This window comes from Misgurnus anguillicaudatus, chromosome 2, assembly GCF_027580225.2.
Source record: "Misgurnus anguillicaudatus chromosome 2, ASM2758022v2, whole genome shotgun sequence".
NCBI lineage: Eukaryota > Metazoa > Chordata > Actinopteri > Cypriniformes > Cobitidae > Misgurnus > Misgurnus anguillicaudatus.
The window spans coordinates 17,242,687-17,531,044 of record NC_073338.2 but is presented as its reverse complement, the minus strand read 5'-3'; the positions used below and the strand labels follow the sequence as shown (position 1 = coordinate 17,531,044).

General features: G+C 38.0%; 10 protein-coding genes, 1 long non-coding RNA gene and 1 gene segment (V, D, J or C); 9 read left to right on the top strand and 3 right to left on the bottom strand.

Moving 5' to 3' along the window:
- The first annotated feature begins 7,367 nt into the window (after positions 1-7,367).
- Positions 7,368-8,993, top strand: LOC141369017 (uncharacterized). Its single transcript, XR_012372496.1, has 3 exons — positions 7,368-7,744; positions 7,814-7,857; positions 8,009-8,993. It is a non-coding gene; the product is annotated as an uncharacterized lncRNA (long non-coding RNA).
- A 24,340-nt stretch (positions 8,994-33,333) lies between these two features.
- LOC129441416 (T cell receptor alpha variable 14/delta variable 4-like) lies at positions 33,334-35,625 on the bottom strand. The segment is given in 3 exon segments: positions 33,334-33,650; positions 33,893-33,904; positions 35,583-35,625. Coding segments are annotated over 3 exon segments (372 nt in total).
- A 22,500-nt stretch (positions 35,626-58,125) lies between these two features.
- On the top strand, positions 58,126-96,809 carry ing5b (inhibitor of growth family, member 5b). Of its 2 annotated transcripts, none has more exons than XM_073873949.1 (8): positions 58,126-58,159; positions 94,711-94,782; positions 94,920-95,086; positions 95,583-95,694; positions 95,805-95,898; positions 96,043-96,178; positions 96,307-96,368; positions 96,488-96,809. In XM_073873949.1, exons 2-8 carry the CDS (start codon positions 94,755-94,757, stop codon positions 96,525-96,527), a joined length of 639 nt encoding a protein of 212 aa, XP_073730050.1. In that variant the 5' UTR covers positions 58,126-58,159; positions 94,711-94,754; the 3' UTR covers positions 96,528-96,809. The 2 variants fall into 2 exon arrangements, with proteins under 2 accessions (XP_073730050.1, XP_055057702.2); XM_055201727.2 differs by lacking the exon at positions 58,126-58,159 and adding an exon at positions 94,167-94,379.
- A 212-nt stretch (positions 96,810-97,021) lies between these two features.
- On the top strand, positions 97,022-116,184 carry pak2a (p21 protein (Cdc42/Rac)-activated kinase 2a). 3 transcript variants are annotated; one of them, XM_073873852.1, is made up of 14 exons: positions 97,022-97,417; positions 104,562-104,799; positions 108,229-108,327; positions 108,582-108,729; positions 108,813-108,931; positions 110,694-110,826; positions 110,976-111,039; positions 111,193-111,241; positions 111,318-111,436; positions 111,528-111,639; positions 111,723-111,822; positions 111,908-112,104; positions 115,209-115,346; positions 115,440-116,184. In XM_073873852.1, the coding sequence occupies exons 2-14, from the start codon at positions 104,608-104,610 to the stop codon at positions 115,524-115,526; spliced, it is 1,557 nt and encodes a 518-aa protein (XP_073729953.1). In that variant the 5' UTR covers positions 97,022-97,417; positions 104,562-104,607; the 3' UTR covers positions 115,527-116,184. The 3 variants fall into 3 exon arrangements, with proteins under 3 accessions (XP_073729953.1, XP_073729958.1, XP_073729962.1); XM_073873857.1 differs by lacking the exon at positions 97,022-97,417 and adding an exon at positions 100,215-100,405; XM_073873861.1 differs by lacking the exon at positions 97,022-97,417 and having other exon boundaries at positions 104,665-104,799; positions 108,228-108,327.
- A 419-nt stretch (positions 116,185-116,603) lies between these two features.
- klhl6 (kelch-like family member 6) lies at positions 116,604-125,636 on the top strand. The gene is made up of 7 exons (XM_055201725.2): positions 116,604-117,042; positions 117,134-117,299; positions 118,844-119,293; positions 120,215-120,452; positions 122,265-122,467; positions 124,720-124,933; positions 125,020-125,636. The coding sequence occupies exons 1-7, from the start codon at positions 116,771-116,773 to the stop codon at positions 125,319-125,321; spliced, it is 1,845 nt and encodes a 614-aa protein (XP_055057700.2). The 5' UTR covers positions 116,604-116,770; the 3' UTR covers positions 125,322-125,636.
- Positions 125,637-128,225: 2,589 nt separating this feature from the next.
- ccnl1b (cyclin L1b) lies at positions 128,226-136,129 on the bottom strand. 6 transcript variants are annotated; one of them, XM_055201718.2, is made up of 11 exons: positions 135,788-136,117; positions 135,420-135,494; positions 135,233-135,342; positions 135,017-135,134; positions 132,342-132,406; positions 131,309-131,408; positions 131,103-131,207; positions 129,459-129,600; positions 129,273-129,372; positions 129,099-129,191; positions 128,226-128,971 (listed from the first exon to the last, which is right to left on the bottom strand). In XM_055201718.2, the coding sequence occupies exons 1-11, from the start codon at positions 136,025-136,027 to the stop codon at positions 128,626-128,628; spliced, it is 1,494 nt and encodes a 497-aa protein (XP_055057693.2). In that variant the 5' UTR covers positions 136,028-136,117; the 3' UTR covers positions 128,226-128,625. The 6 variants fall into 6 exon arrangements, with proteins under 6 accessions (XP_055057693.2, XP_055057695.2, XP_055057697.2 ...); XM_055201720.2 differs by having other exon boundaries at positions 129,099-129,188; XM_055201722.2 differs by lacking the exons at positions 128,226-128,971; positions 129,099-129,191; positions 129,273-129,372; positions 129,459-129,600; positions 131,103-131,207 and adding an exon at positions 131,802-131,908 and having other exon boundaries at positions 135,788-136,129.
- Positions 136,130-144,849: 8,720 nt separating this feature from the next.
- On the top strand, positions 144,850-148,137 carry ptx3b (pentraxin 3, long b). Its single transcript, XM_055201716.2, has 3 exons — positions 144,850-145,164; positions 146,714-147,265; positions 147,354-148,137. Exons 1-3 carry the CDS (start codon positions 145,032-145,034, stop codon positions 147,968-147,970), a joined length of 1,302 nt encoding a protein of 433 aa, XP_055057691.2. The 5' UTR covers positions 144,850-145,031; the 3' UTR covers positions 147,971-148,137.
- A 1,970-nt stretch (positions 148,138-150,107) lies between these two features.
- On the top strand, positions 150,108-162,763 carry golim4b (golgi integral membrane protein 4b). 2 transcript variants are annotated; one of them, XM_055201715.2, is made up of 14 exons: positions 150,108-150,782; positions 151,645-151,719; positions 151,868-151,917; positions 152,185-152,238; positions 152,395-152,545; positions 152,703-152,779; positions 152,871-152,954; positions 157,830-158,000; positions 158,762-158,804; positions 158,880-159,098; positions 159,349-159,422; positions 161,214-161,276; positions 161,373-161,459; positions 161,625-162,763. In XM_055201715.2, the coding sequence occupies exons 1-14, from the start codon at positions 150,596-150,598 to the stop codon at positions 161,661-161,663; spliced, it is 1,374 nt and encodes a 457-aa protein (XP_055057690.1). In that variant the 5' UTR covers positions 150,108-150,595; the 3' UTR covers positions 161,664-162,763. The 2 variants fall into 2 exon arrangements, with proteins under 2 accessions (XP_055057690.1, XP_055057689.1); XM_055201714.2 differs by having other exon boundaries at positions 150,111-150,782; positions 152,703-152,785; positions 161,625-162,762.
- Positions 162,764-162,948: 185 nt separating this feature from the next.
- pdcd10b (programmed cell death 10b) lies at positions 162,949-170,919 on the top strand. Its single transcript, XM_055201717.2, has 8 exons — positions 162,949-163,107; positions 164,190-164,350; positions 164,488-164,541; positions 164,946-165,063; positions 167,287-167,413; positions 167,945-168,023; positions 168,147-168,229; positions 170,446-170,919. The coding sequence occupies exons 2-8, from the start codon at positions 164,261-164,263 to the stop codon at positions 170,525-170,527; spliced, it is 633 nt and encodes a 210-aa protein (XP_055057692.1). The 5' UTR covers positions 162,949-163,107; positions 164,190-164,260; the 3' UTR covers positions 170,528-170,919.
- A 56,180-nt stretch (positions 170,920-227,099) lies between these two features.
- Positions 227,100-237,492, bottom strand: slitrk3b (SLIT and NTRK-like family, member 3b). Of its 3 annotated transcripts, XM_055201712.2 has the most exons (3): positions 237,157-237,492; positions 234,920-234,984; positions 227,100-230,490 (listed from the first exon to the last, which is right to left on the bottom strand). In XM_055201712.2, the coding sequence occupies exon 3, from the start codon at positions 230,464-230,466 to the stop codon at positions 227,818-227,820; it is 2,649 nt and encodes an 882-aa protein (XP_055057687.1). In that variant the 5' UTR covers positions 230,467-230,490; positions 234,920-234,984; positions 237,157-237,492; the 3' UTR covers positions 227,100-227,817. The 3 variants fall into 3 exon arrangements, with proteins under 3 accessions (XP_055057687.1, XP_055057686.1, XP_055057688.1); XM_055201711.2 differs by lacking the exons at positions 234,920-234,984; positions 237,157-237,492 and adding an exon at positions 231,549-231,992; XM_055201713.2 differs by lacking the exons at positions 234,920-234,984; positions 237,157-237,492 and adding an exon at positions 231,549-231,992 and having other exon boundaries at positions 227,100-230,485.
- A 327-nt stretch (positions 237,493-237,819) lies between these two features.
- On the top strand, positions 237,820-261,262 carry nrd1a (nardilysin a (N-arginine dibasic convertase)). The gene is made up of 31 exons (XM_073873798.1): positions 237,820-237,954; positions 238,551-238,790; positions 241,413-241,683; positions 242,477-242,558; positions 242,653-242,806; positions 243,986-244,059; positions 246,766-246,861; positions 247,016-247,138; positions 247,226-247,283; positions 247,372-247,445; positions 247,552-247,621; positions 247,800-247,877; positions 247,960-248,080; positions 248,359-248,417; positions 248,499-248,553; positions 249,210-249,314; positions 252,153-252,276; positions 252,492-252,578; positions 253,019-253,138; positions 253,247-253,298; positions 253,464-253,614; positions 253,703-253,830; positions 253,955-254,117; positions 256,427-256,458; positions 256,544-256,682; positions 256,842-256,889; positions 257,292-257,344; positions 257,435-257,518; positions 257,785-257,992; positions 258,100-258,189; positions 260,437-261,262. The coding sequence occupies exons 2-31, from the start codon at positions 238,612-238,614 to the stop codon at positions 260,656-260,658; spliced, it is 3,300 nt and encodes a 1,099-aa protein (XP_073729899.1). The 5' UTR covers positions 237,820-237,954; positions 238,551-238,611; the 3' UTR covers positions 260,659-261,262.
- Positions 261,263-265,330: 4,068 nt separating this feature from the next.
- Positions 265,331-287,801, top strand: fam163aa (family with sequence similarity 163 member Aa). Of its 2 annotated transcripts, XM_055201705.2 has the most exons (5): positions 265,331-265,687; positions 274,200-274,306; positions 284,786-284,887; positions 285,086-285,200; positions 286,337-287,801. In XM_055201705.2, the coding sequence occupies exons 4-5, from the start codon at positions 285,108-285,110 to the stop codon at positions 286,694-286,696; spliced, it is 453 nt and encodes a 150-aa protein (XP_055057680.2). In that variant the 5' UTR covers positions 265,331-265,687; positions 274,200-274,306; positions 284,786-284,887; positions 285,086-285,107; the 3' UTR covers positions 286,697-287,801. The 2 variants fall into 2 exon arrangements, with proteins under 2 accessions (XP_055057680.2, XP_055057681.2); XM_055201706.2 differs by lacking the exon at positions 274,200-274,306.
- Positions 287,802-288,358: the final 557 nt, after the last annotated feature.

The window sequence follows — 288,358 nt, the reverse complement described above, 5'->3', positions numbered from 1 at the left end:
ATTAAATCTCAGGTGGTGTTGCTAACCCAAATTTGACTCTTAGGTGGAACTGGTTACAGACATGAAACTCTTGGTGCTCCTAATCTCTTCATCACAAAGGCTTTTGCACTGTTAGCCTTTAGGTTCATATCACTGAGTTTCTGCTGAAATATATGATGTAATGTATATGTCACCGGGTGACTATGATGGGGCGGAAACAAAAGTGGCGGAGAAAGGTTCCGCCTGAAGATGGTTTCCGCCCGGGCCCGATTTTTAACTACACTATTTTACTTCCTGGTCTCCCTGACAACACAGATTACGAGGGAACGAGCAACAGGTGTGGGGCATCAACGTGACGACCCATGATTGGAGGAGGAGGAGAGACAAGACACATTAAAAAGGTCCAAAGAAGCACAGAGGAGGAGAGTTGTTTCGGGCACGAGCTCCTGTTATGGCCTAGGGCAGACCTGGGCTGCGTTCAGCCCCGACAAAACGTTGCACAACGTTTATTAAACAGAAACGGTAATGCATTGAACACCCTGTTGTGATGACGCAAGAGTTGCAACTACGGTAGCTGAGAGGCCATTCTTTGTGTTCTTTTTAAAATGTTTCTGAAGCCTGATGAAATCGTTTTAAATGTGTTTAATACTGTAAAATATCGTTGATGTTACAGTCACTGACCTTGCCGTCCAGAATGAAAGATAACATTTCAACTTGAACCCATTGAGCGAGCTGTCTCTTTACTACCGCGTGGTTTTATACATCTTGCTGCTGATTGGGCTGACATTTCTGACACACCCACCAAACAAGAGAAAACGCATCTAAAACCTGTTGCATTCCGTTACACACCGTTTCAAGGAAACATGTCGTTCAACCCGGAAACCGTAGCAAAACGTTGCGCACCGGTGTGAGATTGAACGTGCCCCTGTTCACACGCTCCGTCCTTAGAGGAGTCGGAGGGCGCCGTTGATCCACGGAAGCGCTTATAGCGCGAGGAAAGAGTGCGGCAGCCCAGAAAAGCGAGAAGGACGGAGCGGTGGAAATTAAAGGAGCACTACACCGGAACGTGTTGTTGGTGGCACTTTGTGCATACGTTGCTTGTGCTCGTTGTTACGGTGGAGATCGGCTGGGTTGACTCACATTTATCCCTCGGGAAGAAGAGAGGTTGAAGACGTTGGAGCAAGGAAGTTATCGAGTGATTTGGATGTGGAGAAGCAAACACGACGCTGTTGGATGTATATTGGGAAATCGGTTGGACAACCAAGCGTTACCGGCCCTGCGGAGATGGAATGCGTAGGCGAGCCGAAGAGGTAACTGGGAGATATAGAGGGGCGTTGTGGAACATATTTACAGGTGAAATCTTTTCTCTTTCTCTGGCGTGTACAACGCCCAACCCGCCTCTCAAGCAGCCAAGACCTAGGCGGCCAAGCCTTAACTTCACATGGAGTGCGTGTGCAGAGTGCTGTGGTGAGTGTGACTTTTACCGTGTGTTTCACTAAGCTTGCTGTGTGTGTGCTGTATTGACCGTAACTGAAGCCGCCCGGGCCCCGTGCAGATTGTGCGAAGAAATAGCACGTTGAGGCCCGAGCCAGAGGAGAGAACCCAACCATTACCTGTGTTCGCAGTAACGCCTCGAAGAGGATTAAACAGTGTCAGTAGTGAGAAACCCTTTACCTCTGTCTCCACGGATGCTTTGGAGTATATTAAAGGTCCAGTAGTGTGAGTAACCTACCTGTGCAGTATATCACTTACCTGTGTTTACAGCAACGCCTCGAAGAGGACCAAGCAGTGTCAGTAGTGAGAAACCCTTTACCTCTGTCTCCACGGATGCCTTGGAGTATATTTAAGGTCCAGTAGTGTGAGTAACCTACCTGTGCAGTATATCACTTACCTGTGTTTGCAGCAACGCCTCGAAGAGGATCAAACAGTGTCAGTAGTGAGAAAACCTTTACCTCTGTCTCCACGGATGCTTTGGAGTATATTAAAGGTCCAGTAGTGTGAGTAACCTACGTGTGCAGTATATCACTTACCTGTGTTTACAGCAACGCCTCGAAGAGGATCAAACAGTGTCAGTAGTGAGAACCCTTTACCTCTGTCTCCACGGATGCTTTGGAGTATATTAAAGGTCCAGTAGTGTGAGTAACCTACCTGTGCAGTATATCACTTACCTGTGTTTACAGCAACGCCTCGAAGAGGACCAAGCAGTGTCAGTAGTGAGAAACCCTTTACCTCTGTCTCCACGGATGCTTTGGAGTATATTAAAGGTCCAGTAGTGTGAGTAACCTACCTGTGCAGTATATCACTTACCTGTGTTTGCAGCAACGCCTCGAAGAGGACCAAGCAGTGTCAGTAGTAAGAACCTCCTACCCCTGCCCCAACGTATGGCCTGTAGGCGAGAAGAGGAAGATTGTTTTAAACTGCCCTTCCCCTTTCCCCTTATGTTTTAATTATTTAATAAAAACTCAGTTTTGTGGTAATCCACATGTCTGTCTGGTCATTGGGGTGGTCTTGGGAACCTCCTCGAGGTGGGAACTAGAGAGGGGCGTGACCCTTTAGTTATCTTGGGTCCGCCCCGGCCGTGACAGATTTGGCGTAGTCGGCAGTCCACCTCGGGTTGAGCGACCAAGGTCCCCCAATGGCCTACCACGTTTTTTTAAAGAAAAGACCCCCACTAAAGTGTAACAGTCCCCAAACAATTCGTTCTCGGGACGAGAACGGTTTGGCAGGGGGGGATGTCACCGGGTGACTATGATGGGGCGGAACCAAAAGTGGCGGAGAAAGGTTCCGCCTGAAGATGGTTTCCGCCCGGGCCCGATTTTTAACTACACTATTTTACTTCCTGGTCTCCCTGACAACACAGATTACGAGGGAACGAGCAACAGGTGTGGGGCATCAACGTGACGACCCGTGATTGGAGGAGGAGGAGAGACAAGACACATTAAAATGGTCCAAAGAAGCACAGAGGAGGAGAGTTGTTTCGGGCACGAGCTCCTGTTATGGACTAGGGCAGACCTGTTCACACGCTCCGTCCTTAGAGGAGTCGGAGGGCGCCGTTGATCCACGGAAGCGCTTATAGCGCGAGGAAAGAGTGCGGCAGCCCAGAAAAGCGAGAAGGACGGAGAGGTGGAAATTAAAGGACATACATATTATGTGGTTCTAAGATTGTAATTTTATATTAATGTTTAGTATTATTTTAAAGGTCATGGTGTGATGAGTAAAAAGGTCTCATTTCTATAAGTCTAAGATATGATGGATTAAGGTTTTAGAATTTTGGATAGAAGATGCATTTCTTGTAGAGGTGGGGTTTTGCCTTGATATTTCTGGCTAGTTTGACCAGGTATTCTTTAGTATCACTTGATACAGGTCAAACTGGATTTTGACCAGGTATTCTTTAGTATCACTTGATACAGGTCAAACTGGATTTTTGTAGTTTTACGATGTATCAAGCTGTGTATAAAAGATGGCCTGGCAAAATATTCTGGGAGGCATTCTGTACCCAGAAGCTCCAACACTCTGTGTGTATTCAAACATCATGGAAGACCATTTTGGGTGAATTATATTCATGATAGAAGTACTCTGTAGCCAGAGTGTCTATGGCCAGGTATGACTTTGTAACTTTTGCAACTGTTGATCATTTTAATTGGAATTGAATCATATTCTGTATTATATGATATTCTTTAAGCTGGAACCTGCCTGGTATAATAAATTGTTATAATTGATTCATCTAAATTATTCAGAAATTGTATTGATTTATTTTAATTATTTCAGAAATTATTATGACTAGTAGATTAGAAGGAGTCTGGTATTACCGCAAGATTATTCTGTCAGGATATGATCACACTGGTGTTTTGATGTTGAATGGAGCATGGGGCACATATTTATTAAAACTCTCAGATTTATGTCTATCACCTGCCTTAGCAAGTTGCATGAGCGCTAAACTAAAGTAACTATTTTTATGATCGGAGCAAGCATGGAGCGGCCAGACATAAAAATATTAGTTTTCCCGGCAACCTCTGACTAAGACCAGACTGACAATTTTGTGTCCGTGAGATATATGCAACGGCCGGCGTATACTCTGTGTGATACCGGGTCCCTAATGAACGAATAACTAAGACTATGGGAATTTATAAATAATCAAATATCTAAATTATGATCAACAGATAATTGGAATAATACACTAAATTCTTACTTTATTAAATTGGAGTCAGATTGTAATTTAAATACAGAGGTCAAAAGAATTTTAATTAATCCTGATATAGAATTATTCCTGTAGAAGTGCCAAGACACGAAAGAACACGAGACCCCTTCTCCCACGCCATTGGATTCCGTCGTTGGGCCAGTGGGTGGTTCTATACTTACGTTAATTGCACTTGAATAAAACATCACAAACCATCAGAAACCTTCTCAGGGAAGCTCATCTCTATGCTCATCATCCATCGTCATAGTGGTGGTGAGGTAATTGTATGGGCAGGCGTATGTTATGGACAATGAACACAGGTGCATTTTATCGATGGCATTTTGAATGCACAAAGATAGCGTGATGAAATCCTGAGGCCCATTGTTGTGCCATTTATCCATTACCATCACCTCATGTTGCAGCATGATACAGCCTCATGTTGCAAGGATCTGTACACATATTCTGGAAGCTGAAAACATCCCAGTTCATACATGGCCAGCATACTCACCGGACATGTAACACATTGAGCATGTTTAGGATGTTCTGGATCAGCATATATGACAGTGTGGTCCAGTTCCTGCTAATATCCAGCAACTTTGCACAGCCATTGAAGAGGAGTGGACCAACATATTACAGGCCACAATCAACAAGCCAATCAACTCCATGCAAAGGAGCTTAAGGCACTATTCATGCTGTTTGGTTAACATCTTAATATAGTGCACCTGTGAGGTTGATAGAATATCTCGCCAAAGAAGAAGTGCTCACTTACACAGATTTAGACAGATTTGTTAATAAATTCAACAATTCAAAATAAACTTTTAGTTGTCAGTCAGAGTAACCAAGCCTTTCCAAATCATCCAGAAAAAAGCAGCATCTCTGGATTTCAATTAACTACACTGTAAAAAATATCTGTAGAAATTACAGTATTAATGGGTATTACTGGCAACTGGCTGCCAGTAACTTACTGTAGATTTTACATTTATGTTATTTACTGACAACAGTTTGTTCAAAGTTAAATGGACATGAAACATTTTCAGTCTTTATATTTTACAGTAAGTTACTGGCAACCAGCTGCATAATTACAGCAAAGTTTTTACAGTGTAATAACAGCCCAAGTCACACCCCACCTGATCTCAATTCACCTGCAACCTGTATGTTAAAGATTTTTTAGGTGTGTTTAAGGGTTTGAGAGAGCAAAACCCTTTTCACAAGTCTTCCAAATGACACAACCTTAAGTTGACTTTTCATTTTTTTATATATTGTAGTTCAAATGAGATGTTAGTTTAAACTGCAGTCGTGTTGTAGATAAATTTGATTGTTTGATCACAGTTTTATTGTATGAGTGTTGAATGTGTTTTAGGCACAGTGGGCTGCAGAGCACAGTAATACACAGCAGAGTCAGACACATGAAGATCCTGAATTATCAGACGAACTGATTTTGTGTCCAATCTGGCATCAAATCTGTCTTTAAAATCAGAACTGTTGCTTGATGTATATTTGCTCCTCATCAGTATATATTCAGGGAGGTTGTTTAAGCGTTGAATGTACCAGTAAAGATATGGATCATTTGAAATTGATTCATATTCACAGTTCAGAGTAATCTGCTCTCATTTAATGGCAGTTCTGTCCTCTTTTGGTTGATTGACAGCGTCTTTGCCAAATGATCCTGTAATGATAAAGAGCAGAGTCACACAATCAATGAAATGAATAAGAAAATAATAAAAACTTAGAACAAGAAAAGGATTTATGAAGGATTTTATTTGCCTACCATATGAATTCAAGTTTAAAATTAATAAAATAAATAACTGATAAGTCATATTTGAGGTAATTGTTCAGCTGTAGAAGTCACTTTTTTTCACTTGTGATGTTGACTGATATATCATGATGATGAGTTTCTCACTGTCAGGTTCAGGTGTTATATGTGTAGATGTTGCCATCCTCAGGCTAACAGTGGTATTACCATTGACATTTGTTCATATGCAGTATATCACAATATCACTAAAAAACAACAAACACCCATCAATAATCTAGTTTGTGAACCTGTGCAAAAAAAATTAACGAGAAGAAAGTAGCGTTTATGTTAAATTAACTTCATTTAAGGTTCAGCTTAAAGTTACTGTTAACTTTTATTGTTAAGAAAAGTGCACATTTTGGGTAAGTGGCTATACAAAAGCTGCTAAGATTACATTTGGTTTATCTAATTCACGATTTAAGACCTATTATGCACAGTTTTACTGCGTTTGTCTCAGGAGATTAATGGTAACAGTTCATGTTTCACTCCATTGAGATCAAAGCATCCTAAGTTACTGTGCAGACAGTTAAGGTAACTAAAGTAACTAATGTTTAGTAGAGTTAGTGAGTATCTATGAGTTTTCTATTATTAGTTTTGAGAGTGGTAATGTGTAAGCAATAATTGCTGATTAAGTGTAATTCAGTTTTAAATTCACAGATTCAAGAAGGCTTTTAGCAATGACCAAAGTAACTGTAAGCAGCACAAAGTATTTATGAATTTTTTAATTCAGCAGTATTTATTATAAATTAAACTGCTAAAGGTTATTGTATGGGTGTTGAATGTGTTTTAGTGACTGTGGGCCGCAGAGCACAGTAATACACAGCAGAGTCAGACACATGAAGATCCTGAATTGTCAATGGAAATGATTTTGAAGATGTGCTGAAATGTCCATGAAATCTCTCTTTGAACTCTTTATCAGTATCAAATCTGTTCAACATGTACTTTGGGAATTCGTTCACCCTTTGCTGATACCAGAAGAAATCTGGTGATGTATCTGTGGTTTTAAATGTACATGTGATATTTACAGTTTCTCCTTCAAAAGCTGTTTGAAATCTTTTACTCTGGTCAACACTGTCCTGAGAGTTACTACCTGAAATAAAATGTAAAACAGCATTGAGGATCTTTGTTTTTATGAGAATTGTATTTTATTTACCACATATGTAATTTAAAAAGATACTAAAACATAAATGATGAATGTTCTTACCAGATTCATGAGCTGTAAGTAAAAGAGCAACAATCATCCACTTTGCCATTACTGCAGTGAGATAAAGAGAGTTTGTGATCTGATCTGATTTCTCTGTGTAATCTGTTTCTCTTGATATTCTCAGCAACATCACAGCTTCACCTGTAAATTTAAGCAATGTTTCCCCCTAGTGGTGCAGATTTTGTATGTGCTGAAATGTTTTGAGATAAGTTATCAGGGGCGGAGCGGGGGGGTGGCTTTTGGGGCTCGAGCCCCGAATGTTTTGTCAAAAGCCCCGAATCTTTTCAGATCTGTAAAATGAATTCATCCAGGACGCTAGGTGGCGGCACTCAGCTTTAACTCTCCGGTCCCCCACTTAACTGAAAATGAATAAGAGATGCGTGTTGAAGGCAAAATAACATTCTGAATCTCCCCACAGTAAACGCATTTTCAAAGTGTCTTTATTATTACAGTGCCTTCGTTATTACTGTAAGTGTATATTTATAGTTATTTGATGTAAATACTGTTAAATAGCGTCAACTGATATATTATCTGCATGGCTAACGTCTAACTTACTGTGGTGCTCTGGTCTAGTCTGCCTCATTGGTCATTGGTAACGTTGTATTTAAAGTACATTTAATAACAGTGAATTAAAACTTGTTGCATATATACTTTTTTAAAGATGGATATACGATTTATATTTTTAAAGACGTCAGAAGTAAGAAGGTGAGAAAGTATATAGTTAGTTAGGTATGTTTTGTACATATGCATTTGAAATTCGCAATGATTTTACCTCAGAAATACATTGATAGACAGTTATAAAATGTGAATCCCCAATCTCTTACATTAAAATATCCTTATGTGTGATAACTGTCAGTGCAAATAGGAAGAGAGGAGGGTGGAGAGAGATCACAGACAGACAGATAGACAGAAAGAGAGAAAGAGAGAGAAACGCTTCCATAAGCAGGTGAGAAATTGTTCTGTCAATGAAGTCAAAAATTGTTATTCTTATGTAGCTTTATAGTTACTGGATTAGCCTTCAGCAAACATGTTTGCCTATTTTTGGATGAGAGAAGTTAAAGTATCATTGTCAAAATTTGTTATGTTGCAGTTTCAAAATGACAATACCAGTGTTGGGTAAGTTACTCAAAAAAGTAATTAATTACTAGTTACTAATTACATCTTCAATCATGTAATTAAATTACTTTACAAATTACTCCAAAAGTATTTAATTATTACTAATTACTTTCTAAATCCTATTTAGTACATGATACAAGGATAGGCTTGAAATGGCTCGAAGAAACAATATATAAAAGTACATCAATTATTCTGGTCCCACTTTAGGGTTCATTTCTCTCTATTAATTAACTATTAACTACTTTTGCCTCAATATACTCCTGCTTATTAATACTAAAGTAGTTGTTTATTTTAAGTATTTGTAGAAATGGGGAGGGTTAAGGGTGTAGAATAAGGTTTTGCAGAATCAGGCATTAATATGTGCTATTTAAGTAGGCCTACTAAAAAACAGTCAACATCTCAGTAATATTAATGCTAATAATCAACCAGTTAATAGTGAGAATTGTAAACTAAAACCATGTTAAATCCACTATTTATTATAGTATACATAATTGTTCTACAGTCCATAGACAGTATTTTGTTACATCAGAAGTAACTGTAATTCGATTACAAGGAAAATAAGAGTAATCCCTTACATTACTTTTTCAAGTAATTAAATTACAGTAACAAATTACTTAGTAACTAGTTACACCCAACACTGGACAATACAGAGAACACTTAGATTAAAAAATAGTTTATAAAGCTGTCGTAATTGGAGAAAAAATATCAACAGGGGACCAAGCTTTGAAACCCCTAGATTTTGGCTAAGCCCCCAATGTCTACAATGTCTGGCTCCGCCCCTGGAAAAACCTATGAAATCATTCGCAATATTTAGTGTTGCAAACCACAAAACACTATCGTTGATTTGAACGTAAATGAGTTTATAGGGTAATGTGACATTTACTGAAAATGAACTGATAATAAAATATATTTTATTATCATTTCAGGCTCTTAAAAAAGATTGAAGGGATTGCGCCACCCAGTGGTGAGTTTTAAAAGGGAAATTTGATTTATGCTGAAGCAAAAAGTTGTATTTGTAACATTTAAATGACTATTACATTTAAAATTATTGACAAAAATTTTAATTTGCTTTACTATAACATTTGCATGGCCGTAGCATTCACACGTCAGTACCATCAGTGTTTATTTGGGAATGAATACTAGGGAGATTACCCACACAGCAAAATCCCCAGTTTTAAATTAACTCTACCAGTGTTAAATCAACACTATTTGGTGCTTATATAATCCACACCAAGATTGGTTTTAAAAAAGGCTGGTGTTAAAAATATAACACTGAATCAGTGTTGAAGTTAATGAGATAATGAAGTGATGATTGAGACATTAATGGTGAACACCTGCTGGTCATTCCGTGCCAAATCAACTACATTTCGGAAATGTTCCTGTTTCTAAATGTTTATTTTGATGATTCTTCATCTGAAGAAAGTAATCACATGGTGATTTTGCTGTGTAAAATGATGAAGAAAGCCAAAATATAAAATGCAATAGATGAATACAGCCAAATCCCCAGTGTTGAATGAGCACTGTTGTGTGTATGCCTCCAAAAGCTGCAATCTTTCACGAATGATGATGAGATATTTTCTAAACCTGGATGATAAGTTTAACTTCTAAACTGCTACAAGTGCTGAACTATTCCAGCATCCACACACGTGATTTAGTAGATAAATCTTCTTTCTGACGTGATGTCTCACAAGTCAAATAGACATTTATCACAAAATGTATCACATTAAAGGGGTCATTTGATGTCCCAAAGTGTGTATGTGAAGTTTTAGCTCACAGATATGTAGCACCCTCACACCTGATGAGGGGAGATATTATGTTAGAAAAAACACACACAAGGCACGGAGCTGCTGCTTCACAAGGAGTCTGTGTATTTCTGAGCAAATCAATAAACTATTCAAATAATGCAACATGTGTCTCATGAATTATTTCACACAATACAAATAAACATGAATGAAATATAACAGTTCACATTTTGTTATATATGGCACATTGATTAATGTAATCAATTCAAATAAACATGAATAAATTCACTAAAGGTAAACTGAAAATGACAGTATTTATTTAGCATCATCAAGTGGTATATATTAGAAGAAAATAGAAACTTACATCAAACACTTTCTCTATTGTCCACAACAAGAGAATCATATTTCTTTTACACTATATTTGAACACCTCTTTTCATCATATTGTTTTATCACACTTTTCATACAAGACAATTAACACTATAGATGAACATAAATGTATAGTTCTCTGATTTAAATGTGTATTTACTATTATAATACATTTGCAACTTCAATCTCCCTTTAAACCTTTATCATCTGTACTTATGTAATGTAAAACTTCATGTATATAAACATATAACATATTATTTTTTTAACACGTTATCTCAAAGACCACGTGAACACATTAAAATGGCACACGTGTTCAGTCTGAGTAATATACAAGTTGAACGGAGCAAACTTTTAAAGTGCTAAACACAATAACTTTAACAATTTGAGCAATAACACTTTTCTCTGTGATGTTTTAACATCTTAGACACGCATTTCTATGACATTTATAGTCCATACCTGATGAGGGGAGATATTATGTTAGAAAACACACACACAAGGCACGGAGCTGCTGCTTCACAAGGAGTCTGTGTATTTCTGAGCAGCGCGCCCGTCTCCCCCTACAGGTGAAAGTCCCCAGGCAAAAATAATCAAATGATCGATCATCAATAGGCAAGGAATACCAATCGCTACCATCAAAATCATGACAACATTAATGCATTAAGGACATTATATACATTTTTAATGAAACAGCATTTTCTGATCATACTAATTATTATTAGTTTATTTTATCCTTTTCCTTTACATATTTTTTTTTTTTTTAAACCACCACACTCTCCCCGTCAAAAATAAATGTCGTCCCGACATTACTCTCCTAAACTACTTCAACTCACAATAAGACATTTTATTTCTGCTGATAATGTTGTTTTATCTCAAAGTCCTACTGAATGTATGCAATGTGTCACTATCAGTGTTGGGGAAAGTTACTTTTAAAAGTAATGCATTACAATATTAAGTTACTCCCAAAAAAAGTAACTAATTGCATTACTTAGTTACTTTTCGTGGAAAGTAATGCTTACGTTACTTTTAGTTACTTTTGCGTTACTTTTTCTTGGCTAAAGCTTGATCTCTTTCAGGCCTTGCAGGTGTTTTTATGACTGAAAAGTTCTGCATTCAGAAATTGCATATTTCATCACAAAAATGTTTAGCTCTGGCCTGCCATGTCAGTTTCTGACTCAAACTGTTTCCACACAGGCACAGAGAGTGCATACGTTTAGTTTAATTCAGTACATATTTTTTAATCAAATTAATTAAACAAAAAAAGTAACTGGAGTTACTTTTTTGAAAAAGTAACTCAAATTTTAATGTGTACATTTAAAAAGTAATGCGTTACTTTACTCGTTACTCCAGAAAAGTAATATTATTACGTAACTCAAGTTACTTGTAATGCGTTACCCCCAACACTGGTCACTATGTGTACTGCATGTTGACAGTGAGTAAAGGCATGTATAGGAAACTGCATCCTCTTTTTCAAACCCCATTCTTTTTCTCTATTTTCTCAGTTTCTTCAGTATGCATACAAGTATACTGGTTGACAGTGTTGAACTGGATAAGTCCATGGAGGTAAGTTATGCATCTCATATGACATAGATTGAAATGCTGTTGTATTTGTAGGCTCTACATTATAACATGCCGGAGTACCCAAGTGATCATAGGTAAATGTCTTTGGTGGTCTCCTTTCTCTTCTAGGCCACCGAGCATTCTGTCTTTCTCCATGGCTACTTATACTCTGCAAGTCATCCATGTCTCTCATACTATCCAGTTCATCATGTTCATTCTCGGCAATGCCTGTTTGCTGCTGATGTACTCTCTCATTTTCTGTTTGTATTCTTGCATTTTCTTTTGTCTCTTTACTAACTCTGTCTCTTTCTTTTTCAGGTTCATCAGGGTGGACAGCAGGTAAGTTTGTATTCTCTAACTCAATGTTTTCTTCCACAGGTTGATTGTTTCCTTCCACAGGTCGATGGAGCTGGACCTCAGGTAAGTGTGCATCTCTTAACTCACGGTTTCTTTCCACAGGTTGACGAGGCTGGACCTCAGGTAAGTGTGCATACCTTAACTCACGGTTTTCTTCCACAAGTTTATGGGGCTGGATCTCAGGTAAGTCATAATAGTAGACACATCCCTCATCTTCTGAGCCAGAATTCTCCTTGACTGCATCAGCTGGTTTATCCATCTTTCTTTTGGTCTTCGACTGTGTGTTTAACTCTATTTCCAGCGGTAAGTAATCACATGGCAACAAGAGATTGCGATGAAGGACTCTTGACCTCCCTTTTCCACGTTCTGGTTTAACTTGGTAAACAGGACCTTCTCCGATTCTTTGGACAACAGTGTGTATAGCATCTTCCCAATGATTGCGCAATTTTCCTGTGCCTCCTCTGGGTGTGAGATTTCGTATTAGAACACGGTCGCCTGAGTGTAGCACTGAACTCCTCACTTTTCCTTCAAAGTTCCTTTTATTTCTTTCTGCTGATTTTTTTGCATTTTCCTTGACAATTTCATATGCCTCCTGCATTCCTTTCCTCCATCTCCTTACATACTCCTTATGGTCGTCAGTCCCTCCTTCTGGTGTTAAGCCAAAGAGAAAATCAACAGGCAGTCTTGGCGATCTTCCAAAGAGGAGATAAAATGGGGAAAATCCAGTGACCTCACATCGTGTACTGTTGTAGGCAAAGGTCAGTTTATTGAGTGATTCCTTCCAGTTGGCCTTTTGTGTCTCTGTCAATGTCTTTAACATTTGGAGCAATGTCCGATTGAAACGTTCCACCTGCCCGTTTCCTTGGGGGTGGTACGGGGTGGTTCGTGACCCTGCGATCCCGCAGTTCTTTTTCAACTGGGAGAACAGCTGATTTTCAAATTCTGCTCCCTGATCGTGATGGATCCTTTGGGGAAATCCGAATTTCAGTGCGTAGTCATTGAAAATTCGATCAGCGGCAGTTTTAGCAGATTTAGATGTTGTTGCATAGACCTGGGCAAATCTTGTAAAGTGATCAACTATTACGAGTATATACTCGTATCCTCCTTTACTTTTATCAAGATGCAAAAAGTCAATAGAAACAAGTTCAAATGGGTGAGTGGTTACGATATTCACAAGAGGTGCTCTGGTCTCTTTACTTGGTTTCTTTTGCCTTAAACAGTTACATCTTTTTGTCACAAAATGTTCAATTTCACAGTGCATTTTTGGCCAGAAGAATCGGTCTCCAATCAAGGACGCTGTTCTTTCCACTCCTTGATGTCCCATTTTATTATGTAGTTCTTCCAGGACACGTGGTTTATATTTCTCTGGTAGCACAAGCTGTGTTCGAGTAGCTGGTGTTCGAGTAGCTGTCTTTCTGCAAAGGACTCCATCCTCCTCTATGTAAAGCTTGTCCCAGTGACGCAGCAGACTTTTACTTGTTGCACTGAATGTCTTTAACAATTGCTTGGTTGGTTTTTGGCCAGCTACCTTACATTGTACTACTGGTCCAATGTGAATATCATCACTCTGTGCTTGTCGGATTTGGTCAGCAGAATAAGTTTCAATCTGGTCTACTGTACTCTCAGAATCAGAAAACAAAGATGTGGCAGTCCATGCCGTGGTCAGATCTTGAGCTTCAATGGCCTGGATGGTTGCTTTGACACAATCAGATGATAGTTCTTCTGTACATTGTTCTAACATTCTTTCAGCATCCAGTGGCATTCTGGACAAGCTATCTGCGTCAATGTTTTCTTTGCCTGGGCGATATTTAATGGTGAAATGAAAGTCTGCAAGTTCTGCTACCCATCTACACCCTGTTGCATTGAGCTTTGCACTTGTCATTACATAAGTCAACGAATTGTTGTCGCTGTATACGGTGAAGGTGGGTGCATAATACAGGTAATCTCGGAACTTTTCTGTGATTGACCACTTTAAGGCTAAAAATTCCAATTTCCCTGAGTGCAAATGGTAATTTCGTTCAGAGGCTGTCAGTGTGCGAGATCCGTAGGCAATCACTCTAAGTTTTCCACTCTCCCTTTGGTACAGGACAGCACCAAGCCCTTGGTTTGAGGCGTCTGTGTGAAGTATAAACGGCTGTGAAAAATCAGGGAATCCCAGCACTGGAGGTTTCGCCAGGCAGTCTATTAGTCTCTCTAATATCTGCTGGTGTTGTTCTGTCCATACAATGGGCTTTTGAGAAGGTACTCCTTTTTTTCTGTTTGTCTTAACATTGGTGGTAATTCCATTACTTCCTCTCTCCTCTGTCTCAGTTGCTCCTTTTAGCAGGTCATACAATGGCCCAGCAATCTTGGAAAAATCTTGGATATACTGCCGATAATAACTCAACAGGCCAAGTACTGCTCGCAACTGCCCCACCGTGCTCGGTCTTTTTTCCTTCAGCGCTCTTACCGCCACAGTGTCAGCAGGGTCTATTTTACTCCCTTCTGCGGACACGATCCTCCCCAAGTACCGGACTTCTCTTTTAAATAATTCACACTTTCCAGGATTGAGCTTGATCCCATATCGTCTCAAATGCTGCAGAACCTTTCTCACATCATTCACATGGTCTTCGAAGGATTTACTGAACACCAGTGTGTCGTCGAGGTAGGGGACACAGCAGTCATCTCGGAGATCTTCCAGGCACTCTTCCATGCAGCGTTGGAAGGCTGCGGGGGCATTCATCAATCCAAATGGGACGCGGATCCACTCATGGAGCCCCCATGGTGTCACAAACGCTGTCAAAGGTTGACTCTCTTTGGCCATAAAGCCCTGATGATATGCCTTCCCTTGGTCGAGTAATGAGAACCAGGTGTTTCCTCCTAGACTGTCCAATATATCTTGAACACGTGGGATGGGCTGTCGATCCGGATTTGTCTTTCTATTCAATTCCCTATAGTCTATGCACAACCGTAGGCTGCCACCTTTTTTTCTGACACATACGACAGGTGAGGCATATGGTGAATTTGATTTCTGCACCCATCCTTGCGCAATGAGATCATGCAGGTAGTTTTTCATCTCTTTGTAGAGGGGTTTAGGCACTGACCGGTAAGTGCGAGCAACAGGATTGGTGTCTTTCAGTGAAATGGCAAGTTGTAGTTTCTCGATGCAACCTATGTCGTTGTCAGATTGGGAAAATGAAGCTGCTTCCTCTTTTAACATTTGCTGAACTATTTGTCTTTCATACTCACTGAGATGGCTCAAATTAACTGGCGGGACCCATTCGACATCTGAAGTATCGCTGGTTTCATTTTTGGTTTTACTGACCATCACCGAAGTTAAACCAGGTTCCTCAAAAGCTGCACTTGGATAAACAGCCTGTATGGGTTGCACTGTACCTATAACCATCTTGCCTGCTAACAGTAAATCATGATCGGTAGGGTTCTGAACGCTGACAACTATGTGTGTTGTATGTCCCCGTAAGGTTACTATTGTCTCACAGAACTCTAATCCCTCTTTCCACTGTGGATTAATGTCAGGCTCAAAAATGAGCACTGTGTCTTCCCTTGGTCTGTATGTCTGTACTCTACATTCCACTTGTACCGATGTATGTTTAGGCACATGAACATTTTTTTTTGTTGTTGTGACAGTATATTCACATGGTGTTTCAGCATGGACTTGTTTGATGAAGGCTTGAACTGTTCTGGCACTAGGACAGGCTGTTTTCTGAAATTCACTTGTGATTGGCTGCGTTATTCTCCCTGTGTTCACCAATTGCTCGATCACGTTATATCCGACGATGGGATGACGAAGCTGACTACCCCTCATCACTAACACAGGTATTACAAGTTCATTTGTTTCAATTTCATTTAAGGCCAAACCAAAACTTACTTCCATCCATCCAATATATGATGTTTTATATAAACAAGGTTTGGGAGGAGCTGATCAGACAATGAACTCAGCTGGCCTTCAATCATTAATCAATGAACATGGCTGGCTCTTAATTACTAATCAATGAACTTGGCTGGCTCTCAATGAACACGGCTGGCTCTCGATGATTAAGCAATGAACACGGCTGGTTATCAATCACTAATCAACACAACAACTTAGTACCAGCTCTATAAATAATCATAGAGTCCTTACCCTCAATTCTCTGGGACATTATTGCAAACCCACCTCCACCCCTTCGCCTCACTACGTACATTTAGCTCAGCACCGGGGATAACCCGGGTCAGGGCACGCCCCAGGCCCGGGGCTCCTTCCCCGGTCAAGGGACGAACGTTCCGAACTCGGGGGGTATTTCCCGAGCTCGGAACCTTCGCCCCGGGACAGCACGCCACTCACGCATATTAGCAGTCCCTCTTTATTGTCAGTGAGGCGAACTCGTAAAAAGGTATTTCTTGTCCATTTGCCGCCACTAGCTGAAGTCCTTCAGGTGCATCAATTACCTCTGCCACATTTCTCAATCTGATGTTTGGCAAATGCTCACTTTTCCACTGTTCATCCACTATACAAACTTGAGATCCTGTATCCCACAACACATCAACGAGCAGCCCTTGAAGGTAACATTGCACTAAACACTGTTTTCCTACAAAGGCGGCATATGTAGACTTGTCGGCTTCGCATGTCTTGCTGTGTATTGTAGAATGTGTGTGTACTCTTGCTGTCTGGTTACATTGTTTTACATGAACTCTCCAGTGTTTAGCTTGACATGCTTTTGAACAATACAGTGTTTGTTTACAGGCAGCACATTGTTGCAGTCGAAAGTCCGAACCTGTGATACCACACTGTGCACATCTTTGTGGGGACATCGTTGAATATCTGGTCACTCCTCGTCCCGCAGTCGTGACCCTGTCCCGTTTAACGACTGCTCTCTGTACATCACTGAGCCTCGTGCTCTACAACCAGCCACAAAATGGTCATTACTGCCACACCTATAACAGTGACTACAGTATACATCTAATCCGCTTTGCTGACATGCCAGACATTTTCTCACCCGAGTTGAGGGAGGATAATAGCGTTGTGCAGGGAGCCACTGTGGCTGCTGATATGCCCCCATTCTCCTGTCATATTGCTGCGCATAACGTTGAGGTGGGTACTGAGGCTGGGGTGGTGGCATGTTGGATGGTTCCCTTCCATTGGCAGAAAACTGTGTGGACATGATCTGAGGTTGTAGAATAGATTCTTTAATTTGAGACACCTCTGCACTGAGATCCTTCAACAATGCCATGTCAGACCGCATTTCCTTTAACTCACTCAAAATATCAGGTTCAACTTTCTCTGTGTTTTTGTGACACTGTGTTTTTCCTTTCTTTTCAACAGCAACTTCATTAACCTGCACTGGAGTCACTTTGGTGTGTTGATATATCAGCTTCTTCTTGTTTTGCCGCTCGGTTTCATTTGCACAAGCAACATTGACTTTATCAAAAAGAATTTCATCACTCACATCAATGGTCGTCAAGTAAGGTTGCAGATCACTTCTGATACTGTCATTTTGTAAGCCAGTAAGGACAGTGTGGAGAAACATGCTCTGAACTAGGTTTGGGTCATATTTCAAACTGGATTCAGCTTCCTGGGATGCGAACAGGATCTTTTGCCTCAAATCAAGACACCGAACAAGGAAACTTTGTGGGGTCTCCTTACTATTCTGCACTTCGGAGGTAAGGTGTTTGTACAATTCAGTTGCGCCTCTTTCCTGATAATGTGCTCTCAGTATACGTCTCAGCACAGGAAGGGTTAAATTTGGTTTTCCTTCCAGGTAACTACGCAGCTGCATGCCTGGTGCGATTGCTCTTATTACTGCATCCACTATTTCAAGCTCTGATACTCCCCTGCTCAATCCATGCTCGATTTGATGCGCCAAACTTGAAAAGGTGAGTTTATCTTTTTGACCAGGTTCACCTATTTGTCCTGCTATTTTGAATTCTCTGTTCCAGGGTGGCATGACTGGTCTGTGTGTAATGAACTGCAGATCAGAGCTTGTGTCTGGCTGTACATTTGGACTTGGCAATGGGGAATAACTCTGTATAGTACTTATGTTCTGTTGTGTACCTGCGTGTTGTGGTGTGTGATTAGCTGCTTTCTGTTTTTGCATTATTAACTTCTGTAATGCTGATTGTAATGTGTCAATTTCTTTTTGCAGTTTTTCCTGTTCTGTGTTTTCTGCTACTGGATTTACATTCACACTATTAGTGGTTGGTGCTGTCTGTCTTTCTGAATCACTGTTTTCATTAAGTCAAAGTCAAAGTTTATTTATAAAGCACTTTTTAAAAACAGCAAGTGTTCCCCAAAGTGCTGTACACAAGCAGAATAAAATATCAAAGATACAAACAGCTAACACCATAACAAAAAAACATCAAGAGACAGTAAAACAATAAAAAATGCAGCTCTCACATAGCATCAAATGCCAAACCATATAAATAAGTTTTTAGGTCCGATTTAAAAGCAGGAAGAGATCGAGCCTGTCTAATATAGAGAGGTAAGCTGTTCCAAAGCCTCGGTGCCATTACTGCAAATGCTCGGTCACCCCTGCTCTTCAACCTAACACGTGGGACAACTAGAAGCAAATGATCAGCAGACCTAAGTGCTCTTGTCGGGGCATACAGATTGATCATATCAGAGAGATATCTTGGTGCTAGGCCATTTAAGGATTTAAAAACAAGTACTAAAATCTTAAATTGTGTCCTGTAGTGAACAGGTAACCAGTGGAGAGGCGCTAAAATGGGAGTGATGTGTTCCCGCTTTCGTGTGCCTGTCAACAGGCGAGCTGCCGCATTCTGGACCATTTGCAGTCTAGAGAGAGAAGCCTGACTAATACCTGTTTAGAGGCCATTACAGTAATCAAGGCGACTGGAGATAAAAAGATGCACAACTCTTTGGAAATCTTTAAAAGACAGGAAAGGTTTCACCTTGGTGAGTTGTCTCAGTTGGAAAAAACTAGATTTAATTACAGAACTAATCTGTTTTTCAAGTTTAAAATCACAATCCATGATAACACCCAAGTTCTTTACATGAGGCCTCACAAATGAATTCAGTTCACCAAGTTCAAAATCTGTTGGCTTACAATTACCCCCTGGCCCAAACAATATAACTTCTGTTTTATTTTAATTGAAAATAAGGAAATTTCCTGCCATCCATGCCTTGGCTTCCTCTAAACACTGTACAAGAGGAACCAATGAGCAGGTGTCTGTTAATTTCAAAGGCAGATAAATTTGTAAGTCATCTGCGTAGCAATGAAAAGAAACGCCAAATTTCCTAAAAATCTGTCCCAAAGGGACCCAGCCAGCAGTGCTTGGTGGGGCAAATGTAGGCCCCATGTGGGCTTGCAATATGAGCCCCAAGCTGGTCTTGCACCCGGGTTTCATGCTGGCCCCATCTGACTTAGCCCACATGAACCTTCTGCAGAAACAAAAGCCAATGTGGACTAAACCAAAGTCAAGTATGGGTGTGGTTGGGTTGAAGAAGTGATGAAGTTAATTAGATAATGAAGAGATGAACGAAGTGATGATTGACCATTAATGATAAACACCTGCTGCCAACAAACAGAACCACCAAAGAAAGATGAACAAGAAGAGAACAAAGAGAAAAGACCTGGGGCCCGTACCATGAAAATGGTTAAACAAACTCAGGGTTACAGGATTAGTTTCAGGTTGACAAAACCAAGCCAATGTGCAGGCCTTGTTGGTAAAAGCTATTTTCATGGTACCCAAAACCCAGGATTTGCACAAACTAATCCTAAACAAAGCTGGCTAACCAACTAAACCAGCTTCATGGTATAGGCCCCAGCAGAACCACAACAACTACAAAAAATAAAATAAATAAACATTTCTTGGTGGAGCCAATGTAGACTGCAAAATCCCCAGTGTTAAATTAACATTAACACTGCTCAGTGTTTATATAGATCCACACTACAGAGTGTTAAAAAAGTAACACTTGAAGCATTTTACATCTTAGATCTTACTTGTAGAGTTATTTATTAACTTAGGTTTAGATGTTCCATTTAAAGTCACCACCACTGTGATCACTGGTTGTTCCAGCCGGACTCCTGACTCTTTGTATGTTTTTTCAGCCTGCTATAGCTTTGTGTGTTATATTTGTTATGGTAAAGAAGAGACCATGTTGCAATTCTGTTGTGGTGGTTGATACGTAATGTTGAACATCTAGAAAATTTATGTATTCATTTGGTGTTTGCTCATTTACCAGATGTATTGGTCTCTCTTAGTATTGTGATGTTACAGTATGATATCTGGCACTCTCAAAGCGGTTTGTCATTCTGAAGATTTTGAAACAATGTGTACTTAGATTAACCATGATGTAACTTAAACACACGAACATCAAGTCTCAGAGTATGAATCTCAACAATGGTGACAAAGAAAAATGCCAAAATGTTCATGATTTTTTTTCATGCCGCAGTGCATTCTGGGAGTTCTGGATAAGATTTGTTGATTCCCAGAATGCATTGCAGCATGAAGCTTTTCATTTTATGGTCACCATTATTGAGATCCATACTCAGATTCTTTATATTTGGGTGTCTAAATTGAACAACAGTTAATTTTGAACTATACAGTATTTCAACTTTCTTTAAAATGATAAACTGATAAGAGTGTGCCAGATATATCATACTTCAGTATCACATTACTGACAGAAAAATATTTTCGGTAAGCAAACTAAAATAGCATATCAGTGTTTTTACATGACAATCAACACTATATCCTAACCACCACCACCGCCGCCATAGAATCAAACTGGACACTTTTGTCTCTTTCGTTGCCATAACAAACAGGTTTTAAACACACCAAGTTACAGCAACCAGAAAACAAGAAGTCAAGAACAGAGTAAAGAGTCCAACTAAAACTACCACTGATCACAACGATGGTGACTTTTAATGAAACAGCCAACATCTAGACCTAAGTTAATAAATAACTCTACAAGTAAGATGAAAATGCCTCAGGCTATGTTTACACGTGGGCGGCTATTTTCATAAACGGACATTTCAACCTCTCCGGTTTCAAAAATAATATCGTGCACACATGTCAGTTTTCAGAAAACTCTGGCCGGAGTTTTTAGAAACAATCGGTTTCAGAGGCGAGGTCTCCGTTTGCGTGTAAACGAGGGGCACAAACGAAGGTAAATCTCTCAGTTTTTAAAAATAACCATGTACGTGTAAACAGAGCCTCAGTGTTACTTTTTAACACCCTGCAATGTGGATCCAAACACCGAGCAGCATTAATTTAACACTGGGAATTTTGCAGTCCACACCGGCTCCACCAAGAAATGTCCATTTACCCTTTGTAGTTGCTGTGGCTCTGCTGGATTTTTTTCTCTTTATTCTCTTCTTGTTCATCTTTCTTTAGTGATTCTGTTTATTAACAACAGGTGTTTATCATTAATGGTCAATCATCACTTCGTTCATCTCTTCATTATCTAATTAACTTCATCACTTCTTCAACCCAACCACACCCATACTTGACTTTGGTTTAGTCCACATTGGCTTTAGTTTCTACAGAAGGTTCATGTGGGCTAAGTCAGATGGGGCCAGCATGAAACCCGGGTGCAAGACCAGCTTGGGGCTCATATTGCAAGCCCATATGGGGCCTACATTTGCCCCACCAAGCACTGCTGGCTGGGGAGCATATACAGAGAAAACAGAATTGGGCCCAAAATGGAGCCCTGAGGGACCCCACACGTAAGAGAAGCAGTAGAGGAGACAAAGTCACCAACATGAACTGAGAATGATCTTTCAGCCAAATAAGATCTAAACCATGCCAGTGCAGTACCCTTAATGCCTATGCATTGTTCTAGCCGTGCAATCAAGATCTTGTGGTCTACCGTATCAAATGCTGCCGAGAGGTCCAATAGGAGTAAAATCGCGCAGTCCCCTGAATCAGTGGCAAGTAGCAAATCATTAAAAACCTTCAGGAGGGCAGTTTCTGTACTATGTCGTGATTTAAAACCAGACTGAAGCACCTCATGAATACCATTTAAGTCAAGATACGAATTCAATTGCCTAAATACAACCTTTTCCAATAATTTAGAGATAAATGGTAATTTCGAGATTGGTCTAAAATTAGCCAGTACTGATGTATCCAAATTTGATTTCTTAATTATTGGTTCTACAGCTGCATGTTTAAAAGACTTTGGTACAACTCCTGAAATAAGGCTACTGTTAATAATTGCTACAATTTTTGGACCAATTGATTCAAATGACTCTTTTAAAAGACAAGGAGGAACAATATCCATCCCACATGAAGATGGTTTCATTTTCAACATGATCTCATTCAAAGAGTCCAAAGACACCATTTCAAACTGATCGAAAACAGCAGGGCACTCAGTGGGGATAGATACACACATTAATGGCAGAGAAATGTTTGCTTTAACAGCCTCAATCTTACTAATAAAAAAATCAAAAAATTTCTCACACATTTCATCCGAGGGCTCCAAGCAAGTAGCTTGGTAAATGTTCAAAACAGAGTTAATAGTACTGAACAACACAGCTGGCTTGTGTGAGTTATTACAGATGACATCTGAGAGATACTTAGATTTTTCAGATCTAACAGTTTTCTGATATTTAGCTAAACATTCCTTTAAAATATCACATGAAACCTGCAATTTGTCCTTCCTCCAGCGGCGTTCCGCCCTTCTGCATTCCAGTCGCACAGCTCGGGTAGTAGCATTTAGCCACGGTTGAGCTCTAGGTTTATCTCGTATTGTCTTAAAAGGGGCCACAATGTCCAAAATCCTTTGACAGGTCAAGGAAAACAGTGACGTTAACCCCCCTAGAAATTTTACGTTCCCATAACGTTCTCAGAACGACCCCGCTGGTGTGAAGGACGTTGCCCAGTAAAGTTCCCAGAACGTTATGAGACGGACGTGTTGTGGAGTTCCCTAAAGGGTTGGAGGACGTTATTTGGCAGACCTCCACGGAACATTCAGGATGTTCTGGAAATGTTAAGGGAACCATATTTTATGTACACTTTACGTTCCCATAATGTTCTTAGAACGACCCCGCTGGTGTTAAGGACGTTGCCCAGTAAAGTTCCCAGAACGTTATGAGACGGACGTGTTGTGGAGTTCCCTAAAGGGTTGGAGGACGTTATTTGGCAGACCTCCACGGAACATTCAGGACGTTCTGGAAATGTTAAGGGAACCATATTTTATGTACACTTTACGTTCCCATAATGTTCTTAGAACGACCCCGCTGGTGTTAAGGACGTTGCCCAGTAAAGTTCCCAGAACGTTATGAGACGGACGTGTTGTGGAGTTCCCTAAAGGGTTGGAGGACGTTATTTGGCAGACCTCCACGGAACATTCAGGACGTTCTGGAAATGTTAAGGGAACCATATTTTATGTACACTTTACGTTCCCATAATGTTCTTAGAACGACCCCGCTGGTGTTAAGGACGTTGCCCAGTAAAGTTCCCAGAACGTTATGAGACGGACGTGTTGTGGAGTTCCCTAAAGGGTTGGAGGACGTTATTTGGCACACCTCCACGGAACATTCAGGACGTTCTGGAAATGTTAAGGGAACCATATTTTATGTACACTTTACGTTCCCATAATGTTCTTAGAACGACCCCGCTGGTGTTAAGGACGTTGCCCAGTAAAGTTCCCAGAACGTTATGAGACGGACGTGTTGTGGAGTTCCCTAAAGGGTTGGAGGACGTTATTTGGCAGACCTCCACGGAACATTCAGGACGTTCTGGAAATGTTAAGGGAACCATATTTTATGTACACTTTACGTTCCCATAATGTTCTTAGAACGACCCCGCTGGTGTTAAGGACGTTGCCCAGTAAAGTTCCCAGAACGTTCCAAGACTGACGTGATGTGGAGTTCTTTAAAAGGTTGAAGGACGTTATTTGGCAGACCTTCACGGAACATTCAGGACGTTCTGGAAATGTTAAGGGAACCATATTTTATGTAGAAATTTTATGTTCCTAGAACGACCCCGCTGGTGTTAAGGACATTGCCTAGTAAAGTTCCCAGAACATTTGAGACTCACCCACAACTTATCCAGAAACCCCAGAACATAGCCATAACTCAAACAATATATAATTATACTGTGAAATTGATACGGTTGGTGTGGTGGAGGATAAAGGAGGAGATGGAGATCATGATGAATCCAAAATGATAATCTTTAATTAATATAAAACAAGGAACATGGAAACTGGTAAACAGCAAAACACACAACACATCACTATAAACAAGAACTGACCTAGACAAAGGGAAAAGCAGGGTATTTAGACAATGGAGTGATGAGGGGGATGACTGTCAGGTGAGGATAATAACAAACACAGTTCAGGTGAGAGAGTGAAAAGGATTATGGGAAATGAAGTCCAAATGGATGATGAACGGTCCCACTGTGTTTGTTATTATCCTCACCTGACAGTGGAGAAACAAGCAGGAACAAATTAGGACTGTGACAAAAATGCATCATTGAGAAACACAGAAAATAATTGAAGTGAGATTACAAGAAAAACAAATAGAAGGTCAAAATCTGGCAAATTAACAGAAGGATAATAAAAAACAAAAACAAATAAATAGCCAAAAAATACAAGAATAACATAAAAGCTAACAAAAACCCACATTAATTAAATTGTTTTAAACAATAAAGATGCAATTAAAACAAAACATTTACATTTGGAGTGCATAAAATGTAACAGATTTCAATATACAACAACTGGTTAAATAAAATAAAAAATAGCCCACAAAATATTAAATTTATGTTTACAGATGTGCAAATGTGTATTAGATATATAAATGTAAAAAAATAACACCATGCGATAAGGTCACAAGCTTGATAAACATCAACCTTTAGGAACTTCAATCTCCAGGTCTGGAGCCTGCAGAATAAGAGCATACAAATACAAATCCAGTTAAAAATATATTTACATAAAATGCATAAGTAAGGGCAAAAACACATATTACAAAACATCACAAATCCAAGAACTAAGATTTTTAACATTCAAATCGAGATGTGAAAAAAATATGTTGGAAGATTTCAGACTTCCAGAAAGATTTTCAAATTACCAACTTAAAGAAAAAAGCAATTACAAACTACAAAAATGTTAAGCTCCAAAACTTCTTGGTCAAGTATTTTTTATTGCCTGCTTCATTATTTGCCATTATTCTTTACTACTTCAAACAATCCAAGCCCCAGTACCTGAAACATTTTTAAAACATGCTGTCACTTTTAAGCCAAAACACTTGTGCTTTTGTATCTAATACTAATATTAGGCAAATTAACCCATACAAGAAATTACCTCATACAAAATTTAACAAATTCAATACATTCAATATTGTAATTTAAATCAAATTACACAAAGATAAATAATGAACATGACTCTTATGTTTTTAAATAATGTGTATTAAAGTTACACCTTCTTTACCCAGATTGCAGGAAGATACACTTCTTCAGGTTTGACAATGTGTGGTACATGACTTCTGCAAACAAAGCACAATAATGATTACATTTTTTTTGTAAGACAAACGCTAATTTATGATTCTTAGGTATTTAATTCCTTTACAAAAGTATTTCCAAAAAGTGTCGATTTTTTGTTTTGTACACAAATCATTTGATCTTTGGTTGGCTTCTCTGTGGGCTGAGCATTAATTTATTTTGTAAAGATCGAACATCTTAAAGATTTTTTTAACATCCTCTTTATGAAAATTGTTTAGCTCACTGTAAGCCTGCATGTTTATCATTATACTTTAAATGGCAAATAAGAATATATAGCCTAACATAGAAATAAAAAACATCACAGAAAAGAATAGCAAATAAACAGAAAAAACATTTATGTAACTCGCTGTAGAACAACGAGTGAAATCTATTTAAAAAGAAAAGTATCTTAACTTACCTTACAGTATTATATAAAGACAAAACAAAGATCACGCGTCGTCAAGTGTGGCAGTTTGAATTTCATGTGACTTCCGGGTCCTCTTGTAAGCTGTTGCATTATGGGAAAGGTAGTTCTTTTCATAAAGCGGATTGAACGCTGTTGCTGTTAACTGACTACTGATTCCAAGATGCATTGCAATCTACATCATTATATTCAGAGAGTACAACATAATACATATTAGTATAGTATTATTTACTAGTATTTTTTGTGCTTGTTAACACAATGTAATGTAAAGTCTTATTTAATTACTATTTGTCTTTGTCTGATGTACGATAGTGCAGACTGAATCACTCATTTATTTTTCTTCATTCTGAAATCATTTATTTATTACTTTGTTTGTATGGTCCACTGCACATTGACACATCCTTTGTATTAACTGCCTATAAAAATAAAATGCTCTAACTGTAATTTCATATTTTGTCCTCCTAGTGATATCAGGAACATTATTAAATGACCAACAGAGGACCATGTGAGAACATTCTATTAATGTTCCAAATGTCCTCTTTGTAACGTTGCCATGTGACCACAGGATAACCAATATGGGACGTCCCCCTAAAGTCATATCAGGAACAATATTATATGACCAACAGAGGACCATGTAGGATGGTTCTGTAAATGTTCCAAAAGTCCTTTCTGTAACGTTCTTATGTGACCACAGGATAACCAATATGGAACGTCATCCTACAGTCATATCAGGAACGTTACGATACGACCAAAATAGTACCATGTCGGAATGTTCTGTTAATGTTCCAAATGTCCTTTCTGTAACGTTCTAATGTGACCACAGGATAACCAATATGGAACGTCATCCTACAGTCATATCAGGAACGTTATGATATGACCAAAATAGTACCATGTGGGAATGTTCTGTTAATGTTCCAAATGTCCTCTCTGTAACGTTCTTATATGACCACTGGATAACCAATATGGAACGTCATCCTACAGTCATATCAGGAACGTTATGATATGACCAAAATAGTACCATGTGGGAATGTTCTGTTAATGTTCCAAATGTCCTTTCTGTAACGTTCTTATGTGACCACAGGATAACCAATATGGAACGTCTTTCTACAGTCATATCAGGGACGTTATGATATGACCAAAATAGTACCATGTGGGAATGTTCTGTAAATGTTCCAAATGTTCTCTCTGTAACGTTCTTTTGTGACCACAGGATAACCAATATGGAACGTCTTCCTACAGTCATATCGGGAACGTTTTTATCTGACCAAAATAGTACCATGTGGGAATGTTCTGTAAATGTCTCAGGCGTCCCCCTAAAGTCACATGAGGAACCTTGAACTGCAAGACTTTTATAACCAACAAAGGACGTTTTAGGAATGTACCTAATGTTCTCTAAAGGTTCAGGTCTTTTCATCCTCTTTAGAGAACTTTTAGGGAACGTTGCGAAAGGTCCCGAGAACGTCACCTTCTACGTGGGAATTCATTGGTGTTAAGCAAACCTCAAATAAAACAGGCAAATGGTCAGAGATAATAGAATCACAGACTTCAATATTATCAATCGGCAAGCCATATGATAAGACCAGGTCTAATGTATGTCCACCTATATGAGTAGCCGTAGCCACGGACTGAGTTAGATTGAAAGACTGTACAAGATTTAAAAAAGCTGTAGCCAGAGGCTTGGCTAGACAACACACATGAATGTTAAAATCGCCAACAATTAAGATCCGATCGTATTTAGGCATAATATCAGCCAGAAAATCAGAGAACTGATTAATAAAATCTTTGTTATATTTCGGAGGACGATAAACAACAGCACATAGCACTGGACAGCCGAGACTCATTTCAAAAATATTGAGTTCGAAGCTGGTGTAGGAGTAAGATGGCAGCTGCTGGCAAATTAAGTGATCTTTAAAAATAGTTGCTACTCCACCTCCTCGACCCGTGAGCCGTGGAGAGTTAAAAAAAGTACAGTTCAACCCTCTGGACTTCACAGATTTTATCTTTTATACACAAAAGCTCTGCCATACCCTCATCTTCAAGCTCCTTTAATGCCTCTCTCTCAATGTGTCTCACAATTAAAGAAATTAAAAATGACCGGCTTTTGCTACTGAAATCTTCACATTTAATTCCTAGGAATTCACACAGTCCGATTAAATGTTCTCGTGAGAGAGCATATACTGCTCCTATCACCTCAAGCTTCAGATCCTCTACTTGATCCATGAGTTACTCAGTCTGGGTGTGTGCAAAGTGAAAGAAGAAATGCCTTTAGCAGGCTGGAATCCTGCAGCGCTCCTGGTATTGAAAATAAACCTCAGATTGCTAGCACTTTCCTTCCTGGCTCGACACGGACACCTTCACTTCACTTGTCACCTGGGCTGAGTAGAAGACTGAATGGCACTGGAGAAGGACTGTCGTCACTGAAAGCCAACTCGCACTGCATTCAAATCCTCGCTGGGGCCTCCAAAATGTAGCACCCTCACACCTGATGAGGGGAGATATTATGTTAGAAAAAACACACACAAGGCACGGAGCTGCTGCTTCACAAGGAGTCTGTGTATTTCTGAGCAAATCAATAAACTATTCAAATAATGCAACATGTGTCTCATGAATTATTTCACACAATACAAATAAACATGAATGAAATATAACAGTTCACATTTTGTTATATATGGCACATTGATTAATGTAATCAATTCAAATAAACATGAATAAATTCACTAAAGGTAAACTGAAAATGACAGTATTTCTTTAGCATCATCAAGTGGTATATATTAGAAGAAAATAGAAACTTACATCAAACACTTTCTCTATTGTCCACAACAAGAGAATCATATTTCTTTTACACTATATTTGAACACCTCTTTTCATCATATTGTTTTATCACACTTTTCATACAAGACAATTAACACTATAGATGAACATAAATGTATAGTTCTCTGATTTAAATGTGTATTTACTATTATAATACATTTGCAACTTCAATCTCCCTTTAAACCTTTATCATCTGTACTTATGTAATGTAAAACTTCATGTATATAAACATATAACATATTATTTTTTTAACACGTTATCTCAAAGACCACGTGAACACATTAAAATGGCACACGTGTTCAGTCTGAGTAATATACAAGTTGAACGGAGCAAACTTTTAAAGTGCTAAACACAATAACTTTAACAATTTGAGCAATAACACTTTTCTCTGTGATGTTTTAACATCTTAGACACGCATTTTTATGACATTTATAGTCCATACCTGATGAGGGGAGATATTATGTTAGAAAAAACACACACAAGGCACGGAGCTGCTGCTTCACAAGGAGTCTGTGTATTTCTGAGCAGCGCGCCCGTCTCCCCCTACAGGTGAAAGTCCCCAGGCAAAAATAATCAAATGATCGATCATCAATAGGCAAGGAATACCAATCGCTACCATCAAAATCATGAAAATGCATTAAGGACATTATATACATTTTTTAATGAAACAGCATTTTCTGATCATACTAATTATTATTAGTTTTATTTTATCCTTTTCCTTTACATATTTTATTTTTTTTTTAAACCACCACAGATACTCCACAGATAATTTATTACAGCATGTTACAATCACAAATTTGTAGGCCTGAGCAAAAGTGTGCCGTTTTTGTTTGTGTCCTTTAAAATGCAAATGAGCCGATGAAATGCAAACACTGATCACAATGATGGTTGTTTGTTGTAATTGAAACTCAATTGTGCTGTCAAGTCCTTCTTTTCTATCTCTTTCTCTCTGCACTAAATTGCAGTGCTGTGGTTGGATAGTGCAGATAAAGGGGGCGGTATTATTGTAATTCGCCTCGCAACCTACCTCACAAAACAGGCAAAATCTGAACCATCTAATTTTTCACATGCTTGAAGAAAATGGCTTACTCAAATTAAGTTACAGGATTGACCTTCATCACATTGTCTAGGTTGATAGAAGCACTGGGGACCCAAGTATAGCACTTAAACATGAAAAAAGGAAAAAATTTGAATAACCAATACATGAAACTGGCACGAAAAAGAAAGTCGTGCCACAGACACAGGAAAACACGTCACTTAAATGCTCAAAACGTTTCGAGCTAAATTCAAAAACAGTCTCATTCCTATCTTACCATATCTGCGCTACTCATCTGACCAACGGTGAGCTCGAACTGCTTCACTGCAGAAGCTGCCTTGGAGGCTCCGCCGAGGGCTTAAACCAGTAACAAGCATTTTGATTGGTCGTTTTTGTGAACCAATCACATTCTTTCTGCCCTCAAAACATGTTTGAGTAAGGAAAACTCCTATCTACGTGAGGCACGGAAACAGAAAACATCCAGACAGCAATCTGCCCATAACAATAAGCTTATGTCCATATAATACACATTCACAAAATATCTGCATACTGTCACCACATCAATAATGTTTTGCTGGTATAGTGAATGTAAATGATCACAACAGAAAGATTGAGTGCTTCCTCTATTATTGTATGAGTGTTGAATGTGTTTGAGTCACAGTGGGCTTCAGAGCACAATAATACACAGCAGAGTCAGACACATGAAGATCCTGAATTATCAGAGGAACTGAATCTGACTTCACTTCAGAGTGAAATCTCTTCTGAAACTCAGTGCCATTATCTCCTCCATATTTACTTCTCCTCATGATGTATTTAGGAAAGTCATTTAGTCTCTGGATGTACCAGAAGAGCTCTGGCTGGACTGAAGCTGTTTTGTATTTACAATGTAAAGTTACTGATCCTCCTTCAGACTCAGTGATTTGTTTTTCTGGCTGATCAACTTTCTCTTCTCCATGACAATCTGAAGGAAGATAGAAATACATTTATTACATGACTTACAGTATAATAATGATAAAAACACCCTGAAGTACTGGAAATAAAAAATAGAGATTAAAAAGTTGCTCTAGTTACCATGACAAATTGATGCTAAAATCACCAACTTTAACAACCAAAGTGGCTTCATTTTGATGCAGTGACTAAAACAGGAGGAAGAGATAAATCAGTCAGTGAGTTGTCAATGACAAATGGGATGGAAAATAGCGGGGAGGGAAGTTTTGTTTCAGCAGTGTTTGTACAGCGCCCTCTTCGGGATTTTATTGTAAAGTCTCTGTGAGGTTCCAAAATTCTCTTCAGTCTGGAACAAATAACTTGTCAAAAATGTTTCGTTTTTTTAAAGATGAGGGGAGATGGCGACTGGCGATTATGGATCATTGTGTTTTTTAACCTTTATTTTTACAGGCAAGTCATTAAGAGCAGTTTCTTATTTACAATGGCGACCTGACAAGTGAAATAACCACTTAGGGAAAGGGAAGTGGGTCTAAAATGTGTGTGGAGAGGTTCGGCAGCCAGGCAAGAATTCAGGATCTGTATCTAACTTTGTATACATTCATTTTACACAGTAATGTTAGCTTAGTGTAGTAGTTGACTCAAGGTTTTCATGGGTTTCACATGTAGGGTATAATATTAGAAGCTGCGGATCTCGGGTAATGTAAAATGAATGTGTTTTTGCCAAACAGACCCGAGAAGACCCAAACTATAGAGCCCTTGTAACATCATGTGGCTGGCGGTAGGTTAATTTAGCTGAGCTTGACTTGTCAATCAATTTTGAAATCACATTTTAGCGGTTATTGGTGTCATCATCAGATGATAAATGAAAATAACAGCGGACCAAATTGGTTACGAGGCCACTGGGGCTTCTTTCTGTCTGACTGGTGCATGCGGGGCTGCAGACTGCACATACGTTGGTGCTGCTTACATTAGGGTTCCAAAAAAATTGCCACTGTGTCGAACTTGAGTCCAAGGGTTTGTCTCAGGTTAGGTCTTTTTGTTTTAATAAAAGGAAGTGATTTGGGTCATTTTGGGTACATTTCTTTGGACACAAGTAGACATCTAGTTGATACACATGTATGATTGATTTACTTGTTATTTATTTTGATTGTTATCAGAAAATAATCTATTCTAGAGGGACTCTGTTGTGATTGATTCTTTGCGAAAGTCTTCCGGAAGTTTCGGCCACAAAAGCTGTTTGTTTATGTTGTTGCCGCTAAAACCATCTATAATTGATCTTAAAAGGTACCTTGACTATGCAGACTTGTATGCTTTAATATTTTATATTTGCCTTCAACTACTAAAATTCATTGATAAAAACATTTTTTTTTCATAACTTCAACATAACAACATGTAATACTTATTTTAATCTATGAACTGCACTGTTCACGTGTATCCTCATTATAGTGAGAATTTTTTATTGCCCACTCACACATTCTTACCTAAGATCACCTTTATTTTGAGTTTGTTTCATTATTATGTTTTCTTTATTATTCTTCATTAATGAGCTGAACAGAAGACCTGAAGCTGTATTTTTAATGAAATGCGGACTAAATACCTTCACCTGCTGTCTGTCTGTGTTTATAACTCTTTGCTTTTAATTTTTTTTAAATCTACTAATTAAATACTTTTTCCTTGCTGTATCGTTCATAGAACAGGTTTTATTACAACCATGTGACAACATTTATAGTGATGAAAAACGAAATGGCAGCCTCAGATTAAAAAAGTTTTTGTTTCAAGTTTATTAAAACTATGCCATTTGTACTGTTTTTATTGACACATTCATATTGAAAATCCCAGTGCTAATCTATGAAACCATACATGTGTTTATTACCGGGGTACCTTTTACAAAGTAAAACATGAAACATGTTTACGTTAGTTAATGCACAATGAACTTGTGTGAATGAATAAGTATAATATTAGTATTAACACAAATAATAAATGCTGTGAAAACATACTGCTCATTTCATGTTAAAATACTTCATTAAATTTCCTTCATTACCATCTGTTTAACTGTTGCCTATATTTTATTTTTAAGAATGTCAACAGGTTTTGTTTGGAAAGTGGTTAGGGGAGATAAAATACCACATCAATACTGGTAAGAAAACATCACTGTTACACATAACACCAAAATTCACCAATGACTAAGATGTTTACAATTTTATTATAAAATATATTAATATAGTTGTTGCACATTGTCTTTTACTCTTTTATTATTATATGTTTCAGTAAAATGTCTTATCATAATCACACAGGTGTTTTCACTCAATTTATTACTTTCTGTGTATGACAGATTGTGGTTTTGATGTGGTTTACGTTCAAAGAGAAAAACATATTTTAGTTTTTGTACAGCTTCACATAAACTTTGTATCACTGGGCTAAAACTGCTAGTGCACAGTAATAAAGAGCTGAATCTGACAGAGTTACACCAGTAATAATGAGTTCAGTGGATGTTCGTGATGTAGTCAACTTAACCCGAGGATCAGTGGAAGTACCAGTATCACTCCATGACCGAGCCTCTTTCCATATTAAATACTGAGGTTCACTGTTAGGATGTTGTCTGTACCAGTAAAGTCTAACAAAATTGCTGCTGGTATCATATGAGCAGCTCAGAGTCACAATCTCTCCCTCTCCAGCATTAATATCTGCACCATTATTTGGCCCAATCTGATCCACAGCCATCACACCTGCAGAAAAAAAAATCATTAAATGTCATATAACTATTATTTACTCGTTTTTTCAGCACTTGAATGACAGACTTGCATTGAAATGAGTGTATGTTCATGTTTTCTGTGTAAGATATGTGAAAAGTTGTTTGTTCGTATGATCTGAGGTTTAGATCTCTTTTTTTTAAGAATTTGTTATTTCTATTTCTATGTATCTTAAACAATAACTAATATTTAAAAGATGAATTGCATGCATTTCTTACCAAAATCAAATGCTGTGAAACACAGAGAAATTATCACATAATTCATCATTGTTCAGTTAGAAGAGGTAAAAGTTAAACTGATGTGACTCATCTGGTCTCTGTTTATTTCTGCTGTACTTATGGATGTTTTTTGATCATTGAATGCTCTTAAATAAGATTGAAGGGATGGCGCCACCCAGTGGTGAGTTCAAAAAGTACAATTTGACAAATTCTGATCCTGAATTATGTACATATTCCTGTTAAAAATAACACAACACAAAAAGGATTATTTTTACAATGTAAAATACTATTGGATTAAAACATTTAGGCAAAGTAAAAAACTTAACAAAACAAGTGTGACAACCACAAAAGTGTTGTATTTGTGTTTTTAAGAATATTCACAACTATTGTCTTTTATTTGAAAACAGTTTATTGTATTTCTTTTAAAGAAAGAAAATATAAGTATCCAAAGGGTTCTATTTTTATGTGACTTTTCCTGTTTTAAAGTTAATTGAGTAGTGTTTGCTCCAGGCCAGCAGGGGGCAGTGTCGGGTGACAGGTTTACTGTAGCTGCGTGAGTTGTGAGTTTCTCATTACTGCAGAGAGCTCAAACCTGAACGCTGTCTCCTCATTTCTCTCCTGTTTTACAGGTGGGTAAATGTACAAAAACACATCAGGTGTAGAATTTGGTCATGCTGAAATGTAAATGGGATAAGGGTGGACTGTTTTGGTGAAATAATTTTCATCAGAGTCTGTTAATGATTTTGTTTATAATGAGTTTGAAACGAGTCAGTTCAAAACACACACTTTCTCATGTACATAAACCACAAGATGTTTTTTGAGCTTGTAAGGTTAACAGATATGATTAACTCACTGTTTGTTAGTTTTTCACCATTGGTTGAAAATGTTTTTGTTTAATAAGTCTATACAAAAATGTTTACAGTTAAAAAAATGAAGTTTAAAGTCACCATTTTAATAAATTTATTAGTTTTGAGCATGATTTTGCAGTACTATATTAACATGATACTGATAAAACACTGTGAGTGACAGATTCCAAGTATCTTTAAAAATAGCTGGTGAATATTACCATTGTCTTTGCATTTCATTTTGATAAATAGGGTAAAATACAGGCACAAAGAGTGAGTGAACATGCATTTGGTGCAAAGAGATTTCTTTTATTATGGATTTTGTAATGACATAGAAACTGAAAATTCATTGTTATGTTAAAGAGACACTGAACATGTAATATGTGAAACATAAAATAACTCTTAACAATAGAGGTGTTTGCTGAAGGAAATTCAGAAAAATAAATTACTGCAGAGAGCTCAAACCTGAACGCTGTCTCCTCATTTCTCTCCTGTTTTACAGGAATTAATCTGTTCTTTACAGTGCCGTTGCTACGGTACCTGTTACAGATTTTTGGTGGCCCGTACGGGGACGGCAGCATATGCGTAGGCTACAAGCACGACCAGAATTAGCATTGTAATGTTCCAGGAGCTGACGCCTCTTCCCGCCTTGAAGTTAAAGGAAGATTGGGTGTTACATGTGTGAGGCCAGTGTTTCACCTCATCTCTGGATCGTGAAGATACAACCTACCTCAACCATCCAGCATCTCAGATGCACAGGCCCTGTCTTCACCAGACCAATTGCCTGTGAGGTTATCACTGTGCTGCACACGTGGAAGACCAAGAGCTACTGGTGAAAGTGCTACCTGGGAGAGCAACCAACTGTGAGGAGGAGGGAAAAGTAGTCATGGCAGACGTTGAGAGAAAAGGCTTGGTGTGGAGCATCAAGAAGAATCTACTCATGCTGACGGCCAATGAACTTTTCCAACTAGCCCAGAGTGTTGGTCCTGTGCCAGGGAAGGATTCATCTAAGCTTCAGATTGGTGAAGAAGAGGGCTGCTTTGAGTACATTCTAGCTTTTATGAACAGTGACACTTTGTTGGAATCTGAGGATTCAGGTATGGCAGTGTTGTTAGAGCTTAATGATACTGTGAATAATGTCATTGAGGTTCGTTATGCTCAACCAAAAGGGGATATGACAGTAGGTCAGCCAGAGACAGCTACTGATAACCTGACAACTGCTAACGTGACAGCCATTAGTTCTAATACTAACACTACCCACACAGCTGCGGTTAGCATAGCTACTGCTTCACCAATCACTAATCCCCCTTTCACACACACTGATGTCAAAACTACACAGAACACTGACACAGAGTTACAGAGAATGCTTTCTAGCTACGCTGAGCTTAGCAACAAAGTCCTACAATACATAAACAACCCCACATCATCACCTACACTCACACCTACACCAGTACAATCTACACTACAATATAACAACACTCACAAACCTGAACAACATCCACAAGGAAGACATGATCGAGTCGTCCCCCTTCGAGACCTTTCACTGCTTTGTCGTGAGTTCAAGATTCAAGGTGGACAGATTGGTGATCAGAGCTCAGATTTAAGCTACAATAGCATATGCAGACAAATCGATGAAGGTGTTAAAGAACGATTCAGTGAGACTGAGATACTGAGAGGCGTTCTCAGAGTCATTAAATCTGGAAACTTAAAAGACATGCTAAAGCACAAGGATGATTTGACAATTGACGAGCTGAAAGGCTTTCTGCAGTCCCATTTAGGGGGGCGAAGCAACACAGAACATTTCCAAGAGCTTATGTGCACAACACAAAATGACGGTGAAACTCCACAACAGTTCTTATACCGTGTAATAGGTCTCAAACAAAAGATCCTGTTTGCTTCAAAATACGCTGACACAGAAGTCAAATACAATGCAAACACAGTTCAAGACATTTTCCTACATGCCATATATCAGGGCCTCAGCCATAAGCATAATGACATTCGTCGAGAACTTAAACCATTTCTCTCAGATAGCAGTGTGACTGATGAGACAATCCTAAAACAAATGATGAAAATAACAAATACTGAGAATGAGAGACAGAGACGTCTGGGGTCAGCTGTGAAGCAGAAACAAGTAAACGTGCATAGCACAGAGCTTGAAGTTGCAGCAGTACAAAGCAGCAGCACAAAGAAAGATGGACAAGATAAACAGCCAAAGACTGATGCACTCCAACAGTTAACTGAGAAAGTAGAGGAGTTAATGAATAAAGTGGAACTGCTGCAACGACCACAGTGGATTCAAAACCCAGAATCTTGCCATCATTGCCAAGTCAAAGTGGATCAAAAGAAAGCCAGATCAAATAGCTGTGCTAGTTGCCTCGAACAGAATCGGCCAGGGTGCACTCATTGTTTTTACTGTGGGGAAGACGGCCACAGAGCAGTAGGCTGTTTGAAGAAGCCCAAGCGTTCTGAAAACTGGAGCCGGTCCCTGCCCCGGGACAAGTAGTGACCTGGCTTCACGTTCAGTCCCACAGTGCTGAGTGTAACGTATGGGGCTCTTAGAATCATACAAAGACAAGTCTAGCTAATCAGAGCTCAAATGAAAACAATGAACAAGTCAATCTCCAATCCCCCCTTTCCCTACCGACCCAAACAAGTAGGCGCCTAGCCAAGTTTATAGGGGCCAAAGCCCTTGCGCGATGTGACCTTAATGGCTTGACAGTCAACGCCTTACTAGACACTGGAGCTCAGGTGAGCATGATTGACAAAAGCTGGAAAGAGAAGTATCTCCCAGACGCACCCATTAGGCCGCTCAGTGAAATATTTAATGAGAGAGAAGAGCTGGAAGTGCACGCTGTAAATGGAGAAATCCTCCCTTTTGATGGCTGGGTCCTCATTGCAGTCCGCTTCAGTGGGAATGGTGCTTTAAGCCAGTCTATCATGGTGCCTTTCCTCATTTGTAGCATCCCGCTTGCACAGCCACTAATTGGATTTAATGTGTTAGAGGAAGTGATTCAAAATCGGCCAGCAGAACTCGTTCCAGCCCTCACCACGCTCCTTTCTGATGCAATATCTGTCCCTGCTGATAAAGTTGAGCTGCTGGTGAACTTCATACAGGCTGACAAACCCTCCTTGTATCAGAGACTGTTAAGAACTGGCAATTATGACACTGTGGTTACAGCTGGACAAGTGGCCTGGGTTAAGTGCCAGATCCCATCCGCGGCAGTGCAGTCAGACCCTCTCCTCTTGTTTGAACCTGATGGAAACAGTGCACACCTCTCAGAGCTTGAGATTGAGGAAGGCCTACTAGAAATACAGACTGCAAAGAGACCTTATGTCATTATACCAGTGAGAAATAACACTAAACATTCTGTAACTATTCCAAGAAAGACAACCCTTGGCAGCGTCTAGACTGTGGCTAGGGTGATTGAGGCCGATCCACTAGAGAGTTCTAGGCCCAGAGGAGTAGTAGTTACGGCAACCACAACACCAGCTGCTCAAACTGCTTCAGCCTTGTGGCAGCCCCCTGTGGACCTCAGCCACCTTAGTGATAAGGAACATTAGAAAGTCAAGAAAATGCTGTGGGAAGAATCAGCTGTTTTTGCACGAGACAGTCATGATATTGGATGTATTCCTAGTCTACAGATGTCAATCGCCCTCAAAGACGAAATTCCAGTGCAGAGAGCCTACTCCTCGGTCCCCAAACCACTGTTCAAAGAGGTGAAAGAGTATGTACAAGATCTGCTCATGAAAGGCTGGATTGTGAAATCAAAGTCCTCTTATGCTGCACCAGTGGTCTGCGTCCGAAAAAAGGATGGTACACTCCGCCTCTGCATAGATTATCGTCTCTTGAATCAGAAGACCATCCCTGATCGACATCCGTTACCTAGGATACAAGACCTGACTGATACCCTCGGAGGCTATTCCTGGTTCAGTATCCTCGATCAAGGAAAGGCCTACCATCAGGGTTTTATCGCCAAAGACTCCCAGCATCTCACTGCCTTCATTACCCCCTGGGGGCTGTATGAATGGGTTCGTATCCCATTTGGCCTTTCTAACGCCCCCGCGGCCTTTCAGCAGAGTATGGAGGAGATGTTGGGTTCCTTGAGAGATGATTGCTGTCTTCCGTATCTTGACGACGTACTTTGCTATGCAAAAACCCTTGTTGATGAGCACGTGGAAGGTGTCCGCAAAGTACTCCAAGCTCTTCAGAGACATGGGGTGAAACTAAGACCTGAAAAATGTGAGCTATTTCGAAAGGAAGTGAGATATGTGGGTCGTCTTGTGTCAGCTCAGGGAGTGAGGATAGATCCCAAAGACCTGGATGCCGTGCGGTCGTTGACCAGTAGGACACCACAGACAGTGGGAGATGTGAGAAAGCTCACCGGATTCCTGGGCTACTACCGCTCCTACATTCAGGACTTTTCAAGGATAGCAAAGCCCATTTATGAGCTACTACAAGTCAAGCCAGGACACGCAGCTGTAGCACATGGTAAAAGCAAAAGTCCACAATTACCATCCAGAACACCTGTAGAGTGGGCCACCGAACACCAGAAAGCCCTTGACCAACTTGTGTCTCTCCTTGTTAGCCCCCCTGTGTTAGCATACCCTAACTTCAACTCACCTTTCGTATTACACACCGATGCTTCAGACCAGGGGCTGGGCGCAATTCTTTATCAACACCAGGATGGCAAGTTGAGAGTTATTGGGTACGGGTCTAGGACTTTGACTGCAGCTGAGCGAAACTACCATCTGCATAGTGGGAAACTAGAGTTCCTTGCCCTGAAGTGGGCTGTGTGTGAAAAGTTTAGAGATTACTTATTTTATGCACCCCACTTCACAATTTATACAGGCAACAATCCACTGACCTTCGTTATGACCACAGCAAAGCTAAATGCGGTAGGCCATCGGTGGGTTGGGGAACTCTCCGGCTTCAGATTTGACATAAAATACAGACCGGGGAAGTCCAACATAGACGCTGACACGCTGTCACGTCTCCCTTTGGACATTGATGCTTATGCGGAGTCCTGTACCAAAGAGTGTACCGAAGACGTGGTTCATGCAGTATGGGATGGAAGTAAAGTAGCCAAACAGAAAGATGTAGCCTGGGTGGCAGCTCTCAACATCTCCTCCCAAGCTGACCCATCTCTCCTTCGATCACTTAAATGCAATTAGCCAGAGTGAACTTGTGGAAGCACAACATGCAGATGAAGCCATCAGTGAAATTATCAAGTTAAAAGAGGCTGGTACACCTTTAACTGACGAGATACGGAAAGCTGCTAGTGGAGCCACCAAAAGACTATTCCATGAATGGGGAAAGCTAGTTTTGGAGAATGGTCTCCTATACAGACGTGCTAATGAAAGAAAGCAGTTGGTGCTCCCTGCCAAGTACAAACACCTTGTTTTGAAAAAACTCCATAACGAAATGGCCCATGTTGGTACAGAAAGGGTACTTAACCTTGCCAGAACCAGGTTCTATTGGCCTTTTATGGCCAGAGAGATCGAGGACCACGTCACTAAGAAGTGTCCATGCATAAAATAAAAGAAGCCAGTTACTCATGTTCGCGCCCCAATGGGTAATATCACATCAAGCTCACCACTAGAGTTGGTGTGTATTGACTATTTACATCTAAAGACCAGTCGTGGTGGCTATGAATATATTCTTGTGGTCGTTGATCATTTTACAAGATTCGCTCAAGCTTACCCAACAAAAAATAAGAGTGGCAAGACTGCAGCTGAGCGCATCTTTAATGATTTCATTCTACGCTTCGGATATCCATCAAAGTTACACCACGACCAAGGCCGTGAATTTGAGAATGAGCTCTTTCGTACACTTCAACAGCTGTCAGGTATCCGTCATTCAAGAACATCACCATACCATCCCCAGGGAAACCCTGCGGAAAGTTTTAATCGGACGATACTCCAGATGCTAAGAACATTGTCGGATAAAGAAAAGGAACGATGGAAAGATCAAATCCCACAAGTTGTAAATGCGTACAATTGTACTCGGCACGAGTCGACAGGCTTCTCACCCTTCTTTCTTCTTTATGGCCGCCATCCCCGCCTTCCCATTGATTTACTATTCGGCTTGGTTGAAGAGACAGACTCTGACTCGCCAAAAGGATATGCAAAGAAGTGGGCAAAGCAGATGTCTGAAGCTTATCGAATAGCCAATGAGAACAGCAGACAGGCCAGTGCAAAAGGCAAAGTGCTTTACGACAAGAAAGCAAGAGGAGTGGTACTACAGCCTGGCGATAGGGTCTTAGTCAGGAATAGGGTTTAATCCCGAGAAACGGGATTCCCGGGAAATCTTATCAAGACTATTTCCCGATTCCCGGGAAAAGTTATGACGGGAAACGGGAAATTTATATATATATTTTTTTATATAAACGTGCGCTAGATTAGATTTGCAGCTGGCTTTTTCAATGACCACTAAGCCAGCCTCAGAGGAAATGAAAGACGGTGACTTCATGAGCATTCTAAACAAAGAGTTTTCCCTCTTCGAAGCCACCAAAAGGAGACCAACCCACCTGCAACAGCTGTTTGATGCTCTTAGCACTATTCAGGCTACATCTGTGGAGGTGGAGAGAGCGTTCTCTATTTGCGGCCAATTTGTTACAAAAATACGAAACCGCCTGAGTCCATCGACGCTCTCTGCTTTTTAAAAGCACATTTCCAAAAAAATTAAATAAATGAAGGGCAAGGTGAGAAACAAAAATGGTTTGAAATGCAATGCTGATAATGTGAGTGACACTTTCGCTTGTAATTGCCCTATTGCGGCAGTTTTACTGTTTATGCGTTTGTTTTAGTTTTTAAATTATTATTTTAATTCTGTTTTACCGTAGGCATGGCTCTGTCTTTAATCTTTCCGTGCACATTTACACATTTCTGAGCTTTTATTCAGTTAAAATTGTTTTATGTTTAAAAGAAAAATATACCTGCCCTAATAAAGAAATTGTTGCTTAACTTGTAAGTGACAGTTTTGCGCGAAATTGCCCTATTGCGACAGTGTTACTGTTTGTGTTTATGCTTTTGTTTTAGTTTTTTAAATTATTATTTAAATTCAGTTTTAGTCTACATAGGCCTGGCCCTGTCTTTAATATTGCCGTGCACAGTTGCACATTTCTGTGTGTCGTTTGCTTTTATTTAGTTTAAATTTATGTTTAAAAGAAAAATATATTAAGAGTTTCGTTGCAAAACGAGATAACCACCGTTTTTTTAATTGTTCAGAAATCACGTTTTTTGGTTGTGCATTCCAATTAATTTCAATTCAACTGCAGTTGGTTTGCTTTGATTTAAACCTTCATAACTTAACAAATACGGCTAAGTAGCACCATAAAACAAAATAATAACATGATAACATAATATTAAACATGTTTTGACAAAAATGTTAAAAATGGATTTATCTCGTTTTGCAACGAAACTCTTCATATCTGCCCTAATAAAGAAATTGTTGCTTAACTTGTGAGTGACAGTTTTGCGCGAAATTGCCCTATTGCGACAGTGTTACTGTTTGTGTTTATGCTTTTGTTTTAGTTTTTAAATTATCATTTCAATTCAGGTTTAGTCTACATGGCCCTGTCTTTAATTATTGCCGTGCACAGTTGCATTTTTCTGTGGGTCGTTTGCTTTTATTCAGTTAAAATTGTTTTATGTTTAAAAGAAAAATTTACCTGCCGTAATAAAGAAATTGTTGCTTAACTTGTAAGTGACAGTTTTGCGCGAAATTGCCCTATTGCGGCAGTGTTACTGTTTGTGTTTATGCTTTTGTTGTAGTTTTTTAAATTATTATTTAAATTCAGTTTTAGTCTACATTGGCATGGCTCTTTCTTTATTTATTGCCGTGCACAGTTGCATTTTTCTGTGGGTCGTTTGCTTTATTTAGGGTAGTCAAAACTTGTAGCCTATATTTATTTAAAAGAGAAATATACCTGCCCTAATAAAGAAATTGTTGCTTAACTTCGAGTGATTATTCCTCAGTTATTCTAAATTATAGTTTTATAATTTTAAAGATTTTCAGAAGTCACAGACAATCCACCTGGCATTTCGCTACGGCAGGCTGTCACGCACGCAGCTCACTTGATCCGCAGCAGAATTGATCATTGCAAAAAACATTGTTGATATGGACATAAACTGTGTTTCTTGCCCTAATAATGATACAAATAATATAAAACATGTTGGGAACGCATATTTGAATGATATTATTGATAAATTACTTGTGCAAAAAAACAGCTATTTCCCGGGAGTCCCGGGAAATGGGTCGTCTTTTCCCGGGATTTGATTTGATCTAATTTTCGGGAAAATATTAAACCCTAGTCAGGAACCTCAGTGAGCGAGGTGGCCCAGGAAAACTACGGTCATACTGGGAAAAGTCCATCTACGTTGTTAAGGAACAGTTCGCGGATAACCCAGTGTATGTAGTTCACCCTGAGTCTGGGGACAAGAGGAAGACAAGAACACTACACCGCAATTTGCTTTTATTAGTAAATGACCTTCCAGTTGAAGCTCCTCCATGCCATGACGCTCCTGAAAAGAACACAAAGAAAAGTGAATGCCAGACTCGACGTACCAACGTGCCAGAACAGGCAGATCTGCAGGAAGAATCAGATTCAGACTCAAATTCTGATGATGACTCAGATGGCCATCGTTATTGGCTGAGGTTACCAACAGAAAGGATACAGGAGATACCCGCTGCAGCCCCACAACGACGAATTCCCAGCACTCGGGGTAGTCCAACTTCAGTACCTGTACAGGAAAAAGAGAGAGTTAGGATACAATACTTACCTGAAACAGACCTGATGCCTGAAAACGACGCAGAGATGGAGGAACCAGCAGAGGATGAAGACCAGTCTGTTGTTGCGGGACCTGAGGAACAAGATGGATATGATGAGGCTCCAGAGCCCATCCAGGAGGAACAGGCTCCAGCCAATCCGGTGCCAGACAACCGGGCCGAGGTCAGGAGGTCAAGTCGAGACAGACGACCTAGACAGATTTTTACATATGAGAACCTGGGTCAGCCCTCACTGACAACACAAGCCACAGTTAATATGGCAAACACACACTTACAATCACCTGCTTACACTACAACTCAAACCACTCAACCCATGCACTCTCTTATCCCCTATCCAACACCAACCTATCCACTAAACTCATATTCTACCATTTACCCACTATTTACATACATGCCTTACCCCTTAACATCACCACCATACCTATTACCAGTTCCTGTTGCCTGTTAAAAGAGAAAAGAGAGTTTTAGTTAAAAGATGAGCAGAAAATGGTGGGACCCATTTCTTTTTGCCGGGGAGTGTGTGACAACCACAAAAGTGTTGTATTTGTGTTTTTAAGAATATTCACAACTATTGTCTTTTATTTGAAAACAGTTTATTGTATTTCTTTTAAAGAAAGAAAATATAAGTATCCAAAGGGTTCTATTTTTATGTGACTTTTCCTGTTTTAAAGTTAATTGAGTAGTGTTTGCTCCAGGCCAGCAGGGGGCAGTGTCGGGTGACAGGTTTACTGTAGCTGCGTGAGTTGTGAGTTTCTCATTACTGCAGAGAGCTCAAACCTGAACGCTGTCTCCTCATTTCTCTCCTGTTTTACAGGTGGGTAAATGTACAAAAACACATCAGGTGTAGAATTTGGTCATGCTGAAATGTAAATGGGATAAGGGTGGACTGTTTTGGTGAAATAATTTTCATCAGAGTCTGTTAATGATTTTGTTTATAATGAGTTTGAAACGAGTCAGTTCAAAACACACACTTTCTCATGTACATAAACCACAAGATGTTTTTTGAGCTTGTAAGGTTAACAGATATGATTAACTCACTGTTTGTTAGTTTTTCACCATTGGTTGAAAATGTTTTTGTTTAATAAGTCTATACAAAAATGTTTACAGTTAAAAAAATGAAGTGTAAAGTCACCATTTTAATCAATGTATTAGTTTTGAGCATGATTTTGCAGTACTATATTAACATGATACTGATAAAACACTGTGAGTGAAAGATTCCAAGTATCTTTAAAAATAGCTGGTGAATATTACCATTGTCTTTGCAGTTCATTTTGATAAATAGGGTAAAATACAGGAACAAAGAGTAAGTGAACATGTATTTGGTGCAAAGAGATTTCTTTTATTATGGATTTTGTAATGATATAGAAACTGAAAATTCATTGTTATGTTAAAGAGACACTGAACATGTAATATGTGAAACATAAAATAACTCTTAACAATAGAGGTGTTTGCTGAAGGAAATTCAGAAAAATAAATTACTGCAGAGAGCTCAAACCTGAACGCTGTCTCCTCATTTCTCTCCTGTTTTACAGGAATTAATCTGTTCTTTACAGTGCCGTTGCTACGGTACCTGTTACACAAGCTACTAAAAGTCTTAACAAAAAACAACAGCAAAAATTAAATAGTTTGACAGATCATCTACATAATTTATTCATGAACCAATGCATGCTGGGAGTCATAAGCTGCTTTCACACCACTTAGTTTTCGGCATATAGAAACGAGTATTCCTTCCTTCCTTTATTTCTTAACTCCATTCCAGGACCTATGTCTATATTCATGGCGAGAACCTGGTAATCCATGCACAAGTTTTATTCAGACAAGTTTATTCATACACAAGTTGGGGGAGGGACAATTTGGTATTTCCAATTTGCCTTACTTGCGTGTTTTTGGCCTGTGGCACAGGGAAGAAACGAGTATTAGGACGATTACCTAAAAAAAAAAGGTTTCATTGGCACTGTCAGTACCCTGCAACTAAGCCTACGAAGGCCCTGTATGGGCATAGCCTAAAGGCCCAGCGCAGGTTTACTCACTGGCGAAATGTTGGCCCCTTAGCGCTGACCGCTGGCCCTGCATGGGCAGCCCTCACTTAGCCCCCAGAAAGTCCTCACATAGAAAAATCCCCAGAGTTAAATAAACACTGCTGGATGTATATATTGTCCCATCTTACAGAGTGTTAAAAAGTAACACTGAAGCTGAATTAAAAGCTCTGTTATCCTCTTTCTCACCATCTCTGCCTGAAACATAAAATTGCATTTTACATCTTATTTGTAGAGTAATTTTCTTACTTTAGGTTTAGATTTAGTTTCATTTAAAGTCACAATTATTGTGACCAGTGTTTGTTTTAATTGAACTTGACTCTAGACTCCCACCTTGTTCAGTTTTTTTACTGCTATAACTTTGTGTGTTAACGACATGTTTCTTACGGTAGGGAAAAGGCTATAGAGCAATTTTTTGATGGTGGTTGATACTGTACATAAAGTCTAAACATCATATAGAAAACTTATGTATTCATTTAATGTTTGCACACTTATCAGAAGGATATTTCTCTGACAATAATGTGATACTACAGTATGAGATCCAGCACTCTTATAGACGGTTTCATCGAACGCACGTGATACATGTCTGGATCCGAACTTTACTTCCGGTTTCGTTTTTTTAATGATCTGACTAGTTGCTAAACTGATCTCTTGAACAAATGCCTCGTCGAAAATAACAAATGTTTTGGTTTCCTAGGTAATCTATGTGTTGTTGTCTTTTGCTTGTTATATAAATAAACTACATTTAAAGTACTTTTTGGTTATTTATTATTAGCGGAGTTTAGCGGAAGTTACGTGCGGACCGCGACAGCCGCTTGTTTATGTTGTTACTGCTGAAACCGTCTATAACGGTTTGTCTTTCTGAAGAACTTTAAAACACTGACACTTAAAATTAACCACTTTATAATGTAGACACACAAATATCAAGAATCCAAGTATGAATCACAACAATGGTGACAATAAAATGAAAAGCGTTATGCTGCTGGGTATCAACAAATTACAAATCTCATCCAGGACTCCTAGAATGCACTGCAGCATAAATAAATAATGAAAATTACTTTTTTTATTAAATATACACTCACCTGCCACTTTATTAGATACACGTGTCCAACTGCGCGTTAATGCAAATTTCTAATCAGCCAATCACATGGCAGCAACCTAATGCAGTTAGGCATGTAGACATGGTCAAGACAATCTGTTCCAGTTCAAACCGAGCATCAGAATGGGGAAGAAAGGTGATTTAAGTGACTTTGAACGTGGCATGGTTGATGGTGCCAGACAGGCTGGTCTGAGTATTTCAGACACTGCTGATCTACTATTGGGATCTACAGAAAATGGTCCGAAAAAGAGAAAATATCCAGTGAGGGGCAGTTCTGTGGGCGCAAATGCCTTGTTGATGCCAAAGGTCAGAGAAGAATGGCCAGCCTGGTTCACGCTGATAGAAAGGCAACAGTAACTCAAAATAACCACTCATCACAACCGAGATATACAAAAGAGCATCTCTGAATGCACAACACGTAGAACCTTGAGGCAGATGGGCTAAAGCAGCAGAAGACCACACCGGGTGTCACTCCTGACAGCTAACAACAGGAAACTAAGGCTACAATTCACACAGGCTCACCAAAATTGGACAATAGAAGATTGGGAAAACATTGCCTGGTCTGATGAGTACTGATTTCTGCAGAATTTGGCGTCAACAACATGAAAGCATGGATCCATCCTGCCTTGTATCAACGGTTCTGGCTGGTGGTGGTGGTGTAATGGTATGGGGGATATTTTCTTGACACTTTGGGCCCATTAGTACCAATTGAGAATTGTGTATTGTTTCTGACCATGTTCATCGCTTTATGACCACAGTGTACCCATCCTCTGATGGCTACTTCCAGCAGGATAATGCGCCATGTCATAAAGGGCAAATCATCTCAGACTGGTTTCTTGAACATGACAATGAGTTCACTGTACTCTCAAATGGCCTCCACAGTCACCATATCTCAACCCTACCTAAATGGTCAATGAAAAGTTGTGAAATCATGTCATCTGATTTTCATGTATATCCATTTGGTGTCAAAGCTGTCAATCACGCCACGTATCTCCCGCCTGGGAAGTGTCTCGCCGGTCTCGTAAAGTTTCCTCGAAGCTCAGCACTGGATATAGCCTAATAAACATAGCTTGTGAGACAATATCTTTCCTTCATCGAGGTAAAGGTATAATACCCTTTTTGTATTTAATTTGAGTCTAAACATATTTGAGGTGCTCCCATAACCACATACAGTGGAATAAATGCTATATCTTTATATAATTTTGCAGAAAACCCTTTGAAGTTACATAATAAGCTGCTGTTTGTGACAAATAGTGTTATTTATGTTGTTTTTCATATGATAAAACACCAAATTTTCGTTTTTCATGTTGTAAATACTGTCTTTGATAGTGTATAACTCTGGTTCTGGATGCTCTAGCAGACTGCAGACAGTTCTGGTTGTTACCAGCAGCAGACAGTAAACACCCCAAAAAAGAATGATCTCTTTAGCATGTCGCATTCAAAAGTTATTCTTATTTTACTGAAGGGTGTGAAAATACATTTTTCATGTAAATATACATTTTTTGTTTTGCACATATAATAAATAGAAAGGGATTAATTATGCACACAACCAAATAAAATGCTGTGAATGGACTCATTTTTTAGAGTAGGACCTAAGAGAAAAGCTGGTGTATCATTTGTGGCTATCTGTGCTATCTGAGGCAGTTCACACTCAAGTTTCCCATATGTTTACAAAAGACGATTTTTTTTACCTCATTATTCATTCAACGATTATTGAATGTGATGACAATAGAACAAAAATAATGTTGTAGCCTTATTCCTGAGAGTGAGAGCTTTCATTTGATATAAGACTTGCCCATGTTTGTCATACTTGAAAAATATTAAATATGTGAATATTAAATCATATTAAAAATTGTGGGGGGGTGATAGTGTAAATAAGTGTAAATTAAGTGTAAATAACTTTCTTACAGTAAAACATATTTCAAAGTGGTGCATATCTGCAGAAAGTAGAGAGTCTAAGCTTTCAAACATTAAAATGTTCTGAAAAATCAAGCGATGCTTAAGACTGGTTTTGTGGTCCAGGGTCATATATGTTGCGTTGTATGCTTATGGTGTGTTTTCTTACATATGTAATGAAATTCATTGCAATCATTGACTAAACGCTGTTGACTAGCCTACGCTATGCCCATTTTTGATGCGCCGTTATTCAATATTTTCCCCGTCCTGCAGTAATCTGAACTTTTGTCCCCACCACTTTTCAACACAAACTGACGCCCCTGCTGTCTAGCATTCCCATGTCAGTGTATTGATTCATTGTCCCTTCATAGCTTGCAAGAGACATTTAATACACTTATAATTAATATTAAATAAAGTAAGTGTATTTAACTAAGACGTAGGCTATTTAATAAACTGAGCGTATTCATCTGTCAATATGAAACGCGACTTGGGCATTCTAATTAATGATCAGAAGAACGCGTATCGACCATCTACTGTAAAATATGCATGTATGTCCATTTAAACTCAATTTTGGTCAAATGTGGATTATATCATTATACTGGCAAGAATATGGTTACATGTAAAGATGCCGTACCAAGTATGACAACGCTACATTTAACTACTTTTGATATACTGTGTTTTTTTCACTTCCTGAAAAGTAACTTTTTTGGACATACATGAGTTTCATCGGGCAGCGTTGATATATATGATGAGGTTTGATATTATGTACAAACAACCACCAAAGAGTTACAATGTTGTCTTTACTTTGTCATAACAAACATGTCTTAAAGGTGCCCTGGCATGAAAATTTGACTTTTTCCATGTTTAAGTGATATAATTAGGTTGCAAGTGCTTCTATCAACCCATTAACTTCGTTTTGGTAAAACATTCTCTACAAGCACATACAAAAATAGGTCGTTGAAATTTGGCCCTCTTTATGATGTCATAAGGAGCTCTTATTAGAATAATACCGCCCCCTTTATCTGCACTATCCAACCACAGCACTGCTATTTAGTGCAGAGAATAAGAGGGAGAAAAGGAGGACTTGACAGCACAATTGAGTTTCAATTACAACAAACCACCATCATTGAGATCAGTGTTTGCACTTCATCAGCTCATTTGCATTTTAAAGAACACACCCAAAACGGCACATTTTTGCACACATCAACAAAGTGTCAATTTTAACATGTTATAATAAATTATCTATATGATATTTTGAGCTAAAACTTCACATATGTGCTCTGGGGACACCAAAGATTTATTTGACATCTTAAAAAAGTCTTGTGCCATGGCCCCTTTAAACACACAAAGTTATATCAATCAAAAAGACTGAACAAGAGCAGAGTCAAGAGTCAAGTTCAACTAAAACAAACACTGATCACAATAATGACCTTGAGTAAGAAAGTGACTCTACAAGATGTAAAATGCAATTTTATGTTTCAGACAGAGATGGTGAGAAAGAGGATAACAAAGCTTTTAATTCTGCTTCAGTGTTACTTTTTAACACTCTGTAAGATGGGACAATATATACATCCAGAAGTGTTTATTTAACTCTGGGGATTTTGCTGTATGAGGACTTTCTGGGGGCTAAGTGAGAGCTGCCCATGCAGGGTCAGCTCTAAGGGGCCAACGTTTTGCCAGTGAGCAAACCTGCATGGGGCCCTTAGGCTGGCCCTAAGTGGGCCCATAAAGGACCCTCGTAGGCTTGCTTGCAGGATAATGACTCTGAAGTGATGAATTTTTGTGCTGTTGGCTGATTGTAAATCAGTGCAAACATCAAGAATCAGAGTATGAATCTCAACAAGGGTGACAAAGAAAATGGTAGTCTCAGCCTCAGACGTCACGCCCACAAACTGTTGGCTGAACGTCTGATGTTTTTCGTACACTTTTCTGGAAACCCTGTGAGAATGTTAAAGTCGGCTTTGATTGGTTGAAAAAAAACGGATTTCCAGGAGACGCGAGTGTCGCGATTAGTTTCGGTCCCTGGAAAACAAAGCTCTGACGTTCCATTGAGTGAAGAGAGTGTTCACGTGGATAATAATGAGCAGTTATCATGATCAGTTAAACATTGGATTCTTAAAAATATGCAAAGTTTGCGGCATCGACTCTCTAAAAGACGTCCAAGAGTTTTGCTTGAGGCAGTTAGTGGAGTCAAAAAGTTCAGTTCTCCTGAATTGCTTGTATGTGTTAAAAAGTGGAGAGATATGCTTCAAACAGACGTTTAACGGGAGCGTCTCATTGGTGTGGCTGTTGATGAAGTGCACAACGTTGTCCTATGGTGAGTAATGTTGTTTATTTAGATGCTAATCGGTTGCGGCTGGTCATTTCAATAACTGACTTGTTGCCAGCCGGCTCGTTATTGTGAGGAGTCCGAAACGTGACGCTAGATGAAACAAACTGTGATTGGTTGCGTGACATGTCGGTCAAACAGCTCGTGGGCGGGCTTTGTCCAGAAAAGGCTACGAAAAACACCAGACCTTCAGTATTGAAGGTCTGGCTACGCGAGACTAAGAAAATGGTAACAATGTTCATTATTTATTCCTGCCACAGTGCATTCTGGGAGTTTTGGATAAGATTTGTAATTTGTTGATACCCATCATGCATTGCAGCATGAAGCTTTTCATTTTATTTTCACCATCATTGTGATTTATACTCTGATTCTTGATGTTTGTGTGTGTACGCTACTCTTTCGTCAAATTTTGAGTATCAGCATTTCAAAATGACAAACTGTTATGAGGGTGCTGTATTTTATAATATAGTTTCACACAATTAATTGAGAAGAATACTTCTGATAAGTGTGTAAACACTATACCTGCACATAAGTTTTCTAGATGCTGATGATGTTTAGACTTTATGTACTAAACACAACTATGGAATTGTACTGTTGTATTTTCTTTGTTATAACAAACATGTTTTAAACTAACATAGTTATGGCAGTTGGAAAAATTAACAAATAAGAGTCAAGTCCTAGTAAAACAACCACTGATCACAATAATGGTGACTTTAAAGGGGACATATTATGAAAATCTGACTTTTTCCATGTTTAAGTGCTATAATTGTGCCCCCAGTGCTTCTATCAACCTAGAAAATGTTAAAAAGATCAACCCAATAACTTAGTTTTGGTAAACCATTTTCTGCAAGCATGTGAAAAAATAGGTCATTGTAATTTGGCCCTTATTGTGATGTCAGAATAAGGTAATACCGCCCCCTTTATCTGCACTATCCAACCACAGCACAAGCATTTAGTATGGAGAGAAAGAGAGAGAGAAAATATTTCACAGCAGAATTGAGTTTCAATTGCAACAAACCACCATCATCAGTGGTTGCACTTCATCCGCTCATTTGCATTTTAAATTACACACCCAAAACGGCACACCCTTGCTCAGACCTATTTTAGACTTAGTTTACATCTTTAAAAAAATCTCATAATATGTCCCCTTTAAATGAAACAGCCAACATCTAAACCTAAGGTAAAGGGGTCATATGATGAAAATGTTAGCATTGCCACTTTGTAGGTGTGAGCAAAAATAGGTCATTGAAATTTGGCTTTCATTATGATGTCATAAGGATATCTTATTAGAATAATACCGCCTCCTTAATCTGAACTCTCCAACCACTGCACTGCCGTTTAGTGCAGAGAGAAAGAGAGAGAAAAGAAGGACTTGACAGCACAATTGAGTTTGAATTACAACAAACCACCATCATTGTAATCAGTGTTTGCACTTCATCCGCTCATTTGCATTTTAAAAAACACACCCAAAACGACACATTTTTGCTCAAACCTACAAAGTGGCAATGCTAACATTTTCATCATATGACCCCTTTAAGAAAAAAATTCTACAAGTTAGATGTAAAATGCAATTTTAGGTTTCAAACACAGATGGTGATAGAGAGGATAAAGTTACAGATTGCTGCTTTTAACTCTGCTTCAGAGTTACTTTTTAACTCTCTGTAAGATTGGGACAATATGTACACCCAGCAGAGTTGATTTAACTCTGGGGATTTTGCTGTGTGGTATTATACAAAATTCAGGCCACTCACACACACTTCATTTTAAAAATGAAAAATGTTTAGTCTGTGCAGTAAAAGTAATTCCACAATCAAGATTAATGAGACTCCCTGGAACATTCAAGATTTGAAGTTACGGGAAGTGGATGCCAGGATATAATGTGATCATATGATATTGTCTATCTGTTAATGGTGATAAAACAGTCAAATTAATTGGCCTGATTCACTTATAAATTTAACAATTAAAAGTTAACCTTTAGTTGTCATTCAGAGTAACCAAGCCTTTCCAAATCATCAAGAAAGAAGCAGCATCTCTGGATTTCAATTAACTAATGATAGCCCAAGTCACACCCCACCTGATCTCAATTCACATGCAACCGGTATCATAAGGATTTTTTTAGCTGGGTTTGAGAGAGCAAAACCCTTTTCACAAGTCTTAAACTTTCCAAATGACACAACCTAAGATGACTTTTCATTTTTTAATATATTGTGGTTCAAATGAGATGTTAGTTAAAACTGCAGTATTGTTGTTATGAAGATGAATTTGATTGTTTGATCACAGTGTTATTGTATGAGTGTTGAATGTGTTTTAGGCACAGTGGGCTGCAGAGCACAGTAATACACAGCAGAGTCAGACACATGAAGATCCTGAATTATCAGACGAACTGATTTTGTGTCCAATCTGGCATCAAATCTGTCTTTAAAATCAGAGCTGTTGCTTGATGTATATTTGCTTCTCATCAGTATATATTCAGGGAGGTTGTTTGAGCGCTGGATGTACCAGTAAAGATATGGATCAGATTGAGCTGTTTCATATTTACAGTTCAGAGTAATCTGCTCTCCTTCAATGGCAGTTCTGTCCTTTTTTGGTTGATTGACAGCGTCGTTGCCAAATGATCCTGTAATAATAAAAAGCACAGTAACACAATCAATGACATTCATAAAAAAATTATAAAAACGTACAACAAGAAAAGGATTTATGAAGGATTTTAATTGCCTACCATATGAATTCGAGTTCAAAATTAATAAAATAAATAACCGAAAAGTCATATTTGAGCTCCAATGTCATGTAAGTGTTTAGCTGTAGAAGTCACTTTGTTTGCTGCTTGTGATGTTGACTGAAATATCATGATGATGACTTTCTCACTGTCAGGTTCAGGTGTTATATGTGTAGATGTTGCCATCCTCAGGCTAACAGTGGTATTGCCATTGACATTTGTTCATATGCAGTATATCACAATATCACTAAAAAACAACAAATTCCCATCAATAATCTAGTTTGTGAACCTGTGCAAAAAATTAAGAACAAGAAAGTGTTTCACTCAAATCCAAGCATCCTAAGTTACTGTGCAGGTAGTTAAGGTAACTAATGTTTAATTAAATGTAAATGAAATGTAATTAGGTTTTAAATTCACAGATGCAAGAAGGCTTTTAGCAATGACCAAAGTAACTGTAAGCAGCATAAAGTATTTATGAATTTTTAAATTCAGCAGCATTTATTATAAATTAAACTGCTCAAGGTTATTGTATGAGTGTTGGATGTGTTTTAGTGACTGTGGGCCGCAGAGCACAGTAATGTCATGGTCCTGTCAGACATCCGTGCTAGATGTAGGTCTGAGTGCATCTGACAGGACCGTGGCAGTATCATGTTCTGTGTGGGGACATGTGGGATCACATTCTGTGTGTGGCTGCCACATGTTCCCGGTGTCTTGTTGCTGTCGTGATCTTGCCAGACCTTAGTGTAGATCAGGTCTATGTTCTGTGGGCAAGGTCAGGGCAGCAGGGTGTGTGTACGTGGGAACACGTGTGTTCACATCATATCTGTGTGACACATGTTCCCAGTGTTTTGTGGCTGTCATGGTCTTGCCTGACCTTGGTTATTATCCAGAGGGCAGGACCAGGGCAGCATTGTTTTATGTGGGAATACGTGTGTATTCACATCATGTATGTGTAACACGTGTTCCCAGTGTCTTGTCACTTTTACCCTACTCCCTTATGTAATCATGTCTTAAGTGATTAATTATGTTCACCTGTTCCCCATTGATGTGCTGTCTATTTAATGCCCTTGTGTTCTCTGTGTGGTGTGCGTGCGTTGTTGGTTATCCTGTGTTTATGTACTCCATTGTCTGTTCCTGTGATTCTCAGTTTTTGATTTGTGTTCCAACACAGTGTTATTATTTCATATTCTGTTTTACCCCCACGTGGGTTTGTTTTGTTCAGTTTATTCTAATACAGTTATATTTTTCATACATTCCCCTGCGTTTGGGTTCTTCCTTTTATACCACAATCCGGTTTATACGTACCGTGACAGAACGCACGCACCCAACTGAACCCAGCAGGGATGTTTGCTGGCAGCCGCCTGGCGATTCGGGGAAGGAGATCCCGCCCCGCATACGAGTCGGGTTACGAGTTTTTTGACCCACTCGTATGCGGGCCCGAGGGTAATGCCAGGCGGCGACCGACTGGATCGGCTGGATCCCGCCAGACTCAATCCAACCCGAGAGCCATCTGGACCGGGGCTGTCAGACTGGGGAGGTCGCCTCCCGTCTCTTCGGCACCGGAGACCACGCCTTCACCAGAGGTCCGTCCAGTCTCCAGACGGAGAAGGAATAGGACGAAGGGGGCTTCGGAACCGGCACAACCGGAGACACGTCACACGCCGGTGCAGCCGGAGACTCGTCACACGCCGGTGCAGCCGGAGACTCGTCACACGCCGGTGCAGCCGGGGACTCGTCACACGCCGGTGCAGCCGGGGACTCGTCACACGCCGGTGCAGCCGGGGACTCGTCACACGCCGGTGCAGCCGGGGACACGTCACCCGCCGGTGCAGCCGGAGACACGTCACCCGCCGGTGCAGCCGGAGACACGTCACCCGCCGGTGCAGCCGGAGACACGTCATCCGCCGGTGCAGCCGGAGACACGTCACCCGCCGGTGCAGCCGGAGACACGTCACCCGCCGGTGCAGCCGGAGACACGTCACCCGCCGGAGCATCCGGAGACAAGTCACCCGCCGGAGCAGCCGCACACCCGACACCCGCCGCTGCCGCCGGAGACCCGTCACCCGCCGGTGCAGCCGGAGACACGTCACCCGCCGGTGCAGCCGGAGACACGTCACCCGCCGGTGCAGCCGGAGACACGTCACCCGCCGGTGCAGCCGGAGACACGTCACCCGCCGGTGCAGCCGGAGACACGTCACCCGCCGGCGCAGCCGGAGACACGTCACCCGCCGGCGCAGCCGGAGACACGTCACCCGCCGGCGCAGCCGGAGACACGTCACCCGCCGACGCAGCCGGGGACAAGTCACCAGTCGGCTTCTCAGCCGCAGGACTTTATGACTCAGGTTCCCCATGGACATTTTGTTTCCCCTGTTTTTTCCCCACCTCCCCTTCATCATTTATTATTTTTGTTACACCATCCCAACCCGTTTGTCACATATGTGTGTTTACCTTTGTTGTTTGTAGTAATGTTGTCGTGGTTGTCTTCTGTTGTGCAGTCTTTCGTTCCTCGTGTTTAATGTTTTTGTTTGTTTTTGTTTGTGACGTCTTGTATCCGTCTTTTAAGTGGGGGGTACTGTCATGGTCCTGTCAGACATCCGTGCTAGATGTAGGTCTGAGTGCATCTGACAGGACCGTGGCAGTATCATGTTCTGTGTGGGGACATGTGGGATCACATTCTGTGTGTGGCTGCCACATGTTCCCGGTGTCTTGTTGCTGTCGTGATCTTGCCAGACCTTAGTGTAGATCAGGTCTATGTTCTGTGGGCAAGGTCAGGGCAGCAGGGTGTGTGTACGTGGGAACACGTGTGTTCACATCATATCTGTGTGACACGTGTTCCCAGTGTTTTGTGGCTGTCATGGTCTTGCCTGACCTTGGTTATTATCCAGAAGGCAGGACCAGGGCAGCATTGTTTTATGTGGGAATACGTGTGTATTCACATCATATCTGTGTAACACGTATTCCCAGTGTCTTGTCACTTTTACCCTACTCCCTTATGTAATCATGTCTTAAGTGATTAATTATGTTCACCTGTTCCCCATTGATGTGCTGTCTATTTAATGCCCTTGTGTTCTCTGTGTGGTGTGCGTGCGTTGTTGGTTATCCTGTGTTTATGTACTCCATTGTCTGTTCCTGTGATTCTCAGTTTTTGATTTGTGTTCCAACACAGTGTTATTATTTCATATTCTGTTTTACCCCCACGTGGGTTTGTTTTGTTCAGTTTATTCAAATACAGTTATATTTTTCATACATTCATCTGCGTTTGGGTTCTTCCTTTTATTACCACAATCCGGTTTATACGTACCGTGACAAGTAATACACAGCAGAGTCAGACACATGAAGATCCTGAATTGTCAATGGAAATGATTTTGAAGATGTGCTGAAATGTCCATGAAATCTGTCTTTGAACTCTTTATCAGTATCAAATCTGTTCAACATGTACTTTGGGAATTCGTTCACCCTTTGCTGGTACCAGAAGAGATATGGTGATGTATCTATGGTTTTAAATGTACATGTGATATTTACAGCTTCTCCTTCAAAAGCTGTTTGAAATCTTTTACTCTGGTCAACACTCTCCTGAGACTTACAACCTGAAATAAAATGTAAAACAGCATTGAGGATCTTTGTTTTTAAGAGAATTGCATTTTATTTACCACAGATGTAATTTAAAAAGATACTAAAACAAAAATGATAAATGTTCTTACCAGATTCATGAGCTGTAAGTAAAAGAGCAATAATCATCCACTTTGCCATTACTGCAGTGAGATAAAGAGAGTTTGTGATCTGATGTGAGTCTCTGTGTAATTTGTTTCTCTTGATATTCTAAGCAACATCACAGCTTCACCTTTAAATTTAAAGGGGTCATATGATGAAAATGTTAGCATTGCCACTTTGTAGGTTTGAGCAAAAATGTGTCGTTTTGGGTGTGTTTTTTAAAATGCAAATGAGCGGATGAAGTGCAAACACTGATCACAATGATGGTGGTTTGTTTTAATTGAAACTCTATTGTGCTGTCAAGTCCAAAAATGTGTCGTTTTGGGTGTGTTTTTTAAAATGCAAATGAGCGGATAAAGTGCAAACACTGATCACAATGATGGTGGTTTGTTGTAATTCAAACTCAATTGTGCTGTCAAGTCCTTCTTTTCTCTCTCTTTCTTTCTGCACTAAACGGCAGTGCAGTGGTTGGAGAGTTCAGATTAAGGAGGCGGTATTATTCTAATAAGATATCCTTATGACATCATAATGAAAGCCAAATTTCAATGACCTATTTTTGCTCACACCTACAAAGTGGCAATGCTAACATTTTCATCATATGACCCCTTTAAGCGATGTTTCCCCCTAGTGGTTCAGATGTTGTATGTGCTGAAATGTTTTGAGATAACCTATGAAATAATTTGCAATATTTAGTGTTGCAAACCACAAAACACTATAGTTGATTGGAACGTAAATGAGTTTATTGGTTGATGTGACATTTACTGAAAATGTTCAAACTGATTATAAAATATATTTTATTATCATTTCAGGCTCTTAAAAAAGACTGAAGGGATTGCGCCACCCAGTGGTGAGTTTAAAAAGGGAAATTTGATTTATGCTGCAGTGCAAAAAAGGTAGTATTTTTAAAATTTAAATGACTATTAGATTAAAAATGATTGACAAAAAATGTAATTTGCTTTACTATAACATCTGCATGGCCGTCACCAGCATTGAGGCCACCAAGGTCCAGACATCTGTACATTTTTCATATTAAAAAATAAAATGTGAAGTTATCTGAATGACTAATAAATCATTTAAAACGACTCATATTGGCATCCGGGTATATAATTAAGTTTGAACAGTTTACTGTATGGTTTAGCATAAAACTGAGATGTACTCAAGCAGCTGGCGGCTTCTAGTAAATAGTGACTCATAATAGCAGAGTTAAGTGCACTTAGATGTTCATAATGACACATTTTTGGTATATTAACTACAAAAATAGTCCACAAAATAGTACATTTACTGTATTTTATTGCACTTTTTTCTCCTGGGACAGCATTTGCTAACTCTTAACAACCCTTGGCCTCACTCGTTTTCAAACCCTGGCTACGGCCATGAACATCTGTATTCTTTAATACTTCATTCAATTATATATTTTATGGAAACAAAAAGTCAAGAAATGGCATAAAAACTCTGAGTTGATGATTGTTTGTGCTGATGGTTGACTGTTCATGCAGTGATGGATGAAACAGAAAACATCCAGACAGCAATCTGCCCATAACAATAAGCTTATGGCCATATAATACACATTCACAAAATATCTGCATACTCTCACCACATCAATAATGTTTTGCTGAAGGTAAATGATCACAACAGAAAGATTGAGTGCTTCCTCTGTTATTGTATGAGTGTTGAATGTGTTTTAGTCACAGTGGGCCGCAGAGCACAATAATACACAGCAGAGTCAGACACATGAAGATCCTGAATTATCAGAGGAACTGAATCTGACTTCACTTCAGAGTGAAATCTCTTCTGAAACTCAGTGCCATTATCTCCTCCATATTTACTTCTCCTCAGGATGTATTTAGGAAAGTCATTTAGTCTCTGGATGTACCAGAAGAGCTCCGGTGTTACTGAAGCTGATTTGTATTTACAATGTAAAGTTACTGATCCTCCTTCAGACTCAGTGATTTGTGTTTCTGGCTGATCAACTTTCTCTTCTCCATGACAATCTGAAGGAACATAGAAATACATTTATTACATGACTTACAGTATAATAATGATAAAAACACCCTAAAATACTGGAAATAAAAAATAGAGATTAAAAAGTTGCTTTAGTTACCATGACAAATTGATGCTAAAATCACCAACTTCAACAACCAAAGTGTCTTCATTTCGATGCAGTGACTTAAACAGGAGGAAGAGATAAATCAGTCAGTGAGTTGTCAATGACAAATGGGATGGAAAATAGCAAGGAGGGAAGTTGTGTGTCAGCAGTGTTTGTACAGCGCCCTCTTCGGGATTTTATTGTAAAGTCTCTGTGAGGTTCCAAAATTCCCTTTAGTCTCTGTTGCTTATAGTTTTATTGGACAAGTCAACGGTTGTCATGGTAACACACCTGGCGTTCCTGTCTATGTTTATCAGTTTGGCTAGTAGCTAAAGTGACCTCTGGAACAAATAACTTGTCAAAAATGTGTCAGTTTTCTAAAGATGAGGGGAGATGGCGAGTATGGATCATTGTGTTCTTTAACCTTTATTTTTACAGGCATTAAGAACAGTTTCTTTTTTACAATGGTTACTTGACAAGTGGAATAACCACTTAGGGAAAGGAAAGTAGGTCTAAAATGTGTGAGGAGAGGTTTGGCAGCCAGGCAAGATTGCAGGATCTGTATCTAACTTTGTATACATTCATTTTACACAGTAATGTTAGCTTGGTGTAGTAGTTGACTCAAGGTTTTATGGGTTTCACATGTAGGGTATAATATTAGACGCTGTGGGTCTCGGGTAATGTAAAATGAATGTGTTGTTTTGGCCGAACAGACCAGAGAAATCCCAAACTATCTTGCATGTGTACATTGTGTCCTTTTCCAACCCACCCTCTGTTTGCCAGGAGCGCTTGTGACATCATGTGGCTGGGGGTAAATTTTTGCTGAGCTTGATCTTTCAGTCAATTTTGAATGCTCATTATAGCGGTTACCTTGGTGTTGTCGTCAGATAAAAAATGAAAATAAGTAGAGCAGTGGAAAAAATTGGTTACGAGGCCACTGGGACTTCTTTCTGTCTGCCTGGTGCATGCGGGGCTGCAGACTGCACATATGTTGGTGCTGCTTACATTCGGGTTAAAAAAAATTGCCACTGGGTCAGACTTGAGTCTAATTTTGTGTTTTATCGGGTCAGGTCTTTCTGATTTGGATCATTTTGGGTAAATTTCTTTAGACACAAGAAGACCTCTAGTTGACACACTTATATGATTTGATTTACTTGTTTATAATAAGTTATTTATTTTGCTTTTTATCAGAAATAATCTATTCTAGAGGGATTCAGGGGCCTCATTTAAAAAAATGCTGCGTAAAAACCATCCTACATTTGATCTTACGATCATTTAACAAGAATGCGTACGTGTGATTTATAAACCAAATGTACGCGCAGAAAACGCACGTACCCCTTTCAAATCTATAAATCGCAAATGTACTTGAACTTGTGCATGCAGCCGAGCTGTTTCAGATTTCTGCCTTTAAACGATGCGTAATTAATGTCAGACATATAAAAGAGCGCTTGTCAATGTTTAAACCCAATTTCAAACAGCAAAATGGCTTAAATTTCAAGAAACCTGCAGCAATCAGACAAGCAAAAGTTTGTACGTCTGCTCAGACCCTGACGTGACGCTAACACTTTTCCACGTCAAAGACAGTTTTTATAAATATAGACTTTGCAGTGGATTTTTGCCTACACACACTTTCCCACATAGCAATGTTGTTCCGGCCCAGCTTCGGACCACACAACCAGTTTTCCTCGGCCCACATACAACGAAGAATGACGGCCCTACAATGGCCCAGTTCTGGATTACAGACAATAGCACATAACTGGCACAGACCTGGGCCAGAACAGGCCCTACAAACAAGCCTACGATGGCCCTTGCATAGGCAGCCCTCACTTAGCCCCCAGGAAGTCCTTATGCAGCAAAATCCCCAGAGTTAAATAAACACTGCTGGATGTATATATTGTCCCAATCTTACAGAGTGTTAAAAAGTAACACTGAAGCAGAATTAAAAGCTTTGTTATCCTCTCTCTCTCTCACCATCTCTGTCTGAAACCTAAAATTGCATTTTACATCTTACTTGTAGAGTCATTTTCATACTTTAGGTTTAGATTTGGTCCATTTAAAGTCACCCTTATTGTGATTAGTGTTTGTTTTAGTTTAACTTGACTCTTGACTCTTCCCTTATTTAGTTTTTTGACTGCTTTAAAGGGGTCATATGATGAAAATGTTAGCATTGCCACTTTGTAGTTTTGAGCAAAAATGTGTCGTTTTGGGTGTGTTTTTTAAAATGCAAATGAGCGGATGAAGTGCAAACACTGATCACAATGATGGTGGTTTGTTGCAAATTCAAACTCAATTGTGCTGTCAAGTCCTTCTTTTCTCTCTCTTTCTCTCTGCACTAAACGGCAGTGCAGTAGTTGGAGAGTTCAGATTAAGGAGGCGGTATTATTCTAATAAGATATCCTTATGACATCATAATGAAAGCAAAATTTCAATTACCTGTTTTTGCTCACACCTACAAAGTGGCAATGCCAACATCTCCATCATATGACCCCTCTAATACATGTTGTTTACAGCAGGGAAAAGACAATAGAGCAATTAATTGATGCTGGTTAGCACTGTTAATAAAGTCTAAACATCATCAACTAGAAAACGTATGTATTAATTTAAAGGGGACATATTATCAAAATCTGACTTTTTCCATGTTTAAGTGCTATAATTGTGTCCCCAGTGCTTCTATCAACCTAGAAAATATTAAAAAGATCAACCCAATAACTTGTGATGTCAGAATAAGGTAATACCGCCCCCTTTATCTGCACTATCCAACCAAAGCACAACCATTTAGTATGGAGAGAAAGAGAGAGATAAAATATTTCACAGCACAATTAAGTTTCAATTGCAACAAACCACCATCATTGTGATCAGTGGTTGCACTTCATCCGCTCATTTGCATTTTAAATGACACACCCAAAACGGCACACTTTTGCTCAGACCTATTTTAGACTTAGTTTTCATCTTTAAAAAAATCTCATAATATGTCCCCTTTAATGTTTGAACACTTATCAGAAGCATCTTTCTCTAACAATAAAGTGATACTACAGTATCTCTCTCATATCAGTTTGTTATTCTGAAGAATTTTGAAACACTGACACTTAAAATTGACCGGTTTGTCATGTAGACAGACAAACATCAAGAATCAGAGTATGAATCACAATGATGGTGACAATAAAATTATAAACTTCATGCTGCAATGCATGCTGGGTATCAACACATTACAAATCTCATCCAGGACTCTCATCATGCACCGCAGCATGGATAAATAATTAACTTTTTACTATTTTCTTTGTCACCATGGTTGAGATTCATACTCTGATTCTTGATGTTTGTGTGTCTACATAACAAACTGGTTAATTTTAAGTGTCAGTTAGTGATGGAAATTTTCGTTCATTTAGGTGACTCGTTCATTTTCAGTTCGTTCACCAAAATGATTCGTTCAGACTCGTTCACTGATTCGTTCAGTGACCATTTCTTAATTTTACATAAATACGGCAATAGGTGGCGAAGATGTGTGTCATATGTGTTATAAGACAATGAAAGACTTGCAAAAACTCATTAGTTTTTAATAAAGCTCAAATTGTAAAATAATAACCATAATTTTATCAAGCTACAGAATATATTAAGACACATGTACATTTATAGTACATCTAATCTGGATTTGTTGTAAATAAAGACTCCCGTGCATGCCTCCTCTGGTTCAGTCAGTCATCAGATCCTCGTTCACGAATCATATAATTTCGGTCATGTCGTTCAAGACTTCATTCAGACGCAGATGACTGATTTAAATTCAGTGAAAGGGTGGATTAAACTATATAGATATATAAAACTATTACACAGAAAACTTGTACCAGTCATTCAGTTTGTTTAAGAACGCGATCCCTCTCTCTCTCTCTTTCTCTCTCGTTCATTCAGACTCAAAACAGCGGCTCGGTCAGTGAAGGGTGTATTCATTAAGTACGTTGAGCCAATCATATGCTCGGCCACAGCTTATACTCGATTGCCATTGGCTCGTAGTTTTGTCACTCTTTGAAGGCGGAAAGAAAGCCGCGCTTCATTTGTCCGTGCTCCTCAAGAAGGGAGGGAAATTTCACTGAACGAGAAATATGAGTCAATGGATGGCGTGAACGAGAGCGATTCGTTCACCTAAAAGATTCGTTCACGAACGTAACATCACTAGTGTCAGTGTTTCAAAATTCTTCAGAATAACAAACTGCTATGAGAGAGCTGGATTTCATACTGTAGTATCACTTTATTGTCAGAGAAAGATGCTTCTGATAAGTGATCAAACATTAAACTAATACATACATTTTCTAGATGATGATGTTTAGGCAAGGCAAGGCAAGGCAAGTTTATTTGTATAGCACATTTCATACACAAAGATCATTCAAAGTGCTTTACATAGAAATGAGAAAACAAAAATCAAAGAAACATGCATTTAAAATATCAATTAAAAGAAAATAAATGTGATTTTAATAAAAACTGTTTAAATGTGTGAAAAAGAGTAAAACAGGAATAAAAGTATAAAACAGTTACAAATAAGAATAAAATCAAGAGAAATAGAAAATAATTAAAACAGTGCATATAAAATATAGTGCAATCAGTTCGGACGCGGCATAGTGCTCATTCAGTAAATGCATAGCTAAACAGATGTTAGACTTTATTACCAGTGCTAACCACCAGTGTTGGGGGTAACGCATTACAAGTAACTTGAGTTACGTAATAATATTACTTTTCTGAAGTAACGAGTAAAGTAACGCATTACTTTTTAAATGTACACATTAATATTTGAGTTACTTTTCAAAAAAGTAACTCAAGTTACTTTTTTAGTTTAATTAATTTGATTAAAAAATATGTACTGAATTAAACTAAACGTATGCACTCTCTGTGCCTGTGTGGAAACAGTTCGAGTCAGAAACTGAGATGGCAGGCCAGAGCTAAACATTTTTGTGATGAAATATGCAATTTCTGAATGCGTCATAAAAACACCTGCAAGGCCTGAAAGAGATCAAGTTTAGCCAAGAAAAAGTAACGCAAAAGTAACTAAAAGTAACGTAAGCATTACTTTCCATGAAAAGTAACTAAGTAATGCAATTAGTTACTTTTTTGGGGAGTAACTTAATATTGTAATGCATTACTTTTAAAAGTAACTTTCCCCAACACTGCTAACCACCATCAAAGAATTGCTCTATTGTCTTTTCCCTGCTGTAAACAACATGCCTTAACAACACAACATTAAAGGAGTCAAAAAACTAAATCAGGGAAGAGACAAGAGTCAAGTCCAACTAAAACAAACACTGATCACAATAGGGGTGACTTTAAATGGAACTAAATCTAAATCTAAAGTATGAAAATGACTCTACAAGTAAGATGCAAAATGCAATTTTAGGTTTCAGACAGAGATGGTGAGAGAGAGGATAACAAAGCTTTTAATTCTGCTTCAGTGTTACTTTTTAACACTCTGTAAGATTGGGACAATATATACATCCAGCAGGGTTTATTTAACTCTGGGTATTTTGCTGCATAAGGACTTCCTGGGGGCTAAGTGAGGGCTGCCCATGCAAGGGCCATTGTAGGCTTGTTTGTAGGGCCTGTTCTGGCCCAGGTCTGGGCCAGTTATGTGCTATTGTCTGTAATCCAGAACTGGGGCATTGTAGGGCCTCATTCTTCGTTGTATGTGGGCAGAGGAAAACTGGTTGTGTGGGCCGAAGCTGGGCCGGAACAACATTGCTATGTGGGTTACGATCAAATCTGTGCGTACGCATGCTTTATATATGAGGCCCCTGTTGTGATTGATTACTTGTGGAAGTCTACCGGAAGTTAAGTTTGGCCCACAAAAGCTGTTTGTTTATGTTGTTGCCACTAAAACCATCTATAATTGATCTTAAAAGGTACCTCCACCATGCAGACTTGTATGCTTTAATATTTTACATTTGCCTTCAACTACTAAAATTCATTGATAAAAACACATGAAATATATTCATAACTTCAAAAAACCCCAACATGTAATACTTATTTTAATCCATTATGTTTTGATTTTTGAAATTGATGACATGAAATGTTTCTTGTGAAATATTACTACAGTTTACTATAGTAAATACTATGGTATCGTCTATAGTTTTCCATGAGAGAATTTTTTATTATCCACTCACACATTCTTACCTCTGAGATCGCCTTAATTCTGATTTTGTTTCGTTATGTTTTCTGTGTTATTCTTCATTTGATGAGCTGAACAGAAGACCTGATGCTGTAATAGTCTCTGTGTTTATAACTCTCATCTTCTGTTTCACATTCTTTTATATTCTACTGATAAAAGACTTCAGTTTATCATGTTTACCTTGCTGTATCGTTCGGAGAACAGGTTTTATTGAAACCATTTTACTATAGTCATGAAAAACAAAATGGCAGCCTCAGAATAAAAAAGGTTTTTTTTTCAAGTTTATTAAAACTATGCCATTTGTGCCGTTTTTATTGTCACATTCATATCGCCAATCCCAGTTTTAATCTATTAAACCATACATGGGTTTATTACCGGGGTACCTTTTAAAAAGTGAAACATGAAACATGTTTACGCTAAAGGGGTCATGGCGTGAAAATCTGACTTTTTCCATGTTTAAGTGCTATAATTGGGTCCCCAGTGCTTCTATCAACCAAGACAATATGAAAAAGATCAACCGAGTAACTTAATTTGAGTAAGCCATTTTCTGCAAGCGTGTGAAAAATTAGGTTGTTTAGATTTCGCCTGTTTTGTGAGGTAGGTAGCAAGGTGAATTACAATAATACCGCCCCCTATATCTGCACTATCCAACCACAGCACTGCCATTTAGTGCAGAGAGAAAGAGGGAGAAAGGAAAGACTTGACAGCACAATTGAGTTTCAATTACAACAAACCACCATCATTGTGATCAGTGTTTGCATGTCATCCGCTCATTTGCATTTTAAACGACACACCCAAAAACGGCACACATTTGCTCAGGCCTACAAAGTGACAATTTTAACATGCTGTAATAAATTATCTGTGTGGTATTTTGAGTTATACATTCAGACAATATTTATTTTACACCTTTAAAGGCGCCATGGCATGAAAATGTTAGCATTGCTACTTTGTAGGTGTGAGCAAAAATAGGTCATTGAAATTTGGCTTTCATTATGATGTCATAAGGATATTTTATTAGAATAATACCGCCCCCTTAATCTGCACCATCCAACCACTGCACTGCCATTTAGTGCAGAGAGAAAGAGAGAGAAAACAAGTACTTGGCAGCACAATTGAGTTTGAATTACAACAATCCACCATCATTGTGATCAGTGTTTGCACTTCATCCGCTCATTTGCATTTTAAAAAAACACACCCAAAACGACACATTTTTGCTCAAACCTACGAAGTGGCAATGCTAACATTTTCATGCCATGGCCCCTTTAAATAACATTGAAGGGATGGCGCCACCCAGTGGTGAGTTCAAAAAGTACAATTTGACAAATTCTGATGCTGGATTATGTACATATACCTGTTAAAAATAACACAACACAAAAAGTATTATTTTTACAATGTAAAATACTATTGGATTAAAACATTTAGGCAAAGTTAACAAAACAAGCTACTAAAAAGTCTTAACTAAAAACAACAGCAAAAATTAAATAGTTTGACAGATCCTTTATTCATGAACCAATGCATGCTGGGAGTCATAAGCTGCTTTCACACCACTTAGTTTTTGGCATATAGAAATGAGTATTGGGACGATTGCCTTAAAACAAAAAGGTTTCATGGCACTGTAAAGACTCTGAAGTGATGAATTGTTTGTGCTGTTGGCTGATTGTAGATCAGGGCAAACAGCAGCAGAGCTCGTGCAGTGATGGGTGATACAGAAAAGACCCAGGTAGCAATCTGCCCCAAACAATAAGCTTTTGTCCATATAATATACATTCAGAAATGTCTGCATACTCTCACCACATCAATAATGTTTTGCTGGTAGTGAATGTAAATGATCACAACAGAAAGACTGAGTGCTTCCTCTGTTATTGTATGAGTGTTGAATGTGTTTTAGTGACTGTGGGCCTCAGAGCACAATAATACACAGCAGAGTCAGACACATGAAGATCCTGAATTATCAGAGGAACTGAATCTGACTTTAATTCAGAGTGAAATCTCTTCTGAAACTCAGTGCCATTATCTCCTCCATATTTACTTCTCCTCAGGATGTATTTAGGAAAGTCATTTAGTTTCTGGATGTACCAGAAGAGATCTGGCTGCCCAGAAGCTGTTTTAAATTTACAATGTAAAGTTACTGATCCTCCTTCAGACTCAGTGATTTGTGTTTCTGGCTGATCAACTTTCTCTTCTCCATGACAATCTAAAGAAAGATGGAACTACATTTATAGCATGACTTACAGTATAATGATGATATGAAACTGCCTGAAATTTGGAAATCAAAAAGAAAAAGTTGCTCTAGTTACCATGACAAATTGATGCCAAAATCACCACCTTCAACAACCAAAGTGTCTTCATTTTGATGCAGTGACTGAAACAGGAGGAAGAGATAAATCATTGAGTGAGTTGTCAATGACAAATGGGATGGAAATTAGCAGAGAAGTAAGTTTTGTGTCAGCAGTGTTTGTACAGCGCCCTCTTCAGGATTTTATTAAAGGGGTCATATGATGAAAATGTTAGCATTGCCACTTTGTAGGTTTGAGCAAAAATGTGTCGTTTTGGGTGTGTTTTTTAAAATGCAAATGAGCGGATGAAGTGCAAACACTGATCACAATGATGGTGGTTTATTGTAATTGAAACTCTATTGTGCTGTCCTTCTTTTCTCTCTCTTTCAGAGTTCAGATTAAGGAGGCGGTATTATTCTAATAAGATATCCTTATGACATCATAATGAAAGCCAAATTTCAATGACCTGTTTTTGCTCACACCTACAGGGTGGCAATGCTAACATTTTCATTATATGACACCTTTAAGTCTGTGTGAGGTTCCAAATTTCCATTCAATCTCTGTTGTTTATTGGCTCCCAGCCAACATTGCTTGGTGGGGCCAATGTAGGCCCCATATGGGCTTGCAATATGGGCCCCAAGTTGGTTTGTCCGCGGGTTCCATGCTGGCCCCATCTAACTTAGCCCATATGAACCTTCTGTAAAAAACTAAAGCTAATGTGGACTAAACCAAAGCTAAGTATGGGTGTGGTTGAGTTGAAGAAGTGATGAAGTTAATTAGATAATGAAGAGATGAATAAAGTGATGATTGATCATTAATGATAACACCTGCTGTTAATAAACAGAATCACTAAAGAAAGATGAACAAGAAGAGAATAAAGAGAAAAGACCAGCAGAACCACAACAACTACAAAACATTCTATAAAATTTATTGGTGGAGTCAATGTAGACAGCAAAATCCTTAAATTATAAAAATACTTAAATTAATGCTGCTCAGTGTTTATTTAGGTCAACAGAAATGAAATAGTGTGGAGTTAATCTGTGACTTTATCTTCTCTATCACCATGTCTATTAGATTTTTCTGTTTTTGATCTCTTTGATTAGGGGTCATATGATGAAAATGTTAGCATTGCCACTTCGTAGGCTCGAGCAAAAATGTGTCGTTTTGGGTGTGTTTTTTAAAATGCAAATGAGCGGATGAAGTGCAAACACTGATCACAATGATGGTGGTTTATTGTAATTGAAACTCTATTGTGCTGTCAAGTCCAAAAATGTGTCGTTTTGGGTGTGTTTTTTAAAATGCAAATGAGCGGATAAAGTGCAAACACTGATCACAATGATGGTGGTTTGTTGTAATTCAACTCAATTGTGCTGTCAAGTTCTTCTTTTCTCTCTCTTTCAGAGTTCAGATTAAGGAGGCGGTATTATTCTAATAAGATATCCTTATGACATCATAATGAAAGCCAAATTTCAATGACCTGTTTTTGCTCACACCTACAAAGTGGCAATGCTAACATTTTCATCGTGTGACCCCTTTAAAGTCACCATCATGGTGATCAGTGTTTGTTTTAGTTCAGTGGTTCTCAACGTCATTCCCGCAGGCCCACCGCGCCGCACACTCTGCATGTCTCCCCAGTTCAACACACCTGACTCAAATCATCAGCTCATTAGTAGAGATTTCTATGAACTGAACTGATTGTGTTAGATGAGAGAGACATAGAAATTTTGCAGAGCAGTGGGCCTCCAGGAATGGAGTTGAGAAACACTGCCATATCCCATATGTCTCTTTCTACATACATTTGCCCGGTTGCACATCCAGCACCTCTGCTTCTAATTCGCTGCTATGTAGGTCAGGGGCCTCATTTATAAAGCGTTTTTACGCACAGATTTGATCTTAGACCGTGCGTACGCTCAAATCCACTCAAACGCTCAGATTTATAAAACTCTTCTTTGATGTGGAAAAGTACTTACCTCCACGTCAGGTTCCGACTTGACGGACGCACGTTTCCTTGTGGCAATATTGCAGTATTGCAGGTAGGCATATTCGAAAGTTTTTGTTTTGTACCTTTTGTGGTCAACATACAGAAACATTTTTTCATTTGTTTTGGAGTTGTCCGTATTCAAAAAAAAAAATTGGTTAGATTTGTGCTCTTTTGTTAGAATTCATATTTTGCTCAGACTTTGTTTCGAAAATATTTAATTTGTTTTTGTCTCTTATGGTATCTTATTACATCAGGAATATTATTTGATTAATGTGTTACTTTTGTTTTAAACGTTTATTATACATAAATGTAAATATGGTGATTATAAACCATTATTCCGTATTTTTCTATTAGACAATAGGCTACCTAAAATCTATTAATAATCTGATAAACAAGAAAGCTGCTAAATGTAATAATGTATATCAGCATTTCCATGTTTTTATTTAATTCTTTTTCTCTTTCATCCCCTGGCTAATGTAAAAAGTGTTGAATATGTTTAAAAAAAAAGAAAATAAATATTCAAAACTTTTACAGCGTCAACATTGTCTGTATAAGAGTTTAGACCGGGCACAAAAAACCATAACCGAAGTCCCTGCACGTTGTGTCCGAGCCCGGCCCGACCGACACATTACCGACAATGTTTTAATAGTGCGCCGTGACGTTCTCAACTACAATTCAGAGTTGTTTGAATTACAGAAATTTGTTCAGAATTATCTTAATGAACTAATGCAACAAGGAGGAAGCATGTAAACTGCGCTGTTTGTTTATTCAGAATAGAAACATGCAACAATGATGCACACAGAAAATGAACAAGAATGAAGTGTGGAGAAGGCCTACTAGGCTACTCCAAAATAATTTAGCAAGGTTTTAGAATATATTTTAAACAAAATATGTTGGCCTATTTTGATATTTTAAAATGTAGGCCTATTCTAATGCAAAAAGATGGCGCCCACCCAGCTAAATGAAAAAAGTTCTAAGAACGTTCCCTGAAAGTTCCCAATGTTCCCAAAAACGTTCTGCCAACGTAAAAAGTGTCCAGTTTTCTTTAAGTTCTAGGAACGTTTCTGTTGTCTGAACGTTAGAGGAATGTTACATTTTACCATTTTTAAACCTTATGACAGTGTCATGTTTTGATGTTCACGCAATGTTTGGAACAACGGCTGTTTATTGTGTTGACTTGTTTGGTTGTTGTGTGGATGTTGGAGAAACATTGCATTTTATTATTATTATTTATTTTATAAAACATTATTCCTGAATGTTCAGTAAATATATTGCTTTAGAAAACACAATTCACTTATTAGGTTTAGATGTTGATGTTTGTTTCATTTATTGTCACCATTATTGTGATTAGTGTTTGTTTTAGTTGGACTCTTGACCCTTGACTTTTGCTTGCTAGTTTTTATCCTAGTTGTGTTAACTTTTTGTTAATACACCACATTTGTCATGAAAAGTTAATAGTGTAATTCTGTGGTGCTTGGGACATAATGGTAAAGATCATCACCTGATTAATTTAATAGTCAAAAGTTTATTTTCTGTCAAAAATGTAAATGAGATCCAGCACTTTCACAGCAGTTTGTCATTAAGGAGTTTAAGAAACTTTGGACAAAAAATATCTGGTGTATAATTGGGATGTACAAACATCAAGAATCAGAGTATGAATCTCAAAAATGGTGACAATTAAATTAAAAACTTCATGCTGCAATACATGCTGGGTATCAACAAATTACAAATCTCATTCAGGATTCCCAACATGCACTGCAGCATGGATAAATAACGATTTTTTTTAAACAATTCAGAAATAATGCTTTATAAAATAATAAAATGCAATGTTTCTCTATCATTTACATAACAATCAAACAAGTCAATATAATAAACAGTTGTTGTTTTAAACATTGTGTGAACATTAAAACATGACATTGTCATAATGTTTAAAAATGGTAAAATGTAACATTCCGTCTGAAAAACCCAAACTAAAGGTTTGATCCGGATCAAAACCAATATTGGATTACATGATCTAATCCGATTATGTATTATGTGCTGCTTCACACTGACTGCACTTTTAACTCAAGTCACTTTTACTTCTGTTTTATTCTTTTTAACATTTTAAAGTGTTTTTATTGAAATCACATTTATTTTGTTTAATTGTTATTAAACTAAAGGTTGAGGAGTAGGTATTATTAAATACCGACTCAGGTTGTAGCCTGTAAGGGGTGAAAGGCCCGTGGATGAAAGGTCCATAAATACTGTTAATGGCGGTGTAAGTTAACAGAATTAATTAAAAAGGTTGGAGGCCTTTAACACATTAGGTGTTATAAAATACCAACTTGGTTGTAGCCAAAAGGAGTGAAAGGCTCTTGGATGAAAGGTCCATAAATACTGTTAATGGCGGTGTAAGTTAACAGAATTAATTAAAAAAGGTTGAGGATTCCTTTAATACATTAGGTATTATAAAATACCGACTCGGTTGTAGCCGAAGGGGGTGTAAAAGCACCCCGTGGATGAAAGGTCCACGAATACTGGAAAGAAGAAGTGACATCTTAATGTGATTTGTATTGTTGATATATTGTTGTTATTTTTTGTGACATTTCTGACTCCAATCCTCAGGTCACTTTTACTTCTGTTTTATTCTTTTTACCTTTTTAAAGTGTTTTTATTAAAATCACATTTATTTTCTTTAATTGTTATTCTAAATGTTCATGTGTCTTTGTTTTTATTGTGATTTTATTGTGTATCTATTATTTTTACATTTTCTTTTTCTCTTTTATATATTGTTTTCTCATTTCTATGTAAAGCACTTTGAATGACCTCTGTGTATGAAATGTGCTATACAAATAAACTTGCCTTGCCTTGCCTTGCCTAATCCGTTTTTTCTTTTGAAAAACCCATTTTCAAGATTTGATCCAATCCGTTATCCAAAATCCTAGTGGATTACTTTTGAAAAACCGGGCCCTGGGGGCACGTAGGAGTTTTCCTTACTCAATCATGTTCTGAGGGCAGAAAGAATGTGATTGGTTCACAAAACGACCAATCAAAATGCTCGTTACTGGTTTAATCCCTCAGCGGAGCCTCCAAGGCAGTGAAGCAGTTCGAGCTCACCGTTGGTCAGATGAGTAGTGCAGATATGGTAAGATAGGAATGAGACTGTTATTGAATTCAGCTCGAAACGTTTCCAGCATTTAAGTGATGCGTTTTCACGTGTCCGTGGCACGACATTCTTTTTCGTGCCAGTTTCACGTATTGGTTACTCAATTGTTTTTCCTATTTTCTTACCATTGTCGCTTGGGATTGGGGTTAGAACAACTTTCTTTTACATAAAATGACATTCTCACCCTAACCCAACTCCAACTCCAAGCAAGAACAACTTAATTTTCTGACAAATAAATGTATAAACAATGTCATTTTAACCCAAACCCAACTTTATCCTTGCGTGAGAATAGTTTAAAAATGTGACGAAAACCACAAATCTAACCCCAATCCCAATCGACAATGGTTTGAAAAAAGGAAAAAAAATTGAGTAACCAATTCGTGAAACTGGCACGAAAAAGAAAGTCGTGCCACGGACACGTGAAAACGCGTCACTTAAATGCTCGAAACGCTTCGAGCTGAATTCAAAAACATTCTCATTCCTATCTTACCATATCTGCGCTACTCATCTGACCAACGGTGAGCTCGAACTGCTTCACTGCAGAAGCTGCCTTGGAGGCTCCGCTGAGGGCTTAAACCAGTAACGAGCATTTTGATTGTTCGTTTTTGTGAACCAATCACATTCTTTCTGCCCTCAGAACATGTTTGAGTAAGGAAAACTCCTATCTACGCCCTAGGGCCTCATTTATAAAAGTGTGATGTAGGAACTATATCCTACATTTAATCTAAGACCATTTCTGAAATGATCGTACGTGTAATTCAGAGAAAAGGAGCGTACGCACAAAAAAACGTGCGTACGCCTCTTTTCCAGATGTGCAGTTTATAAATCACAAATGATCTTGAAATTGTGCGCAGCTGAATGTTCTTAGAACTCCGCCTTCTAAACGCCCCTAATTTAATTCATTAGTATATAAATATTAAATTATCAAAGGCCAAATTCTCTGACTGCTACAATGGCAGTGATCAAAAAACATCTTTGTTGTTGATTGCTTAAAGAGTAACTAAACCCTAATCCAACTTTTTTTAGTTACTGATCTGTAAGCATGATGGGTTATTAGTGCTGTTCATTGATTTTAGTAAGTTTTTGACATTTGGATATAAAGTGCTTCAATACTACAATATATGGTGTAAAAACGTCTGAGTGCTGCCCTCTTCAGGTTGAACGGTGGCTACTGCAGTTGAATTTCCCTATTGGATGTTGGGTCCAAAAAATGACTCGTGACGTAAGCAGGTTCAAGCTCACCACGCCCTTGTTACGATCTCACCACATACTTAGTTCGTCCCCTCTATCTCTGTTGGGATCTGCCCACTTTTCTTGCATTTTTCAAATATTGCCAGTGGGTGGAGTCAGGCTCTGAACAGGGGTTTAGTTACGCTTTAAAGGTGCTGTGTGTAAATTTTAGCGGCATCTAGTGGTGAGGTTGCGAATTGCAACCAACAGCCTAGTCACCCTTTGCTTTTGAAACACATAGAGAAGCTACGGTAGCTGCCACTGGACAAACACGCATCAGCGGAGACAACTTAGTAAAAAAATTGTCCGTTAAGGGCTTGTGTAGAAAAATGGCGGCACAAAATGGCGACTTACATGTAAGGGGACCCTGTTTGTATGTAGATAAAAAGGTCTCGTTCTAAGGTAATAAACATATAACGGTTCATTATGAAAGGTCTTTGTACACCCCTGATAATATAGATTTGTATATTATTTTGCATATCTGTCAAGAGATCCTTCTAAAAATTACACACTGCACCTTTAAGTTTTTAATATTTCTAAATTCTAAGATGAAAAATGTATTGACATCACTCGAGTTAAGGTGATTATTAGTGGACCTTTCAATTCACGCACAGTAAATTCCCCGGTGTTCATTTTAACACCGTTCGGTGTACAAAATGGAACCACCAGCAGGGTGTTAAAGTAACACTGAAGCAGTGTTGAAGTTAATGAGATAATGAAGTGATGATTAAGACATTAATGGTGAACACCTGCTGGTCATTCCGTGTAAAATCAACTACATTTTTTGGAAATTTTGATTTAATGACTCTTTTTCTGGAGAAAGTAATACTAAAAGGATAAAAAGCCTAAATATTAAATGCAATAGATGAATACAGCAAAATCCCCAGTTAAATAAACACTGTATATATGACTCCATCTTTCAGAGCGTTAAAAAGTAACACTGAAGCAGATTTAAAAGCTGCAATTTTTCACTTTTGCCCCTCTATCATCATCTCTGTTTGAAAACTTAAATAACTTGCAGAGTTATTTTCTAAACCTGGATGATAAGTTTAACTTCTAAACAACTGGGGCCTATACCATGAAGCTGGTTTAGTTGGTTAGCCAGCTTTGTTTAGGATTAGTTTGTGCAAATCCTGGGTTTTGGGTACCATGAAAATAACTTTTACCAACAAGGCCTGCACATTGGCTTGGTTTTGTCAACTTGAATCTAATCCTGTAACCCTGAGTTTGTTTAACCATTTTCATGGTACGGGCCCCTGCTGTCAGAACAAGATACAAGTGTTCAACTATTCCAGCATCCACACACGTGATTTAGTATACAAATCTTCTTTCTGACGAGAGTGTAATCCCAAGTTAAAAAGACATTTACCACAAAATGTATCACATTAAATCTCAAGTTTGTGTTTGTTTTAGATTCATTTGAAGTCACCATTATGGTGATTAATGTTGCCTTTAGGCATTTGTCCCTTGACCTTCACTGAAGTAACTCTCCTCTTGTTGCAATTGCAACAGTGTTTCATTGAGATTGCTTGTTAGTTGCTTGATACAAAGGGAATTCTTACAGAGCAACTGAGATTGTTCGTTTATAGGATAAACTGCCAATTATTAAAACTTGAGATTATAATCAAATGATAAAGAAATGAAGTGTGCAAAACACATGATCTTTACATATGACACTGTTCTGACTAAGAATACTGTAGTGTTTTTGTTTTATGCTTAAGAGAGACATCAACACTTCGGATACAAATCTCAACAATGGTGACAGTAAATGGTAAGAGAGTCGTACAATTTTGTCATGTTGCAATGCATGATGGGAGTTATGAATGAGTTTTATACAATCTGGTACCCAGCATGCATTGCGGCATGAAGCTTTGTTTTTGTTCGTCACCATGAGTGTGTCTTATACGCTGATTGTTGACGTCTCAGTGTGTCTATTTAATAACATATGTTCAATTTGTCTTCTAAATTTTACTCAAGGATATATGGATTTTTGCATTACTGTTGGATTTCACAGTACCACAATGATGACAAAACGTAAAATTATACAGCTTTACTCAAGCATTATTTTTTCTATTGACTTATGAGACTTATGCTTTTGTAACAATTAACATAGAAACCGTTTGAGATCTTAATTGTCTCATCTCCTTCTGCTCTAATAGATGTTTTTTATAAACACACTGTCACAATGAACAGACAAAAACTAACACTAAACCTCAAGACCCAAGTGCCCAACTAAAGGAAACACTAATCGGCACAATGGTGACTCACCTTATTAACCAGATTTACAGCAGTTGTATAGAAGTTAAACTTATCATCCATGTAACTCTGCAAGCAAGTTGTAATTTTCATTTTCAAACAGAGATGCTGATAGAGAGGCAAAAGTGAAAGATTACAGCTTTTTACTCTGCTTCAGTGTTACTTTTTTACTCTCTGTAAGATGGAGTTATATATACAACCAGCATCGTTCATTTAACTCTGGGGATTTCGTCTATTGCATTTAATATTTTGGCTTTCTTCATTGATTTGTATAAGGCAGTGGCTGGAAGTCAGTTGTAGTTCTTGTATTTTTTTGTCCTTCAGTGATTCATTCTGCTCATTATCATCAGGTGTCTTCAACAATCAAATAATCATCACTCAAATTACCACTTAATTATCTTATTTACTTTAACACCGCTTCAGAGTTACTTTTAACACCATGCCGGCGGCTCCCACATGAACACCGACCGTTGTCAAATCAACACCAGGGAATTTACTGCGCGTGTTTTATTTTACTTTACAATAAGGTTCATTAGTTAACATTAATGTATTAACTAACATGAACAACGATTAGCAATACATTTGTTACAGCATTTATTCATATTTGTTAATGTTAGTTAATAGAAATAAAGGTTTTGTCCATGTTAAAATGATTGAATTCGCATTCACAGTGCATTAACTAACCTTAACAAGATTTTAATAAAGTATTAGTAATTGTTGAAATTAACATTAACAAAGATTAATAAATGCTGTATAAGTGCAGTTCATTATTAGTTAAAGGGGACATATTGGGGCAGTTTCCCAGACCAGGATTAGCTTAATCCAGGACTAGGCCTTAGTTTAATTAGGAAATATAACTAGTTTTAAGAAACATGCCTTACTAAAAACATTACCTGTGTGCATTTTGAGGTAAAACAAAGGGCACTGATGTATTTTAAGATATGTAAGTGCAAGTTGTTTTCAGTTTGGAGAGCTCTTAAAAGTGTTTAAGTCTAGGACTAGTCTAATCCCTGTCCGGGAAACCACCCCATTATGAGATTTTTTTTAAGATGTAAACTAAGTCTTAAAGGGGTCATATGATGAAAATGTTAGCATTGCCACTTTGTAGGTTTGAGCAAAAATGTGTCGTTTTGAGTGTGTTTTTTAAAATGCAAATGAGCGGATGAAGTGCAAACACTGATCACAATGATGGTGGTTTATTGTAATTGAAACTCTATTGTGCTGTCAAGTACAAAAATGTGTCGTTTTGGGTGTGTTTTTTAAAATGCAAATGAGCGGATAAAGTGCAAACACTGATCACAATGATGGTGTTTTTTTGTAATTCAAACTCAATTGTGCTGTCAAGTCCTTCTTTTCTCTCTCTTTCAGAGTTCAGATTAAGGAGGCGGTATTATTCTAATAAGATATCCTTATGACATCATAATGAAAGCCAAATTTCAATGACCTGTTTTTGCTCACACCTACAGAGTGGCAATGCTAACATTTTCATCATATGACCCCTTTAAACTAGGTCTGAGCAAAAGTGTGCCGTTTTGGGTGTGTCATTTAAAACTCAATTGAAACTTTGTTGCAATTGAAACTCAATTGTGCTGTGAAATATTTTATCTCTCTCCCTTCTCTCCATACTAAATGTTTGTGCTGTGGTTGGATAGTGCAGATAAAGGGGGCGGTATTACCTTATTCTGACATCACAATAAGGGCCAAATTACAATGACCTATTTTTTCACATGCTTGCAGAGAATGGTTTACCAAAACTAAGTTATTGGGTTGATCTTTTTAACATTTTCTAGCTTGATAGAAGCACTGGGGACACAATTATAGCACTTAAACATGGAAAAAGTCAGATTTTCATAATATGTCCCCTTTAATGTTAACTAATGTAGGTAACTAATGAAAACTAGTTAAAGTAAAATGTTACCCATTTAAATATATTTTTACACTTACACATAATATTTGTGTCTTAAACGTTTTGTTTCAGTTTGCCATGCCTCCTGCACGGCGATGTAAAAATAAGAGATTTTTCGACTTTAAAATTCAAAGATCGTATCATATACTGTCTGAATATATTCCATATGGATTTACAGATGTTTAACATTAAAATCGATGCATGGGAATAATTTATATGAATTTTTTAAATACCAATCACTCTTAAATGTCACATATCCCTTATTGTAGGCTATCGAGGCTTTAAAATGTAGTTCCTTTAACGTCCTTTTAATCATTGAATTTGTTTTTTACTTTCATTTAATAAGCAGGTTTTGTAACATTTACATATGCGTTAAACACCGCGAAACAATTTTGCTATGTTTGTTTTATATTTTATGAACAGATGACGAACTAGAAAAGCGTTTCCTGAACCTATGGACACATTTTTGCATCGGAATTGACATACATTTTAAAATATCAAAATAGGCCAACATATTTTGTTTAAAATATATTCTAAAGCCTTGTTAAATTATTTTGGAGTAGTATGCCTTTCCTTCTTGTTCATTTTCTGTGTGCATTATTGTTGCATGTTTTTTATTATGTTCCTATTCTGAATAAACCAACAGGTTTACATGCTTCGTCCTTGTTGCATTAGTTTGTTAAGATAATTCTGAACAGATTTCTGTAGTTCAAACAACCATTTTAATAAACTTTCGGAGTAGCTAACACACTAGAACCACTGGGGAATAACACCACTTCTGTTGCCTAAATGCGCGCGCAGGCTATTTGATCACGTGAGCTGTAAAAGGGTCTACAGAGTTTACGGCCCTGTTTACACGTACATGGTTATTTTTAAAAACTGAGAGATTTACCTTTGTGTGTGCCCCTCGTTTACACGCAAACGGAGAACTCGCCTCCGAAACCGATTGTTTCTAAAAACTCCGGCCAGAGTGGAGATCTTGAAAATCTTTGGTTGCACAGTTGCATGTAAACTGAGACAAACGGATGTTTAAGCGGCAACGTCACAGAGTATGCGCCAGAGCTGGCCCCTACGTCAAAAGTGCGACCTATGTTTACATGTGACTGCTACTCTGAACACTTCCAAGATAACATTTATGTTCGTGCAAACTCGTTTTGTGTGTTTGTATTTGCAAATACAGCTGATTCATTATGTCGAGGAGCAGAGACGAGTGCTCGGAGGTCAGCAATTTTATGCGTGTTCGACTTCATGCGGCGCTGCAAGAACCGACAGACGGACGATGTCAAAGTACTGTGAGAGCGATTCGAAATTAGACCTCTACGTGTGATTCCTCAACTCGCTCTGGCGGTACTTTGACGTCATCGAAAACCTACTGCAACAACTCCTCCATCCAACATGAAGAACCAGTTCACGTCACCACCAGCGCTGGGGGTGATTGGCTTACGTGGGCTTGAGCTTCTCTTGACGGCATATATGCACGGGTACGTGTAAATAAACACTTTTCTGAAAACTGACATGTGTGCACAATATTATTTTTGAAACCGGAGAGGTTGAAATGTCCGTTTATGAAAATAGCCGCCCACATGTAAACATAGCCTCAATTATAACAAACCACCATCATTGCAATCGGTGTTTGCAATCCGCTCATTTGCATTTTAAATGACACACCCAAAATAGCTAATTTTTGCACACACCTACAAAGTGTCAATTTAATTTTTTATTTGTTATTATAAATTATCTATATGGTATTTTGAGCCAAAACCTCACATGTGTACTCTGGGGACACCAAAGATTTATTTGACATAATAATTGTGACATGGCCCCTTTAAAAATACCTAGAGTTTCAGTGCTGTCTATGATTTTGTATGAGTTTCCTGTCACTGTGGGCATCATTGCGCAGTAGTAAAGTGCAGAGTCTCTTTTTTCAACAAAAAAGATCTCCAGGCTAAGAAGATTTTTGCTCTTATCAATTTTAGGTACAAGTCGGGGAGGAAGAGGGATACTTGTGGATCCATGTGGATAAATCCAAAACAGGAACTCAGGTTTAGATTTTGCAAACTGGCGATACCACTGTAGGTTAGTTACAGTTCCTTCATATTCACATGAGAGAGAGACTTTTTCTCCCTCAGATGCAAGTGTTGTGTTTTGCAATGGTTTTATTGACTGTCCAAATGTTTTAGCTGCAAATCAAGCATAAAACATTACATTTAAAGGATTTATATCAAATAACATTTGAATAAATTGTACTACCATATAACTATTACTACATTGCTTGTGAAAATGTGTAAAAGGCAAATACAATTAAACTTCACTTACTTTTTATTAACAATGACAGAAGCAGAGCACAGAAAATCTGTTTGCACTTTGCAGTGAGAGGTGAATAAATTGAAATGATTTGTTTACTTCAGGCTCCTCCTGCAAAAGAGAGATCTTCTTTTAGCCTCTCCTTCCTCAACCACAAAGGAATGAAAAAACATCTAAATATCATTTTGTCAGTATCAGATTTACTAAACATCTTTGTCAAATTTCTAATACAATACATTTGAATGAAATGACAAGCCTGATGTGCTGAGAGCGCTCTTTGTATTTTTTGTCAGAGTAGGGTAAGCAGCAAAAAATAAATAAATAAAATACGAATAAGAATAATAACAATAACAATCAGTATACTTGAATTGCAACCAATTAAATATGTCCAGACATCTTTAGTACTAACAAAAAAAAACTTTCAAAAAAAAAAACGTGCAAGATGCATAATCTACCATGTTAGATATATAATTTATTGTGTTCATGTAAAACATTCATGTTACAAAGTACCTCCCAGATAGCAATTTTGTTCCGGTCCAGCTCCAGCCCACACAACCAGTTTTCCTCGGCCCAGATACAATGAAGAATGACGGCCCTACACCGGCCCAGCTCCGGATTACAGACAATAGCCCACAACTGGGCCAGAACAGGCCCTACAAACAAGCTTACGATGGCCCTTGCATGGGCAGCCCTCTCTTAGCCCCCAGGAAGCCCTCATGCAGCACAACCCTCAGAGTTAAATGAACACTGCTGAATGTAAATATTGTCCCAATCTTACAGAGTGTTAAAAAGTAACACTGAAGCAGAATTAAAAGCTTTGTTATCCCCTCTCTCGTCATCTCTGTCTGAAACCTAAAATTCCATTTTACAACTTACTTGTAGAGTCATTTTCTTACTTTAGGTTTAGATTTTGATTCATTTAAAGTCACTCTTATTGTGATCAATGTTTGTTTTAGTTGAATTTGACTCTTGACTCTTACCTTATTTAGTTCTTTGACTGCTTTAACTTTGTGTTTTTAAGACATGTTGTTTACAGCAGAGAAAATACAATAGAGCAATTCTTTGATGGTGGTTAGCACTGTTAATAAAGTCTAAACATCATCAACTAGAAAACATATGACTTAATTTAATGTTTGAACACTTATCAGAAGCATCTTTCTCTGACAACAATGTGATGCTGCAGTATGAGATCCAGCTCTCTCATAGAAGGTTGTTATTCTGAAGAATTTTGAAACACTGACACTTAAAATTAACCAGTGTGTAATGTAGACACACAAAGATCAAGAATCAGAGTATGAATCACAATGATGGTGACAATAAAATGAAAAACTTCATGCTGCAATGCATGCTGGGTATCAACAAATTACAAATCTCATCCAGGACTCCAATCATGCACTGCAGCATGGATAAATAATGAACTTTCTACTATTTTCTTTGTCACCATTGTTGAGATTCATACCCTGATTCTTGATGTTTCTACTTCCCAAATATAAAGCGGTTAATTTTTGTTTCTAAAATTCATTAATGACAAACTGCTGTGAAAGTGCTGGATCTCACATACATGATTGACAGATAAGAAACTTGTGATTAGTAAATTAATTAGATGATGATCTTCACCATTATGTACCAACCACCACAGAATTGCACTATTACAGTACCAAAACAAATGTGTTTTACAGTATAAACACAAAAGTAACACAACCAAGGAAAAGCTAGCACTCAAAAAGTCAATGGTCAAGAGTCCAACCAAAACAAAAACTAATCACAATAATGGTGACTTCAAATGAAACAAAATCCAAAACAAGTTAAGAAAATGACTCTACGAGAAAAGATGTAAAATGCAATTTATAAGGGCTTCTTGGGGATGCAGGGCCAGTGCTAAGGGGCCAACGTTTTGCCTGTGAGCAAACCTGCATGGTGCCCTAAGGCTATGCCCAGAAAAAGGGCCATCGTAGGCTTGTTTGTAGGGCCTGTTCTGGCCCAAGTCTGGGCCAGTTATGGGCTATTGTCTGTAATCCAGAACTGGGCCACTGTAGGGCTGTCATTCTTCGTTGTATGTGGGCCAAGGAAAACTGTTTGTGGGGGCCGGAGCTGGGCCGGAACAAAATTGCTATCTGGGCTGAACATATGAAATGTATAGTGCAAAAAGAAATGTATACTACTATCACTTAAACCTTGAAAATTGTTTTTTAGTTTATTGAAATAAAGTACACTATTAATACCACAAAAATATACAGAGACATTTTATTATCATATTTCTTAAAAGTGTGCTTTGAACTATTTTTAGTATTCAATCTTAGTATACTGTAAAACAAATCAGTAGAAATTATAGAATTAATGGCAGCTGGTTGCCAGTAACTTACTGTAGATTTAAATTTATGTTATGTACTTTGAACAACATTTGAACAACATTACTTTGAGCAACATTTTGTTCAAAGTTAAATGAACATGAATAACAGCCTAATGCTAAGCATTCTGGGAAACAAAATCTGAAGGAAAAAACTGAAAAAGTTGATGAGGATTTCTTGTTCCCAGAATGCTTTGCATGAGGCTGTTATTTTTATAGTTTTATTATTTTAAAATTTTATTCAAAATTAGTACATGAAAACAGGGCACTTACAATACATTATGGAAGTGTACTTTAAAGTGTATTTTAGTGCACTTTTTCAGGTTAGTATCACACAAATGTTACCACATATTTTCTTTGGTGCTGAATAGAGTGTGGTTTTGATTATGGTTTTCACTATACAGGTTCAAAGTGAAAATAACTTTAAAAGGGGCCATGGCATGACAATCCAACTTTTTCCATGTTTAAGTGATATAATTGGGTCCCCAGTGCTTCTATCAACCTAGAAAATGTGAAAAAGAACAACCCAGTAAAACATTTAACTGTACCTTTAAGGTAAAAAATAGGTGCTTAAGGTATAATATTGTACCCCAAAAGGTACAACATTTCAGTGTGTTGTATAAAAGGTACAAAACTGATCCTTTGAGGGTACCACCCTAGTGACAGAAAAGTTGTTTCTGACAGTGTGCCTTTTCTTTTATTGTATGAGTGTTGAATGTGTTTTAGTCACAGTGGGCTTCAGAGCACAATAATACACAGCAGAGTCAGACACATGAAGATCCTGAATTATCAGAGGAACTGAATCTGACTTCACTTCAGAGTAAAATCTCTTCTGAAACTCAGTGCCATTATCTCCTCCATATTTACTTCTCCTCAGGATGTATTTAGGAAAGTCGTTTATTCTCTGGATGTACCAGAAGAGATCGTCTTGTACTGAAGATATTTTATATGTACACTGCATTGTTACAGAGCCTTCTTCAAATTCAGTTAGATGTTTGTTTTGCTGATCATCTTTGTACTCTGATCGGCACTCTGTAAAGAATTATGAGTGTTATCAAATTCTCTATTAAAAATCTAAATGAACAAGTCATATGAATATGCAGCTATATATTGAATATACATACCAATAAATAAAATGACAAAAATAAAGATATTCCTCAACATTTGTAATATGACTCTGTTAATGTTGAATGTGTTTTGAAGACCACATAAATGAATGAATTAATGAATGAATAAGAAAGTTTTATTATAATAACTATGATCAGAGGAGGAGTTTGTGGATACCTGAAGAAGCTCGTGTTTAATATAATATTGAGTAGATATTGCCCTCTTCTGGTAAATTGCAAGTATTGCAAGTTAAACAATTTCAGTATCATATAAATAAATATGTAAATAAAGATTTAGCCGGTATTTCTGTTTTGCCCATATGTTAATCAACCAAATGTCTTAAAAGCAAAGAGTTTTAGCTTAAAGTCCCCCTAAAATCAAAATGACAATTCTTTTTTTATGAAATATTGCAGTGTTTATAATATGAACAATTAATTTGTGTGGGTCATTATTTTTATCACAGTAGTGATCATATCTCTTTTTTGTAGCAAACATATCAGATCAGCTGATTGATGAGAGACCTTGTCATATGTATTATTAATGACAAACGTGCTCATTCTGAAAATCTAAATAAAGATTTATGCTTTAAGTTCTGTATGTGCAGGCAACTCACTTCTTGTACTGTACTCTTGTACAGTAATTAACTAGTTTTGCAAATATGTTATGTTATACATATTGTTTTGTTCATACAGTAACTATGCTTGTATTTTAAAACAGTTAAGATAACGTTTTAAACAGTAGTTAACGTTTGATTCAATAATATTAAAATTACACTCAATTTCGAACCAATTAATTACAATTAACAATTAATTTACATAAACATCCTAAAAACTAATCTTGTGTGACTGATACACTGTAAACTGAGTGAATTTAGATCATGATTTTGAATGACACCCTCTGCTGGTTGGACATTTAAGGTGCGTAAGATTTTGTGTTTCTTCACATGATGCATGAAGAAAATGTGTTCCCTTTCGAGGGAACTCAATGCCGTTTGATGGAAATGACATTTGGGGGAATGCTATGCAGAGTGAATATTGTGTCAAACTAGGTCTATATAGACGCTGGTGTATGACGCGCTGTGACATTGTGCCCCGAGGCAATAAATAGGAAGTGGAAACAAGGTCAAACCGCTTCAGCTATTTCAACGAGAGTGCTCTATATGAATGTGTCTTGATCTTCTGTCTGACCACGCTATATGGCTTCGGCCCTTTCTCATCCCACTGGTTCCATCTATTCAGGGTACGGCAGCCCGGATTCTGGCTTCTCCAACCCCAACCAGGAGTCCTATGCCCCAGCTAGAAGAAAAAAGTTCTAAGAACGTTCCCTGAAAGTTCCCAAGGTTCCCAAAAACGTTCTGCCAACGTAAAAAGTGTCCAGTTTTCTTTAAGTTCTAGGAACGTTTCTGTTGTCTGAATGTTAGAGGAATGTTACATTTTACCATTTTTAAACGTTATGACAATGTCATGTTTTAATGTTCACACAATGTTTAAAACAACAACTGTTTATTATATTGACTTGTTTAATTGTTATGTAAATGGTATAGAAACATTGCATTTTATTATTTTATAAAACATTATTTCTGAATGTTCAGTAAATATATTGCTGTAGAAAACACAATTCACTTAGGTTTAGATGTTGATGTTTTGTTTTATTTATAGTAACCATTATTGTGATTAGTGTTTGTTTTAGTTGGACTATTGACCCTTAAAGGGGACATATTATGAGATTTTTTTTTTTTGATGTAAACTAAGTCTTAATCTAGGTCTAAGCAAAAGTGTGCCGTTTTGGGTGTGTCATTTAAAATGCAAATGAGCGGATGAAGTGCAAACACTGATCACAATGATGGTGGTTTGTTGCAATTGAAACTCAATTGTGCTGTGAATTATTTTCTTTCTCTCTCTTTCTCTTTGCACTAAATGGTTGTGCTGTTGTTGGATAGTGCAGATAAAGGGGGTGGTATTACCTTATTCTGACATCACAATAGGAGCCAAATTACAATGAGCTATTTTTTCACATGCTTGCAGAAAATCGTTTACCAAAACTAAGTTACTGGGTTGATCTTTTTCACATTTTCTAGGTTGATAGAAGCACTGGGGGCACAATTATAGCAGTTAAACATGGAAAAAGTCAGATTTTCATAATATGTCCCCTTTAATTTTTTGCTTGCTAGTTTTTATCCTGGTTGTGTTAACTTTTTGTAAATACACCACATTTGTTATGAAAAGTTAATAGTGTAATTCTGTGGTGCTTGGTACATAATGGTAAAGACCATCACCTGATAAATTTACTAGTCAAAAGTTTATTTTCTGTCAAAATGTAAATGAGATCCAGCACTTTCATAGCAGTTTGTCATTAAGGAGTTTAAGAAACTTTGGACAAAAAATATCTGCTGTATAATTGGGACGCACAAACATCAAGAATCAGAGTATGAATCTCAACCATGGTATTATTATTTAAAAGAAAAGGACGAAGATGGTTATATTACACAGATGGTATGCAATCCACGTGATGTTATTAATTTGTGCTTCAAAGGATAGTGTGCTATCCATGATGACACCCAAACTTTTAACCTGAGAGGAAAGACAGATTGCGGTACTGTCAATGGTGAGAGAGAAACAGTTAGACACAACAGATCTAGTGCCAACCAGCAGAGCCTCAGTTTTGTTGCCATTTACCTTCAAGAAGTTCGCTGAAAGCCAATCTTTAATTTCAGCTAGACAGCTTAACAAGGATGGTGGAGGAAAAGAACTGGTAGGTTTAGCAGACAGGTAAAGTTGGGTGTCATCCACATAGCAGTGAAAATTAACACCATATTTCGTTAAAATATCACCAAGAGAAAGCATATATATAATGAAAAGAAGTCGGCCCAAAACACAGCCCTGGGGTACACCAGTGGTGACTATCGATATTCTTAAACTAAAACCTTTTAATTGAATACACTGACCCCGTCCTAGATAAATAGGACCTAAACCAAGACAGAGCACTGCCAGTAATACCAATGGAAGCTAACCTGTCAAGAAGTATCGTATGTCTGACAGTATCATAGGCAGTGCTCAAGTCAAGAAGGACAAGTTAAAAGCCCAGAGTCAGCTGCCAACAGTAGATCATTGGTTATTCTGACAAGAGCAGTCTCAGTGCTGTGGTGGGAACAAAAACCAGATTGGAATTGTTTATATAAGTTATTATTTGAGAGATGTACATAAATTTGAATTGCAATACATTTTTCCACTACCTTAGAGATAAATGGTAAATTTGAGATTGGACGGAAATTGTCAAAATTTAATATATCACCTCCTGGTTTCTTAAGTACCCAGATAGCAATTTTGTTCCGGCCCAGCTCCGGCCCACACAACCAGTTTTCCTTGGCCCACATACAACAAAGAATGACGGCCCTACAATGGCCCAGTTCTGGATTACAGACAATAGCCCATAACTGGGCCAGAACAGGCCCTACAAACAAGCCTACGATGGCCCTTGCATGGGCAGCCCTCACTTAGCCCCCAGGAAGCCCTCATGCAGCACAACACCCAGAATTAAATGAATACTGCTGAATGTAAATATTATCCCAATCTTACAAGGAACACTGAAGCAGAATTAAAAGGGGAGGCTGCAGACCTGGAGCCGGTAGATCTACGCCCCTGGCAATTTTACGCCCCTGACAGTTTTACGCCCCTGTTATTCCTCATGCGTCCAGTAGGGGGAGGCTGTATATTAGTATATGAGCCTAGTCATAAATCCGTATGATAGCAGCAGACCTTGAAGCGATACGAATTGACCCCTGGCATTTTACAAAAGTTACATTTGTGTTTGTCTTCATAAAATGCTATGTAGGACATGTTTGTAGCTGTATGACGACCTATTGTGAATTGTACAGCAGATATTTAATTTAGGATCCATGATTACACAGTACTTTTTTATGCTAATGGCCTAAATATGGTTAATATCTAAATGTAACTTAATATAAATTCACAACATCATATATCATTCAGTCTCTTGTATATAAAACAGTTTATAAATAAATATAAATAGTTATTTGTGACGTCATCATGCGCCGCTTCCGGGTCCAATCGATTTCAAATGCCACAGGAAAACACACTAATATACACTCGTATCATAATGCAAAACTATTAAACCCATGATCCTTATTTTTATCTCCAATAATAAAAACCAAGATGACCAGACCTGGACTATATGGATTTTTTACTGTCTGTGGTTCCGTAGAGTGCAGACTGCAGTGTACACTGTAAGTTTATACAATTTTCGTTTAAATGCTATATGGGGAGGCTGCAGACCTGGAGCCGGTAGATCTACGCCCCTGACAGTTTTACGCCCCTGGCAGTTTTGCGCCCCTGTTGCTCCTTGTGCGTCCAGTAGTGGGAGAGGGAAATACAACTAGGATACTAGCCTTTTTAAACAACCGTTTATGAGCACTATTTATTAATATTACACATTTAAACGAAAATTGTATATTTAAACTTTAAGCACATACATTCACGCCTGAACAACTCTTACAATTACATTTTGTGACCAAATAACAGTAATATTATGAGCATTTTGTTGAAACATAACTGTCATAAGTCCACATATTTACCTGATTTGTCTTAATTAGTTCAGTCAACACTAGCCATTCTGAATGTTGACTGGATTTGAAAATAACCATTCATTTAATGTTTTAAACACAGATTTATCTAGACTTAAAATAATATGTCTTCTCAACTAGTTCAAACAAAAAAATTGGTTTAACTTATATATTTTTGCCCGTCCAACATTTCATTAATTGGATTTTTTACAGTGCAACCACCACAGAATTGCACTATTACAGTACCAAAACAAATGTGTTTTACAGTATGAACATAAATGTAACACAACCAAGGAAAAGCTAGCACTCAAAAAAGTCCAACTAAAACAAACACTAATCACAATAATGGTGACTTCAAATGAAACAAAATCTATAACTAAGTTTTGTGAAATACTGGTTGTGTGGGCCGGAGCTGGGCCGGAGCTGGGCCGGAACAAATTGCTATTTGGGTATGGGTGTAATAATAGCAGATTTAAGAGAAAGTACAGACAAGAACGCATATTGAGAAACGGCCAGTGTCTGACATGGTTTTTATTGCTTGAATAAATGATGAGTGTTTTGATGTCGGTTTTCAAACTCTTAGGGCTCTATCTTACACCCGGCGCAATGCAGCGCAATGCGCGACGCAAGTGTCTTTCGCTAGTTTCCACCCTAATTTTCACGTTTAGCGCCGCGTTGTTTAAATAGCAAATGCATTTGCGCCCCCTTTGCGCCCATGGGCGCTCTGGTCTGAAAAACGAGGTGTGTTTAGGCGCATTGTTGGCGCGTTGCTATTTTGAGGCAACTAAAATAGACTACGCCATTGACCAACAAAAACCTGGTCGAAAGTCTAAAGTCAATGGCGCAATATGTTTTATGTTATTTAAAGAGCGCATTAGTAATATGCGCCTATAAACGGGAGGACAACGCGGGTTTGCTTATCACAAAGTAAATGCGCAGCAGCACAAAAATGCTTTTAAATATGAAAGATTAAAGGATTGAATTTAAGAGATTATTATTGAGTCTCTTGGACATATTTATAAATGAGGACCAATTATGAGACGTTAGAAGGCGCAAAGAGCTGCTTTACCTGCAACCTGATAAGTAAATAAATGCTTTGCTTTAAACAAATGCGTCTGTTTTTAAATGTTTTTTTAATGCTATACCTCACGGATTTATTGTATATGATGTACCTGTGGATATGGCGAGATGAGAAACATTTGTAAGTAATGCTTAAAAAAACTCTTTGTTAAAAAAACCGCTGTCCAAAGTGCTGAAACGTGAGGAGAGCCGTTTGTAAATTCTTTATCTCCTGTTTGTTACAAATAAAGTATTTTTAGAGTACAAACCTTATCTTACATACTTGTAAATTATTTTTTGATGATATTGGATAGCCATACATTTAAAGCAATTACAAGCCTGCTTTTTACTACCATGACTAAAAGAAAACGGGTTTTAAAGGTTTTAATAAAAAAATAACAATTTCAATATAAGGGAAAAACAACACAATTATTTAACATTAATCTTAAACTGGGGATCTTCTACCTCCGTTTAGTTTTTCAGTTTACAAAGTCCGTCATCTAAATAGGGATTAGACATAGCGCCAGCGCAACTTGCTTTTAAAGGGAATGAGAGCTGTGACTCTCATTGGTTTACTGCACGTTACGCCCAAAATACTCCCATTACAATAGGACCTACCCTTTTCGACCATGCGCTCGGCGCAAAAACGATTTTTCCCGTCGTTAAATTAGCAAAAGTGGATTCGGACACGCCCATTTAGACGTTGGGCTGTGCGCTTTAGACAATGCGCTTAGATCGTTAAAATAGGGCCCTTAATGTCTTAATGTCAGAATGTTGCACTAGCAGCATGTTGCAGTTACTGATTAGCTGTGGCCCGATCTCCGGAGGTCGCATTTGTAGGCAGCATATGTCATAAAGACTGTCTTATTTCAGAATATTAACAATTAAAAAGACGACAATCTTGGTTAATTGTACATTGTTGTATGCGGCCTTTGAAGGCTGCAGCCTTCGGATTGAGTAACGGACCAAATCAATACATCTATGCCTATGACCACACTGCCACATGGTGGTAGATTGCTAGATGTCAACACTCTTTAGCCTCACACAGGTGTCATCAGATATCATCACACTGAGGTTTATTTTTTTATCATATGACATCTTCAAAGTGAAAAGTGGCTTTTCGTTTTTGTATGAGTGTTTTATATTTTGTATCACTGGGCTTCAACTCCTAGAGCACAGTAATATAAAGCTGAATCTGACAGAGTTACACTGTCAATAATGAGTTCAGTGGATGTACCTGACTGAAATCGAGGATCAGAGGTGTCCTTAGCACTGTTTGATCGAGCACCTTCACGTAATATATATTGAAGTTCTCCGTTGAGAAATTGTCTGTACCAGTACAGCTGGACATTGTCACTGTTTGAATCATATGAGCAGCTCAGCCTTACAGCCTCTTCCTCAGTTTTTGTGAATGTGGTGTCTGCATTTGGTTCAATTTTGTCTATGGCCATCACACCTGCAAACATCATTCATCACATTATTACCTTGTTTTGTCTTAGCTTAAGCATTTTATACTAATAAAACTTGTCAGCAGAATTGTTTTAAAAGAAAATCAATAAAACCGTTGTTGTCCAGTGTTATTTAAAATTGTTAACCAATTAATTCGAGTAAGTGCAAAATGACACACCTGATGTTATAATGAAAAACAGTAGCATGAATTGGATCATGTTAAGTAAGTTCGAGTCAGATCAGATCTGTGTTAATAGTCTCAGTAATCTGGGCTGTTACTCTGTGTTACTGCAAGTTTTGTCCAGTTCTGAAGTCACTTAGTCACTTCCTGTTTTCTGTGAACATTCAAGTCTTTATTATCTGTTGAATGTTATTATATCAAAATACGACATGAAAAAGCATACAATGTTTGTGATCAAAATGGCAAAAATAGTGTAGTTACAGGAAATTTCTCATTTGATTTAACAATCATTTTAAATCTGTTGTCTTTTGCAACAGTTTGTTTTGAATATTTGAGAACACTGCCACCATGTGTTACTGTTTGTACCTACACTATGTGTTAAAGGGGTCATATTATGACATATTTTTAAGATGTAAAATAAATCTTTGCTGTCCCCAGAGTGTCTATGTGAAGTTTTAGCTCAAAATACTCCACAGCTAATTTATTATAGCATGTAAAAATTGATAATTTGTAGGCCTGAGCAAAAGTGAGCTGTTTTTGGGTGTGTCGTTTAAAATGCAAATGAGCGGATGAAGTGCAACCACTTATCACAATGATGGTGGTTTGTTGTAATTGAAACTCAATTGTGCTGTCAAGTACTTTTTCCTTTCTCTCTTTCTCTCTGCACTATGGCAGTGCTGTGGTTGGATATTGCAGATAAAGGGGGCGGTATTATTGTAATTCGCCTTACTACCTACCTCACAAAACAGGCAAATTCTGAACGACCTAATTTTCCACACGCTTGCAGAAAATGGCTTACCCAAACAAAGTTACTGGGTTAGTCTTGATTACATGTTCTAGGTTGATAGAAGCACTGGTGACCCAATTATTGCACATAAAACTGGAAAAAGTCTGATTTTCACGCTATGACCCCTTTAAACATGGTGGGTTTAAATACAATTTTATAGATTTTATAGATTTATTGGGTAGTGGTTTTATTATTAATTTACCATTGCACTCAGCTACAGTTTATAATGCTCTGTTTTTGTCTCTTTATTTTTTCACTTTAAAGTTTTTGTAGCCTACAGTGTTGTTTTTTGTTTCCTCTCACTGTGGGTTCAGTGCACAGTAATACAGAGCAGAGTCTGTGACTTGATCTATACAGGCTTGTTCACGTTTTATCATTTTGAGTGATAAACTACTCTGGTCTAGTCTTGGGTCTGCCTCAGACACTTGAGATTCTTGCAACTGCTGCTCACTCTTCTGCCCCCTTCTGGTACTGGTAGTTATCTCAAGTAATTTTTCAGTATTAAAGGCGTTGTGTATGATTTTTGAAAAACACTTTGGAAAAGGGAGTGAGGCCGAGTACCAAAACACACTTGCAGCCAATCAGCAGTAAGGGGCGTTTCTACTAACCGACATCGTAGCCTGGGTTGCGTATGTGTGGGGCGGGTCTATCAAAAGAAGGTACCGATTTTATTGGGATAGGGGCGTGTTTGTTTTTTATGTGATTTCAAATATCAACATTGGCTTTTAGAGATCATGCACCCCGCCTTTGATATAGTCTGTAGACGTTTGACAACCAAATGGATATTTATTCCAACCAAACATTTTTAAAATTGAACTTTATATTAATATGTTTTTATTTAACAATGTTTCTTTAAGAGGGTCAAGAATCAACATCCTAAAATCTGTAAGGCACTGAATTATATTATATAGTTTGCATGTGATTTTCAATGTTGTGAAAATATTAATCGAACAGGAAGTAATTTTAATAACAGATCATATTAATCAGGTAATCAGACTTGAGTCAGACACATGAAAATCCTATCAGAAGATTTGACAATAATGATGTGTTGAGATTTGCATTAAATCTCTCCTGGAATACGTCGATATTGCAGCCAGTCCTAGAAAGTCTTCAGCATGTATTTTGGTAGTCCATTTGTCTTCTGTTGGTACCAGAGCAGATTTGGACACTGCACACTGCTTTATAAGTACAATTACAACAAAAATGCTGTCATCATAAGTCTTTTGGGTTGAATCACATTGTTCTTTGCTATGCAATTGTCTTTGAGAGACTACTAGGTTAACCTACTATATATACACCATATAGGCCTGCTTTATGTTTAAATATTTCAAAACATGCATACCTATGTTTATTTACTGTTTATTTAGATTGCAAAAGTGTAATTTAAGTAAATCATTTTTAAATGAAACTGAATGACAAGAAGCTTCATCAGATATTTTAAGATGAGCTTTAAGTTAAAATGGAGAATTAATTATGTGTTGGTCTGTCATAGGAAAATAATAATATAGGTAACAAAATGACAGAAGAATGTTTATATTTTAGTTGCCGGTTTCTGGAGAATCTCCATAAACTTTATAAAGTAGGCACTCATTACACCACCTCCATAATATTGATGCAGTGAAAAGTATATACAATGTCAAAATAAATGTATCAACTTAGCCGTTGGCTGATGAATTTATTCACGTAAATGATCACGCACCAACGCATCTTGCTTTTCAACACCAAATCAATAGGCTACTTCTCTATATCTATGACGACACTGCCACATGGTGGTAGATTGCTAGATATCATCACGTTTCTTGTCCTTTACTTTTGATTAATATGATCCATAACAATAAGCAGTTCAGTAATGTATATAATACTATTTACATTTACTTAATACAATACACTTATAAAAGATAAATGCGTAATAATAACCGCCACAAAATCTAAATGCAGCTCCGCTGCACTAGATGGCAGTGTTGAGCAAACTGTTACTGTTTATCAGAGACGATGAAGATACTACATCAGCATGGATATACAAATCATGTTGATCGTTTAATGTCTTGTCTTTAAAGTGGTATTGTTGCTTATTTTTATGTATAAAGATCTAACATACTTGCGCTGTGGATTCAGGAAGGAAAGTAAAGGACAGGGCGCGGGCTAAACAAATTCCATCCTCGTGTAGAAGACAACACTAACTTTTACAGATAATGGCTAAAGGGATGTACTTGGAGCATTATTTAGATAGTAAGTTTTTGAAACTATTATTTGTATAAACAAAGTGCGGAATGTAGTTTGATTATTGTCATGTTATATGAACATAATTTCTCTTGTATTTGGCAAGCGTGTTGATGAGCTGTTGTAGTATCACGCGACACCGAAAGTTTTACTGCAGTAAAGTAACTTTTAAGTCTGTAATGTAGCGTGTGCTAAAGTTATGATATAATGTTTCAAGTCCATCAGTGTCTTCACATGTCTTGTTACGTAGCGTCCAGCATTTGTGTTTGTTAATGGTCCATCTAAACTAAAGTAAGGACATTTAATGCAAATGAATTAACCAATTTTTCATTGATTGCAGGTATAGAGGGGCTGCCCTGCGAGTTGCAGAGAAACTTTTCATTAATGGGTGATTTGGATAATAGGACTGAAGGTATGAATGTTTGAACCACTATCAATACATACACTGAGACTACCGCCATTCACATTCTGCTGCATTTTTAGTATTGTATACTACTTAAAATGGCCTTTCACTTACCAATCATTAAATAGTTAACATTTTGCTTTCAGAGAAAAAGGAAGAGATCAATGAATTGGCTGCTGAGTATGTTGCAAGCGTTAGGAATCTGGCATCAGAGGAGCGCGTCCAGCATTTAAAGAAGATTGAAAATGCCTACAACAAATGCAAAGAGTACAGCGATGACAAAGTTCAGCTTGCAATGCAGATATATGAAATGGTGAGCTGCAGACTTGTTTTATTACATATGCCTGTAAAAGATACCTCTACTACAGGGGTGGGGAACCCTGGTTCTAGAGGGCCACTGTCCTGCAGAGTTTAGTTCTAACCCTAGTAAACATACCTGAAAGATCTAATTCAAGTCTTCAGGATTACTTGGAAATTTAATGAAATTCAGGTGTGTTTGATTAGGGTTGGAACTAAACTCTGCAGGACAGTGGCCCTCCAGGACCCAAGGTTCCCCACTCCTGTTCTAGTAAAACAGTGGTTCTCGCCCCCTCCCAGAACATTTTAGATGTCTCCATATATAAAACACCTGATTCAGTTAATCAGCTTGTTAATGTGTTAATTAAGGAAACGTTTCAGACATTCTGGTAGGAGCCTGATGAGGGGATTCAGGTGTTTCATGTATGGAGACATCTAAAACATTCTGGGAGGGGGGCCTGAGGACTGGAGTTGAGAACCACTGTAGTAAAACATGCTGCTTACACTTTCAGGTGGATAAACACATTCGTCGATTAGATGCTGATCTGGCACGCTTTGAAAATGATCTGCAGGATAAACTGGACTCGGGTATTCAGGATAGCTCAGATGAAAAGCTATCTCGAAGTAAGTGTTATTGTTCAGTACACATACATGTGTGTGTAAAACCAAATAAATATCTTTTGATGCATTTTGTGTTTGTCAGATTAAAGTTTGTTTTAAATGTGTTGTTTCAGAAGATAAAAAAATAAAGGAAAAGAAGGGCTCGCATGGTAGAGACAAGAAAGAATCAGATCAAGATTCTCCCAAGCACAAAAGACAGAAAAATGGGTAACTGTTAAATGTACACCATGAAATGTATTCAGGTCCAGTCTGCACTGCTTGATATGTAACATGGAATCATGAGCAAAATTCCTTGTATTCCTAGAGACTTTTAGGGAACTTTTTTTTCTGTGTGTTTGTTTTTCTTTTAAGTCCTACTCCAAACATTAGTGAAGCTCTGATGCATCCATCAGATGTCTTGGATATGCCTGTGGACCCTAATGAACCCACATACTGCTTGTGTAGTCAAGTGTCATATGGAGAAATGATTGGATGTGACAATGCAGACGTGAGTAGAAGATTTGTTTGTGTAAAATCAATTCACTATACTGTCAGACCAGCAAAAATAATGAATTAGCATTATTATAAATTGTAACCTTACATAATTTTAACGTCAAGGTTAATTCTCTTTAACAGTGTCCAATAGAATGGTTTCACTTTACTTGTGTTGGCCTAACAACTAAACCAAAGGGAAAGTGGTAAGACGAGTCCCCCTGTTGTGTCCTTTCATTTCACATTCTACATACATATCTGCTGTTGTATATAATATTGAACTTTAATATCGTCAGTTTAATTTCAAACATGTATTCTTTTACAGGTACTGCCCACGATGCATCCAAGACATGAGGAAAAAGTAAAGTGTTGATCTACAGTGCATTTTTAACAATTCAGCCTCTTTGTGAAATTCAGTGTATCACTTATTTGGTGTATCTTGTATTAGGGACGAACAATTTTCTGTGCATCAGTGCCTTATCTAAGTTTATGGTATACCTGCATGAATGTCACAACAACGAATATTAAATGTATTGTCCAGCTGATATCTGCAAAGAGCTTATATTTTTTTCTTTTTTTAATGAAATTGACAGTTTGAATGACAAATGAAAATAAAGTTTATTTATGATCAAGCATCACTAAAACAATCATTCTTTTTTTGTAGTCAAAACCATTCTCACAATCAACTAACTAAAATTTAATAACTAATTTAAACACGCCCATCTACCTGTTTGAATGGAAAAATGTGTAATGTGTTTTTGGCAAAGTCGGAGTCTGGTCAATGACGGGAAATGTAGTTCTCCGAGCCATCTCTCTCAGCGCCTTAAAAGGAAATTCGCACTACATTTCCCGTCATGCAACGCAGCCGTCAAAAATCATGGACGGGACCCATAAGCAAACAGTAGTTCTTTGAGCTTACTGAAAACTTCATAGGCAGTTATTATTACATTTTAAACTGTAATATTTGTGCAGTTTTATGACGAATAACAGACAAGGTTTACAGTAGTCAATCTTAAACAGCTACGCTAAGTGAAGTGCAAAGATTGGGCTGGGTCGCTAGTTCCGCTTCCCCTCCGCCATAGCAGACAGATCCCGGGTCCAAGAAGTTAACGTTAACTCTGACAAAACTTTAAAGCACTTTGATACGATTTCACAAATCAAAATCTCCAGGGAGATCATTCTCGATAAATCAGTTTGCGAGCGTGAAGAAGGCGTGGCTAAACTCTGAAGAGGTTTACTGGAGATAACTTAACTGGTAAGTTTTTCAGACATCTGATCGGCCCATTACTGTAGTTTCACCATGTCTAACTGTGAATGCTGGGTTGTCATTGTACAAAATTAGGCTTGTTTTGGTAACGGAGTGCCTTTGATTTTTGATGTATGTTGGAGTTGTACAGTCGGCTCCCTCAAACATGATAAATAACGGCAACTGATGCGTCCAATAAGACGCAACCTATTCATATATTTAGCAGGTTTACAAAACAAAACTGAATGTGATAAACAAATTTAACATGGCAAAATGTAAGTCTTAGTTGTCCCTGGGCAAGTTTTGCTTTGAATTTTTAACTTGTACATGGTTCTCACATTTACAAGTGCATGAAAATAAGTGACTTGGATCTCTGTAGTTTATAATGGTTTAGATGCCATCTTGTAAGTGGCTATGTGCTTCTCTTTATGAAGTCTGGAGATATTATCAAAATATGTTGAAAATGACTGTTAAATTCCTCTGGCTTTTTTTCACTTTTGACGTTATTTCTTTAGCTCTACCAGGAGCACGCATACACTAAAAATGTATAGCCTGAATGCACTTCATGTTGCTTTGGAATAACACGTCTGCCAGTTACGTAAATTTAAAATAATTAACCACCTCAAAGACCTTTATTGTTTTATAGGAATGTCATATACTTCATAGTCACTTGAAAGTTTGTACCTGTGTCTGTGTCATTAATAATATATCATCTTAAACACTACATACATTCTCCAATAGTACAGAATGGCTTTAGTAGTTCAGGAAGCTTTGTTCAGTATTTCCTTTTATAGAAGCTGCTAATACAAAAGGCCCCTGGTCTCTCTTCCTGTAAACAGTTCCTCCACGCAACTACACATCTGTAAGCGAGAGGCGGACTCAGATATCTTTGTTTTGGTTTAGTTGGTCGAATTAAGTGCAAGTGTGTGACCTATACTTGTCGGGGATCTCCTCAGATCAGGAAATGCTTGTGTTATCCTTCCACCAATCAGATGGCGAGGGGATGTGAGTTATAGGAAGTGGAGGCTCTGTGCTGATTCTTGTTCACTGTCTCTCTAGTGGTTGCTTGAAGATTGTAATCAGTACAGCCAGAAAGTCTTAGTCACATATCAGAAATGTTCGATAGGTTAAAACAGTTTCGATTTTGAATGGGAACTTCGGCAAATCCATCAATGGATCCTTACTTGTTGCTTTCACATGTTGCTTTTCCTATATGCTCAGAGCATTGCTTTAGCAGTGCAAAAGATCATAAGTTCGAACACAGGAAAAACACAGGCTGATAAAGTGTATACATGTTATGCAATAGGAGTCGCATTGGATAAATGTGTAATAAATGTACAAGAACAACACTGCATGCATAGCCTTACGTTGCTGATTAGGTTTTTTAAGGAGAATGACAGATGTTCAGGGGAACAGACGGGAATCTCCACAAGCCCTCTTCCCATAAGCTTTCATCTTACTGCCCTTTTAATCACACAAACTGAAAGGACAGCTTTGTCTTTGGCCGAGCTCCTATGAAATTTTTTTCAATATTGAGGAAAACATGATGTGCCCTGCTATCATCTAATGTGCTTTTTAATCATAATATAGTTTTAATTGAAAATGTCTTAACATTAGTGAAGTGGACGATGCTCTTTATGTTCAAGTCTGTGCACGTGCGCTATGCGTGTTTGTGTTTCGCTCGTCTATCCGGTCGTGCTATGTGTGGTTTGACAGAAATGGTTATGGAATTGGTAGCCCGAGGCTTTAGAAGTCGTGACAGGCTAGGCTAACAGTTTATGATGGAGGAACCTGAAACACTAGCTGCGAGCTTAAACTAATAAAGTACTGCAAGGTATGAAATCCCACCCATCTCCAAATCACGGTAATTATGGGGATGCAAGTTAAAACTTGATAATTCCGAAAAGAAAAAAAAAACATTTCTTAAAGGAATAGTTTACCCAAGAATGAAAATCAGTGCACATCTTACTCTCCCATAAGCCATTCCTGTTGTATTTGACTTTTTTAAAGTCAGAGTTATATTAAGTAATATTCAGTTTTTTCGTCTTTATAATGGCATTGGATAGTGCCCCATTGCTAAAGCTCCAAAAAGTGCATCCATCTAAAAACGAATCCATACAGTTATGAAATGTCTTACAATCTCAAGCAATGAGTTTTTGTAAGGAAACATTTATGCTTCAAACTTTATAAATTACTGTTGTATGTGTGTTCACAAGAGATTTGAGGTCAGGTGCAAGGCTGCACCTTTGAACCAACATTGCAAAAATCGATCGCTTCACCTTAGAAGATATTTAATAACTGTATGGATTAGTTTTTGATCGATGAATGTGCCTTTTGAAGCTTTAAAAATGGGGCACCATCCAATACCATTTTAATATTTAATATAACTCTGACTGTATTTGGCTGAAAAAAGAAAGTCTATACACCGAGGATGGCTTGATGGTGAGTAAAGTATGGGCGTATTATTTTCATTTTGGGATAAACTTTTTCCTTTAAACGAAAAAGATGGATAGTTTTCACCAAAATTTTTATCCCGTAGCATTGGATTATTATTTTCAATACTGATGTTTTAAAAACAGGTCATTTACCGCTCTCCCATAATCATCACAAGTCTTATACCACCCATTCCCAGTAGTGCGATGCTATTGTAGATTGTGATCATATCCACACACGGTTCCTCCGAGCGAGAGGCATTGGTGTGTAAAGGTATGTCAAGCCTCGTGTCTGCACTGTAGGGTCTTACATCACGCCTGAGGCTGGTCCATCACCATACCAATGTGCAGCACAAAGACATGACTGCACTCGCAGCGTTTCATGCTGCTCTGGAATGAAGCGTGCCTGCATCAACATGCCTCCGTCTCAACTCACTTCTGTGGAAACACGGGGAGAAAGAGACCGTGTGTGGACACACCGTAGATAAGACCCTCAGTGTCTCGGGAGTGTGGAAGACCTGGACCAGCAACGTCTTCGGGATCTTTCCCTTTAGGGTTCTTCAGGGTGAGATAGCGATGTGAAGTTTATGTATAACTGTTTGAAGTTCAGATTGATGCAAGATTTATGTATATTTTTGCATTCGGTAGACTTTTTCCATCCAGAGCAACCTTACAGCACATTTATGCTTTTTTTTCAGTATATGTGTGCCCTAGTGATACAGATGTGTCAGGACAAAGTGAGAACTTGTGTGTTTTGTTTCAGGTTTATTTGTTAGGTTTCTTGCCTCATATAATGAAAATTTTGCTTACTTTTAAAAGTGTTTTCTGTCTGTGCTATAAGCTTCATTCTGCTCATGTTCTCTATAGAGAAACAGGAACTGTCTCATGTCTGGCAGTCCCAGATCATGCAAGACTTATGTAATAGTTGTAGATATCAATTGTTTCTCCACTCTAACATTGTCTTCATTTGTACATTTTTGTCTAATTCTTAGTTTTCATGTTTAATAATAAGACTAATAATAATAAGGATGCGGAAAAAGCTAAATAAGGGTATTTAAAACCACTTGGCTGTAAACGACTCAATCTTTTGTCTTTTTTCTGTTTCAAATTAAGTAGACGAGTAAAGTAGGACTATGCTGTCAAACAGGAAGGCGTTGTGGTCACGTTGAGGTTGTTGCATGTGTCTGATTTGCCGAATTGACCTCACAGAGGTGAGACAGGATTTTACCTTATTTGGACATGTTGATGATGATGGGGCGGAGAGGATACAGGCAGCCACATGATGGCACTGATTTCTAACCCAGACCTTGCAGACTGCTGACAAATATCTATCTCCTACCAGCAAAAATTCAAAATCTGTGGATGAATATTTAGTTTTTTCATGGCGACTTTAAAGATAAAATATTTTATATTATTAATATTTTGAGCTTTTTCAGCGATGGATACATTGGGATCCATGGTAACATATAAATCAGTGTGGTAAGTTCAAAGATGGCAGCATGTAGATAACATTGAATCTCATTGGTTCTTGCATGTTTAGTTTCGTTTACAACTAGTCATGTGACATACAAGAACCAGTGAATTTCAATGTTATAGATGTGCTAAAGTGTTTCCAAAATCAGTTCCTAAAAGGGATGTCACGATTCTCCAAATCCTCAATTCGGTTACATTTTCAATTCTAAGGTCATGGTTCGATTTGATTCTCGGTTTTGACTTTTTTTTAAAGAACAGGTTGCTATGCCATTTTTAGACTAGATTTTTATGAAATATAATATCTGACCTTGAACGCGGAGATGCCCTGCCATGTTAGTCGTGCAGTGTGCCGCCAGTGGAAAAATATGGTACACGCACATACCTGATACCTGAACGAAACTTCCTGTCAAGCACCTTAAAAACGCGCTTTTATTACCGTCAGACGAGATTGTGTGACTATACCTCAATAAGTCATGTTTAAATGCTGTTTTCATAACTCTTAAGCAACTGAAATAAGTTGTTGTGAAACTTAAACGGATCGCGTGCTGTTTTTTGTTTCCCATGTAAAGAGCAGCTTGCGTGGTTTCTCCTGCATCTGCCATGCTATCTTTTAACTGGCTGTAGCTAGCTAAGTTAGAGGAGGTTGACTCGCAGCACTCAACAAGTGTGTTTTTTTTTCACTTGGCAAGCCGACCGGACATGATGTGGGGGCGTGGCAGCATCGACGATTCCATTTTTTAATTCAAAGTGCGAGGTTGTGACCTAATTTTGATTGATTTTGATATAAAATCGAAAACGTGACACAGTTAGTTAGTAATTATTATAGGTTTACTATTTAACTCAATATTTGTGTCTACTGTTTTTTATATTTACTCATTATCGCATTATTAGCTTTGCAACATGCTATTACTTAAGGGCTCATTATAGTTGTGCGTAGGTCCTACAGCGCAGCCGTGACGGCATAGGTTAAGCGTTGGTTTTTATTTTTACTTTCGCGTCAACGTGCAAACACACATGCAGGCCCCTGGTAGGCAGTATCCACACGTGTTACCACAGTAGCATCACGACCGTCAATGAAAAAAAGGCAAGTTTAACACACAAACGAAGAAGAAACAGCAACTTGTTGTGTATGTTTTGAGAAGACCAGCAGTGATGGAAGTAAATAAACAGCGACTAATGTTGCAGTTTAAGTTAAATCACTCCTCAACCTTGTCCTCTTTGTTCTCACCATCGCAAACAGAAATATATGAGATAGTTTTTTTTTTACCTGAGAGAGAGGTTCTACTGGACCAATCACAATGCTTGGGGTCGCGTAGAACTGACACGCTGTTAAAAATAACCTACAGCGTAGCTACGGCGTAGACCTTAAGCACGACTATAAATTGGACTATGGCTGCACAATTTGGGTAATTTTTCCCATTGCGGTTATTCATGCTAATATTGCGATGTGCGAGTGTAATAAATGGTGTCATGAGTCAACTTGATGGGTTTTAAGAAAAAAAATCCAGACACAGTTTAGTGATAATGCTAAAATGTGTATTTGTAAAACTAGAAATGTTTTCAAATTGCCACGTGATGTAGCAACTGCTCAGTGTCAGTAATCCTAAATCCAAAATACTTCCATACAACAGACGTAGAGTTTTTTTAGCTACCAGATCACTGTCAACCTCCTCTGCATCCATCTTCGCTCTGGTATTTCCACGCTGCGCACACACAAGTGACGACGCAGACCACACACGTGCATGCCACACATGCACTGCCTTTTTTGTTCGTTTTTCTTTCTTTTTTTAAACAGCAAGGAAAATCATCAAACTGTTATAAGAAAGTTTGTGTAAACAAGTCCACACATTTATTTATTTAATATAATTGCAACATTTTGCTGTCATATAATCGCACAGGCTGACATCGCGATTGCGATGCGATTAATTGTGCAGCACTAAATTGGACTTAACTAGGGATGCTCCAATCGATCAGCCATAGATCAGTATCGGTTGATCATCGCATCATCGATCGTTACTCGCTAAATTTGCCAATCTCATGAACCGATCTTTCGGTTTACTTTTGTCATCATAGGGCTTCTAAATTGTGGGGGCAATTTGAGACGGAAGGTTGGTGGTTCAGTCCCCGTCTCCACATAACCAAGTGTTGAGGTGTCATTGAGCAAGACACCTAACCCCAGCTGCTCCTGACAAGCTGGATGGCGCCTTGCATGGCTGACACCGCCGTCGGTGTATGAATGTGTGAGTGAATGGGTGAATGTGAGGCAAATTGTGAAGCGCTTTGGATGGCCATAGGTCTGTTAAAAGCGCTATGTAAATGCAGTCTATTTACCATTCAAGAGAGATATGTTTATTTTCTATGAGAGCGTGCTCCAGTCCAAACATGCAACGTGACACGTCTTCGCATCCCCATATATTGATATCGGTCAATCATGACAACAAGAAATTGATACTGTTAATCGGCTGCAAAAATCCTGATCGGAGCATCCCTATTACTAACATCAAACTTTATTCGACTAGTCAGTCAAGAGCTATTTGTGTGGTGCAATGTAGTTGTACATAGAGTATTGCAAATCAATCACTTCTCTGTTAGGATGCTGTCATAGAAGGTAGCAACCTACGTAGTCTGTGGTGTAGACAACAAGGTGGCTCACAAAGATCAAGAGCTAAACTTACATCTCACACCCCTTCTTTAGTCAGATGTCCAGTTGTGCATACTTACAGTCCTAAGTACTTGCAGATGAACTATTACTCTGAGGACAGCAATGCTAACTTCACACTGAGCTCTCTCTGTTATTGACTGGCAGTGACTACTCAGAAATAACAGTGGCTTTCACACAGGCCGGGGCAGACGTTGTCAGTGTATTTCAGGAAACAGAGGCAGCTATCAGAAACGAGACACATGCTGTCTGTTCATGCTAACTTGTTGATGGTCTGGTTTTGCCCGGCAGTAGCAGTTGCTTGTTAGTGGTTAGTTTGCGTTAAGCTATTTCAGCAGACTCTTTGTGTGGCTATTGTGGTGGTTGGAAAGCTTTTATAAAGTCAATAAAATTTAGTCCACAGAGAGATTTTCACCGTTGTGTTTATGCATTTTAAAGCATTTGCATTCTGCCAGCGAGAGTTACAGAGTTTGCTCCAATAAAGTCTCTTTTCAAGTGCATACCTAACACTGCTCTGCTATCTTTATTTTTGTGCATGTTGGTGCAATCGATTAATCCATGACTTTTGTTTCTCTGGCACCCTCTGCAGGTTGATCTCTGAAACCCTGTAACCCTTCTGTGTGTGTTTCTGTGTCATGTCTGACAACGGAGAGCTGGAGGACAAACCCCCTGCCCCACCGGTCAGAATGAGCAGCACCTTTAGCACTGGCAACAAAGACAATATGTCAGCAATCCCCGGCACTAAACCTCTGCCTTCCCTCCCAGAGGAGAAGAGAGACAAACATCGTTATAAGATCACTTCTATATTCTCACAAGAGAAAGGAAGAGTGAGGCAACTGCCAGAAGTACCCCTCTTTTCAGGTTTGATATAAGTTTCTTTAGTGGGTTAAAGTGAAAAAGTGCAACCATATACCCTGGTTTTATTGCTTTTGTCGCTGATATTATGCAGTGACACAGTCATAAGTTAAAGGTATAGTTTACCCAAGAATATTTTTTTTTAATCATAAATCACTAACCGCTGTGTCGTTCCAAAGATGGAAATCTTTTGATTGTCTTTGAAATACATTTTTAGATATTTTTGATGAAAACTGGGAGGCTTTTGACTGGCCCACCCAATTCAAGCAAAGATGAGAATGAAAGACATCACCAGAAAAAGTCCATGTGCCATCAGTGGTTCAATGGGAAAATTATGAAGCGATGAGAACACTTTTGTGTGCAAAGAAAACAAAACTAATTACTTTATTCAACAATTTGTTTTCCTCATTCGCGTGTAAGACTACAAGTTCACGGCGTAACCTCCTGATGTATTTGCCAAGCAACTATAGCTGTGTCCCAATTCGTAGGCTGCGACCTCAGAAGTCTGCATTCTGGAGGGCCGTTCACCTTATAACGATAACTATAAAAAAATATAGTTTTAAAAATCTTTTTCTATACCACAACTATAACAATAGAGATACAATGAATGGGATCCCTTTCTGAGTGATGAATGATAAACCATTGACAGCCAATCAAATCTATTTGAACTTCACGTGCATTTGAAAGACAGATTGTCATGTGTGGGGAAGACAGAACCCAAGTGCAGACAGCTCTCAACCAAAAGACTTTTATTATATAACAAAAACACCCTTGAGAGGGTAAAACAAAGACAATAATCCAAATAAATAACATAACGTGACACTTAACAGGGCAGGACGAGACGAGACAGGAACACACTTCATCGTAAAAATAAACATTCCAGCTCAAGACAAAAGGGCATTAAATGAGGGAGAACTAAACTAGGGAACAAGGACATATAGGTGAAGGGCGTTAACTAATAATGAATAATTAACAAGGAAACAAGGGGGCAGGGTCAAGGCTTAAGACAGGAGAGCACGAGGTACACAAAACAAAGGCCATGTAACCCTATCACACAAAACAAGTAAAAAGGCATAAAAAGCTGACAGAATCATGACACAGATGACACTGTGAAGAAGCTCATAAAATTACCTCAGGTATCCATTGCTGTGAAATTGACTATCTAATGCTTTTATTCTACTACATTTACTACGCCAAAAGGTAATATAGATTACACAAACTACTAGATTTACTGTTTAGAGTTACACAAACGCAGCGTGTTGAGGACATCTGCTGGTTATACCCGCTGTGTAAATGCAACAAGAACAGCATATTTACACATTTAATGACATGTGAACAATTACAAATGTTTTTATTAAAGGAAATATGCAATATAAGTTAAAGGACAAGTTTGGTATTTTACACTTAAAGCCCTGTTTTCAGATTGTTTATGATGAAATAGAACGGTTTTGACTGAACTTTGGACATATGATGCTTGCTCGAGAATTTTCGGGTGTTTGTTGTATCACCTCCCACCTCTATAGGTGCACTGGAACAATCCTTTATAAAATGAATTAAACTTTCATTTACAAAGACGTGAAACTCACAGAGTGGTCAGGAGTGTTCACTGATATGCTCACACAAAAATCGCTGCAAAACATGCTTTCCAACAGGTGTTTTAGCATTCGTTGTAAACTTGTGAACCTATTTTTCCAAACGCCTCACACCCGTACATTCTTACGCTGAGAGCTTGAATAATAGACACTCCAGCCCAGTTGGTGGCAATAATCCACCTTTGCTCATTGCAAGAATACAACGTTCCCGGCGTGGAGTAATACCTTACCTCACAGCACATCTAATACAAGTCAATGGAGTTGGCAAAAACTCAGATAAAAAAAAAAGGAAAAGCATCTTTTGTAGCAATTTTTGTGTGAGCATATCAGTGAACACCCCTGACCACTCGCTGAGTTTCACGTCTCTGTAAACAAAAGTTTAATACATTTTAGGAAGGATTGTTCCAGTGCACCTATACACCCATTGTAGAGGTGGGAGGTGGTGATGGAACAAACACAGGGCCAGCATCATATGTCTGAATATAAGGACTGGATATATTAAAATAAACCATTAAACCTTGTGTTAAATAAAAGTTTCTTGTCACTTTTTTAGTATTTTGTATTAATATTATTCTGTGTATGTTGCGTATATTTTGGGTATATCATATTTTTTGGTCTGTAAGCTGCGTTTTTTTTTATAACTTGGCTGGTGCTGTGACTTGTAGTCAGGTGCGCTTTGTAAGTCAGTATGAATTTTGACATTTATGAGGCAAGAGACAAAATAACCGTCTACAGCCGCAAGAGTCCGCTATATGCTGCTTCTGTATTTATGTAATTCAATGGATTCTGTAATGTGGAATGACGAGTATGCGAACTTCACGCTAGTTGGCTGGTTCGGTTAATTTAGTCTATTTAACCTTCCAGGTAAGTTCTGTATGGCATGGTTTAACGTTTAAATAACTGATAATATTACTTTAACGTACAGACATCTATTCAGCCTGCTGTTCTGGCTACTATTGTTTAGTTGAATAACTTGCCTTTCCAGATTAAATGTCTGTTCTTTGGCTTGGATTTTGTGAAATAATTTTCTAAATAAACGCAACGTAGCCCACTGCGACTTATATATGTTATTTCGTCATTTTTGAATGATGCAGCTTATATTCCGGTGCGGCTTATGGTCCGGAAAGCACGGTAGGTTGATTAATTTGATATACTGTTGATTAGTTTAATCTACATCAACGTGTCATACTTTATAAAATAAAATTAATACTTTTCTGGTTTGGAGGCTGCGAAATTCAAAGACAGAGTCCTATGAAGGATCCAGCCTTTAAATTGGGATACAACTTATGTCAGGAGAGCATGGCGTGAACTCGTAGTCTGCTCGTGAACACACGAACGAGGAAAACAAATTGTCTATTAAAGTCGTTAGCTTTGTTTTCTTAGTGTTGGTCGAATAGCAGTCTACCTTCCAGTTCATCAAAAAATATCTAAAAAAGTATTCCAAAGATGATCAAGTGACTTACGGGTGTGGAATGACACAGTGGTAAGTGATTTATGATAAAAATTTCATTCTGAAGTGAACTACACCTTTAATTTTCTATATAACAATGTCTTTATATATGCAGTATCTATTGTACTGACTCTGTACCCATGAACTATCTGACTGTTTGCAAACTGCAATATTGAATATAGGCCTACTTTTATACTTAGAATTTAACATTCTTGTGTCGGTATGTTTGAAATGATGAGTATTTTAATTTTAATTGCAGTATTTTTTTTTCATTGATCATAAAGTCATCCACAATTATCTATCACATTGTCACTGATCAGAATCGTCTAACTGGTATCATTCAATCTATTTAAGGAAGAAAAAAGGACAAGGATAAGGAGCGTCCGGAGATTTCGAACCCATCAGACTTCGAGCACACCATACATGTGGGCTTTGACTCTGTCACAGGAGAGTTCACTGTAAGACACATTTCTGTTTTTCCTTTGGCGTCTTTACATACTATCCTTAATCTACACTGTAATATATCAAACATGGCATGCCAGTGTATAATTCATTAATATTAAAGCAAACAGTGGCAGATTAGCATGCAGATTACATTTTTCTTTCATAATGTTCATGTCCTCTCTGTCATGGCTCTTTATGTGATTTGCTGGTGATGTTTGTTGTTTTTTCTTGTTTCATCTCATTTCTGTTTGTATTTTTCCTCTATCAGGGCATGCCAGAGCAGTGGGCTCGGCTCCTGCAGACCTCCAACATCACAAAATCTGAGCAGAAGAAAAACCCTCAAGCTGTGCTGGATGTGCTCAAGTTCTACGACTCCACGGGCAACAGCAGGCAGAAATACCTCAGCTTTACAGATATATCAATGCATACATACCGACTCTCTGTCTACATTTATGTTTTTCCCCATCTAATGTCCGTATGTATGTTCAAATCTCAGATAAAGATGCACCACCAAAAAAAGGCTCAGAGCAATCACCAATCAAGAGCCCTGATGATGATGACGATGATGAAGCCCCTCCTCCTGTCGTAGCACCACGCCCACATCACACCATATCTGTAAGTGCACATGAACTCTCTAGAGCCCCGTAACATGTAACAAATCATGTAGAGTTTTAATTTTCTTTAGTATTTGAATCTTCCAGCTAAGTCTCATTAGAGAAGTTGCGCCACTAGGCAGCCGTGTTGGCAACACCATTTCAGTCGTGCAAAACTAAAGTCCTATCTACTTGAATAGTGAAATATAGATATTTCTAAAATCACAATTAAACAACATATTTCTGACCATTCTGAAAATTGACATCAACTGTAGCATAACTTTTGTTAACTTAAAGTCATCATGAAACAGAACTAGCGATTGCCTTATTTTCCCTGTGGTGACGTATATCCGAGTGAAACCGGCTTCTGAAATAAAATAAGGCAGGGCTGGATTTGAATTTGTCCATCGAGATTGGATCTGATTGGAAAACACACCGATCTTCTCTCGGACCAAGCCCACCTGCCACACCATATGACCGGAAGTAAAGAGAGATCGTTTGGGGGAGGAGATTTGCGTTTTTGATAAAAGATTACGAGGGCACATACATTTTTTTAAATGAAGCTCACAGATAAGTAATTGGTAAAAAAAAGACAATATTACAAAACCATTTACAGTTTTTCATTTTATTTTTATGGCGACTTTAAGCTCAAATTGCACTATTAAACACCTTTTTTGAGGTCATTTCTGCTACTGCTCACACAATCGTCAGTCTTTGAATGATGATCGGTTCTTTTAACTGAAAGGTGGGACTTCTCTCGCCAGAGTGGCCATATAGACCCCTTCAAGGTTTGTAAACATTGAATGAATATCGGGTGCGCGCGCAGCACGGGGTCGAACTGTTCATACCATTTAGGCTTTATAATTTAATCTAACAGTGCTGAAAAATGATGACTTACCTCAAATGAAGTGAGCACTACAAACACAAGCCTCTTTGATCTTTGCATTGTCCCAGTCTGCACGTTAATTGCTTGCAGACGCAGATGTTGTATTTTTTTGTTTTTGAGATTCTGCATGAATCGCGAAAACTTAACTGAAGACCTGGTGCGATTTTCACAGCCCACGACGTAAGTAGGCATTTTTGACGATACCGAATAATACGCAACTCAATCTGCTGTAATGGCTTTTCTGACCCCGACATGCGCAGTGGGAACAGCCTGTGACGTGAACCGTGAAGGGGTCAATTGAGCGTTACATAATAGAAGTGCTCAATCTTGTTATATTTAATATCTTCTGTTCTAAGTTGAAATATCTAAACATTTTTATAACAAAATAAATTTACTTGAGAAGCTTAACAGTGTGTTATAATAATAAAACTATTTTTGATTTTCAGTCAATCTACCTTTCTTTTCAGTTTTAACATTATTGTAACAAATTGTACTAAGGTTTATACTTAGTCTTCAAATACAACAAAGTACAATTTTAACCATAGATTTTTTTTTTTTTTGTATATTAAACGCAGGATAGGACAATATTTGCCTGAGATATAACTATCTAAATATCTGGAATTTGAAGGTGCAAAAAAATCAAAATATTGTCCAAATGAAGTCCTTAGCCACACATATTACTAATGATAAATAATTTTATTTTAGATATATTTACGGTAGGAACATGATCTTTACTTAATATCCTAATGATTTTTGGCATAAAATAAAAATCTATAATTTTTACCCATACAATGTAATGTTGGCTTATTTCTACGAATATACCTGTGGTCCTTATGGCATGTTTTGTGGTCAAGGGTCACATATGTTACAGGTGATAATTTCTACATTGTTTATATCTGTATACACTCGTTCGGTCATTGATCCCATTCCAGCACCTGCAGCTGTTGCAGAAACAGATTCCTCCAGAGCTGCAGACAAACAGAAGAAGGGCAAGGGGGGCAAGATGACTGATGAAGAGATCATGGAAAAACTTAGTACGTCTCTTTGAATCTCATTGTTTAGCCTTGATTGGTTCCTTTTTTTGTACAGGAATATAAAACACATCTTTGTACATCAACACAACCATTTTCATTACACAAGTATTTGTATGACATCTAACTCTGTTGTTTTTAACTGATCTCAGGAACAATTGTCAGTATTGGAGACCCCAAGAAAAAATACACAAGATACGAAAAAATCGGACAAGGGTAATTATATATAATAGAGATACTGTATATCTATTATTACAAATTAGCATTTATGCTGTTGTGTAACACTGATTAGCCATTAGCTATAATTAATAACATTTGTATTAGCTACAGCATTTGTATTCATTTATAATGAATGTTATCTCTCCACAGTGCATCTGGTACGGTGTACACAGCCATTGATGTTGCAACTGGCCAAGAGGTAAATGTTCATTGAATCTCAGCAAAAGAGCTTGATTTTATTGGTTTATGTTGACTGACAGTAATGTGTCTCTTAGGTTGCCATCAAACAGATTAACCTCCAGAAGCAGCCCAAGAAAGAGTTGATCATCAATGAGATCCTTGTGATGAAAGAGATGAAGAACCCAAACATCGTCAACTTCGTAGACAGCTTCCTAAATTGTAAAATCTAAACTTCAGATAATGTTATATATACAATTCACATTAGATCCTACATTTAATTTTTATTTGCATTATTTTAGCTTCCTGGTAGGAGACGAGCTCTTTGTGGTAATGGAGTATCTCGCTGGAGGCTCTCTCACAGATGTGGTAACAGAAACATGCATGGACGAGGCGCAGATTGCTGCTGTCTGTAGAGAGGTATATATTGGCATAGCTGTGAGATCAGATCCTGTATGATTTTCTCATCACTGTCTGAGCATTGTGGTCTGACTCCTTCACAGTGTTTACAAGCGCTAGAGTTTCTGCATGCGAATCAGGTCATCCACCGAGACATCAAAAGTGACAATGTTCTGTTAGGAATGGATGGATCAGTCAAGCTAAGTAAGTCCAGCTGCAGAGTTTCCATTTTGTTTATATGTTAGTACTGTTTGTACTGACAGTTTGTTTGGTTCGCTCTTCTTTTTAGCCGATTTTGGGTTCTGTGCTCAGATCACCCCTGAGCAAAGCAAGAGGAGCACCATGGTAGGAACACCCTACTGGATGGCCCCTGAAGTTGTCACACGTAAAGCCTACGGGCCTAAGGTGGACATATGGTCCCTGGGCATCATGGCCATTGAAATGGTAGAAGGTGAACCACCTTACCTCAATGAGAATCCACTGAGGGTGAGTCGCTGTTGTACTTTTTAACGGTTTTCTGTGTATGCATGCTTTATGGCGCTTCTCCATGCACAGTACCCCAGGGGTCAGGTCGGGTCGGGTCGTGTCAGCTCACTTCAGAGTGGGAGGGATTATAGACGTGTTGTTATATTTGCGCTGTCTGCTGCTGTGACATCATACATCAGTCTATGGTTGGAATGCTATACATCACCATACATTCATTTATTTCTCAGTCCCCCAACAAAATCTAAATTGACCACCACAAATAGATGTATGCACATCGCGTTTATCACTACCTCTGTCTCTCATGACAGTTTTTGTACAAACACCCGTGGCATAAATCGACCTCATAAGTTGCAAAAATGGCGCGCATGTGACCTGCGCATGACGAATGTGCCGCCACAAACCGCAAGCCTGGAAAACACAGGTATGGTGTCTCAGCCTCTGGATGTTTTTCACCGCTAAAAGGGAGTTTGGGAACTTACATCAATGCACAGATGACAACAGGTTTGCTCGAGACAGCGCACACATGAAGGTAAAGCTAATCTTGCATTTAGCATGACGCTTGTCACAATTTTCTCAGACCAATCAGTGATCTACAGTATTTTTTCAGTACAGTACAGTATATACAGTATTTGCTTGGAACCCCAACTGAGATGGTACTAAATATTATCAGGTACTATGTACTTTACTCAGTTAAAAAGCACCAAAAAGTAAGCTTACCCGACCCAAACCGTGGGGTACTATGCAATGTAAAAGTGCCATTTTATGGTTCACCTAACTAAATGACTGAATAACTAATCAGTAATTCTAATGTGTTTTAAATTATTGTCATTAAAATAAAGTGTTAGTTTACTCAAAAATAATAATTTAATTGAATTTAATAATAAAACACATTTTCAACCATAAACTGTAAAAATGTTTTAAGTGATTTGGCTGTTCGTTTACACGACAATGGAATGTTGGGGTCCTGAAAATGAAATCTTTTTTAAAATCTATGCAAAGTGGGAGTTTTTGATAACAATGCCTTGTCATCTTAAGGCCATTTTTAAGCGTACACAAGGGTTTGCATACAGTCCACATGAAGCTAATTTCGTCATCAGAAAAATGTGCATGTGCACATACATACATATATATATATATATATATTTATATATACATACATATATATATAGAGACACACACATTAATGTTTTTATTTAAGAAACATTTACATATATTTTGATATATTTTAGATTTTAAATATAAATAAAAAATATACCTAAATAATTTTTTTCATAATATATACACACAGTATACACACACACACATATATATATAAAAATTTGTGTTTGCATTATATATATATTAGGGCTGTCAAAATTAACGCGTTAATAACGCGTTAACGAAAATTCATTTTAACGCCACTAATTTTATTAACGGAGATTAACGCAATTTCTGTTTGACCCTTGGTCCAGCCCATAGTTGAACGAACAGAGACGCAGACAAATGTGACTCTCTCTAAATGAGTAAAAGGTTTTCATAGAAATAAGAACATTAAGCAAATCATCTATCAAATCCAATGCTCTAAATGCTCGTTGGACATCTGATAAGATCTTTATTTATACATCTGAGAGGTGTGTAACGTTACCGTCCTCCTAATGCTTAATCTAATACAAAGATGCGTCTCAATTCATTTTGGTTTCGCTTTTATGCATGACTTATAAAATAGACTGCAGGACTTGCTGGATGTTAAAAGAGTCATTAAGAGAGATAAAGTTCGGTACCTGATTAATGTTAAAGAGTTATTAAGAGCGACAAGACTCAAAAGCGATCTCCTCACGGTGACTGACTGACATCTGAAGCGCGTGCACACAGACGCGCGAGTGCACGACCCGGATATATAGACATCTACACAAAATTACAGTTTTACAAATATCTGTTTTGATAAGAATTCACGCAGGTAGGCTCTGTTATGTTTTAAGTAAATGTTTGGTTAACTGTTGGGTAAAAATATCTGATGTGTAACATTATATTAGATCACTTAGATTTTAAGCAGTCTGTCTCAATGTCAATCAAACAAAAGGAAAAAACATTGATGATGTTTTTGCTTTGTGTGTGCTAAATCTATTAGTTTTACCAGTGATTTTAAGGTATTGATGTGGTCATATAATGTATGGATGTGGAATTTTTTGTGGTAATTTGACTCTTTCAACTTCTATCACGTGTAGTTCTGTCATATTTTGTTATATTTCAACAAATCATGCATTGTTCTATGTTTTAATAGAGAATGTCAAAATATGAACAATTATTTTTTTTTAAATTTGCTAATTCCGACTCAACTTGCCAGCACATGTCACAAATGATAATATAAAAAGAATATTAAAAACCTGAAAAGTGTTAAATTAGGGTAAATTTAGAATGGATAAAAATGTGCGATTAATTTGCGATTAATCGCAGTTAACTCATGAAATCATGCGATTAATCTAGATTAATTTTTTTAATCTATTGACAGCCCTAATATATATATATATATATATATATATATATATATATATATATATATATATATATATATATATATAATGCAAACACAAATTTTTATTTTGTATGTTATTAATCGCGATTAATCTTTTGACAGCTTTAATTATTTGTGAATATAATTCCGTATATGTTATTAAAAGACATTTTTATATGTAATTTTTCTGTAATTTTAATCCTGAGGTGGGTTACCGTGTGTCATTAGTTTCAGGCAGTTGTAATCTCAGAAAAACATACCTTGGAATGCCGCGACTGACTTGCCAATCAGAATCGAGCATATTAAAGTGTCGTGTAATAAGTCTCAATAATGTGCACTGAGACAGACGAGGTCAAAACTTTATCAAATATCGGATTGTATTTTGTTTCCAACAAAACACTTTGTATGCCATCAGGACACTTTTAATATGTGCCACGAGTCGCTTAGAGTTATTTTATAATATTTTTGCAGACTTTTGAAGCTTGAACAGGCGTCCACTCCTATTATGTAAATTAAAAATAAGAAAGTTTGTCTTTTATGATAAACCTTTCTAAAACAACAGTGTAATAGTAACATGTGTTAAGCTTCTTGTTAACGTTCTCTCCATCTTCAGGCTCTTTATCTCATTGCCACTAATGGCACCCCAGAGCTGCAGAACCCAGAGAAGCTGTCGCCCATATTTAGAGACTTTCTGAACCGCTGTCTCGAGATGGATGTGGAGAAGAGAGGTGGAGGAAAGGAACTTTTGCAAGTAAGAAACTAAACTGAAACCCACAACAAATACCCAAATGACTCAGATTTAAAAGATAGAGATGTTCATTTCTTTCTAATGTTCTCTCCGTAGCATCCATTCCTCAAGCTGGCAAAACCCCTGTCGAGCCTCACTCCCCTTATACTAGCATCCAAGGAGGCGATGAAGAGTAGTCGCTAACCTCGAATTCCCTCTAATCGACCAGATCCTGTGAGGACCTTCATCACTCCAGCAGAGTCTTCCTTTTACCCCTGTGGAGGACTTTTGCCATTCAGCCTTGAGGACTTTAGTTATCTCCACCTGAGTGATTGCACAATCATGATGTCAAGGCTTGTCATGCCAAACTGTCTCAATGTGCCTGGAGGGGCTGAAATACCAGAGGAGCCACAAACTGCAGACCCCTCTTGTTTTCTACTGATGTATTTCTTTTATTTGTTTTACGTCAACGGTTCTGTCCTCTTTGCGTAGTCAGTACGTGCCTGAACATTTCATGATTTTTTTACACGATTCTGTTGAATTTTACTAGTTACAACATGAGTATTGGCCTAATAGAGTATTTTCCCTTTTATTTTTAATTTCCAGAGATGTTTTGTAATACTTGAACTCGTGTTATCTGCCCCTCTCTCTCTCTGTCTCTTAATGACCTGTCACTTGTGCCTACTACCTGTTTGCTTTCAGATGTTTAAAAAAAGGAAAATTTTTGCTGTATGAAATTAAATGAACCATTTAAGTTTTTGTTCCCTCTTTAGGAACTAAACGAATAACCTAAATTGTTTTGTATATTATGTACTTTGATTAGCATTCAGAAATGGAAAACAAAACAAGAATCAGGACTAAATGTTGTCTATTTATGTGTATGTATACAGTATTTTATATTTTAACTAACAATCTGACAGAATGCCAGAATTTAATGTATTTTCAATTGTTGACTTGCTATATTCTCTGCATGTTAAATCTAACTTCAGTAAAAACTACATTTCAATACGAAATGTTTTCAAATGTTCAGACATTCCAGTTAAGTAAATACACTTTTTTTGTCTCTTTTCTACTTATTCTTATCAAATTGTTGAAACCTACCTATAACATACTTTGTAAATTATTAAAATACACATGGATCAAATCATGTTAGCACCTGTTAATTTTTTTAACTATGAACTGTTTATTTAAAAAGGTTGAATTAACTAAATAAGAGGAACTGTCAGAATCCAAGTGAGTCGCAGGGTCACAGATCTGAGTTCTTCATATTCTTCAGCACTTCCTCTTTTACACCAGAATGTGAATTCAGAGCCGTTTCGAAAAACAGGAAGCTTACACGTTACGAAAGAACAATATAGCTTTTGTCTTTAGTGCCGTTTGTCTCATGCTGTTAAACTCTGGCCAAACAAACAATAAGTTTTGCGTCTGCCCTTATAGAAGTGGAGGTCATGGGTGACATTTTAGAGAATAACTCCGACAGCTCTTCATCTCTTAATAGTGATGCTTCAGCCGGAGGGCTCAGCATGCTAGAGAGCTCAGTGCAAGAGAACCAGGAAGATAGCCGAGTTGTATTTGAAGACTCTGGGTTTGCAGGACATTTGCAGATTGGACTTCATGATCTTCGCCTGGAGGACAGACTGACAGATGTCACTCTCCACGTCCAGGGTCAGCATTTCTCCTGCCATCGGGTGGTTCTTGCGGCAGCCAGTCATTATTTCAGGTTAGGATGATTTCTCGTGTGTCTAGAACATATGGAACATAAATCTTATAGTGAGATGCTTTATGTATATTTAATATGTTGATATTTGCAGAGCAATGTTTTGCAATGACTTGAGAGAGAAACATGAAGATACTGTAAATATTAAAGGTCTTGACGCCGAGACCATGAGTCTCCTCCTAGAATACACTTACACCAGTAAAGTCACCATCACTAAAGACAATGTTCAGAAGATGCTTGAAGCTGCCAGCCTTTTTCAGGTTTGTACTGTAACATCTAGGAAATTAATTTTATCTTTATTATAAAATCACTGTCTTATAAGTGGACTGTTTTACATGCACTCTAAAAAAATGACAAAATGCGGAATTGTTTTTGCACATGTTGGGTTATAAATAAACTTATGCTGGGTTGTTTCAATGCAAATGCTCTGTGAAAGTTTCTGTTTTTCCAAGTACATTTGTGGTGGTGAGTACACTTTTGCTTTATTTTTGTTGTTGGAGAAGACGCCAACCCCCCATAAACATACAGAGTATAGCAGGGAAGTGAAAATGAGGATATTTTTCCATTTGATGTCAGTTTTAGTCATCACATCTGGCTTTAGGTAGTTGGGTGGGGCAAATGTTTGCTACTAAAAAACACTTGCTTATTTTTAGTGTCAAAAAGAAACCCCAGCTTTTGGGATAATTAACCCAGAAAATAGTTCTATATGACCCAACAATAAGTTTAAACAACCCAGCATAGGTTAAATTACAATCCAATAGGTTGGGTTTGTCCTTTTTTGACCCAAACATTTTTTGGTACAGTACAGTCTGATCAAAAGTGATGTCCTACTTCAGCAAATTGTTTTAATATTTAATTTAATATTTATTTTTTTTTTTCATTAAAGATGCATTTTTCATTCACTCTATTTATGTTATTTTCAACCTATCATTGGGTCAGAAAGCGCCAAACGCAGATGTTGGGTTAAATTAACCCAGAAAATTTTCATATTTGATCCAATAATGGGTTAAAACAACACAGCATTTGTTAAATTACAACCCAACAAATTGTGTTTGTCACTTTTGGCCCAATACTGCGCTGAAACCCAGCTTTTTTGGAACTGCTGTAAAAAATATTTGTTGGTTCAACTTAATTAAGTTACCTGGTTGCCTTAACATTTTGAGTTATTTTAATTTAAAAATATTAGTTAAATTAAAAAAAAATGTGTTGACTAATATTTTTAAGATGAATTAACTCAAAATTTCATGGCAACCAGGTAGCCAAATGTTTATAGTTGAAACAACTTTTTTACAGTGTTTGAAGTGTAGTTCAGCATTGGGGTGAATTTAAGGAGGTTTGGCAAAAATAACACAAAGTGAATGCTCAGCGTTTCATAATGCACCGTTATGGTTTTATTGATGTTTTTATCTACATACACTGAGGGTCTCCTTACATGGAAGTCGCCATTTTGTGCTGCCATGTTTCTACAGAAGCCCTTAACGGACAAACTTTTTTTACTAAGTTGTCTCTGAGTTCATTTTAGTACCTCAGAGGTGCATATACAAAATGTATACATATCTTTACCTAAATAGTACATAAAAGGACCTTTATAAAGGGTATTGCCCCAGTTACAGCTAGGGACCATTTTCTGACAGTGAAGTTTATTTCAAGTCTTTCTGGCTCACTGTAATTGCTTTCTAAGTACGATGTGCAAACTATTGTGAGTTTCCACAATGCAATTTTCGTATTATGTTTTGACTGACAAATCTGATAAGTAAATCAGAAAAGCCTAACAATCAGAAACGCTGATCCATGTTTACTGCAGTTTCCACGTATGGTTGATGCCTGTGCCAGTTACCTAGCGGAGGCCTTACACCCTGAAAACTGCGTGGGCATCTTGAATCTAGCTGACGTTCACTCATTGGCTCCTCTGAAAGCCCAAGTCCACAGCTACATCATCCAGAACTTCTCCCAAGTGGTGGACCATGATGAGATCCTGGATCTCCATGTAGATGTGTTGGTCAGTCTGCTCCAGCGTGATGATCTGGGGGTAACAGAAGAGGAGCAGGTGTTTGAGATGGTTATACGCTGGGTGAGGGCGCAGGAACAGGAACGACTGCCTCTCCTGCCCCGGATTCTCACACACGTGCGCCTGCCCTTGTTGGACCCGTGGTACTTCGTAGAGAAAGTAGAAGGAGATCCTTTGATCCGCAGATGTGCTGAAGCGTTTCCGCTGCTGCAGGAGGCCAGAGTGTATCATCTTTCGGGAAATGAGGTCAGTAGATTTCTATTTTGCGAGGCCTATGTACTGGTCAAATCACATGATGTACAAATACGGGAAGTGAAATCCAAGACTGTGAATTATTACATTTTAAGCCTCAAGCTCTTTAAAAAGAAGAAGCTCCTGCCCAGTGATAGAGCATTGCATTAGCAGTGCATAAGGTCTTAGGTTTGAAAAGTGTGTTTCAGAAGTTTTCTATGAACAAAAGGTTAAAGGAAAGTAAGGCAATTTCCAAGAATAGAAACTCAAATTCAGAGCTTTTGGTAACACTTTACTTGAAGGGGTGTTCAAAATAATTACACGTGTTATGAACATGAAGGAGATTTTATGCATGTTTATGACAACTGTCATGAAGTGTCATTTGTCCAGTTATGTCATTTTTAATGCAAAGATGACATTGTTTGAGATGTCTTTGTTATGACAACTTGACATTAACCAGTACATCAAAACTTGTAATGACAACTTGACATTACAAAGACAACATGAATGACTGATTTTGTACCACTGTAGATGAGGTCAAGAAAAATATTCAAGATTATTTGACAGTATTAACACTTAATGACATTTAAATGGCAGTTTAATGTAATGTTAACCCATAAAGCTAGGTAGTTTCTTAAGTTTGATAATTATTCTGCTACGTTTATGACAGATTTATGCCAAGTTATGTTGTATTGGTTTATGTCAAGGTGTCAAAACAAAGACATTTCAAACAATTTCATCTTTGGATTAAAAACAGTTGTCATAAACGTGCATAAAAATCTCCTTCATGTTCATGACACGTGTCATGTCATGATTATGAAGGTGCCATGTCAGTCTTATGAACACCCCTTCAAGTAAAGTGTTACCAACCTTTTAAATAACTACACATTACCTCTTTTGTATCCATTGAGACACACCATATATCTTTATTTAAAGGTAATCTCGGAGCGCACCAAACCCAGGGTGCGAGAGTTCCAGTCGGAGGTGTTCATGATCATTGGTGGCTGCACAAAGGATGAAAAGTTTGTATCTGAGGTGACCTGCCTGGATCCACTGCGCAGGAGCCGCTTAGAGGTGGCAAAACTCCCAAACACAGAGATGGAAACAGAGAATGAAAATAAGAAGTGGGTGGAGTTTGCCTGCATCACATTCAGAAATGAAGTGTTCATATCTGGTGAGCAACAATTAATATATTACACTGCCACACATTGGATCTGGTATTTTTTGTCACTTGGTTTGTGTGAATATGAATACTCTAAGAAAGTATGTGTTAATTTTAACACATTGTTTTGTTTTGTGTTATCCTATTTAACACATAATGTGTCATTTCGTGTTGCTTTTGTGTTCAAATAAATAAAAGGGACAACACAAAATGTTTTAAAACAACACAAAGTGTGTTGTTCCAAAAATAACACCGAGATGTGTTAAGTTAATGACAACACATAAAATCTGTTGAACATGAACTTTAACTAGACAAGATGTGTTATTCAAACGCATTCGTTTAAAGAGTGTGCCCATTTTAGCATCCACTACTATGTGATCAAATAAAAGACATGTATACTGTTTTAATAACAGCATGAATAAAACTGCTCAAAACAGCTTTACAGTTAGCAACGCTAATGTAATACAAAACCTATTTCAAATCCTGTGAAAGTGGTTAAAATGTCTAATTGTATTGGTAATTAAAGGGGGAAGGGGGGTGTAATGGTATTTCATTCTGACTGGATTGGATTCCTCATGCCTATTATAATATTGGCAAAGGTTCAAAGAACCATTTGGACGTATGACGCTGTGTATTTCTATCTTTGCGGCTACTGAATCTATTGCGTAAGCAGTGCAGGAAGTACAGGGGAAGTCCTTATGGGCACTTAATCTGGAACACCGCGTGCACACCCCAACCAACGTCACCAAAAAGTGTGTTGTTGTCTGTGATGGAAATTTGAGATTGTTCAGTTTCCCAAAGAACACAGCATTATGGGAATAATAAATGTAGTTTTTTTTTATCCGGGGTAGCAGCAGAGTTATGTTTGTTTAAAGGGGTCATAGCTATAATTGGGTCCCCAGTGCTTCTATCAACCTAGAAAATGTAATAAAGATCAACCCAGTAACTTAGTTTGGGTAAGCCATTTTTTGCAAGCGTGTGAAAAATTAGGTCGTTCAGATTTTGCCTGTTTTGTGAGGTAGGTAGCGAGGTGAATTACAATAATACCGCCCCCTTAGTCTGCACTATCCAACCACAGCACTGCCATTTAGTGCAGAGAGAAAGAGAAAAAGAAAAAAGTACTTGAAAGCACTATTGAGTTTCAATTACAACAAACCACCATCATTGTGATCAGTGTTTGCATTACATCTGCTCATTTGCATTTGAAACAACAAAAATGGCACACTTTTGCTCAGGCCTACAAATTAGCAATTTTAACATACTATAATAAATTAGCTGTGGAGTATTTTGAGCTAAAACTTCACATACGCACTCTGGGGACACCAAATATTTATTTTACATCTTAAAAAATCTCTTTTGACCTTTTTAAAGCTGGATGTTGTTGAGATGGGGCAGTCCCAGTGATAAAACAACAAGGTCATGAGTCACAGATGTAAGTAACTACATCAAAGGTCTGTGTTTTGTTGGTAATCGGTGTGTAAGTGCATATAATGTAAACAACACAAGCAAAGTGGATCGTAAGTTATCCAGAGATATCAAGATAATGTTTTGTGTGTGTTGCCTGCTCGTGACATGTTCTCGTGACTTTTTCGGAAAGTAGCGGTAGAGCTGATCTGCCTTTCATAAATCTGACAAAACTAAAGACTCTTCAGATATATGAAGGATGTAATACTAGTCTATAGGTACTCAAGATTAACATAAAAGGTAGCAGAAACAGTGTGTGTTATGGGAGCTTTAAAGTCTATCTCTTTTTTGTGTAGACATGATTGTAAAAGTTGTAATACTGTATGGAAAATCTGAAGTTTCTTATTAAACTGTTAACAGGTGGCAAAGAAACACTGCATGATGTGTGGAAGTATAATGCATCACTAAACAAGTGGATCCAGATCGAGTATCTGAACACAGGACGTTGGAGACACAAGATGGCTGTTCTTGGAGGAAAAGTTTATGTGTTGGGTGGCTTTGATGGCAGCCAGAGACTAAACAGCGTTGAGGCCTACGATCCATTTCACAACTCCTGGACAGAGGTGGGTTGTGATGAAAATGTTAAAGGACAGGTTCGGTATTTTGCACTTGGGGCCCTGTTTTCGGATTGTTTGTGGTGAGGTGGAGCGGTTTTGGCTGAGATTTGGACGTGTGATGCTGGCCCGAGTATTTTCGGGTGTTTCTTGTATCACCTCCCATCTCTACAATGGCTCTATAGGTGCACAGGAACAATCCTTCCTAAAATGCATTAAACTTTCGTTTACAAAGACGTAAAACTCAGCGAGTGGTCAGGGGTGTTCACTGATATGCTCACACAAAAATCGCTGCAAAAGATGCTTTCCAACAGGTTTTATCGTACTTTTTGTCCAACTCCATTGACTTGTATTAGATGTGCTGTGAGGTACGGTATTACTCCGCGCCGGGAACTTTGTTTCTATTCTTGCAATTGGCAAAGGTGGATTATCGCCACCAACTGGGCTGGAGTGTCTATTATTCAAGCTCTAAGCGGAAGAATGTACGGGTGTGAGGCGTTTGGAAAAATAGCTCCACAAGTTAACAACGAATGATAAAACAGCTGTTGGAGGGCATCTTTTGCAGCGATTTTTGTGTGGGAATATCGGTGAGCGCCCCTGGCCACTCGCTGAGTTTCGCGTCTTTGTGGACGAGGGTTTGGTGCATTTTGGGAGGGATTGTTTCTGTGCGCCTGTACACCCATTGTGGAGGTGGGAGGTGAGACAGCAAGCACCCGAAAAGTCTCGGGGCAGCCGCATTTGTCGAAATTTCAGTCAAAACGTTCTATTTCATCATAAACAATCTGAAAACAGGGCTTTAAGTGTAAAATACCGAACTTGTCCTTTAACCATGGTGAACAAACCCAATATATTAATAATAATTACTTCTTTTTATACATGGAATTCACAGCTGTCAGTGCACCACAAGTACACTAGAAATGCTGGGTGCTTTTCAACCCTTGATTGGGTAAAAAAGGAATGAACCCAACTAGTTGGGTGTAATTAAATCCAAGATGTTTATGTCTTTCTTTCTTTAGTTAAAAAGAAATTATGTTTTTGAGGAAAACATTACAGGATTTTTCTCTTCAATCGACCCCAACGGTTTGAAGGTCCAAACTGCAAAAGGCTCTAAACTAAATGATCCCAACCAAGGCCCATTAAAGGCGGAGTCCACGATGTTTGAAAGCCAATGTTGATATTTGAAATCGGCTAAACAAACACGCCCCTACCCCAATAGAATCTGGACCTTCTGTTGATAGACCCGCCCCACACATACGCAACCCGGCAAGGATGTCGGTTAGTAGACATGCTCCTTACTGCTGATTGGCTATAAGTGTGTTTTGGTAGTCGGCCCGTCTCGTTTTCCAAAGCGTTTTTCAAACATCGTGGACTCCGCCTTTAAGGGTCTTATCTATTGAAAAATCATAATTTTCGCCAAAAAATTTACTTTTTAACCACAACTTCTTGTCTTGCACTAGCTCTGGGATGCGCATCTGCAATTTTACATATTTTGTAATCACGTCGAAAGGTCACACATGACATATGCGAAACACGCACAGATTTTAAACAATAAACTTACACAAAGACATTAATTTGTGTCATTCCACATACAACACACAACTTCTCCTTTTGAGGTGATTACATAATACATAAAGTCCTGGATGCGCATCCCAGGGCTTGTGCAACATGAGAAGTTGTGGTTAAAAGTATTTTTTATTTTTTGGCTCAAATGACAATCGTTTCGCTAGATAAGACCCTTATGCCTCGTTCGACATCATTTAGAGCCCTTTGAAGTTGCACTGAAACCGCAATTTGGACCTTCAAATCGCTGGGGCCAACCGAAGTCCACTATATGGAGAAAATCCTGGAATGTTTTCCTCAAAAACTTTATCTCTTCAACTAAAGAAAGCAAAACACAAACATCTTGAATGACATGGGGCTAAGTAAATTATCAGGACATTTTCTTATGAAAGTGAACTACGCCTTTATTAATGAATTATGCCAAGGTTATTCATACGCTTCAAACATGTGTTGGGTCACATATAGACAAACCCAAATTAACCTAAAAAAATCTCCATATTTGACCTAAACAATGTTTTGGCCCAGCACAGGTTCTTTCAGGGTTTGTCCATATTTTGCTCAACCATGGTTTGAAACAATTCAACATTTTCTAGACTTTATCTCTCATCTTTCAATACCCATCATGATATCTTTTGTGTTTATGATGGTTATACAGGAATCTTGGTTAATCTCATCTTGTTTTTTTTTTTATCTACGTATAGGCAGCACCACTTGTGCTCGGCGTGAGCTCTTTTTCTGCCGCCAGCTACAACAAAATGATCTTTGTGATTGGTGGAGGTCCCAATGGCAAACTGGCCACAAACAGCATGCAGTGCTTTGATTCAATATCAGACAAATGGATCTTAAAGTGCCCAATGCCCATAGAGGCCAAATGCACAAATGCTGTGACCTTCAAGGATGATATTTACGTTATTGGTTTGTATTCTCGTTTTTTATGTTTAACTTTAATATGTTATAAACCAGTTTCCAGAGACTCAAGACTGTTTGACTTTGTATTAAAGGTGGAGCGATGAAGGCTTTGTATTCCTACAGTCCCCTTAAAGACACCTGGACACTGATAACTCATCTGGGCTGTGAAAGGGCCAGCTGTGGCATCGCTGCCTGCAACAACAAGATCTTCATTACTGGCGGTCGTGATGACAAGAACGAGGTCATTGCTACCGTTCTCTGCTGGGACCCGGAGGTGAAGAAGTTGACCGAGGAGTGTGTGCTTCCACGTGGAGTGTCTCATCATGGCAGCGTGACCCTCAGGAAATCTTATACACACATACGCAGGATAACACCTGGACCTGGCACTGCATGACACATGCATCAGCTCTATATGAGTGCCATATGATCAAGAAAAAGTCAGAGATAACTTGGTGGCCTTTACTACAATAGAAATACTAAGTATTTTGCATTATTTTAACTTATAAATAGTATTTATACATAGTTTACAAAGTTTGCCGTTGATATGTATGTTAAAGTGTATAAATGTATAAAATGTATGTACTGTTTCTGTTTTTCCTGGCTGATAAACAGGCAGAGGTAGCCATCCTGATATTTTAGCAACATATTTGATGTTTTTGATAATGAAAATGACAAAGTATTATTTTTATGTTATAATACATTCAATGAAATAAAAGAAGCAGCTTCTGTAATGTGTTTGTTTAAAGTTAAACAGCTAAATTGTTTAAAAGCTAATTATATATAATGAAACCTTTTTACTTAAAGTTCATTAGCCCGTATTGCAGTGTTTTGCAGTCGTTCATGAATGATTACATTTAATTTAGAATATAAATTTAATATAGATTACACAGTTCTGTTAGATCTTAAACCTTTGGTTAATCTGGTTAGTATTTCATGACAGACAGATGGATCAAAATGAGGTATAAGTACAGTGACGGCTCGTGACTTCTTTTCCAAGGAGGCACGAATGTGAAACTAGTCAAAACGTGTGAATTGTCATGTCAAAATATGTTTTCCTTGCATCATATCAAAATGCGTGCCTGTTACAGATGCTTCGTAAGGGTTTATGATAAAAGGGACACTTGCGTTTGCTAGATACTCGCGTGATCCCATCTGTAATCAGAGTTTAGTTTTAAGTGAGTGTCTCTTTTATCATGAACTCTTTCAGTGTTTGTGCAGCAGGCACGTATTTAGATGACAGGCGATGCACATAGGTTCCCATGGGGCACTGAACGCACCGGCTGCACTGAATAAGTATAAGAAAAAACAAGGACAATGACTCTAAAAAAGCAAGAGACAGTCGTATGAAAAGATTGATCCATGTAAAACCAGTGTTTCTCGACAAGGGGGTCTTAATAGATTTTGAAGGGGGCCTTGAGATGACAAAAAGCATTAGAATATTAAAGGGGACATATCATGGAAATCTCACTTTTTCCATATGTAAGTGCTATAATTGTGTCCCCAGTGCTTCTATCAACCCATAAATCAACCAGGTAACTTTTTGGTAAACCATTCTTTGCAAGCATGTGAAAAAATAGGTCATTGAAATTTGTCTCCTCTTGTGATGTCAGAATAGGATAATACCACCCTAATCTGCACTATCCAACCACGACACGGCCATTTAGTGCAGATAGAGAGAGAGAGAGAGAGAGAGAGACAGAAAATAATTGACAGCACAATTTAGTTTCAATTGCAACAAACCACCATCATTGCGATCAGTGTTTGAGATTCATCAGCTCATTTGCATTTTAAACGACACACCCAAAACGGCACATTTTTGCATTTTTAACATGTTATATTAAATTAATTATATGATATTTTGAGCCAAAACTTTCCATATGTACTCTGGGGACACCAAAGATTTATTTTACATCTTTACAAGTCTTTAATATATTTCTTATTGTTTTGGATATTTTTGTTATAGATATACATCTGTTTAGACATGCCAAGCCCTAGGGTGGGGGGTCTTCAGATATTGTTTTGGGCAATAGTGTAAACCCTTCCTGTGGTTTTCAATAAAGAAACCCTACCACTGTTTTGTCTCAAGATTCACACCAGGGGCCTCATTTATAAAATGCTGCGTAGAAACCATGCTACATTTGATCTTACGATCATTTCGCAAAAATGCGTACGTGTGATTCATAAAACGAACTTATGCACAGAAAATGCGCGTACCCCTTTCTTTCAGATGTGAAATTTATAAATTGCAAATGATCTTGAACTTGTGCACAGCTAAGCAGTTTCAGATCTCCACCTTTAAACAATGCCTAATTAATGTCAGACATATAAAATAGCGCTTGTCAATGTTCAAACCCAATTTCGAGCAGCAAGAATGGCTTATTTTCCAAAAACCTGCAGCAATTGGACAAGCAAAAGTTTGTACGTCTGCTCAGACCCTGACGTGGCGCTAACACTTTTCCATGTCAAAGACAGTTTTTATAAATATGAACTTCGCCGTGGATTTTTGCGTACACACACTTTACGATCAAATCTGAGGGTACGCACGCTTTAAAAACGGGGCCCCTGTATTGTTTTTTTTTGTTTGTAAAAAACTACTTTAAGGTGGGGTGCATGATTTTTAAAAAACACTTTGGAAAAGGGAGTCAGGCCGAGAACCAAAACCTACTTGTAGCCAATCAGCAGTAAGAGGCGTGTCTACTAACTGACATCATTGCCTGGGTTGCATACATGTGGGCATCAATCAAAAGAAGGTCCAGATTCTATTGGGGTAGGGGCATTTGTTTAGGTGATTTCAAATGTCAACATTGGCTTTCAGAGATCATGCATCCCACCTTTAAATGTCCTAATATAACCAAGGCCTAGTCCTGAATTAACCTAAACCCTGTCCAGAAAACTGCCCAAAATAACTGTATCTTGCATTTCGACAGATTTTTCAAACCACATTCAACTGTAATTATGTCCTCTGGATTTCGTCAAAGATACAAGTTGGCAGGTAAAGATGTTTTCATTTTATTAAAATTTTAAAAATTGTATGGTCAATAGGTTGTCAGTCACTCAACACCAGCCATTTACTCATCACCTAACTGCATATTAACTAGAAGACGTTTATTTTCTAGGAAACATTTGCTTCTATTTAGACTTATTTGTATGCGTTTTTTATGACAAGTTAAGTCTAAAGATGCATAAATAGTATCAAGATACCATTACTTCATGTCAGGCCCCACCAAAGCTTATGTTTACCTCAGCGTTGGAATTCTGAACAAACTCGTACAATAAAATCAAACAAGCTCTCCAAATCTGCAATAGCCATTGAGTTTATTTTGTTTAGAAATGTATATACAAAAGTTTTTCATTTCTGACATCATAAAAATAAGCTTTGTATGTACAGTGCACAAACAACACAGAGGTGTATACTGTAAAAAAAAACACACACGCACAGGCCTCGTACACTCCTTACCCTGTGCAAATGTGATCCCTGATGTAGGCAGTCTGTTATTCTTTCACTCTGTCACTTTCAAGTAAAATGCAATAGTCAGATACATTAAAAGGCACCGCTACCTTGCCTAAAACTCTACATGAGCCTGTCGTAAGCAAGAATCGTTCAGTATGAACAGAACATCCACTTCTTAACAACGTAACCAGAAGTTTGTAAAATCGTGATTTGAAGCGAGCGTTTAGTCCAGTGTCCGTACAACGCTTCATCTCCTGTGTCTGCTATGGCTGTGTCCAGAATGTGATCTGCTCTGTTGTTTGCTTCGACTGTGATCACGGTCTCGGTCACGCTCGCGATCACGATGGTCCCAGTGGTGACTGCTGCTGCGATCGTGCTTGCGTTTCACGTAGTCGCGGTCACGGCCTCGTTCTCGGGAATTGCTGCGGGATCGGCTTCGTGACCTCCTCCTCTTGTTACTATGCCGACTAGACTCGCTCTGTCTGTGCTCAGCCCCGGCATTCGCAAGAGGTGATGCCCGGCGCCCTTTGTGTTGCCGTGGGGACGGACTGTGGCTGCTGTGAGAGCTGTACGTACCTGAGTGGCTCCTTCGACTGGAAAAAGAAAGTTGTGTTAGTGAAGTCAGAGATTTAATTATTGGTTCATACTATACATGCAACATATGCCAAAATGTGTTTTGTTTAGCTTAGTTATGTCAACATCTACATCTTATGAACTTACTGTCTGTGAGGAGACCGTGACGGAGAGCGTGACCTGGACCGACTATAGTGCTTGCCGTTCTGAAACACTTTGCTATCCCCCTTTTTCAAGCTGCTATAAAAAAAATAATAAAGTTAACTATATAGTTTTACCACTTATGTTTAGCTGCAAGTCATCTTATGTTCAAACACTTACCCATTCACAGGGCTTTTGGGAAACAACTGTCTGTTCTCAGGCTCCTTCGCTAGTTTAGAGTTTGGTGATTTGTCCTCTGTCTTCCCATCTCTCGGAGAAGCTGGTAAAGAAAAACATTTTATTTGCCTGTGAACTGACAAGTACCTGCGAAAAGCTCAGTTAATAGAAACAAACTGACAAACTTACAAGGTTTTGATGCTGGGGAAAATCCACCGATGCCCAAAAGAGCTGGCGTGCTGTTGGGATTTTGTCCCTTGGCTTTGAGTCTAGCCTCCTCCAGGCCCAGCCTTCTCTTCTCCACCTCTTTCTCAAGCTGTTCATAGTTTGGCTACGATACAAATATATGAACATTAACATACAAACTACAATGTGAAGACACGCTTAGTTTATAAATTCAGTATGCACTAGATGTGGCACGGTAAATTAAAAAACATCCGAACTGTTCGGTTCGCTTGTCTCGGTTCGAAGCATGTGTGTGTCGCACCGTTCGACGCATGCGCAACGTAGCCTTGTATGTTACCTGAAGCCTTGTATACTTTCGTCTTGCTCCACAGAGCGAGCCTCCGTTTGGGGAGGTAAGTGTTTATACTCAACGCACAGACTGGGTGCCGGCGTGACGAGACATCATGCTCACTAGATTCTCCTGGAACTCGTACTACTTGGGTTGCGGACCAGCACGCCAAACTGCAAAATTTGACATGCACACCGCCAAGTGAAATGGGGTAACGCGCACTACCGCCCACTCAGTGTTCACGTAATTTTTGCCACGTACACCCTCAAGCTCGTGTGGACGTGTCGAGTACAAGGCTTAAAGTTACATACATAACATAAGCTCCTGTAGTTCATTCTCTTTTTTGCCAAGTAAATTAAAAATGTAAATTTAAAATCTCTATTGCTGTATCAAAATCTCACCTAATTTTCCTCAGAGATGGTGTCCTAATAATGTTAAAAGTTAAGCCGCTGAGCAAAAAAATGTGCCAATGGAATACGATTTTCTTGCAAAATTTTTCTTGTATTAAGTAAATTCAAGTAAAAATGTCTTATTCCATTGGCAGATATGTTTTGCTTGTTTTGTTTTGCTTGTTTTAAGCACAAATTCACTTAAAGGGATAGTTCGGCCAAAAATGATATTAAACCCATGATTTACTCACAACGAAGTCGTCCGAGATGCACACGTCCATCATTTTTCAGACAAACACATTGAAAATAGAAAATGTCTTATATGTTTCAGCTGCTAAACAGTAAAGTTACAGGGTCAATGTCATTTAAGTCCAAAGAATATTTCTACAACAAAACGGCACAAATTACCCTCAGAAGGCCTTTATCATCGTGGAGCCGTTTGGATTTATTTTGTAAAGGATAGATGCACAATTTGTGGACTTGAAGGACGAGGATCCCATAACTTCACATTTGATTAACTGAAAGATCTAAAACATTTTTTAAAATAACCAAAAATGTGTTCGTCTGAAAATGAAGGACATATGCATCTCAGACAGCCTCGTGGTGAGTAAATCATGGGTTCAATATAACTTCTAGTCGAACTATCCCTTTAAGTCTAGTTTTTAGACAAAAAATATCAAATTTATTTTCTTAGGTCATTTGCTCATCAAGAAAATACATCTTGATTTAAGAATTTTTAGATAATTCTACTGAATTTTTTTTTTTAAGTGTATATATCATATGCTGAAGTACATTTCTGGAGTGTTAACAATAAAAAAACAACAACAAAAAGAAGAACCGTACAGAACCATAAACCGTGACCTGAACCCTGGGCTTTGTGAACCGTGCCACCCCTAGTATGCACTCCTATATGTACAACGTTGTTTGTACCTTGTTCCTAGAATAAAGCTTCATAGTGGTGACACATATTTCTTTGACGTCCTCCTTGGTAGCGCCGAAGAGAAGATACCAGTGTGGTTTTGAAGGAAGGGGAATCTAAGAAAATAATAAGACATGACATAAAATACAACAATCACAAGATATGTCTCTGTATAATTATTGTTGTATTGAATGAACAAGAAAATCTAAGGCCTTACCCGTAGTACTCGAGCAGCAAGGTAAATACAGGCACACGCGATGGCCTCTGGTTCAAATCTTACAAAGACATCGGTTCTGAGGGCATCGTTCATGTAGTTCCTGCAAAACACGGAGATACACCTATGCAACACCTGCTATGTTCTCTTACACACACACATTACCTTCAGGAGACTCAAAACTTTGTACTTTGTCCTTTCCCTCTCTTTTTAAATGTAGCCATGATGTTAAAAAAAAAAAAACGTACTAATCTTAGCAAATTGGCAGGAATCACTTATCAAACGGGACAAATTCACATGAACATATGATTCATATGAAAAAAAAACAACGTACCGTCTCAAAGCTAAACAGCACTCGGATATACAAGACAGAAAAATGCACAACTAACTACTGGCACTTAATTTAGCACCAAACAACAAAATCAAATCCTGGACAACCCCAGGAACACAGGCTGACGCTGACTAGTGGCCAAGGCCTTCTATCCAGAGCTCTCACTGGATTGGCTGAGGGTCTCAAAGGCCAGCCAATGAGGTGGAAGGGTTCCTGGGTCTTGTGCCTGAGGAGTTGGGTGTTTTCTGTGACACTTACCACCATGGGCTACCCTTTAATCAAAGAGTAGAGAAAGGACAAAGTTAAACAGAGCTCTCCAAAAGGCTTAACCTCAATGATGTGTGCAACAAGACATGGCTTTCAAAAAGAAGTGAAGGATTGATGGCAGAATATTGTGAACCTCTCTTACCTTTAGATTTATCAAGCTATAATGTAATTCATGCTTAATAATGCAGTGTTTCCACTAGTTCCTGTCGATACTTAAGCATCAAACACAGCAGCGGCAGCACTGCCGGGTACTCGCTCACTCAAACACTCAAATTTCATATGAGCAACTAACTAACTACTATTTGGGTCTACTAGTGGAAACACAACACCAGTCCAACCATAAACCTGATCCAATCTGTCCTCTACAAAGGGAAAAAATTTGTAGTCATAATCGAGTATGGTCATTTACATGAGCTCTAGTGACAAAATCACACTTACCATGCAGTTTGAACCAGCATCTGATTCTTCTCGCATTCAAGAACTTGCAGGTACATGACTATGATCTAAAACAGATGTAATGAAAACCAAATTAGAACATGGAGCACTATTAGGCTTTTTATACGTAAAAATAATGATCCTTGTAGATGTATTGTGTAGAGATGCACCCAAAGGATTATTTTAAACAACAGAAGCTGATAGCAATATTTGTTGCTCGGCCAATTATTTGAACTACAGATGCACTGATATTAAATTTTACATATTTTTTTTTCAAACTGATACCTGCCGATACGATAGTTTGGTAGTTATATAAACTTGCATTAGAGGATTACTCCACTTTCCCCAAAAAAAATCCAGATAATTTACTCACCCCCATGTCATGCAAGATGTTGATGTCTTTATTTGTTCAGTCAAGAAAAAATTAAATTTTTATGGAAAACATTCCAGGATTTTTCTCAATTTAATAGACTTTATTGGACCTTAACAGTTTCAATGCAGTTAAAAATTGTCGTTTCAGTGCAGCTTCAAAAGGCTGTAAACGACCCCAACCACGGCACAAGGTTCCCATCCAGCAAAACAACATCATTTTCGCCCTCCCCAAAAAAAGATGAAATATGTCCTTTTAACCTCCTAAGACCTGGATGACATCACTTTTTTGCACCAAAATATTTAACTCTGTGTAACTGGGACCTGTTGTACACAAACATAGACAATAACACTGCTTCATGTTCAAAGAAAATATTTGGTTATTATTTATTTATTTCCTAACCCCAAATAGCTGGAAGAAATCTGGAAAAAAGACAAACCAAAACTCCGGTCTTAAGAAGTTGTGGTTTAACCTCCTGTCTTGCTCTTACGTAATCACGTTGAAAGGTCACGCATGACGTATGTGAAACTACAGCTTCAGTGTTTACAAGTGTGGAGAAAGAGGACCATTTAGATGTTGTTGTATGTGGAATGATACAAATTAACATCTTTGTGTCTGTTTATTGTTTAAAATGGTCCGCAACTGCGAGTTACATATGTAACGCGTGACTTTTCGGTGTGATTACGTAATAGGTAAGGTTCTGGTGCGTCACACGGCTAGTGCAAGACAAGAAGTTGTGGGTTTAAAGTAGATTTTTTATTTTTCATGGCAAAAATAACTACCGATTTCCTAGATAAGACCCTTATGCCTTGGTTGGTATCGCTTAGAGCCCTTTGAAGCTGCACAGAAACTGCAATTTTAAACCGACTTGAAACTGTAAGCTGTTGAGGTCCAATAAAGTCTCTTCAATTGAGAAAAATCCTGGAATGCTTTCCTTCAAGTGCATGATTTTTTTTAAATGCTTTGGAAAAGGGAGTCGGGCCATCTACCAAAACACACTTTTAGCAAACCGGCAGTAAGGGGCGTGTCTACTAATCGACATCATTACCTGGGTTGCGTATGTGTGGGGCGGGTCTATCAAAAGAAGGTCCAGATTCTATAGAGACAGTGCACAGTTATGCTAATTTGAAAACCACGCCCACCGGGTGGGAAAACAATCCAACCGTCTCCACCGACCCTGTACCGCGAGAGGCCACCTCCTTGTCATTTCTGGCTTATAACAAAAAGAAAATAATGCCTAAAAGCTGCTCTGTGACAATATGTACAGCTAACACGCAAAATTACAGAAATACGTTTTTATAAGCTGTCGAGCCATAAAACCCAGCCTCTATGGAGAAAAGTGGATTACCGACTATGTTTCCCTCTAGTGGGTGCAGTTCTACTAATAAGAGTACTATAAAAAGTTGCCCGTTTCCTTTTGTGTCTTTAAACGCTTGTTTTTTGGGGTCGACAGCTTTTAAAAACGTATTTCTTTCTTTCTTTTTTTGGCTTGTTAGCTGTACACCCTGTCACACAGCAGCTTTTAGGCATTATTCTAATTCAGAAATGAGAAGGAGGCACCCTCTCACAATCCAAAGTCAATGGAGATGGATGGATTGGCCCCCTCCCGGAGGGCGTGGTTTTCAGGTTATTAGGCGTTGTGCTCTGTCTCTATTGTGGTAGGGGCGTGTTTGTTTAGGTGATTTCAAATATCAACATTGGCTTTCAGAGATCATGCCTTTATGTCTTCCTTTGTTTAGTCTAAAAGAAATAAACACCTTGGATGACATGGGGTAACTAAATTATCTGGATTTTTTATGAAAGTGGAGTATTCCTTTAAATTCTGATAAAAATTTGATGAAAAATATTATTTCATATAATGACCATTAATACTGAACATAAGACTAGTGATGTTTCTTTACATTTTCTAAACACAGAGCTAAAATTCATTGTATTTTCCTGTTCTTTTTTGACTAACAGGATATATCGGCTGTTTTTAAACTAATCGTTCAATATTGATAGGTACTGGCAATTGACCGATATATTGGTCTCTAATCTGAACTGTTGTCATTCAAACATATCAATGTTTTAAAAAAAAAAATAAAATAAAATAGTGAGTCACTGACATGTCGGACTATAATCGACATGTGATTATCTGTCATGTGACTAAAGTGAACTATAAAGTATTTTTGTTTTATCTGTCATTTTCATATAATAGGGAATATCACAATGGCTTTCAACTAAGCAAAACTAAGCTAACAAATATAAGCAACAATAGATCGGTGCATCTCTTGTATTGTATTGGCTCATTTCAGCAAACCAGACTCACCTTGTGTGGATGTTTGACATGAACACAGAAGCCCAGCTCCTTAAGCACACGCCGCTCTGCTTTAATGATTTGATTCTTGGTGTTAATGTAGTTTTGATCAAGGACGAGAGGGGTGCTTCTGTTTTAACACGAAAAATATATGGATTGTAAAGTTAACATTTGTAAATCAAACATAACATCAACGTTGACTGATAATACAATCATCTATAAACTTACTTCTTGCTCTTTCCTTGTTTTAAATGATGGAAAACATTGATCACGTCTCTCACTCGTCTCGGCGTTTCTTCGATTTTTGATGCCAAGTTCATACAAGCCATGGCAACAATCTGTTTTAAAGTGACAAGCAAATTCGTTATACGAATGACTGATTCAAGGTCTATATACACTTTGTTTTTTCACTCACCTCAAAGTTGTGCTTGATGAAAGACTTGGAGTAAAAGAATCGCTGGAAAAGTACTTGCCCCGTCGCCATTGCTACCTATAGAAAAACAAACGGAAACGACGGGGATATACTTAATAACAATATTGCAATACATTACCAACAAAAATTAACATGTTAAATAATTGAACAAAGTTAAATAATAACAAACGCTCTCTATTGAAAACACATACGACACAAAACACGCGACTTGCGTCACGGAAAGGAAGACAAAAGGCCGCCGATGTGCCGGTTAGTTAGCTAGCCATGCTAACACCATCCTCAAACACATTTAAATAATCACAATAGCTCATGTACAAATCTAAAGTATGAAAACATGAATTAAAAGTAACCTGTGGCAGACGTAAAAGGATCCCGGCGGACTGGATGAGCTCGCAGCCGAGAATCCGCAAGTCGGTCTCCGTCTCATGGTCGAGGCCATCGAGCATGGACGGGGTCGTTGAAAGTCTTTCCTCACCGACGATCGAGCTGTCGATGGCCAGAAATACTTCCGAATAAACTTTATCTCCTATCAGTATGCCTTGGTTATTTGCTGGAGTGTTCAGACTCGGAGATGAAACACCCAGAGACATTTTGATGTAGCGAAAAGGTATCACAAAACGTAGACCTTTCGTCTGCTAGGCGGAAATGGCTACGTTTCGGGATTGACGCAATTCAATCACGGAAGTGACGTAAATTGTTCCGATTCGAAATACTGTATCGCGAGATCTCATTGGTTTAGATTCAGTTGCAGTGAGACCTTTCATATTAGCAGCGTGCTATTTGTTTTCCTCTGTCCGTGTATCTGTTTAATTTAAATCACGCATTTTTGTTCTGCTTTTATAAAACGTGTGGTCAGATTAGACTTTTAATTCTAGGGACACGTTATTTGGCTTAATGTTTGGATTTGCTTAAAGAGTCGTTTTTGATACATTTTTTTTATACCAGTGCTTATATACCATTTAATTTGCTTATGATGTAAATAATTAGGTATACAAGACCTTAAAGGGATAGTTCGCCCCAAAATGAAAACTATGTCATCATCTACTCACCCTCATGTTTTGACATTGCTACAAGCCTGTATAAATTTCTTTGTTCTGATGGATACGAATGAAAATATTTTGAGGAAAGTTTGTAACCAAACTGTTAATGGGCCCCATTCACTTCCATTATATTCTCTTTTCCTACTATGGAAGTGAATAGGGCTCATAATGAGTTCAGATAGAAACATTCCTCAAAATGTCTTCCTTCGTGTTTATCAGAACAAAGAAACTTACACAGGCCTGCAACATCATGAGAGTGAAGAAATGAAGACAATTCCCACTTCTGGGCGAACCATCCCCCTAACTTGTGCCACATTATACATAGTTCATATTTCATAATAGCACTAACTCATATGAAACAAAGTTCTTTTATAGATTGATTGAATATAATTTGATGGATTTATTTTAGCATTTTATTTTTAAATCTGCAAAATATTTCTTTCAGAGAAATTTACAGGCGTTTGCGTTGTGCAACACCTGTTTTCACAGAACGGTTATTTTTAATTGAATGCATGAATAGTGTATCATATTTTTCAATATGTTGAGATCCTTTTTCAATTTGTCTGTGGTTGTTTTTGTGAAATGCATGTTGCAAGTCATCATGAGCAACACAGTAAACAAGATTAGGGCTGCGCGATAAATCGCACGCGACCGTCATGCGCATCTCTCTCAGATGGAGCGGCATCCACCACAAAGAGCCGAAGTTCACTGAGAATCGGGGCAATTTCGCATTAATTAATTATCACAGACGTATCGTCTACGATATGTATGCGATATGGCCCAGTTTGCCAGGGACTGCTTTGTGTAGTAAATGCTGCTCCATCTGAAAGCAGGTGATGGCGATTTATTACAAATTAAGGAACTATCTTTACCGACGAGATGCGCATAATTATCGCATGCAATTTATCGTGCAGCCCTATACAAGATCCAAACAAAATGTCCTGTCATTTTAGCAATTCTATGTCCTTAATATACTTAAATATAAATGTAATAAATAATTATGTATATTTTGGATCAACTTGAAAATTTATTCAATTGGTTAAGTATATATATATATATATATATATATATATATATATATATATATATTAGGGATGCACCGAATCCAGGATTCGGTTTCGGATTCGGCCGAATACTGGGCTTTTTGGCGGGGTTCGGGTTCGGACGAATCCTAGATTTTTTTTCCACCGAACCGAACCCTAGGCTTGCGCTACGCTGGTCGACGTCACGCAGCCGTTGATTACACGCATCGGGTGCTGACGTGGAGATGAGCTTTTTCTTTCGGTCAGCTGGACACACCAAAACTTTTAAACACCGCTGAAAACGCCTTGAGGACCCCAAATGCCAGCTGTTTTTCAGCCGAGCGCTTGGTAGCTGTGATGCTTCAGCTGAGCCGGTTGGTTGCTGTGGTAATGTCCCGCCCCTCCTCCACTGTAATTGGACGGCCGTGTGAAGACTGACATTGACGAGCGGAGCTTCTCACTCAAAGTTAAATATAGTTTTCAGCGCGGAGCTGCTTGCTTATTGGAAAACGAGCGTGTCGCAACGCATCGCTTTCATTATGCATAGGCTTATGGTAATTGTCAAAATAGTTTTTCCAACTTGTCATCCTGGCATAATGTACAGTTAAAATTAAATAAAATGAAAAATACACTGCTGTGGACGTTTTTTACTTCATTAATGTGTTTTACTGTGTTGGAATAAGGATGCGAGTAGGGTTCGGTATTCGGTTTCGGATTCGGCCGAATCTTAAACGGTGGATTCGGGATTCGGCCGAACCTAAAAAATCTGGATTCGGTGCATCCCTAAATATATATATATATACTTAACCAATTGTATATATATAGTTTTTTCATCTTACATTTTCTTACTTTAAATATAAAAAGTGTAGTTAACATTTTTTAATATTTTAGGTGTTACCAATTAAAGTAATTTAAGTTTTTTGACCTTCAAATTTTCACTTGAAGTGAGAAAATAAAAGTTTATAAAACTTAATTGTTTAGGTGTACCAACTAAAGTAAGTTTTAGTAGAGCAGATGTAACTTTTTACAGTGTACACTCTAAAAAAACAAACGGTGCTATATAGAACCAAAACTGTTGCTTTGGATCGTAATCATAGAAGAACCGTTTTTAGTGCCATATAGCACCGGTGAAGCACCTGTGTAGAACCATATAGGTGCCATATAGAACCACTATAGCACCAAATATGCTTCTACATAGCACTATATGGTTCTACACAGGTGCTTCACTGGTGCTTCATTTACATGCAAATGTAATGTTTGTGACTTGAAACTTGTGCTTGTCAACATTTAAATTAAGGATTGCATACATATCTACTGTCATGTAAAAGGATCCATATGCTTTAGAGAGAGCTGATTTATGCACCTTATTCTATGCAGTCTACTAAACCAAATCGTTGTCTTTAGCATGTCAAAATAGAGATAATCCGTTCAGCCGGACTGGCATTTAAGCTACCATAAGTTTAACATATCATATTCTCTCACACATACAATGTACCATTGACATCTGAATAGCAGAGAATAAACCAAATGTTCTGTGGAGGAACATCTTGCCGCTTCTTTTTCCATAAATCACTCACTGGGACATTTTAATCCGGTGATTATTCATCCTATCTGTCAGAGACTGCGGGATGTATAATGTACTCCAGATCTGCCGAGCTTAAATGGCACAACTGGGATCTGGTTAGTTTCACCTCATCGCTTCAGGGGAGAACATACTCCATAGTTGAACTCTGTGAGGGTTCGTATGAATCCTTTCTAGGGATCTCAGTGCAAAATCGGCAATATAGTCATCCAATGCAAATTTCGTTTAAAGTATAGCAAAGGTGTGCAAGATGATTTTTGATTTGTTGACAGTTTTCATGTTGTCTGTGCACACGCTACAGTATAATGTACAGGAAACATCTTGTATATCTCTAAAACCCCATCAATGGAAAGGAAATGACAACATTGCTGTAATAAAACCAAACAATAGACTGTTTTACATTTACAGTTTGTGTTGCAGGCCTTGCGCAGCTCCCTGATATTGGTACCAGTTGTCACCTCAATGTTTTTCTTGTATCCAGCTCTGTTTATACAGCCTAAATCTGCATGTTTCTGTGTATGATTTTACAGTTCACAAGTTTCCTTCACCTGAATAATGCTTATGATTCCTTAGGTGCTTTTATTCCCAGAAATCTCCACCTAAGCAAATTTGATTGGCTGCTAGTGTACCACTGTGCAAATGTGTTTCTTTTGGGAAAACAGAACCAGCTATGTTTTCTTTGCATGGTAATGATTTCCCAAATCCTGTGGCAGTGACAAACAGCAGAAATAACAAAGATTGACCTCACTGAGCCCTGGCAGAAAACATACAAACTGCTGCTGTTGTCCCTTACCTCTCTCCTCAATGCTCCACAGTTCCTAACCCTGAAGTCAATTTCCATTCTCTAATGTGTGTGGGGAGGCGAAGGTGAGACACTTTAAATGAGGTGTGGGCTGAAACCAGAAAGGTGTATAACATTTACTATCCCTGCTCTGTATTTAAGTTCCTTGCTAGATCATATATTTTCATATTTGCAGCATCTCTCTGGTATACGTTACAGGTCCCTTATTATAGGTTAATAGACTTGGCCTTTAAACCCATGTGTGTCTTTGCTGCATTGCTGCAATAAGATGTAGTGTCATAGGACACCTGCAGAAAGCTCATTTCCTGTCATAATCTAAAAAGCATTTATAGCTCAGATCTGGTGTTGCTCAGTTCATGTTCATGATTGAGTATAAATCCCACCTCACCCCCCAGAAGGCACAGTGTAAATATTTCCATCGCCACATGTTCTCAATTTTGTTTTTTGACTGAAAGCACTCTGTTCTCAACTATAACCAGCAAGAGATCACATATGATGACCATACCTTGATTTCTATGTAACATAAACGTAAACCCTCAAAAACATTAAACTGATAAGAAGGAGGATTGTATGAAGCTTAACTTCTGCCAGCAGATGATAAAACCCTGATGTGATTTCATAAACATTTAGTTTAACGACTGATTCTCTGAATTTCTGGGTTGTTGTTTTTTTGCATACTGAAAACTTATGACAGCTCCTAAACCTGATAAGTTACATTTCAGCTCAGGCCTTACAAAAATACATTCTGTTTAATAATGGCATCCTAAAGTTTTGTCTAAACCAGTGGTTCTCAAACTTTTCAGTGTGCGGCCCCCCTTGTGTATGGTGCATACCTTTGCGGCCCCCCAAAGAAAATTTATGAAAAAAATTGTTCTCAAACGTAACATTTTAATTAAACAAAACATTAAATTATACAAAGTAGTGCTGTTGATTAGTAGCCTTATTTTTTTATTGAATTACACAAAATTCATGATAAATTAATGTATTTTATAAAAGTCATAAAACTGGGGCCCCCCTAGCACCATCCCGCGGCCCCGGCCCCCAATTTGAGAACCACTGGTCTAAACCATCTGGAGGGCTATATTAAGTCTCAAAACCTATTTTTCTTGTTGATATGTTTTATAATTGTTTAATTTGTTTTATAACAATGTTAACATACATAAAAGAAGCCAAACTAATATAAAAAAATATGTAATAAATACATAAATATTAAAATTGAAGCTATTAATAGAATGTACTTTGGCAGGCAACTCACATACTCATTAAGGTTGTGAGCAGATATTTGAAGAGCTTGGTTCCAAAACGCAATAAATCCATTTTGACTAATTTGGGTAAAAATGTGTTTTTTATACCAAGAAAGTGACAAGATGAAAACCATTATTTTCTGTTACAAACTTTCACATAGAATCTTTAGGTTATAATAACAATAAAAATTCAAATCCATAATTAGATTTTCAAAGATTTATTATACAAATTGATTATTTTTTCCGCAAATGCTATAAATCTATTGAATCAATATATAAATGTGCATTCAGCTTTGCCGTGTTATATTCATTTAGTTGACTAGTGGTATGCACTGATTTAAAAATAAACATTAATGGCATAAATTAAAACACTTACTTAACTTTTTTGACAGTGATCAGCTGTAAAATATTTTGGTCCTGCTCGATTTTTCTTGACTTTGAGTAAAATATTGTAAAGTTTTTCATAAGATTCTCTGGAGTCAATGTGTTAGCATGACAGAAGCTTAATGCTGTCGTGTGAGAACAAGCAACAGAAGGCATTTTTCCTTCGCCCGAGTGCCTCTCAAGTAAATTATTAGATTTTGATGGCTTATGTTTCTTCACCGCCACAGAAAACCACCACAGGTTTATCGATGCCATCAAAAGTATTATTTTGTTTTTGTTTGTTTGTTGATCATAAAGTAAAAAGAAGATGAGGAAAACTAGGATTCTGTGTGTATTCAACGCACCCCCATTTTTGTTTACAATGTGTGAAATGGTGCCCTGTGATTTGTTGAGCGGATTTATTGCATTCTGCAGAGAAGGAGGACTGGCGTTTGTCACGTTTTGGAAGAAATGGAGAAAAGATGACAGAAAAACACGGCGGATATCGGATTTTGCATTTAATTAAGAATTTACTTTTTAATACCGACCCTCCACAATACTGATTTTGGTGTCAACTACTAAAAAAAGGTGTTTATCGCGTTTTGGAACCAAACTCTTCATTTTGTTAAATATTTATGTGCATATTTCTCTTGGCACTTTTGCAAAATCAAAAAGTTTATCAATTTAATCAAAATCAGTTTAACTGATAAATTGTTATGCCAGAGCTTTTATCAACCGAACGGTTTTCTACTGGGCAAACGCTACAATAAAACATTTTAAACAATGCATGGTTTTGTTTATCTATATTTTTCAGTTTATATATATATAGTTTTTTTCAATTTTTAAATCTTAAAATGACAACAGGTTTCATATCTATATATACTTATATTTTATGAAACAATTAAAAGTATGATTCAATCATGAAAGATTGTAAACAATAGGTCATGGTGAAAAAGAGTAAAAGAGTCCTTAACAATTTAATCATGGTGTTTTTTATATTGCTTTGATCTAAATAAATAACTAAATAAAAAACTTTATATAATTAAATAATTTAATTGAAGTTTAATTTTTTAAAGTCCAAGGGGTGGTTTCCCAGAAAGGGCTTATGGTAGTCCCAGATTAAAATGCATGTTTGCGCTGCTATATAAAAACACCCTGTTTAACAATAACATATTTTGTTGACATTGTCTGGAGATGCACACCTGTAGTGTTTTTTCTGTTTGTAAAAACTTCTTAAATTACCTAATATTAATAAGGCCTAGTCCTGGATTAACCGAAACCCTGTCCAGGAAACCGCCTTCAAATGTCCAGGCACTATTCTGTTTAAGCACTCATATGGCCACAAATGAGAGTAGACTTTAAATTTAAATCTATTATAAACAATGCTATTTCTGTCACTCACATTAATACAGCGTATTGGAAACTACAGACACACCCCAGACGAGGGATATTTTTATTTTTATAAGTTTGTCCTCCCTTCAATAAATTATTTGCTTTAATTCTCCCTGCTCATGAGCAGTGGGATGAACATTTAAATGGACTATATCTAATTTATACTGAGAAATAAACAATATAATCTTCTCATAGTTATTTCAGTATGTATTAGGGCAACACAATCTTAAGATGTAAAGCAAGAAAACATGTCTGAATATTTAACGCATTTCTCATTCTCATGCATTCAATCTATTCAGCTGTATTTTATTTTATTTTGAATACACATTATTCACTTGAATACACTTTACTTTCTAGCAAGTTTCTTTTTCACAGAAAATGTGTTTAAATTCTTCTTCAAAAGTATCAATGATAGAGACCTGAGCGATTATATTACTTCATTGTTTTGTTGTGTTTATTATGTTGTTTGTATTATTATTAACAATGTGGCCTAAGGGTCTCAACGACAAGTCAATCCAACACAAGTTTAGTGCTGGCCCAAAGAAAGCAGATGTAAAGGTTTTGTCATATGAGTTGGTTTGCGCAATTTGATTCATGCAGGCTTTTCTCGAATCAAATCCTTTAAACTCAAATCAGAGAAAAGTTGATGCTCTAATGAACCCAGTGTTAATATTTACAAGATTTGTTAATGATCCAAGAGCATAGCAATAGCCAGGGGTGAAAACTGGACCATGGAGTCAATTTTAAGGGTGGACAGAGTTCCAGTTAAAAATGTAGAGGATTTCCATACTTTATCCACATAATGGCCTCCAAATGCTATACAAAGTTCATATAGGCTGTGTCTGATATTGCATACTGTGACATTATGTACTGAATTAGATTAAATACTCATCGGCCGTTTTTTAAAAAAGTATGTTATATAGACGGTTTCAGCAGTAACAACATAAACAAGCGGCTGTCACGGTCCGCATGTAACTTCCGGTAAACTCCGCTAATAATAAATAACAACAAAGTTCTTTAAACGTAGTTTATTTATATAACAAGCAAAAAAAAAAAAACACATAGATTACCTAGGAAACCAAAACATTTGTTATTTTCGACGAGGCATTTTTTCAAGAGATCAGTTTAGCAACTAGTCAGGCCATTAAAAAAACGAAACCGGAAGTAAAGTTCGGATCCAGACGTGTATCACGTGCGTCTGATGAAACCGTCTATATCGTATGAATATGTATAGTATGAATGAATTCGGACATACTACATTCGCAATGTTGAAATATCACGTGACATCCGTCGTCATAACAAGTTACTCGTTAACTGGTATGATGTTAGACTAGCGCAATTTAACCACAAGGGACAGCTGCTTAATATATGTATTTGTATCTGAATAGACTCGCGTTACTGCTTTTGAACATTTTTGTCTTCTTCGTTGGATAACTTCTCTCCCAGTGGCTCACGGGATAGCAAAGTGTCCATCAAATGAACCTTTGGGATCTAGCCGGAAGTAGTAGTTCATCCGGGTACATTTCGCCTACTGTTTTTGGAATACTTTGAATTCGTACTCTCGTCGCTTTTTTACCTACTATATAGTATGGAAGTAGGCGGTTTCGGACGCAGCCTTCATATAGATTTCTTGCATATGTGGTTTAATAATATACAAAATTTGTCACTAACTAGAGTCTCTAGTTAACCTCAACAATTTCTGCCAAGGCAAAAGCAATATAAAAATGACCCCCACTACCACTGCGACTTTAATATCATCATACTTCAAAGGTTACCACTTCTGTAGTATCACATCTCTATCCAAGTTTCTCTTCCTAATCTTGTGCATTCACCTGAGACAGACTTTCAGAAAAGGGAGATCCAGCCCCTTTCTTTCCTTTTCCACTCCCCCATAATAATTTCGGGCCCAATCAACAGCAGAGGCTGTGACACATGAGTACATCACATATGAGTTTAAAAGAGCCCGCTTGGCTTCAAACCCTCAGTGAAGTTTTATGCAGATCCGATGCTCGGTGAGGGCTGCTGGCCAAGAGATTGTTCAGTAACAACACAGGAAGAAGCCACAAGGGAGTTAGTGGCCATAGGACATCTGATTTACTGACAGTTAATCTGATTACATTCAGAATCAGACAAACATAAAGGCATCATAATGTATGCACCCCGGGCTGTGTTGGCTCTCTGTCTGTCTTGCTTTTTGAGTGAGAATGTATTTGGTTATGAATATGGAGAGGATTATCTTGATTCCTACTATAATGCCATCGCTAATGGGGAACGCCAGCCAAGTAAGTATCTCTTTCGTTTTTTTCATCTTTCATTTTTATCTATGGTATAGCGAGTACCTAAATGTCTCTTATTTCAGACATTTCAAATTGTTGCTTTGTTGTTTGTGTATATAATTTTTTTAATTAGCTGAAGTGGTTCCCAAACTAGGGGGCGGGAATGAGATTGTGCCGGGGGGCCAGTTTTATGACATTTTATAAAATACATTAATTTACCTTTAAACCTTTAAAAATATAGCTACCGGTCCGTAACAACCAACAGCACTACATTGTATAATTTAATATGTTTCGTTTTATTTAAATTTTAAGTTGGAAATTGTTTTATGTTATGAATTTTCTTAGGGGGTGGTGAAAGGAGGCATCCTATACAAGGGGGAAGGGGGGGTGACACCTAAAAGTTTGAGAACCATTGAGTTAACAAATATATTCCGTAAATACTTGAAGCTGTCCATAATGTTTTTTCACTATTTTTATAAAACATGTTTTTTTTTAAACTGTGGGTCACTTGTGGGTCGCACAGAGAGTTACGGAGGGTCATACAAAGTCACTTCACAAGAGTTTAGTGCATTTAATGACTAGCAATGACAAGGGTTTTAATAATATACCATAAAGTATTTTGGTATTGCAGTTAAACTAATGTTTCATTGATACAAGGACAACTAAAGCTACATTGTACTTCACTTTAAAAAAAAGTCAAAAAGTGGTCCCAAGCTTTTAAAAGGTCTTACCATTTAAGAGTATACTGTATAACGTGTGTATAGATTTGGTACAATATGTACCTTTGAGGTACTTTTGAAAAGGTACCACCCTAGTGACACTATAGGGCCATTTACAAAAAGAGAACAAAATTGTATGTTTTTTCTTCATATTGCCATTTAAAATATTTTATTGGATTAGAAAGATACCTCACTAGGTGGGTCCTAGAATTTAGGAAACCCCTGGCATAAATAAAAGCTATATCCATAATAATTTACATGAAATAAAGTATTTATAGAAATTATAGAAAGTTTAAGAAATTCACTTAAATCTGATAATACATCTGTGAGTGTTAAAGCATCATATCATGACCCAAAGCTATAGGTATTGTCAGGTTTTATGCCATTTGACATGTGTAAACGTTTCCATCAGCATGAAAACCCAAGACTGGTGTTTGAACTTATAAACCAGATGATTCATAACAAGGTTATTCACTGAGAGTTAAGTTAGTACACTGTAAAAATTAGCTGTAATTATGCAGCTGGTTGCCAGTAACTTACTGTAGAAGATAAAGACTGATTCAATGTTTCAAGTTCATTTAACTTTAAAAAAACTGTTGCCAGTAAATAACATAAATGTTAAATCTACAGTAAGTTACTGGCAGCTAGTTGCCAGTAATACCCAGTAATACTTTAATTTCTACAGAAATATTTTACAGTGTATGGTTAGGCTGAACTTGTGCTGATTAAGAACAAAGGATTACAATTACAATCCATGTAAAACATTATGAGTGTATTTGCATATCAATACCTTAGGAAGAAAATAATAAAATGTGCATCTTTTCTCTTCACTGCAGGACCCACCCAAACTCCCTGTCAGTCACAAGACCTCACACGCTGGGACAAACTGTTTATCATGACGGAAGACTCTCAGATGAAAGAAAACGTGCTCTTGCAGCACAGCGAAGATATGATTGGAGAGATGAACGTCATACGGAAAGAGCTCAAGTACATTTCTAACAACAACAAAGCATGTGTCCAATCCATAGAGAACAGCTGCAAATGTGTAAGCGACCAGATGAACCTCAAGCTGGACCGAGCCATGAAGCAGCTTAAAGAGGCCACAGATAAGTATCAAGCCCAGACAAATGACAAACTTAAGCAGCTTATTCAGTTCGGCAGAACCCAGGTCACCCGTCTAACCAAACTTGAAAGCAGCTTCCTGCAAGGAGCAGGTTTGGGTCAAGTGGTCACGAAAGTGGCCACATATCCAAAAGAGCAAGACGCAAGTAGTGCGGATGGTGGGAAGCTAGAGAGAGCCCTAGTGGCCACCGCGGCAGATCTCCAAACGGTAAATACCCAGCTGGCCTTTTTCCAAAGAGCAACTTCGCACCGTTATCTGCCCTCAGGTGTGTTTCAGCAAACATATACTTGAACTACCAACTTTGCATGCCATCATGAATCTTTCATTTCTTGCTTTTTTTTCTCTTATTCAAGGCTGTGAAATGGCGATCTTATTTCCAATGCGCTCCAAACACATCTTTGCAGAGGTGACCCCGTCCATCTCCTTCTCCTTACAATCATTTACAATCTGCCTGTGGGTCAAGGTGACTCAGGCCCTGGACAGAACGGTGCTTTTCTCTTACGGCACCAGGAAGAAGCCACAAGAGCTCCAGCTTCTTTTGGCTAGGCGTTCTTTGATGCTCACGGTGGGCGGTGAGACAAATCGGGTGGAAGCTCAAGGCATAGTAACAGATGGGCAGTGGGGACACGTGTGTGCAACTTGGAGCTCAAAACAGGGGCTGGCGTCTCTGTGGATGAACGGAGAGAAAGTCGCCTGTGTCCCGGGAGTAGCCGAGGGCCGCGTATTGCCTGGAGATGGATTCGTCCTTCTGGGACAGGAGCGTAGCCGGTCTGGAAGTTTCAAGGATCTGGACTCTTCGGTCGCTTTCACAGGAAAGATGACAGGGGTGAACATGTGGAGCCGTGTGCTGGAAGCAGAAAGGATTAGAGAGTACGCCAATCCAGAAGGATCCTGCGATAACCTCGGGAATCTGATCGGATGGGGAGTGTCAGAGATCATTCCGCATGGAGGCGCTCAATATATCAACTGATACTGAACTCTATGAGGCTAATACAGTATGCCTTAAAACTACTATTTTGTATATTTTTTTGATTTTGTACGGACCTCAATGATTTTGTACGGACACTGCAGATGCTATGAAAACTTAAAACACTAAAGCCACAAAAGCTATAGGGTTTATTCTTTTTTAAACAATGCAGTAAGCAGATAATTGCATTAACTTGAAAATGACATTAGATAAAAGATAATAATTTTAGGGGTTTGATTCACCAAGCCTTATTAATGGACTACAAATAGCATATCTGCTTTTCGGTTGTTCCAACACAGAGTATCCACCTTATTTTTGACGTAAATGTGACTTTGAGCTTCTTTGTGTAAGACTTACGGTGAGCCACTAAAGCTAATGGTAGTTGTATTGCGAGGGACACAAGTGTGCCATTTTGACTGGCTTTTTAATGTTTATTATAAAATCCAGGAAGACCGGCATAATTTGTGCAGTTAGGGGTTGCCATGATAGCTGGTACAAACGCAGCAAATCTCTACAAAACATTTGTTTTAACCATAATACATGCACAAGAGTGAATGTGTATGTGGCGCACATGCACCTGTATCCACACATCCATCCAGAAAAACCTTTTATAGACACTGCCAGTAAACAATACGTAAGACAACAATTGTTTGAAAACAACTAATATCATGCTGATAAAAACATGCTGATTTAGGTGGTTTATTTTTTATGCTACTATATATCACTACGCAAATGCGATTACAGTACAGAATATATACGACCTAAACTGCTTATTAGTTAATGTTTATAATATAATAATTTCATAAGCTCATGTCTCTATTTAGTGCGTAAAAAGCGATATATTAATATTTTTATAAAACGAAAACAATACTGAATACATGTAATAGTTTAATGTGTCTATTATGGTTTGTTCAAATAACTTACTATGTGTTGAATTAGAAAGATGCTGCTGACTGTCGGACCGCATGAAGCTTGATGTGTTGCCATAAAAACTCAAACAAGTCAATTAAAATTGCAGTTTAAAAAAAACTCACACCAGAGGAACAGTTGTGACATTTTAAACCATCACCTGAAAAGGTTAAAAACACGAAGTCTTGGTCTATTCCATGTACAAACACTTGACTGACTTTCCCATTGTAAAGATACTGCTATGTCTCTGTGCTTTTATATTTGTGCATTGACCCGTCACCTCCGATCAACAACATGAAATGATTGAATATATCTTCATAAAAATATATTAGGCCACTTCTTAATTTCATCCTCCCACTGGGTCATACATGGCAGATGAAGTAAATATTTAAATATTAAATGTTTAAATCATGTTTTATGCGTGCCCCCATGACAATGTTTTCTACCGGCCGGCCAGCTATTAAAACGGATGTCTCGCCCAAAAAGGATAATGTGTCATATCTCTTACTGGAATTAGTCACGGCATCGTGCTGGACTCTTTTGATTGTTCACCCGTAATCTGAAACAGATTTTTCTCTCTAGTTTAATAGTAGTTTACAAGATTTGGTTGGCTCTTTGCTGCATAGGTGTTGCTTTAATATGACCATGCCAGTTTGCCCAGTCTGACCACAAATATAAAATGAACCCAAGCAAGGCGTGTGCTCAAACCACAACTCAACTATGAAATTACACCCACATGCGAACATGAAATGTTTATTAAAAGGGGCAGTATTTTCCAGTCGTGACAGAGGTATAAGCTTTAAATAGTCCAAATGTTTAGAGTAACCTAACTTTTTATTGCATTATAGAGAATTGGTTGAACTGTGGTTGATATCATGTTAGAACTTGATTTTAAATGAAACTGTAAATCTGAAGTTTTTTGCATGACATTTCTGAAACTCGGTTTGTAAAAAAGATTAAACAAAGTTGGTCATTGGTATATACAAAAGTGTTGTATATAATTTTCTTCCCAATGATGTAAATTAATTAACTCTTTCTCAACAAGACACAATACACAAACTGCAAGGCTGTGTTATTAATGTGATGTGCATTTGTGTATTAAGGTGAATTACAAAGGTACGCTAAAATTGGTTTTCAACATGTATGTTATGTGTGTTCCTATAGGCTATTCATTACACAGTCATTTTTATCTAAAGCATTTAACATTTTGTCCAAGGAGCCAACTTTAAGTGTAATCTACAGAGCAATGGAACATCATGTATAAACATATTGATAATAAAAAGTATGGACTGAATGCACTGTAAGTCACTGTGGATAAATGTGGCATCAATGTATATCAATGTAATGTATTTGTTCTTTTTTAGTTTTTATTTTTAAACCAAGGAGAGAAAATAAAGTGAAATTGTGTCTGTCCATGGCCTCTAGGTGGCACTATAGTCAACAGGGAGGAGTTCAACCGCAGAAACTATAATGATGCTTCTCAATGACACGTATGAAAGTTTAGAAAACACAGACTATTCATAGCCAGCTAGGCTTACTTTTCCCTTACGCAATAGCGCCAACCTGAAGTGTATTAAATATATATATTTAGAAATGTTACATTCGTTAAAGGAGCAGCATCGCGAGGACAGAAGAAAATAAACAGACGGATCATTGTGTGTTTGGTAAATACGTCAACGTTACCTCAGAGTCGCATGGCACAGAGTGTTGGAGGAATAGATGGGGAAAAGCATCTGCTCCAGACGACAGAGGAGATTATTTCAGATTTGCTTATTCCTGCTCTTCATCTGTGGTACAGTGTGCGCTTTCATGATCTCATATGAGATGCATAAAGAGCTGAAACAGACAGAAGCGACTGCTTTACAGTATCAGCAGCATCAGGAGTCACTGTCTGCGCAGCTGCAAGGTAAACGCGAGCACTCCAAGAAAACACGTTATTCACGTTATTAAAGTGTTTTTATGTTTAGTGAGGGGTTTTCCACATTATTAAAGCTTATCAGGAAATTTCTACTGCAAATGTTTTTGTTATTATATTATTATTAACCATATTATTTGGCTTGAAATAATTTAATTATAACAATAATAATAATGACACTTTTTAAATGGCTAACGTTACTGATGATAATAATAATATTTTTATTATCATAATTATTATTATTATTTTGTTAATAAAAATAATAATAATTATTATTATTGTTAATGTTTAATAATAATTTAATATTTAATGTTACACGGCTTTCAGGAATCCTTGATTCTGATTGGTCAGTCATGTTAGCAGGCTATTTCTGATATACACGTATATCTAAATATATAAATCTTATAAAAATGTATGTATATACTTGTTTAAAAGCCTCATAAATGTAACGGTTTGATTGGAAACATATTGCTAATGCATATCTTATAAAACAATAATAAAATGTAACAAAATAAATGAAAAAAAAGTTTAATAATGAGTTAAGTTGCAGTTGTTTTCTTTATATTTCATAATTTCTTTATCTATCTACTATGAAGCTGTTTTGCAACAATGCAAATTTGTAAAAAACAACAACATATAAATATGAATTTAATTTAAAATGTTATAATTTTCCTAATAATGCTAATATTAAATCGGCACACACAAGGTTTTATTTCAGTCTTGTCTTTTGAATGGGGTTCTTTGAGAGCCACTAGGTAACACTTTATTGAGATTTCTCACTTCTCCGTGTCATATTGAAGAAGGGCTACTATGTTCATGTTTACTCTCTCTTCCCCTTTCTGTCTCCTTTCAGTGGTTTATGAGCATCATTCAAAACTAGAGAAATCTCTTCAGAAAGAGAGACTCGAGCACAAGAAGACTGAAGAGGGTAATGTCATTACCACCATCATTGATTTCCTAATATACACAAGCCACTCGATCTGGATGTGATTTCAATAATAATATATAATAAATCTGCTGACTGCTGTGTCCTGAAGTGTTTATTAAAGTCTTTATTCATTTTCAATGCATCATAGAGTTCCTGCTCTTTAAACGGGAAACGCAGAAGACCCTCAACAAAGAAAAGGTGAGAGCAGATCATGCACGTTAGAGCATTTTACGTTTACATTTATGCATTTGGCAGACACTCTTATCTAAAGTAACATGGTATATGTTTTCATGTGAGTTCCCTGGGAATCGATCCCACAACCTTTGTGCTCTACCAACTGAGCTACAGGAACAAACAAGCAGGTTTTATTATAATGATCTGTAAACGCTGACTGAGCTGTTTTTTGCTGTCATGTTTTAAAGATGCATAATAAATTATTATGTCGTTTTTTGTTCTACAAATCAGCAAGATTCCACCAGTCGACTGAATGTTTTGCAGACACAGCACCAAATACTGCAGGTGAGATGGGTTTACTAGTGGAAGTTATCCAAAAGCATTTTAAAAGCAACTAAAATATTTATTGTGCCAACTGTATCCAGAGAGAATGACTAAGTGTGATTTCAGAGTATGAAAATTTGTTTTGGATAAATTTGTCTTTTTTTGTGATTGAATCAGTCCCAGCATGAAGACTTAAAGATGCAATATTATGAACTTCAGAAGAAGAACCAGAATCAAGGGGAGAATCATGAACGAATCATAGATGAGCACAGACAAGAATTGGATCACCTGCATAGAGAGAAAGAGGTTGAAATATCTCAACTCAAAGGTAGGGAAACCAGAACGATGCTTTTGAGTTGGTCTGTACTAAACTTTCAGAAAAGGTACAAAAGCTATCACTAAGGCCACACATGCATTTCAATATAAAACACACTTCACTTTACACTTTTGTTAGACTCCCTAATCGCCCCGTTTATCCTTTGCAGAGAATGTGTACAACCTTCAAGTGGAGAACAAACAACTGAGGAAAGCTCATCAGGACATCTACACACAGATGCTTGACGTGCGGGTCAGAATATCAGTACTTCAGTAAAGAAAGCCGTGTATTTCTTTCAAGACTGCATAAAGCAATAATTTTTTCTTCACCATCACAGGAACAGCACAAGAACCTGAAGGCTTCAAAAGATCATCTTACACTCACTTTAGAAGATCATAAAAATGCACTTGTGGCAGCACAGGTAACACACAGTACTGATCAATGCTTTATGGATAACCGTGATCACAATGTATTTGTGTGTATTTGAGAACATCTGTCAATGCACACTGCAGCATTTTTAACATTGTTGGATGTGTTTTTATTTAAATGTAGCATGCTTGAGCTATCCCCATACTTATTCTTAAAGCATCCATAACATACGCTGTTTTTGTGTATTTGATGTTAATCTGGAGTACCTATAGAGTAGTATTACACCCTTTATATCTCCGAAGAGTCTTTAGTTTTATCAGATTTATAAAAGACAGATTAGCTTAACCGATTCTTTCCGATAACGTACAGATAATTTTGTAAGGAGGAGTTATGAAGGAGCGAGTCACGAGTCAACACTTTATACAACACTGACTGGATAACTTATGATTCACTACATGTTTGTGTCGTTTATATAATATGCACTTACGCGCCTATTTCCAACATAACACAGAAGTTTTACTTAACCCATGCAACTCATTACTCGGTCAAGACTTTTCAATGAAATCCAGTGTTAGACAAACACACACACAAAACTCCGCTGCTACCCCGGATAAACAAACTATATCCACCGTTTCCATAAGGCTGGCTTTCTTATCCTTACATCCAAAAACACACTTCAGGCTCTATCACACACCCAGCGCAATGCGCAACGCAAGTGTCTTTTGCTAGTTTCAACCTGGCGCAATGATCATTTTCACGTTTAATGCCACGTTGTTTAAATAGCAAATGCATTTGCGCCCTATTTTGCGGCCATGGGCGTTCTGGTCTGAAAACAAGGTGTGTAAACTAAAATGGACTACGCCATTGACCAACAATGGTCTAAAGTCAATTGCTCAATATGTTTTTGTTATTTAAAGAGCGCGTTAGTAATATGCGCCTAAACGGAACGACAACGCAGTTTTGCTTATCACATACATGAATGTGCAGCAGCACAAAAACGCTTTTAAATATGAAAGATTGAAGGATTGAAATGTAAAAGATTATTATTGAGTCTTTTAGACAATTATGAGACGTTAGAAGGCGTAAAGAGCTGCTTCACTTGTAGCCTGGTAAGTAAATAAATGCTTTGCTTTAAACAAATGCATCTATTTTTAAATGTTTTTTAAATGATTTATTGTATATGATGACTGTGTACCTGTGGATATGCTGGGATGAGAAACATTTTAAGTAATGATTTTTAAAAATCATATGGCGCTGTCTGAGTGAAGAAATGCTTCGGCTCTCCGCACGTTTGTAAATTCTTTATCTCTTGTTTGTATTTTTAGAGTACAAACCTTTTCTTGCATATTTGCAAATTATTTTATGAGATTACAATGATTATGTAGGATATTAATACATTTACAGCTATTCAAAGCCTGCTATTTGTACTTCTATGACAAAAAGGAAAAGGCTTTTAAAGGTTTTAATCCAAAAAATTTAAATTTCAATAAAAATAAAAACAACACATTTTTTAATATCAATCTTAAACTGGGGGTCTTCATCTTCCGCTTAGTTTTTCAGTTTACAAAGTCTGTCATCTAAATAGGGATTAGACATGGCGCCAGCGAAACTGGCTTTTAAAGGGGATGAGAGATAATTGACTCTCATTGGTTTATTGCACGTTACGCCCAAAAACACACCCATTACTTATTAGGAGAATATGAACAACCCTTTTCGACCGTGCTCTCGGCGCACAAACCATTTTTTCCGTCCTTAAATTAGCAAAAGTGGCATCGGATATGCCCGTTTAGACACCGTGCGCTTTAGACAACGCGCTTAGATCGTTAAAATAGGGCCCTTCTCTTTCGTGCCATTGTTGAGTCTTGATATAAAACAAAGCTGTCGCGTGAATTGATGCTTGTAACTTATGCTGAGTCCCAATTCGCCTACTTATACTACGACCTAAAAGTATGTACTGTTTTTGTGAGGAAAACGTACATACTTTTGAGTGTGTATCAAAAGAGTATGCACGTTCTGGGACATACTTCGATGAAGTCATGCAATGTGAACAAAAATGTGGTTGCCTAGTTACGCACACCACGACTGTAAACAATATTTCATTAATTCTTATAACTTATGTCCAATATAATTATATTTACTATTCCCATCTTCTTTTCTTGTCGTTTTTTTTCACAATACATTTTACAATGTGTTCTACCAAGTTGAGGAGTGAAGCAGAGCGTCATTAGACCCAAACGCAGGTCGTTTGGGAGGCGGGTGGTTCTGACGTTCATGTCAATGTATGTAACGAAAGCTACTTATTTTAAAGTCAAAATATTTAAAGTTTATAGAATAACTATTGTTTAACGTATTTTATACTTAATTTTATACGTATATAACTCAAAAATACCCAGATGAAAATGAACCATGCTTTTACTATAGTAAAGTGTAATAACCATGTTTCTTTCGTTGAACTAATAAAGTTAACGTTTGTACACCCAGTATTACTACAATACGCAAGAGGGTCAGTGTGGTTAAGCTCCTCCCTCCCGCACGCAATGGGTTGTGGGCAATATTAGCCGTTAGAGTGTGCATTGATCTGCACTTCGAATTCTAACCGGAAATAGTAGACCATCCGGGTATCTTTGGGATACTCATTTCAACGTACTACGACATACTAATTCTAGTTTTGCATACTATTTAGGATGGATAGTATGCGAATTGGGACTCAGCATTAGTGTCCTCGGTTCTCTCCCGCTGATTGACGTGTGGGCGTGGTTTTCCAGGGCAAGTGCCCATAAAAAGAAATTCTACGTATGGCTTACCTCTGAAACGTCAGCTGGATCCGTAATCTAAAAAAACTTTCTGAAACTTGTATGAAACCTGGCAAAGTGCATTCAGCACAGAAATACTCTGTAACGCGTCCAACTGGTTTTTTGACACTTGCATTTGTTTAGCATGAGGAAACCAACTCTTAGGGCTCTATCTTACACCCGGCGCAATGCAGCGCAATGCGCGACGCAAGTGTCTTTCGCTAGTTTCCACCCTAATTTTCACGTTTAGCGCCGCGTTGTTTAAATAGCAAATGCATTTGCGCCCCCTTTTGCGCCCATGGCGTTCTGGTCTGAAAATGAGGTGTGTTCAGGTGCATTGTTGGCGCGTTGCTATTTTGAGGCAACTAAAATAGACTACGCCATTGAACAACAAAAACCTGGTCTAAAGTCTAAAGTCAATGGCGCAATGTGTTTTATGTTATTTAAAGAGCGCATTAGTAAAATGCGCCTATAAACGGGAGGACAACGCGGGTTTGCTTATCACAAAGTACATGAATGCGCAGCAGCACAAAAAATGCTTTTAAATATGAAAGATTAAAGGATTGAATTTAAGAGATTATTATTGAGTCTCTTGGACATATTTATAAATGAGGACTGATTATGAGACGTTATAAGGCACAAAGAGCTGCTTTACCTGCAGCCTGGTAAGTAAATAAATGCTTTGCTTTGAACAAATGCGTCTGTTTTTAAATGTTTTTTTTTTTAATGCTACCTCACGGATTTATTGTATATGATGTACCTGTGGATATGGTGAGATGAGAAACATTTGTAAGTAATGCTTAAAAAAACTCTTTGCTAAAAAACCGCTGTCCAAAGTGCTGAAACGTGAGGAGAGCCGTTTGTAATTTCTTTATCTCCTGTTTGTTACAAATAAAGTATTTTTAGAGTACAAACCTTTCTTACATACTTGTAAATTATGTTTTGATGATATTGGATAGCCATACATTTAAAGCAATTACAAGCCTGCTTTTTTACTTCCATGACTAAAAGAAAACGGGTTTTAAAGGTTTTAATAAAAAAATAACAATTTCAATACAAGTGAAAAACAACACAATTATTTAACATTAATCTTAAACTGGGGATATTCTAGCTCCGCTTAGTTTTTCAGTTTACAAAGTCCGTCATCTAAATAGGGATTAGACATAGCGCCAGCGCAACTTGCTTTTAAAGGGAATGAGAGCTGTGACTCTCATTGGTTTACTGCACGTTACGCCCAAAATACTCCCATTACAATAGGACCTACCCTTTTCGACCATGCGCTCGGTGCAAAAACAATTTTTCCCGTCGTTAAATTAGCAAAAGTGGATTCGGACACGCCCATTTAGACGTTGCGCTGTGCGCTTTAGACAATGCGCTTAGATCGTTAAAATAGGGCCCTTAAACTTTGTTAATAAGTCAGAATGCATGAAATACCGAACTTGAACCTTCCCTTTAATAGGTAAGTCTACATGTTTGGTTTAGTTGTAACTGTTAACAGCATCACTGCTTAACATTCAGACATTTTCTGCATCTCCTAATTATGATTTCATTTGAAATTTCACGCTATAGCCCTAAAAAACTAAATCTAACAAATTAACAATATCAACATCCTGAGTGTGTCTGAAGTCTCATAAATTCTTTACTTATATTTCCCTTCGCCTGCAGGTTCAGATGTAGTCACTAAAGATGTGTTTTTCACCCTGATGGTTGACCCTGTGTGAGGGATGGATGCTCGCAATCTCCTACCATTTTAGCACTGACATTATTCAGTGTATATAAACACAAAGTGCCTTTCTCACACACATACTAACATTTTTTTTTCTCTTTTTCTCTCACATTGCAAACGCCATCATTTTAGTAACAGCATCCCATTATATTAAACTGTCTTCGTAATTTTATAACAATTGTTTTCTGAAGGTTGAATGTATAACGTTTATTACCTCGCATTATGGATTCACCATATTTTCTCCAATGCTGTTTATTTAATTTACATTTAAAGTCCCTCTGTGCTGAGTTGGCATCTTTGTTTAATAGCATCAGGTCTCAGTCTATATGACTTTCATTACCCAACCCATGCATCACAAAGTATCATTTTAGAAATTTTAATCCCATCATTATTCAATGTTTGAATAAAGCTTCAGGTGGATGAGCTGAGGCGATTAAAGGAGAATCGCAATAAAGCATCCAGTGCAGGCCAAGCGGATCAAATTCGTAAATTTGCAACCGAGCGCACCCACAACCACATACTGGAGACGGTAGCGCACAGACACAGACCAAATGAGGAGCAGGATAAAAAACCCAATCAGGTACATCAATAAAACTATGCAATGATAAAAACGTACTCATTATAAGGCTTTTTGCATTCTAAATAAGTGTTTATTAACGCATGGTATGGATTATCTGTAGACATTAATGCAAGGGTTTCACAAATGGATTAATCCTGTATTTTAATCCTCTTTAATTATTCTCACATCTCACTGCAGTTTAAGTATATATTAAAAGCCTTTTGAGTTCGTTTGTAAGCTTTAGGATGAGACAAATTATATACAAAATATAAATATGTGACCCTTTTTGTGAAATAAAGTCTATAATCTAATTATGAGATTATAAGCACCAAAGTTTGATTTCAATCATTGATTTCAATCTTTGACGTCACCTAGATGTCAAGGTTATATTTGTACTTTACATTATATACTGTATGATTGATTTATATAGAAAGACCTTCATTTATTGACCTTGATATATGACCTTTTTCTTCTGTGGAGCACAAGAGTTTTTATTAGCCGAATGTCAAAGCTTTTTTCATACAGTAACAGTGAATAGTGATATCGATTTCCAGTGAATACAGTCTGATACAAACCAATACCACATGCTTTTATATACTGCATAGCAGGTTAGTTTATGATACTTTTTTATCCTTCAATGTCCCCATTCACTTTCATTGTATGCCAGAGAACAGCTCTTAAATTCTGCTAAAAGGTTTGAAACCCATGACCATAGCTAACAGAGGTGTCTTATTATCAGACCGCAGCACAATTTTGGTCATACGGATGTTTCTCCTTTACAGGTGGAGGGATATATGGAGAAGCGAAAAGGATTTTTCCCTCAAGGTGTGTTGGAGATTGAAAATAACAATAAGACCAAAGTGGCAATGAAGCAGCCTCATCAAATTGATATTTTTGCAGAGGAAATGGGGAAGAAAGGGGGAAAAGGCACATCAAAGGATAGAGAAGGAGAGGATGAGAGTAAAAAGCCATTGCTGGAACATTTCTTATCAAACCCAAAAGAGCTGGCCATGAACTCGAACTATACGCTAAGCCAAACCCTGAAGAAACAGATACGGATGGAGCCGCTCCACGGGACTGAAGGACACCTTGGGGCTTTGGATCCAGTTATTGCTGTTGGTGAGGAAAAATATTGTTGTGGCAGGTTTGAGCTTGCTTTCTGACAGTACTATATTGTGAGTTAAGGACTTCATGACAAAAGTCCAATTAGAGGCAGGTTACTGAGTAGGCCTGTATAGCTGAGATGGCTATTCTTGGTCCCTGATGAGTAGAGATTTTGCATTGTTTTGGTACTTTTTTTGCAGATTTTATGTTAACGTGGCACATTAAGTGACTATTTTCTTTTACAAATATTTCTGTTGACATTCAGGGAACGCTGTGAAATCACATGGTGTTATAGCAGGACAAGAAAATGCAAAAGAGGACACTCAACACTATGGCACGGTGTGTATCTAAAAATACAATGTAATATTATTTAGTATGGATGCACAGATAAAAAAATTGTGCTAATACTGATATTTAAATATTTATTGACATCTGTATGGATAGATACAAAGATACATATATTGTGAAACTGCAATTCTGTTTTCATTTTGACCCAATTCAAAATAATCACACAGCATGATGTCTTATGCATTTTGCACATCTTTTAAATCTGCCCTGATCATCAGCTGTTTTAAAACAATCGACCGATAGTGGGGAAAAAAGCTTTTATCTGCTGATACCGATTATAGGCCAAAATTTCGCCGCAACTGTACTATTTCAAAGTTTCTTTGTCATCTTATCTAATACAATATCCTCTGCATATATGAGATCCCCTAGTCTTCACAGAGGAGATATGAACTCCAGAAAGTGGCATAAATCTAATTTGAAAAGATTGATGTTTGGGTTCACACTATTTAAAAGATTAAATTTGTGTCGAATATTTGATTTGGTCCACTTGCACCCTGCATGACTGTGGACAGATCGGATGCAGAGTCATAAATTAAATATTCAATAAAATCAAGCCAATGCAGTGTGAACAGTTCAAACGTCTTCAGTATAACTGCACTTGCTCTGTATGCTCAGTTTAAGGCGGGGTGCGTGATTTTTGAAAAACACTTTGGAAAAGCGAGACGGGCCGAGTACCAAAACACACTTGTAGCCAGTCAGCAGTAAGGGGCGTGTCTACTAATCAACATCGTTGCCTGGGTTGCGTATGTGTGGGGCGGGTCTATCGAAAAGAAGGTCTAGATTCTATTGGGGTAGGGGCGTGTCTGTCTAGGTTATTTCAAATATCAACATTGGCTTTCAGAGATCATGCACCCCGCCTTTAAAAGAATTTAAATTGCAAATAAGTTTCTTAAATCACACTGTATGAGTCGGTTTCCCGGGCAGGGTTTATCCTTGTCCCAGACTAAAATGCTTGTTTGAGCTGCCTTAATTTAAAAACGTCTTAACAAATATCAGTGCCATTGTTTTGTCTCCAGATGCACACCAGTATTGTTTGTTTGTAAAAAAATAGATAAAAAACAGAATAAGAATGAATTTAAAGGTGAAGAAACACAGTATAGATTAATACGAACAATGACAGGCTAAAGAAGACGAGCAGCTGCGGTGAGCGAACAGGATGACAGATTCCTCATCGCTTATTCATGAATGTACTGTAGTGATACTTTGAGTCAGATACCTTTTTATAAAATCCTTTTCTTGAATGGATTTTTATGTTTTTTACCCTGAATATTACAATGCAATTCTGCAAAGTTGGTTTAGTAGTTGGTTATTTAACGTTTAAGGATTAGCTCACCTAAAAAATCGAATTAAAAAATGTTGACCTTGGCTGAAATTACCTGAAATTATAATATAATTCACATTTTGGGATAAACTATCAGTTCCCAGCAAGCAATAGCTATTAGGTAGACCCGATATAGTCCAGCTATGAGTAATACACTTTTACTATGATTAATACACTTTTACTATGAGTAATCCACTTTTTGTAATTTGGTTACATGTCGTTTTTGCCAAAATGACTTAATGCGATTTATGCTGTAATCATGTAAGCAAAGTAAACGGTGTTTGGTTTTATTTATTTATTTTATTTCATTCATTTTTGGATATGGTTACACAACTATAAAATTTACGTTTTTTACTTGTTTTAGCCTATATATTTTTTTAAACACAAAATTGTTTGCTGGGCTTTAATGTTTGAAATGAGCAACACATTATCATCGCATGATCACATTTTCTTTTCACTAGGTGGCAGGCAAACCAGAGCAGGAGGACCACCCGGATGAGGAATATGATGATGCAGAGGATGAGGTGAGGGAACACTGGCATTGATTGACTGGTGTGCTAAAAAAGTGACAAAAATAATAAATTACCTCTTCTCCCCCCACACACTGCATCCTCCGTTAGACTCTTGATGACTCAGTGCATAGAGTGAAAAGAGCAGATGAGGAAGACAATGAAGAAGATCCTTATAATGAGCATAATGGAGCAGAGGTCAGTTAAATGCTCAAGAAAGCTATTCATATCAATCACATTAACCAATGAGTCAGCCACTGTCAGCCATGTCTTCTGAATGTAATGCACTATAATACTGTTCATATAAATTGAGCATACCATGATAAATGTTATAATACCTGTGTAATTACTGAATTGTTTTAGGACCGCAATAGCCTAAACTTAAACAGAAGCGGCAACTGATGGAAATCAAAAAGAGAGCTTTAAAAAAACACTGATCAAAATGGATGAAGAACAACCAATCAAAAGCCTGAGATGTGAAGATCTGCTTCCAGTGTCATATGAGTGGCTAAAAGTGTTATGACGTAACTCATCAAGGTTTTAAGATCACTTGTTTTTCCAACTGACTACCTATGCAGTTTTTTATTTAGTAGGGATTTGTTGAAAAGTTATATTTAATCAAAAAACTGTATCTTATCATTTCACTCTACTAGGACAATATGAACTGACATGTTTCTGAATGAAATATATGTAATGACTCCATAATACTTCTCATATATCAAGAAATGATTTCTTGTAGGTATTTATCCTCAGCTCTGTCTTTTATTTATGTTTAAAGAGTCGGTTTCCCGGACAGGGTTTAGGTTAAGCCAGGACTATGCCTAAGTTATATAAGGGTATTTAACAAACTTTTTTCAACATACCTTTCAAAAAACAATACTGGTGTGTGCATCTTGAGACAAAGCAATGGCACTGATATATGTTATGGCAAGATGTTTTTAAATTATGGCAGCTCAAACATGCATTTTAGTCTGGGACTAGGATAAGCCCTGTCCGGAAAACCACCCCATATGTTGTAATGTAGTAAGACGTGTAGAAAGAGTAAAGCGAGTGATCGAATGATTACTTTTTGTATTTTTCAAGCATTTTTACTCTATGAAAGGCGGAGTGCACAATGGTTGAAAGCCAATGTTGATATTTGAAATCACCTAAACATACACGCCCCTACCCCAATAGAATCTGCACCTTCTTTTGATAGACCTGAACCAACACATACGCAATCCCCGGTAAGGATGTCGGTTAGTAGACACGCCCCTTACTGCTGATTGGCTACAAGTGGGTTTTGGTAATCGGCCCGACTCCCTTTTCCAAAGCGTTTTTTCAAACATTGTGCACTCCGCCTTTAATTTTATTTGAGAGCTTTATTCACATGGTCTTTCTCTGTCACGTATACAATTTTAAAAGTTTGTCTGCTGTACTTTGTTTCACAAACCAAACAAATTTTGTTTTACAAAAATGTTTGTCTTGTTTTTTTCTAATAAACGTCTTATTTAAAAAAACAAAAAAACATAATTGTGTTTTCTATGACACACAAATACCGCGAGAGCGAATACATAGCAGAGTGTTCGAATCGCTCTCGCGGTACTTCAGTGTCATACGCCGATCAGTCTGCTCAGTTCCGCGTGTAGTCGAACACGCCTATTAGCGCAAACGTCTGCGTGCACGCCTATAGAGCGTGCAATCTGATTGGCCGCGGTGCGGAAGTCGTCAACTTTCTTGCAGCTCGAGCAAAAAACTTCCGACTTCCGAAGTGAAAAACAAACATACAGCTAAATTCTGCTAGCTAAGCATCACGGAAGCTATAAGTGTTTATCGCTATATTGTGGATCTCTCAGACTAAGACAAGGTATTTCTGTATAGACTGTAAAGTGATCGAATGAACACATTTGTCCATTTAATAGCCAGTTTGCCCCTGGCAACCTGTGGAAGAGTTAGCTTATATGCTATCTCTTTAAAACATTTGCGCTGTAAGCAAAGCTTGAATAACCACAAAATGTGATGTGTTTAATTCGTCTATGACTGTTTTAAATCGAAAAACAAATAGAACGTTTTGTCTAATAACACAGAGTAGCTATGTAACGTTACATTAGTATCTGCTGCATACCTTGAAATGAACGGGACAGCAAGCTAACTAACCTCGGAGTCGTATTCTTTATGTCGACTTTTGTTTCTAGACCGTATTTTTGTGATACATGACGCGATTTTGTATAGTCTTACTTGTATTACAAACATTTTATGCTGTCACAACAGTATGAGTGAATGTTGATTGAAACACATAGAGTAGGTTGGAGCATTGATGATCAGGTGTAATGCATAAGTCCACCACCCCGCCATAAACACTTTCAAACTTCTCTATTTGAGTCTGCAAGTCTTAATCGAATTGCTTTTTACTGTAAACAAATACATAAAAATAGTACATATACTTGTATATATAATCACAATGTGCATTTTAATTGGGTTTAAACACCATCAACAGTGTTTCTGTAGTTCAATCCCTGCTGAAAAACCAGCATCAAACCAGCATGGACCAGCATGGGAATTATGCTGGTCTATGCTGTTTTAGCTGGTAGTCATCAGCATACCAGCACCAGAACACAACATATGCTGTTATGACCAGCATGGGATGCTGGTGCTAATGCTGGTTTAGCTGGTGCTGATGCTGGTTTGATGCTGGTTTAGCTGGTGCTAATGCTGGTGCTGATGCTGGTTTGATGCTGGTTTAGCTGGTGTTCACTAGAAAACCAGCACCTAAACACAACATATGCTGGTCTTGCTGGTATGCTGTTTTTTTCAGCAGGGATAGGTAGCAACGGTTGTGGTTTTGACTATCAGTGAACACACATACTGATAAAACGTATAACTTGAATGCACTTTGGATAGTTGTGCATGAATGTAAATGTAATTTATTCCTTCTGAAATTGATTGCAGGGCTCTTGAGATATATGTGAGTTATCTGGCTCAACTGCCCAGTTTTACCTGTGTTGGCCTCTCCATTGAGGATGACAATGGAAGAGATGAAGAATGAAGCTGAGACAAATTCGATAGTTTCTATGACTTTATATGCAGTCATGTACCCGGTCTTCAACGAGGTAATCAGATGTATGAATAGTGGCCTATACACATTTGGCAACTGTATATCACTTATATAATTGATATTTAATCAAGTCTGAGAGTATAATACACTGTTTACCGTGTTGTCTGATGTTGAGTTTTTTTAATCTAACAGTTGGGGAGAATAAACCCGTCAGCGGCACAGACGTTGCGGGCAGCATTTATAAAAGTAAGATCTTAAGATTTAATCTCACATATTATCACTCCCAATCTGAGTGTGCTGATACATTTGTGTGTTTAGAGTAACTTCATGAAATCACTCTTATCTGTCATGTTTAATCATATGGTAATATATATTACTCTTTTTATATATGAGGAGCTCAGATGCCTCTGAAATGCCACCTCCATCAAAAAAGAGATAAGGATATTAATAACCGAATGCTCTCGGCACAAATTCATCAAAAACTTAAAATCCGCTTAATCCCGGCATCAGGTCATTAAAAAAATACCGGTTTGTTGTCAGAATCCATTAAATGTCTGATAAAAAAATGCTCATTTACAAGAAAACGTCTGATTTAGGGTTTTTGCATCCAAGCTTTTTCTATGTCTCATACTGTGTTTATTCCTCATAAGGCAGAGAAAGAGAACCCAGGGCTCACACAGGACATCATCATAAAGATACTGGAGAAAAAGAATGTAGAGATCAACTTTACAGAGTCACTACTGCGCATGGCAGCAGATGATGTGGAGGGTAAGAAAACGCATAATCAGCATCTAAAATCGCCTACTTCCATACTACATAGTAGGCGAGGCGGGTATGTTCAAATTTATAGTTTTCAAAAAGTACTTGGATGACCTACTACTTCTGCATACATTTTTAGTTATGCATTAGTTGGACACTTTACTGTCCCGTGATGCCAGGTGAGCTGAAGAGCCACCAAATTTAAATACTGGAATTCTTTGAACCTGACGGCTCTTTAAAGGAAAACGCCACAGTTTTTAAATATTTTACTATGTTTTAACCTCAACTTAGATGAATTAATACATACCCATCTTTTATCAGTGTGTGCACTTAATCTTTGTACAAAGCGTTGTGAATGTGTTGGCATTTGGCCTGGCCCCATTCATTCCTTGGGGTCCAAACGGGTATGAATTTAGAAGAGAGCTGTCGTGTATGGCGGAAGAGCACTTATTTTGCAGCACTTGGACCTCGGCGCGCAGTAACATCATCACTCCTAACTACTCCCCCTCTTGCTCAAACTTCTGTAAATATTGCTGCGTCTGAGGTCGAAGTGCTGCAAACTAAAGTCCAATTTATAGTCGTGCGTAAGGTCTACGCCGTAGGTCGGGGATGGGCGGCTTTGGTCCTGGAGGGCCGGTGTCCTGCAGAGTTTATGGTTGGAGCTGGGCTCTGCAGGACACCGGCCCTTTGGGAGCGAAGTTGCCCATCCCTGCCGTAGGTTATCAGTAGTTTCTGCGTAGCCTGACGTGCACCTTGCCAAATTTTTAACAGGGCGTCAGTTCTTTGCGACCCGCAAGTGTTGTGATTAGATTGGTCCACTAGAAACCCTCCCGTCAGGTAAAAAAAACTGCGTCAGGTATTTCCGTTAGCGACGGTGAGAACAAAGATGGGCCAAGTTGAGGAGTGACTTAACTCAAACTGCAACATTAAGGGCTCGTTATAGTTGTGCGTAAGTCCTACGATGTAGCCGCGACGGCGTAGGTTCCACGTCGGTTTTCATTTATACTTTTGCGTCGTCCTCCGCGTCAACGTGCAAACACACGAGCAAACCGCTTGTAGGCAGTATCCACGTGTGTAACCACAGTAGCAGCGCGACCGTCAGAGAAGAAGCAGCTTGGCACGTTAACCCTCAAACGAAGAAGAAACAGAAACTTGTTGTGTATGATTTGAGAAGACCAGCAATGATGGAAGTAAATAAACAGCGACTTTTGTTGCAATTTGAGTTAAATCACTATGACGCAGTTTTTTACCTGACGGGAGGGGTTCTGGTGGAATTTTTGCGAGGTGCACGTCAGGCTACGCAGAGCTACGCACAGGCTACGGATAGCCTATGCACGACTATAAATCGCCCTTAAGTTGCGGTTTATTTACTTCCATCACTGCTGGTCTTCTCAAAACATACACAACATGTGCTGTTTCTTCTTCGTTTGTGATTTAAACTTGCTAAGCTGCTTCTTCATTGACAGTCGCACTGGTACTGTGGTTACATATGTGGATACTGCCTACCAGCGGTCTGCATGTGTGTTTGCACGTTGACGCAGACAACGACGCAGAAGTATATATGAACATGTAGCCTACGCCATGGCTGCTACGCCGTAGGATGTAAGCAACACCTGTAATGAGCCCTTAAGTGCTCTTCCGGCATACAATATAGTTCTCATTTTTTATCTGCTCAAAAAATCGCCACGTTTTATTTTGTGCCACAATACTTTTTTTTGTGCCACCATACTTACTCGCGTAACTACTCATGTAACAGTCTTTAAATAGGGAAACCATGGAAGTGTTTGGTGGCTTCTGGGTTCATCCCTGTTTGGATCCTGGGGAATGAATGGGGCTAGGCTAAATGCTAACTTTGTAAAATGCTAAAATATTGTAAATCTGTTTTCCTTTAAGTGATTTAAATACCAAAAATGTGTCCCTCATGATTTAATTGTACTTGTTAGACAACGCACATGAAAATAATAGTCACGTGATTCATTGTGATTACATCATAGTTTAAATGACATACAGGTCACATGACAACGAAAACATGGCAGAAGCAGTATATATACTGAACTCACACATACTGTTTTACCAAAAAAGCAGTTGGTACTTCATCTAATTCAGTCATAGTATGCAATTTCAGATGCAGCTATAATCTGTTTTTGCCAGCAGCTTTCATTTATTGTATACTGAACAGCACTGCAGTAACACTTGAAATATTTATGTGTATCTTCCTCACGCATTTCACAGAGTACTTGATTGTAAGACCAGAGCAGGAATTTCACGACCTGAATGAGAAAGCAAGAGCCCTCAAACAGATCTTGAGCAGAATCCCAGATGAGATCAACGACAGGGTGCGCTTTCTACAAACCATAAAGTGAGCATCTTCTCCTTTTTCTCTGCGTAAGGCGAGGTGTTAAAGAAACAGTTGACTAAGATCAGATAATGACATTCAATTATATATTTGTGGGGGAGTTATCCCTTTAAAGATCTGGGGTGATAATTGAATGGTTAAACTCTCTATAGATCATGACACTTAACCCTGGGTCTCTCCAGAGGGATGGACCCTGTTACAAGTGCACACGCAAGTCACTTTGGATTAAAGCATCTGCTATGTACTTCTTAGAGTAATGATCACCCACTAACTATTTAAATCTCTTGGAGCCTATAGATTTTTCTTCCTTATAGCTTTGCATAGTCTAGTGCTTTAGCTTTAATCAGTTAGCCAACAATGAACTGACTAAACAGTCTCACATGGCTAACAATTACACAAATGCAGGAGATGACAAAATGTGAAAGATCTGTATACATTTTAATGGGGCTCATCTCAGAGTCTGACTGCTGAGTCAGTGCTTCACCAGTCATAAATGTATTCATCACTTCCGACCTCTCTCTCTGATTTCCACAGAGACATAGCCAGTGCTATAAAGGAACTGCTGGACACAGTCAACAATGTGTTTAAGAAATATCAGTATCAAAATCGCAGGGTAAGTGTGTCAGAAAGAGTAAGGAAACTGTATGTGATTGTTTAAGTGGTGGTGTGGAATTGCCTTTGTCATTCAAGTTTGTGACTAAAATGAAAACGGTTAATATAAAATGTATTTTTCTAGGCACTTGAACACCAAAAGAAAGAATTTGTGAAGTACTCCAAAAGCTTCAGTGATACGCTGAAAACGTACTTTAAAGATGGAAAGTAAGCAAACGGGCAGTAACAGATATGTAATGATCATGTTAAAGCAATACTCTAGCCAAATATTAAAATCACCCTCAAGCGGTCCGAGATACATGTGTCCATCATCTTTCAGACGAACACATGTAAAGTTGTTTTAGGAAATGTCCTTGCCTTGTGTTTCACATGTAATGCACACAAAAATGTTCCAAAAGCACACATTTCACATGTGATCACATGTGTTTTCTCACATGTAAAATTGGTGTGGTTAACATGTGATCACATGTGAAAAACATGTGAAATTCATGTGTTTTTTCTTGGATCCAAGAGGTTAATATGGGTCTTTTGCGGGTAATCAATTCCATATTCTAAAAAAAATATCCATAATTTAAACTTTATAAACTATAATAACTAGCTTCTGGTAACGACAACTTCTTGGACTTGCGCATTTGGCGCATGTTTCCTTTGGAAGCTCGGCCTTTTTCAAATAAGCCAGCAGCTAGCGTTTTTTTCGCGCTGAAAGCGACGCTTTGCGGTTTTTCCACGCTCAGCTCTGAGTGCCGAGAGTTGAAAGTAGGGATGCACCGATATAGAAATTTTGGCCGATACCGATAACTCTTTATATTTGGGGGCCGATAACCGATATATATATATATATGCCGATAAATATTCATATTATTTTCACAATAAAAAACTCCCAGACCACGGACATCTTGTCTTTGCGCTAGCCTAGCATACTCTTCTTAAGCTGCAACACGTGTCATCTTCGTGCTATGTCACAGAATCAAAACTCCACATGGCCAGCAATGAGCAAGTGAAGTGAAATTCAACAAACCAAAATAATCCATCATTTATCGGCTTTCATTTATCGGCCTAATTTTGCTATCAGACCGATAACCGATAATATTAAAAATAAGCAGTTATCGGCCGATAACGATATGTCGGCCGATATATAGTGCATCCCTAGTTGAAAGAGATTCAACTTTGGGTGAAAAGCTCAGTTCGTCAGTGCCAGTTGAGGAGGGGCGGGACAAGTGTCACAACAACCAACCGGCTCACAGCTCAAGTATCACATCTACCAAGCACTCGGCTGAAGAAAGCTGGTGCTCAGCTGAAAAAAACTGCTGACATTCTGCGTCCTTTCAGCCGCGTAAAAAAAGCTTTGGTGTGTCCCGCCCCTTACTGCGCAACGTACCCATGGCGCCGTTACCGGAATATTTGCAGAAATATAATATATGGATATTTTTTTACACAATCGCATCGATTACCTGCAGAAGACCTTTATGGACACATTGGAGCCGTGTGGATTACCTCTGTGAAGGATGGATGCACTTATTGGGGGTCTAGCGTCGGGGGTTGTTGCCAGATCCCAGATTTCTACAAATGTGAACTTGGAAGAGCAAGGACATTTACTAAAACGGCTCCAAATAGGCTCGTCTGAAAGATCATGGACAAACGCATCTTGCTAGCTGTTTACACTTGGCATTAACATGCGTTTCATCGATCGGATCACAAGTGGACAACGTTAATGCCAGGTGTGAACGGTGTTCAAAAGTTTTGAGCTCGTCCACTTTCGACCACTTTCAACCACATTCAGCAACACACGACTGCCTTCTCTCCGTCCATTTATCTAATCTGAGGTACTGAACACAATGTTTTACGTCTTTTCTGACTTCTGGCGTGAACACACGGTGTACAGCGCTATTTTTAGCCTTTCATTGATAAAACTAAAGCGGCTGATCTCCGCAGTTTCATTTGGCAAGCATGTGAAAGTTGCACAATCCTATTTCATCAATTGCGCTGAAAATTCAGAGAAAGCTCTAACATATGCAACACAGTTTTTTGTACATGTATGTTTACTTAAACACAAGCACAGACTCTGACATAATATTAGTTCACGTCCATATAAACTCATCATTACTCCCACTCGCGTTTAAATGACAGTGGAGAGACTCGCCCACAGTCTTGACAGACCACCCCCTCACAGTATTCAGGACAGAATTGGTCGAAAGTGGACAAAAGAGACGGATTTAAATACCAGGTGTAAACGTGATGTGTCTCCCTCGTCCACTTGTGATCCGATCGATGAAAACACATCTTAATACCAAGTGTAAACAGCCCCTCGGATTGCTTGAGGGTGAGTAAATAATTAGGTAATTTTGATATTTGGCTGGAGTATCCCTTTAAATAGACACCTGTTGGCAGTATCCTGATCTTTAACTTTTTTTCTCACCTCGCAGGGCAATAAACGTCTTCAACAGTGCCAACAGGCTAATCCACCAAACTAACTTGATACTACAAACCTTCAAAACCGTCGCCTAAGAGACAAAAAATTAGTGCTGTATGCAGGGATGTGAAATTGAGATGTATGCGGGGATGTGGAAGCAGTTATATGTAATATACATTGTTTTCATCTTTTAAACTATAATTTATAAACTTTGCCTCATTTGAAGGAACTTGGAATGAGGAGTTCAAGACAAAATGCTATTTTTCCTCCTATCTTAATAATCACGACTCTTCTTGACTTCATTATGTTCCAGTCACATGAAAGCCAAAAGACTTTACGCCTTAAAGTGTCATTCAGCATTCCATATACGAACGTGTAAATATTGGTATTCATTCTTTTGACATTCAGGCATAATGAATGAGAAATTTAAATGATGTATTTAACAGATATTTGGTTATAAATGTTCAATAAATAGTTTCCAAATGTTGACATTTTTAATATTTTCTGTCCTTGGAGCTTTTGATTTATTCACAAAAAAGATGCACAAAGGAATAAAAAAAGTTGAATCTCGTAATGTCCATTACAAATCAGAGCTAATGGAAGAGTTGTTTGCGTTTAAGTGGATATTAAATGATCTACGTAATGAGTAAAGACAGAAGAAGCTGTACTGGGCTGAGTGCAATGTAATTGTGTGGCATGACTTTATCATAATAGTTCTTTTTATCTTAAGGACAGAATATACTCTATCCTTTAAAGTTTATTGTCTGAAATATTTGTTTTGATCTTAGAAACATTTTGACCTGAAGGCATACTTGAAATGAATTATTTGAACATAAATGTACCCAGCAAGCCATGGCCGTCATTTCACCATCTAGACCGGCTATAAATAACCCACGTCTAGCCAAAATAAACTTGAATTTAGTTACATTTTATAATAACTTGTGAGATGTATGATATTCCATCATGTTAGCAAAGTGAACAGTGATTACAATTTCTTTGGTTTCATTAAATTTCCACCGACAGCCCAAATTTTGCCTTGTTTTAGCGTAGACATCTGGGCCGTGTTTGGACGGCTATTTGACGTCTTTTAAATGCAAATTTGCTTGTTGGGGTAATGCCTTATATTAGCAGAAATTAATAGTGCCAACATATTTTTTTTCATACAACAGTGCATTTAAAATGTTTTGAAAATGGATGACCAAATGAAGAAAAAATAATGATAAATATTGAGACCTTAAGAAGCTGCTTGATAAAATGCCAAGAGTACCTTTTTTTTTTTACAAATTACAAGTAAAGTCACTACATTGAAGATAAAACGTAACAGTAAAAAGTTATTTTGGATGTTTTTAGTCAAAACAATTCCCATAGTTACATTTGATGAGTTTACTATTGTTGTAAAATGTGTAAAAAAAATAAAAGAATAATTTAACATAAACTAATCCATAATTCAAGTCCAAGCTTGTCCCACAACATTCATGTAATACTAATATGAATCATCCTATATAGACAGGTTTTCTTCCCCAGTTTTTTTTTTGCATGTTGAAATCCGTAAGACAAAAGCATAAGTGACTGCCAAGGCGGGGCGACAGCGAACCATTTATTACCGACTCTAAATAGAAAGCCCAAGGCCCACACAGACACATTACTGCTGCTGCTGTAATAATAACTAATGATGCTCTTTTAGGCTCAGCGATTCGTCTGGTGAATACTGTTTTGTCTGATTTTGTTGAAAAGCTTTGCGACAGATTGATCAGTTATAGAGACTCATTGATTGGAAATGTCAGCAGGGAAGCCTGTCTGTGTTGATTATGGCATTCATACACACTTCCCACCTGTCAATATAATACTCAGGTTAAAGGGTCAGCATGGGCTTTGCCCTATGTCTGGTAAAGCAACTGTTATATGCAATGAAACAGCGTGTGGTCTGACCTTTCAGAGAATTCTGTTTCGCCTGTTTAGCGTCTATATGCTTAGGGGTGGGTGGGACCCCAAAATTCTGTCATTATTTACTCACCCTCATGTTGTTCTAATCCTGTATGAGTTTCCTTCTTTTGTTGATCACAATAGAAGATATTTTGATAAATGATGGTAAGCACACAGTTGACTTATACAATGGCTTCCATAGTAGGAAAAACAAGTTTAGTTTAGTTTAGTTTACTTTATTTATATGGCACTATTACAACAGGTGTTGCTGAATATAGCCAATAAAAATAATAAATACATAAAAACCACACACATAGAGCACATAAAAAAGTCAATAGTGTCCCGCTAACTGTGTGTGTGATCTCTATAATCAAAATATCTTTTTTTTTGTTTTAACAGAATGAAGAAACTCATATGGGTTACAGCATGAGGGTCAGTAAATGATGACAGAATTTTCATTTTTGGCTAAACTATCCCTTTAATGTGCATGTTCTCTGAACTGGGGGAACAGGGAAACTGTAAACACATGTTTCTAGAACACCGGAAAAGCCTTTTTTTATGAACCAGTTTGACATTTGACATGGGAAAGCCAGGCGGCTGACACGGTCTCATCTACTGCCTGCTTTAATAGCTCTCATCATAATAAGTGCTTGTTATAGAATAAAAGCAGCGCTGAGAGTTGATGGTTCTGAAGTACAAATTCTATTTCATTTTCTAAAGTGCGCTTTGCATTCAGAATTCTGTATTTAAATCAGACGCTCAAAGTCATTCCAGTCAAAATCTCCAATTTAATTTAAACACAATGTTTGATATTCTCACGACGCTCTCCAGTTTTCTGGATTCAGAAACGTGCAGACATCAGTTGCGGTTGGTGACTTCTTTTTCGAGTGCGCTCGATGCGAAGTTCATCACAACATGTATGTAGCCCGTCATGTGTGTGTCGTGTAAACCTACGTGCATCACGTGTTTTGTCAAAATAAGTGCCTGCTGCAGGTGCGTCTAAAGGTCGTTGTAATCAAGGTTTACTGTTAAGGGAGTGTCTTGCTTGTATTTTTTAACGTAAGCGTCTCTTTTATTATAAACTGTTTTGACGCATGTGCAGCAGGCACTTATTTTGACAAAACATGATGCACATGGTTAACATGACGCAAACAAACACATATTTTGAAAACACGAGCAACACCTGACATCCCGAACATATATTTTGAATTTGCGCCCCTCGGAAGAGAAGTCACCAGCTGCCACTGGCAGACATTAATGCGGAATGCCCGCAGAATTAGCATGTAAAATGGTCCGAGTTTAATGAGCCTTTACTAGGAACGAATTTGTTTTTGTCTGCATTCTTAGAATAGCACAATGAATGTTTACACATTTGGACAATTTTCAAAAAGATTTTTTTAACATCAATGTGGATCATCTAGGACTAGGTTAAGGTTTTTTAAACCTTTTGACGAGATCTTGTGCGACGAGATTAAAATGTCAAGGGATTTCTCCTGGAGGTGAAATGCAATCTCGTGATATCAGAATTAAGTTGAGTTAGAGGGAAAACAAAAATATAAAGTCAGATCGAGACTCGTAGTGTTTGTCTGTTGATCATTTACATGTATAGTTAATGTCTGCATGTTCTTGCTCAAGAGTGGCTGTGTCATTTCTATTGTAAAGAATTGTACAAAATATTAAAGATTTAAATGGGTTTAAACGTTTAAATGAAAGCAATAAAGCAGACCCCCTCTGCAGGAATTTGTTTTAATACATAATGCTAGTTTTTACAAATATACTAATTTGTCTAATAAAACCATGTGTTAACTTGTTTTGATACTTTATTTGAACCAATTGGATCATCATTATTACATGCCATTTTAAAGGTTATTTCTCAATTAGGTTTATTATAAAAAAATCAAATTACTTAGTTAAAGGGACACTCCACTTTTTTAGAAAATATGTTCATTTTCCAGCTCCCCATCATTTGATTAATCATTTGATTCTTACAGTTTTGGAATCCATTCAGCTGATCTCCGGGTCTGGCGCTAGCACTTTAAGCATAGCTTAGCACAATCCATTGACTCTTCTGTAGTTACATCGTGTATAAGACCGACAGAAAATTAAAAGTTGCGATTTCCTAAGCAGATATGGTTAGGACTATACTCTCGTTCTGGCGTAATAATCAAGGACTTTGCTGTGGTAACATGGCTGCAGCAGGGGTAGTGATATTACGCACTGCCCGAAAATAGTCCCCTGCCATTGAAAGTAGCAAAGGGGACTATACGGGCAGTGTGTAATATCACTACGCCTGCTGCAGCCATGTTACATCAGCAAAATTACTGATTATTACGTCAGAATAAGAGTATAGTTCCTAGCCATATCGGTCTAGAAAATCGCAGCTTTTAATTTTCTGTTGGGCTTAGTACACAGTGTAACTACAAAAGAGTCAAGCTTTAAATAGGACAAATATCAAAACTCTTTGGTTATTTTTTAGCGCGATGCTAATGGTCTAATCAGATTCAATGGATTGTGCTAAGCTATGTTAAAAGTGCTAGCGCCAGACCCGGAGATCAGCTGAACGGATTTCAAAACGGTAAGAATCAAATGTTTAACTCTAGGGGAGCTGGAAAATGAGCATATTTTCAAAAAAGTTGAAATGTCCCTTTAAAGGTGCTGTAGAATGTAAAACTGTATTTAGCTAGGCATAGAAAAATAATAAGTTCTGTACATGGTCATGACATATTATGAACCTCAAACACGATTGTTTCCTCCTTATTATGTAAACCTTGTGCTGCAAAAGACAGCTGGAAACAGACCAATAGCTGTGCTTTCAGACCACCACCGGTGAGAACGTCAATAAAAGCTCTAGCTGCCCTAATAACGATGCTAAAGAAAAGGTGAGGTGGACGCTCTTACGCTCGAATGCATTCTCTGGAATCCTCTTAAGTGGAGGTTTCCGTCTTCTGATTGGTTGCCGCCAAACAGCGTAATAGGTCATTACCATAAAGTTGAGCTGATTTCAACTATCCTCAACACTGTACATGAAGCACCGCTGCTCGACGGAGCTCGTCACCGGCTCACATTGAAAATGAATGACTTCCGGCTACTTTGTCGCTCTCGCCAGTGGCGGTGTGAAGGCACAGTAACACCGACTGTGAGGTTACAATCGAGATGTACGCTCCCAACATTAAATTAAGTACAATGTTGTTACAATGCTAAAAGCAAAGTTGTGACTGCTAATATAGCGCTATATGCTAGTTAATGCTATATGCTAACGTTTAGGCTGAAGTTCTACTATTGACGTTACAGTTACGTTTTGCAGGTCCATACTGAAAAAAACACAAACTTTCCACTCAGAAACGTCCATTAACAATCTCCAAACAATTGATTATTCTTCAAATTCTGTATCTTTATCTGTTACAGGCTCAAACATTAGGTATGTTTACACACACACAGAGCTTATGTGTGAAGTCAGTTTCCCTTTTATATATTTTATCATTTAGGATTTCTTAAAAAGTGTAAAAATCTCATCTTGTTCTTGTGAATCCAATCTCGTGTCTCGTCACACCCCTACCATTTACACAGTGTGATATATAACATGCAGTTGTGTACTTACATTATCCCAAAGATTCCCTAAGGATTTGTAAATTCAGAGAAAATCCTATTTTTAATAATTGCTTATCCCTTGTCATTTTCGCATATAAAGTAATATTTGTGCTATCCTCGGTTTCAGCTTTTAGAAACTATGGCAACAAGAGTGGTCAAATGCAGGCATGGTGGAGCATCTAGCACACAGCTGTCATTACAATGGCATAAAATAATGTGATCAATGTAATAAAAAAATGTATTTATTACCTCATCTGTGAACATCATGTGTCCAAAATAGCCCCCTCTATATCTTAAAAAAGCACTATTTGATATTGTAAATGTAATGAAGTCATTGTTTTTCATCACCCCCTGCAATTCCCTCGAACCCAAGTTTGGGTTAGTTTTGTTATGATGACGTTCATTTATTCCGGGATATTTACAAGCGTGCTTGACCACTGAGGTTTTTCAATCGTTTTCCGAGGTACATTTCATGTCGGTTATCTCCGTTCAATCACAGATTGGTTTTTAGATGAAACTCTCCCGGTCTCTTTCCAGGATGTTAAGAGCCGTGTGATTCCCTGCTGATGCCACTGATGGAGGAAGCACTTTAATGGTGAAGTGGGACCTCCTCACACCATTAGTTATCATAGCAACATGCTTGATTGATGTGTGCTGCTGAGTGCCTGTTTATTTTTGCAAGTCAGAAAGGGTGCAGGCGGCAGGTGGCCTACTGTAACCCAGGTCATTAAAATGCAGGAATCTTTCAATCCCCAGGTATCTGTGTACTCTTCCATGAAATTAAAATTGTTGTTGAACCATGGATTAACTTGGGGAGAGGTAATTGAATACACCCGCATAGGTACATTCGGCATATAGCGGCGTGTACCCTGCCTACTGTCTCGGCGCATGACATACATTTAAGGGCATGTTGTTTATTATTAATGCCACCCTCGCTCATTGTGCAATAGGTGATAAATAAACCACAGTTTTTACAACAGGTAACATGAATCTCTGTTTATGTCCACGTCTGGTTTGCTCTCATGAACGTCAAGAGATTTGGTATTTAAAATGCTGAGCAAGTCATGAATTATTCAGGCTTCTTTCCACAGCCGAGGAAAGGTGTGTGTGTGTGTTTGATAGTGGCCGTGTACTGTATATGTAACTACATTCCCATTATCTTCCCATCTCAGCCACTGGATGCCAGTATAGTACTGGCCTAGGAACCTCATAGTAGGGTTTTCATGTTTAAATTTCTTTAGTCTGCCTATTAGTGCCACGATTAAAATAGTTTTGCTAGTCACGGAGTCATAGGCCTACAGTAAAATCCAGACACAGATACTTACAAGTCAACCGTGATATCACTAGGCTCAAGATTTTGGTTGGCAGTAAAGTATCAACTACTTTATACTATCATCAGCTTGTCAAATTTCTCAAGCACTTCCGAGGCAATCTTCAACACGGCTCTGTTCCCACCTGTCATAACGCCGTACCCCTCAAAAGCCGGAGGGTGAAAATTCACTCACACAACGTACCTGTAATTGTGTCAAAATACATGTTTGAGCAGAACTGCTACAGATGTATTATTTTCCCGCGTCGCCGTTCCAACACCTCCATAATTTGCCTCTGAACTTTACCTCGGTAACGTACAGAACAGCCTCTGAATTTTTAGAAACAAAGACCTTTACAGGGCCGAGCGGAGAAGGAATAAATTTGCGTCGAGAAGAAACCCTAGCCATCTTTTATCACATTTAGCGAAGTGGTTTTTCCATTTCGTCCGACTCGGTCCACGAGGAGACAGACGTTTTTTATGCAGGGGCAGCGTGGGTCACAACACTGATATTTCAGTTGGTCAGATGTCTGATAACACAAGGCGAGCCCGCTAGGGTTGCTTTCATTATTGCGTTCAAAGCACAATAGAGGAAATCCTCTCTCCAGACTCGCCTCTAAAAGGTTTATCTTAATAACGTGTTTGGGGAGAGGTCGGAGGTCAGCCGGGCTCCTGGCAATTCTCCGTTGCAAATCACTTCAGAGATGCAGCCCATACTTTATGGACACCAGCTGATAAGGATTTTCTGTATATGCGCCCTCCCAAGTACGTTTTCCTCATACAATATTCCTATACTTGAAGGCACACGCATTAAATATACATCATTCGGGTAAGCGTGACCACGAGCGCGCTGCAGTTCGTCATTCGGCGCACATCACGCAGTTGCCGTTGGCTCAAGAGTACATGTGTTTAATTAAACTGAACTGCAGTAGATTACATGGCAACCACTTTAGGTTTGAATTAGTAATGTGTGTTAATTATTCATGGTGCGACGGCTGCTGGAAGATTGGAGATCTGGGCGCCTTCCCGAGTCCCGACACCGATGCGATACTTCGCCCCGGCATATCGGGCATCTCCTGGTGTCTGTGCACGAGCGCCGTGGGCTCGTTTTAATTGCATCAACCATCGCCCACAGTCAGAGTATAGCGGGCAGGGAGCGCCCCCTCTTTCTGCTTAATGTCTGAGATGCTTTTGAAAGTTGTTGGTCCCTGTGCGTCAGCTGAGTCATTATGCCGGGCAGCGCCTCTCTCTGTGGCTTTGCACATTTTCTGTGCATTGACGTTCTTTTATCTCTCCTCCTCTTTCCACTGCCTGCTGTTTGCTCCTGTAATGGAGAAGCTTGATCAATTTCTGCTCTTCCTCTTCTGCAAAAATGCATCGTGGTATTGTTTATTGTGTAGAGCGTAGGGGCAGATGGATTCTTATCTGCTAGAGGATCTTGTCCTTCGTGACGGGCTGTAAAATTGAATAATATTCCCAAACCTTCAAACCTATTATTTTTCATAGAGTAGTTATAAACGACAGCTTTACTGTGAATTCATACGTATGCTTTATTCAGCGTCTGGAAGAAAATGCTAGATACGAATTCACAAGGGCTTTTAGACTGAATAGAAGATCATCATAAGCACAAGTCAAATAAACATTGCAAGAACAATGCTACTGCGTTGAAGAAACCTCACATGATTCTTTTACAGCCGAATTCAAAATTGCTGTCAATATTTACTGTAGAGTTAAAGTGGACTCATATGCATGAATGCTGAAAACATAAACAATATTATTTGCGTTTCGACTTTCTCTGCGAAGACAAAAAAGTCGTTTGCATTTGAAACCGTGCTCTTGAAGCACAAGGTAAAAAGTGAAAATAGTTGTGTCTCCTGTGCATCAGTGCTGGAATAAATGAATGGGTAAGTAGTTTGTTTGTTAGGCTTTTGCTCTGTAGTATTGTGAAGCACCTCTCTCTGTAAATTAGGTCCCAGTGGAGCCGTGCATCACGAACCCTTGCACTGATTGTGCGGCTAAAGCTTCACCACCCTACCTAACTACACTCCATTTGCACCAAAGGATCAATTCTGACCGCAGACCTTTTCATTTCATTTTTCTCATTTCTGTTTTGCATTTTAGTACACGGGTCTCAACCCCTTCCCATCACATTTTGCACATGTACGTAGCATGACTTCTACCAAGGTTTGCGAGATACCACATACACCTACGTTTTGATGATGACCATGCTGAGATTCATGTAGTGTCTGTTAGATTTCACTCCCAAGAGTTTCTCCTATTGTATAAGGACTTCATTCTTGGCTTAATGGGATGTCAGTTTGGCCTCACGGGACAACCTATGCAGCCTATCGCAACACCTACATTCCTTCAGTGAAAGAGAGAAAAATGAATATGCCAAGACTACAGTTAGGGATGATGAATTGTATTTCCAGGAGATATGCAGACAATTTACCTGGGTATTGTGGTGCTTATGGCTTCATGTCTTATGTTCTTCTGCGTTCCGCTGTGTTTTATGCGTGTTCGTGGCTCGGCACATTTTGTAAGAAATGGTCGATCTCTTGTGGCTTATCAATTTCACAGACGACTGAGTCAGGCTCGCGCGTGTTCTCCAGTGTCTTGCTCTGTATATTCCTCGGCAAATGGGTTGGAGGATTAGTTGATGCAATCGGTTAATACAGTGCTCTGTGCTGCAGCAATCCTCGCCGGCTCTCTCCACTGCAGAATCCCTCAACAATGACCGAAGGAAAGTAAACTTGTTCGAAGCAGTATAGCTTACATTTTACTCCTGTCGCACGCGGACAGAAGATCCGAATTCAGTCTGCAGAAATATCTAATCTTAGTGAGTGATTTATTTTTACCTCAATGTTCTGATCCCATTCTTATTGCCTTCAAGATAAATACTTTCCTCCGACCGCGGTCCACCGTCTCATCGCTATGATTTACAATGCCACGTCGTTCCCTAAATTAAATTACTCCTCAGCTAAACACTCGAACCCCGGGTCCTTATTTAGTTTAGCTGTGACACTAATGTGCGAGATGGCAGGCTGCAGTACTCATAACTCCCTCGCCGAGTTCTCCTTACCCATTTCGCAGATGGAGCTCGAGCCGTTCCCCAAGTCCCAAGGCGCCTTCTTGCATTTCGAGGCCTGCTGGAAAAGCCCAGGCCTGCCTGGATGAGTGATTGAATTTGGGCCTAATTTCTGCCACTCAGGGCCTGTGAGCAGGCTGTAAAGGTCCCGCTGCAACCCGCAGATTAGAGCCCCACATGGTGCCTTACAAATCACTCCCACAGCGTGACGCCATGTGCGACTGTGTGCGTCTGCTGCAAGAACATTAGCTTAATTAACGCTTCTGTGTTTGCCACAATTGGGGCTGCAAATGTTAGCATAGTGATTAGGTTTATCTGGCATTTATTTAATAAACTGTAGGTTTAGGACATAGGTTTAATTCTACTGTGATCGAATTGAATGTGGCGGTTAAACCAATTATGCGCACTTAGCATCGATATGTTTGTACGTCTACTTAGGGGGCATACACACTAACACAATAAAAATGCAGAACTTTTTTGTCGTGAATGTATGCGCAAACAGTGTTTTGGGGGCCTGACAATGCAAACTTTCAAAAATGGGCTTTAAACTGCATGTTTTATGAAGGCGACAGCGGTGACGTCTCTGTGTAAACTACAAATCTTCCAGTTTGTGATTAAAGGGGTCATATAAATAAATATTTGGTGTCCCCAGAGTGCGTATGTGAAGTTTTAGTTCAAAATACCCCACAGATAATTTATTATAGCATGTTTAAATTGCCACTTTGTAGGCCTGAGCAAAAGTGTGCCATTTTGGGTGTGTCTTTAAAATGCAAACGAGCGGATGAAGTGCAAACACTGATCGCAATGATGGTGGTTTGTTGAAATCACATTTATTTTTCCTCTCTCTTTCTCTCTGCACTAAAGGACAGTGTCGTGGTTGTATAGTGCATATTAAAGGGCGGTATTATTTTTAGTTGGACTTGCTACCTAAGTCACAGAACAAGAGAAATCTGAACAACCTAATTTTTCACATGCTTGCAGAAAATGGCTTACCCAAACAAAGTTACTGTGTTGATCTTTTCACATTTTCTAGGTTGATAGAAGCACTGGAGACCAAATTATAGCACTTAAGCATGGAAAAAGTCTGATTTTCACACTATAACCCCTTTGATGTAATGTGATGTGCGTGCATAGCCTATTATGCGTTCAGACATTGCATCACATCACCAACATTCGCGCCTGGCATGAATAACGTTTAAAGTCCCTGTAAAGCCCGATATTAAATGTGTTCTGAGTTTGTCACACCACAGAAAAATGTGTAATTAATCACCCAACCAAATTTGAATGATAGAAAAATGCCAAGTAAATAAAATAAGTTATCAAAATCTTGGAAAAACAGGGAGCATTGTCTGCTCTCAAGCGGTGAGGGCGTGTTTCTGTCGCAACTGAAACCACGCCCTCTCACGTGAAAGCTGCCGTCTCTCTCAACTTTCAAATAACGCTACAACCTAAATGCATGCTCGTTATTGTGTTACCATGGGTTCACACCAGCCACGTTTGAGGCGTCAAATTCGCATCTACCGTGTCTAGTTTTCCGCTTGAACATTTTGAGTTTACTCGCTTTATTCGTGCGTGAAATTCTAGTCATTGAAAGATTCTCACTGAAATTCGTGCCATGGAAGGGGCTTCTGTTACTCCGCTCGCTTCCTGTAATCACGTCTCTGCTAGAGCAAGCTCCTAATTGATAAATGTGGAGCATTTTTCCACCAAAGTTACAATTATTCAACTCGCGCGTTTGTCGCTATAACGCTTAATTCGCGTCATTCATGCAAACTAGATGCGTGAATGAGGCGGAATCGCGTCTGCCGCGCTTAACGCCTCATTCGCGGTGGGGCCACGCACGGTGTCTCAAGTGCATCATCAATCCACTGTTTTAGCCCCGTTTAAAAAATCCTGAACTCAGAATTGGTGAAAAACTGTTTAAATTCTTCAATTTAATACTACATGATTTAGTATTTGTGTTTCAGCAATACATTTCTATAATTTTATGTGTTTAGAAACAATTTTCAAGATTGACTTTAAAGGAAATTTTAAGTCATTTTCAAAGATGTGAATGGAGATTGAATTGAATCTGTTCAAAAACGCAAAAGAATAACTATTCTATTTTAAGCACTTCATTATCGAGTAAACATACTCGGTCTTGTAAAAGTATTATTGTACTTCCACAGGTGAAGACTGTCGATGAGTCAATGTTTGTATTGTGATGGCACATACACAGGCGGCTCCATGTGCACATCCCTGAATTTATACCGTATGGAACGAGTTTCTCTTCAAATCTTGCATCTCATTTACGCTGGCAGAAGTTTTGCTGCAGGACGCGGTCTATTCTCTCTGAAGGCTGGACACAGATCATTTAGCTTAGGATTTGCTATGCTGCCTAATAAGAAGCCATGATAGGCCCTCTGACAATACAGTAAATTAGCTCTTTGCTGCATCTCCTTATAGCCATGACTAGTGGTCCGTGGCTAAGACGAAATAATTAGGTCCGATTAATCCTTTCTTATCCAAGTGTTGTCGACTGCGAAAGCAGAAAATGTACTAATGCTACGTATATGCTAAGTATTTCTACGTAAAAGTCGTAAAAGTACTTGTATAGTCTAAAGTGATTTATGCATTGTTATAAGTAACATGTTGGTTGTAATTGTGTTACAATTGAATGTTTAATGTATTAGACAAGTTAGAGGTTATCTTCAGTCATACCAACCCTGCTGTTTTTCCCCATTACGCATGCTAGGGATGTAAAATTAAACCTCTGGCATGTACGACAGACACATTTTAACGTTAAATATCAGTGCATCTGCGGATCAAGGCATGCGTTTAATGAGTTATTAATCTCTCCACACATTTCTAATAGCCATCTTCCCGCACTTTCACACGCTCTACCCTCAATTTTAAGCAATTAGGTCGTTTTAAAGATAGCCTTATCGATCAGACAATTTCGCTTTCTTTTATTTGATAAAAGGCAATTAGCTTATCAGCGTGAGGCACGCCACAATATGACAATCTGATAGATGGATACCCCTCCGAACACAATGCGGCCATCACGTCCTCGCTGTCGCTGACAGGGCCTCTATTAAAGCTACAAAAACATCCGCATCAATCACCGCCGCGCCACCTTTTAAAACAATAGGCTTGGGACTCGCTGGAAATGGCAAATGTGTAATTGCGACCTCATTGTCGAGCAGGGACAAAACGCGTTTGCATTCTCGGTCTCCCACCTCGCCGCGCTTTCCAGGGCGATAACGTCAATCCAACACGTCTGCATAACTAATATTGAATAATCACGACAGTTAGACAACCGCGAGGTAAAAGGCTCCAATACGAGGCCCATTCCCGCTAGAATAACTCTCTACAAAGGTGAGATGTCTGGCTGTTGTCTCGATGAGGGTACTTGACGATCCCGCTCGGCATTCAGCGAGCGTCTGGGTAGTTTTGTGAATGTGTGATTTAAAGGAGCTAATTGATAAGGAGACTGGAGGAGGCTAATGAAAAGCACTCTGATGGCTCTCATTCGGAATGCTCCGTTACTCTGCTGTAACCTTAGGCCTCTCCGCAGTGGCAATTATCAAAAGCATGTAACCCGGCGAGAGCCATCTGCAGCCTCTGGGAGTGTAATCTTCACGAAATAGATTCAATTTCCCCCAGAGCTCCAAATAAAAGCCATGGCGTCGTCCGAAACTGTGCACTTTTGTGAGTTGTTATTGTTTGATTATTTTTTGTCTCTATCTACGCAATAGAAGAGGAGATGAGTTACAGCCAACAATGTCCAAAAAATCGATCATGAGAAAAAGCTGAAAGAAGTTGAACCACACAAGAGGCGGAGCTTAGAGTCAAAATGTTGTCCTTTAAGGAAAAGGTGAATTTATTCTGTCTTGGGGAACAACATATCAATAACAATTGTCCATAGGTAAGGAAATGGCTCTATATGAGCATTATAATTTACTCACTCTCAAGTCATAGGTGTATACAGAGCTATAGGAAGCACAGAAACATGATTGATTTACTCAAGAGAATGAGAATAATTTACAAATGTGTGCTACAAAATCAACTCATCCCTGCACATGGCATTGTGGTGTTCACATTCATAACTTCTAGATGTTTGCCTTGCATTAAGCAATTCTGAAACTACAGATATTGTACAAATTAAAGACAATGCTACTTTTAACACATGCATTTTTGCCAGTTTTAGGGTATGAGGAAGGTTTCACACTTCTATAAAATTTCAGCCTTGAATGAACACCACAATACAGTTTATATTCTTTAAGAGGTTGGCAGGGGAACGTTGTTCTTTATGAAATCCCCTGCCTATTCTTGGTCAGCCCTTATGAAAATCCACCACAAATCATGGTTTTACTACTTTTAAAACCAAAAAACTTGCTTCTCTCTAAAAAATGCTGGGTTGGGTTCGTCACTTTTTGAACAAGGCGCTGGGTAAATAACCCACCATTTTTAGAGGTAGCCATTCTATTTTTGGTTTTAAATGTAGTTAAAAGTGGGTTGTTTAATGCCAAAATACTGGGTTGTTTTAACCATAGACTGTAAAAAATATGGACGTAGTGTCCATAACGTCAGTTGGCAGTGCCTGCTGTCACCATCTTTGCATCGCATCAACGCGCATCACCCACGTATATCCAAAATGGATGAAGTGGCGGGACGTGGGTGAAGCTGAAGTGGCTGGAGAACCCTTTGGTGGCTGGTTGCTGAAACCACGCCCGCCTAGCTTGACGGTAGTGACAGCAGTGGCAGTTCACTCAAATGGCCACACCCTTAATTTGCCAGAACTCTAAGGCTTATTATCATTTGAATAGATGAGAAAAATTCACTCCCCCTTACAGTTGTCATGAAGGGCAATATATATATATATATATATATATATATATATATTGTAAAGTTGGGCATTTTAACATATGCGGCCAGTGGATGAATTGCAGTTTAAGGGGCCGATCACACCAAACATTTATGGCAGTTGCAGGCACCTTTTTGAATGATTTTCTATAGGCAGTGAGTGTTATGTTTATGCGCGCCGAACACCTTGCGTTATTTGTTGCACCACACAGTTTTGAAGGAGTGGAAAAAAGTGGAGAAGCGCTGGACGTCATATGCATTTTTCCATTGTCCAATCGAAAGAGGGAAGAGGCGGGCCTTCCGTTGTAGTGACAGAAGTTTGCAGTTACTTGGAACAACCGGATTGCACTCACTCAGTGTCTGCTTTGTGTTTGTGCATCTCTTAACCTCGATTAAGGTCAGAGCAAGTGTCATCTTTTTTTAATTTTCTGCTAATATGACAATCAACAGCAAAAGAGCGCTCATGCTTCAATATTTGACTGACAGGACAGCTGTGTCGGTGGTTGCCTAGCAATATAAAAAGACATGGCAACTTGCGTTACCAAGCATTTGAAACACGTTTGGTGTGATTGCCCACTTCCGTGCTTGCTTTACGATAGAGATCAGAAGGGTGCCCCTCGGTTTTAACTGAGGGGCAATCTTCCAATCTCTCTGATGAAGCCAATACGGAAGGGACTTAAACTGCAATTCATCAACTGGCTGCTAGAGGCTGGCTCCAAAAGGGAGTCAATTCCCATAGACCTCCATGTTAAAATGTCCAACTTTACAGTAGGAAATAATATGTTTACAGCCTGGTACAAAAAGTGTTTTTGATATAGCTAATTTTGCCCTTTATGACAACTGTGAGGGGGTGAATTTTTTGTAACTTAACCGTTTTTAATTATATAAGTTCTGCGTAATTAAGGGCGTGGCCTCTTGAGTGACGGGTTAAATGCCACTGCTGTCACTAGAATCGAGCCATGCGGGTGTGGTTTCAGCAACCAGCCACCTCAGCTTCACCCATGTCCCGCCTCTTTACCCATTTTCGGTGATTGGTGGTGACGTGCGGCCAAGATGGCGACGGCAGGCAACACCTACTTTAAGTTTCAAAAACGATCTTCACAAAAAAATGGGTGATGTCACGGACACTACGTCCATGTTTTTTTACAGTCTATGGTTTTAACTCGTTGTGTCAAATATTGTGTGCAGGGTTTGTCCTTTTTGACCCAGAGAGTAGCCATAGTGTTTTGGTGTTAAATTGTGGTAATTTAATCTATGCTGGGTTGTTGCAACCCATAGTTGAGTCAAATATAAACATTTTCTGCAGGGTTTGTCCCTTTTTGACTTTGCACTGGCTTGAAAATAACCCAGTATTTTTTAGACTGTGTAGTTCAACTATGCTTACCCAAAATTACCATGGTTGTGCAATAAAAACCACTGTTATACCATGGTTACTGTGGTAAAACCATATTTTTTCCAATGGAAATCAATACACTAAAAAACATGGTTCATTTTTTTAATGGAGATCTGCAGTACCTCTCACACAGGAATACAGGAAGTACAGAGTACAGGAATTATATTGATGTGTTAGACTTCACAGAAGTTGGTTTTTGTTCCTCTTTTGTGTTTTCTAACTTCATCACGATGACAGGAGATTTCAGGCTGTTGAGAAACCTGACTGAGAATTGATTTACAGAAGAGTCGATTCTCGTGAGTTCTTTCTCTCATCTACTCCACCTTGTTATGCTGCTCTTTTTTCACATTGACTTTCTTACTGTTCTTACAGCACCACAGACAGGTGTTGATGGGGATTCTGCTCTAACTAAAGCCTGCCCATGGATACAATCAATACTTATTCCTCATGTTCAACTGTCATAAAGAAACAATGAAACAAACAGTAGATCAAAATCAAAAAACTTTTTGATTTGTTTATTATCAACGTTCTCGCACTGCAATTCTGTGCAATTGCGCAAAAACAAACTTTGAGAGAATAACACTGAAAAAAATATTTTTAACTTCCCAATGACTTTAAAACTACTGTTGTTTCATAAATAAATAGACACGCTTTTTTATTGATCACACATGATAAGACGATCTAGGTCGCTCTGCCACAAAGCTCAGCTTGGATAGCATGCGTTTTCTCTAGAGGACATCACAACCGCCACTTGTTTACAGTAATAAAAAAACGGATTTGCCAACAGACAGCGAGCTGCCAACAATCACAAAATGTGCCACGATTCTTCTAAGCACTTTGTTAATACGAAGTCAAATATTTTTGTTTATGTGCAAGTAGCTGTCAGTTAGACGCCGTGTAAGAAATTGATGGTTATTGTCTTTTGACGTTAATCAAATAGGCAGATTTTCAAATTCAGCCAAGCGTCTGTGTTTATGAATTCAGATCAGAATACACAAGCAAGACATCGGCATGGGGGGTGTGCATGATTTACAGCGTTATACAACTCAACAATGCCATCGCAGTTGGGTTTATCAGAGCTGAAACTACACAATCTGTGCATATAACATTTTGTCATCTTTTTAAACTAGTAACCTGCTGAACTATGACTCATGTTGTCGCCCCGTATCTGATATCTGTTTCATTTCTATGCGCTTTATTTCAATTGTTCTCCTGTACCAAGATTTTTGTTTTTCTGAACAAGCTGCGTTCAATCATATCTGTCGGGTCAGAGCAAGTTTGGTAAAGATGAAAGCAGATGAAAAACACGCAACGGTCGTCGTGACACAATCAAGATGAAGAAAATGTTTACAAATGCACACCGACAATTCAATTCGCTCTCCTAACATATTCTTCTTTTATCTGGACTCCTAGATGGAGGTTTGTTTGTTTATCATCAACCGGAACTGAAGTGGGTCTATACTCAAGTGAGGCAAAAAGATTACAGTTTTGATTCCCCGGTCGATAATTGATCTGCGTATTCAATAAACAGAAGTTTATTACTCTCCAGAAAAAAAATGAGTTTTTCAACATCTTCAATAAACAAGCCAAATAAGACTTGCTTAGACGATACATTGAATGAATTTGTGTTCTCATTTCTTTCTGTATTTTTGATTTCTGTTCGCGGCTGCTTGTCTCTTATCTTAATTTGTTTCTGATGAAGATGTCACATGTTTATTACAATTTGCATATTTTCATAACACAAAAAGTAAGTGAATCCTCAAATAAAGAGACATAAACCGCTCCCTCCATTCACTTATTTACTATTACCTATATAGTGAATGACAGGTGAGTCTACTATATGGGGAAGAAGCAAATGAAAATAAGTGAGCATTTTTGGACACCGACGTAAATGCATCAGAGAGCGGTCGCAGAGATTTGCCATAAACCCTTACACCTGTGTGGCTTTATGGATTGTACTGCGAAACAGTAAAGTTTACTTTCTTACTGTTTGTTAAAATCGTCATGTTTATTGTATTAGTTGATATAGTAGTTTTTGTTGGGTAAATTACTGATCATATGCTGTATTAATATTATATTAGGCCTAAGGCCCGTTGTTTCTACACAAGGCAAGACACCCAGTTAAACTTTCGTTTTCTCAGTTAACTTTTGTTTCGTAATTAAAAGAGTCCAGGTGCGATCCTGCGACTATACCCCGATTGTTCTCGCCACGATTATCTTGAGAAGCAAGGTCGAAACAACTGATAAACATGAGTACGTCATTTTAGATTAGAGAATTCGTCCAGCTGTACTTCGCTACATTAACAATAAGGTATCTGTGCAAGCTAGGCCAAGGCCATGAAAACAAATAAGCAGAATATATCATTTTAGATATGAGGCAGGATGCAGCTGCACTTTTGTTACATCAAACAAATAAAATGAATTGTGGCAGACCGAGACCAATGAGAAGAATATACGTCATCTCAGATAAGAAGTGTTTGATCTTACTGTATAAAAATGGAGTCAGATGTTGGGAGGGCAGATGATCTTTGAGCACCTCTATGAGGGATATTGATTGTCTCACTTTGTTGGCTCAAGCGAATAAAGTAATTTTAGTTTGGCACCTGGAACCTTTGTCTCCTGAGTATTTTTTTATGAAGATTCAAGCTAAGACTTTTTGCCACAACATTGATAATAAAGAGAATAAAAAAATGCATTTTAAAAAGTATCATCAAGTGACATCAAGAACTAACAAAAGTGTATAGACAGTTACGCTGATTCCAGTTTTGCATACGTCTCCCGTTGTATCAGAGGAAATAGTAAGTGAGCAAGTGTACATCGAATGTACCCTCAAAATCAGAGTGCATTGTGGGTAAAAAGTAGTAAATGAATGCATGGAATTGTTTACTCGGGTTTGGTCACCACTTCAAAATGGGGGACGCCAAATACAGTGCACTATATAGGAAATAGGGAGCAGTTTTAGACACAGCCTACAGGTATGTCTGACTGCCATGTGTGTGGGTCCAATTAGCATTTACTTTATTATAGTTTTGATGGTTATGATCATGTTTAATTGTTATTTATGATCAGTGGTTAGTTTTGTTATTATGTTATTATTCTGTTGGTATTATGTTATTATTGAAGGATCTGAAAGTGGATGATTAAGAAATGTAATATCTACCTGGGCAACAATGAGTATGCCAGGAGGGGGGCGGAGTCTGGTCTTTATAAGCTGCAACCAGCCTAAAGTTCAGTGTTTGTTTATCAAGTCGAGCAAGCGTGCTACTGTGATGCCATGAGAGTGAGTGTAGATATATTTGCAGTGATTTTAGTGATTTCTTTTGTTTGTTTGTTATTTTTGTGATCGTTGTTTTGGTACTTTGGGTTATTTTTGTTCACTGTACATATATATATATATATATATATATATATATATATATATATATATATATATATATATATATATATATATATATATATATATATATATATATATATATATATATATATATATATATATATATATATACAGTGATTACATGCTGGATTACTTTGGTGCATGTATAAATAAACATCACCATCAGCCATCATTTATCATCATTTTTTTTAATCATTATTATTTAATGTATTCTGGTGCCTTTTGATTAAACAATTGCTTTTATAGCTTTGCTTACCTTGTTGTGTCGCGGGAGTACAGTTGGCGAAGTAGTGAAAACATGAAAATTGAGTTTAGAGGGTATGCAGAGCGGCAATCATTCAACAAAATCGTTGGTTTTCATAGCGGCTGCTGCGAAAATGCCAGTAAAACTGACTATTATCAGCTTAAATTGAATTTAGTTGGACTTGATAGCAGAGGTGGACAATACTTAGTTACATTAGTTACATTTTCAAAGCATCTGTGCTTTATTAAGGTGTTTGTCTTAGGAAAATGTTACTTTACTACATTCTGAAGCATAAAATCATACTGTGTATTCTTTAATATTGCATATTAACATTTATTTAATATCTAATTACATTAAAATTGTGTACTTTTACTTGAGTAAAAGTGCGTTATTGTACTTAAATATTAAATGTAAAACAAAAACTTAATAAAAATGATGATAATATGCTTTGGAATGTATGTTTTCCAAAGAAAAACACGAGTAAAATACAAATACTTTTAAGTAGAAAGTAAAACCTCTGCTTGATAGTGACCCTAGCAACTTGTCAACCTAATGTGGTCTGTGGATGTTGGCCTGAACGATCTATTTACTTCTCCCAGCATGGCATATGACCGACCTTCAACGTTGAAATAAGGTCAGTTTGTTTGATTAACATTGAAACAACGGTGAATGGTTGCAAAAGGTTAATAAAATGCTTAAAAATCAATGTTGAAATTTGATTGAAATAATGTCAGTTGTTTTTCAACGTTGAATAAATGTGCAAAATCAAAAGGTAATTCAACGTTGATTCAACCTTGTCCTTGACGTTGATTCAAATGTGAATCAACGTTGAAATGCCTGCTGGGCTCCTTTCAGTGTTTTTTGGCAGTCTGTAAAACGATAGCTCCGATTTCGTGTTAATCTGTTAGTACAGTCTATCGCACAACAGCTTTTTCCCATTTAGACGCGTTGTTCCCGTGTTTCCGTTTATTTCACACTGTACACAAATTCTGCCGATCTGTCTTTTCCCACTCAGTGGGCGTAACCGCAGTCACTTTTGCCGAATGTGACGTCACGTGTATACCCTCTATTTAACCATCCCACCTTTGAAGAACACAAGGCTCATCATAATGGATGTTTTTTAATGAAGGCGCACTGACAAAACTTTGCAATTACACAGAATAAGAGTAGTCATTGGTGTATTTTTATAGGATTTTTATCCCCAAATTTTACATACCTGACATGTGGCTACTGCTACTGATGTACTTCTCTTATGAGTGTTTTTGTGCAGTCTGGAAAAAAACGCTCAAAATGTTTATTAAATTTGTTAGCACAGTCGATCACACAACTACAAGCTATGCTAATGCTGTCGCTCAGACTTTTTGCCACTCAGTGGGCGTAACCGCAGTCACTTTCACCGAAGGCGACGTCACTTGCATACCCTCTATCTATAGACTCTAAATGAGCCAAGTGGAATGGATTTCAGGAAGCAGCAGCGTGGAAGTCAAGGCTGTAGCTAAAACACGGAATGGAGTTTAATTTATTTGGGCATTCCTCAAGTCTAGTGGAAATGGAAGATGGTTAAAGTGAGTAGGTGCAATATCATCGATCTTACAAAGTGGGTGGATCTTGTCCCACCCACTATAGTGGTCCGACGCCCATGCTTTCTGCACATCTAAAAAAGCGTTACCAGAAATCAGATATATTTTTTATTACAGCACAAACAATTTCAAAGAACTTGGCCTCTTTTTTAACTGGAGCATCATTATGCCTGCAGTGGTTTAATTACTTGGTTATTGCTGCAACACATAGAGCTAATGAATCTGAACTGTTTAATTTTCATCTTTTACAATGGCCTACAAATATTAAATGCCAAACCTGTGAGGGATAGATAATTACGACTCAACATTACGTATCCTACCTCTCTCTTTCTTGCTCTTCGTATTAAACATAATATGATGGCAAACAACCCAGAACCCCAAGAATAGGGGAGAATACACGCATCTGTTTAATTGTTGTTTTTCACACATCCTAAGCCTCGAGGTTTGATTTCTGGCATATTGTTAATTCTGTAATCAGACAGCACGAAAATGTGTATCAGCCTACACGAGTGCAGCTTCTTGGTGCTTAGACTTCCACGGGATTACAAAGCAAGCGCGGTTGAACAAGGATATCTGTCACATACGCAGTCTCGCCTTGATCTGTTCCTCGCTACATTCCGAACCATTCCCGACACTTCTGGGAACGTCAAACAGCTTGCACAATTAAAAAGAGCGAAGGAGAGCAAATCGAACGCATCTAGGACTCAATGCTCATATTCATGAAACTGCATAAAAATCGAGCTATTTTAGACAGAGACTTTCACTGTTCCCTCCACATTGTGTTAATGATTTGTACAGTACAGAGGTCACACATTTTCGAAACCACACAGGTGTCGACAACGACTGTTTCAACGCGTGTGAAACACCCTTTAACTATTCCCGCTGAAGAAAATATACTGAAATAACAGCAAAGAGCTTCTCTACAATGAAAACAAAGATACAATTTGACAGAAACAATTGCCCCAGTCAAAGCACTATTTCATCCAAATGCCAAAACAATGAAGTGTTTAAGTGCAGTGACCAAGCATGTACTTCTATTGAGATCATGAACCAGCTTTTATCTCCTCCTCAGTAAATCCCTGCCTACGGGTGCTGAAGGATTTGGCTTCTACCTCTTCTGTAATGAGCTCTGTGTCTGTACATACAAAACAGGCCTTTTGCTCAATACTGGAGCTGCGGTTTCAGTCTGCGCTCGCTCTTTTCACCCTTTCTCTAAACCTCATTTTACTGCGTTTCAACTGTGAATGCTCATTTAAAAGCTGGTATTTTGGAGAATAGTACATCTAAAGCTTTATGAACGCTTTGACTTCCTGAGGCGCGATACAGTGTTGGGCATTGTTAGGCATTAATTAACAGCGATGAGTCATAGTCCACATTATCGTGCGACAAAATAGTCCAATATTATTGTCATCAAATTGTATAAAGGACTACTTGTTAAATGTCTTCCCACACTGCGGCAGCTATCAAATAGAAATCCTCCTAAATTTTCTTGATTAATGTTTTATGTACAATATGCGACTGCACTCTAATTTTGCTATTTGCTACATTTATGTAATGGAAAATTAATTATCTTGACTTGACAAAGCCAACATCCTGATCTATTATTTAGAGGTCTTCTTCTGAGACCCAAATTATTAACACTAGCTCATCCTAGAGCTTTCAAGCAACAACCTCCAAACTTTCCACAGACCTTCAGGCCGTTTTAAATTAAAGTAAGAGATAATATACAGGCAGTCGGTTGGTATCGCAGAAATAAGCCCGGCAGTGTGATCTGGACATGATGCCTGTACATTATTATGGTTATTACACGGCGACTTACTTACCTCATAAGAAAGATATAAGGAACATTTAATATTGATTTGAAATATTTTATTCGCTTATTTTTTTTTAAATGCAGACACCATAAATTCAAATGTTCAAAATTCACGAACACTTTAATCATAAGTAAATATAGTGTCATATATGTTATTAAAAGACACATTTATATTTCATTTTTTGTGTGATATAAAACTGTAACTAAATAATTCGCAGCATCCGGGTTATCGTGTGTTATTAGTTTTGAGCAGTCGTTATCTGGGAATAACAAACCTGCAAATGTCGCGACTGGCCAATCAAAATCAAGCATTCCAACAAGTCGTGGAATAATGTGCTATATCTCTTTCTGACAGATCGGATTTCTGAAATTGCCAAAATTTCCATATAATAAATATACATTAAAGCAATGTTCAAATGAGCAATAACTCATAAAGTAATAAAGAATGCTAGCATTATGCTAGATAGTTAGCTTCATGCTAAAACATGTTAGCAACTGGGGTGTAAATCGGACAGTTCATTACGATTCAATACAAAAATCAATTTTCTCCACCATTGATGCAATTTTTGCGGATACATCAACACTTCTTCGATGCGATTACGATTTGATTCGATTAATTTATCTATATTATAATATTACGTGCCTAATTAAGCAGTTACATTTTTACTTACAAATGCAACCAAAATAATATAACATGAACATTTAATTAAACTCTAAGAAAGTGGCACAATCTCTGTCCCAGTTGCTGTTTACAACAACAAACTAACAAAAATACACTTTTTTAAATAAAAAAAAATGTCACATAAAATCAAGCTTGTGAAAGTCAAAGTCTTTCAGTATTTTGTGCCAAAATGTGCAATAGTGACACAGAAGTATAAAAACTAAAGCTGTTAAACTTAAGCATTTGATCTGTCACACATCATCATCAGATCTAACAGTCAAACAAGTGCATTTGATCTCTTTTGAAAGATTTTTCTTAAAAAAATGAACTGATCAACATATTTATGAGAGAGGACACTGCGTTTTGCATGGACAATATCACCTGCAGTGCTAAACACACGCTCTTCTTCTCTCTTTCGATGTTTTTTCGCTGCTACAACCACTTTGTTGGTGCATCGCATTCACTTGCTGGCGCTAGCTGATGAAAATAAACAAAAAAGCGCGCTTTGGCGGAAATGCGTAGGTGGACGTGAAGGAATGAGGACGTGGAGAGTCAAAATAAAGGTAGCAAATTTTGAACTTCATGTCCTAACAGGGGACATAAAATAATGTTTCAATTCTGTTGAATGTTAAGCTGCTGTCTAACTATTGTCCAAAATCAATTTTTGAGCAAGCCAGTGTTCAATCTCCTTACCTTAGCTCGATACCACAGTGATAGTGAGGAAAATGTTTGAAAAAGTCATTCATCTTTCCATGATTATGTCACGTCCATAAGCAGGAAGAAGTGGATCCTGACTAGTTCATTCCATGTGCTCCGGATGGGGAAGAGTTTGTACTTGTTTATACAACAGTTGCTTAGAGTTTAAGATCTGCAGATCTGTTGAAGTGCGTGACGAATGTGAACTCGCACATCTGTCTGTGTTTCAGTGCATGCACATGAACAACGGGTCCTGATGCAAATGCAATGATATGAGTGGAATTAAATAAACAATAATTAGAACAACAAGTAATATCACAGTTGTATTCATTTTAATGGTTTTCACAAATAAACTGGGATGATTTGGTGGTTTAATGGTCTTGCGATGCATCACATTGCAAGTTAAAATTTTAGTGCATGATCTAAAATTATTTTATACATCTGGCATTGTGACTTCGGTTAATGTGTTTAACCTATGGTCCGATTCACGTTTTTACATTTCTTTTGTGTGCATTAGTACATGTTAACAATATGCAAATGGTACATACCTCAAAGTAAACGATGATGCGAGTTATCGTCTCCAACGGATTGTAGGCAACAGTTCTTCCTGTGATTGGTGATGTAGACAAAACTGACATTATCATAATTCCTCCCACTTGGACTCACAGCCTGTAAAGTAACTCCTGTCAGCATTGCATTGTGACCAAATCTTTCAAACATGGTAAGGAGCGTCACTTTCCAGCTGACGTCAGAGGTATTCAGACCAATCACAATGTACAGATTAGCAGGCCAATAAGGGACACGATGAGTTTTGTACAAAATCTGTGCGTTACAGGAAGAGAGGGAAATCTGGAGCTACAAAAATCTAAGGTATATGGATTTTTTTTTACCATAAACCATGCAAAAATATCGTATAATACCAAATACACAAAATAACATTGTTTTAGCAATGAAATATGGGCACTTTAAATAGAATATTTTGACAGCCTAAAAAAATGAAAATTTATGTTGATACTATAATGTTTTCATTTAGTCATTTAGCAGATATTACTTTTAGGATGTACTTAACTGTCATATTGATGTATAATGACAAATTTGCGGGCAGTTGTGATCACCAATTTAATTCTCATGGCCGACAGGTTGCCCTTGGAGCTTTTCCTTCAATTGCTCCCCAGGCACTGCAGGGATCCGTGTGTGTGTTCATGAATGCATTGCGTGTGTTCACTGCTCACAGGGATGGGCTAAATGCAAAAGTCACATTTTAAGTATGGGCTACTTGACAATCACGTCACTTTTACTGATGCGTTCATCAAAGACATCAGATTCAAGCACAATGCACATACAGAAAATTACTCTGAGAATACCTGAAATGATATAGTTTAAACAGAGAGGGCGATAGAGAGGACAAAGTTAAAGACTGCCACTTTAAAGGGGTTTTAAGTGTTTTATTAATCAAAATCAATGTCTTTATTCATAAATATGTCCTCATTGGTGTCAAATGACCTCTGCCAGTGATCTGACTTCTTTGTAAGCTTAAAATTTCTTCTCTTTACTTACATTGAACGGGTAAGTCCAAGGAGGCTTCCATGTTGTTCCGCCTTATTGATAAACTATAATAGCAGAGAGCACTATTCGTTTAAATGCAAAATACAATTTCACCACTAGATGGGGGTGAATCCTACTTATTGTCCCTTTAAGTAAGGGGAGGTTTCGGACAGGGCTTATCCTAGTCCCAGACTAATGCATGTTTGATCTGCCTTAATTTAAAAACACCTTGCACTGACATATCTTAACATATATCAGTACCATTGTTTTGTATCAAAATGTACACCAGTATTGTTTTTTGTAAGGTATGTTTACTTAAATGTCCTAACTAAGGCCTAGTTAATCTAAACCCTGTCCGGGAAAATGCCCCTAAATGTATTTATGATTTAAATGACGTATACAAATGCTATATTTATAAAGCTAATGGGACTCAGTAGATGTCTGAAGCATTGAACTAAAATCATCAAAAAAAAAAAAAACTACAATTTATAGTCATGCTATGATCCTGCGAAATGAGTCATTAAAGCCTGTGATAAATAGGACATGTAATTCATCTTTGAAGATGTGAAGAATTACAGCTGAATCAAAACTATTAAACTGATTAAACACTCCAAGACTGTTATTGCATGCTGAGCTTATTAAAGTATTTTAATTATTTTAAACGCAGACAATCTTAGACAGTGAGGAGATAAACAGTAAAACTTCAAGGCTGAATCGGAAGAAGCATTTTAGCTTTTCGGTAAATTTAGAAAATACCAGAAGAAACAGCTATAAAGAATGATCTTTGTTCAAATGCTGTAATTTTAAGACCGATGACACAAAGGACATTGTCAGAGTCAAAGAGAAATTAGGCACAATGCAGAAAGAAAATAGTTACAGTTTTAACAGCCCGTGCTGCTTCACCTCAACTCATGAGTTACTAATACTATAGTAGGTATGCATTAACTGATAGATATGAAAGTATAGGGTAATTCACACCTACAGAGGTTAAACCTTACAATTGACACCGAGATGATAATGATAATGGATAACATTAATGAGAACCTATTGATTATACGTGCTAAGTGATTGATGGTTTCCAGTTACGCAACCATAACAAATGTCTAGTTAAGCGTTATTTATAGTCACAATCGATTTTGAGTAGCTGTATGTATGTTTAAAAGATCAGAGCTGGAGTAGGATTACTCTCAGTGTCTCTGGAGCCACGTCCAAACAGAAGCAACACAGCTGTACACACACGCAATTGAACACAAAGCAAGCAAAGCGGGGCGGACAACAACATAGTATCCATTCTGTGCACTTTTTAAGCCTTCCTAAAAATATCAGACAATTTGATTGTAAGCTTCTGGTTATACTTTTAAGATTGTCTGCAGTAAATTCCAGGGTAATGAGGCGGTGAGTTGGTTTGTAAATTTCCTTGAAATACCGGGTTTATCTATTTAATGCTCTAATACTGGGTTCATGGGAAATGGTTTATGTAATGTATAAAGTTCCAAAGTGATTCTTAAATGGTTTGTAGAATCTATGGCAGATTTGTTTGTTATCGTCTTGCACATGCCGCAGTCATGAGGAGCTTAGAGCGTCACACATTTTGCCTGCAAATATCAGAAATAAATAAAATAACTGGAGAGATCGAGAGAGAGGGCAAGAGAGCGAAAGAGAGGGAGATTGAAGGAGACTGCTGATGTTGAAAGTGCACTTAAGACTGTGTGTGTGTGTGTGTGTGTGTGTGTGCATGTGCGAATGCAGCACACAGGCAGTCTAGCATTTTACATTAGCATACATTAACATTTTTTGGCACTTTAATTATATCGGTTGGTACGGCAAACTGTTGCAAACTGAATTGGAACTTGTATGACCTACGTGAGCACCTCTGCTTTATGTGATGTGCATGAGAATGCAAACTGACCGCAGGTTGTACTGTAAATACCATAATGTGGAAACATACTTGATTATTCACTTTACTGATGACATATAACAACTTTCAGTAATACATGAATGCATCTGCTGCTTTTAATTATGACACAGTGGCAGGTGAATTAGACTAAATTGCGATTTATACTTATGCGTAAGACTGCCGTACGGCGTAGTCTATGCATAGCTCTGCGTAGACTGATGCACTCCTCTCCAAAAATATAACAAAGCCGTTCTACGCAGTCAAAAATAATCTGTAAAACCATAGACTGTATGAAACATACGTACTAACTAATTTAAAAATTATTTTTCCTTAAAAAAGTAAAGTATGGGATTACTCTGAATTTTCTTAAATTTAATTACAGTTACTTTTGATGTAATTAAACAAACTACTTTGTATGAACCTGTACAACAATGATATATAATACAATTATCAAGAAACCAATTTGAAATGATTCGAGCTTTGTGACATGGTGCATTATCCTGCTGGAAGTAGCCATCAGAGGATGGGTACATGGTGGTCATAAAGGGATGGACATGGTCAGAAACAATGCTCGGGTAGGCCGTGGCATTTAAACGATGCACAAAATTGCTTAAATCACCTTTCTTTACCATTCTGACATTCAGTTGGAGTTCATGAGATTGTCTTGATTAGGACCACACCCTAAATGCATTGAAGCAACTGCCATGTGATTGGTTGATTAGTAAATAGCATTAATGAGAAATTGAACAGTGTTCCTAATAATCCTTTAGGTGAGTGTATGTTTATAATGTACAGTTGACTGTGCTGTGTATATACCTCATACCGATTTGATTTAAAAACATACAAAGAACAAGATAAAAAAGACTCATAGGCACTTGTTCATTTAATTTATTATAAATTATAATAATACCCCTGGCTCAGTGTTGTTTTCCTTTTGTTGTTAATATGAACATCTGATGGGAGATGCCATCTTCATCACTTTCAATTATTATGAATCCCTGAACATAATAAAATATGCATTTCATTAATACAAGTTATTAATAAATTAATTTATTGCATTTAATTTAATTAACCAGCAGAATCACAGTGCCAAAGACACTCTATCCATGTACCGCCATTGCGTTTAATAGCCTGTATCGCTAATTACACAATAATGGATGAATCTGCATTAAGAAAATGAAATTAACCATTAAACGGCTGTTCAGGGTTTGTTATGTCTTGCTAACGTTATCCTCAGCCTGTCCTAGCCTGACCCGTTTTCTACTAACATCTCCTAAATGTACTAATTTAATGAGAAATAATCCACTACAAACGCATTGATGCACAATGTGATTTGATTCACATGTTTATAATCTTATTTTGTAAATGTCTTCAGTCTTAAAACTTTTATCAAGATCATCACTTTTCTGCTGCAGCTCTATGGAGCTGACAGTAACATACTGGAACTTTTGAGAGGCTTCATGATCCGCCATTGCTGTTAAAAACGCTTCCATTGGAGTGTATAGTTCAGTTCAAGCCACTTCCTTGTTGGATTCACAAGAGAGATCGAAAGGTAAAAACAAAGATAGGCCAAGTTGAGGAGTAATATTTAACTCAAGCCAAAGCTGCAACAAAAGTGGCACTGTCTTTTAACCTCCATCACTGCTGATGCTTCTCTAACAATGTACGCAACCAGCTGCTTCCTCTTCTGCTTTGCTTTGATACTGTGTTTACACCAGTAACATGCCAGTGGACATTGCCTACTAGTGATCTGATTGTGTAAGTGCAAATCAAAGCGAACAATGACGCAGAAGCAAATGAAAACCGACCAGTAGTCTTCAACATGGTGCCCGCAGGCACCAGGATGCCCGCATGGTGTCTGTGAGTTGCACGCCAAAGCATTTTCTATTAATAGACTCAATTTTAATATTTATTGATTACATATTTTTTATATTAGCTTGGCCTCTTTTATGTATGTTAACATTTTAAGCAATGATAAAACATATCAACAAGTAAAATTAAATCAACAAGCAAAAAAGCATGTTTTGATATATCAAAAAGGTAGCCCTACAGATTTTTTTCATCTATTGTAGTAGCCCTTTCTCACAAGGTTGGAGATCAAGATATGTTGTAGGTCTTACAAATAACTATACTTTACCCGTAATGCATTTTTTTGTACTAAAAATGGTTTAGTATGTAATGTCTTATTTGCATGAATGTTAGTAGATATTATGCTTCGCCAGTTATTTACACAGTTCCTGTTGTTGATTTTTTTGTTGAATTTAGTAACTTACTTTTTGTGATGTGTATATGAGTTTGTGCCTCTGCTTAAAATGAGTTACTTGATCGTTACCTGTGATGTACTGCGGGTTGAGGGCCAATTTGTGTTTAAAGCACACTTCTTTTTATAACAAAAATGTTTTTATTAAGAAAAATGAGACAAAGCTCTGTGTTATTGAAAAATAAAGGCATGGAATTAAAGGTAACCATTTGCATATTATTCATTTTAAGTTGATAAATTCATGAGTTGCCCGAAAAGCCCATTTTATGCTAATTTTCAAGTTCATCATTTTATTTTGGGGATCTTTTTGAATACATTTGCATAATTTAGCTCCCCCTTGCTCAGTCTTCTCTGATTGGTCAATCGCTTAAGAGTGTATTTAGGCACCCTTTATCATAACCATGAGTTTCACAGAAACAGAGACTTACAAACAACTACACCTAAAAACTACACCAACACAATAATCTTAACTAGCAGGCTGCAAGAGTACAGCTTTGCCCTTGGCCTACATCATAGTTACAAGACAAAACTTTCAATTGATCAAACATACTTATAGGTTGTGATCTAGAAATGCCAGAGTGTCCCCAAAAAGTGGGAACTGCACTGTTTTTCTGGAAAAGTATAGGTCTCATGTCCTTTATTTGTGCTTTGGGCACAAATCATTTAAAGGTGCCACAGAATAAAAAAGCTGTATTTACCTAGGTATGGATGAATAATAACATATGTACATGGTAATGACATATCATTAGCATTAAACACATTTGTTTCCTCATTTTTATGTAAACCTTGTGCATGAAAAAAAAAACGCTGGAAAACAGACCAATCTCAACATAACACCACCTGTGATGACATGGTCAACATGTACGGCCTCTACATTAAATTACACATTAAATGAATTACAAAGTGGTTAAAATGCTAAAAACAAAGTTGTGACTGCTGAGTTAGTGCTTCATGCTAATTAATGCTATATGCTAACGTTTAGACTGAAGTTCTACTATTGACTTTAAGTTTTGCCGGTCCATACTGAAAAAAAACAAAAACTAACCACTCAGAAACAATCTCCAAACCATTAGTTGTTCCTCAATATCTGTATTTTCGTCTGATACAGGCTTAAACATATAAGGTCTGTTTACTGATGTGAGCTACTGACATGAGCCTCAGAGCAGAGCTCAACATTATTATTCATGACCCTTCCAAATAATAATAGTAATATTTTTGGACTTAATAAAGTTACATACCTTCTAAGTAAATATGAAAGAACAATTTTATTGAAACATATTATTTCAATGCATTATTTGGCACCTTTAAATGGAGGACATTATGACATGTATGTTATTGAGTGAAGACCACAATGTAACTCAAATGTAGTTTTTCATTATATAGAATATCTGCCTTTAGAGTATAATTTAATGGTTGTAAATTTGCAGATCTTTCTTAAACAGCAACATTACACACTTAAAAAAATTGAAAATGTAAAAAAGCGTAGTACTAGTATTCCTTATTTTGAAGCTGCGATCTGTAATTTAATCTGTACATTTTGGCATCTTTGTTTGAAACATAAAAGTGCATTTCACTTTCCGTATCTTTACGTTTCTTAAAAAACACCCACATTTCCTGCAAAATCTAACTCGTCAGCTCAAATTATACATCAAATTATATTAGAAGCCTAACATTGAGAATCACAGTAAGCCAAGGATAAACCGTTTGTTTTTAACCAAAATATTACAGATTGCAGCTTTAAATAGGTGGATGTTACAATGGCAGATTTAAAGCAATGTTGCAGATTTAAAGGTGCAATGTTTAACTTTAAGGAGGATCTCTTGACAGAAAAGCAATATGATATACACTATCAGTGGTGTATAAAGATCTTACAAAATGAACTGTATTGTTTTTATTACCTTAGAATAAACCATTTTACCTTGCTTTAGCCGTTAAGCTCTCGATCAAAATACCATATAATTTATGATAGCATGTTAAAATTGGCACTTTGTAGGTGTGAGCAAAAATGTGCCATTGTGGGTGTGTCCTTTAAAATGCAGATGAATTCAATTTATTTTAATTTTATTTATATAGCGCTTTACATTAATAGATGTAGGAAAAGCACAGAAAAGCGAGCATAGTAATAATGTAACGTATACAGTAAAGTAGTAAGTTAAGCCAAAGGTGGCAGACTCTCCAGGGGATGAAAAAAATGAGTTGATCTCTGTACTAAATGGCAGTGCCTTAGAGGGTGGTATTATCCCCTTCTGACATCACAAGGGGAGCCAATTTTAAATGACCTATTTTTTCACATGCTTGCAGAGAATGGCTTACCCAAACAAAGTTACTGGGTTGATCTTTTTCACATTTTCTAGGTTGATAGAAGCCAATCATAGCACTTAAACATGGAAAAAGCCAGATTTTCATAATATGTCCCCTTTAAAGTCCAGATGCATTTACTTATAAATATAGAAATTGATTCCATCCAAATGGTTGCCCCTTAATTTTTAAAGTTAACAATTTCCTTTACATGGTTTTAAATGTGACAGACAGCTGGTTCCTGTGGCACATCAAGACAAACTCATGTCATGGCTTGTTAAAAGCACACAAAGCTTTTCATGTTGCATTTGTTTCCTTCGCATCTCAAGGTTGCTGCGCGAACATGGCGTCTCATGGTTAATTTCATCGAGGCCTTCGTCGACAACTGCTCCTCGGAGCAATTCCGTGTCATCAAAGAACACATGATCTGTTATTGTAATGAGTCTTGACTCTAACTCGGCTCTGAATCATTAGTGAATGGATCAACCGCGGCTGTCGATGTGCCTGAACCCCAGAGGGAATGCGAGCGTGATGAGGGCCCATCCAGCGCGCAGTGATTGATCATTATTTTAATCACTGCAGGCAGACAGTCATGCAGACCACGTCAACCCGCCACATCATTACAGGAGAGAAAAGCAATAAATGAAATACAGGTAGGAGGCATTATTTTCAATTAGCGTCTTTGTGGATTCTCGGTTTTAACTAAGGGCTTCCGGAGGCCTTATGCAAATGCTTCACTTGACGCTCATGTCCTGCAACCACAAATACATTCACAGCCCGTGACTGCAGACAAATACGAGTGAAATTACAGCCCGCCTGCTCTGCGGCGAGGGCGTCTGGTCAAAAAGTCATGCTGGAAAAACACCATTCGATGCAACTACAACATTTTACATGAAATGTGGCACCCGAATTACTCATTTATTGCTTTTTTCTGCAGCAAAAAATAGGTAAGCATGTTATTGACCCATGTTCCAGATTTCCTACATTTCAGGTTTCACTCTCTTCTACGATGCCTGCAAGCACAAACCACGCCGCTTGAGTAATCAAGTCAAAAGCTTTGAGATGAACTCTTCAAAAGCATACTCCCACTTCTGTGTAGGAAAAAAAGGTCACATTCGATCGTCTTTCCCAATGCGTGCAGCCCGACTACAAGAGAAAACATTAAAAGCCGGCTCTCTTTCTTGGTCTCTGCGGTTGAAGTGGCATGAAGCAATATACACCCCACATCCAGGGGTATTTTTTACAGATTAGTGCCAAGATGACCTCTGCTCACCTGTTTGGCTGTATTTTTTGTGTGTATCACACCGGTGACAGGATCTCAAGATAGTCGGCCAGCAGACAGCACAGGGGCAATCTAAAAAATCAAGTGGACACTTTAGAGAGATTGTATCTAGAGAAAGCTATATTGTTTCTCTCTTATCTGATATTGGAACAGGCTGGATTGCTCTCTGGTTCACAGGTGTCTATAGGGTTCCCATACAGGAAGCTCATTTTGTTGACTTGATAACGCATTGACAATGTTCAGAGGCAGATCTTTGATAACACACAGAAATGACTGCATGCATTTAGCCAGTGTGCGAATTATACAATGACCTTCTTTTAAAGGGCCAATATTATAGTAGGATTTACTTAGGAAACAATTTTCAGTCAGAAAATGCTAGTAAATTAAAAAAAATTGCCAAGTAAATGCTAAACACAATTAGCAGCAGAATTAGCTAAAATGTTTACATGAGATTTTTAAGTAATTTTTATTTACTCTTTGTTAATAAATTTTACTTAAGCAATGCTTATAAATAGGGGTGTCACGATTTTCCAAATCCTCGATCCTCGACATTTTTTTTATTATTTGATTCTAAGGTCACAGTTCGGTTTGATTCTTTATATATTTTTTAGCAGCATTTTACTGTCTTTGGTTAGCGTGCAGAAAAAGTAAACTATGGATGGTGTTACACGCCGACACGGCTCCGGGACATATTGTGCGGTTCGCGGTTGCAACAACTCGTGACGAAAACAAACTCGCTTACCGGAAGTGCTTGGCAGAGTGAAAGGCTAATGGCGGCCCGCCCAGGAAACTTGTCTATAAATATACAATATTTTGCGTTTTGCCAACAAACTGTCCTAGGACTGCAGACAGTTCCACAATGTGCTGCATGGATAACTAAATGGATCGTAGACTGTAAAAAAGATGGACGACGCCTGTTCGCTCTCTTCCATTGGTGAAAGAGACCCGCCAGTGTCCCGATACGGCGCCGACATCTTGAATCTGCGCAAGTAGCGATTTCGAGACCAGTCAGGCGCGGTAGTGAGCAGGAAGTAAAGCTGCAAAATCAAGGCCCCACCCTCGCAGAATGCGCATATCACAGCTGTCAGTCATGACGTTACACCACCATTTTTATAGCATTAAATAACTAACTAAAAACAAACTTATTTTAAAAACAAACACTTGAATTAACATCAGCATGATAAAAACTACAGTAATTGACAGAAAGAAATTTGAAGTGTAATTAAATTGTTTAGTTGGTCTCAAGTGACATTAAATAACATGGGGAGGCGAGGTTTATGACCTATACTGGGACCAGTTACTGGGGGGCAATCGAGACGTTTTGGCTTCACTTTTCAGGGCTTGTGCGGCAAGCTTGAAATGGATTAATAAGCAAATATTTCATGACTTACCACAGTAAAATCACATTAGTTTTCGAGAAAAGCTTCTGTTGTTTTCCATCCTGAGCCCCTGTGTGCCACTTCTCTGTCAAACTCGGAACAGCGCATGCGCATCTATTATCAGGGTTAGTAAGCATCTGTTACTTGCGTTTGTCATTTTTTCCGCCAATTGATTTTGATGACAAAACACAAAGTTAATTTAAATGTATTTACGAATGTATTTGAGCACAAATAATAAAAAAGAAACTGCAAGTAAGTCATTGAAATGACTCGTGACATTTTGAAGTAGAAGGACAAAATAGTGTTTGTAAAATATACTTAGATAATGCTAACTTTATTAAGAATTTGTCTGTGAAGTTTAAGCTCAAAATACCCCACAAATCAGTTAATATGTTAAAATGCCCCTATTTGGGCAGGAGCAAAAAAGTGCTATTTTCATGTCTGTACCTTTAAATGCAAATGAGCTATTGTTTTCGGTTAAAATAGATCTGATTTCTGTAAATACAATAGTAACTTGAGCCGCATTAGTGCTACAATTTGCTAACAAGCACATTTCGAAAAGCTTTTGGGTAAAATTAACCAGTCAGTCAGTGGCTGTGGGCGGGGCTTTATCAGTGTGATGTCACATTAACAAGAGAATCAAATCTGCATGTCTAATGAGACTGCTCTGGTGTAATGGGGTTTAAAGAAGGAGAAGTGGATTATTTTTTTTCATTGTAGGATTGTTATGTTTACACACTTCCGACACGCATTTATGTCCAAACACGAGGGACTTTCGCATAATACAGGCCCTTTAATAGTCATCATCTTTTTTTAAAGACTTTTCGTTGGGATGTAATTTGGTTTATCTTGCACAACCTAAATTGGCTTGCAAGGTCAGCAGAACATCAATATTTTGCAACGAAACACTTGTTGCATACTTGTGATATGTAAATCTGTGTAAAAACGTGATGCAAATGCCAAGTAAAGTGATAGATAAAGTGATACATAATGAAATATATTTCAAATAATGAAGTATATACATGTATGTATGTCAATGTTCTGATAATGATCTGAAATGGATGAAAAGTGCTCTAGTGGTCACAGTTGCTATGGTTACCTCCTCAGGTGAATGATTTGTGTTTGCGAGCATCTACATACCGCCAGGTGAAAATATATTCACCCTGAACTTGAAATCAAACTTTAGTGATTACCGAGTGTTGTAAGATTAAAGTACTCGCATGCAACAACATGATCTTTCTATTAAGACCCCCATCCTTTTGTTTTCACTTCCTTCAGATCACGTTTCAAATCCTCTCCATGCTTTTAGGAAAATGAATGTTAAAAGGATTTAGATTCCATATCAGATATTAAATGAAGAAGCTCTATTGCACGGAGAAAGAAATGGAGTTGTATATCATCTGCAGCTACTTTGTTTTCTTGTATAATGGATTTATTACTTGTGCTGGTGGATAAACTAAAGGCTTTGCGTTGCCAAGCAACACTGGTCATGTGATAAATAAACGGTGCTAGCTTGTGTAAAAGATCAGATTATTTTCCTTCTGCGTATTGTCAGTGGGAAAGAATAACCAGAGACGAGCTCCATAGGACAGAACTTAAAAAAATAATGCATTTACAAAAGTGTCTAAACTTTATGTGAACTCATATATTGGTAATCTGGGTGGCAATGTAACAGCATTGCTTCACAGTCAGTTAGCAAATGTAAGATGCAGTCATTAATAATCGAAGTGTCATAACTGAACTCCCTGCACTGAGGACTTTATCACCCAACTAAGCCAAATGGATTGGCTCAATTATCTGAATGGAGAACAGGGACCATAAAGCAGACAGCTCGAGATGTAAAATAAAACCGCGTGTGACTGTATTTGAATTATTCAATGGAATTTCTCTTGAATTATCAATAATTGCACATAACTGATGTGCATTTAAGAGGTCATAACCAATCACATTTCGAAACATCCTTCTATTTAACAAGCACCGCACACTGTCACTGGTGCAGTACACTGCAAAAATATATATATATATATATATATCTTGTCTTGTTTTCTAAAAATGTTTAATCCAAGATTCATTTTCATGTTGAGAAAAATTGTTTGATTTTTGGTTCATTCATGTTGAAAATGATTTTCGGGAATCTGTGTGCATTCACACACAAGCTGTAAAGATGCCGTAAAGGTATGTGACGTATTTTTTCCACAACGTCTGAAGTTTGCTAATTATCCATGATTTCTCACCTTAAAAACCATGTGCATGCTTTTTAGTTTAGTTTAGAGAAAAAAATCCGGAAAAACTTTTTTCCCCAAAATTCTGTTTTTTTATTGTGCATTCCAGTTAAATTTAATCAAACTGCAGTTGGTTTGTTTTGATTTAAGAATTCATAACAAACAAAATGCAATAAGTAGCACAATAAAATACAAATAATAAAATAATAAACATGTTTTGAGAAAAAAATTTATAAACAGAGTTATCTCGTTTTGGAACCAAACTCTTAAAACAAGCAATTTGCAATCTGTCAATGGGGCAAGATAAATTTTCTTGAATTTTTCATTAATTAAGTGTTTAAGAAAAAAGTTTTTTTTCCATTACCCCACTGGCAGATTTTTTTGCTTATTTTAAGCACAAATTCACTTAAACTAGACCTATTTTCTTAGGTAATTTTGCTAGTCAAGAAAATACATGTTGTCTTAAAGGATTAGTCCATTTTCCATTTTTGTTCAGTCAAAATGAAATTATGTTTTTTGATGAAAACATTTCAGGATTTTTCTCATTTTAATGGACTTTAATAGACCCCAACACTTAACAGTTTTAATGTAGTTTAATATCGCAGTTTCAAAGGACTCTAAACAATCTCAAACGAGGCATAAGGGTCTTATTTAGCGAAACGATTGTCATTTTTTGGCAAGAAAAATAAAAAATATGCACTTTTAAGGCACAACTCTAGTCTTCCTTCGGTCCTGTGACGCGCCAGCGCGACCTCATGTAATTGTGTAATGCCGTGGAAAGGTCACGTGTTACATATATGAAACGCACATTTACAGACCATTTTAAACAATAAACTGACACAAAGACATTAATTAGTATCATTCCACATACAACAACGTTGGAGCGGTCCTCTTTCTCCACACTGGGGCGTAGTTTTGCATACGTCATCCGTGACCTCTTGACATGATGACGTATTACGTGAGGTCGCGCTTGCGCGTCCGGAGGAAGACGAGAAGTTGTGGTTTAAAAGTGCATATTTATTATTTTTCTTGCCAAAAATGCCAATCAGGTTCGCTAGATAAGACCCTTATGCCTCGTTTGTGATCGTTTAGAGTCCTTTGAAACTGCAATTTTAAACTGCATTAAAACTGTTGGGGTCCATTAAAGTCCATTAAAATAAGAAAAATCCTGGAATGTTTTCCTCAAAAAACATAATTTCTTCTCGACTGAACAAAGAAAAGCATCAATATTTTGAATGACATGGTGGTGAGTAAATTATCTGGACCTTTTTAAGAAAATGGACTGATCCTTTAAGAATTTTTAGATATTTGTACTGAAAACAAGACAAAAATACTAAGTAAGCAAGTAATTTTTGCAGTATACCATTTAAAAATTGCTTATGTACTATTTTAGGTACAGATATGTTTACATTTGGTACCAATATGTACCTTTGATGTACTAACAGGGACTCTGTAGGTGCAAAGGTGTACTTTGTGAAAGTACTCTCTCTCTCTCTCTCTCTCTCTCTCTCTCTCTCTCTCTCTCTCTCTCTCTTGCATTTTGGATGACATGGTGGTGAGTAAATTATCTGGATTTTTTTAAGAAAATGGCCTGACCCTTTAAGAATTTTTAGATATTTGTACTGAAAACAAGACAAAAATACTAAGTAAGCAAGTAATTTTTGCAGTATACCATTTAAAAATTGCTTATGTACTTTTTAGGTACAGATATGTTTACATTTGGTATCAATATGTACCTTTGATGTACTAACATGCACTCTGTAGGTGCAAAGGTGTACTTTGTGAAAGTGTACCGCCCCAATTAGGGAGCATATTTCCGACACGTCCATATCTCATGTGTTAATATTTGGTACAATTATTAAGAGTAATTATTGCACTGAAACACACAGGACCGAGTCCCTCTCTGTGAAATATTATTAATCATAATTCTACTCGAGACCCAGCCTCTGAGCTGTGAAATTGTATTTCTACTTTACCAAACAACAATAAAGGAAAGAAGGGAAAAAAGAGAAAGAGTAAATTGTACAGCACGGTCCAAATCAACGGATAATAATTACAGTACCGCACAGACATTGTGTCTGCGGCGGCCGTACTCAGCCGAAGTCATTTTCAATTAATCTAGACGAAAGTCATTGTGCGAAGCAACTCGTGGAAATCTCTGAAGTTCACCATACTTCCCGGTGAACTCTTAACAGTCAGCTGTGCTGAAACCCGGCGACGGCATTGCATTTATTAAGCCAAATGCTATATGAGATATTCACATGCTCGCTCTCTGACTAATCTGTTTGGGTGTTGAAATGAAATCGAAAAACAGAAATGCTAAAAATAATCAACTGCGTAAAATGAAAACTATACTGGATCGTATATGAGTTTGAATGCTACAGCAAAAGAAATGATGCAATGTCTGTGGTAGTGGCCACGATGATGAAATGGTACAAACAATATACCAAATAGACGTATCATGTACGAGCTTGATGGATCTTTCACTGCATTGCAGCACTGGAAAAAAAAAACGTTACTTCTTGCACCAGCATCTTTCTTTATTCTCAAACAGTTTTCTTTGTTGCCGTATGTCAGAATGCTGTATTGCACATATCAATGTGATATTACAAATATCAGAGATATAAGCAAAAATCTACAAAGCAAGGGTTGGTGTTTGTATTTTTTAGGCAGAACTTTACATTTAACCAAACCTAGTTGATGGTCAACAAAATTATTGATTGGCTTATGGTGTGTTTTTATCTTGTTTGTTTATCTTGCAGTGTGGGATTGTGTTTGTTGTGTTTTAAAACTGTACAAAGGTGAAACATGAAGATAAAAACATCTCATAGGATTTACCCGGAGGACCGATTCGCCCGGACCAAACCCAACAGGAGAATGAAAATCGGCCTGTGGCAGGAACATATTGTTGCTGTCTGTCTAACTGTGGGCCACAGAAGTCTATGGAGAGAGCAGATCTAAGCCCTGGCTGTGGTGTAGCTTCTGGGAAAGCTTGGCAAACAACCATAAAACATTTCTCCAGTGAATGGAGATTGAATACGGAACGCTAATATTTATACTGCATGCATTCATTTCTCTGCTCTATCTTTGTGTTAATGTATCGATCGGTGTATCTATATCTACCTTGGATCCTCGACAAACATATACATTGGCATGATCCTTTTTGTCTTCGCTTCTGTTGATGTGCTGGCAGTTAAAATTTCCCTCGTTTCTCTGTAACGTTGCAGAGTTTTGGCTGCATGTTCAGCATTTCAATGGTTGCGAGATAATCTGCGTCGACACTGCAGTGATTTAAAGCTTATTTGCTGAATATTTCCACAGAATTCCTGGCATCGTAAAACATCCATAATTCAGTGAACTCTTCCCTCACGGTCTCATGGGATAGGAAACCTGGCTAGTGGCCTTGCGGCGGGAGACACTGAGAGATACAGACAGGACCGATGCTAGCTGATAGCGTGAAATAGAGAGTTTAGATATGTATTCGTGTCTCATTAACATCAAAGGTTAATTCCCTAAAACAACAAACTCTCTGTGGTGTTTGCAAATGCACTCTGAAGCCATGAAATCCGGTATCCAGGTACAATGCTTTGAAACACGACTAAACTTTAACAGGGTTAAGCACATAAACAAATATTTATCTCACCGTTTTCATCTGTAATTTGGCTACCCATCATTCATATTTGCTTATCCTCTAAACTGGATTTCAGCAGGGCTGTCCCGCTCTGAATCAGATCCCACATCACTCGCTACCGTGAAACCTCTCAATTTGGTCCTTTGAACTTCTGATGAATTTAGGACTTACATAAGTGATGAATAATGAATGGTGCATAACACCACACTGTCATTAAAAACTTCATATTTTATTAAGGACGGGTAGAGAAGCTCTGCAGATACAATTCATGTACCTCTCTAATTATCCTTGCAAATGACTTCAGGGAGCAGGCCTAAATAAGACTGCAGAAAGACATCAGCGCTGCATATCACACAGCTGCCACTGTCATCTTCCTTTTCACGCCGTCTAGCCAAGGTCAGTCCCGCTAAGACACTTTTGAATGTGTGTACATTTTGTGACTGCTCACCCCAAGGACACACAATAAAAAATGATGGGTTATTTTCAGTGGTGATTGGTGACACAAATTCAAAATATGTGTTCGTAGTGTCATGTGTGTTGATCGTCATGTCAAAATATAGGTCTGTTGCATCATGTGCATCATGTCTTGTCAAAATATGTGCCTGCTGCACACACGTCAAAAGGGTTTATGATACAGTTTATGAACTACTCACAAGACACTAAACTCTGATTACACAGGAGATTAAGCGAGTATCTGGCAAACGCAAGCACATTTTTAACATCATAAACCCCGTTGAAGCATCTGCAGCAGGGATGTATTTTGACGTCACATGATGCCCATAAGTTTACATGACGCCCCGAACACATATTTAGGGCTGTCACAATGATTAAATAATCGTCTCATCGCGATTGTTTGACCTCACCGTGATGATCACCGCAATGATTGCACATCTCTCTAAAAAACACAAGGGGGAGCTGCAGCACCTGTATAAACGTGAGTATCAGATTACTTTTAAATATGTGTTATGCGTATTAATATTTACTGCCAGATAAACCTTGCAAAAGATTTCATTTAAATAATCACAACAATGTGTGAAAATTATTTTATGAACAAACCAAAAAATGTATGAGAATTAAATGTCAAAGCAAAAACCCGTACAATTAAGCGTCATAATCGTCAAAGCCTTAAAACAGGTAATTAATCGTAATAATCGTCACAATTTGTAGACAATTAACCATCAGCCAAATTTCATAATTGTGACCGCTCTACACATATTTTGACATGACGGGCCAAATACAAGTTGACGAGCTTTGCAATCGTGCGCCTTTCAAAAAGAAGTCACTGGCAGCCACTGGTTGGGTCAAAAGGGAACAACCAGAGCCGTTGGGTTAAAACCAGGCGCGGAGCTATGGGCGGGCCTGGGTGGGCCTGGGCCCGCCCAGATTGACAGCTGGCCCGCCCAATCAGAAATGTAAAAAATACTACTCTGTATAGTTAGACATGTATACTACTTTATGTGGTGTAATTTATCTATTGCTATGTTAAAAACAGTAAAATTATAAGTAAGCCTGATAACTATTTAAAAACTATTAAAGCAGTTGAATGTTGCGTTATAATGAAATATTCCCAAGCAGCTTTCAGCCATGATCACTTTGAGAACTTTTTTTGCAAGCAAGTAGAAAACGTATTTTGAATAACAACACGTTATAAATATGTGCTGCGCGTGCGCGCTTTCCTCTCAATAACATAAACACACAACAAATATGACAGCGGGGTAAAAAATAGAAAGAAAACATCTGATCATAGTGATGTTGTTTGATATAGCGATATAGCAGCACTATAAGTCACGCCACGTTTATTGCTACACTTTATACAATATAGCCTATTGCTTTTAAGCAACAAATAGCCTATCATAACAACCTATAAGCCTACTGTGTAATTGAGACATTAATTTAAGAAATGCATTAAAGCAGAAAGACGTAGGCTGCGGAAATATAGTGGGTTCACTTCAATCCACACCACAGACGTTCTTGGTTTGCTTCTTATTTATTAAATCGAGGCAATTGTTTGATCAAACATTGATTAATATTAAGATACAATTTATACAAAACGAAATTCACTTTAAAGAAAGTCTTTCTACAAAACAAACCTCGCAAAATCTCTTGCCCGACGTCCATTACGGCTATGGCGAATTCCTGTCGGGCTAAAAAAAATGATGCGCCTTGGCCGTCGGGCGGAGGAAAAATATTGTAATGTGTTTGCATTCTCTCAGATTTAGTTAGGTAATTATGTTGTATGTAATTCGGCGTAATCTTGTTAGCCATTACTATCCTCACTAACAAGTGAAACTGTCAGGAAATAAAGTGAAAGCATTAAATCCATTATTCCTTTCGTTCACGTCTGATATGCGCGCTCCTCGGCTCCGCTCTTCACGAGTAGGCTTGCTCTTGTGCTCATCAAAAAGTATATTAAATGTTTATTTATTTGTCATTTCGTTTAACCCCAGAGTCTAACATTATTCTAGCAATTCCCTTTTTCTTTCTTTATTTAGTAAGTTAACTTAAATATGTGAGAACGAAAATATATTTTTAGTGATTTGCATGAAGAGAATATGATGTTAGAAGCTTCATTTTAAGCATTTAGTAGCCGTATTTATTTAAACACTTTAATAGGTTATTTAAAAAAGTATAAGGTTTTTTTGGGTTCATTTATATTTCCTGTCACTGTGTGCAGGTTCTTTTTTGTAGGCTATGAGAGCCCAATATTTTTTTTACCAAAAAGGCTTAATAAATGTCACGTTGCATTACAATTTAAAGTATCAATAATGTCAAAAATGTGACGTGCAGTTCGGGTGTGTGTGTATGCTGTTTAAATTAGTGTTCTGAAGTTTTGACGAATTTTATAGACTTGTTATAGTTTCTTATTCAAAAGTGACACCCATAGATTCAGGCCCACCCGGACTTAATCCATGCCCACCCATATGTCACGTTCTGCATCCGCCACTGGTTAAAACATTTTCATTTTGACCCAATAATGGATGAAAACAACCCAGCATAGGTTAAATTACAACATATCAGGTTGGGTTCATCCATTTTAGGGTTGAAAATAACCTAGCATTTTTTTTAGGTGTTTCTATAAAGTTTTAAAAATCCTTCTCATTTATGTGAACAGCAGAAACCACAACACAACTGTGAAAATAAAGATACAGAGGAACAATATTGTTGGGGTCAATTTACAAGGACTGCCTATCAAAATCCATTTAAAATGTGAAACTGCAGGGCGTGGGCTTGGAATAAACATATGGTAACGCTTTGTTCCGAAAGTCTACTTTAGACATTTTACTAATTATAAGTAAGTTTTGCAAGGTCCTGTCATCTTCCTGTCATTAAAGTATTAGTAGACTGTCTGCTTCAAATGTACTAACACTACAACACTACATTGTAAATAAATGCAGCATGAAGTTAAAACAACTTGAGCCGTTTTCACACAGAGATTACGGAAAATACACGGAAAATGCCTCTGGGATTTGTCCAGGATTGTTTGATTTTTGGTTCAATCACACTGCCAATGATTTTCGGGAATCTGTGTGCATTCACACATGTACCGTAAAGATCCCGTGAAGACACAGGACATATTTTTTTCCACAGCGTCTGAAGTATGCTAATTATCCATGATTTCTCTCTCGAGAAACCATGTGCATGCCATTTTAATTTATCACAAGATTTTAAGGATTTCCTGATGCACTGTTGTGAATGATCTCAGCTTCAGCGCGAATAGTGATGAGCTCCCTGATCTCTGCTTCAGTCCAGTTTGCCGACATTTCTCGACGTGAATGTTGATCTGCTTTTAAAACCCTGTGTCAGAGAACTGAACCATAACTTCTTGTTGCGATGACACGCACATCTACAATACGGCACTGCATTGTTTCTGCGTCTTGTTCACACAGTATGCTTTTCCAATGTTATTAGGTCTTCTTCATTGGAGTGATCCCAGAACAATTACGGGAGGAATTTTACGGAAATTTTCTGAGACCAAAGTGCTTTGTGAATTGGGTTTTGGTTTTGCAAATCAATTCAACCTATTATTTTAAGGTTATAAGTAATAATTTTAAAAGTGTAGTTGCAAAGTAAGTTATGAACTCTATAGACAAAATAATGGGATGTCCCCTCTTACTTTTAGAAAAAAAGGTACAAAAGTTGTACCTTTTTGTCCCTGGGACAGTACCTTTTAAAAAGGTCCTAATATGTACCATTTAGGTACAGATATGTAGCTTTGAGGTACTAGTTACCTTTTAAGTGTACTTTTTGAAAAGGTACCACCCCAGTGACATCTTTTTACCTTCATGTACCTTTTTTCACTGAAAAAAAATTATTCATACAATTTACTTAATTTATTTAAGGTAAGTGGTAATATAGCTTGAATAAATTGATTGCAACCACTTACCTTAAAAAATTGAGTAAATTGAATGAATATGTTTTCAGTGAAGAGTGTAAGAAAAATGTTTTCGGCTGCACAGTGGTGGACTATTGACATAAAGTGGACTTTCGAAATAAATTGTAACCAAACATAACGTTATTATATTCCATGAGACACTAATATATGAAGAGTTTCGTTGCAAAACGAAGATTTTCAGAAATCTTGTTTTTTTGATTGTGCATTCCAATTAATATTAATTCAACTGCAGTTGGTTTGTTTTGATTTAAACCTTCATAACTTAAAAAATACAGATAAGTAGCACCATAAAACAAAAGATAACATAATAATAAACATGTTTTGACAAAAATGTTAAAAACGGAGTTATATCGTTTTGCAACGAAACTCTTCATATTATCAGTATAGTTACTTTTATAGCTATAGTGATTCATACAGTGATTTGATTCATATGAGAAAGTAGCATTGGAAGTACAAGTAACATGTTGTTATTCTAGCCTCAGTACATTCCCAAAATCATCTAATCGGAAATCACACAGATTCTCGTAAAATGTTTTCAATGCATTGCCAGATAAAGAGCTGTTGCACGTTGCATTGACAAACATTCAAAAATATTCTGAAAATATCACGCACGGCACACTGTTGCAACAGATGAACATTCACCTTACTGAATCTATATCAGTTTAGCCTTCCAACCCCACTCCCCTGTCTTCAAGAAAGTCTAGACAAAGTGGAAACCCGGTGTATTATTAACGGCGGCCCGCGTTGCTGAAGATGGGCAACAGAACGTATACGGGCTGCAAAAGACGAGACATCATTTTAATGTGACATCTGTGCATCCATTCCGTGTCAGGGTTGAACGGGCGCAAATTCCCAGGTAGACAAACGCTTCCGCCTTGGCTCCAATTCAGTGACAGCGATGATATCTGAGAGGATAATGGCGAGTGTCAGACTGGGAAATAGACTGGAATAATTGATACTGCGAGGGTGTTATTCCAGCAGTCAGAGTTAAGAGACAATTGGCAGGAAGCCTAAGAGAGGAGAAGATTCCTTGATGTCGCCGGTCTCTCAGAAACTAACCGCTCCGGAATTGAGACTAGTGATAATCTGGACAATTACCTACACCGCTCTGGGAAAATGAGGAAGAGACTTATAATACAGCCCAGCCAAACTCTGCCGCCACAGATACAGCCATTCATTTCAACTGAGGAAATCATTAAGGTTTTATACGAGTGTTACGAGATGAGCTCTTGCACACTTTTTCTGCCCGTGAACGAAATTTCCTATTCACCGCTGTGCTAATGAGTGGATGGCTAATCTTCTCGCCCTCATTATGAAGTCATAATGTAAGCTCGCCCCCCCCCCCCATCACCACCATGCCATCTTCTACATCTTCTGCAGGCATCAAGCAAAGTATTTATACATAATGTAGCGCTTTAACATTGCTGCTCACTTCACCCTAGCACTGCATACGTTACTGCACTGTAAAAAAATATGTGCTGCCTTAAATTTTTTTGTTGAATCAACAAGATTTGCAAGCCATTTTAACTTACTATTATTTATTTTGACTAGAGATGAGTTGTTATAATTACAGATTAGTAATAACAAAGATCAGAGATTTTTACAGTGTGTGAATTTAAACTAAACTTGGAAATATAAACTATCACATTATACTGGATTGACGACAGAAAGCTGATGTTTTAATCCATAGCTCTAAAACTAAAATTTGAATGCAATATCAATTCACTTCACAAGGATCCTAATCCTTGACTTTTCAGGGTTAATTTTCTTTAGTTATTCACAAAAGGCAAATCGTAAAGCAGGCCTGCAGCTTAACCAAATAGTATTAGTGTAAGTGCCTTATATACCCCATTGTCTGAGTATTTTGTGCTTACACACACTGATTAAAGGTATTTGTGACAGAAATCCTAATAAAGACTTGAGCAGTGGAAATGTCATGTAGTAAATTGCACGGGAGCGTGTTTTGCAGCATGACGTTCATTTCCTCTATTATCATTTTGACAGAAAGCAATTAGCACAATAGCCCTCTAATTTCCAATATAAGGTCCATTAACAAATAATTGACTATGAATTCGTTTAAGCCCAGTAGACGTCATTTCACCGTCTAGGTTAACCGATATAGTCCGGCTATCAGTAACTCTCTTTTAGGCAAAATAACTTGAATTTGACATTGAACAGTGATTATAAGGTTTCAGTTATTTATTTTATTTCATTTATTTTTGGGCTATGGTTAGACGTCCATTGAATTTTCACTGCATGACAGCCCAAATTTTGTTTTGTGCTTTGACAGCTAGACCTCTATCAAAAGCAAAATTGCTTGCTGGGAGGTTTAACAACTATTAATCCAAACCCTACTTCATACATTTTCAAAGATATTTAACCCTTCATGAATCAAACTACAACACAACGGAGCAATTTCCAAGACAGGGTTTAGATTACTTCAGGACTAGGCCTTAATTATGTCCCTACATGTCAAAAGTTAAGGGTCACTAGACTGAAAATGTCTCTTTTGATCTAAAGTAGGGCTGCACGATATTGGGAAGATTGCTTTTTGGTATTTTGGTGTTCTGTGATATATATATAGATATTGCAATATAAAAAATACAGCATAATTCACCAGATGAATTGAATAGTTATATTTAAAAAAGAATGTGTGCCTTTCCTGTACAGCTGTGGGATGGCAACTGAAATAATAGTTGTTGAAAAATAGTTGCGTTCATCATTTTGTCATGTGCACGCAGAGCCTGCACTTCAACATCATGCAGCAATTCGAGTTTTAAATGATAAACTACGTCATCTCAGACAAATATAATGCTAGCTTTCCTTTGGAAAAAAATATTGATATGTTTACCCGGCTACATTTCATGTTCTGCAATGTGATTATTGCATGGCTGCACAAAATGCAATACACTGTAAAAATTGCTTGGTTATTTTTAACTCAGCATTGGGTCAAAAGAAGATGAACCCAACCCGTTGGGTTGTCATTTAACTTACGCTGGGTTGAAAATAACCAAGCATTTTTTAGAGTGTAGGCATATTAGTTTTGTACGTAAGAAATAATTGACGACAGGCTGTTAAATTATTTGAAAACAACGCAATAATCCATAGTGTAGCATTGCCACCTTGGGTGTGCATTATTTTTAAAATTAAATGACCCATTGTCAATTATTCCTTACATAATTTAAAGGACCGGGGTCAATTTTGCTCTGGTGGTTATTTTAAGACATTTGACAGGTTAGGTGCGCGTTTATCGAAAAAATTATGCACACTTATGGAAAAATTCTCAACCAATCAGAATAAAGCATTCAACAGCCCTGTAGTATAATTACAAATATAATTGTGCCAACATATTAGTTTTTCATTACAAAACTAAACCATAATTCCCAGTGTTACATTTCCCAGCATGTACACTATTCTAAAATGTGGAAAATATTAATAAAGAACAAGTAATAAGTAAATGACCCTATAAACGTTTGGCTATTGTTGTGTATTTAAATATCTACAGTACTGTGCAAAAGTCTTCGGCCACCACCACCAGCTTTGTTGTTTTAGTGCAGTTTTAATGTCCATCCCAAATTTATTTTTCTCTCTTTTTATGATACAAACAGACAATACAGGAAATATGTACACAAAATAAAAAAATAAAAACATTTCTGCTTCAGGCATCAGTCAGTATTTAGTGTGACCTCTCTTGGCACGAAACACATCTTGGGCTTTTTAGAGGAGACTGAAGTCCTGAAGTCATTCGATTAGAATTAGAAATTAGGATTTAATTTCATTTATGTTTAAGAGATCCTGCTATTGCTCAAGTGGAAGGAGAGTTTACCCTAAACACTTGACACTTTAGCTTATACTTTTATACTGTTTTTAATCCTACTTCAAACACATTTCCTGTATTTTCAGGTTGCATTTTATTAAAGAGACTGAGAAATAATTATATATGATCAATATAACATTGCAAAAACAACAAATCTAATGGTAACATGGTGCTATAAGACTTTTGCACAGTACTGTATATATATATATATATCATACCCTAGTTCTGTTTATAATGACTGTTTGTGACTCTATGTGCAAGTGTATAAACCTTTCTGTATGTCTGTTTTACATTTTTAATGGTTCATCAACCATTGGTCAAGTTGGTCAACCTTAAAAAAAGAAAGCACTTTTTGTGTTCCTGTATAGCTCAGTGGTAGAGCACTTCATTAACAATGCCGGAGATCATGGGTTTGAACCCAGGGAATACAGAAACTGAATAAAAACATGCAACCTTGCATTAATACGCATATGAGGTGCCTATGTGCGTGCATGTTATTTACAATCAGAGTGCAGATCCCATCTGTCTCTGTTTAATATAGGCAGTGTTGTGTATATTGGGTTTTACGTAGGTGAGACTATGCACATATGATACTATATCACTTAATCAACCTTTATTTGGTGTATAGATTACCATTTTACTACAGTTTGTTTTTGTAGCAAAGCCATGGTTATTTTGGTTTAGCTATAGTAACTACAGTATAGTTGTGTTTTTTGTTTTAACTGTGGCAAAACAATGGTTAATTTTTGTAAGGGTGTTCATGAGAAATATAAAAATAGCACAAAACCAGAAAAAGCCAGCAAATATGGGAACAAAAATGTTAAAAAAGCAGCACACCCCAAAGCCGTGTTTGTCAGTAGAAGGCAAACACACACACATATACGTTAATATTTCATTAGAGCAAGCCAGAGGTCACACCTCTACAGCTGAGAGAGCTCAACGGTGTGAAATGAGAGTAAGAGTTGTGAAAAGTATACAGACGAAATGGAAATAGATCTCAAATCTCACAAATTTGACAGTGCCATGCTTTCCTGTGCCTGCAGTTATATTAAGAGCCTTGACTAATGATCTGTCCTTTATCTCAGCCATCCAAAATAGATCTTCTCTCGGGCTTTTCATCCGTGCATCCTCTCGTTTCCATTTCGTTTGCTCCGCGCATCTGTCGGCCGAAGCAAATGTTCGTTCAGATTTGGTTTCGAGATCTCATTTCGGAACACCATTTACACGAGCCACGAGCGCGAGATGGGTTGCAACACACTGCAAAAACAAAACATCTCTTGAGATATATCTAACTCAGCATGTCACAATAAGTCACAGCTTGCGTTCTCTCTCGTTCTGGGTGAAATTTTCTGTAAGCGGCAGGATCGTCTTTGAGGAGAATGGTAATGATCAGAAAACCTGTGCCAAATAGCTCGGCGATGAATTTCTCTCCTTCTGATCAAAATTGGAAGAGCCTGACATTGAGTAAACCTGGCTGGAGTCCCAGTCGGCATGATCTATATTTCATTGTCTCTGTAACATCTGTAATTAATCACTCCACGAAATGAACGCAGTCTGTCCGCTCCTCTATTTTTTATCTAATGGGGTCAGCACTCTCATTTGAATGAAAGACGGCAAAAGATACACATATGTTAAAATTGCTTGAGGATCGCCTGGAAATTGAATCGATATATTCGTAGGTATCATTTCTCAATTTGGTAAGGTGGTAGGGCACTAAACTCTAATTATCCGCATCATATTGTGCACACCGATATGAAATAAGTAGCCCTGCTTGTTGTATTTCTTATTACGCCTGATGCAGAAACGCTGCATAGCTCCAGGTTGCATTTTGGAAAACAATAATTAAGATAATGTTAGGCTGTGCGAATTTCACCCCGGTTTTGGTCTTATCCATCTTAGCAGAACCTCTCGTAATTATCTTGAATTTGTAAACTAGTGTTGTATTATGAGATTAAATGCCATCATTACTGTAACTGATTAAATAACATGAATGACTGAATATGATTAAAAGGTTTAGAGCTATAAAGAATGAGCGTCCTTTGTCTGTGATGCTTTGAACTTTATCCTTTTGTTTCCATATTTAGTTCCCACCTGCCCAAAGCTCGCAGTGACACAGGCACAAATACCTTTCCAACTTCAGCATTTTTAATATCCCTATATTCTGCGTATCGTTCTCTTTTGTTTTTGTGTAAGATGAAGTAAGACATTAATCGTTTTATTGAGAGATTCCCAGGAAACATGCTTCTGGCTAAAATGTTCCGCTGAATTCTCCACCGAGAATAATGGATAGGCGTAATAAAAACGAAACACCTCACTATAGGAAGTTCTTCCCACAAATGCCTTTTGGCAGATATCACAGCTGAAAAGCGTTACTTTCCAACGTTTAAAGATAAATATATAAACAAATACCAACGTGTAATTTGCTTTGTTTTCCCTGCCCTCTGCGCGCCGATCAAGTTTTCTTAATGAAAACATGTAATTACCGAGACAGTGACTGTTGCTCGGTTAGATACAGTGGGTCAGATCAATGCCCTCCCGGCCAAGACCAACACACAATTACGCTGACAGATTTCCCATAACTGTCCGAGAAGCACAGCAGATGGCGGACTTAAGAGACGGTGCTTATGACTGCATCGCAGCGTGCTAGATTCTAGATGTCGAAATGCATTAAAACATCTCCCACTGCGGGACACAAAAGCTGCACAGCACAGCACACACCATTGCAGAAAACGTCTTCTATCCGCAGCGAACAAAAGAAATTCAGCACCATGGACAGGGAATGTAAACAGCATTCCTCACTGCTGTACCAGAGTTAAAAGTCGTCCTAAAATACAACTTTTAACTGGCCATAGTTTAATTTCCCATGAAGAAAGTAAAACAAAAGGATCTGGCTTGACAGCATCCTCCACTCTTTTCCCAAGACAAAGCTCTCAGCGTGGTGTCAGAGCTGCTTCAAACGGTGATATCGAACCTGTGCCGCATACAAAACACAAGCCCGTGCTCGTTTTAAGCTACATTTAAAGAAGTTCACCACATGGTGTGAGGTAATGCCTTCTTATCATTTCCTACACTCGGAGACACGCTCCATCATTCACTCAGGATTTGTGAGCGGATCTAACAATGCAGTGCTCGACAAAAATAGCAGAGAGAGTCAGGAATGAGAAAATTCTGTGTTAACTCCGTGAAATAAACATATACAGTAAAGTTTAGTATAGCATACTAAACTGTAGTCATAATTGTGCTTTAAATCGGTTAAAAAAATGTGTGCAACCCATTCTCATGACTTGCATATAAATAGCACGCAGGGTGAAATGATCTCACAAAGTTCCGTGGTATAGTCACGGAATTTTTTGCTGATTCCGTTGCATTCTCACGGATCTCCGCATTTTTCCGTGGCCCTGCTACGGACTGTCTTTTTCCATGGCATTCTCACGAATTGGTTACTCAAATGCTTTTTCCTTTTTTTTAAATCATTGTCGCTTCGGTTTAGGGTTAGATTTAGTGTTTGTGTTAGTATGTCACTTTAAGTATTGGTTTATACTATTTTTTCTGCTTTATTCTTTTATATTTTATTTTTTTACAAACTTTAAAAATTTTCCCCTGGCGTTGGGGTTAGAGTTGGGTTTGGGCAAGGATGTCATTTTATATAAATCTATCCCTTAACTGAAGCGACAATGGTAAGAAAATAGGACAAAACAGTTGAGTAAAAAATCCTTGAGAATGCCACGGAAAATGAGCAAAAAATTCTGTGACTATCCCACTGAAATTCGTGTGATCAGGTAGGTGAAAAGTCAAATTGTGCCAAAGTCCAATTTTGCATGCATATGACATGCCAGTCCTGTTCACTTAAAGGCGCTTTATGCGAATCTGTGTGACTTTACTTTTTGTTGATGTTTGAACTGTTTTCAAACAAACGGAGCGTAGCTAACTCCCCCCCTTCCGTGCTTTCATGAATGCGCCTAACCCCCACCCCCAAATCCTTCTTGTCGTTTATTGGCTGGAAAACTTTGTTATCGTTTCTGATGGTAGGTTTGGCCACTTTGTTGTTATTGCAGTTTGTGGAGCCTAGGCTGTCTACAGAGATCGCTTTTTTTACAGTTTGATCAGCAGACAGGCAGCAAGCAGATAGTGAGGAGATGTTTGCTGTATGTAACAAAAAATGTTTTATGGTCTAAAACACGTGAATTCACTTAGAGCACCTTTAATACGGTGCATCTTTTTGTGTCATTTTATGTATTGGTTTCTCAATTTTTCTCTTTTTTTAAACATTGTCGCTTGGAGTTGGGATTAGATTTGGGGTTTGCTTTAGGATGTAGTTTAATATAGGTTTCTCCATGTTTTTGTTTATTTTTAATCCGTGCTCAATTGGAGTTGGGGTTAGAATTGGGGTTTGGGTTAGGATGTCATATTATGGAACAAAAAGTTGTTCTAACCCTAAACCCAAGCGACAATGGTGAAAATATAAGCAACCAATACATAAAACGAGATGAAAAGATGTGCTGCATTAAAGCAACACCAAAGAGTTTTTTTTTTACCTTAAAATAACGTTTCCAAAAAAGTTTCAGTCGTTCATCCACTCGAAACAGGGTGAACGGCACTTTCACATTTGCTTTGCAGCCCTCTATCGGCCAAAACCGCACTAAAGAAGTTTCCAACCGTCGGGTCGCGGTCCTGTAGTTCGAGTGAACCCCTAACCTAACTACAAAAACTTGCTTTACGGCAAGTTACAATCCAATCAGAGCCAGCTTTGCTGCAGTAGGCTAAATTATTTACGGGGGAGCAAAGAGCAAAAACTCTTTAGTGTTGCTTTAAGTTAATGGGAAGGATTGGCGTATCATATGCACGCCAAAATGAAGTTTGGCCTATGTATTGCACGACTTTTCACACTGCGTGCTATTTATACGCATGTCATGAGAATGGGCTGGGGAGATTAAAGAGATAGTTCAGCCAAAAATGAAAATCCTGTCATCATTTACTCACGCTCATGTTGTATGAGTTTCTTTATTTTGTTGAACACAAAAGATGATATTTTGACAAATGATGGTAAGCACACAGTAGACGGTACTCATTGACTTCCATAGTAATAAAAACTAATGCTATGGAAGTCAATGGGCACCAGTGACTATGTGCTTACCATCATTTATCAAAATATATTTTTTTTTGTGTTTAACAGAAAGATCATATAGATTGTACGAACATAAGGGTGAGTGATGACATCATTTTCATTTTTGGGTGAACTATCCCTTTAAAAATCACCTACCCACATGGAATTTGATTTTAGATTTCTGATGGTCTTAGTCAGAGTTCTAAAGTACGTTTCCTTTTTTGTCGATCCTTAACCTCCCCCCGTCCCTGACGCATTCTTATTTCTTTTGTTTTCTCTCTCTCTCTCTCTCTCTCTCTCTCAAACAAACAGCTTCAATATAGCAAAAGGTTAAAGCACACACCACACCAAGCAAATATCACCACACATAATACCCCAGACATATTGGTCAATACAGAAAAGTATTTTCAGTATGAAAAGGGCTTCGCTAAGGTTATTCAATGCATCAACATGACTATCTCATGTCATGGAGAAAGAAATCTATATACACAAACTTTTCGAGTACAACGTTTTGGAGAAAGAATGACACGGAAAACAACAGAATGCCTGAACCATGTCCAAGCTGTCCAGCATTTCAACTAAGCACAATGACAACTGCCTGCACCGTGGTGTCCCTGAATTTCCCAAGGGGCAGGGGTTTTGACGGCATGTCTAAGGAGACGCATTACGGGCGTGACAGCCAGAGGAAAAGGCCACAGACGCTGGTAAAAATGCAAATGTCAGAGAGCAACAGCGCACACCGTTTGCTGACTAATTGCACGCCATTGAAAATTCTGCAGGTACTTTGTGGCTCATTTACGTGTTGGGAACACATTATCCGCAGCACGGCGTGTTACGTTTTTGCATTCGTTGCCATATGTCGTGATCAGAATTCATAATACCGCTGTTTGTTAAAAGCATTTTTCAAAAGTCATTATTAACCTCATAATGATGGCACTTTACGTCGAGAGCGTTCCCATAAAAGAAAAATTACACACGATCCTATCAAAGGAAGTAACTGCTGGTTAGTTGTATTCCATCAACCATTAAGCACAAGCATTTGCCCGTTTCTCTCCGTTCACAGTCTCTTGGTCAAATGCCACTTTGTCTTGGCGAGGCACACGGGCGCTATGTAGCAGGGCAGCTGACTGCCCCTCTGATCACATTCGTTGCATACGAGATCAGATGGCCGGGTCGTCCGTGGGATTGGGCGGCGGGGGCGCATAATGAGGGTTACTGGAGTGGCATTGTAAAGATTATCTATCCTCATACTTCGGACAAAAGCTTCGTGAATTATCATAGAGGAAAGATGGTTATGAAGGCGCATTCTCTCTTTGACAGGCGGGTTTGGATGCCGGCAGCATAAATGCGGTTACGAACATCCAACTGTGTAAATGATGGATGGCCTGTGAAAGATGGAATCTGCCAAGTACAACATTAGCAAAAATCAACAGTGTCAGAGCGATAAGAGCCGATCTGTAGCTCTGACGTTATCCTTTTATCACACGCGTGTCCCTGGACTTCCAGTTCGCCAACTGGCTAATTTTGAACAGAGCTGGACTAATAGCAAAGCCGTTTTGGGAGCAACTAAAACGATCATTCTTTATGCCAGGCACACACGCTTACATACTTCAAGCATTCCATCACTTTAATGTTTACGGAATTACTGTAGGGCTTTGGGAGACCTGGAGTGAGGCAGGAACTAAAATGTTAAAGTAGATTTGGGAATGCAAGTGTTTAGAAGCTAAATATGGAGGCGAGGTATATTATTGCATTTCAAGCACAGAGCTGAAACAAAAAAGGAAACAGGAACTGAGATTGTAAAAATAAGGTAATTAAAAAATGCCATGATCATGGGGCTTTAACATTCAGAAATGTTCAGTTTCATCTCTTTCAAGGTTTTGCTTTGTTCAAAGCTTTCATGATGCCAGGACAGTATTTTTCTCCCTTATGCAATGCTCCGTAACTAGGTTAAGCCAGCTTATGTATGGTGAATAGGTGTATCTAACTAATATGCCCTCCTATGGACACCCAGGAGATTGGAGACTGCAGGATGGATGCTGTACATATTCTCTGCTTCTTTTACTTTAGAATCTCTTGGTTTACCCAGCGTGTATCTTTCACAAATTGTGAAAAATCATGCCATTTTTGGTTTCCAAATAAGTTTCCAACAAATAAGGTCACTGTGGTCTTGTAAATCATTTCATTTTTTTTAAAGTACAGTAAGCACATAAAGTGCTGTGTATGTGCACGTGGGCTATGCAGAGGTGAAAACCTGCACGTGTGCAATTTATGTTACTGCTCAAAATGTTTTAGACGTGACTTTGCTTAGCACCCTTTATTAAGCTCATGGGTTTTTTCAAGGAAGTCTAAACCAGAGGCATAATCATTATACATTGATTTAACATGATGTCTTACAATAATAATTGCAACACTGAAATCTAAGAATAAATATATGCACATATCTGTCCCCGCCTTTGTGAAATAGACCGTGAAAAGGTACTTACTTGGACGTGATCAATATTTCCCAAAAGTTTACATGTCGTGACCGTATCTTGGTCCATAAAACCCTTCGATAAGTCCCAATAAAGACAATCTACTCAATTCGAAAATACAGATTCAACAAAGCACTCAACAGTTATACAATAACTGCAGTATCTCTATTGCTGAAGGACAATTTTCAGGTAAATAAAAATCTTTTCAAAGCAAACAAGGTGAAAGCCAAGACCGCACGCTCAGCATTCATACACGTGACTAGTCCGGTATGTTAATCATCGACATTGCAGTTTTTGCAAAACAGCACTTGATTCTTTTCCATCCAATGTAAATCTATGTGTTTTAGATAAATAAAACTGTAATACAAAAATACTCATTTACAACATTGCTGGCTGCTCTTATGAAGGCACTTCAAAAAATCTGAATTAGGGATTTCCTCCAGAGCAACTTGAGGGAAAACCGTACATCTTACATCGCATTCATTCTCTTTCCATCCATCTTACCATTTTCATTTAGGATGTGCAGTCTTATATCTGACTTATGTCTTAGAACTGATATGATCTCTCCAGCATATCAATGTAATCCACCTTTGTTTTGAGTCTAGCCCTCAGCTCGGGGTAATCACTTTGGGTTTGATTAGGACATCCTGTCCTTGTCCCTGTGGTGCTTGTGATCGTTTGCTTTTGTCTGACATCCTGTTTCACGTGTGGGAACTCTGAGGGTGGCTGCGTGTGCCTGTCAGGCAGGTTGTTAAAGGGGGCAGTTGTGCCAAAAAGACTGTCCACCAGTCCCACCTTGGGAGTGGGACCCTGGCTGTCAATGACAGTTGGACAGAGTATTCCATTTTCATGAAAGCCAGCAATGTCACCACACGGTACTCCGACACTGGCAATAGTATTAATGGGAGAGCTGGAGATAGCCACAGTCCACTCCTTTTCCTTCTCCATCAACGTTCTGTAATGTGATCCGCTCTCATTTGTCTCGGTGAAAGGATGCTTCTGCCCCGAGTCCTCCTTTCCTCTTTTGTAAACCGGGTTACTGCACATGTGCGAGGAGGCAGCGCCGATGCTATCGTACACGTGATTGGTGGGAGGAGTCTCTGGTAAGGTGGGTGGCTGTTCTGTGAATATTCCACATTCCATCTGAATGCCTGCCAAGCCCACCTCCCCTTGCCTCTTAAAGGGGAGCTTTTCCCGCTTTTTAAGAGCATATGCACAAAGAGCCGCAGCGGCAAAGAAGGCAGACACGAACAGAACCAGCAGGCTGAGAATGAGAACCGAGAGCGGTATGGCACCTTTTGGCGGGTGTGCCCCAACTCCAGGATACGTGGTGATGAGCCCACCGTCCGACTCGGCTGGAGACAGCGAAGAGCGCCGAAGCTCAGGGCAAATGACCTCTGAATTCAAAGTACGTAAATCCTTTCCCGAGACCAGCTCTGGGGTCTTACACACTACCTCTCCTACTATGACCACTGAACTCAGTGTGTCCAGCCACTCTTTCAGAGGAATGATGTCACAGGAACAATCCCAGGGGTTCTGATTCAGGTCGATCTGGACCACAGCATGCAGGTGTTCGAGAACGCCGCTGACGGGGAGGCAATGAAAATAGTTGTTGCGCAGGTTCAGGCGTGTTAGTGATGTACCTGCGAACGCTCCCACGGGTAGTGTGCGCAGGAGGTTGTTGTTAAGAAAGACTAGCTGCAGCGAAGACATTAAACTGAAGGCAGCCGGCTGGATTTCTCTTATTTCGTTGTATTCAAAGTACAAATAGCGAAGATTCTGCAAGCCATGGAACATATCAATAGTTAACCTTTCAATGTTATTACCATTCAGGTAAAGGCTTCTCAAATTAGGGAGATTAACAAAAGCTCCTTCTTGGACATGGAATATTTGATTGTTACCCAAGTGTAATAAATCAAGACTGGAAAAATTCCAAAAATCTGACTTATAAATTCTCTGAATGAGATTTCCACTTAAGTAAAGCTTCTTAGCATTTAAGGGTCGGGGCATTAACTCAGAAATGTTTCGAAATCCATTTTCTTTACAGTTGACTGTCAGACCAAGATCGTTAATGTGCAAGTTACAGGTGCACCCAATGGGGCAAATTATTGGTATAGGAGGTCGTGTCTGATATCCGGCTATGGGTGGCTGATTAGGGAACACACTGCGGGGTGTTGGAGGTGTCTTTGAGGACCTGGGCCTTTTTGTAGGCTTTGGAGTCCTTTCTCTTTGTTCTACAGAAGAGACTGTGTTTTGATTTGGGGAGACTATAGATGACGGCTTTGTAGGCCTTACCCTTCCTGTGTAGGAAGGTAAGTGCGGGATGCCTAGAATCGACTCAATCTCTGCCTCGCTCAGTGTGGGACACAGCTCATTGCGTTTGATCTCTCTAAGATCCTTTCCATGGAGGTGGAAAGGGTACTCGCATGTGATCTCTCCGACGACTGCAGTATACGGTATCCGCTCCAACCAGGCCTGGAGCTGGATGATGTCACAGACACAGTTCCAAGGGTTCTCCTCCAACTGGATCTCCATGAGACTGCGACCAATATATTCCAAAATCCCTTTATAAGCCAAAGTCTTTAGTCGATTTCCTCTCAAATCAAGGTGTGTCAGAGAGACAGATCGAAAAAGAAAAGTCGGTAGCACGGGTATTAAATTGTCATTAAGGATGAGCACTCTGAGTTTGTGAAGATTTCGAAACGCCCCGCTGTCTATCCTCTTGATAACGTTATAGTCGGCCTGAAGGTATTCCAAACTTTCCAGTCCAAGAAACGTGTCGTTCCGAAACACTTCCAGCTTGTTTTCGTGAAGGTACAATCTTTTCAGGGAGGCCAAACCATTGAAAGCTCCAACATGGATGTCCTGCAAGGCATTATTGCCCAGATTAATGGCCACTGCATTGTTCAAGTGCAGAAAACTGTTGAAGTAGAGCTTCCGTAAGGAGTTTTTCTGCAGGTAGAGCTTGAACGGTCTAAGCCACGTCTGTGAGACCTGGCTAATATTTGTAAATCCTTTCCCGTCACAATGAATGTGAAACAGGCCTTCCTTCACCTCACAGTAGCAGGGCTCAAAGCAAGGCTCGTCTATTTCTTCTGAATCGTCAAGTAGAGGGATAGGAGTCGTCCATCCGAGTGCAATTGTGCTTAGCAGCGTAACCCACAACATGCTTTCACCAAAAGCAGGCACGTACATAGCCTCAAGAGCTCCTTCACTGCACTGAAAAAAAATACAACAGGTTTAGTGCCTTGAATACAGAGTGGATGATGAATATTGATCAATCCAAATGATCTTGACTTTTGACAAGCCTGTCTTGGAAATGACGCAAAAGGTTATCATCTATACACTTACTGCATCTTAGTTGCTCTGTCTGCAGCTTTTAACAGCAAAGTACATTGTCAAAAGCTAAAATTAAGGCTTCAATAAACAAGGTCAGCAAAACGCACAAGGGCTTAATATTAAAAGTATGCCTGCTGCATACACCATAGTGATATTGAGAGTGAAGATGCAATACGTTAGCGACCTACAGTAATCCATTTAAAGGCATCATGCTTCTATAGAGGTTTTACTTCAGTTTCTAAATCAGCTAATGACTCTGGAATATCAATTTGACCTCCATGGAAAATACCCCCCCACCCCACCACCACCTATTAGCTAATGTGCACAGCAGGGCACTTAGGAATGTGATGTTAATAAGACCTAGGTTATATTGATTGCTGATAGGGTATATGTGCATACAGGTCACTGTAATAATGTAGCTATCCAAGGGCCCACCCCTAATGCATGCAAAGTATTTTACTGCAAACTAAATTTTCTGGTTAACAGAAAGAATCAATATTTTTGGTGTTGTCTACTCCTTCGTATTACGATTTATTAACATTATCAATGGGCATACATACAACACAAATCTTAAAAGAGACTATATATGAGATTTATAACCTCTTGGTACAAAGTTAAAACTGAACTAGATCATCACATCGTCCTTCTAACAGAATAGCCCCAAAGAGGGCTATGCAATACAGACATAAGGAAACCATTGACTGCATAAAAAAGCTAAACTTACAGAAACCAGTTTGGATGTAAATGTAACGCTCACTACCTCACGAAAAGCGATACTTGTCGCGATGTTACACAGTAAGAGAAATAATTAACACATTGATAAGCCATTGCGCTAAAATTTCATCTACAGTAATAGCATTCGCCTTTGTCTGGCTTTCCCACCGACCGCGTCCGGATCCATATCAGAGACATTGAGCAGAAATCATTGAGCTACTCACTCAGGTTGCTGCAGTGCAATGAACAGAGCATAAGACGCTTTAAATGATGCTGCTTCTTGCCATGTCACCACCGTTCAGCTACTTCTTCTTCTCCTCTCCTCTCTCTCTCTCTCGTGGTTAAGGCAAATAGGAGAGCCGGAGACGTGACAGGACTGCAATGTCTCAGAGAGGTTTGCTTTAGGATGCAGGTCCGCTCCCCTGACGAGCGCTCAACAGTGAAGACAGCGCACGCTGCAGTTCAGCACCAGCGCGAGGACTGACGATCTTCGCCTATGTCACCACATGAACTGTTTGAAAAAATACAGCGCGACGATTGGGAAAAGTTGGCGTTGCGATAAATCTCAGGATAGCACTGCTGCTGCTGCGGACTTCTTTCGGTTTTTAAGTTAAAAACAGATATCTAACGAGCGCGCGCGCGCCCGTAGTCCTGCTATGTGAAATGCTCCAATATGCGCGAGATGAGGGTAGCAACGCGGCAGATCGAGCGGCACAGCGTACTGTATACAGGGGCTTTTTGAGGTGTTTTCAATGTAAAACATGTTTGCGAGATTTTGCGTTTGTTTACAAAGAAAATAGTTGAGATTGTTTATATCACCAATTCCTGACGCGCGCGCGCTTGACAGTTTTACTTTCTTTTAGCATGCATGCATTTTTTTTTCATATTATAACTGTTCCTGGTGCGATAATCGTTCATGGATGACTTGTTCATCATCTCTTATGGCATTAGGGCCCTAACAATTTAATGAAACCTTATTTTGGTTACCATGGAAACATAGTGCCATCTGCTATTGCACAACAGGCGCTTCATACATGGACATGTTGCTTATTTTGGAACTGAGAATGAACAATGTTGACATGATGCCCACTTTGTTGATTTCTCATGTGACTGGTTAATTATCCTATGAATCACAGGATAATTACTGTACAGCTATGGGTTTGTCATTTGACAGTGATATACACAAATAAATAAATAGCTTTTGCATGTATTGGTATAATGGTGGAATATGCTAACCTTGATGTACCTCATTTGTGAGTCTCTTTGGTAAAGCATTTACAATTTTTCAAATATTAAAACAAAAAACAATATCTGACCATAACCCCCAACCACTAACTTCCTCGCATACATCCGCAGCAATATTCTGAACACACAGGCGTAGTTTTCCTTTATGTTGATTTTCCCACAGGTAACCGAGAGTCTTAGATAAACCTAGTTAATGCTCTGTCTCAGCAGCTCTCTGCCTCTGAGCATTAAAGCATTTTCCTGAAGACCTGAAAAAAATCTTTAATGCCGTCACACAGATCAGTGCTACAGATCTGAACGTGTTCCAGTGAATTAGCTTGTGACAGCGGCTTCTCCTAAAGCCTGTTAAAGGTGATTACATCACTTTCTTCATCAAAATGGTGCAAGACATTCAAGAAAGAAACAGCCTGTTAAAGGGAAACAACCCGTAATCATTCAAGCAACAAAGGGGATTGTGGTTGAAATTATGTAAAGTTAAAATTACAAAGCCATATTAGCTACATTTACATTAAATATGTATTAGTTAGTCTTGGTTTAAGAGATCTTTTTTGCAGTCATAAGACAGTGAGGCGATGGAAGGCATGTGACTGACAGGACAGTAATGGGGAAACCCAACCATCTCTAAAAACTAATGCCAGAATCTGACCTGAAGCCTCACTCAACTACCTTCAGTAAAACAATTCAATCTCTCTATGCTAAAAGGGATACATCTATTTTTTTGATATTAAATAATACCCTGGCTACAGTGGGTTAATATATGTATTTTGGGGCATAGCTGTGGGGCCCCAGTGTTATGCCTTTTTATAAAATAATTAATATATCATAAATTATGTGTAATTAAACCTGAGAAAAACGAGGCTCTACACTGTATAATTTAAAATGTTTAGTTAATTAAAATTCTGTTTCATGTCAAAGTTTTTTTGGGAGGGGGGTTTGAAAGTTTTAACAAAAATTTTTCAATTTGCAACAACCACAGAATCACAATTGGCGGTGTAATTTCTCGAGAAAATCAGATGTAATATGGTGGTCAGACCATATGAAGCACAATTAGCCTGAAGCTGGTCATTAATTACCCAGCTGTGGCAATCAGAAGATGAAGGGCGTAACTAACACTGAGGTGATGAGGAGGGGGCATCTCAATCCACAAGTGCTCCTACTATCTAGTTAGGGGTGCACATCTGGAAACCACAGAGCAATGACCTTTCTCCTTGAGAAAACAGACCAGAACCAAGTACTGTCGGCATTGAGCTAATTAAACTACCCCCCCCCTCATTGTAATAAAGTTATAAATGTGTTGCCATGGGAACCTGCCCTTTGGAGTCCCCATGTAAACTCCTGATAGATTGTGTGCAGTGGATGAATGGTGGCGGTGCTATATTTAAGAAATACATTTTACGAGACAGGCAAGCACTTAAAGATATATGGTAAATATTTAAATATTAAAGTAAATTTTTGTGGACAAATCACCATTGTACTGTCTCGTTTTTTTTATTTAATACACTACCAGATTGACAAGTCAATTATTAAAGGTGACGTGTGAAATTTCTGAGCTTCTAGCATTACTAAACAAAACTGCGAAATTTCTATTGGTCAGTAAACTACATAGTCCCGCCTTCCACTCAGTCATTGGTTGAAATAATGTTGCTATGTCAAACAGCATGTGGTTTTTAGTTACATTAATCAATTTATATACTACCATTTTCTTTTTGTTATAAATTCTTAATTTGCATTGGAATGCTTTGCACCAAAAAAAGCTTGCATAAAATCTATACATCCCTGCAAAACAGCCTCTTCTCAGTGCTCACAAAACCAAACTTAACATTTTGCGACACCGCATTGCATTATATACAAAGAAGATGAGGGCTCCGAGGGAAATCACCTCTTATCGTGTCACGTGTATCATACTTGAAATCCTTCAACATTGCATCAGTACAACCACAGTCAATGAAGCAGAAATGATGCCATGACGAGGGCTCCCCCTGCTGGACGCAGTTGCTACTACTGATAACAATGAAAGCCCGTTCATGGGCATATGATACCCAGTCTGGATTATACAGGGAATCAAATTAGTATGGTTATCTCTACTTACAGAGCATTCAAATGGTAAAATATAGAAACAATTAAATATAATTACATTTCTAGGCCAAGAAAGACCTGTTCTAAACATCCGCAAATAAGGGCTTTCCTATTCATTCATTTACTCACAGCAGACACTATGACTTACTGTATATTTTGCATTGCATAGATGCCTAACATGTGACTGCGGCAATACTGTGACTTGTGAGCGCAATTATTTGTAACCTACTTTCCACACTTATATTGATAGTCTCATAATGACTGTTCTGCTCACCACTATATCGTTCCACTTGTGGTTGTCATGGATGCAGCATTTATCAGTCTCTTTTCACATGGTATCTGTAGGTAATTAAATGGAAAGGAATGCTGTTTGAAAAGAACACTTGAGCTTTGCTGTAAAATGCTGTAATGTTGCTGTCATGTTCTCTATAATGAAGGTCTGTATGCTTACCAAGATGTATTGAAGTCAAACATGTTGTATAGCCTGTTTTTCTATATAATAGTATCTATTTAACTAAATTGAACTGAAGTGTAGCTTTGGAATTATTGCTATAGAAACATGTTTGTACAAGATGTATCTGAAGTATTTAATTAAATTACATTTGTAGGGAAAATTAGCTTTAAGGTCATTATAATGCATAAGATCTCTACTCTTAGAATCTATACTGACTGCATCATGACTTAATTTACCTTTCATCCCTTTGGATTGATTTAGATTTCTGCATAAACTGGTCACTTTGGTCTGGCACAGCAATAGCCACGCTCTATCAAAATTGGAGATTGATGTTGGTCCGAACAGTTTTACGCATTTGGCAGACAGCATATGTACACCTAGTGCTGCCATGCAAAAACAAATTCAAGCTTTGTTTTTGCTCTCATATTTACATTATGCATTCCTAACTATCTATAGCTAAATGCACATGAGAACACTTATTATTGCTGACTTGCATAATGCTGGAAAGCTTTGATTTTTTTATCAGTCTGTTTAAGATGAAATATATTTCAAAATATAGACGGTTTCATTGGAAGCACGTGAAACATGTCTGGATCCGAACCTTACTTCCGGTTTTGTTTTTTTAATGCTCTGACTAGTTGCTAAACTGATCTCTTGAAAAAATGCCTCGTCGAAAATAACAAATGTTTTGGTTTCCTAGGTAACCTATGTGTTGTTTTTTTTTTATTGTTATATAAATAAAATAAGTTTAAAAAAATTTGTTGTTATTTATTCTTAGCGGAGTTTACCGGAAGCTACATGCAGCCGCTTGCTTATGTTGTTACTGCTGAATATATTTTGGAATATATTATTTTTGGCAATATATTAAAACATATAACAAAAGAGGCCATGTCACAAAATTTTTTTAAGATGTCAAATAAATCTTTGGTGTCCCCAGAGCACATATGTGAAGTTTAGCTCAAAATATCATATAGATAATTTGTTATAGCATGTTAAAATTGCCACTTTGTAGGTGTGAGCAAAAATGTGCCATTTTGGGTGTGTCCTTTAAAATGCAAATGAGCGGATGAAGTGCAAACACTGATTACAATGATGGTGGTTTGATGCAATACAAACTCAATTGTGCTGTCAATTATTTTTTCTCTCTTTCTCTCTGCACTAAATGGCTGTGCTGTGGTTGGATAGTGCAGATTAAGGGGCGGTATTATTTTAATAAGATCTCCTTATGACATCATAAAGAGAGCCAAATTTCAATAATTTTTCATGTGCTTGCAGAGAATGGTTTACCAAAACTAAGTTACTGGGTTGGTCTTTTTCACATTTTCTAGGCACTGGGGAACCAATAATAGCACTTAAACATGGAAAAAGTCAGATTTTCATGCCATGGCCCCTTTAAATTAAATGTATTTTCAACTTCAAAAATATGCTTTATAAAATTTTTAAAACATTTTACAAATATTTTTGGCCAGAGAATGTATTTATTTTTTGCCATATGGGGCAGCACACAACGCTCAATGACCTACAGAAATATGTGTTTGTCACACAAAGTCACACAACACTATGAATAGCTAAATAAATAAATAATAAAATAAAAAAATTCTGTGACTATCGAATTATGTGACCGTTGTAAGTAAGGGTTGGGGTTATGATTGGGATTAGCTTGATAACAGCAGCACATATTTCAATGACACGTCACATAATTTTGATGGTCACAGATTTTGGTGTAAACAGGGGCTGTTGGGCTGTCTCAGGCTTAAGTAAGGCCACTGTAAGATTGAAAATGTATGTAGGAATTTACTATTCTGTCAAAACCCCCATTTCCGTCCTGTACCATCTTCATTCTTGTTCTCACTGATAGTGATCAAAGACTATTGGCAGAGTAGTTTATCCAGTACAAAGGGGGTTAAAGGTGCTCTTCTGATTGGTCACTTTGAATTTATCATATTGGGTTTGGTCACGTGGTCAAGGAAGGGATAAAAGACAATGTTGCTGTTAACATTTCTTTAGTCAATTTGGCATTTCTACAGCATAACCCAATGTAGTGAATGCACACTTACAGTTTTGGTGCCAAAACCCAGGAACGCTTGCAGTTTTGTTCTTCCGAATCCTGGGATCCCTTACACCATCTATCCATCAATATAAAATGAACTTGAGCCGGATGATGCAACAGAAGCAAAGTAATAAATCAAGAAAATGGCTTCAGTAGAAGAAAGCATATAGCACTTAAACTGAATGAGTGACCCAGTCTGATCTCAACATAATGGAGATGCTTTGGCATGATTCACACCAGACCACAGAAAAAAAACTGCTGAACTGAAAATGCAAAGAGGAATAAAGCGAAATTGCACCTGCTATTGTGCAGGGTGAGGGTTAACTTATTGCTGTCAAAAGACATCCGGTAATTTCCTGTAATCTAAGGGTTACCATATTTTTATGCCTAGTACAGTGAATGTTAAAATTATGTGTTCAGTAAATACATGAAAATGCATTGTTATTAATAAGAATTGGAATATTATGAGTGATTATTTACTAGGAGTATCTACTAATATAACAGTACCCTAATACTATTATAAGAGTATTTGGCAAATACTAAATTAAATTATTAAAACCACGATGTCATTTGTTGTTTATGTTAAGGGTGAAAACCTTCACATGTGGCTCCATAGCGGATTACGGTTGATGATGATAGGCATCAAGCTTATGTTCGCCTTAACTGTACCTCTGACCAATCAGAAAGCGTCATTTTCTACGTCACCAATTTCCGACGAATCAGAACTCATCTTGTTGCATAGACGCAACCTACCGGTGACTCCCTGAGCGCTGTAAGTTAGGTTGACCCAGCATCAGGATAAAAGGTATGGGGTTTGATGAAACTTCACTAACTTTGTGAAATAATAATAATAAGGTGGTTTAATCGCACTTGCAACCGTAGTCTCTTAGACAGATCATTTGATCGGTCATGGGAAGCGGGTCAAATAATTTTGAATAGTCTATTGAATTAAATGTGTCGATAGGAAGTGTCAGTGCAACTACTGTAGCAACTGTGAGTTAGCAGCACCATTGTAGCACAGTGATGCTGGTGCATGAAACGTGTTTTTGTGAGCAGCTCGGATTAAATTTGGGCAGACACGCAAAGAATTTCATATTTGACATCAAGTTCATTCTAATTGTGATCGGCTATCAATTTAACCAGACAAATAGTGAAGCACCAAAAGATGCGTTGTTGTTCTTTATTAAATGACAGCTCACGCACACACACAAGTGATGCTGATGCAAAATATTAAAAAAGGATAAACCGATATTATTACGTCAGATGTGTGGTCACCTTTATTACATTGAGACGAGGTCGTTATTTATGGTTACCCGATTTCTAATATACGTGTCGTTTCTTTTAGACCAAAGTCAGTATTGCTCTGTTCAAGGCAACGCGAACATTTTCCCTGTTTTGTAGCAGGGTCATAAAGTGTCCCGTTTACTTCAGCTCCAGTGCTAAAGTACCATCATTGCTGAAGATGCCCACAACAAACAAGTTTAAGTGTGCTGCAGCCAGCAGCTCGGCACAGTCTGCTTCTTCAGACCCACAACAAGCAGCCCGAGAGCCCAACGAATCTCCAGGAGACGGTGGTGGAGATGAAAACCAAGGAGATCCTCGAATTATTAAATCCCCAAGTGATCCCAAACAGTACAGATATAGTGCACACTGATAAGTGGGTGTTTATATAATTGCAGCTACATTGTGTCTAAAGTCATTATTGACTTTGCAAGTGGTTATATTTTTAATTATTTTAATAATTTGGTACCCATTATCACGAGTCGAAATATGCTACAGGCCATAACAGTATGATATTTCCTGTAAAAATGGTCTTATCATGATTTCCTGATGTTTAAATTAGTCAGAGTCAATTCTGTTACTACAAACTCTTACCAAAGTAGTGTAACGGTGTATTATAACACAGTGGATTCTTAAAATAAAGACTAAAATTAATAAATATTCAATTGAAATAATTAAGTCTCAGTTCACGGACAATCCTTAGCTAAAGCCAGGACTAGGCCGTAGTTAAAGGCGGAGTCCACGATGTTTGAAAAACGCGTTGGAAAAGGAGACGGGCCGACTAACAAAACACACTTATAGCCAATCAGCAGTAAGGAGCGTGTCTACTAACCGACATCCTTGCCGGGTTGCGTATGTGTGGGGCGGGTATATCAACAGAAGGTCCAGATTTTATTGGGGTAGAGGCGTGTTTGTTTAGGTGATTTCAAATATCAACATTGGCTTTCAAACATCATGGACTCCGCCTTTAATCTTTGTACGGCGCTATGTAAATGTGTTTGCATTTAGCCTAGCCCCATTCATTCCTTAGGATCCAAACATGGATGAATTTAGAAGTCACCAAACACTTCTATGGCTGCGTCCAAAACCGCATACTGTACAGTAGCTACTGAATGAGATGAAGTACCTACTTACTTGCAGTTAAAACAGTAGGTACTGTGTAGTATGAATCCTGGTAGTATGAATGAGATTCGGACGTACTACATCCACCATGCTGCTACATGACGTGACATCGCCGTCATGTCATTACAGCGCGAATACAGCCGCGATGCGTCGTCTTCTTCGTTGGATAACTCCTCTCCAGGGGCATCATGGGATAGTGAAGTGTCCATCGTATGCACGCTGCAAAATCTAACCGGAAGTAGTAGGTCATCCGGGTACTTTTTGCATACTGTTTTTCGAATACTATGTATTCGGACATACTACTCGCCTCTCCTAGCCTACTGCTTTTCGCGTACTATATAGTATGGAAGTAGGCGGTTTCGGACGCAGCACTTGTTTTCCCTATTTGAAGAATGTTACATGAGTAGTTACATGACTAAGTATAGTTGCACAAAATGAAATGGGACGATTTTTTAAGTGGATAAAAAATTTAAATTATATTCTATGGCAAAAGAGCACTTAGTTTGTCGGGAGTGATGAAGTTACTGCGCGCCGAGGTCGAAGTGTTGCAAACTAAATGCTCTTCCGCCATACAATATAGTTTATCTGCTAAAAAAATAGCCATGTTTTGTTTTGTGCCACCATACTTAATCATGTCTTTAAATAGGGAAAACATTGTGTTTGGTGGCTTCTAAATTTATCCCTTTTTGGATCCTAAGGAATGAATGGGGCTAGGCTAAATGCTAACACATTCATGATGCACTGAACAAAGATTAAGTGCACACATTGAAAAAGATAGGTATGTATTAATTTATCTAATTTGAGGTAAGACTAAGAACATAGTGAAATATTGAAAAAGGTGGTGTTTCCCTTTAACCGGACTCTTTCCTGTGAGTTTGCTTCAATATTTTGCATGTAAATTTGAACCTATCACGACAAACTATATATTGTTGGAAAGGTCTAAGAATGTAGTTTACATATTTAAAAGCATTTTAGCAGTAATAATGCAGTGACAGTAATTTATTAATTTGTGACAAGAGTATGCAGCAAATTATTGACACCTAGTGACTTTGTTGGTAAAACCACTAAAAGTGTCAAACAAACTTCATTTTTGTTATGTTATGTATAAAATATATACTTTATTGCATCATTTTTATTTATTACAATAACTTTAAACTGCCTTCAAAAACTTTAAAGTGTCTTCTTTTAAACAAGATCAAGATTAGGCTTCTAGACAAAAAATATATATTGAGTTATATCAATTTGAAGGTTTTCATCACCTTTTCACCCCCCCCCCCCACTCAAAAAGTTCTGTGCAAGTTATGGGGGCATTTTTTATAAACATGCCTTAGAAAAAGACGCCACTAGTGTGTATCTTGAGTCAAATCAATGGCACTGGCATATTTTAACATCTGTCAGTGCAACCTATTTTTAGTTAAGACAGCTCAAACATGTTTTTGCCTGGGACTAGCCTTAAGCCTTATCTGTGAAACTGGGGATTAATTAAATCATAATTAAAAAACTTTATACATTTGTTATATCAGCCCTTTTCATGTTATAATTAATATGCTGATCTTTTGCTTTAAATTGGTCAATAGCCAATACATCAGTGCGTCTTTACTTCTATGCAAGGAATGTTTAGATTTAAGCAGTCAACATTTGTATTATCTAATAGTAGAAAGTATCTAGTAACAAGTGAAATGTTTTAAAGAATCATTTTACATTTTGATTGATGTGTTGATGCTAAACGATAAGAGTTATACAAGATCACGCATGTAAATAACAAGCTCTTCTTCCATTTCTGAGGGTGAAACATAACACGACAGACATGCTAAAGCAGATTGGGTAAAATTTCACTTTGTTTTTTATCTTTCTCAGATACATCGAGCTGAGTAATGGGCTAAGGGCTCTCTTGATCTCTGATCTGAGTGGATTGGATGGGAACGCTGAAGATGAGGAGGAGGATGAGGATTCAGAGGAAGAGGAGGAGGAACAGGGAGCAGAGGGAGAAGAACAAGAAGAAGAGGGAGACTCGGGGGAAGGAACTGATGAAGAGTCTGAAGAGGAGGGGGACAGTCAGGACAGTGATTTTGAGGAGTTTGATGAGGACAATGACAATGACAGGAAGAAGAGAAAGGGATCTGAAAAACAGGTGCGTCTGTTGGTCGATGTTTTTTTTAGCTCAGTTGCGAGAGCAATTCAAAGACTGTGACTTTGATTCCAATGAAAACACGCACCAGATAATGTATAGCATGATTCTGATGAAATCTGTGTAAATGTTGATTTGAACCTGTGAATATGTTGTCTGTTTAATTTGTTTTTTATTGGCGCTGGTCACACTTCTGCGTTCACAAAGCAGAAGTCGTCATAGCTGGGTAAACACAATCCAGTTACTAAGTTTTACATCATGCACCGCTTCCGGGTCCAACTGCTCACAGATGTCATAGAGAAATCACGGCTATAATACACTCGTATCATAATGAAAAACTACCAAAAAACACAGATCCTAATTTTTTTAAGCGTGAGGAGGAACTGTGAGGTTAGCAAGAGATTTCCATACTACGAGTTAATTGGATTTAGAACCATACAGAAATACATGGTAGAATCAAACATGGTGCCCCGCGGTGGACATGCGTGCCCGACCGTGGAAGGATAACGGGATGGTTCGATTCTTTACCGAGAACCGTTGCACCCCTAGTGCTTAGTGAATGAGACCCAGTATCTTCAAACGTAAATGTCGGCCAATCTTTCAGGGACTGCAAAAACACGTACACCTCAGCAGTGACCATAATTGTGGTAAACTATGGTGTCTTCCACTTAGCGAACGTGGAAGTGTGAAAAGGGTCCATTGACCTTTATTTAGGATTTTGCCTTAGGTTAAGGTACTGAGAAGGGTGTGATGTTTTGAAAGAGTGCAGTAAAACAGTTTTTCCTTTTTAATTCAGTCTGCAGCGGCTCTTTGTATTGGTGTGGGGAGTTTCAGTGACCCTAATGACCTCCCTGGCCTTGCACACTTCTTGGAGCACAGTAAGTCACACCTGCAGGTGTTCTGCCATTAAGGAATAGTGACTTATTCCCAAACCTTCATCTCTTGACTTTATCTTATTCTTTATTGTCCCAGTGGTGTTTATGGGCAGTGAGAAGTACCCCTCTGAGAACGGCTTTGATGCCTTCCTAAAAAAGCACGGCGGCAGTGATAATGCTTCCACGGATTGCGAGAGAACCATTTTCCAATTTGATGTGCAGCGGAAACGCTTCAAAGAGGCTCTTGACAGGTGAAGTAGCTGTTAAGATGTGATCATCACGTCGGATCTCATCTTGATGGGTCTTTTGATTTGCTGAATGTTAAGCTGCAGCAAGTTCAATTGTAGTTATTCACATTGCTACACTTCAGAATATTTTTGTTATGCAGAGCTTTAAAAGCTTTAGGCTTATATTTATGTGCTTGTATGAAAGTAATAATTCACACACGCATAAATATTCTGTCATCATTTATTGACGGTCTTCCAAACCCATACGCTTTCTTTCTTCTGTGTAGGTAAATGCAGAATGTAGAGGGTGAAATCATCTGCCACCATTAACAATGCATCTCTTTTGAATAGAGACAATAGTGATAGACCAATATTGTAACACAGTGAGATTTATTAAAATAATCCATAAGGTCACAGAAAACAAACTAAACCAGGAAATGAACAGACATGAAATTCGTGACACACATACAACGACCAACCACCAAACTAGAGACATGCAGGTCTATATATTAGAGGTGCGCCGATCCGATACTTGGGATCGGTATCAGGGCCGATCCGGACCTTTTTGCTGGATCAAATATCGCACTTCCAGGACCATTTAAATTAGATTCTGTTCGTAACCTGTGGTTGTTAATGTCAAGCTATTAAAAGGACAAAGTATTATAAAAGTATCATAAATGTTTTTATGCACTATATTTAAAATCTTCTTAAAGTGATAGTTCAGCGAAAAATGAAGCCATCCCTCAAGCCATCCCAGATACATAAATCCATCAGACGAACATAATTTGAGTTATCTTAGTAAATGTCCTGGCTCTTCAAAGCTTTATAATGGTAGAAAACAGGGTCCATGACTTTCAAGCCTAAAAAAGGTGCATCCATTCTTCACAGAAATAATCCACAGACGGTTAATAGAGGTTAACAGATATGTAACAGTGGCCGATAAATCTTTTCAATAAATTAATTGTTCTGTTCCTTAAATTCAGAGAGGCACAAACCAATTGGGAGCAGCGAAATAATTGCAATGAATTTGACAAAAAAAATCAGCTGTAATAAAGCACTAATTTAGCCACGCCCCTATTCGATTGACAGCCTTAGCGGGTTTTGCATCAAATGACAGAATTCAAATTTTTGGATGAATAGTCATTTTAATATCTTAATCTCATACATATCTTCATCAGAATGTGGTTGTATTTTATGTTTCAGATGGGCTCAGTTTTTCATCTGTCCTCTTATGATTGAAGATGCCGTTGACAGAGAGGTTGAGGCTGTGGACAGTGGTGAGTGTTTTTTTTCAGTTATAGATTAAAATAGCCCTAAAGCAATCTTTTTCAGATTTCTAAGAAACATATATTTTTCTGTAAGAACACAAATATAATATTTGGGATTTATTTTTAAAGGGTGTTTAGAGATTTATCAAATGGTTCCTCCCATGTGACATATGAGGAACCTCAAAATCTTGTAATTTGACTTGAAACACGTCACGTGTCTTTATGGTATCTTTACGGTATCTGTGTGAAAGCACATAGATTCTGGCAAATCATTGGCAGTGTGAATCAGCAAAAAATCAAACAATCCCAGAAAAATCATGGGTGAATTTTCCGTGTATTTTCCGCAATGTCTGTGTGAAAAGGGCTTTATAGATACTTATTTCTATCAAATATGTTTTTATCTGATCATAAGCATCCTATTTTTAAATGTTACTTGTCTAAGCTCTCTGTCAATGTTGATGCCATATGGCAATTGATTCCATTAATTCTTCGGCTGTTTAGTTTGTGAATGTATATAACTCTGCAGTGATACCAAATCTTCAGAGTCGATTTCCTTTTGACATGGGTGCTAAATTGATGACTTCCTGGTTTAATAATATGTGCACCATTCAAAATAGTAATGCCCAAAGCTAGACATCAGTCATGGCTTAATAGCAGCGACACGGGTGTCTAGACAAAAATGGAAGAGAGACAGTGGAATAAAGATACGCTTCAGGTCTCTTATGAGATAAATGATCAAGAACAGTATTTTTCATATTTTATTGCTAAGCATTCTCATAGTTCCAAAAAATTTTATTTGGCACAATAAACTTTAATTCTGTAAACACTCTGTCCTACTTCGATACCCGGTTAAAACTTAGACGAGTAGAGCTAGTATTGATTTTACTTATCATTATTCTTCAGACTCTGTTTTTGTTCTAATTTAACTAACTTTGAACCACTTTCCTTTTTCTAGTCTTATAGATAAAGCATTTGAGGCCTACTAATTACTCACTTGGTTTTATTCCCCCTGATAATCTTTTTCAAGTCTTGCGTGGTGTTGGTGCAAACATTTTATCCATTCTGAATAACAGCTTCGCAAATGGTATAGTTTCATATTTTTTATCTTTCTATTATACACCCTTGGTTTTAAAAGGGTGGTGTACCCTTTGTTTTTTTAGCTGCTCTCATTTTTAAACCAAATTTTTGTTTTTTTTTACTTTGGAGTTTCAGTCAGATTTTAACTTTTAAAAGTTACTTCTTCCTTGCTGTCTTAAAGGAAATCACTGAAAGCTGTTCTGGTACTTTTCGATCTTACAATAACCTTCAGTATTACCAAACTTAATTTTCTTTTTAGAACTTTTAAAGGTAATGTTCCTCTCATTTTTCAAACTTTAGTTAGTGTGTAATGTTGCTGTTAGAGCATAAATAATACCTGCAAAATGATAAACCTCAAAGTTCATTGTCAGGCGATTTATTTTCTTTATCTGAATTCCCCTTTCAAGGCCTACAGCGAACGGCCGGTGTGGATTACAGCTCTCTACTTCCCGGTTGAATGATGTCAATAGAAGAGTTTTTGACTAAACTCCGCCTATAGGAATACGTCAGTCGCCAGCTAAGCTCAAATGGCTCTGCTAAGCTAAACTGCTATCGAATCACAACACACTAAACAAACTACACAATCAGAACTCGATATGTATTTCTAAAGAAGGGACTTCATAGAACAAGAAAGACATCAGCCCGTTTTTAGGACAGTAAAAACAGCGGTATACAGATAAATACACTAAAATGTGTGAAAAATACCACATTTTTTTTACATGTGAAACATGAACACATGTTATATTACGCACTGTAAACACAATCAAAGCTTCAAAAACAATGGGACCTTTAAAGCAGTGAGTATGGATTTAGACACTCTCACTTAAATGGTTTCCTTATTGACAGCTAGAAGTTTTTCAATCCAATTGGAAAGTTACTCTTTCTCTGGGGTTCCACAAGGATCAGTGCTTGGTCCTCTTTTTTTTGTATGTGTCGCCACTTGGTTCAAATATGTAATGTTGCTTGTTATTGTTTTTCTGACAACAGACAACTTGGTGAATTTGTAAATGCCCCAATGAACTGTTTAAGCAATATTAAAATTTGAATGGCCCAAAGTTTTTTAACCCGATAAAGCTTAACCAGAAGGGCACCTCAGTTGCAACCTGGCGGCCATGAGACTCGAACCGGCAACTCTCGGATTACATACCCAACTTCTGACCATTAGGTCACGGCTGCCCACAAAAGGCTTAGCACTGTCATACCTCTTTGAAATTTTGGTAGAACAGCATCTATTGACAATTCTTGAACTGGTCTGCCAACCAGTATTTGTAACTAGAATTAAGTCGAGGCTTTAATTCCGGGGTTTACTTGCTCTTGCCGTAGCTGTGCTGAAACTATGGAACCGTCTACCAGTTTCTTAAAAGCTCATCTATCATCTTTACACCTACAACTTGTGATCTCTTTATTCTGCTGCCTTGTATGTCTTGGACTTTTTATTGGATTGGTAATTTATATGCATGGGTCAATTGTGATTGTTGTAAACCATGTTCTATAAAAAGGTAGAGATTAAGTTTGTTTGGTTTTACTATTTGTTGTTTTTAACAACTGCTGTATTATGGAAGGCACTTTTAGTCTTGAGTGAAGTAGAAATGTGCCATATAAATAATTGAAATGAATAATGTTTATTTTTCATTGCAGAATATCAACTAGCCAAGCCTTCAGACTCTCATCGTAAAGAAATGCTGTTTGGCAGCCTAGCGAAGCCCGACCATCCCATGAGCAAGTTCTGCTGGGGTAAGTCAAACACTTTACAGTCTCCCCCAGTTACAAAGCTGCTTTAAAGTAATTGACCCATCCTCTTCCATTTGTTTAAGAGCATCAGTTACGTCTTATTGACAGGTCGAAGATTTATTTCGGCTTTTTATGCGATCTCGTCATTGTATTTAAGGAAATGCACAGACCCTAAAGACTGAGCCTAAGGAAAAGAACATCAATGTTTACGAGCGTCTCCGTGACTTTTGGAAGAGGTACTACTCTGCCCATTATATGACCTTAGCTGTACAGTCTAAAGGTAGGTGCCTGTATACAGAGCTTGACTAAGACGTGAGATTTCAAATTTCAGTCAATATTAAGGTCGCCTCCGCTCTCTCTTCCATAGAAAAACTTGACACTCTTGAAGAATGGGTTCGCGAAATCTTCAGCAACATACCCAACAAGTAAGATGAATACATCTTTTGGTCTACTTGTGCAGTTTTATAAAATAAAATTGATTTGTTTCAACATTTATTTTTTGAATGCTTTCAGTGCCCTGCCAAAGCCTGATTTTTCAAAGCAGCTGGACCCGTTTGAAACACCTGCCTTCAATAAGCTTTACAGAGGTATTGCTGTAAAATAGTGATTTATTGGTTAATGTGGTGGAGCTAAACACTACTTCAGTCATGAAAAAATAAGCAATGACATGAAGACATTTTCTGTTTGTTTCAGTCGTGCCTGTCAGGAAAGTTCATGCGCTCACCATCACCTGGGCTCTTCCCCCACAAGAGCAGCACTACAGGTAAATCAAATAAACAGGGTATTTTCTAAAACACAATGATGCTCTTTAAGGTTTAGGTAAAATAACAGAGGAGAGCTTTGCAGTTCCTACGTATTGATTTAGTTTAGCGTCGCTTGCTTGTATTGATTTGTCCAGGACCAGAATTACTTCTGAAACAACTCTCTGTATCTGTTATCAGGGTAAAGCCTCTTCATTACATCGCTTGGCTGATCGGCCATGAGGGAACTGGTAGTATCTTGTCCACGCTCAGGAGGAAGTAAGTGACTTCCCTTGTGGTGTGGTTTGGTTTGTTTTCACCTTCCACAAAAGAGCATTTACACCTGAATCTCGTTGTTTAGGTGCTGGGCCTTAGCTTTGTTTGGTGGAAACAGCGAAACTGGATTTGATCAAAACACCACCTACTCGATCTTTAGCATCTCCATCACTTTGACGGATGAGGGCTACCAGAACTTCTATGAGGTCATCTTATGCTTGTCTTACGTTGGCTGACATGTCAGCAAACATCTAGTCGTGGGCATCCTTAAGATATGATATTCATTCACACTTAATGCCATTATAGAAATACAGGGTGAAGGCTGAGAAACTAATAGCGTTGCTGGATGTGTGTAAAATAGGATTACAAAGCCTTTGAGGCACAAACACACCCCTTACTATCTTTAATTATAACAGACGCAATAGCTTTATGCTTGGTAGCTCTGAATGTGTTTGTGATAATAAGATTTGCTTTATTGATTCAGGTTGCTCATCTGGTCTTCCAGTACTTAAAAATGCTTCAGACTCTTGGGCCCCAACAAAGGTATACCCTTAACTTTATGTGTACTAAACAGTTTGTAGCTTGTTAGAGTTTTAGGTAAACTTCAGAATGTTTCTTCTGCAGAATATATGAGGAAATTCAAAAGATCGAGGCCAATGAATTTCACTATCAGGAGCAGGTAAGTGTTACAATCCTGTAGACACTTAAGGGGGTCGCACACCGGCCGCGCAGCTCAGCGTCGTCGAGACGCGTCTGGGACATCTCGGAGGTATCGTAAACCGGAAGTGCACAATAAATAGCGCGAGCCTCGTCAGATAGCGTCTACTTCAAAATGCAGAATATACGTTAACAGCCAATGTTAATCGTTAATGCAACTTCCTGATTCAAAGCTGGGCGGCGCGGAAAGGCACCACCTGGCGGCGCCGGTGTGCGCATACTCATAGAAAACAATGTGTTCAATTTTTTTGGGGATTTTTTTAGAACGGCGCGGCCGGTATGCGATCCCCTTTGGTTGTTTTTATTGCATCTCAAACTAACTTACTGTTTTTATTATAGTGCAAATGTTTTTAGGTATTTTTTAATAATTTTCGTTATATATTTCCAATATTTATGAGTCTCTTCCTGGTTTTTGTCAGCTGCTTTGCAACAATGCACTTTTTTAAAAAGCGCTTTATAAAATTCAATTGTATTGGATGAAGCACTTTAAACTGTTATCAGTCTATTCATGTTTTGTTTAAAACCACAAACTGAGTTTTCTTGACTGTAAAAGTCAAGTGATGGTGTTAAGTATTTGTGTATAGACTCAAATAGCACCTGTGATGTTGGTTTTTGCAGACTGACCCCATTGAATACGTGGAGGACATTTGTGAAAACATGCAGCTATTCCCGAAAGAGGACTTTTTAACAGGAGACCAGCTTATGTTTGAGTTCAAACCAGAGGTCAGTCCTTTCACAATCACCATTGATTTACAGTTTACACCTTTTTCAATGATATTTAAAGCTCACATAACACGCACTGTTTCTGCTTATCTCATCTTAATCTTGAATACCTATGATGGGTGTGCAATACAGTCTCAAAAATATATCATGATATTTTAAGAATTTTTGCGGTAATGATATTTATGACGGTATAAACTAATTATTGAAAAGGAAGCGCATTTTGCATACAATAAGCTGTCATTGATGACAGACTACTTAATTCAAAGTGTAAATCCATTGTTATAATGTGGCATAAGCAGCATTAAAGTGCAATAGTAGTGAGACGATCACACAGCATGAGTCAAATCTAAACAAAGTACAAACTAAAGATGAAATAATATGAAAATTTTACATCGCTATGACACTTCCACAGATTTCCCATACACTGCCAGTAGATTCTAGTAACTCAAGTCATTAGCTAAGCTAACCATTGAAAACTTTGATTTTAAAATTATTTTACATGTAAGTGCAATTTTGTTTGCATAAACATCAAATAAATAACATTATTCATGGCATATTTGGGGTCGTGAGATCATCTAGTTCAGATAAAACACAAGTGAATAAGTCAGATTTTCATGTAAATACAGAACAAATCAGCAAGTCATCTGTCTGTGTCTATGGTCTGCGTATGTTGTGAGAAATAGGGTGTACTTTAGGACCCAGGAGTACAGGTGTGCTTGCGCCTCGCAGCAGTCGCAAAAGAAACAAACGGGGTAAAACGGTGCTTTAAACTCATCAGATCACATCGATTAATGGAAGATGAATAGAAAAAATTGACATGCATCAATACAACTAGATTTTCCTAAATGTGATTTTTTTATTTTATTTAAATTCAGTCAGTACTCCTTAACACTTCAGTTTAGTAACTAAAGTAATTTGCACAGCGATGCTGGGTTGAGTCATTTGTTTACTTTTGGGCCGCACATCACCCGCTGTTAGTATCTTCTCCTCACGTAACTTTACAGCTTGGTTGTACTCGTGTTGCTAAAATGCTGCTCTTGCTCTTATGTGTTGTTGCTGTGTGCGTTAGGGAACGTAAATGCGGCATACGTCATCGTGACGCTATTAGGGGTGGTACGGTACATGAAAAAACATCCGAAACGTTCGGTTCACTTGTCTCGGTTCGGAGCGTGTGTGTCGCACGGTTCGACGCACGCGCAATGTAGCCGTGTGCCCGTATGTTACCTGAAGCCTTGTATACTTTCGTCTGGCTCCACAGCGCGAGCGTCCCTTTGTGGAGGTGTTTTACATACTCAACGCACAGACTGGGTGCCGGTATGGTACCCCTGTAGGCGTACTGCGGGTGGTCATAAGCAAGCAACACACACAAAACATTATCCCACTATCTTTGGATAACTTACACGTTAGTGTCGTTTACTTTATATGCACTTACGTGCCGATTACCAACAAAACACTTGATGCAGTTTTACTTACCGCCTGCGACTCATGACCCGGTTGGGACCGCTCCATTTAATTGAAATCCAGTGTTAAAGCTCACGTAACACACGCTGTTTCTGCATTTCTGATGTTAATCTGGAGTACCTATAGAGTAGTATGACATTCTTTATATCTCCGAAGAGTCTTTAGTTTAATCAGATTTATAAAAGAAAGATTAGCTTTACCAAATCTTTCCGATAACGTACGAAAAAATGAAGAAGGAGGAGTTACTTCCGTGGGTGGAACGAATACGAGTCATGCAACACTATACAACACTAATAACTTATGATTCACTTCATGTTCGTGTCATTTATGTAATATGCACGCGCCTATTTCCAATATAAGACAGAAGTCTTACTTACCGCATGCAACTCATGACCCAGTTGGAAAAATCCAGCGCATCAAACACATACGCAAAAGTCTGCTGCTACCCCGGATAATAAACTATATCCATTGTTTTCATAAGGCTGGATTTCTTGTCCTTAAGGGCTCGTTATAGTCGTGCGTAGGTCCTACGGCGTAGGTTCCGCGTCGGTTTTTATTTATACTTTTGCATCGTCGTCAGCGTCGACATGCAAACACGCGCACAGGCCGCTGGTAGGCAGTAACCACGCGTTTAACCACAGTAGCAGCGCAAACGCCAAAGAAGAAGAAGCTACGGATAGCCTACGCTGTAGCTACGGCGTATAACCTACGCACGACTATAAATCGCCCTTTACATCCAAAAACACATTTCTTCTTTCATGCCATTGTTGAGTTTTGAAATTAAACAAAGATTGTTACATAAGAATTTTTCATTTTTTTTTTTACGAACCCTGGCGAAGTGCATTTGCCACAGAAACACTCGGTCATACGTCCAACTGCTTTGTTGACACTTTGCCTATGTTTAGTATGATGAATCTAACTCTTTAACTGTGTTAATAAGTCAAAATGCATGAAATGGCTTAAAACCCCCCTTTAATATTACCAAGATGTGTCACTGGTATTGAGATGAATGGGGGAGATTGCAACGGTCAGTTAGCCACTTTACTCCCGCCTTCCATTAAAAAGAGCCATTTGTCAACATTTACAGAATGACATCCGCTAAGGGAGGGACTTAGTGTTGCAAATATGGCAGCGCAGTGACATGACTTCCTTTAAAAGACTTTGTCTTGCTGCATGTATACTGATGGTTAGGGTTAGGGTTAGGTTGTGGTGTTTTTACATCCCGAACTGCAGCGTTCACAGCTAAATGAAAACAGGAACTCCTCTTTGAACATTTGAATTGTGTATTTGACACATGCTTTCATCCAAAGTGACTTCTAATAATAATTCTTACATGCGCCATTGTGTATGACTGTAGGTCTTTATGTTTTCTCTTAGGTGATTTCTGCTGCACTGAACCTCCTCACACCAGAGAAAGCCAATTTGCTCCTTTTGTCCCCCGAGCATGAAGGCCAGTGCCCGCTCAAGGAAAAGTGGTTCGGGACGCAATACAGTCTGGAGGGTTTGTGGATCGTTTTATTTCAGTTTTGCGTGTATAGGATCAAAAAACAAGTGAAAAAGCTGTAGTGTTTTAATAGTCACCACTGACTCGCATATGAATGCGGATGGCTGAATCTGTGTGTAATGCCAGGATTTGTTCAGCCTGCAGATGACGGTTGTGTACAGGATGCGAACAGACAAACAGTTGTTTAAAGCAAATCTTTGTTTGCCCTACAGACATACAGCAGCCCTGGAATGAGCTCTGGGCTGGAGACTTTGATTTAAACCCAAGCCTTCACCTTCCCGCTGAGAACAAATTCATCGGTGGGTATCTCTGAATGCAGCGTTTCCTCAAACGGGATTCATAACCCCAGAGGTCTTTACTTTTATGCATTTGGCAGATACTTTTATGCAAAACAACTTACACATGCTGATAAAATGTAACTTGAATGCACTGTATTCAAGTGCTAACCAGTTAGGCTACAGGAACGGGTTTGGGAGAGGAATCATTATAATGCAAATGCTGAATAAAATTAAAAATGTATATACAATAAGTAATCATGCATGCAAATATAAACCAATATTTTATATATTTTAGCATTTTGGGGAGAACTAAAATATTTTAGCTTATAATAAGGTTCAAGATTTCGGAAACCTTTAATGTTTTGCTTTTGTAGTGAGCAGCAGGGATGGCTTTTTATTTTTATTTATTGATGTTTATGAATTATTTGCAACATCAGTACCCATGCTTTCTCCTTTCATCGCTACTGATTTTGCCCTCAAAACATCAGACTGTCCAGACAATGAGTACCCTGTCAGAATAGTGAACAATGACAGAGGCTGCCTGTGGTACAAGAAGGACAACAAGTTCAAAATCCCCAAAGGTGCTTTGTGAAAGTATTGTGTTGAAGATTTACTGGAGAGTGCACATATCTTCTGTTCGACAATGCTCGTTTACCCACCTCACATTTAGTTTTTCTCCCTTTCTCCAGCATATGTGCGCTTCCACCTCATATCACCCGTGGTTCAGAAGTCTCCTAAAAAGTAAGTTAAGGTCACATGCCAAACCACAAGTCACAAGTTGTATGATCCCATCTTGTAAAGGCTGTATCCATGGTAACCCCATCTAGCCATTAGGGAATCATTTCATCTCTGGTTTCTATTCTGGCTCATCCATCTACCTTGCTTTTTGTCTTTACCTCCACTTAGCCTGGTGCTTTTTGACCTCTTTGTGAATATCCTGATCCATAACCTGGCAGAACCGGCTTACGAGGCCGACGTGGCTCAGCTAGAATATAAACTAATGGCTGGGGAGCACGGCCTGGTTATCAAGGTCAAGGGCTTCAACCACAAACTTCCCGTAAGTACAGTAACACACAATGATGGGTTATATAAAGAATTGCTTCCAGGTTTTTATTAAAAGAAAGAAAACATTTCTCTTTGCGCAGTTGCTGTTCAATCTGATCGTGGATTATCTCGCCGATTTCTCCGCCGCCTCCAACGTGTTCAGCATGTTTGCAGAGCAGCTGAAGAAAACTTACTTCAACATCCTTATTAAGCCTGAGAAGCTCGGAAAGTGCGTACTTACATTTATTAAACTGCATGTTCCTCATAACTATTGATTCACAGATTTTCTTCCTGTATCAATGTCCTAACCTCATTGTTTTTTTGTGGGGGTTATTGTTTTGGTTTTTATCCAGGGACGTGAGGCTTCTGATTCTGGAGGACTCGCGCTGGTCGACCATTCAGAAGTATCAAGCTGTGGTAGACGGTCTCAGCGTGGATGATCTGATGGAGTTTGTGGGCAGCTTTAAGTCTGAGCTGTATGCTGAAGGACTGGTGCAAGGAAACTTTACAAGTGTTGTGAGTTTCACCCTGGGGTTTCACACATTAGTTGATGCACACATTCTGTATGTGTTTTTAAAGGAACTTACTGTTAAGCACAATATCTCTGGCATTTTGTTAATTGCCAGAATCATTTAAACTTGTACCTTGGGAAACAAAAGCTGGTGACAGACATAGATCTACAATCAAAGTCTAATAATAGTTTTCAGTACATTTTGTGCACTTACGATTATACACAGCACCCGATTCCATATTTTATAGTCGCTAAAAAACATCAGATTAATGGTGTAAAAACGTCTGAGTGCTGCCCTCTTCAGGTTGAACGGTGGCTACTGCAGTTGAATTTTCCTGTTGGATGTTGCGGTACCGCTTGATGTAAGCAGGTTCAAGCTCACCACGCCCTTGTTACGACCTCACCCACTGATCTATATATAAATGAATGGATTGCGCATTGAACGCTTAACGTAACAGCGTGAGGTGAAGCCAGCGCAGAGTTCGAGCGGCCATCATGGTATACCCAACCGGCAGAGGGCGTCATTGACTTTCATTCAAAACCATGATCTAATTTCACCCGCTTTACAGCGTATCAGTCATAATGCCGCATGCGCACCACAGGTCATGTGACAAGAACCTACGTTTTCCATGCGTTTTAGGCGCGACATGTGAACGGCCCCTTACTCTCCATTAGTACAACAATGGATCTAATAAAAGTTCAGAAGAATTCGCAAACGTTGCGTTTTCACTCTTTCACTTTAATTTAGCATTTTCACTTAACAACCTTTTAGCTAACCTTGAGTTTTCGTCTCTGACGGCATTCTGTAGAAGCATAGCCAACGATTGTCTCCTCGTCGGTTATTGCATTTTATTGCACAACAACTATTCAATATTTTGACTAAAGTAAAGAATTCCCTCACTTCTTAAATGAAGTGAGGGAATTTAAGTCTTTCTTTGTTCAGTCGAGACAAAATAAAGTTTTTTGAGGAAAACATTCCTGGATTTTGTCCATATATTGGACTTCAGTGGACCTCAACAGTTTGCAGTTTAAAATTGCAGTTTCAATGCAGCTTCAAAGGACTCAAAATGATCCCAACATCTCATTTTTGAAGCAAAAAAAAATTACTTCACCACTTTACCTTCTCGTCTTGCACTAGCATTGTGATGCGCCAACGGGACCTTGTGTATTACGTAATCACGTCGAAAGGTCACTCATTACATATGAGAAACGCACACTTGCGAACCATTTTAAACAATAAACTGACACAAAACATTAATTTGTATCATTTCACATACAACAATGTCTGAACAGTCCTATTTCTCCACACCGGAGCAGTAGTTTAGTTTACGTCATGCGTGACCTTTCGACGTGATTACGTAAGGTCCCGCTGGCACATCACAAGGCTAGTGCACGCTGAGAAGTTGTGGTTAAAAATTACATATTATTTTTACAGTTTACGATCATTATGCCTTGGTTGGGATCTTTTAGAGCCCTTTGAAGCTGCATTGAAACTGCAAACTGTTGAGGTCCATTAAAGTCCTCTATATGGAAAAAAATTAAGTAATTTCTTCTCGATTGAACAAAGAAAGACATTAACATCTTGGATGACATGGGGGTGAGTAAATTATCAGATTTTTTATGAAAGTGGAGTAATGCTTTAACCTGTGGACAATAGCAGATAGCGCTCTCTTGCCCACAAGGGTGGCGTTCCCCTAAGTGCATGACGACACATAAAAAACTAGTCTAATGCTGCGTTCACACCAGCCATGGTAGAGGCGTCAAACCCAAGTGATTTTAATGTTAAGTCGATGTAAAGACGCATTGACGCGCTTCTGGAGGTTTAGCGCAGCGCGAATTGAGCGTTGCCGGGGGAAACGCGTGAGTTGAAAGATTTTAACTTTGGCGGAAAAACGTGCCGCGTTAACCAATCAGGAGCTTGCTCTAATAGTGACGTGATTACGAGCGGAGTCACAGAATCCCCTCCCCTGACGCGAATTTCCACGTGAAGGTCTCGATGACTAGAATTTCATGCCCGGCTTTCACGCATGAATGAAGTGAGTAAACTCAAAATGTTCAAGCGGCAAACTAGATGCGAATTTGACGCCTCAAACCCTGCGTCATTTGTGCACCATTACATTAATGGTTTTAGCAAAAGTGAATTACAGTCCATTTCTGTGAAACGAACCTTATAACTTTGCTATGAAAACAACACGCAAATGCGTAACTGTCAATGTATTTTTATTGAAGAATGTTAAAATAAATTTCTCTTGACAAAATGCCACAGATTATCATTATGCCACATTGATTTTGTTTTATGTTTCATCACCTGCAGGAATCCATGGAGTTCCTTCGCTATGTCACAGAGTAAGCACTTGTATTTGTTTGCTTCTTGTATACCAGTACACATCCTTAAACATGTCATCTTAGTATTTTCTCCATTTCCTTTCAGCAAATTGCAATACAAAAAGTTGTCAGTAGAGGTCCCTGTTCTCTTCAGAGTAGTGGAGCTTCCTCAGAAACATCATCTCTGCAAAGTCAAGTCTCTCAACAAGGGAGATGCAAACTCTGAGGTCACAGTGTATTACCAGGTATTACCATACACAGCGCATTGAACGTCATCCTGTTTGCTTTAAGTGGAGAAAACAAGCACATGCCTTTTTTATATGTGGCACTTCTATAATAACCATGCATGTTTATTCTTCATTATCGTCATCCATCTAATGTCATGCATTTTTGTCCGTTGGCAGTCTGGGCCCAAGAACTTGCGTGAACACACTCTGATGGAGCTGCTGGTGGTGAGTATTAATCAATTTTAATGCCCGAGTTAACATTGTGTCATGATTGACATCCCTGTAACTATATGAGGGCAGAATATATAAGAACAGCCGCCTCAGGGGTTTTTAAAGCAATGAAGTCAATCTTGCCAGTATCAGATGATGTTCTCAGTTATTGCACTCCAGGGCGCCGAGCACACACACACCCCTACAGGGCCACTTTACACCAAAGGCCGATTCTGGATGCTCTCCAGTTCTTTTTCAGCAGTAACTTTAAATCGCATTGAAAAGTTGAGCTGGCCGTCGCTGTAAAACGTGACTTGCTTTAAAAACCCATCTGAGCTGCAGCATGTTTGCTTTGTTACGCTGCTTTGCACTGACATCATCTTGTGTGTTTTTATCACTGTGACTGCCCTCTTGCAGATGCACATGGAGGAACCGTGCTTCGACTTCCTCAGAACCAAAGAGACGCTCGGGTGAGTCTCCGACACGGGTGGCACAGCATTAAGACCTTATCTTGTTGCGCTAGCTGGTTTTAATTAGTGCCCCTCCATCTGTTTTCGCAGATATCACGTGTACCCCACTTGTAGAAACACATCAGGTGTTCTTGGATTTTCGGTCACGGTGGAGACTCAGGCCACGAAGTTCAAGTGAGCCCTCATGTTGTTTGCAGTTCACCGCCGCATCAAAATGATTTGATTTGCGCTGTGAAGTTTGCAGCTGTAGTCTCTTGACTTCAAAATCATAATTAACCTTCATCACCTCATCTGTTTCAACTAAACTGTAGTGTTGCTTTTACTTGGATCTCATTATTTCTAAAGTGAAAGCTTTTATTGCATGCTAAATGATTTGACGTGAAGATTTCCTCTTGAAACTGTTAGTATGGGGCGGGACACATATCTCCTCTGCCTTTTAGCACCGAGCTGGTGGAGACGAAGATCGAGGAGTTCCTGGTGAGCTTTGGAGAGAAGATGAACAGCTTGAGTGATGAGGCTTTTAAGACACAGGTGACCGCTCTTGTCAAACTGAAGGGCTGTGAAGACACTCATCTCGGCGAGGAGGTGGACAGGAACTGGACAGAGGTGGTCACGCAGCAATACGTCTTTGACAGACTCTGCCGTGAGGTGAGGACTGATGTCACGCTTGAACAGTGTTGAAGACAGGTTTGTAATGCGATAATGATGAATTGTGGGAAAATGCAGAGACGTCTTTATTTTGTGCTGTACAACAGATTGATGCACTGAAGCTCATGACCAAAGCTGAACTTGTTAACTGGTTCATGGAACACAGAGGTGAAGGAAACCGGAAGCTCAGCGTGCACGTAAGTGCTTTTTCTCACCTGAAATGTATTTATTTATTTATTCTCTACACAGGAACTGATAGTCCAGGGTCTGCATAAAGGTGCTGTAGAATGTAAAAATGTAATTAGCTAGGCATAGATGAATATTAAGAGTAGGTGGTAATGACACAATGTCACCGTGCATCACTCGCAGATATCTGAAAATGGGTAAAGAGGCGGGGTGTGGGTGAAGGCTGGTTGCTGAAACCATGCCAGCCTTTCTCGACTCTAGTGACAGCAGTGGCTGTTCACCCGTCACTCAAGTGGCCAAACCCTTAATTATGCAGAACTTTAAGGCTTAATATAATTTAAACGGATGAGTTACAAAAAAATTCACCCCCTTCACAGTTGCCATAAAGGGGAAAATTAGCTATACAGACCAAAAAATATTTTTGTACCAGGCTGTAAAAAAATCTGCTCTAAGCATGTTTTTTTTTTCAACATGGGGGTCTATGGGAATTGACTCCCTTTTGGAGGCAGCCTCTAGCCGCCAGTCGATGAATTGCAATTTAAATCACTTCCCTATAGACCTTTTGCGAATCGACGTCACAGTTACGTCACACGCGCAATGTGGTGGCAGAAAAACAGTGGAAATGAATTAGAAACGAACAATATAACCCACTAGAAAATGTTTTGTTGTACTGTTGATTGTCAGAATGGGAACGGAGAAATAGATGACCTTCATTTTTGTAGTATACCGTCGTCGAAGACACCATTTGAAGATAAACGTAGGTGTTTATGGTTGCAATAAGCCCTCAACCGGACAGACTGGGGTGATGAAATCATTTAGAAATCTTTTAATAATTTGAATAGAAAATAATTAGAGAAGATATCCGGTGTTCTGTCGAAGTCTGATCCCTCTATGTGTCTCTTATAGCGTTTTCATCACGTTACGTTTAAAATTTATTTAGAAAGATTAAAGATTTCAATGAGTTCATAATATCAATAATATTACCATTTATTAAAGGTTTCATATTTTTTTCGTTTTCTTTTACTTCTTTTTACCTTCTATCTTAGCCTATGTCTTCTTCCTGTTTGTTATAAATTATGATGTTTACTAATAAATATATAAACATAGCACACACACGCGCGCGCGCGATGTAAAGTGTTAATAATATATAAACATAATAGTTTTAGAACAAACACGTAGGCTATAAATATAAGGAAGAAATTGAAAACAGGAAAATGATGAAATATTTAATAAATTATATTATACAGAATACATGATAGTATTGCTCATATAAGTACTTCAGCGATTCATACTGTAAAAGTAATTGATAAAGAACAATACATATACATTACATACATGCACACATATCAGTAGCCAAGCCATTTAGACTTTTAATTTATTTAAAAAATAAACGTAACTTGGTGAAAACGTTATAAGAAACATTACACTTAAGAAAAATATAGGGGAAACAGACTTCTACAGAACACTGGATCCATATAAATCACAGTTTAACGCTAAAATACTTCACACCGGTTGGGCTCCGCCCACAAAAAAAACGTCATCTCTGTTTGCAAACACGCAAAAGGTCTATTGGTTTCATCAGAGAGATCGGAAAGTTGTGCCTCGGTCCATACTGAAAACAAACTTATCACTCGGAAACATCCATTTCCAATCTCCGAAAAATTCATTATTCCTCAAATTCTGTATCTTTGTCTGATAAAGGCTCAAACATAAGGTCTGTTTACACACAGGGAGAGCTACTGAACTGAACTGCTCTGAGATGCAGCCAATAAGAGCAGAGCTCAACATTATTATTCATGACCCTTTAAAATAAGGATAGACCATTTAATTTTAAATGGTTTAATATATTGGTAATAAATGCATTCTTGAAATCATATTTTAAGTTTTGAATACAAATGTCATGTCCATAACACTGTAATTTTTGTATTATAAAATAAAAAGTTAATTATTTTTTAGTTATTAAAATTGTTAAAATATGTGGTCTACTACCAAACACACTTGTTGCCAATCTCAGTAGTAAGGGGCGTGTCTACTAACCAACATCGTTGCCTGGGTTGCGTATGTGTGGGGCGGGTCTATCAAATGAAGGTCCAGATTCTGTTGGGGAATAGGGCTTGTTTGTTAAGGTGACTTCAAATGTCAACATTGGCTTTTAGAAATCATGCACCCTGCCTTTAAGGGAAAATTTTCAAAGCTTCCTCATTTGTCTCACATTCGTTATGCTGTAAATGCCTAATATGCCAATGATGTCTTCTCAGGTTGTTGGTTTTGGAGTTGAAGAAAATGACCCTCCCAGTGAGGAACATCCATCTGCTGAAGGAGAGGATGAGGAGTGCAGTAAGATGTCATTGTATGGGGAGGTGTCCAAACTCACTTTCCTTCCAGCTTCTTCTCTACTGGCCTCAGCCACTACCATCACAGACATCCGGGCCTTCACTTCCACCCTCAACCTCTTCCCTTACCACAAGATCGTCAAATAAACGGCCAGCACGGACTCGCTCTGTCGGTCAGCACGCGCTCCCTACCTTTCTCCATCTTTTTGTTTGAGTGGGAGGAGCATATCCTGATACCCTCAAGCTCTGGCCGTGTGCACGTTCATACTGTATCCTGAGCCCTGCTGATGGGATGATGATAATGTGAATGATGTGCGCGTGTGTGTGTGTGTGTGTGTGTGGGCATAGATTGGGCTCAGTCCAAAAGATACAGTTTAAGAAGAGGTCTTGTTAATTCCCATCTGTAATGGACCTTTACATGACTTAAAAAGCTACTCTTAATTGTGTGTATTTTATCAATACTGTAGATCTGCAGTGTTTAATTTGTACTAATAAATTCGTAACTATATGACGGTGTGCTGAAATGTATGAATGTGTTTGAATGCGATGCAGTGTGACTGCTTTTATGTGGCCTGCTGATGATGTCTGTAAATAAAGATGTCTGATGGTGTGCCGATCTGTGCATGATGAAAATAATAATGCGTCTCTTCTGCATTAGCAACAATTTGCATTTATTAGAAAATATGGTTCATATAACTGCTTGATCTAAGAGTGTGCAAATATCTATTTATTAAACGACTGTAGAATTGCACATGGCTTGGATGCATTTAATCTTTTTTTTTATTTTTGTAGTTATTTTTTAGACCATTTTTGCATTTTTTTGGCATGTAGAAGCCATGAAAGTACACAGTGGGGAGAGGTACAGTACAGGATCGGCAAAGCTCCTCAAGCCGGTAATCGGACTGCACCATCGGCTCTAATACATTTAATATGTTTCATATTTGCTTTTGTTAAACTCACCCCCGGCATTACGGTGTAGTGTGCTCGTAATTTCATATCACACTGCGTTGAATCATTTTCGGATGATATCACAAATCACTCCTCTTACCATGTGGTATGCCCTCTGCTCTCCAAAGGTTACCTTGGGAAGTACATGGAGTTATGTCTCTACTTGTCTAGGCGGGTAGCACATAGCAGCACAGCAAGGGAGTTGATCTCTGTGCTCCAAAATAGCTCTTCTCCACTCAGCACTACCTCTCTTATATTGCTAGCCTGAAGCGCTCCATAGAGGTCCATCAGTCTGCCGAAACCGGCACTGTTCAAAAGTAACCTCGTCTTGAAAAAGCACAGCCTGCCTTGTGTCACGGTTCATTCGAGTTTAACAGTCTATGTAGATCAGCGTCATGCTGTGTCAGTTCATTTCACTTCCTGCCGGGTGTCTTAATGACAAGCTGTTGGGAGGAGGTGTACTGCACCTTAGATATAGATAGGTAAATAAGGTGGATGGATATTGAAGTCAGTTACCTCTATAGGGAGTACACTCGGCTTTCTCTTTGTGATGGATCGTGTTTAATACAAGAACAGTGTGAGATATGCCTCATAGGCACATGGGAATGAAGTAAGTGCTTTAGTTAGACAGGTTAATTATGTTTGGCCTTTTCAAAGTGAGATATCAGTGCATATAATGCTAGACTCAGTCCCTCTAATTCAATTCATTTAATAACAAAAACATTGGTAATTAATTTCATTTTGTAGGAATCACCAATTACGAATTTTGTTTAAAGCCTTATTTTGTTCTTAATTATCTTTGATACAAGAAATGCTCCATAAACTCTAATTTGAATAATCAACAAAAGATTCTTTTACTGATTCTCATTAAAGATTTTAGTCAACTGGAAAATTATTAACAACAAAAAACTTCTCATGCTTGTTAAGATAGCAGTTTCATATAATCATTCTCTCTTTGTATTGGCAGTCTGAATGGGAGGGGTTGGCGTGCCCATGTCATGTGAAACATTTAATTAGGCTTATGTCAGATAACAAGTAGGTTGGCACCAATGCATTTTCACTACATTAAGACATTGACAGAGATGAGTTCAGGAAGCTCTGTTTTGTTTCAACCCATTGTTAGGTCAAATATAAATATTTTCTGGGTTAATTTAACCCTGCGGGTTAGGTCTTTCCCTCTTTGACCTAGCGTTGGGTGGAAAATAAACCTGCATTTCCATATGCACATGCTTTGTCTTCGTTTAAGTGTGCCAGTCTCACTATTCTCCCATTTTTTATAATACAACTTTTTTGTATTCATTTTTATATTTAGAGTTTAATATGCAGCCTAAAGGGGACATAGCATGAAAATCTGACTTTTTCCATGTTTAAGTGCTATAACTGGGTCCCCAGTGCTTCTATCAACCTAGAAAATGTGAATAAGATCAACCCAGTTACTTAGTTTTGGTAAACCATTCTCTGCAAGCATGTGAAAAAATAGGTGTTTTGAAATTTGGCTCTTCTTGTGATGTCAGAAGGGGATAATATGGCCCCTTAGGGGGCGTGCACACCAAAGCTTTTATGCCCGTGGCCGGGGCATGTTTTCAATTGTTTCCAATGGAAGCTCTGCGTTTTCAGCTAGCGGTTTTCTTCCGCGCTAAAAATCGGCGCTAGGCGTTTTTTCCGCGCTGAGCGCCGGGAGTTGAAAAATATTCAACTTTGGGTGAAAAGCATCACTCGTCAATGTCAGTTCTCACACGGCCGTCCAATCACAGTGGAGGAGGGGTGGGACATTAACACAGCAACCAAACTGCTCACAGCTGAAGTAACACGGCTACCAAAGCGCTCAGCTGAAAAACAGCTGGCATTCGGCGTTTTCCAGGTGTTTTCAGCCACGTTTAAGGGGCGGTTTCCCGGACAGGGATTATCTTAAACCAGGACTAGACCTGATTTTAATTGGGAAATATAACTAGTTTTAACAAACATGCCTTACTAAAAACATTACTTATGCACATTTTGAGGCAAAACAAAAGGCACTGATGTATTTTAAGATATGTCAGTGCAAGTTATTTTGAGTTTGGACAGCACTTACATTTATTTTAGTCTAGGACTAGTCTAATCCCTGTCCGGGAAACCGCCCCTAAAAAAGTTTTGGTGTGCATGCCCCCTTAATCTGCACTATCCAACCACGGCACTGCCATTTAGTGCAGAGATCAGCTCCTTTGCATTTTAAAGGACACACCTAAAAATGACACACTTACAAAGTGGAAATTTTAACATGCTATAATAAATTATATGATATTTTAAACTAGAACTTTACATACGTGCTCTGGGGACACCAAAGATTTATTGGACATTTGAAAAATTTTCCCTTTAAAGCTTCACTTGTTAAACAGTTGCAGCATGAAAACATGTTTGAAACAAGTGTTTAACTATTTAAAATAAGTGCGGAAGACAAATAGTAAATCCTTTATAAACAACAGATATGGAGAATAAAAATATCTTCATGGTGGTTGTGCGTATTGCTTTAACTGTAAACAGGAAAAATCATATTTTTCAAGACAGTAACTTCTATTCGTTTTTTCTTTTTTTTTTAATAGTCAATTTTTAGCTTCTTGTGAGAGTGTTGATGCACAAAAATGAGACCACCATGCTAAGATCTTTCAGAAAAAGAAACTTATTATACAGCATGTGTATATTATTCTTTCAACACTGAAAAAATATTTATGCAATTTACAAATTTTTTTTTAAGGTAAGGGGTTGCAATCAATTTATTTAAGCTACATTAAAAAAAATGGAAAAACAAATAAAATAAAAAAACGTTTGTTTAAATGTAGCTTAAATAGATTGATTGCAACCACTTACCTTAAAAAAAATGAGTAAATTGAATGAATCTTTTTTTCAGTGAATATGATGCCAGCAAGCATTTAAAGGGATAGTTCACCCAAAAATGAAAATCCTGTCATCTTTTTCTCACTTTCTTCAAAAAATCTATCTTTGTGTTCATAAAAAAATAAAAGAAATATATACAGGGTTTTAACAACATGAAAGTGAGTAAAAATGATGAATTTTAATTTTTGGGTGAACTACGCCTTTAATGCAACCATGCATACTTGTGATTAAACATCAGTTTTGCCATTGACTCGCTACAGTAATTGTTGTTTAACCATGACATTTACAGTAAATCTATGGTAATACAAATTGTAATTAATCTGCAAAAACATGCTTACTACATTTTTACTATAGCCTAATGTTTTTTTTTTTTATTGCAGCATGCAGTTTATTACACTTATGCTATTAAATAACTCAATTACCGACGTTTTTACATATGCTTTAATTACTAAGCTAAATAGGTAGCACTTGCAGAGTTGCAGGTTGTATTTGTTAAATTAGTAAATGCATCAAGTAACATGAATGAACTAACAATGAACAATACAGCATGTGTTAATCTTTGTTCATGTTAATATTAGCATTTACTAATACATTTATAAAATCAAGCGCTGTAACTGATAACATAAATAATAAGTACCTTGAACTAACATGAACAAGAATTAATACATGCAGGAAAAACTGTATTGTTCATTTTTGTTCATGTTAGTTAATGCATTTATTAATGTTTACTAATACAACGTTATTGTAAAGTGTTACTGCTAAATAAAATAAGTTAGGTCAATGGTAGAGCTTTAAGCAGAGTAAAGGTCATGGGTTCAATTTACAGAAAACACACATACTGAAAAAAAAACAATAGCGTGAATGCACTATAAGTCTGCCAAATGCATAAATATACATACGTTTTTTTTTACCTGATTTCTATATAAACTTCAACTTAAACTCAAATGAATGCTGTCAGTAGACGTAGGTCATGCGAATCACGTGACGCAAGCTCATACGCTTTCCCTTCAGTTAACGCGTGTGCAGGTGCGGGTTCATTTCTGAGTGGATGTGCGCGTGCACGGGCTGTTGCATCCTCCCGAGGGACCAATAGCTCTCGTCAAAGCCCACATCTCATTCATCTGTGAGCTGGGATGTGTTTCATTGTGTATGAAAGCTGAGGATACTGAAGCCGATACACATGATGATGACGACGATGTGACAGCCATCCCTTCACATCATAACAGCGTTTCTGCTAACGAAGCAAAGCCTTTCTTCACATGAACCGATCGAAAACCGAGGACAGTTATCTGGAATAACACCCTGCACCCTGCTTTTCAAACAAAACATCTGGGAGGAGGAGAAACAGATTTTTAAGGTAATTGAAATGCTGTATAAATAGACATGCACTATTATAGTTCAATCTGGATGATGCAGTCTAATAGAAGTGTTAAAGTGATGTTTCAATTAAAAAATAAATAAATAAATGTGTGTTAGGGTCTGGATATTGGTGCATGATGTTTGTTTAACTGTTGCTGAGTAAAATTATAACAAAATCTTGAACACACACTTACGCACACATGCAAGAGCAATGAAATGCACACTATAAAGTGTGCACACTATAGCCAGAACCTTAAAGAATACTAGACATATAATAACATCAATTCAAGTTAATTTCTATTGTGCTTTTCACAGTTTGGCATTGTTGCAAAGCATATTTAGATAAAATGCCCTTTAAATAGTACAGATAAATATTCAGTAAGCTTAATAATGAAAACAAGAAATCATAGAAACATAGAATGCAATACATATACAGTCAATGATCAACTAGTTGATTTTGTTGAAAGTCTCTTGTTTATTTGATGATTGAGATGGCTGGGGATGACATTAGTCAGATGTCTCACGCAGAGCCGTTTGGTTTTTGGCACAGAAGTCATGTTTTCCACAGGGGAAGGCATATGATGTCTGTTCCTAGCTGACATGACACATACACAGATGCTGTTTTAGTGGAGATGTGATTTCTAGGCTAGGGATGATGTATCTGCCGAGGGTGCCTGACGTACGTGTTTGGGGCTGTTCAGCTGTTTGTTGTCCTGGATTACATGACAAACTCTTCAGCAGTGTCCTCGTGGCAGATGCTCTCCTTCAGGGAGTGTTTCTCTCAGTCAAGCTATGGTAAACTGCACGGTCTGAAGGTTTTTTAAACCTCACTGCGAGTTGACTTTATGGGGTAGATAGATCCCATGCAGAGCTTTTCTCAGGACAATTTTAAAAGGTTTTAAAGTTTTGGTAAAATTGCATAATTTAAGCCATATTAAGCAATGGATTTTGGGCATCTAATGGACAGCTATAACATTCAGTGTCTTATATTCAATTTATTAACTAACATACAGAACTGTAGGTTAAAATAAACATTATTAGATTTCACATCTAGTTCAGTTTTTGTCTATATGAGTCTAAACTTTAAGAAAGTAAACCGAATTATAATATTCTTCTGTGTTCATTTTTGAAATCCATGCAACTGTCCCAGATTTGGACATATTTCTCCATATACACAGCAGAGATGAGTGCTTTTTGAATAGAATGGGGGTAAACCTTTGCCCTCACCACGTGGCTAAATGGAAAAATATTGTTACAGAAATTATATTTGAATAATTGAATAGCGCTGACTTGGTTTCAAGTGCAAAGTTAGAGGCCGCTTTCACCAAAATATTCATGCCGTTATTTAAGAGTGGATACATCAGGAGTAGGGATTCATTCAAAAATCATCAGAGCTCCTGCCTCTCCATTTCACGGCTGTGGAGGAGAGATTCATTTTAATAATGAAGAAGGACGTTCACCTTACTATATCTCCCCATAGCATTGTTATATGTGACATCACACATCAGTTCAACAAGCTGTCTCAGGAATGTAACTGTGGCTGTTTCTGTTTATTTCTGACTTATACAGTATCAAAAACAAATGATGATGTGTTTAGGAGTGAACAGAGCACACAGAATCTGAGTCATCAATATTGCTTGAGCTATGTGAAGACAGAAGTTTAATACCTGCTGCTGAGTTAGATATTTGCACGCTTTACTGCACTGACATTTGCACCGGGTAAACAAAGATTAATGAAGTTGGATTTTCTACTGACTTGAGTCTATAAGCATATGGCAGCAGGTCACGACAGCATTTCGGTTGGTTGGTTTTGGGGTTGTTTTCATAGCCATGATGAAACTAAACAGAAAATTAGGTTTGGTTTCTTTTTTGCTTGTTTATCATTGTATGAAATTAATTAAAGGGACAGGAAGTAGGCTTTTAAGTGTTTTATATAATCAAAATCAATGTCTTTATTCATAAATATGTCCTCGTTCGTGTCAAATGACCTCTGCCAGTGATCTGACTTTTCTTTGTAAGCTTAGAATTTCTAAGCTTACAAAAAGCACTAGCCTACCAACGCGTTTTCACAACGCGTTTTCATTCAGAACACGTGAACCATCTGAAACAGACAAGGAGATCAGTGATTAAATAATGGCTACCGTAGTTGCAACATACATTTGGAAAAGCGAGGCGCTAGAGAGCACTATTCGTTTGAATGCAAAATACAATTTCCCATTATCGGTATCGGTTTTGTAAAATTGAATTAATGGATAAATGGATAAACATCTTTTACCACTTTTAGCATAGCTTAGCACAATCAATTGAATCTGATTAGACCATTAGCATCGCACTCAAAAATATCCAAATAGTTTTGATATTTTTCCTATTTAAAACTTGACTCTTCTGTAGTTACATTGTGTAATAGGACCGACAGAAAATTAAAAGTTGTGATTTTCTAGGCAGATATGGCTAGGAACTATACTCTCAAACTGGTGTAATAATCAAGGACTTTGCTGATGTAACATGACTGCAGCAGGCGTAATGATATTACGCACTGCCCGAAAATAGTCCTCTGCCATTGAAAGTTACTAAGCCTTAAGGGGACTATTTTCGGGCACTACGCAATATCACTGCGCCGGCTGCTGCAGCCATGGCATGGTACGGCAATCACACCAGAATGAGAATATAGTCCTAGCCATATCTGCCTTGAAAATCGCAACTTTTAATTTTCTGTTTGTCTTTGTACACGATGTAACTACAGAAGAGTCTTAAAAAGGAAAAATATAAAAACTATGTGGTTATTTTTAGCGCAATGCTAATGGTCTAATCAGATTCAATGGATTATGCTAAGCTATGCTAAAAGTGGTACCGCCAGACCCGGAGATCAGCTGAATGGATTCCAAAATGGTAAAAATCAAATGTATAAATTTCTGGAAGTTCTGGTTCTTCATTCTGATTGGTTGAAACTCGGTCTAAGCCGTGATAAAATACACCACATTACATAATTATCACTGCGCCACTGTTGTTGCATACTGGTTTATGAAAATAAACACCACAGTCTTTAATCATATTTTTAATTTGTCTACAATTGCACAATAAAGTGCTGAGCATTTGGTTAGTGAGTGGCAATGAATTTTCTGCAAATTTGTATATTCCAAAAACAATATAAAGCTTATAAACATATACTTTCACACATTTTGGTTTTATTATCACCACAAGTTGCTGTGTGTGGTTGTTAAATAAAGTGTCTTGAGTTTATGCTTAAGTGGGCTCAGTGATATGTTAATAATGATATTTTGGTGTTTTCTGGGTCAAAGAGGGAAAACTCACTGTTGTATGTCTCGAAAGAAACTAATGCATTTTGTGATGTAGATTACCTAGATATTTCACTTAAAGGTGCAATGTGTAATTTTTAGAAGGATTTCTTGACAGAAATGCAAAATAATATACAAAACTATATTATCAGGGGTGTATAAAGACCTTTCACAATGACCAGTTATGTTTTTATTACCTTAGAATGAGAAATTTTTATCTACATACATGAGGGTCCCCTTACATGGAAGTCGCCATTTTGTGCCGCTATGTTTCTACAGAAGCCCAAACTTTTTTACTAAGTTGTCTCCGATTATGACACATGGTTGTCCGGTGGCGGCTACCGTAGCTTCTCTATATGTTTCAAAAACGAGGTGAGCAGTGGACTGAGCCGTTGGTTGTAATTTGCAACCTCACCACTAGATGCCACTAAAATTTACACACTGCACCTTTAAAAAAAAGAGACTATAAATCGAGGGTATGGGGGGCCTACGAAACCTCTCAGCCCCAGGGCCTCACATTAGGTTAAGGCGGCCCTGGTGGCAAATTAAAAAAAAAACGCTGACGGGGAAAGAGTTCAGCATACTTTCAAGCATATTTGATCATCACTTCAACAGTTGCACAATATAAATGTTAATGTATAAATTAGATGAATGGTGATTTATAAAATAAACACCACAGTCTTAAATCTTATTTTCATTGTGTCTTTGCTGCTTCTGTGTTGGTTGGGAACTGCGCTCTGTTTCAGTCACACTTGATTCTGAGGAACTACTTTGTTTGGCGGAAGAGTAATATTTGTACTAATATAATTACAACTTATTTGTGTTTTATTTTATTAAATCCCGCTAACGTTATTCATATGAAGCAACCGTTTTAAAAACGCAATAAACCCCTCAAAGCGTTGGGTTACCAGTGCATTTTATAACAGCTAAGGCAGCTTCGCGTCATGTAGGGATGTTCACATTGACCGTTTAACCGTTAACCGAAGGTAAGAAATTATGACCGATTAACATTATCAGTTAAAATAAAAAATATTTGTTAATACATGGTGCGTGTCGTCATGAGCCGACAGACATTTCTCCACTTTTCTATCTTTAATTTGTGAATGTCCTGTAAATGACACAAATGATTGCTGCCCTGACGGTCTGATAAAGTAATCATTTGTATCAGAAATCTTTTGTATGCGTGTTTGGAAGCTGAACGGAGACGCGCGCGTGTCCGCGCAAGATGACGCTGTCCGTCTTGCGCACATCCGGACAGATGTTCGCTGATGGCCTCTGACCCTAACCATAAACATCTATAGCTCTTTTTGGACAAACGGAGAAAGACGACGCAAAACCAAAACTTTCTTAAAAGCGTCCTGCTTTAGAAATGACCACTGTGGTAGATGAAACGGAGACAATCTGCCCTTTGGATATTAATCCTCTGGACCGATCACGTGCTTTTTAATAAGGTAATGTTGCGTGAATATCTGTTAATGTATGAATCCTGGTTCTGTTGATGACCTGTCGCTGCTGTTTGCACGTTCAAATTAAATGTTTTGTTTTTACTAGTTCACAGACAACCGTCAACTGTATTTTTACTCAATGACAATTTCATATTCTTATCAGTAAACGGTTAATGTTCGGTTTAGAAGCTACGGTTGTCGGTCGGGAAAATTAACTGATATGAGCATCCCTAGCGTCATGCCTAACAACGCCCCTTAGCTGTTATAAAATGCACTGGTAACCCACTGCTTCTTGGGGTTTATTGCTTTAGTTTAACTAAAGGGGAGCTGGAAAATGAGTATATTTTCAAAAAAAGTGGAGTGTCCCTTTAACATAACAGCCATTAATGCACAGATGAGATGTGTTAAAAATGCCTGATATGCAATTTATGCAGCTTGGCTAAGAAATAGAGACAAACTCACGTAGGGTCATGTATACTGATGAAATCCTGTCCCAATAACAACATAGCTTTACAGGAGCAGCCATAAATAAATGCTTGTGGGAAATAAGAATGCTGAATTAATTTTGTTTTTCTGTTATTAATGCTCATCAGTAGCCTCGTAAAATCATGTTCATGTTCACTCACCGGGTTAAAGGCTGAAGCACAGCCACCGCATTTAGCTAACTTTTAACAAGATTTATACTAAATATTATATTAACATTTACCAGATAAACATTATTTTGTTAAAAACATCTAAATAAATGTCTGGGGCAATTAATTATGTTTTATTTCTTCCGCGAACTATGTCAGTTTGATACAGCTAACACACGAGTAAATGAATAGATAAACAGTGCTGTAAACAGCCATTTCATAATCTATAACAACAAATTATTAGTTATTCTGACATAAAATACCAGTTATGAAATTCAATTACATATAAGCTGTCTACTTTCCTGACAATCTATTATTCCAGTAATATAATTTATTAAATTAATATTATTCTTCACTTTTTCAGACCCCTATTTATTACATTGTATGCAAAGAGGGAGTGATTGTTTTTATTATAAGGGTTTGTTCAGTTCAGTGGTGTTGGAGGAATTCTGTCAAAAACAGTAGTATAACAGTAAATAAAAATAAGTTCAGCATATCGGTTATCGGGCACATAAGCAGCCAAAAATCCCAGCGTAAAAAAGAAAGTTGCTCGAAATAATCAAGGAGACAGAGAGATTCAAGACTGACGTTTCAATGTGGCACACTGGGCGTAAATGGCTCATCTCTCCCTGTGTCTCCATCAGTTTACTATCTCCCTTGGTTGTGAATCAGTGTGTCATGTACAGGCGCTTGGGCACTGGTAAGGACACTGTCTCACATTGGACACTTGATGACTTATTTATTCATTAAAACAAGACAACACCACTGATATTAATAAGCAACATGCACAAAAGACAATCAAGGACTTTGCTGCCGTACGATGGGGACTATTTTCGGGCACTGCTTAATATCACTGCGCCGGATGCTGCAGCCATGTTACGGCAGCAGAGTCCTTAATTATTACGCCAGGATAAGGGGCCAATCACACCAAACGCGTTTATGGCAGTTGCAGGCGCCCTTTTTGAATGATATTCTATGGGCAGTAAGCATATGCACGCTGTTTATGCGCGCCGAACGCCTTGTGGTTTTTGCCACCAATTGCAGCACGCGTTTTTGAAGGAGCGCAGAGAGAGATAAAGCAGGCGACGTCATTTGCGTCTTTCCATTGTCCAATCGAATGAGGGGAGAGGCGGGCCTTACGTTGTGATGAGGGAAGTTTACAGTTGCTTTGAAGAACCGGACTCCACTCGCTCACTCTTTCCTGCGTTTTTGTGGACCTTTCAACCTCAAACAAGGTCAGAGCAAGCGCCCTCTTTTTAAAATTTCTGATAATATGACAGTTAACAGCAAAAGAGCGCTCACGTTTCAATATTTGATTGACAAGACAGCTAACTCGGCAGTTGCTTAGCAATATAAAAAGCCACGTCGCGCTGCTCTGTGCGCCACGCCTTGCGTTTCCAAGCGTTTAAAACGTGTTTGGTGTGATTAGCCCCTAAGAGTATAGTTTCTAGCCATATCTGCCTAGAAAATTGCAATATTTACTTGTCTGTCAGTCTTAGTACACGATGTAACTACAGAATAGTCAAGTTTTAAATAGGAAAAATATCAAAACTCTTTGGTTATTTTTTAGCATGATGCTAATGGTCTTATAAGATTTAATGGATTATGCTAAGCTATGCTAAAAGTGCTAGCACCAGACCCGGAGATCAGCTGAATGGATTCCAAAAACGTAAAAATCAAATGTTTAACTCCATGGGAACTGGAAAATTAGCATATTTTCAAAAAAGTGGAATGTCCCTTTAAGCTTCGCCTTTGTTCTTGTGTTGTTGTGTAAAAGTGACCTCTAGTGGTGAAAATCTACATATTTTGGCTTTAATGTGCAGCACTGCTCTCTCAAAAATAAAGGTGCTTGAAAGATTCTTCACAGTGCTGCCATATAAGAACCCCATTTTGGTTCCTTTCAGTCAAAGGTTAAATAATTGCTTTCAAACCTTTATATAATTAACTTTTTCACCACAAACAGCGAAGGGTTCTTAAGATGTTGAATTCAAATATTTAATGAATTGATAGATTTTCCTTTTAATTCGTTTTCATTTTTCCAACAGTGACATCCAAAGTAACTTCATGAATTGACATTCAAAGAAACTTCATGAATTACCACTAACATGCTTTAGCAGAAATTTAACTTGCTAAGCTATTAGCACCCCATATTTGCTACAAATACCTGTAGCTAAAGCGTGTGCATATGCTGTTTAAAAACATAAAACAATTTGAATATTAGATTGAAATATGAAATAAACTGTAAACATGGAATACAAAATACATACTTTTGACTAATTTAACTTACTACATGTGTATCTGTATATATTTTACTTTTAACCTAGACCAGCAGCAAATGACATTTATGCTTGAAATTCAAGTTGGAGTACTATTTGATTTCTCCTTGTGTCGTTGCCAATATCAGAATGAACCATGAGCCATCAAATATCCATATGTCCATTCGTCCCACAATTTTTGATCATCTCTCATTGTGCTTTAAATAAACTACAGTAAATTAAGTGGGGGTGGTGGCAATTGCTGAATAAAAACCCAGTCAGCAGCTGCTTCGTAGCCTGACATCTGAAGCTGTCTCTTGATTTGTCCTTGGAGCGGGATGTGCTGCTGGCCGGCTATAAATCAGACCCTCTGGCATATACAGCCCAGCTGGAGGAAAAGGCTAAGACTAAAACTGCCGCAGACATTCTTGCATTGGAGAACATTTTCATTATTCAACAGACAAAAAATCTCTGCAATGCAGTTTTATAATGTCAAAATGTTGATTAGATTTAACATTCCTTGGGAAGAGAAGTAAAAATGGAAATAAGAATTTGAAGCCTTTATATTAGGACCTTTTTAAAGGGTAATGCCCCAGTAGCAGATTGGGACCATTTTTTGACAAAAATGTTAAAGTGTGTATGCATGAATAGTCATACAGCTGTCCAGTGGTGTAGTTGGGGCCATACGCATGTACAGTACACCTTGTATGTGTACTTTTTCACAGCACTATTTGTGTATACTACTTCTAAGGATATATATTAGCGTATAAACACTTGTTTTGCTGTTTAAAACATCTTAAAACGTTGCTTTTGTGGTAGTTTTTTCTTTAACGGTAAAGCCTTTTTCTTTATTTTGTTATAAAACTTACGATTCTTTCATAGGCTCTGCCTCCAACAACTCCACCTGATCACATAATCATCAGTGTCTGCAGCACCCCAATGAGGAGTTAGCACTGTTGAAAGAGACACTGTCCCGCTGAAGCCGTCAGGTATGGTAACATTGATGAAACTGCTCAGTTTAGTCTAAGGTTAGTTTAAAGGAACACGCCCAGATTTTGGGAATTTAGCTTATTCACCGTATCCCCCAGAGCTAGATAAGTCCATACATACCTTTCTCATCTCCGTGCGTGCTGTAACTCTGTCTGACACAGCTCCCGCTAGCTAAGCTTAGCACAAAGACTGGAAGTGAATAGCTTCAGCTAGCATACTGCTCCCAATAAGTGACAAAATAACGCAAACATTTTCCTATTTATGTGTTGTGATTTGTATAGTCACACCATGTACAAATAACAAGGTGATATGAGACACAGCTGTCTTTTAACAGTATACATACAGGGAACTTTATTATCAGAAGGCGAAGCACCGCCACTTGGGCGGAGTGACCCGCTTGCAGCACCCGAGTAGCCCCTGGTGAGGAGCAGAGAGTTTTGCAAATCACTCCGCCCAGTAGCAGTGCTTCGTCTTCAGAGAATATAGTTCCCATTATGTATACTGTTAAAAGATAGCATACGCCATTCATTTAAAAACATAAGACATGCAATCGTAGTTTCATTCTTACCTTAAAATGTAACGTGACGTATGCGGACAAATATGGCTTCCGGAAGACGCACCCGAAATCCTGGCCAGAGCGCATCTGGGAAGAATGGCACGTATGGTCACCCTAAACAAGAGGTGCATCGTTCTTTGTCTGTTACAGAGGGAAAAAAAATCTTTACACCCCAGTGACCTTTAATGAAGAAAATATATGGATTTCGATTAGGTTTTATTCACAAATGAGAAACTGACAGTAATTTCTCTAAATTCTTAAAGAAACCATCTGAAAACCAAAGAATTTTCTGCAAACAACACAGTGAAGGATTGAAACATTTCCTGCTGAATGGGATTTGATTTTCATCTCATCTTTTATTAGACTCAGTTTAAGCGTACATTATAAAGACTAGATGTGTAATTAGAGTAAATGAAAGATCAGAGTGTTCCAGTACTTCCCTTAAGGCTGAACATACAGAGTGCAATCTCAGCTCTTTCTCAACTGTTTGCTATTATGCTACTGTGCTTGTTTTGTTGCAAAGTTGCTGTAATCACATGTTAAGAGAATGAGAATGTTCAAGAAGATTAGTCGTTTGATAGACACTTTTTAAAATGCAATTTTAAACTTGTCAAACTTGTCTTGTTATTAACATTTTCATTAATCATACCATGCCTTGTTTAATTTTGCTGACAAACTTTAAATACAGATATACAGGTATGATGTTATTAATGGTGCTTTTCTACTGCATAGTTCCCCACGGTTTGGGTCGAGTCAGCTTACTTTTGGGGGCTTTTCCACTTTGTACAGTATGTAGTATCCGATACTTTTTTTAGTACCACCTTGGTTGGGGTTCCAAGTGAGCTGAGCTGATACTAAAACATTACGTGAAAACACTGAAGATCACTGATTGGCCTGAGAGAATCGTCACTACCAATGTCAACCTGTTGTCATCTGTGCTTTGTTGTATAAATTTCCAAACTTCCTTTTAGCGCCATAACAGTGCTATCCTGTTTGTGGCAGCACATCCGCAACAGGCACATAAGTTGTGTGAAAAATACTGTGTTTTTTTACATGTGAAACATGAACACATCCCTGCAAGCAAGCCTACGATGGTCCTTTATGGGCCCACTTAGGGCCAGCCTAAGGGCCCTGCGCAGGCTTGCTCACTGGCAAAACGTTGACCCATTAGCGCGGGCCCTGCACGGTCAGCCCTCACTTAGACCCCAGGAAGCCGTGATACAGTAAAATCCCCAGAGTTAAATAAACACTGCTGGATGGATATATTGTCCCAATCTTACAGAGTGTTAAAAATAACACTGAAGCAGAATTTAAAGCTTTGTTATCCTCTTTCTCACCATCTCTGTCTGAAACCTAAAATTGCATTTAACATCTTACTTGTAGAGTCATTTTCTTACTCAAGGTTTATTATTTTTTTTTCATTTAAAGTCACCACTAGTGTGATCAGTGTTTGTTTTAGTTGAACTTGACTCTGCTCTTGTTCAGTCTTTTTGACTGCTATAACTTTGTGTGTTTAAGACATGTTTGTTATGACAGAGTAAAGACAACATGGTAACTTTTTGGTGGTTGTTTGTACATAATATCAAACATCATCATATATCATATATATATAATTTTTTTTAAATAGTTTGTTAATTTTGTTTTGATTATTTATTAAATACTCATCTGAAATATAATTTTTTGTTAATACTAAAATACTACACTGGAAGGCCCAGAACTCTTGTCCATCTGAAGGACTCTGCACTTAAAAAAACTCTGTGGTGTAAATTAGACACACAAACTTCAAGAATCAGGGTATGAATCTCAACAATGGTGACAAGGAAAATAGTACAAATGTTCATTATTTATTTATGCTGCAGTGCATTCTGGGAGTCCTGGATGAGATTTGTAATTTGTTGATACCCAGCATGCATTGCAGCATAACGCTTTTCATTTTATTGTCACCATTGTTTTTATTCATACTTGGATTCTTGATATTTGTGTGTCTACATTATACACTTGGTAATTTTAAGTGTCAGTGTTTTAAAGTTCTTCAGAAAGACAAACGGCTATGACAGAGCTGGGTCTCATACTGTAGTATCACATTATTGTCAGAGAAAGATCCTTCTGATAAGTGTGCAAACATTAAATGAATACATACGTTTTCTAGATGATGTTTAGACTTTATGTATAGTATTAACCAGAATTGCTCTATAGCCTTTTCCCTGCCGTAAGAAACATGTCGTTAACCCACAACGTTATAGCAGTCAAAAAAACTGAACAAGGTAGGAGTCAAGAGTCAAGTTCAACTAAAACAAACACTGATCACAATAATGTTGACTTTAAATGAAACAAAATCTAAACCTAAAGAAAGAAAATGACTCTACAAATAAGATGTAAAATGCAATTTTAGGTTTCAGACAGAGACGGTGAAAGAGAGGATAACAGAGCTTTTATCTTGCTTCAGTGTTACTTTTTTAACACTTTTATATATATTGGGACAATATATACATCCAGCAGTGTTCATTTAACTCTGGGGATTTTGCTGTATGAGGACTTCCTCGGGGCTAAGTGAGGGCTGCCCATGCAGGGCCAGCGCTAAGAGGCCAACATTTCGCCAGTGAGCAAACCTGCGCTGGGCCTTTAGGCTATGCCCATACAGGGCCTTCGTAGACTTACTTGCAGGATATGTTATATTGTGCACTGTAAACACAATCAAAGCTTCAAAAACACAGGAAGAACGGGACCTTTAAAAACAACACAAAAATGCAAGCATCCCAAATTGCAAGCATCCCAAATTGGGTTGTTTTTAGCCCAACGTCCGGCTAAATATAGGACAGAACACACACTGGGCTAACTTGACCCGTCAAGTTGAGTTGTTAATTTTAACCCAGCAAATTGGTTGTTTTTTAAACCCAAAGGATGGTTTCATTTTTATTTCAACATTCGGTTAATTTCCTTCATAAATGGGTTAATATTATTATTATTATTATTGTATCTTAATTTTATTCATTATTTATTGCAGATGTCAAATACACCACATCAGGGCTGGCCCAAGCCTTTATGGGGCCCTAAGCAGAATTTATGTTAAAAATCTAACATACCTATTATACATTTTATTAACTGTAGCTCTGTTTGGGATGTAGAAAACACAAACCGTGCATTACAAATGTATTGTGATTGTCAAAACATTTTCAGTACTTTCAAGGTGAACTGTCCCTTTACATTTTGAGCACAGACCACACAGGGACTAATTATATAAAAGTTGTAGACATTCGCAAGATCTTAAAAAAGAGAAAATTTAAGAAATATATGAAGAAATGGACAAAAAGAAAAAGTTTCTGTTAGAATTTATTGTTAAATGCATTAACTATTTTCAAAAAGATTTTTATTTTAATTGGCTTAGCACAACCTATAAATAAACTGTTAAAGACACACAGTTTTTTTCTGGTGAAATACACACACGCACACACGCACACACACACACACACACACACACACACACACACACACACACACACACACACACACACACACACACACACACACACACACACACGGAGCAGTGTGCAGCTATCACGGCAGAGCTCAGGGACCAACTGTGGTTAAGGTGACTTGCTCAAGGGCACCTCAGTGAGACTCGAACCGGCAGCTTTTGGGTTACAAGCCCAACTCTCTAACCATGATTCGTTCATGTCTTTATATATCTTTATATGTCTTTATATATGAACATCAGTTCAGAAATTGTTAGTTTTCCTGTGTGTTACTGTTTGATATCGCTTGGAGGAAAAAAGGGTTCATTAAGAACTTTTTGCTAACAGCACTTCCATGACAGGCTCTGTTTTGGAACATTACTGTGATTCGTTTTACACTCGACCCTTCATTAAATTTAATGATGGTTTGACTTCTGCTTATGTTTAATTTGCTTTGACTTTCACTCTCCTGACTTGTTGCGTCATGATGCACACACAGCCTCACAGCTATGGGCTTGCTAAGTCTGATGTCATGCATCACTTCCGGGTCCAACCGATCTTAAATGCCATAGGGAAATAACAAAACAATCACGCTAACATACACTCGCATAATGCATAACTCCCCAAAACACCCAATCCTTATATTTTACGTCCATAACAAAATTCGAGATGAGCAGACATGGACTCCTGGACATGGATTTTTTTTTTACAAATGACTAATAATATAAGTAATTTGTAAAAAAAAAAATCCATGTCCATGAGTCCATGTCTGCTCATCTTGAATTTTGTTATGGATATATAAAAAGTTGCGGAAGGGCGCCACCTGGTGGATAATAGCGGTATTGCGGAAAGACGGAAAATCTCGTCATTGGCGGGGAAGCGTTTTCTCTTAATTGACGAGATATCTCGTCAATGGCGGTGAAAGAGTTAACAAGCCCATGATTGGGTCCAATGCTGTAAAACAGACAAGAGGTCAGATAGTCCTTCCAGATAAAGACAGGTGGGATAGACTCAGTCGGCACTGGACTGTCAGTGTTAGCAGCAAGTGGAGGAAAGAAGTTATGGACATGAGAGGAAATGTATTTTAGTGAAGAATACAAAGCAATGAAGAAGAAATGAGAAGATAAGTGATGCAATAAGCGAACGGTGGATATATAGAATGCAAATGGGCTGTGGTTGATCCTAAACCCTAAATCTTTGTCTTTACACTGCAACTTGGATCTGTGCCACCTCAAAGATCCAATAATGCACACATAAAAATACACTTTATGTTTAAGACTGTAGTAAAATATGCAGGATTGTATCCATTAGAGTTGTTAATTGCAGCTTTGGTTTGGTGCACCAGGTCTTTTACTTACTGATTCTCTTTCATCTGCATTATACAGTACTTACATTAAGCACTTTGCATCTCAGCTCATTTTAGGTTTACGTTCTCACACACTTGCTTTTTGAACAGTGATCGGTTTTCATTTCCCCATTTGATATGACAATATTGATAGTGTCAGTTTCAGATGACGGTTGACAGATTCTGGTGACGGGTGATGGACTGGACAGAAGATGGGGTGCTGGAGTATTTGGGGAGAAGTGGGTCAACTGTCCTAGATGCCATGGCAACTGAGATATATGAGGATCTGTCTATTGATCTGTACTGGTTGATGTAATAGAGTGAGCCAGGTGATAAACGAGTGTGCTGACAAGCCCTCACCCATCCTAGTGCTTCAGATCTCGGCAGGCATCTCCACACATGCACACATAACCCAAACGTACATATGATGGTCTTAAGGTGCAGTCACACTAGACTTTGAGCATGTGAATATTTTTCAGACGTTGCTGCCATCCATCTTTGCTTTTTAAGAGAGAAATTCACACCGTGAGGTACCGTTTTTTTACTGTTCACATCTCTACGTGATACGAATCTCTACGTGTCACTTTAATCATAAACCCTTTAGACGCATGTGCAGCAGGCACTTGTTTTAACAAGACATGTGATGCACAAATGTTTACATGACGCACCAAACATATATTTTGACATGATACGCACACATGATGGGCTAAATACACGTTGTGACGAGCTTTGCATCATGCGCCCTTGAAAAAGAATTCAATGGCCGCCACTGCAAATAAGTGAAATTTATGATACCACTATTAGTGTGTTTTACTGGTAATTTGACTTTTATTAATGTTAGCTTTGCAAAAAGTTTTGATCTTTCGCCCTTTCCCCATATAAGTACATTGGGGCTGTACTTGCATAACATGCAAAAAATAGCTTGGGGTGTTGCCAGAATGGTTTCCGAGTGAACAAACGTGCCTCAAAATAATTGTATAATGTGGTATGCAGAAATCGCATTATGATGATGTTAGGTTAGTAGTTTAGTATTAACCACAAATAATCAGAAAAATACACTGGGCAGTGAGATTATTCCATTAGTTATGTCTGATTGTCTAAACATGCACCACATCATTTGCTGTCACTGTTGCCATGACGGTCGAGTTTAACCTCTAGCAGACCCTGCAGATCCCAGATCAGTAGTGTTTTAGTGTTTAACCGCTGGCACAGAGTAAAGAGGACAGGCACACAGCCACCATTCCTGTATATAATTTAGTGCTTTTACTCCGAGAAAATGGGCAGGAGGACGTGTGGGAGAAAAACCCTGATGCTGAACCACATCCTGCTGGGACACTGTTGTGCTTTAAATTAAGTGGGTGTTGATTTGTTTAGTTTTAAAATGTATTTTTAATTTAATTATATGCTGCTGCGGTAGTAATATTGTCTGTACAATGTATTGTATGTTTTTAGCATATGCATTTTGTATTGTTCTTATAGATTATGTTATTCTTACCAATCTCTGAGCCATTTATATATTTGGTAGATGCTTTAATTGGTGGATGTCTCTGGTCTGAGCCTGACCACTTCTGTTGTGCCCTTGATCATGATAAATAATCTATAAATACAGTACAGTGTCTCTCTATACATGGGTGTTGGATAAAGCTATATAATCTCTTTCAACACATTAGTCCTAAATAAAAATGTTTTAAAAAAATCATAATTTTCAAATAAAGCACTTTTAAATATGCTAATTTAATTTAAACGTAACCATAAGAAAAAAAATCTGACGATTTCCGCGTAACAATCGCATGCAATTTATCGTGCAGCCCTATACAGCTATAATATACATGCCTCATAAGCACTGTTTTCATCCTAATCTGACACCCAAACCTAACACAACATTTGATGGGATTTAGGTTGTAACTGTATTCTATCTAGCCAGAACCACTATTTTTCCTCCTAATCTTCTCCTAAAACCTAACCCTCAAACCCAACATCTCGCAAGATTTGGCAGTAGCTGTATCCCTTCTGGACAGAACTGTTAGGGGTGAGCTGAGGACTGAGCCATTAGTCTCGCCACTAGATTCCCCTAAAAAAATCTACACACTGGTCTAGGGTTACCACTAACAACTATTTTAATATCAACTTAATCTATCGATTAATCGATTATTTTAAACGTTTTATTTACTAGCAAAAATCAACAAACATTCAATCAAACATTCCTAAATTCTAATGTTCTTTTAAAGGGATAGTTCACCTGTCACCATTTTTCGACTTTCATGTTGTTACAGACCTGTATACATTTCTTTGTTCTGATGAACATGAAGGAAGATATTTTGAGGAATGTTTGTAACCAAACCGGTCGTGAGCCCCATTCACTTCCATAGTAGGATAAAGAATACTATGGAAGTGAATGGGGCTTACTAACTGTTTGGTTACGAACATTTCTGAAAATATCTTCATTCATGTTCATCAGAACAAAGACATTTATACAGGTTTGTAACAACACGAGAGTGAGTAAATGGTGACAGAATTTTCATTTTTGGGTGAACTATCCCTTTAACATGGCATACTCTTTTTATATTGTATATAAATACTATTTATTAAAGGAACACGGCCACATTTTGGGAATTTAGCTTCTTCACCATATCCCCCAGAGTTAGATAATTCCATACATACCTTTCTCATCTCCGTGCATCTGTCTGACACAGCCCCCGCTAGCTTAGCTTAGCACAAAGTCTGGAAGTGAATGGCTCCAGCTAGCATTCTGCTCCCAATAAGTGACAAAATAATGCGAACATTTTCCTATTTATGTGTTGTGATTTGTATAGTCACACCGTGTACAAATAACAAGGTCATATGAGAGACAGACATCTTTTAACAGTATACATACTGGAAACTATATTCTATAACTATAACTATATCAGTGCTTCTTGGCTGTGTCTTATATGACCTTGTTATTTGTACACGATTTGACTATACAAACCACAATTATAATGTATTCATTATGTAATTTATGCCATCACACAATGAAATGTCCTTAAAAATGATAGGCAAAAGATAGAATGATGTCAAATTTACTGTGCCTTCCATAGACGCTGTATAATAAAACACCCTCGCATTAGCGTTAACTATAGTATTTTTTGTATGTAATGCAAATAATACAATGCATAAGGTTATAAATCTCTATAGATTTAAAAAAGACTTTGGAGGATTTATGATGCTGATGATGACAGTTGAAACATGTAATCAAAGTCTTGTGAAGAGTTATGGTATGATACATTAAGCCTGAGCATTAACAAACGCAGGCACAGATCAATCCTTTTCTTTATAAGAAAAGCAGATTTTAAAAGTTCTGCCTAAAAGGATGAGTTATTTCACACAAAAAAAACGTACAGCTTTTCCTTTTCCGGCGGCTCATCATCCTAAATAGCCCCAGCATGTTTTCTCTGCAGATGTTCATGCATCGAGCTGGTACTGCTGTGATATGCTAACGAAACCATACAGAGTTTACAAATCAGTCTTTTATAAGCTAATCTGAAGTACTCCCATACTTTAGATCCCTTCGGCCTTTGAAACTTTTTGAAACTCTTTTCCTCAGAGTCCATACTTTGATGACATCATGTAGTGCAGATCTTAGGGACAGATCGTATTTTGGGACAGACTCAAGCATCATGCTGGAAATAGGAAGAGAGAACTCCTCCTTTCCGTCTTCTGATTGCTCTGATTGCTCTTTCGCAAGGACTTCTGGGTTGGTAAAGTGCTGCAGTGCGGGCTTCAACGAAGACAATGAGCACACTTCGGAGTGTCAAAAATTGCAGATGGGACACCCTACGGACCGGTAGACTAAGGGAGCACGCGCAATTTAAGGCCACGAGACCGAAAGTCCACATGAAGTGCGCCATTTGGGACAGGGCCTAACACGTCGACATTGCACTCGACCCCACTTCATCCATCACCTTTGGAAACGGCGGACTGGTGGAGACGGTGATAAATATAAGGTTGCCGCCTACTAGTGGTGTGGAGGAAATGGTTGTTATTTTAGCGTGAGACCAAATGTAAAAAAATAAAAACTTTAATTGATTAAAAATATAACAGTCGATTGTATCGATCAAACGTGACTGGTCCTTTAAGTCTCCGGTGTTTTAGATGTTTCTCCTGGGTAAAAAGACCAATTGTCTCCATTAGAGTTTTAAAAGAAATCTCAACAATGTCACAAACCGAGATCAGATGTGCCATTCAGCATTCAAAAGTCAATATTATTGAAGATTTCAATACGAACTCAAACATTTCTCAGTGAATGTGCACCAAATCCAGATTATTCTGAGTATACAATCTACATGTATTTTATAGCTCCATATATCTTAATGTATTTCAACAATTGTCCCATTTGTTTTTATTGGGGTTGCATAACGATTAATCGCGATTAATCTATTGCAGAATAGTTTTTAGTTACATCATAAATATGTGTGCGTACTTTGTATAAATAAATACACACACACATGCATGTATATATTTAAGAAATGTTTATATTTAAGAAATACTTAATATATAAATATATTTGTTTTTCTTAAAATTATATTATACATGCATGTGTGTATATTTACATAATTATTATTCACAGTTCACACAAAAATTTGATGTAAACACAAAAACCTTTATTCTGCAATAGATTTATTGTGATTAATCGTTATGCAACCCTAGTTTCTTTATTTCTCCTAAGCAATTTTAGAAGGAACATCTGATATTACAATGAAACACAACTTATTACTTCATCATATCTTCTGAGCTATAAAAAGAGCAGAATCAACAATACATCTACATTTACGCATTTGACAGATGTGTTCATCCAAAGCGACTTCCATACAGTGCATGACAAGGTATACATTTTTATCAGTATTTGTGCTCCCTTTGTTCAAACACATGACTTTTCGCTTATCACTGAGCTATACAGAAGCTGTATACAATAAAATTTTCCTCTAGGTTATTATAACACACTGGTTTGCTGTAGTCGTACAGCTTAATTTTTGTCTTATTTTATACTGCCACCATGTGGATGGAATTGCAATTGCGTTCATTTTATTCTAATGCTGAATAGAAGCTGTATTAAAATCCATTGTTATAATGCTCCCATGTTTTGCAGAAACTTTGAAGAGCTGAGTACCTGCACCCCATGATCCTCACATCAAGAGAAACAGCCGTTCAATCTCTCTGTGGTCTCGTATCCCCTCTGCTCTCTTCTAATGTAAGCAATGTACACAGTCTATCCACAGACATTGAGATGCTTAACACAAACAGTTCAGCTAATCAGATGCCTTGACATTTATGCAGCCAGTGAATTGAGGTGTCGTTAATGAACTAAAAACACAATATCTGTCTGATTTTACATATGGAAATGAGGTTTCACTTCAACCAATAATGTCTGTTTCTCTCTGGCTTTAAGGGTTTGATGGAGATCTGGTCGGATGACAGCTGGAACTGTTGTCATAACCGGAGGAATTCTCGCAACAGTGATACTTCTTTGTATCATTGCAGTGCTTTGTTACTGTAGACTCCAGGTGAATTGCACTTACAGTACATACACTCTAAAAAAAATCCGTTAAAAAACGGACAAAGTACTGTGTAAATATGAAGGAATTCTCCGTATTTATGTTTTACAGGTATTTATCAGTTTTTTTAATAACCCCTGCTGCAATCTTTCACTTTTGCCTCTCTATCACCATCTCTGTTTGAAACCTAAAATTACAACTTGCTTGCGGAGCTATTTTCTAACATGGATGATGTTTAACTTCTAAACAAATGCTGTCAGAACAAGACACAAGAGTTAAACTATTCCAGCATCGACACATGTGATTTAGTAGACAAATCTTCTTTGTGACATGACGTGTACGTCTAATGGATATTTACCACAACTTTTATCACATTAAATCTCCAGTTTGTGTTTTTTTTAGATTAATTTGAAGTCACCACTATGGAGATTAGTGTTCCCTTTAGTTAGACTTTTGTCCCTTGACCTTCTAGAGCTGACTCTGCTCTTTTAGCATTGCAACAGTGTTTTTGCTTGTAGCAATTGCAATTTGTTTGTGCTTGAGGAAGGAGAATTGTCTATGATGTCACATAAGCTTAGTTGTTTTTATGTTATGCTGCCTAATATTTAAATATGAAATGATAAAATAAGAATAAAGAACTGAAATGTATAAGAGTGACACTCTATGCTGATCTATAAACACACTGTATTGATAAGATGGCTGAAAATGTGTCAGCTGTGGTTTTTGCTTCAGAGATATCAACACTTTGGATACAAATCTCAACCATGGTGAGAGTAAATGTTAAGAGAGTTTTCTTCAATCCTGGTACCCAGCATGCATTGCGGCATGAAGCTTTGTTGTTGATTGTCACCATTGTTGCGTTTCATAGGCAGATTGAAGTGTCCCTAAAGGTTACGGACAATGTCCTGTAAATCTACGGACAGTGTTCTATAAATCTACAGAATGTTCAGTTTTTGAATAAACAGAAATGTCTGTAAACATAACAAAAAAAGTGCCGGTAATTTTCTGCCAGGACATTATCCGTTTTTTTACGGATTATTTTTTTAGAGTGTATATTCTGGGTTAATTTAACCCAACGTCACTATGCTAGCCCAAAATCTGATTGCATTAATTCCCTCTACTTTTAATACATGTCTTTATCTCAGTATTACTGCTGTAAGAAGAATGATTCTGAAGGAGAGGCGGGCTCAGTCGGAGATTCTCAGCCGCAGTTTGCCTGCAACGCATGCAGCGCCCCAGGGGTGGATGGGGCGGCCGTCACCCCTCTCACCCTGCCCTACGACCCTGCTACACCGCACAACTTCTGCCCCACCTGTTCACCCCACTACCTCCGTGGCATGGATGAGATGCGTAACGGTGGCGAACGCCTGTCCTACATGCCCGCTCATTACGAGAATCATGGCGCTACCGCCCTTGGTCTGGCCGCCATGTACGGCCCCATGCTGAGCCAGCGCAGTACGCCGGACTTTTACACCAACACACGAGCCATCAGCACTGACGTCTGACCCTCACAAACATGGAGGTGGACCTTGGGACGGCACTATGGACCAGGCCTAAACCGGCCACGTGTAAAGCTCCTGGAGCCGCGTCATCTCCACGGAGCCAAGATGCAAAGGACTTACGGGATGGCATTTAAGTCTTTCACATCTCTTTTAGTCTTCCTTCTCTTTTTTGTTTTTCTGTTGTTTGGATTTCTCTCTTGCACACCACTTCCTCTTTCTGCTGTACTGGTTTTAAATTAAGAACATTGAGGGCTATTTGATGTTTGGGTTTTACTTAGCATTTTAATATGTTAATTGCAAAGACAATATTATAACAGATAAAGCATACATGACATTTTGAAAGTAGAAATTGAAAGGGTCGTATACGGGCCATTCTACAGAATTAGTCTAAAGTAAGAGCTAAAAACCTTTTGAAAAAAATGTCCTCACAAAATTTTGATGTATTCAAATTATATAATATCAGAGGTACACATTTCTAGTAATTATGTAGTTAATTCTCATATTGTATATTCAGAAAGTTTGGGAATTTTTTCCTCTCCCCAAATTTGTCACTACCGTAACACAATGATATATTATTTATTAAGAAGAGTTACATTGACCTATTAAGATTTTGTTTACGTCTGTCTTGTAAATATATTTTTTTGCTATTTTTAAAAATGTTTGTACAGATCAATCAAAAACATTTACAATTTAAACAATATTTCAAGTGTAATTTATGGGATTTTTGAATATAATGGATTTTTTTAAATACAATATTTCTTCGTAAAAGGCATGAAGTTTATCATACTGATTTCAAAGTTAAAGATTCATTAGTTTAAATATACATTCAATCAAAAACTATCAAAACATCTTAGTTGATCATTCAATATACTTTATTTTTGACAAAACACCTAATGTTTCGGTAGTGACAGCACATTTTTGTAGTGACGGAAAGGAAGCTCCTCACTAGAAAAAAACTAAACGATAACAAATACAATACATGTCACGTGTCTTTACGCGATATTTACGGGATGTGTGTGAATCACTGTGAATAAACCATTATCAAATGACAAATCCCAGACACATTTTCCATAATCGATGTGTGAAAAGGTCTTGTGTGTGTGTGTGTGTGTGTACCATGTTAAGGGGACCAAATGTCCCCACAAAGATAGAAATACCAGTGCATTTTTGACCTTGTGAGGACATTTTGAGGTCCCCATGAGGAAACAAGCTTATAAATCAAACAGAATGATGTTTATTGAAAATTTAAGGTAGCAGAAAGTTTTCTTTGATGGTTGGGGTTAGGGTTCGGGGAAAGTAATAGAATATACCGTTTATACAGTATAAAAACCATTACATCTATGGAATGTCCCCACAAAACATGAAACCTGTGTGTGTGTGTGTGTGTGTGTGTCTGTCTGTGGACACTTACGTTAGTGTAACCACATCACATTACAAATCTTTTACTTGCATACTAAAACAATAATAATGCAAACTACAAAACTATTTATTTACATAACTGTACTAAAATTCTGTTTATTTCCTTCAAATAAAGGATTAAGTGTTCCCTTTTGTCACTACCAAAACAATAAAGTCACAACCAGAACACCACATGTTTAACATGACAATTTTAGATACTTTTGAGCCTACAGATTTTCAGACGTTTAAACACATTAATCTCAAAAC

Excerpts from the sequence above, each read along its gene's own strand:
- ing5b (XM_055201727.2), top strand. The coding sequence starts at position 94,343 with ATGGCTAAAGGGATGTACTTGGAGCATTATTTAGATA. Across the intron at positions 94,380-94,710 it reads CTTGGAGCATTATTTAGATA|GTATAGAGGGGCTGCCCTGC; the intron begins GTAAGTTTTTGA and ends CATTGATTGCAG. Across the intron at positions 94,783-94,919 it reads TTTGGATAATAGGACTGAAG|AGAAAAAGGAAGAGATCAAT; the intron begins GTATGAATGTTT and ends TTTTGCTTTCAG.
- pak2a (XM_073873852.1), top strand. The coding sequence starts at position 104,608 with ATGTCTGACAACGGAGAGCTGGAGGACAAACCCCCTGCCCCACCGGTC. Across the intron at positions 108,932-110,693 it reads CACATCACACCATATCTGTA|TACACTCGTTCGGTCATTGA; the intron begins AGTGCACATGAA and ends TTTATATCTGTA. Across the intron at positions 111,823-111,907 it reads GGATGGATCAGTCAAGCTAA|CCGATTTTGGGTTCTGTGCT; the intron begins GTAAGTCCAGCT and ends TCTTCTTTTTAG.
- klhl6 (XM_055201725.2), top strand. The coding sequence starts at position 116,771 with ATGGGTGACATTTTAGAGAATAACTCCGACAGCTCTTCATCTCTTAAT. Across the intron at positions 117,043-117,133 it reads GCAGCCAGTCATTATTTCAG|AGCAATGTTTTGCAATGACT; the intron begins GTTAGGATGATT and ends TGATATTTGCAG. Across the intron at positions 119,294-120,214 it reads ATCATCTTTCGGGAAATGAG|GTAATCTCGGAGCGCACCAA; the intron begins GTCAGTAGATTT and ends CTTTATTTAAAG.
- ccnl1b (XM_055201718.2), bottom strand. The coding sequence starts at position 136,027 with ATGTCTCTGGGTGTTTCATCTCCGAGTCTGAACACTCCAGCAAATAAC. Across the intron at positions 129,192-129,272 it reads CCCAAAAGCCCTGTGAATGG|CAGCTTGAAAAAGGGGGATA; the intron begins GTAAGTGTTTGA and ends TTTTTTTTATAG. Across the intron at positions 128,972-129,098 it reads TCACGGTCTCCTCACAGACA|TCGAAGGAGCCACTCAGGTA; the intron begins GTAAGTTCATAA and ends TTCTTTTTCCAG.
- ptx3b (XM_055201716.2), top strand. The coding sequence starts at position 145,032 with ATGTATGCACCCCGGGCTGTGTTGGCTCTCTGTCTGTCTTGCTTTTTG. Across the intron at positions 145,165-146,713 it reads TAATGGGGAACGCCAGCCAA|GACCCACCCAAACTCCCTGT; the intron begins GTAAGTATCTCT and ends TCTTCACTGCAG. Across the intron at positions 147,266-147,353 it reads GCACCGTTATCTGCCCTCAG|GCTGTGAAATGGCGATCTTA; the intron begins GTGTGTTTCAGC and ends CTCTTATTCAAG.
- golim4b (XM_055201714.2), top strand. The coding sequence starts at position 150,596 with ATGGGGAAAAGCATCTGCTCCAGACGACAGAGGAGATTATTTCAGATT. Across the intron at positions 152,955-157,829 it reads ATGCACTTGTGGCAGCACAG|CTTCAGGTGGATGAGCTGAG; the intron begins GTAACACACAGT and ends GTTTGAATAAAG. Across the intron at positions 159,099-159,348 it reads GGATCCAGTTATTGCTGTTG|GGAACGCTGTGAAATCACAT; the intron begins GTGAGGAAAAAT and ends GTTGACATTCAG.
- pdcd10b (XM_055201717.2), top strand. The coding sequence starts at position 164,261 with ATGACAATGGAAGAGATGAAGAATGAAGCTGAGACAAATTCGATAGTT. Across the intron at positions 164,351-164,487 it reads TGTACCCGGTCTTCAACGAG|TTGGGGAGAATAAACCCGTC; the intron begins GTAATCAGATGT and ends TTAATCTAACAG. Across the intron at positions 168,024-168,146 it reads ATCAGTATCAAAATCGCAGG|GCACTTGAACACCAAAAGAA; the intron begins GTAAGTGTGTCA and ends GTATTTTTCTAG.
- slitrk3b (XM_055201712.2), bottom strand. The coding sequence starts at position 230,466 with ATGTACGTGCCTGCTTTTGGTGAAAGCATGTTGTGGGTTACGCTGCTA.
- nrd1a (XM_073873798.1), top strand. The coding sequence starts at position 238,612 with ATGCCCACAACAAACAAGTTTAAGTGTGCTGCAGCCAGCAGCTCGGCA. Across the intron at positions 241,684-242,476 it reads GAAAGGGATCTGAAAAACAG|TCTGCAGCGGCTCTTTGTAT; the intron begins GTGCGTCTGTTG and ends TTTTTAATTCAG. Across the intron at positions 247,622-247,799 it reads CCACAAGAGCAGCACTACAG|GGTAAAGCCTCTTCATTACA; the intron begins GTAAATCAAATA and ends ATCTGTTATCAG.
- fam163aa (XM_055201706.2), top strand. The coding sequence starts at position 285,108 with ATGACAGCTGGAACTGTTGTCATAACCGGAGGAATTCTCGCAACAGTG. Across the intron at positions 285,201-286,336 it reads TTTGTTACTGTAGACTCCAG|TATTACTGCTGTAAGAAGAA; the intron begins GTGAATTGCACT and ends TCTTTATCTCAG.